Source organism: Leopardus geoffroyi, chromosome C3, assembly GCF_018350155.1.
Source record: "Leopardus geoffroyi isolate Oge1 chromosome C3, O.geoffroyi_Oge1_pat1.0, whole genome shotgun sequence".
Lineage (NCBI taxonomy): Eukaryota > Metazoa > Chordata > Mammalia > Carnivora > Felidae > Leopardus > Leopardus geoffroyi.
The window spans coordinates 81,856,926-82,082,345 of NC_059338.1; the positions used below are offsets into that span (position 1 = coordinate 81,856,926).

Here is a 225,420-nt window from a genome sequence, read left to right on the forward strand (position 1 = left end):
CTCTGAATTCCACGGAGTGCAGGTGAAGCGTGATCCAGCCCCTGCACACACCTTCACTTATTCCTCCCTGCCTCCTGACGTCCCACACTACACTCTATGTTACATTCACTCCAAACTGTTTGAAGTTCCGAAGCATGCCAGAAAATTCTTTACCCCTATGCCTTTCATCATTATTGTGATAATTATGACAATGCTGATACTGTTCTCCTGGGTCTTCCTAATGTGCTGGGTTCTACACATGTGCTGTTTCACTTAAATCCCCCCTCCCCAACTCATGAAGCTGTCATTGTCAATCCCACTTAACAAATGAGCAAACTGAGGGTCAGGGTGAAGAGCTGGGCTTTGGAGCCAGACAATCTGGGTTCATGCCCAGCTCCACTGCTATCTAATTGGTCTGACCTTGGGCAAATTCCATTTGTCTCCCAGCTCCAGTATCTTGCGTAACACTGAGCATGATGAACCTGCCTCGTGGGGCTGTTCTGAGAATTAAATTAGATGGGCACGGTGTTTGGCAACTGGTTAGAACTTCAAAAATGTTCGGAATTATTAATGCCCACTTCGTAAGTGGCCAAGAAAGAAACTGACTCAGCTCAGCTCTGATTCCAACCCCTTGGCTTCTCGAGTTGCTAGTTCAGGACCCAGCTGTGTCCCCTCTGCTCCACCACAACAAGGTGGGCTTCACTGCCCTTCTTTAGAGATGAGGGCACTGATGCTCAGGCAAGGTTCCAGGTGCTTCTTTTTCACTTGGCCTAAATGCCTCTCAGAACTTCTAGGAAGAGTTTTATGATCTCCTTCTGCCCTCTCTGTGGCTCCCTCCCTTCCAAGTTGAACAAACACCCTTCCCCCTCAGTCTCCCCCATACTGGGTCGTCTGGGCTGCTTTCCTGCAGATCCAGGGCCAGGAGTCCCTTGCCAGTCCTGTTGGAATCAGATCTTCTCACCGCCCCCCACCCCCACCCCCAGCAGTGGGCCTGGGTAAGGGAAAGGGTTCAGACCTCTTTGTAGAAGAAACCAACGGGTTATAATCAGGTAAGTCAACACCTGATATTATTTGGGCACATCCCAGCCCCCAACACATCCAGGATGGCTGGAGGTGGAGGGTGGAAAGACAGTGAAGGATTTTGATGTAACTCTTGATGCCCTGCTAGAGGTCAGTGCAAAGATACTTTAAAGAACACTGTCTATATTCCTGAGAAATGTGGCAGAATTTCAAGACAATGATGGGATGGGCTTGAGGGCGGGAGGAGCAAGGCAGAGGGAAGAAGACTATCCGTTCCCCATGCGTGTTGTGTTGTTACACGGAGAAAAATGCATTCACTGCCATTACAGAGGAGGGGAAAGATGGGGCCTCCGTAAGATCCGACGCTGGAATTACAGACAGGAGCTTTCTGGGAATTCCTATACTAAAAGTCCTTGGAGAGCCAGCTACTCGTGGTGGCACAGGCACCCCAGTCCCTCCCCTGATCCTGCTTTATTTCTCCTCATAGCACTTGGCACCTCCAGACACATCAGATATTGGCTTGTTGTCTGTCCCCTTGACTCCCAGGCCGGAATTTTGTTTGGGTTCCCAGCTGTGTCCCCAGGGCCTAGAACAGTCCTGGCACTTAGTAGGCCCTGGCACTTAGTAGGCCCTCAATAAGTATCTGTTGGAGGCCTAATGTCTTGAACGCACACGCTGTCACCAACCCCGCTGCGAGGGGGGCCGGGCGGGATTGGCATCATTCCCAAGCACAGGGGAGGGGGGAGCGGACCCAGGGGGCAGGAACCCGGCTGGCCTCAAGGTCGGGAGGCTGGCACTGGAGCCCGAACCCTGCCCGATAGGCTGTGACCTTGGGCCAGCCCCTGCGCCTCCGGGGGCTTGGGGTTTCCACGTCTGGGTCAGCGGGGCGTCGAGCCCCCCACCCCCACCCCCCGCCAGCGCGCCCCGCGCAGCGGCTCGCCCGCCCGCTGTGACTTGCCCAAGGTCACCCGGCCGTGGGCCCCCCACCCCCACCCCGGCCCCCGCCCCCACCGCGGGTTTTGGGGTGGGGGCCGGCGCGGGGCGGTCCCGGGGCGCCGCGCGCGCTGACGCCGGGCCCCGCGATGCGGCGGGGACGGGGCGCGGGGGGAGGCGGCGTCGGCGAGCGTCCTCCTTTTGTGCGAGCGCCGGCGGCTCGGCTTCTCGAAGGTAAACAGCGTTTCCTCTTCCTCCTCGAGGCGTCTCTTCCTTTTATAGTTATTTCTCGCCTGGCACTCGCCCGGGCCGCCGCCGCTGCTGCTGCTGCTGCTGCTGCCGCCGCGGCGGGGGCCGCTCGCGAACCTGTGGCGGTGACGTGAGACCGGCCAACCCGGAAACGGCGGCGGCGGCGGCACCCGAGGCTCCGAGGCTCCTGCGCTCCAGCGCCCGCGGCCGCGCTCCCCTCGCCGCTCGCCCGGCCGCCAGGTACGTGCCCGGGGCCCCGCCGCGCCGCCGCCCGGGCCGCCCGGCTCGCCCGCGCGCCCCCGGAGCCGCCTGCGCCCGGCGCGGGTGCGGGTGCGGGTGCGGGCGCGGGGCGCGCGCGGTGGGTGCGGGGACGGGGGTGCGGGCCGGGCGCCGCGGCGGCGGGAGAGGGGGGCACCGCAGGGGTGGGGGCGGCGCGGGGGGCCCAGAGGACGCGCCGGGGGCGGGAGGGCGAGGTGGGGGGGGGGGGAGCGCACGCCGCGGGTCCGCCGCCCGGGTCCATCCAGCTGCGGGGAGCGCGCGGCGGGGCCCCGCGCGGGGAGGGAGGGGGCGCTCGGGGTGGCTGCCCCCCAAGACCCCTCCTGCGCGCCAGGTGAGGGCGCGGGGTCTGGCCCCGGCGCAGCGCAGCCCGCGCCAACTTGCTTGGGGGCTGGAAGGCCAGGCGCTTCGAAGAGAGGAACTGGAGGGGGTGAGCAAAATCTCCATTGGCCTCAAGACTTCCTCCTGGGGTAACCACCCGCCTATGTTTAAAGAGCACTTCCTCTTTGCCCTTTATCTTTTCATCATCTTTTTTTTTTTTTTTTTTTTTTTTTTAAATGGAAGTTCTGTGTTACCGGGTGGGTGCCCTTGCAGCCTGCAGGGCTTTTCCTGGGTCTGTGTTCACACACAGTGGGTCTCGAACCGGTGCGTCCCGTGTTGAGGGTGGGAGGGAGAAGGAACCGGGGACTTCGACCCCCCCCCCTTCCCCAGCTGAAACCCTGCGTGTGGGGGGGGGTCGCATTTGATCCCCACCCAGCTGCAAGAAATGGAGCCGGTGGGGGGAGGGGAGGTTCAGCGGGAAGGAGGCTCCGCTGGGGGAGTGTCACGTGGACTTTGCACCTATGCTAAATTCCTGGCCCTGCAGCCTCGATAGCTGTGTGACCTTGGGCAAATCGCTCACCCTCTCCGGTCTTAGATGTCTGTCTGTAAAATGGGTGCTTTGAGTAGGGCCTAGAGAAAGTGAGCGTGGACTTCCTGGCCTGGAGGGGGCGCAGTATTGGAAAGTCTCATTGTCAGTCATCTGGCCTCTAATTTCTGCATCCCCCTCCGCCTGGAAGGGGTCCCTGGGCACCTGGGACGCTCTGGGTAGATGTTTGTGAAAGGAAGAGCTGGATCCGTGAATTTTGAGAAGTGAGTGGGTGTGGGTCTACGTTTTGGCTTCCTTGCCCTGTAACATCCATCCCACAATCCCCAGAGAGCCACGTTTTGCCACCTGGGATCTCAGTAATCCATCCCCTCCCCAGGAGGATTATCTTGTGAAAATATTGATTCCTTGTGAAAAGGAGCTTAAACTCTGACTTTGAGCCTCTCCTATTCTTGGAAGAGTGCATTCTGTGGAAATGAAAAGGAAGCATCTTTTTGATTGCCACCACCAGATGACTGTCCGACGAGGGGTGGCCAGGGCTAACAGCTGGGCTGTTTTCCCAGGCTTGGGGGTTCCTGTAAACGTGGAGGAAGCTGGGGAGAGGTGGTTTTTCTCCCTTGGTGGGGCATGCAGGAGTGGTCAGCGGGCCTGAGTTTTCTTCCTGGGGAGGCACGTTGGAATGTGCATTTTCCGGATTTTGCCGAGACTTTTGGCATGGGGAGGGGCAGTGTGTGTGATGAAGGAGGCTAGGGTGAGGTTAATACACAGGGGTACTTGGAGATGGCCATCAGATAAAGGGCCACTATGGGTTTCTGCACTTTGGGAGGTTTTTAAAGTAATTTTGCTTTCGCTGTCCTTTCTCCTTTCTCAGCTCCCAAAGGCTTCTGAGCACCTCTCTTAGCATCCTGTGTGTGTGTTTTTTTTTTTGTTTTTCCCACATCTGGAGGCCAGGAGGTGAGCCTGAGTGCTACTATTGTGACAGGCAAGAGCAGGTGCCTTTATGCAGCAGCCAGCTGTGGTTTGAACACCTGCAGATTCATTTTTAAGTCGTGGAGTGGTTCACGGTTACCTGTGAAGCAGAGGTTTTATTCTTACTTTACAAGACCTAGAGAGAGTGCAGGACTTGGTCTCAGACCCTTAGTAAGTGGTGGATTCAGGATCCTCACCCGCCTTCCGTCTGGAACGCGCTCTCGCTCTTTCCTGTGGGCTCGGCTCCCTTCTGAATGGCCTTTGTGTTTCCCTTGGCACCTGGCAGGCTGTCTGGCATATGCTTGGATACACGGTACATGTTTTGTGACAGACGAACAAAAGAGAGATGGTTTCCCTTTGGCTCTTTATGGAGGTACATTCTGTCTCCACCTCAAGGTCAGTGTACTGGCCTGTAGGTGACCTTGAGATTGTTCTCTGGCAGTTCTTGATTCCCCATTCTGGAATCCCAGCCTCTGACAGCTTACCTCAGGATCCAGAGACCATGACAGGAGGGACTCTTGAGGGACGCCAGGGCCAAGAGATTGTGGCCTCACGCTCAGCATTGCTGTCCCCTCCTTGTTTGAAGAGACCTCTGTCCTGTGGCTTCAGCAGGCTGGGACTTGGCCGTCTTCGGTGAAACTATCTTCCAGTGAGCACTGTGGAGGCAGTGTTGTGTCAGTGACACATCAGATTTTAGATGGGTCCACTTTCGCTACGCGCTGGCCGGGCAGCCTTCGAGAGGTCGCTGCACTCCTGGAACCATCTTTTCCGCATCTGTGACCAGGCAAAATCACCTCCGGTCTACCTGCTTCACCTCACAGGTGCCTGAGTAAGAGAGCAAGACCCAAATCCACGCCTCCACTTTTGCCACTTACTGCCCATGGGCACGTCACCACGTTTCAGAGCCTCAGTGTTCTCATTTGTAAAATGGGACCACTTAGCGTGGGGTTGCTTTGCTCGTGCAGGAGTGGGGCGCCCTTAGCTGAGACCCCTGATAAATGGCGGTCCTCATCAGCGGTGACATTCAGCCTTTCCTCAGCTGCAGGATGAGCTTCTCAAAGGCCAGACCCACCTCTCTGTTTTAACCTGACTTGGAGCTTCTCCAGACAAGTAAATTGAGGCGGGGAGGGGAACCGGCTGATTTTATTCATTCTCTCCTTCCCTGTCTGGGACAGTTGATAAAAGCTCTATGAGGAAGCATCATCAAGATCATGTTTTGGGGAGCCTGGGTGGCTCAGTCAGTTAAGCATCTGACTTCGGCTCAGGTCATGATCTCACGGTTTGTGGGTTCGAGCCCCACGTCGGGCTCTGTGCTGACAGCTCGGAGCCTGGAGCCCTCTTCGGATTCTGTGTCTCCCTCTCTTTCTGCTCCTCCCCTGCTTCTGCTCGGTTTCTCTCTGTCTCTCAAAAATAAATAAGTGTAAAAAAAAAAATAAAAAGATCATGTTTTTTGGGGGGCACCTGGGCAGTTCAGTTGATTAAGCATCTGACTCTTGATTTCAGCTCAGGTCATGATCTCACAGTTCGTGAATTTGAGCCCTGAGTCTGGCTGACAGTGCGGAGCCTGCTTGGGATAGTCTCTCTCTCTCTCTCTCTCTCTCTCCCTCCCTCCCTCCCTCTCCCTCCCTCCCTCCTTCCCCCTGTCCCCCTCTCTCTCTGTCTCTCTTTATGCCCCTTTCCCACTCACACTCGCTCTCTCTCAAAAATAAATAAATAAACTTAAAAAAAAAAAGATCATGTTTTTCATCCATTTCTGAGGGCAAAGGTCTTTTTCCCCTCTCATGAAGTTAACTCTTTACGTGTTCATGACATTCACTTCCTATTTCATAACCTTCCCATGAACTCCTTCCAGCTTTCCATCAACCCCGGAGTCCCCCAGATTCTCAGAAGGACAAAGCCCCTGTTGCTTAGGAGTTAAGTCTTTGATGGCCTGAAAAGGGGTGAGTGGCCTCACCAGGTTGAAAGAAAGGTAGGAACTTAGCCAAGGATGCATGAGGTTAAGGGCCATGATATTTGTCCTGTTATGCTTTTCTACTTGTAGAGGCAGGTTGTGGGTATGGCTTTAGGGCTCAGACTACCTGGGTTCGCATCCTGGTTCTGCTGCTTACCAGCTCTGTGACCTTGGGCAAGATTTATCCTCTCTCTCTGGGCCTTCTTCAACTTTCAAATGAGGAGTGGTACACCGTCTGGAAGGGTTGTTGTGGAGATCAAGGAGAACCTTCCAGCACATTGCCTGGCTCATAGGATGTGCTCTGCCAATGTCCCTTCCTTTCCCCCTACCCCGGTTCTTTCCATCCCCACCCCCGTCCCTGGAGTCCTATCCCTCTCCTAACCAGGCTCTGGTTCCCACTGGTAATTGAGCCTTTAGCTGGCGGCTTCTTCTTAGATTCCAGTTCAAGGCGCCATGCCTTCCCAAACCAGTCATTGACTGGCTTTCATACGGTGCTTCCGCTGAATGAAGAGATAATCATACCAGAGCTTGTCAAGAAGAGTAAACTGGGGAGTCGTTGAATTTACGTTCTGTCCCATTGATTTTTTTTTTTTCCCTTTTCGAAGACTTACTTACTAGTTGCCATCTGCTCTGAGGGAAGGAGACATCATGTTCATAAATATATAAATAATCGAAGTCAACGAGGAGATTTGTTTAAAGAAGTGTGGCTGAGAGTGATTTTAATAAATATTGAAGATAATCTGAAACCATTAGAGGAATTGCAGGGTTTATGAAAAAACTGGAAATGTGTTTTGGAGAAGTTTCTTTTCTTCCCAAGTCAAATAAGTGTCAAGAGTAGAAAATGAGGGCAGAGCATCTTCTGACCATGGACACAGGGCCGTGAGGGACAGGAAGGGCCGCCAGTCCGTTTGTCTCTACTGTGGGATGTTGGCAGTGGGGTTGTCACCCATTTATAGGGACTGATGGGTGGGGACGTTGAGGGTAGCCAAATCCACAGAACCAAGGGAAAGGGACCTCAACATTTTTGAGAGGTACTTGAGACTCGGGCGACCAGTGGATAACACATGTCAGGAATCACCCTGGGGCCTGCACATTTCAGATCCTGCCTGTGAGAGTCAGTGGCAAGCTTCTAGAAGGTTCCTAAAGACACATCTTTTTTTGGTTAGCGATGGGCTGCGTTTTAGTGAGTCCTGCTAAGGCCATAAGTTGGAAGGCTTCTAGGTGGTCAATGCGAGGGATGTGGGAGTAGGGGCACGTGAGAGCCGAGGAGCATCTTGGAACAGGGCTTCCCAAACTGGAGTGTTCCCTCAAATCACTTGGAGGTTTCTCTGCAGATTCTGAGTCAGAGGTGGGGGTGGGCAAAGATTCTGGTCCGGGGACCACACTTGGAGTAGGGAGAATGTGGAAGCCCCCACTCCCGTCGTTCATTCAGGACCCGGAGCTCGTAGATGTGAATCTGAACATGACACTGAGTGTCGTGGGGCAGCTCGGCAGTGGAAGAGGCAGCCAGGCCCATGATACACACGATTAAAAAGACGGAGGCCTAGAACAGATGGCAGTGACAACACAGAGGGCTGGGCAGGCCCAGGAGGCACCGAACAAGCCCCACGAGGCCTGGACCCTCTGAACAGTTGAGGTGGGGAGGGCGGCATTGTGAGCGCAACAGGCCTTCACACGTGGTTGTGGGCTGCAAGGATCGAGCAGGAAGTTCATGCTCAGAGGGTCAGGTTTTAGGCGTCCAGTTGTCTTAATTTAACACACGAGGGAACTGGAACCCAGAAGGGGAAGCATCTTGCCCAAGAGACCAAATCAGGCCTGGAACCCGGGTCTTAGCCAGGCCCCTTCACATGGCTGCGTGGTACCTGGGGGCCGACCTCAGCGCAGGGCAGCCCCAGCCCAGGGGATGGTGCTGGCTGGACGTCCTGCCCCAGCTCAGCGGTACCGGTGCTGGTGACCTTTCTGCCACAGGGGACTAAGCCCAACGCAGGAAAAGCGACAAGGTTGAATTCAGGCTCCGTCAGAGGCTGATGGCCCACTTGCCCTTCCCCTGCCAGCACCCTCAGATTTGGGGAGTACAGTGGGGAGCATTCACACAGAGGAGTCAAGGACAGGAGGGCACTTGGGCAGCAAGCAACTTTGCTTGTCTGCTTCAGAGATCCTCCCGTGACCGGCTCTGTCTGGCCACTTGGAGCTCTTTGGGATGTAAACCCAGTGCCTTCTCAGCAGACGCTGCCACACTGTGGAGCCGGAGGAGCCCCTGCCCGCGTGACCTTGGGCCAGTCCCTCACCTTGCTGAGCCAGAACGGTCCTGGTCCCGGATGAGGCTGGGCTAGCAGCGCCCGGTGTCCCAGCATCCCGGGTGGCTTGGGGGACTAAACGATATCAGGTGCGTGAAAGTTGCTAGCCAGCCCCCCGCAGAAACACTCCCTGTAGGTCCACCTCCCGCGGACCTACCCCGTGAGTGCGGGTTTCCGTCCAGGGCCATGCCCTTGGAGGAGATGGGGGGTATGAATTTGATGGGGGGGCAGGTGTTTCTTTAAGACACCTGCAGACTGCTGGGGTGGCTTCATGCAAAACCAGATGCCGTGGTTGGCCCCTCTGGGGGTCTTCTTTGGCAGGGGGCGCTGGCACCGGGGGCCAGGTACATCTCCATTCACAGCCGGCTCCCTAGCTGTCGAGTCTTTCAGATCGCACAGCCTCGTCTGGCATCACAGTGCCTGTTTCACAGCTTGTTGTGGCTCTTACATCAGAAAATGTCTGACTGTGCCTGGCTCAGGGCCCGATGTCTGAGAGGTGCTCCATGATGCAAGTCTGCTGTCCACACAGCCTCCAGGGCTGGGACTCGGGGAGAGGAGCCTGCAGACTCAGGGAGGCCTTCCCTGCCAGTCTCTGCCCCAGCCCCAGCTTTGCTCAAAACCAGAGTTGAAGTAAAATGCAGAAGACAATGTGGAAGTGAAACTCGGCCAATAACATCCTAAAATGTCTGCCCTGCTCCCCTGAACTCTAGTTTTGTGTACTGCCCTGAGTCCCCGAGGCATCAGAGGCCAGCCAGTGTGCACAAGATCACACGGGCTTGTGAATGAAAGCAGAGTGAGATTTTCCAGTCCTTTCTGAGCACACCTTGGTTGCTGTCAAGCGTTCAGTTCATAATGGAGGAACCACGTCCATCCTGCCATTCAGAGACTATCATTAAGTGAACGCCTACTGTGTGCTAGGCCCTGTGATGGGTCCAGGTGGGGAATACACACTGTGTGTCCCCACTGCCACCCACTCAAGTCTCTAAGGGCCTGTGTGGCTTGAGAAGGAAGGCTTTGTTTCCTTGGGCTAACCCACGTCCAGCCCCCCTGAGGCCCGTCCTTGTCACCCAGGAACTGGAGAAGCTCTCTGGCTAGATTTGGGGACAGGAGAGCAGGGGCAGTCACTTGACGCCAGAGAGGACAGAGCAGCGGGCTGATTGAGCAGGGCAGGAAAGGGGACTGAGGCAGCATTTCCAACCCTTCGTGCAGGCATTTATGGCCCAGGCAGAGGCCTCCCGAATCACACGGCTCCCATGAGCATGTTGTGGCTTTTGTGATTTTTTGTTTTGTTTTGAAATAATAACCACTTTCCCTGTTGAGCGTGGACGATGTGTGTCTGCATGTTTTATTTCTTTTCTTTTTTTTTTTTTTTTTAACGTTTATTTATTTTTGAGACAGAGAGAGACAGAGCATGAATAGGGGAGGGTCAGAGAGAGAGGGAGACACAGAATCTGAAACAGGCTCCAGGCTCCGAGGTGTCAGCACAGAGCCCGACGCAGGGCTCGAACCCACAAACCGTGAGATCATGACCTGAGCCGAAGTCGGACGCTCAACCTACTGAGCCACCCAGGCGCCCCTGCGTGTTTTATTTCTTATGTTCGTGGGAACTCCACGAGGCAGGTCATGTTATCCCCATCTGACAGATGAGGAGACAGAAAACTCAGAGGCTGATGGAGAGCAGAGCTAGAATTAAAAGCTGCCTCACCAGCTTCAGCTCCCACCTGCTGTTTTGACTGCCCCTTTCAGGTGAACCTTGAACATAACTCCCCAAATCTGTAAAGTGAGCGGTGTACCTGAGTAGTTTCTGCTGCTGCTCGATGCTGCTGGAAGGGGGTGGGTTTCTAAGGTCGGGGAGGCAGGGGGCAGGGGGTGGTGTTCATGGTAGGCATCTCGGCCACCAGTGTCACCAGAACCACCTGCTGTGAACAGCCAGCCAAGGAAGGTCAGATTTATAAAGCACTCTTGCAAGGAGATGGAGGACGTGGGCTAATTTGAGTCTTGAGGCTTTTTGGTAAATTCAGTGTGAAACTGACTCACGCTATTAATACCCCTCTTGATGCATTTGGTGTTGGGATTTGCAGCGCATCGCATGGTCTGCAGGCACCCCCACAAGAGAAAGATTTGGGGGGGGGGATATGGGTTCTGTGGGTTCGTGTGTCAGGGGGTTGAATTTGAAAGGGAAATCTCAGTGTTTGGACAGCGGTCATTGTAGCCTTGAGAAAGTAAGTGGACACAGTATTAATGCCTCTGCTTGTTCCTCCCATCCACTTTCAGTATGTGAACTTGCCAGAACATTCTACGCATGTGTTCCCTCTTCCCCAGTATTCTTCCATCTGACATAATCTGGTGTACTTAAGCTTCCAGGGTGGGAGGGCCAAGAATCTACATTCTGAACAAGCCCTCTCCGGTGATTCTGGTGCAGACCCAGTTTGAGAACCCCGAGGTCCTGTAATCTCCTACCCCTGTAACGATCTATTTCTAACTCCGGGGGTGCTGGGGGTGGGGCGGCTGGTGTTCAGATGGAAAGGACGTTGAAGATCACCTTAGTCCCATCCTTCCCAGACCTTTTCAGGCCATGGCTCACCTAGGAAACAGAATTTGTAAGGTGTGGGTCTGGTGGTGGGTAGGAAAAGGGGAAACATCTCACAGCTGGAGGTGACCGACCGCAGGACCCATCTTCCCAAAGTGCTGAGGAGGTCAACATCTCAACACGGGGCAGCTCTCTCTCGGAATCCCACTTGGGCAGCACTGATTCTCCTCCAAGGTGGGAGCCTGTTCAGACAGCCAGAGGAGGCCCAGAGAGGTGAGGTGAGTTGCCCAGAGTCACACAGGAGTTTGGGAATCATCTAGGTCCCTCTTAGAAAGAAGGAGGGAGCAGGCCAGGGAGGTGAAAGCTTGCTAAGGGCTGTACAGGCAGCTCAGGGCCCAACGCGAGGACAAGTTTTCATGCCCTGACAGTCCGTCCTTGGCAGGCTGGTTATAAAGTCAGGGGCCCTCCCCCCCTCCCACCTCCCCCCCAGGCGTTCTCCAGCCTGGGAGGCCTGGTTTCCTGTTGTGATCGGAGACTGATTTTCTGCTACTACCTAACAGCACATCCCTCGAGCACCCAAGGAGGGCAAACCTTAACACAGCAGAGCTGTCTTAATCATGACTTTCGGAAGTCCTGATGAAAATGAGGCATGAAGCCTGGTAAAAACGATCTCAGACAGTCTCCTAAATTGGCCCTGAGGGATCGTTTGCATACGGTGCTTTTGTGTACGTGATGCCGTGCAGTAACATGTTGCAGGAAATGTTTTGCACGCACAGTGGTGTATGATGTACCATCAAGTACAGTATCCAAAAATAAAACAAATACAAATTAAATACCACAGGCAAAATATGCTTTTATGTTATTTAAACTCTTTAAAATAAAAATAAAGCGTTTGGCCCTTTGAGTAGAGTTGAATACGGCTGAGCTAAATTAGTACGTGATATACGGTTCCATTTATGTTGTGCTAGATGGGGGACCTCCTCAGAACGTGCCGTTGTCCTGACCCAACTGTGGGCTATATATATTACATATATGTATGTGTGATTATTCTAGGGGTCTCTCCTGCTTGAGTGTAATTAACTTTGGAGAGAATTTTTTTGTGTGTCCAGCTGTCATGTGTGTCGGACCCAGTGGACAGGACGGAGGCCGTCTCTTTGGCCCTAGTGAGGCCTGACTCTTTTTTTTTTTTTTTTTTTTTCTAAATATAGGCAACATCCCTGGTCACAGCAGCCCCTAGATTTAGGACCTTTGACTGCCATTGATCCCACACATCTCCAGGATGTGGTTGGATGCCCCAATCTGGAGTTGATCTGAAAGGGCTCCTGCATCCATGAGGGACCCCAGCCTTGGGAGATGACCCCACTCCTTGAAGCCCTGCCTCCAAGTGGGACCTTCTCTTTCCCAAGCAGCATTTCTCAAAGTTTCAGTGGTGAAATGCAGGGGAAGTGTAGAAAAACGACATTTGCATACTTGTGACTTTCCCCTAGACCGCTCGCTTGCAGAAGTAAATGAGGAATAAAGAAGGTATGACCTTTGGAGTGTCCCCACCCCCTCTTCTGCCAGCACCTCCCCTCATGACCAGGAATGTGGTTGGAAAATGCCTCTCTCAGGTAAATTGATCTTTGTCTCCAGACCTTGGACACTTAAAACTGAAAGAGAAGGAACCTGATCTTTCGTTCTCCGTCATATTAAGTAGCTGTTGGGGCAGGAGGGAGAGGGTATTTGATTCCACTTTGGAGCTTGTTCTTGTATGTGTTATGAAGCTCCCATTCAACAAGGGGGAGTTGAAAAGCCCCTGAGATTGCCTGTGCTGATGTGCATAGACTGGAATGTTCCATGAGAACTCAAGGCAGAGAAAACCCAGCAGGTGCCCCTATCCGCACCCCATGATGCCTAGGAGAGGTGTCCCCAGCCCCAGGAAGGACCCTGTGTCTTTTTTCTCGTGGCCAACTGGGTCTTTTTAGGTCTTGTGGCCAACTGGGTCCTACAAAGACCCTTCTGGGAAACTATGGAATTTATGTTAAGAGTCATGAAGATACTTGTAACCTTTGACCCGGTGAACCTACTTCTGGCAAGATATCATAAAGGAACAATTCCAAGTACGGACGGAATGTTGCACAAAGATGGTCAGCTTAGCGCCTTTGACAATAACAAATTGGAAGTAACCTAAGCATCTGAAATTGATCAGATATTTGGATCAGTCATGCTGTAGCCCCTCAAAAGAGGGCGCAGGAGGCTGGGAGGAACCTGAGAAAAGCAGTCATTTGTAGGAAAAAAGTTTGGAAGGAAATACACACCAAAATGGCATCCGAGGTTGTGACACGGGGCTATGAATGTGGATAAATTTCTTTTCCTTTCTCTTTTATGCATTTTCTGCAATGTGGTTATGAGATTACTTTTGCTGGAAGAAAACCTTCTCCTCTCCCCTCTTCTCTGTTCCTCTCTGATCTCTTTTTTTTTCAAAGAAACCGAGAACTCTACTGTTTGCAGGAGAAGAAAGAAAACCACTGTTTAGATCACTTTATAAATAGTGTACGACAGAAGAGAGCAATGACTAAAACTTAGACCCAGGCGTCCCCGGGGTTAACATACTAACAGCCTTGCCAATAGGACTGGAACACAGCTGGAGAAAGACAACTAGTGGTTCTTGAATAATAATAGCCACCCAGAGCGGACCCTCCTAGACCCATGGAGAAGGAGTCCCTGTTGCCTTTTGATAAGGGAGGTAACCTGAGGTCAGAGATCATGTGACTTTTCAAGACTCACCGCCTGCCCTCTTGGTTAACAGGTGATGGGGCGAAGGGCATCTGGGGACACCCCAAAGCCAGTGACTCTCCTCAAGTCATATGGAAGTTACTTTCAGGGAAGGGTAGGATGAATGACAGTGCCCATTAAGAACAGCCCAGTGTTTTCTGCGTGGGCGACTCCAAGGCAAAAGTGAGCTTCCGGCTCAGGTGGAGGGAGCTGTGGTCTCCGCGGGAGGTCGGCGAGCTTCTGTGCTCCCGCACGTGGGTGCCCCCCCTCCTCTGCCTGTGCATCCAGAGAGGGGGGTGCCCTTGATCTCTTAGGAGAAGGACCGCTCTTCAGAACCTGCTGCCTGCGCCCTGTGGTGGCTTCCAGCGGGCAGGGAAAGGATGCGTCAGCCCTTCTGAGAAACCCGTTAAAGGGCAGCCCAAGGCACCTCAGCGGGGGGCTGAGCGCAAACCGCTTAGGGGACTGCAGATTTCCAGACAGTCTCTGTGGTATTTAAGACGCCGTTTTCTCTCAAGTTCTGTGTCTGCCATGCAGCCCACTTGTCATCCCTGCCTGGGATGGAGAGGTTTTTGGAGAGGTTCTGGTTAAACTCCTCAGCCACTTTTTTTAAGGAAGGCACAGAGCATCCAAAGGTGCCTGGTGCACAGGTGCCACGTGTATGCTTGATGGATCAAGGTATGAACTAATTTTCTGCCTTGGGCGGAAAATGGGAAGTGTTTTTAAGCATTCACTTAAAACCCCAGGATTCATAATCTTGATGTACGTGTGTATGTGTTTCTGTGTTTAGATACGAAGGGAGACACGGTTGAGGCTCTCACATTGACATTTATTGAGTGTCCAGAACATCCCTCGTTTTCTCCATTCCCTTTGCCCTCTGTCCTCCTGTCAGGCACGTGAGCTGTGCTCCCCAGCCCCTTCCAGAAGAACGGGTATGTGGGGCAGGCAGGTGTGCTGCTTTGGGTGAGTGAAGGAAGAACAGAACGGAAGCTCCAGCTACTTGCTGGGCTGGGCCCCGGCCTCCCCAGCTGAGTCACGCCTGTTCCTCTCGCTGCAGTTTCAAGGGTCAGAGGAAAAAAGTGAAGGACCAGAGATCAGAGTGAAAAGCTGGCAAAGGCGCCTGTCACCCAACTAACCCCGTCAGCACCTGGTGGGGGAGACGGAGTTGAGCTCAGCAAATGGGAGCTGCCGGCCCTGGGGGTATGTTGAGCTGGTTTGGTGAAAGGTGGAGCCCCGGAGAAAGGTTGAAGCCTATGGCAGCCCCAAGGGTGCACTTCCCTGGGGACATGGGTTTCAGGGGCTCCCGAGGGGGCCGCTGCTGGGCACACAGGCTGTGCCACTGCCACGAGCTGCCACTCGGCTTCTCCCAGCCTCCCACCCTTCGTCCGTGGAGCAGTAGAACACTCCTTACTCAAGAGTGAGTTGGGTGATATGTCTGTCACCTCCCCACGTCCCTGTCCTAATGACCATTTACCGTAGGAGCACGGTCACCTTGCACCCTTCCGGAGCGCTGTGTCTGCTTTCTGGGGGCTGAGGGGGGTCATTTTCTAGGTCTGCCCTGCTCTCTCCTCTCCCCTCTTCCTTCCCTGTCCCCCCTCCCCATCCCCCCTCCGCCTTCCTGCACCCCTTTCTCAGAGCATGGGACAATTCCTCCGTTAGACTGAATAATTGAGAGCTAACTCTAGGAACAGACGTCTATGAATAGATGTGCTGGAAGAAAGCATTTTTGCCAAGTTTGAGCTGAGCTGAGTATTGTCAGCACTGAATTAAAGATGAGCTTCCTGGCTCTCTCTTCTACTTAGCATTGACCAAACACTATGTCTTGAATCTTAAGGGAAAAAAAAAAAGAAGGAAGAGAAAAAAGTCAGGGGCTTATATGACAGCAAGTAAAGTCTAATCACAACACTTCCCATACGTACGGAGTTTTGTATATGCTGTGGCCTTGTTGCACTAAACATCGCTGAGCCCTAAGACTGGGCCTCTTTCTTTTTCTTTTTTTTTAAATTTTTTTAATGTTTATTTATTTATTTTTTTAATTTTTTTTTTTTCAACGTTTATTTATTTTTGGGACAGAGAGAGACAGAGCATGAACGGGGGAGGGGCAGAGAGAGAGGGAGACACAGAATCAGAAACAGGCTCCAGGCTCTGAGCCATCAGCCCAGAGCCCGACGCGGGGCTCGAACTCACGGACCGCGAGATCGTGACCTGGCTGAAGTCGGACGCTTAACCGACTGCGCCACCCAGGCGCCCCAATGTTTATTTATTTTTGACAAAGAGAGACAGAGCATGAGCAAGGGAGGAGCAGAGAGAGAGGGAGACACAGAATCCGAAGCAGGCTCCAGGCTCGCAGCTGTCAGCACAGAGCCCGACGCAGGGCTCGAACTCACGGACCGCGAGATCATGACCTGAGCCGAAGTCGGACACTCAACTGACTGAGCCACCCAGGTGCCCCTGGGCCTCTTTCTGTTTTAGGTCCACAGGTCAGGCCCATACTGTTTGGCTCCAAGCGTGTCTGCAGAACGAGTGCATACTTTTTTCAGAAAATTGAAGCCCAGAGAGGTTGAGGGATCTGTCCAAGGCTGCACGGCTGGTCAGGACCAGAGTTGGAACTTAATTTCGCAGCCCTGGCTACTCTTAAACTCCACTTGGTGGTCTCCTCACACATGCTCTTCAGGACGACAGGGAATCCAGAAAGTCAGAGACACAGCTCAGCTAAAGGAAAGAGTTTTACTGAGGCCTCGGTGCTCCTTTAGTCTGATGGCTGGTATTCCTTCACCCTCAAAATTAGCCTGCTCTCATGGTGGCCACATACACTGCCCTCCCCTCTCCGTTCCCTCCCCCGCTTGTGTGTTTAAGCATCTTCTCATTTGTGTGACCCTCTCTGGGTTTCCTCTGAAGCTCCTGGAAGCTACCCGGGGCCGTGTTGTGGAGCGAGTGAGAAGTCAGAGGGCAGCCGGGGCTTCTGCTGTGGAGCTGAGCGAAGGAAGACGTTGGTCCTCCACGAGTGGGCACTGTCCTCTCTGTTAGATGGTCCCCACGTTGGGTCTTCTCTGGACCAACCACTCTGTCTCGTTCCACGCTTTCCCTTTTCTCATCTGTGGAAATGGTGTTTCATTCAGCAAATGCATCCAGAGCCCCTGTTGTGTGCTGGGTACAGTACTGTGGGCTCTGGTCCCTCATGCTAAGTGCTGCCCTGTCCCCTCAGCTAGCTCCGCGCCCTATCTTACTTGGGTCCCTGTGCCTTCTTAGCTTGTAACTTCAGGAGGTTTTCCAGAAGGCTGTACTCCCGATAGACTCCATGAGGAAGCCCTCTGCCCCTCTCCCCACTCCATTTTTGGGTCCAGTGAGCAAAAACCCTGTCCTCACTGTTGTCTGTCTTTCTTTCTTTCTTTCTTTCTTTCTTTCTTTCTTTCTTTCTTTCTCTCTCCTCCTTTCCTTTCCTTCCTTTCCTCTTTCTTTCTTTTTTTTTTAACTTTTTTTTTGACGTTTATTTATTTTTGAGACAGAGAGAGACAGAGCATGAACGGGGGAGGGGCAGAGAGAGAAGGAGACACAGAATCGGAAACAGGCTCCAGGCTCCGAGCCATCAGCCCAGAGCCCGACGCGGGGCTCGAACTCCCGGACCGCGAGATCGTGACCTGGCTGAAGTCGGACGCTTAACCGACTGAGCCACCCAGGCACCCCTCTTTCTTTCTTTCTTTCTTTTCTTTCTTTCTTTCTTTCTCCTTTCCTTTTTCCTTCCTTCTCTTTCTTTTTTTTTTCTTTCCTTCCTTCTCTTTCTTTCCTTCCTTCCTTCCCTCTTCCTCTTCCCCCTCCTCCTCCTCCTGCCTCCTCCTCCTCCTCCTCTTCCTCTTCCTCTTTCCCATCCACTTTCCTGTCCACTTTCAGCAAGCATTCATGAGACATGAACTGTGTGCCAGGGTTTGGGGCAGGTGCCCCAGGACAGAGATTAGCAGGATGTAGGCAGTGCTCACAGAGCCCTGGACTGTAGGAGGGGATGGACATAAAAACAAATCATTGCATTAATATGCAAAGTGTTAAAGTCCTCAACATTTTAAAACTCGGAAAATGACGATACACATTGTTTAGGGGGTGTAAGCATATGTGTTAACAGTAAAAAGAGGGGCACCTGGGTCGCTTAGTCAGATAAGCGTCTAACTTTTGGTTTCAGCTCAGGTCATGACCTCACAGTTTCGTGGGTTCGAGCCCCGCATCGGGCTCTGTGCTGGCGGTGCAGAGCCTGCTTGGGATTCTCTCTCTGTCTGTCTGTCTCTCTCTGCCCCTCCCCTGCTCATGCTATCTCTGTCTCTCTCTCAAAATAAATATATAAACTTAAAAAAAAAGTAAAAAGAAATGCATGGCAGTGATAAATGCACAGTTCAGGAGAGTGCTTACCTCTGGGGAACTGGGGAGATAAATATGATCGGGGGAGTGTGGTGCTAGGGGACTTTGTATTCGTTATATTTTATTCCTCAAGCTGGATGGTGGGTACAAGAGATGGTTTGATTATTCTTTATGTATTTTTTGTGTGTATCTTAAATATTGCACCGTGCAACTTTTTTAAAGTTTATGTATTTATTTTGAGAGAAAGCGTATGTGGGGAAGGGGCGGAGAGAGAGAGGGAGAGAATCTGAAGCAGGCTCTGCACTCTCAACAGTTTGAGCCTGACAGGGGGTTCGAACTCAAGAACCACGAGATCATGACCTGAGCTGAAATCAAGAGTTCGGCTGCTTAACTGACTGAGCCACCCGGTGCCCCATACACAGTAAAACTTTTAAAATAGAATTGTAAGCAAGAGGTTATTTGGAGACGCTAGCCTACGAGGGATTCTAGCCAGATATAGAAGTTTCTCCTGTCTGTACATCTGGCCAAGCACAGGGCTCAGCCAAGCTTACACTCTCGGGATGTGTTGATGTGAACCCTGCCTGGAGGGGCTGGGAAAAGTTTTATAGAGAAGGTGACAGTTTGTACTGAGTTTCGAAGTTCCATGCTGGGAATAGCATTTCAGACAAAGGGAACAGCATATGCAAAACAAGCAGGCCAGCATTCAAGGAACTGCAAGGTGTGTGTGGCTGCATCAGCTCAGCTTTGGGGCAGTCCTGCAGCGCGTTTTGCTTGTCATCGTTTCTACTTAGAATGGCCCAGAATCCAGGTTTGTTTGGAGTTGACTCAGGATAGATTCCCCTCTGGTATTAGAAGCAAGTCAATTTTCAGAGAGTGCTTCAGTGTTATCAGGGCCTCAGCTTTGTGAGAGCTGGTGTCAGTCCAAGGAGATTGGCTTCAGCTTCAAGTGCAGGAAGCCGCTGGTAAACTGAGACTCTGATAAAGGAGTTGGACCTGTAGAGCGTAAAAGCCGGTGACAAAGATCGTCTTGTACAGAAAAGAGCCAAGGCTGCCATTGTGTCACGTTAAAGACCCATCTGGGAAAACGCTCCAAAGAGCGGGGAGGGGCAGAAGGGCAGTCTTTCTGTTTAGTGGCTCTGGGAATAATGCATATTCAAGATGGTTTTCTTTGAAAACATTTGCAAAGCCAGCAGAGCCCTCAGGAGAGTCCGATTAAAGCGGTGATGGGGAATTTCACCCGTGCTTAATCAGAGACATTGACTCTTTTCTGGGCCTCACTCTTCCCCTCCCCACTGTTGTCTTTATTTGTGGAAACGTGTTCATTGGGGGTTCATTAAGGCTGGTCCTGGGCATCACCCCTTATTTGCCCACTTTGATCTCTGGGAAGTCATCCGCTTCTCAGGGGATCCTTGGGGCTCCCAGGCTCCTTTCCATCTTGGCCACTTGTGTTCAAATTCAGGCCAGACTCTCATCCATACTTGACAAGAGAGGTAATTCTCCACACCCCAGGTTCCTACCCGGACCGAGGAAGGACATGGTTTGAGGGCAGGTGTCACTTAGCCGCGGTCTGCTGCAGTGACCACGTGAGGAGCCAGACGCCTCGGGAGGTGAGATGACAGCGTACGTTCTGGAAGGGGGCGACCTCAACGCCTGATACTTTATTTGGAACACAGGTTCCTCCACCGAAGGTTGTCTTCAGCTAACCTGCATATCCACGGCTTTTTAAATGCCATCTTGATGAGCTGCGTGACAGGAGTGGGGGATGGGGAGCCACCTTAGCTGCATGATCTACAAGGAACTTAGCGCACATCTCCCATCGGGGACCAATTAATTCTGCAGGAAGTTATGGTTTACATTTTCCCTGGGAACACAGGCACTGCGCACCATCCACGGCCCTTGGCCCTCCAAGTTCCTCCCTGCAAGGTCTGCTTAATCACCGTCCTGCTTGGAAACTCACAGCATTTCCCCCTGATTTTATTAGCTAGTCTTTACCCGCATTTCATCTGCTTTCTCTTAACCACTTTTTTTTTGGGGGGGGGGGTGTTTATAGACTTTGAGTAAACATAAATCCTTGGTTTTAATTAGGAAGCGAGTGATGGCCAGAAGAAGAAGCTCCTTCTCTGCATTTCTCTTGCATTGTGGATGTGGACAGGAGAACAGATGGAGGCAGGGTACCCTGATGGCTGATAGAATGACCTGGGGGTGAAGAATTGCATGGTCTCCCACCCCCTCAATAGACCATGTGTCCTGATTCAGCTCAAGTTACATCTTGATGTTATCTGCAATGATCACTTGACATTACCTGTAATTCATTCATTCATTCACTCATTGATTCACCAGAGGGACATCACTTTTTGTAACACCGTTTCATAGACCCTAGTGATGTTGGCTTGTGTTCACTCTGTGTTTCTGCCCCTACAGTGGAGCATAGCGTGGGTGCTCAGTAAATATTTGTTTAATGAATACACGAGTGCCTGACATTCCGTCATTAGGAATCCTATTTTTTTTTCTTTTAATCGCAGGCTCTGTCTCCTCGTATCTTAAAAAATGCCCAGAGGGAGGGTATAGAATCCCAACAATAAATTGATCGCAGGAGGGCAGATGGAATTCTGTGGTTCTTGGAGAGAGGGAGAGCCAGAAGCTGGCTGGGGTGTCCAGTGGGTGTGGAGAGTGGGATTAGTGGCCCAGCATCCATGCTTTTGGAGACACACTGGTCTAGAAACCAAGTGTGTGTGTGTGTGTGTGTGTGTATGTGTGTGTGTGGGGGGGTGATGCCAGATTTTTACCTTACACGCCCACGCATTCATTCTGCCCCCATTGCGTGCCACGGTGGAGTAGGTCCTGTGGATACAGTGATGTGTGAGGTCTAAGAGTCCCTTTGTCCTCTAAGCCAGGGAGTTTCGATTGAAGGACAGTGATGATACAGGGAGCTGTGAGCTCATGATGGGGGAGGGGACATTGAACTCAGCCAGAGAGACCAAGGAGGGCTTCCTAGAGGAAGAGGCATCCAAAAGGTCAGGGGCTGTATTTTATTACTCTTCAGATTCCTAGCTCTAAGCAAAGTGCCTTGCACCTAACAGGTGTTCAGTGAATGATGAATGAATGAATGTATGAAAGGGTTTAGTAAACTGGGAAATGGGGTACAAATGGCAGGTGTTGGCATCCTGATTTGTGGAGGGTTGAGGAGGGGCACCTGAGATTAGCTTTATCTCCCATTTTCGGAGGACTGACTGTTGCCGAGAGCCGGGGTGTGCCCTGGGGCACCTAGGGTGTCTGCTTCTGCCTTCGTTGCCCCCATTCAGGGAAGCAGGCTGCCCAGGGCTTGAAATTTTTAACCAACTCAGTAGCCAGCAGCTGTTCTGGTAGGATCCAGATTTGGGCACGCAGCCCTTGTCCTCTGGGTCGGTCCTAGGGCTGGCAGCTGACTAAGCAGGTAGCTATGCGTGTGTGTGTGTGTGTGTGTGTGTGTGTGTGTGTGTGTGTGTGTGTGTGTGTAGATGTGGAGTAATGCCCAGCGAATGCTTAAAAAGGTCTGCAGCATATATTCAGATCACCTCTAACCCTCCGTCCAGCTGCCGTCCCCAAAGTGAAAGTGACTTTTCCTCTAGTTGACTGGACTTCTGGAAGTCAGGGACGGGAGCGGATTTATCTTTGTAATAACCCAGATACCCAGCGTAGGACGTGATACATCTGGGTCTTGGGACAGTTTGCGGAATGCATGCATGCACGCACGCGTGAACACATGAATGAACGAACTTCAGGTAATGGCAATGGAGTTATCCAGAATGTATCTGCAGCCTAATGTCTTTATGGGGTAGAGGGAGAGGGATGTTTTTCTGGAAGTGACCTTTTGCTACTACTTTAGATGTTTTGCAATAGCAGATACTTGAAATTCTGCTTGACACTTGCTCTCTGTGGTGAGAGATGAAGAAACCCTTCCTTTGTTCACACTTGGCTCTGGTGCTGTGTAGACACAGGCAGGGGCCTGTCCCTCACATCTGCCACCCTGGGAGTTTCTGAGTCCACTCGGGGGGACCAGTAATAGAGAGAAAGGGCTCATGGACCTACAGTTAATTTCTACAGTCTTGGTGAATTGGTATGTCTCATGGACACTTTCTATATTTTGGGGTGCTCAGCATCCTGCCCACCTTCCTGTTTGGGGGAACATCCAGTATGTAGGTCTTGGAAGGGGATGGAGCTCTGGCTCTCAGTAGGGAGGTGGAGGCAGACCAGACATTCTTTCTTCCCGCCTCCACTCGGCCACTTGGCATTGGTTCTGGCTGAGTTCCGCAATGAAAGCGGGGGTAGTGAGCAGCTCTTCCGAACTGGAGTCCAGTTGAGAATGGCAGGTGTCCTAAGCAGATGTCCTGTGGTGTGGCCTGGCTCATATTTCCACTCTGCCCAGTCCCCTTTGGTCCTTAATCCCAGCCTGGTTCTCCAGCCTGCCTGTTGCTCCTGGGGCTTTCTGTTATGTTCTCATCAAATTCCTTTTCTCCATAAAATAGTCATAGCTGACTCCTGTTGTCTGTAATCAATAACCCGGACTGACCTGCATGGCTGAGGCCACAGTGAGGCACTCGTCGCTGATGGGCACCTTGGTAACCTGGTGAGAGAAGTGAGCTTGCTTTGGATGCTCCCCTGTCTCCTCCTTCCTCCCTTTTGTGATATAGACACCACCCAGCTAATTCACATTTCTTTTTTTTTTTTTTTAACGTTTTATTTATTTTTGAGAGACAGAGTGTGAGCAGGGGAGGGGCAGAGAGAGAGGGAGACACAGAGTTCGAAGCAGGCTCCAGGCTCTGAGCTGTCATCACAGAGCCCGACCTGGGGGCTCCAACTGGTTTACCACAAGATCGTGACCTGAGCTGAAGTCGGAAGCCCAACCGACTGAGCCAGCCAGGTGCCCCTCATTCATGTTTCTTGAAGACTCAGTCTCTTGCAGTTCAGGTCAGTGAACATCGGGGCACCTACTGTGTGTCATGTTGTGTTGTCCGAAAGCACAGGGATACAGAGATGGTCCGTAATCCTGGACAGTAAGAGGCTTACAGTCCAGAGGTGGGGAGATGGGCATATCGTTGGATAATTCCGCTCAGCAAGGTGGCAGAATAGAGCCAGGCAACGGTGCTGTGTTTGTGTAGGCGACTCCTCATCCCAATGAGGGACCCACAAGGAAGAGGTGGGGTGAGGAGGATGCAGGGAGTTAGCGAGACTGCCCAGATAGATAGGAGTTTTGCAAAAGGGCTCAGCGTAACCAAACCCAGGGAGGTGACTGGTATTACAGAGGGTGGGGAGGCAGAAGATGGTCGATGGTCAGTCTGGAAGGGAAGGCAAAAGTCTAAATATGGGTATGCCAGGGGCCAGCAGACATTTTCTGTAAAGAACCAGATGGTAGGGGAGGGTAGGTGATGGGCATTGAAGAGGACATCTTTTGGGATGAGCACTGGGTGTTGTATGGAAACCAACTTGACAATAAATTTCATATAAAAAAAAAAGAACCAGATGGTACATTTTTAGGCATTGTGGGCCATATGGTCACAAGCGATCTACTCTGCCATGGTAGCACCTGAGCAGCCATAGACAATCTATAAATGAGTGGGTATGGCTGTATTCCAATAAAACTTTATTGACAGAAGCAGATGGTTGACCTCCTTTGGCCCATGAGCTGTAGTTTGCTGACCTCTGTTATACACCATACTAAGGAGTTTGTACTTTATGTTGAGATTATGGAGAACAGATGTTCTTCTGGTTGCTGGTAACAAGAAACTCAACTCAAGGTGGCTCAGCGAGGAAAGGAAATTAATGAACACGTGTTACTGAAACATCCAAGTAGGTAAGCTTTAGGTGGCATTTGTTCTGGGCCCTGGCTCATTTCTCTGTTCTCTCAGCTCTGCCCTCCCCTATGAACTTCATCCTCAGGCTGCCTCCCTCCTGGTGGTAATGTAGGTTCAGCAGTTCCAGCCTTCACATCTACTTCTCTTCTCCAATCTTACTGGACGACTTTAGGTCACGTGCACACCCTGGAGCCAATCCTGTGGCCAGGAAAATGCTCTGTGCTGATAGGCTAAGGGTCCAGACAAAGGCCACCCCTAAGGGAGGCGTGGCTAGCCCTGCCCAAGGCACTGGGCTGCTGCCTAGTGGTGGACAAGGGTGGGTTGTGTCCACTCATGAGAGTATTGTAAGTAGACAAGTGATGTAGCCAGACACATGATTTCTAGAAAAATCTCTCTGATGACATGTTGGGAAGGAGCCAGGCTAGAGGCAGGACACTGTTAGGAGGTTGTTTCTGAGCCTGGGAGCCAGAAGCAGGGCAGTGGTGCTGGACAGTGGAGGGAGAGAATGGGATTGTTAGAGCTTGTATCTAATTTAACATGCGATGGAGAGGGAGGGAGTGAGAAAGACAAAGTTACCAAGAAACATTGTCTCTAGCTTGGCGACTAGGAGAACTAGATGGGGAAGCCTGAGTGTAAGGGAAGACGTGGCATTCCGTGACGAACAAGGTGAACTGGCAGGTGGAACTTTTATCCCTGGTCACCCCCCACCCCCGGCTTTACTTCCATGCCCACCTGCTGTAGACCCCATCTTTGATTTTTAGAATTTAGGGACAACCAGGAAAAGCTGTTACCACAGAGGAAAGGTCATTCTTCCCCCTTAACCTCTCTACCTTTCTGCCCTGGCTGCCAGGGTGCTCAGAGCCAAATTTATGCTTGATCACCAGCAGCCGTAAAGGGCCCTTGGGTTCAGTCTGTTTGTTTGTCTCCGCTGTCATTTTCTTTGTCTGTTTATTATCTTCATCTGTCCTTTTTTTGCTGCAGGTTATCCCCAATCTCTTTTGGAAGGAGGCAGGGTATAAACAAATAAATGACAAAGAAAGGAGGAAATAAGGACACTGTGTTGATCCGGGGGCTGAATTTCTACCCGCTGTCTTAAATATTTGGTCTGAATTAAATTCTTCTCACCTGTGCCAGGCTGGCTGCTCTTGGACAGTAGAGATTTTCGGTTTCTGGAGGAAGGGGCCTGTGTCTCTTTCACTTCAGTGCCTCCAGTATTTATCACAGTGCCTGGTACATACTTGGTGCTCCCTAACGGTCTGGAAAAATGAAGTGAATTGATGGCCAAGTCATGTGTTAGCTTCCTGAGTGCTGTTCGGGGGTGGCCGGGAGGATTGTTTCTCACTCTTTGACAAGTCGGCATGATGCTGGGGAGGATATTTTAACCTCTTCCAATTCATTTTTCATACTGCTCCAGATCTTTTGAAAAATGTGTATCAGACCATGCCGTCCCTCTGCTAAAAACCCTCAGTGGCTTTCTGTTGTCATTTAAAAACTGAACAAAACCCAAGGTCCTGGGGATCCAGCCTCTGCCTCCTGAGTTCCCTGTTGCGTCTCTGCCTTTCCTTGCCTGTTGTCGCTGCCCCCCATGCCTCCCCCCCCCCCCCCAGCTTCTTTACGTTCCCTGGAGAACTGGGCTCTTCCTGCCCTTGGTGCATGCTGTTCCCTCTGCCTGATCACTGTGTCCCTGGGTCTTTGCAGATCGACTTTCCTACGTAGATCTTCCCTTTCACCTCAGCACCCTGTTCCTTCCTGTCAAAGCTCTCCTCTCCATTTGGATGTGGTGTGTGTGGCTTGTGGGCCTGTGTGTTGGGTCTCCCCACCCCCAAAAGGTAGAGACTCCTTCTGTCTGTTTGTTTACCTTGGATCCCCAGAGTCTTGCCCCACAGCTGGCACTTGGTAAGTACTTGCTCAGTAAATGCTTGTCCAGTGAAAGTAGGCTGACCGTTCCTCCATTCACCCAGTATTTACTGAGCACATCCTAGGTGCCAGGCAGGCACTGTGCTACATTAGACTTGGGGATACAGTGGAGAACAAAAGAGACATAATGTCTGTCTTTCTAGAATTTTCATTTTGGCTCCCCAGCCTGTTCTGCCTTTAAACCATGTCTTGCCGGGGCGCCTGGGTGGCTCAGTCGGTTAAGCGGCTGACTTCGGCTCAGGTCATGATCTCATGGTCCGTGAGTTTGAGCCCTGCGTCGGGCTCTGTGCTGACAGCTCAGAGCCTGGAGCCTGTTTCAGATTCTGTGTCTCCCTCTCTCTGACCCTCCCCCGTTCATGCTCTGTCTCTCTCTTGTCTCAAAAATAAATAAACGTTAAAAAAAAAAATTAAATAAACCACGTCTTGCTTTTTATCTAAATTCCTTCATTCATATATATGTACTTGTATGCACGTACGTACATACATAGATGTAAGTGTATTTATGAAACAATCGTTTTACCGAACGCCTATGTTCTCTATATAAAATGTGCTTTTATGCATATAAACCTGTCTGCATATGTAAAATGTGCACATAAATGTTTGTACGTGTATATGAAAAAAGCCTTTTCCAAACACTGTATACCAGAAATAAAAACACGTTTATGTATACAAAGCACGCATATACAGTGTATATGTTTACATGGTTCCCGGTGTTTACTGGGTACCCGTTCTGTGCCCACATCGTGCTGGGCACTAGGGGAGCACACTCCAGTAGAAGAGACGGGGAGGAAGGCACCATTTCCATCTGTCGGGAAGGCCCTAAAGCTGATGGGGACAAGGCAGAGAGGTGGCCCTGGGCAGGGTGACTATAAGACGGGAGTGGGGAGGGGCATCAGGCCTGCAGGTCCTGGGTTCTGGACGCCACCTGTAACCAGAGCAGAGTCGGGTCCTGCTTGTTCCTTCCCATTCCCTTGATGAGGACGGTCTGGCGTGGTGCCTGCTGAGGGAACCGTTCTGGTGGCTCCTTGCATACTGACTTAGGTGCTTACCAGAATCAGAGATCGTCTGGGGACTAACTTAATTTGGGTTCTTTTAAGATAATCAGTGAGGTGGAAATTTCAGAATACCCAGAGGCTTAGATCTCATGCAGACATCTCTTTTTACCTTAGTCTTGACTGTGGGGTCGGGGGGGAGTCAGGTCAGGTGAGAATTAAAGGCGTTGCTCCCCTCCCTCACATACCCTCCGTCATCTAGAACTTGACCATTTGTCCAGGTCTTCTTCTCAGGACTTACCATTCTCTTCCCCTCTTCCCTCCTAGGTTTTGAAGACAAAATGAGGGCCCTTTCAGTTCCTTTATGCCCCACGTGGTCCCCTAGGACAGGGCTCCCGAGGGCTTCTTTAGTGGTGGGGGTTCTAGATCACCTGCATGAGCCCTACCTGCTGGCCACGTCCTGCACTGGCTATTATTGAGGCACATGGTAGACAGAATAATGGTCCCCCAGTGACACCCCATCCTAATCCCCAGAGCCTGTGAATACCATGCCTTCCATGGCAACAGGGACCTGCAGATGTGACTAAGTTCAGGTTCCTGAGATGGGAAAATCAGCCTGGGTTATCTGGTGGGCCTCATAAGAGGGAGGGTCAGAGCCGGGGAAGTAGGTGAATGAATGATAGAAATGGGGTCAGAATCGGAGATACAAGGAAGCCACCCTACTTACTGGCGTTGAGGGTGGGGGAGGGGCACAGGCCAGGGGACACAGCAGCCACCAGAAACCGGAGAACACATTCTCCCCCAGAGTCCCCGGAGGGAGGGTATTGATTTCATTCACCTTGATTCAAACCCAGTAAAACCCTGTCTGGGTTTCTGACCTCCAGAATTAAAAGATAATAAATTTGTGTTGTTTTAAGCTGCTACATTTGTGGTCATTGCAACAGCAGCAGGAGGAAACTAATACAAACCCGTTACAGTTACAGTTCAGTGGTTTTTAGTCCCTTTACCCCTGGTGCAACCATGACCATAATGCAGTTCTAGGATATTTTCATCACCCCAATAAGACCTTTTATATGCATTTACAGTTACTCCCTGTCCCCAGCCCCAGGTAAACCACTAATCTGCTTTTGTCCCTCTAAATTTGTCTCTAAACTTTCCTCTCGGGCATTCATTTCATGTAAGTGGAATCATATAGTATGTGGTTTCTGTGTCTTGCTTTTGTACTGATTCTAATGTTCTTAAGGTTCACGTGCAATGTCAAGTGTGTGAGTACTTTGCTCCTTTTTATTGTGGGATAATGATCCATTGTACAGACACACTGCATCGTCTCTACTCCACGGTGGGTAGACATTTGGGTTGTTTTCGGTTTAGGACTCTGACAGATAACGCTGCTACAAACATTCCTGTGCGAGTCTCTGTGTAGGCACGGGTTTTAGTTTCTCCTGGGCAGATACATAGGAGTGAAATTTGCTGGGTTGTGTGGAGTTTTATGTTAACTTTTTGAGGACCTGCTGAACTATTTTCCGAAGTGGTTACACTAACGTTTTTAATTCCCACCAGCACTTTATGAGGGCTCCCTCTACCTGGCTTTTCATTCGTAAAGGCTGGTGGGTAGCAAAGGGGCTGAGCAGTTGCATGCACGCACATGTGTGCTTGTGTGTATGCACCTACAGCACATTTTAAAGAGACTGTTTCCACTACCTGTAACTGGCTGTAGCAGGAGTTAAAGAGAATAAAAAGTGTTCTCTTTTCTGGGCTTTGAAGAAAGAAGTTCCAGCAGCTTCCCTGCACCCCTTTTCTTCCTTGCCCCAGTATAAGCCTCCGTAAATAGTCTGTTGGGGTTCTCGATCTGTGATCTTTGATCCTTTCTCCATTCTCTTATCATCAGATTTCTTTTGAGCCGTTGCCAGAATTTGCGGCTGGGGCATTGGGTGAGACCTGATTTTGGTACTTTTACTATAAGCACAGAGACAGAAGTTCACGCCATGAGTGGAAGGCTTCGGTCCCCGTGCTTTTCTTCTTCACCCCAGCAGGTCTGCCACAGCATTAGAAGCCCCCTCCCGCCCCCCCAGGTCGAGCTTCTGCTTGTAAGTTCTGCTTTTCCTCCTGTCTGAGCAAGTCTAGACTCCTCACTGGGTGCGGCTGGGGGCTGGGGAGCAGACGCAGAGGTTCAGCCTATAGATAGATAGACTGCTTAGAAGGGGTGTGGTGGAGAGGGCCCCTGGCCCTGCTGTGGGGTGCGTGATGCAGGGCGAGATCCAGACATAAAGCGTGGTTAGGGAGACCCCTGTCTGTTCCTCACTGACAACAGTAAACAGACCACAAGCTTAATTTTGGACAGAGAGCGTTAAAGGAATCCTGTATTACATAGTCTATTTATTGCTGTGTGTGGAAAAGGACCATATAGACTTTGGTGACTGACGTTAACTTCCATTGGATCCCATGAGGAAAAAAGTAAGTAATTTTACAGTGATGTTAGAGGTTTTCAGTCTGAGGAGAAACCCTGCCATGGGCTTCTAGACCCATTCGTAGGTGACTGGGTTATTGTGCTGGACCCTGCTGGCCAAGGGGTGGTCAGCCCCCAGGCAGGTGATGCTGCACCCAAGGGGTGGGGTGTGGATGGGATGGTGTCAGCTGGCCTGAGCAGTTGAGGGGTTGATGGGTGGCAGGAGGGGAAAGATTCAGAGAATCTAGGGCGATGGCCTCGGTCAGCAGATTGGCCGAGGCCTAAAGCAGAGCTCAAGAGGGACTCAGCCCCTGTTCAGTGGAGGTATTACCGCCATTTTTGAAAATGAAGAAACAGGCTCAGAGAGGCTAAGTATCTTATCCAAGGCCACACAGTGAGTGAAAGGAACAGCCAGAAATCCAACTTCCAGGCTGTTCCTGAAATCACCTTTACTTTGCAAGATGCTTTTTCTTTCTCTTTTAATTCTTTTTTTTTTTACATTTATTTATTTTTGATAGAGACAGAGCACAAGCAGGGGAGGGGCAGAGAGAGGAGACACAGAATCTGAAGCAGGCTCCAGACTCCCAGCTATCAGCACAGAGCCTGATGCGGGGCTCGAACTCACAAACCGCGAGATTATGACCTCAGCTGAAGTCGGTCGCTCAACTGACTGAGCCACCCAGGCACCCCAACAAGATGCTTTTTCTTTAGAGATTAACGAGATAGATGCAACACAACACGTTGCCGTGAACGAACGTCCTCATGACGACTTGCTGGGTCCAGGAGAGGGTAGACATTTTCACAAAGACATTTCACCACCTAGGTCTCCACATTAGGAAGTGGAGACTGCCTGTCATTGCACAACCAGCCCCTGTGACTGTCTGTGTCGCCACTGTTACGGGTGGTAGAGAGGGTGAGAAAGCCACACTAAGTCTAAGGCTGCCAGTAACCACAGGAGCCCCATTTTTCAGATGAGATGTAGTGCAAAGAGCAGAAAATACATATAGAGTTTCCCTGTGGCTTACATAATTTTAAGTGAGGGTGTGTTAAGTAGCATTGTAATAAAGTAAAATGGAGGTGAAGTTATTTATAACTTTGTGAAGGGGGAAGCAGAGAACCCGGTGTTTGCCCTGGCTCCTCTGCCTCTCGGCGGGGTGACCCCAGGTGTCAGTTCACTTCTTGGAATTTCAGTTTCCACTTCTGTAAAATGGGAGGTTGCCCCAGAAGATCTCTAAAACCCATTTTGGCATTAACTCTGCACACTGTGGGGATAAATACTGTCAGTTTACGTTTAGTCCAGAGAAATTTTATGCGTGGATATTTTTCCCTATGGCCTTGGATGAAATTTACACAACTGGCCAGGTTCAGTGGGAAACAACCCCCCCCCCCCCGAATTTACATAACAAAGGCTTATGTATCCCAGAGCATCTTCGTCTTGGTGGGTGTTAGAGAGCTTTGGGGAGGGTTTTGATAACTTTTGAAGGGTAGAGGCTGTGTTTATGAGGTTCTATCAGCATTAACTCCCTCTGCATGAAAAGGGGGGCTTTGACCTCAGTGGAGGGGCTGCAGGTTACAGAACATGAGGGGAGCGCCTGGGTGGCTCTCCCCTGCTCGTACTCTCTCTTTCTCTCAAAATAAGTAAATAAGTTTAATTTTTTTTTTTTTAAAGTGCATGAGGGGCATAACCTCTTGTCCTCAAAGAGCTTTTGACGTTGATTGGAATTGTAAAAACACCTACCTTGTGGAACATGACTTATGAAGCTGACTGTGCAGATGCCCGTGGAGGAACAGGGGAGCTGTCTTCAGGGCCCAGGGGCCTTGTAAGTGGTGTGAAAGGAATCTACATCATAATCCGTAGGCACTGCGAGGGGCCTGTGAAGGATTTGCACATTAGAACAGGCAGTGTGGAAGGTGCGGACAAGAGCCTGGGGTCCGGGGTCCACAGTGAGAGAGGGATGCTCTGTGTACCCCATGCAGAAGGCCGAGGGCCCGGAGCCAGCTTCCCTGGGGACCCTCAACAAGCCACTGCGTCAGGCCTGAAAGGGCAGCCAGTGGAGGGGGGGGGGCGGGCAGGAAGCAGGGCCTGGCAGCGACTGACCAGCAGGTCTCGTAAACCCACCGAGGATGGTGTGCATCAGGTGCTTTAGGCTGCAAGTGACAGAAACCCAACTCAGGCCAGCTTAGGTTTAAAAAGGATAATTTCTTGTGTCAAGTAGCTAAACAGGCATGGCTGATCCAGGGGCCGGGTTTTGTCTGTCTCTTGGCCCTCCGCCCCTTCTTCCTTGTTTCTTAGGCAGACCCTCTTTTCCAGACAGCAAGAGTCAGCCGGCGGCAGTGTGGGCCCAGGCTTATGTCTTCTCATGTTGACCACCCCACGGGGGAAACCAGGCGTCCTTCTCCTTCTCGCAGCGTCTGCAGCCCAAGTGCTAGAGAAACCTCTTATTAGCCACTCAGGGTCACATGCCCATTCTTGAACCTCAGGAGGACTCCATGGCTAGTTAGGGTCACCTGCCTGTTCTGGAGCCAGCCATGGGTTCTAGAAGATTCTGTGCTTTGACCACTCTCCCCTAGCTAACATACTGGCCCCAGGAACATGTGGAGGGGAGGGCTGGGGATGCCCCATTGGAAAAGTGGGTGCTATTACCAGAAGGGGTGTGGAAGCCGGGCAGGCAACACGTCAGCTGTGCATTGCCGGGGGGCTCAGCATCCACTTTGCTTTTTGCCTGGTTAGGGAGGCTTCTGGTGAAGTGACGACCTGAACTTGGATGGAGTGAGGGCCTAGAGGGACAGAGGTGCGGTGGTTCCGTGGCCTGTCCTCGGTGCCACTACCATTGCCACGTGAACCAGTCTCCTCCTCCCCCTCTCTCTCTTCTTCCAGCAAACATTAAGGCCTTATCCCTCCTCTAATCACCCCCCAAATTTTGTGTGCATTCTTCATGCCCCTCACCTGTGCCCAGGGGCGATGGTCAGAATGTTTAACCCACCAGGGTAATTTCTGGAAGCCTGTTTTTAATCCTTTCCTTGCTGGATCCTGGGGGGAGGGGTGTCTGGGAGCGCTGGGGGGCATAGAGGCACTGAGGGTAGGGCTCTGGGCAGCAACCAGTCCCCACCCCGTTCCAGATATTTCTTATTTTATGGGCTGATACAGCCATGCTGGGGTGGAGCAGGGGCGCACTTCCTGCTTGTGTGACAGCTTCTGGGGAGGGGCTGGGGTAGTGTGGTCCTTGCTTCCATCCCCTCCCCCAACCCCTGCCAACGTTCATACCCTCAGATGATTTTCAGTGAGCCTTTCTCGGAGCGAATATGCCATTGATTCTTGTGGAGGTGATTGAGAAAAGCAGGGGTGATTGCATTGGAGATGGCAGCTTTCCCCCACTCACCCCGGGCTCTTGGCTGGCGCTGTGCGGTTGCTCAAGATCGACTGCCCTTTCTCTGAGGTTCTCTCAGGCCACCTCTGCCCACACTACTCTCTTTGCATCTTTTTTTTTTTTTTTCTTCCTGTAGACAGTTCAGGTTTATAGGCCTTGGAGAGTGCAAATATTTGATTTTAATTAAGGAAGTCTGGAATGAGGAATAGAAAAAAGCTACTTCTCACTTATTTCTGGGGGCTCTGGCAGGGCGGGGTGGGGATGAGTCTGGTGCCTTCAGACACCTCAACAGCCATCTGGTCCTCCAGGGGGGTCCAGGCACCCAAGAGGAGGGATCAGGAGAGGAGCCGTGAGGTGGGCCAGCTGGCCCAGGGTGGCCCCAGGGGAAGAGGTGGGGGTAAATAGGGCAGGAGGATGCACGCTCTGGAAGCTCTTGTGGGCCAGAATCTGGAGCACAGAGCAGGTGATGAACAATGTTAGCGCTTCCTGCTGGCTGACCCAAGGTGCCCATCTGGTCTCTTTGATTGATCTCAGCTAATAATCCTCACCACAATCTTGAGTGATAAAATTATCATTCCCATTTTATAGTTGAGGAACCTGAGCCCAGAGAGGTTAAGAAATCCATCTAAGATCACCCAGCTGCCAAGTGGCAACCCAGGTGAGTCAAGACTTCAAAGCTGTGCCCAAACTGCCCCTCCACCGTATAGTGCCCAAAGGGTGTTCTTAGAAGAGCACCCAGACTGTTTTGAGGATAGGTGGGGTCCTAGAACTGAAAGCCCTAGAATACTGAGAATTTATCTGGACTGGCAGCCTGCATATTGACCAAGAAAGGGAGAAAAGAAAAAGGCGTATGTGTTGTGTGTGTGTGTGGAGTGAGGGTGGGGAAAGCAGTGGGGCAGCAGCCTGGGGTATCAGGAAGAGGAAGAACCCAGGAGCCCAGAGTTCCTGTCCCAGCCCTGCCCCCAGTGTCATGGGGCCTTGGGTGAGTCATACCATCTCTAGGAGCTGGTTTCCTTTTCAGTGAAATGAGGGTAAGAACCACAATAATAGCATTTATTGTGGGCTTCCTCAGTGCCGGGACCAGCCCTGAGACACAGGACCAGCGTGGACCTCAGCATCTGCCCTGGGGTGCTCAGGGGTTAGTGGGCAAGAAGGACACCCTCCACCCCACCAGTGCCGCACATGAGACATTAGACAGGTTCGTCCTTGGACCGGTGGGTCCTGGGGAACCAGAAGGTGCTCTTCAAGTTGGGATGTGAGGGAGGGGGGCAGCTTGAAGGGCCCTGCAGCTTTCTCAGTGCTGCCCCCGCAGCAAGGGGAAGGAACCATTAAGAAAGGGACTTCTTGGAGTGCCTGGCTGGCTCAGTCGGAGAAGCTTGTAACTCTAGATCTTGGGGTCATGAGTTTGAGCCCCACACTGGGTGTTAAAAAAGGTGGGGAGGACTTTTTCCTGCAGCCTTAGGTAGTATTTCTTTCTGTGGGTGATCCTTCTCATCTTGGCTGCATATAAGAATCCCCTTCTCAGGGGCACCTGGGTGACTCAGTGGGCATCTGAGTCTTGACTTCGGCCCAGGTCATGGAGATCTCGCGGTTCTCAACAGTGCAGAGCCTGCTTGGGATTCTCACTCTCCCTTCCTCTCTCTGTCCCACCCCCCTCAAAAACAACAACAACAACAACAACAACAAAACTTTAGAAAAAGAATCCCCTTCCCAAGCATTCAGATGAAGAATACTGAGTCCCCAGCTGCGCAGCAATCACCTGAGAGCTTTTTGCAAACACGAGTTCCCAGTCCTGGGGAACACTTGGTTTTTGAAAAGCTTTCAGGGTGATGCTGATCTGCAGCTTGCCCCTGGGGGGGTACATACCGCTCATTCCTGCCACTTGGGGATGGATTCCTTAGGGCCTGGGGAGGGGGGCAGGCTCCAGAGAGCACCTGCTGCCCTGGGGTGGGGGTGGGGGGCTCCTTGCTGGCAGCCTGCGGGAGGGAGCAGGTGCGTAGGGGGCTGTGTGCTGTGAAGGATGTGCTCCAGGGTGGTCCCCCCCCAGCACGCTCTGCTCCACCTGCCCCATGTCCCTGGTTCCTCTGCACTGCCTCCTCCCTTCTCTGTGACCAGCCTGGATCCCTGCTCCTGGCTCTGTGTAGGGCCACGCTCAGGTGAGCCGGCTCAGTGTCTCCTAGATACCCAGTGCCCGCTGCCCCAGGGCGCCTTCTGATGGGGCTCAGTGACAGCCCTCGACAGGCCTGGGACAGAAATCAAGTCCTGGCGAGCCCCGTGGGACAGCTGTGACAGTTTAGAATCGGAATTTAAACCTGATGCGTATTTTGAAGATCTGGTTGAAATGATTCCCATTCATTCGCTTTTGGGGTTCAGAGTCAAAAAAATTTTTTTTAGCATTTTTACATAGATTTGGTTTACTTCTAAAGAAATCCTATTTCTTGAAGTTCAGCGGGCCAGCCACTTCCTGAACATTGTCCCCTAGTAAATTTGGAAGGATTACAGATGAAGAAATGTGTTTCCCCAAGAAGGTGTGACACATTTGTAAATGAGGGAGTTGGTCCAGGATTTGGACCAAGGTCTGTCTGACTTCAAAGCTCATCCGTCTGCACAGCAGTGGACCCTGGTTCTGTGTATGTAACACTGGAGCTGAGCTGCCCAGTGCAGTAGCCACTGGCCACATGGGGTGATTAAAGTTTAAAGTAATTAAAATTAATTAAAATGTAAAAACTCAGCTTCTCAGTTCACCGAGCCAGAAGGCGGGTGCCAAGTAACGACGCGTGGCTGGTGCTGCCTTACTGGACGTCGCAGATGTTGCCGAAAGTTCTGTTGGACAGTGGTGGGCTACAGGGACCAGTTGGCACAGATAGGGCTCCGGGCCCAGCCTGGATGTCTGAGCACAGTTAGCTGAGGGAGCAGTGAGCAGGCTGTCTGACCTCACTGGTATCCCCTGCTAGAGTGACCAGCCATCCTGCTTTGCTTGGAACTGAGGGGTTTCCTGGGACTTGGGACTTTCCTTGCTAAAGCTGGGAATTTCCCTGATAAGTGGGGATGCATTGTTCACTCTCTTCACGACCCAGTTTCCATGTAAGTGTCACTGCTGTGCCCGGGTCCAGGACATAAAGAATTTAACAAAGAGTCACTCAGAGCTCCGAAGTGAGCTAGCTGAATAAGCGAAGGCATCATTCAGGTATAGTGAGAACAGTGCTCTGGGAAAGGGAGCATCGGGGTAAGGTGTGCCCAGCAGGGGCCCCTGTCTACACTGAAGGCTCTCTGAATGGGGACTGAGAGTGGACATCTGGGAAGCAGGTCACCAGGTGAAGGAGTCTGGAAATGGGAGGAAGCTAAGTGATCGTCCCTGGGTAGTGAGTAGTGGGAATACTTCGGAGCCAGTTGTGACTCTATAGAATCAGGGAGTTAGACCAGAAGTAATATACTGCACCTCAGGGCTCCTGGGTGGCTCAGTCGGTTAAGCAAGCATCTGATTTCGGCTCAGGTCATGATCTCACGGTTCGTGGGTTCGAGCCCTGCATCAGGCTCTGTGCTGACAGAGCCTCCTCTCTCTAGGAGAGAAGGGAGGAAAGGGAGACGGTAATTAGGAGACACCGTTGCTGACTGTCCCAGGCCTGGAGCCGGGAGGAAGGTGTGCCCATGTGGCATCTCATAGTCCTTCAAGAAGGAGAGTTACAACTTCCGTGAAGACAGTGTGCTTTATTCCTCCAAATGTTAGTATGGCAAAATGTTTGAAGTTAAGCTTGGCTACTTTTGTGGGGGGGGGGGGAAACCCCAAGCCAGAGAATTTTTGTAAACTTGGGGTGGACCCTAGAATCAGTTACGTTATCTCAAAAGAACCCCAAATATGCGTGGGATTCGTATCTCTGGGCATGCATTGGAAGTCAGGAGGATTTTGTATGTTCCCTGTGTTAGGATTGTAGAAAGTTGATATATATTTAACTATGCTTACGTGCATGTGGATGCATGCAGAACCTTCATGTATAATCCTTAATATTTGAAGCACATTCTTGGGGATTAGGCATATGTCTGGTTTTGCAAATAAATGCAATGCTGAAGATCGTGGGTCCTGTTGTTGGGTAAGATTGCCATAGCTAGTTAGTGATAGTTGTGATTAGGAAATTAAAAACACCTGAGACTATGTTTCAAGGGACATCTCTGCCCAGTATATTAGCTGCTTTTCTGGACTGTGTACTTGGCAAAATAATAATAATAATAATAATAATAATAATAATAATAATGATAATATGTAGTGACAGAGTCATGGAGAACCTGGTTAATAGAAAAGATTGTATCCTGAATAGATCCAGGAACACTTTAGAAACTCCAGCATAGGGGAGGGCTCTGGAACTGTCCTGGGGAGATGGCACCCGCCATAGCATGAGTCTGGGAGTGTGTCCTCTAGGGATCCTCTGTAGCTCCATTACAGTGGGGGCTCCAGACATGGCAGTTTTTCCAACAACAAAAATGAATCAGCCAGGACAAATTGGAATCACTTGCGTGAGGCCTTCACAGGACCATCTCACACTAGTAATTCAGTGCTTGGCCAACCAGAGGGTTAAATGAAAACGTGAGTTACACCAGTTTTAATATTCAGGTACTATCCGTGTCTAGCTATCTAAAGTACTGTATACACTTGATCATACAGAAACTAAAATTAGTTCTTCTACTAGTGACACAAGGTGCCGACCGTCAAGGTGCTTATGATCTCATTGAAAGAGCCAAATGTTGGGAGCTAATGCAAATGGCGGAGAAGGAAATGTCAAGTTCAGGAGATAGAGTTGAGGGAACGATGGACGTGAACTGCAGTTCTTCTCTTAACGTTGTTGTCCCCAACTATCACCTCCCCATTTCTGCTTCTCGTTCAGGCTAGGTGTCTGGGGCTGCCTCTGTGACCCTGTCCTTTGTGTTTCTTCGTCACCCCGTGGCTGCTCTGTCAGAGCCCTGGTGTTGCAGGAGCCAGTCCGCGTGCTCCCCTGAGCATGAGGTCTTTCGAGAGGGCCTCTCTGTCATCCTCTCCATCTCTCTTGCCCCTTTGACTCTTCCTGGCCGGTGACAGTCATCCTTACGTTCTTTTTTTGTTTTTTGTTTTTTTTAAGTTTATTTATTTTGAGAGAGAGAGGGCTGAGGGAGCAGAGAGAGAGAGAGAGAGAGAGAGAGAATCACAAGTAGGCTCTGCACCATCAGCGTGGACCCCGATGCGGGGCTTGAACTCCCGAACCGTGGGATCATGACCTGAGCCAAAGTCGGATGCTTAACCAACTGAGCCCCCAGGCACCCCCAGTCGGCACTATATTCTTACTGAGCAACCAAGCTGTTACTAGCCAAAGGGCCTTGCGTGATCACGTTTGACCTTGTCTTAGGGCTGCAGTAACAGAATACCACACACTGGGTGGCTTATAGACTACGGGTTTTTCTCATTGGCTGGAGGCTGGAAGCTGGTGATTAGGGCACCACCATGGTCAGCTGAGTGCCCTCTTCTGGGTCACAGGATTTCTCCCTATGTCCTCATACGGTGGTAGTGGTGAAGGAGCTCGCAAGGTCCTCTTTTATAAGGCTACTAGCCCCATCCATGAGGGCTCCCTTCTCACGATCTGAGCACTTCCCAAAGGCGCCACCTCCTAATACTGCCACATTGTGTGTTGGGATTCCAGTGTGTGAATTTTAGGGGAACACAACCTTTTAGACCATAGCACTTGTTAGTGACATATAATATACACATAAAGAAGTGCACATCATGATTATTTTTGTACGTGTTTTTTTGTTAAATTTTTTTTTAATGTTTATTTGTTTTTGAGAGACAGAGAGAAACAAAGCATAAGCAGGTGAGTACAGAGAGAGAGAGGGAGACACAGAATCCGAAGCAGGCTCCAGGCTCAGAGCTGTCAGCACAGAGCCCAATGCGGGTCAGATCATGACTGAGCCACCCAGGCGTCCCTGTACGTGGTTTGTTTTTTTGTTTTTTTTTTTTTAATGTACGTGTCTTTATTTTGCACGTCATTATTTTTGAGTCCAGCTGATTTAAAACCTGACAGAGTAGATGTTTGGACACGGAAGGCATAGGGATGCAGGGTGTAGCTTGCTCAGGTACAAGCAACAGAAGGGTTATTCTGACCAGTGTGAATCCTGAACTGGGGACAGCAAATCCTCCAGCATAGCTGCTGGTCTCCTGTCGTGGCACAGCATGAGGAGAGGATGAGGACAGACCAGTTTCATCTGAGCAGGACAGAGCCAGAGGTTTGGACATTTTCATAAAGAAGAGCTCCTTGTTTGGGTTAAGAAATTACATTTTGTTTTTTTAAAACAGATTTGTGGTTTCTCAGAACTGAGGGGTGATGTGAACACGTGGAACAGTCACCTTCCTGGGGCGCCTGGGTGGCTCAGTTGGTGAAGCATCCGACTCCTGGTTTCAGCTCCTCCGTTGATGCTCTCACGGTTCGGGAGGTTGAGCCCGATGTTGAGCTCTTCGCTGATGGTGCAGGGCCTGCTTGGGATTCTCTCTCTCTCCCTCTCCCTCAACCCCACTTGTGTGTTCTTTCTCTCTCTCTTTCTCTCTCTCTTTCTCAAGATAAATAAACTTTAAAAAATCACCTAGCTTAGTTCTATTTTTAATTTTTTGAGGAGCTTCCACAGTATTTTCCAGATGGGTGATGGGCATTAAGGAGGGCACTTGTTGGGATGAGCCCTGGGTGTTATATGTATGTAAGTGATGAATCACTGGGTTCTACTCCTCAAACCAATCCTACATTGTATGTTAAGTAACTTGAGTAAAAAAAAAACCCACCAAGGGGCACCTGGGTGGCTCAGTTGGTGGTGAAGCTTCGGACTAGGGCTCAGATCATGATCTTATGGTTTGTGAGTTTGAGCCCCGCATCGGGCTCTCTGCTGTCAGCACAGAGCTCGCTTCAGATCCTCTGTCTCCCTCTCTCTCTCCCCCCAGCTGTCATGCGTGCTTTCTCTCTCTCAAGAATAAATAAACATTAAAAAAAAAAAAATCACCTTCCTAACTCAGGTTCAGGGAGGCAGTGGTAGGCCAGTTGGCTCAGAGACCATTTGTAACTAATTGCCGTGTTAGCGTTTCCAAGTAACTATGGAAACTGCTAAGCATTAACAGGTAGCTTTTTCTGGGCCCCTTGAATAGGTAGATAAGCCAGCTACCTGTGCAATGATCATATTTAATTTTTTCCCCACAAAATTATAAAAAGAATTGGTTTGCTTAAAAGTCTGTTTTAATAAGTGTGTAAAATATTGCCCTAATTTTTTTTTTTTTTTTTACATTCTTGTTAAGCTCTCCAAATACTGTCAAATGGGTTTCAGCCTACTTGAGAAGAATTATCATGAATTCTGAATAATAATAGTTATTATAAATAGCTCCTCTTCATTGAGTATTTGGTATATATTAGCCACTGTTCTGGGGGGAAAGTTTTATTAAATAAGTGATTAAGGGTTGTTGGAAATATTACAGAGCTCTTGTAATTGAACAGGATTATGGGTATACGTTAACAATTTTATTACCAGAGATAGAATGAATCATGGCTAAGAAAAAAACAGCAAGTGATAAACAAGCCAATAAAATTACAAGATGAATTCACTGCGGAGAAAGAGTAATTATTTCAGTTATTTTTTTGTGCTTAATTAACATTTATTAAGTGTCCTCTGGGTCACAGGCACTGTTAGGTACTTTTACATCTGCTATTTTATTTAATTACGAGGAGTTCTTCACTTCCAGATAAGATTTCCCATGGGCTTCCTTTGACTAATGAGTTATTCTAAGCCGGTCCTGCTTGCACATTAAGTCACCTGGGGAGCCAGAAAACCACGGTGCTGGGGTTTCATCCTTAGAGAGTGTTTGATTGTGCAGGGTTGGGACCCAGCAGCAGAGTTGAAAAAAAAAACTTTCCTCCCTCTCCCATGAGCTCTGGTTACATCAGCCGGGGTGAGAACCACTGTGTTACACTATTTGAGATGTTATTTCAACTGCAGAAAAATATTGACTTAAACTCTTGAGCAATGAGTTTGCTAGGCCAGGTGGAATAAGTAAAACACCTGTTTTCCTTTTTCTGTTTCCTATGAGCTGGGATGTGGGAAGTGTCAGAACAACTGCTGAATGAAGCAGGCTTCAAAGTGTTGCCCTAAATGTCTCCGACCCAGAATGTCCCGGTGCACTTAATGTTTCCCCGGGTTGTGCTCTGCGGCATTTATCACGCCAGTGACTTGCTTAAGGTTTGGGTTTTTTTTTTTTTTTTTTTTTTTTTTAAGGAAAAAATAAAAGACTATTTAGGGAACTTCTACACTAGAGGTTAATTCCTTTTAATGAAATACATACATATATACAGAAAACAGATCTGTGAATAAAAAAAATTAAAGAGGACACAGAGAATTGTGAGGAATTCTTTTGTGGAGGCATTATAGGTTGAAATGGCATCTTTCAAAATTGTCTTTGATGTCATAGTAAAATGGTTTAACATCAAAACATTAAAAAAAACCAACAACGAAGGAATCAAGTGGTTTGGGGAGCTCAACTTTTCTTTAAACATTGTTATAGCCTGAGATCACATAATGGAGAGTTATCCTAAAAAAATGATCCATAATCGAAAACATACCCAGTCCCTAAAATATCCATGGTCATCTTCACAAATAGATTTGCATCAATGGGAAATTTTAGTCCTGCCTAGAAAAACCCAGGGATCTTATGGTGTAATTGGTGGAGGGGGAAAAAAAAAGCCTCCATTAGTTCTGTCAACGTTAAACGTTTTCCCTGAAAATAAATTAACATTTCTGGTAGAGCCTTCCCCTTAAGAACATTGTGGCCTTACGGGGCACTTGGGTGGCTCAGTTGGTTGAGCGTCTGACTTCAGCTCAGGTCATGATCTCACCACTCATGAGTTCAAGCCCTGCGTGAGCCTGGAACCTCCTTCAGATTCTGTGCCTCCCTCTCTCTCTGCCCCCTAACCCACCCACATTCTGTCTCTGTCTGTCTCCAAAATAAATAAACATCAAAAAAAAATTTAAAAACTAATCTTGTGGCCTTTTAAAAATATTATGTTGCATTTGCTAAGACTTGGGCAAGTCAGTCACTCTTTTGGACCTGGGATTCTTCACTGGTATAACGAGGGGATCGTCAGTGTCCAGGTGGGGCTTCACTGAGCCCCCAGATTCGTCTGTAGAGCAGTGGGGGAAAGTGTCGAGGTGGCCCCTTGGGGTCTGTAGGTCTTCCAGCCTGGCCTCAGAGCTGCTGGGGGAGAGGGGGCATCTTGATGTGTGTTCATTTGCAGAAAGAGAAAATCAGTTCAGTCCTGTATGCATTTTTGAGGACCTACTATGCATCAGGCAGAATCCCAGGTGCTGGGACTAACAGGGTGACCAAACTCAGTGTTAGCCCTCAGGTAGCTTAAAATGACCTGAAGGAGGCAGAGACACAGGTAATTCCAGCATTTCTTCAGCTAGCTCAGGGGCTGGGTGGGAAAAGGGGGTCGGTGGGAAGACAGACTGTATGTGTGAGCTCTGGATGTTTTTTTTTTTTTTTTATTTTTTTATTTTTAGAAACAAATGACAAATAAAAGACAGTTTCCTCTTTGAATCACTCTGTCCAGCCCCTCCTGAGGGGAAAAGAAAGAGGAAGGAGGAGGGCCCACGTTGGGTGGTTGGGACTTCCTTCGTGCCCTGGAGTGGACCCAGGGGCTCCTGCATGCTGATGAAAGGGCTCTCAGGGCAGGAGGACCTGAGGTCTCAGAAAACCACAGAACCAGCCCTTAGGGGACAGAGGGACCTCAGGAGGTTACCTAGTCCAGGGAAGTTACCTTGGCAAGCCCACCTGCCTGCATATCCAGGTCTGTATATCCTACATCTCTCTTCCTGTCTCTTGTCCTTGACCATGTGAACCAGCAAGGAACCAGCAAGTTAGCCTGCGGGCCTTTGCATATGCTGTGATTCTTTTTTTTTTTTTTTAATTCTTTTTTTTTTTTTTTTGACAGAGAGACACACACACAGAGTGTGAACGGGGAAGGGGCAGAGAGAGGGAGAGACAAAGAATCCGAAGCAGGCCCCAGGCTCTCAGCTGTCAGTACAGAGCCCGTCGCTGGGCTCAAACTCACAGACTGTGAGGTCATGACCTGAGTCGAAGTAGGGCGCTTAACCTACTGAGCCACCCAGGCACCTGCATGTGCGGTCAATTCTGCTTGGATCTCCTCCTATCTGGGCTGGGCAAAGTCTAACTTGTCTTTTTGTTTTCAGCTTAAATATCACCTCCTTGGGGAAGCCTTTCTTATACCCAACACTTCCCATCCCCTGCTGAGCTAAATACCCTTTTCTATGATTGCCCAACACTATACCCACCACTGTTGTAACACTTTTTCATACTCCATTGTAATTCCTTGTCTGCCTGTAATTGCCCCACTAATCCACGAAAGCTCCTGGCTGGCTGGGAAGATTTAATTCCTGGAATTAACTCCTTGCCACATGGTCACATGCTTGGCCCATCATAGGTGCTCAGTAGCTAGTTCTTGAAAGAATGAGTATTCTCACTTTACAGCAGAGGCTACAGGAGCTCAGGGACGTTCATTGCCTTGCTGAAAGTCACACAGCTTTGAGAGACTGAGAAGGGACTGGAGCCCCATAGTGTGAGTCTAAAGAGGAGACAAGGCCAGATCTGGTTTCTAGAGCCATAGTCCAGGTTCTCTCTGCTCTGAATCATGGAAGTGAAAAAAAGTCACCCTTGTTTGGAGACGACCACTTTCCTTCTGGGGACCTTTATGCTGTCTCCTGGATTTTGTCTCTAGGTGATGTAATGGTCAACTTACTCTTTGTGTTCTTAAAAAAAGGGTTTTGTGAGAGTGAGTTAGTGCCCCTTTTTTTCTGATTTCTGGGATTTTCCCAAGGCCCTAAAAATTTCTCCAAGTGAACAACTTATTTCCATTTTCTATTTTGTAAATCTGGTCAAAAAAACTTGAAAGAAAGAGAAAAAAGTCCTGTATGTAACTGGAAGACATAGCGAGAGGAGTCAGGAGAACTGTAGATGAGGGGTGTGAGTGTGTGTGTGCATGTGAGCCCCTGAAGGGCATGCGCGTGTTGTACAAGGACAGAGCTTGTGAGTATGCTTATGTGGTTCTTAAATTAAATCTCCTCTTTCTTTGGCACCAAGCAATTCTGTGATCGTGATTTAAAAGGGGAGTTTAGGGGCGCCTGGGTAGCTCAGTTGGTTGGGTGTCTGACTTCGGCTCAGGTCATGATCTCACAGTTCGTGGGTTCGAGCCCCGCATTGGGCTCTGTGCTGACAGCTCAGAGCCTGGAGCCTGCTTCGGATTCTGTGTCTCCCTCTCTTTCTGCCCCTCCAATGTTTGTGCTCTGTCTCTCAAAAATAAATTTAAAACAAGGGGGATTTTAAGGGTACCTTGCTGGCTCAGTCAGTGGAGCAGGCTACTCTTGATCTCAGGGGTCATGAGTTTGAGCCCTATGTTGGGTGTAGAGGTTACTTACAAAAATAAAATTAAAAAATAAAGAAATAAAAGGGATTTCAAACCATACTCATGCCACAGGGACAAGAAACCTGTGTGTTGGGGGGGGAGGTGGGGGGGACAAGAGGAGAGATGGCAGGAGAGCACAGGTGGCTGACATGATCAGCCGATAGTGTTCTCCTACCACAATTGGGCTCAGCCTCCAGGCCTTTTGTGAGTAAAGTGAGGCCAGTGGATCAGCTTCCTGTAATTCATCACTCGCCGAAAAGCAAAGAGAAAACACTAAGGCAGCTAAAGATTTAATCAAAATAAAGGCCAGAGAAAGGCAGTTTGTATCTCTTCCGTGCAATAATGAGAATGTCTAGACGCGGCAGACCGTGCTCTGACTCGCACGCTAAACGCTGGCGACTGTGTTCCATGGGATATTGTTTGACTTTGGTTTTATGAAAACTCCCTTTGATTCATAAGTTTTTGCTGCTGTAAGAGATGCTGAGGGTGATGGGGTTGGTGTTCTATATAAGTTTGTTTTCTTTCCTCAGCCGTGAAGAAACCTAAAACAAAGTGATTCAGGGATAGAATGATTCAGACCAGTTCAATCTCAAGTTGAGCTGAGCATTTTGCTGGGACCCAAATACTCCTGTTGTAACTCAGACTTCCAGCATCCTTTAACTTGGAATTCTGAATTTGAAAAGGACAGCCTGGCCCCACCCTCTATCCCCAGGACCACACAAGTCTAGCCAAACTATCCCTTGGTCATAGGATTTTGGTTTGGGTCTTTGCTCTTTGCTGTGTAACCGTCAGCAAGTTACTTAACTTCTCTGAACCTCCATTTCTTTATTTGTAATACATACCACTATTTTGAACATTAAATGAGAAAAATATTTGTGAGACATGCTCTGTAAACCCTGATGGTCTGAAGAAATGGAATTGAGAGGGGTTATTCTCTCACAGTGTCTGTAGTATGGGAAAGAATAATAGTGTCTAGGATTTACTGGGGGCTCACCTTGTGCTCAGGTCTCTTGTCGCATGCTTAATCCTTGCTGTCACTCTGTTTTACAGGAGACGACACTGAGGCCTGGAATTTGAGCATCACGTTCAGGGTTACCAAGTTGGTAAGTAACAGCTGGATGTGACCGTGGCCATCTGCTTCCAAGCTTGTGCTCTTGACCACTTTGCTGTGAAGAAAAATTAAAGTGGATGGAAATATTAGGCCAGGACATGGATTTCAGTTTAGTAGAAATAAGAACCTGCCACTCTGTTGAAATTAGAATCTATGTGCTTTCTTTCGTTCACTCCACGATTATTTACTGAGACCCTATAAGGTTATCAGGTGAAATTATTAATTTATTTTCTTTTTTTTTTTTTTTTAATTTTTTTTTTTCCAACGTTTATTCATTTTTGGGACAGAGAGAGACAGAGCATGAACGGGGGAGGGGCAGAGAGAGAGGGAGACACAGAATCGGAAGCAGGCTCCAGGCTCTGAGCCATCAGCCCAGAGCCCGACGCGGGGCTCGAACTCACGGACCGCGAGATCGTGACCTGGCTGAAGTCGGACGCTTAACCGACTGCGCCACCCAGGCGCCCCTATTAATTTATTTTCATTTATTTATTTAAAATTTTAATTTAAATAAGAATTTTGGAGACAGGGGGCACCTGGGTGGCTCAGTGGGTGAAGCATCCTGCTCTTGGTTTCGGCTCAGGTTATGATCTCACAGTTTCATGAGTTCAAGCCCCTCGTGGGCTCTGAGCTGGTAGTGCAGAGCCTGCTTAAGATTCTCCCCCTTTCTCTGCCCCCTACCCCACTTGCACTCTCTCTGTCTCTCTCAAAATAAATAAAATAAACTTAAAAAAAAAAAAAAAAAAGGAAAGAAAGAAGAAAAGAAAGAAATGAGCCTGGGTACCCGCTATCCCCGCCAGGCACTCCCTTTTCTGCGTCTTCTGTCCCTTGTCTTCCTGGTGTCCTTACTACCCTGTGTTTGGCTGGCTGGCCCTTAGAGAGCTTTAGCTGTGGAATAGAGATCAGGTGGCAAGCTTTCATGGAGTAGTCTCTCATGTACGCGTGTAACTTTTATTTTAATTGGGGTATAACTTACATACTGTAAAATGTACAAATCTATCTTGTTAAAGATTTTTAAAAAAATGTTTATTTGTTTTGAGGGAGACAGGGCATATGTGCATGTGCCAGCAGGGGAGGGGCAGAGAGAGAGGGAGAGAGAGAATCCCAAGCAGGCTCCATGCTGTCAGCACAGAGCCTGATGTAGGGCTTGATTTGAGGAATCGTGAGATCATAACCTGAGCTGAAGTCAAGAGTTGGATGCTTAACCGACTGAGCCACCCAGGCACTTTAAGATTTTTAGGATTTTTTTTTTTTTTTTTTTAAATTTTTTTTTTTCAACGTTTATTTATGTTTGGGACAGAGAGAGACAGAGCATGAACGGGGGAGGGGCAGAGAGAGAGGGAGACACAGAATCGGAAACAGACTCCAGGCTCTGAGCCATCAGCCCAGAGCCTGACGCGGGGCTCGAACTCACGGACCGCGAGATCGTGACCTGGCTGAAGTCGGCCGCTTAACCGACTGCGCCACCCAGGCGCCCCATAGGATTTTTAAAAAAGATTTTATCTTTAAGTAATCTCTATTTCCAACGTGGGGCTCAAATTCCCAACCCCAAGATCAAGAGTAGCATACTCAACTGACTGAGCCAGCCAAGTGCCCCAAGGTTTTATTTTATTTTTTTAAAGCTTATTTATTTTATTTTTGAGAGAGAGAGAGAGAGAGAGAGAGTGAGTGAGCGACTGGGCGAGGTACCGAGAGAGATGGGGGAGAGAGCCCTGCAGAGCCTGACATGGGACTCGAACCCACAAACTGTGAGATAATGACATGAGCCAAAATCAAGAGTCAGAGGCTTAACCAACTGAGCTACCCAGGAGCCCCCTCCCAGGAGATTTTATTTTTAAATAATTTCTACACCCAGTGTGGGGCTCGAACTTAAAAACCCAAGATAAAGAGTCATATGCTCTACCCACTGAGCCAGCCAGATGCCCCTTTATGAATTCTTAATGTCACCCCATCTTGTCCCCACCTAGACAGCGCATTCAAGATTTTTATCTCTCCAGGACAGTCTCTCATGCCCCTTCACAGTGAGTCCTGCCCCAGGGCTAACCACTGTTCTGACTTACAAAAGTCCTGGATCCTGTCATAGATTACTGCTTCACACTTATCCAGATCCAAATATACTTGCTCAACAAAAACAAAGTACAGATAAAAATAACACTTTAAATAGCGTGGGTGATCCTGTCATTCCACCCAACAGGCGTCTCTCTCTTGGAGTGAGTGTGAATGAGACACAGATCTGCTGTTCCTTCTGTCACTCTTTGTTCCTGTGGCTTTTTGGAGTATGAGCATCTATGCCATCAAGGGTGTGTCTTGTATTTATAGATTTTAATTATCCTACAACACAGCTCTGAAATCCAAGCTAGCTATTTCTTTCTGGTGCTCAACCCAAGACACCAAATCCAGTGCTGAAGGGACACAGCCTGTGTTGGACCTGTGTTGGGAGACGGTTTGTTAGTGTCCATTGTGACACCCCTTATTACGGGCTTTTCAAGGAGAATTTTGACTGCTTCCGGTGTTCATATCCGTGCTGACTTTGGAAGCTTACCCTTGAGTAAGCTGCCGCTGTAATGTGCACAGAACTCAAGCACGGGTAGGTGGTTATGTTACACTTGGAGACCTAGAACACTCTGCCAGCATGGGGGACTATGCTGATTTGTGTCTTTCGTGATATGAACACAGAGTGGACTAAAATGTAAGACTTGTACCTAGGGGAGCTCATCAGAAAGGGAAGTCCTTTAGTGTCAGAGATGAAGAGAGAAAATTAAGTCAATTGGATATGTGGGCTGAAGTCAGGACAGCTTGTGGGGTTTTGTGCCCAGGAACAGGCCATGGAATCTGGGTGTTAAGGTTGAAATGTCACAGTAGGTCTAGAAATGAGACTTGGGTCCATTGTGAAACTGAGCACTTGAGAGCCTTTTTAAAAAGTATTAATTGATTAATTAATTTATGTGTGTAATTGTCATACTGTAGACTGTCCTCAAAAATAAGCACTAAACAATAATGAGATGCGAATACACAAGAATGGTAAGGACGCATAGAAGAAGAACTAGGAGGATGTTGCTTATGCCAAACAGATGGGCTGGGGAAAGGCAGTATTCAAAGACATAATGACAAAAGAGACACGACTATTAGATATCCCTTCAGATCTTCTCCAGTCCTTAGGTTCCAAGAATTTGTGACCAAGTCACAAGAATCTGTGGCCCTCTTGCTGGTGGCAATATTCAAAGAGAGATGGCTGAGGCTCGGTTTCCACTGTAGGTGTGCATTGATGTGTGATATGTGTGACCAAGGTCCCTCTGGGGGGGCGGGGTAAAAAAGAAGCCTTGCTTTGTAGCATTTGCTGATTTCTGTGGTACAGATGCTTCCCATGTCCAGTTTCAAGCTACAAGCCTGATGTCCCTGAACCCAGAATCGGGAAGAAAGGTGTCCACTCAGCTCACCTGAGCTGGTGTGAGCTGGCTTCAGCACCCCAGTGGCTCTGTTGTGCATTCTGTTTTAACAGTGGGATTTCTGGGTTGTGCATCATGGGTGGGACTTACAGGAAGTAGTAATGTCATGTGTGATATCACAGGGGCAGGGAGAGCCAGGGGGACAAGACTAGAGCTCTGGTGCTCTTTCTTCCCTTGTATTTAAGAACACAAAACAATGTTTTGTGAGTATGGGTGGAGAAATGGGCATACTTACCACACAGTTGGGGACAGTGACAGTAAGGGCAATATGGCACTATCTGCGTTTTCTGAGTGCTTGGCCCTGCGATTTTACTTCCAAGATTTTATCCTATCTGTCGTATCTTTCCTATAGTCATCCATGGGGTATGTGAAGATATATGTAATGTACGCGCACTGCAGCGTTGTTTATAATAAAAGCAAGATCGAGGAAGCAGCTGAAATGTATGTTGGCAGGGGATTAATTCAATCAGTTACGGTATGTTCTTACAGTGGGATACTTGGCCACTGTTTAAAATAGAAGGTCATGTGTGCTAAGAAGCTGTGATCTCCAGGATACATTCTCTCTCTTTTTTTTTAAAGTTTATTTACTTATTTTGAGAGAGAGAGAGTGAGAGAATACGAGTGGGAGGGGCAGAGAGAGGGAGAGATAGAATACTAAGCAGGCAGTGCAGAGCCCAATGTGGGACTTGATCCCACAAACCGTGAGATCATAACGTGAGCTACAGTCAAGAGTCGGAGGCTTAACTGACTAAACCACCCAGGCGCCCCTCCAGGATACAATCTTAAGTTAAAAAAAGAAAAGACAAATGCAGAAAAGTGTATGTGGTATGTTCCCACCATGTGTGGAGGGAAAAAGTAGGAGATACAAGTAAGTCCACACACCTCATGTGCTTGATTACGCATCGATTATTACTGGCAGATACCAAGAAGGAGGTGGTTGTGGGGAATACTGTTCACCTCTTGGGGGAAGAGGCTACTGGGTTGTGCTCTAGGGCAGATGGAAGATGTCTTGTTGTATATCTTTTCTATTTTCTGAATTCTTTTTTTTTTTTAATTTTTAAAACGTTTTAAAAATTTTTTAGGGGGGGGGCAGAGAGAGAGAGAGAGAGAGAGAAGGAGAATCCTAATCCTAAACAGGCTCCACACTCAGTGTAGAGCCTGACTCAGGACTCGATCTCACAACTCTGAGCCAAAATCAAGAGTCAGACACTCAACCAACAGAGCCACCCAGGTGCCTCTATTTTTTTTTTTTTTTTTTTTTTTTGAATGTTTAAGCATGAGCATATATTATTTTTTGTGTTAAAAAACAAACTAGTTAACAAAAACTTCTCTTTGGGAGCTTTCAACATAAAAGCCCCTCTCATTTTTAGAAGAGATTAGCGTTCTTCTCGGGGTCGCTAATTCCCAGTGTTTACTGAGCATATGCCGAACGGCAGGTACCTCTGGTTTCAGGCTCAGTCCTCTCGAGCCGGTACGCCTGGGTCTCCCTGTTTGTAGGCTCTGCCTGGATCCTAGCAGTTCCCCAGTGAACTTGAACTTGTGATCATAGTCATAGTCGCATTTTCAGGAGAAGGGAAGTGAAGTCTTTGTGCAAAGTCAACAGCACTCTTTCAAGTGTTTTTAGAGCAGAGGTGACCCAGCTGCTTCCGAGAAATCCAGGCTACCTGGAAGGGTTCTCAAGCCTTTCGCCCTCCTGCCACTCGACCCTAGCACCTCTCTTGAGACCACACGGAAGTTTTTGTCAGTGTTAATTTTTCCATCTGTCGGACTCTTTGCCCTGGGAACTTGGAGCTGTATTTGTGGATCAAATGAATCGCTGATGTGTTTAGAAACAGCAAAGACCCGGGAGAATTTGTTTGTGGTATCCTTTTCTGATTCATTAAGTATCTTCCCAACTTGTGTTGTGTACACATTGTCAGAGGTCTGAGGGACACTGGCTTTGCTCCCTTACGAAGACTGGCCTTCAAGGCCTTTCTTAGCAAAATAGATGTTCCCAGAGGTTCTTTTATTGTTGCCAGTGTTGTTCCCTGCAGCCATATTTCTAACCCAACCCATCATGCAGTGTTTTAGGGAACCAGACACGTGCTCTCTTCCCTCTCCCTTATCATTTGGTAACAAATGTGGTAAACAGGTTATTCATCTCCAGAGGGCTGTTGTTACAATGTTGTGCGATTTGATCAACAGTAATCCAAACAGGCAAGAGGGCTGGAGTGAAAACTGAACGTTGTGTAGCATCCAAATCACAAAAACTGACCTGAGAGTTATTTAAGAGGGTGACATCGTCTGTAACATTCAGATGAAATTCTTGCCAGTGAGGGCTGTTGGACATTGGCACTTTGCCGTCTCTCGAGATGCTGTGTTGTGGGCTTGTTCAGAGAGTGCCCTTAAGTGCTTTAAGTATCACCGCCCCGTGTGTCATGTGGATTGTAGTGGGTTTCGTTTACTGGGAGCTGGATGTGTATCAGCCGTGTTCTCTTGACTCCCCAAATAGTAATTCTATCTCTGCTGCCTGAATGCAGATGCAGGGTACGTTTAAATGCTCTTTCTTGTCGGAGGCCTTTCCTGTCCCCCTCCCCCCCCCCCCCCCCCCCATGCTCCTCTTGTTCCATGTCGTACTTAATTAAAGCAATTATCTTACCGGCTTTAAATAATTGTAGCTGTTTGTAACTGTCTCCACATCGCACTGAGTGCCAGGAAAGGTGGCATGGATCATCTCGCTTCCTCTGTGCATAGCCAGCGTGCAGCCTATGTAACAGCCCTTCGGATTTCATCAGTCAGGACTCTTTTGACCTCAAAGCAGGACCCTGACTTGAACCGGCTTCCCAGAAAGGGGATTTATGTCCTTGAAAAGTCTAGGGATGGAAATTAACGCATGGAGGTTTCAACGGTGTTGCTAAGGCTTACACAGTTTTTCTGCAACCCTCAGCATCACCTACCGTTTCTTTCTGGATTGTGGTGGCAAGACGGCTCTCAGCAGTGCTGGCAGAAGGGAATAAAAAGGTCACGTTTTCAACGGTTAAAGAAAAGTCCCCGAATTGAGTCTCTGTTTCTGATTGGTCTTATCTGGGCAACATGCCCCTCGGGAACCAATCCCTGTGGCTTAAGAGAATGCGATGCTCTGATTGGCCATCCTGGATCGAGTGCCCGCCCCCTGACGGAGCTGAGGTTAGGGTCTGCACCCCCCAGAGCACAGGGACTGAGGTGAGGGGAGGTGGGTGTTCCCCAGGAAAATCTGGGAACCGTGTGTGAATGGGGGCGGGGTGGGTAAGTAAGCGCAAGGATGTCCAATAGAGTAGGTTTTTAAGGGGTGTTTACTCAGTGAATGAATTAACAGATGAATGAGCAAACGGGAGCGTGCTGCTGATTCTGTGAGCTGGTTTATACAATACCCAGAGTGGGGTTTTAACAGATGGAGCCTTTGCAGAGAAGGAAGGATAAAAGAGAGCCTTGAAATCAAGTCCTGTAAGAGTGACAGTAAATTAGTTGAAATACTTAAGAAATAGGAGACATATGAGAGCTGTTTCCAGATGTGTGAAGGGCACTCCTAAAAATGGAACCTTTGCTGGGTCCTTGCTTTATGTCTAAGGCACTGGGGCTAGTTGCTTGGATCGGCATCTCCCCTCTTTTATGTTCACTTTATTGTTACTGGACAGTCTATTTATGTTCACTATAGAAAATCTGAAAATTTACACAAAATCAAAAAATAAATGGCCTCCCATAATCTTATCATCAAAAGCTAATTGTTATTAATATCTTGCTATGTATTCTGTCAACCTTTTCTCCCTCTTGTAGCTGCATTAAAAAAAAAAAAAAATTGTGAGCCACTGGGTGGTTCAGTTGGTTAAGCGTCTGACTTCAGCTCAGGTCATGATCTCGTGGTTCTTGAGTTCGAGCCTCGCCTGGGGCTCTGTGCTGACAGCTCAGAGCCTGAAGCCTGCTTCCAATTCTGTGCCCGCCCCTCCTGACCCTCCCCTGCTCACTCTCTATCTCTCTCTCAAAAATAATAAAGATTAAAAAAAATTCTTATTTAATCTTGATAATGGTTATTTGTCAGGGAAGGGATCTGTGGCTCAGACCTAGGCACTGGAGTCCTAGGGCCAGAATTGAGTCCCCAGGTGCCAGCCTCTCATTTCTGGGCGTTGGGTTTGCCAGCTTCATAATCAGCAGTCTGAGCACCAATAGGGCTTTACTACTGTTCTCTTCTGAGAATCCTGATTTCGTCACTTTGTGCATCCACTCACTCCTTCACCCATGTGCTCAGGTGATCTTTCACTGAGTGCTTTCTGGGTGCTGGGGCTGTACCGGTGAACGAGGCAAGGCCCCTACCCTCCTGCAGCTGACCGTGTAGCTGAGCTCCACCTCACCAGTAAATGGTTAGGTCAGCAGCAGCTAGGGATGTGTGGGGACTGCCGATTGCTCTGGTCCCAGTCCCCAGCTTCTGTTAGGAAGCTACCAGCAAAGCAAAGAGGAAGCATCGCAGCCGGAAGGCCTTGTTGATATATGCCCTCTGCCCAAGCTCCCTTTCCTGAAGGGAATGGCAGTATGTTGAGGGGTGGGAGGCTCGGGGTACACATTACCTGTCCTCGCCCTCCCAGGCCTGGCTCTGCTGGGTGATCTGCGGTTTGGCCCACATTGTGTCCACGTGATGATCCTGTTTCCTGAACCTCAGACTAGAACTCACGATATGAAACAGTGTTAGCCAAAAGAAAAAGGCACATACATATTTCTGGAATGCAACCTTGGGTGTGTTTGCATGGCTCTCCTTGCCCAGGAAGGTAGGTATTAATATGCTCATTTGGCAGGGGAGGACGCTGATGTCCAGCTGGATCTGTGATTTGAGCTCAGGCCTTACTGATGGCTCTCAGCTCCCTCATCACATTCCTCTGATCCAGATACATCTGGAGTGTAGGGTTTTAAAAGGTTCTGAAATTCCGGTGATATTGTTAGTTTCATTCCATTCACCTATTTAAAAAAGTATTCATTGAGGGCCTGTGTCCAGAAACTCTCTTAAGCCTGGGATGCTGGCTGACCAAGACCAGTGAGGGCTCTTGCTCCCAGGAAACTTGAAATCTGAGTTAAATCTTCGGAAGAGTGATGATGTTTCTGCATAATCTCTTGCTCGGTGATTCATTCAGCCATGCATGAGGATGTGTCAGGGTGCTTTGAGTTGTAAGGGACAGAAAGCCTAGTTCAAACTGGATAATTGATGGGAGCAGTTGAGTGGTTCACATAACCAAAAGGTGAAGAAGTGGGATAGGTTTCGCGTACGCTTTGATCAGGGCTCTGGCTTCATTTCTTTGTGATCCTCTGGGCTCTGCCCTTGTGTCTGTTGGCTTTGTTCTCAGGTTGACTCCCTTCATAGTAGTGAGAGGGTTGCCAGCAGGGCTTCTGTATTGTTCCAACGCCAGCAGATCTCAGGAAAAATAGGTGTGCTCCAGGAAGTGCAGAGCAGAGCTGTCTAATGTGGTGGTCTGGCTGCTGGTACTTCTCAGCCCACGTATTTGTTTGATCACATCCACGGGAGGGAGAGCTGCCATCTCTCCCCAGGGCCATAGCACAAAATTTCTGAGCTCCCTTCTGGTTGGGTCATCATCTGAGGATGATCCATCTCAAACCATCATGGCGGCAGAGGAAATAGGATAACATTGATTGCCTTAGATCAGTCAGGCCCCATCCCTGGAACTGGGAATGAGGACCGAATGACTGAAGGATGCTGCTTGGTGGGAAGAAATGATGTTGAAGAGGCAACTACAGTCTCTTAAGGGGGGCAGTGTGTAGGATGTGGGTGCGTAGGAGGAATGGCAAGGTCCCTTCTCTTAAAAAAAAAAAAAAAAGAAAAAGAAAAGGCCTTTCTCTTAAAAAGCTCCACATTGTAGTGAGCACTCTGAGACTTTGGCAGTGATCAGAGGAAAGGCATTTACTACATTTTTTGAACGCTAGGCACTTTATATGTTTTCCTCAGTTAGTTCTTATACTGTCCCTGTTGAGTAGGTATTTCCATTTCACAGATGAGCAAACAAGTTCAGAGAGGTTATGTTGCTTGCCAACAGCCACACGTCTAAGAGAGTGAGGTGTTTTGAGGCTGTGCATCCCACATTCCCTACTTCTCCTTCTTGTGATGGTTGCAGAGCAAATAGATCGTTAACAGGGACCCTACAAAGGTTTGTCTAATGACTCCTCTACAATAAGCAGGGCCTTGGGAGTAGTTACCACTTTTCATTTCAGGCTTTTATTAGTGGAATTCTGCCTGCTTTTTTTTTTTTTTTTTTTTTTCCTTTTCCTTTTCCTTAACTAACTCTAGATGGGAGGAAAACTCCCCCAGGTCCAGATAAGCAACCTATAATTGAATGAGCTTCTGAGAAGAGCAGAACCATTGTCAACTCCAATGCATCAGAAGAGATGGTTGCGTTCAGATAATTTTACAAAAATGATTTCTCTCTCCTTCTGACTTGGCTGCCTGAGGCTTCCACTTGGTTTTAAAGTAGTAGGGTAACTATTATGTAATCGTATACAATGCTTCTTTCCCCTGGGCTCGAGAGAACTCATGTATTCAAAATACAGAATACATTTGTTTTGATGAAGAGTTTATGTAAAGCCAGTGTGATTCTTAAACTGTCCCCAAAACAAGGGCATATGAACTGGGGTTTTGGTTTTCTCCAGACTCTGCAGAGATAGAACATCCAGCAGAGCAGGAGATGGTTTACCATAACTCATGTGTGTGCTGCTGGCAAAATGTCTGTGTTCCTTTTTTTTTTTTTTCAGTTTACTTTTGAAAGAGAGAGAGAGAGAGAGCGTGCGCTCGTGAGTGAGTAGGGGAGGGGCAGAGAGAAAAAGGGGGACAGATAATCTGAGGCGGGCTCTGTGCTGACAGCAGGGAGCTCGATGTGGGGCTCGAATTCACGAACCATGGGATCATGACCTGAGCCAAAGTCATCCGGCTGCTCAACTGACTGAGCCACCCAGGTGCCCCAAAAGGACCTGTTCTTATTGGTCCCTGAACCTACCATGCGTGTCGTGCACTTTGCTGCCCACTGAAAGAACACTGGTCTGTTCACAGATCTCCTGACCTCACTTCCATCCCACTGGATATAGTTTCATCCTAAGGGAAATTAACAAAAATGGGGAAATCAAAATGGTGGTCAGTGCCAAGTTGACATATAAGACTTTCAGCTTAGCAGCTGTGCTTTTTGAGTTCTTGTGTCTGCTTTCCATTTTTTTTTTCAGGCTATTATGGATAATAATGGATTTATATTAGGTTGTCTACCATGTTTCTGGGCCTGGGGATAGATGAACGAATCATAGTCTCCATTACATAGTCTTCAGTGGTCCTCCTCTGAACAGTCTGTCCATGCCAGTATATTTTTTTGCTTCTGATTTACGCTGGGCCTGGCAAACTTGTTAAACTGGACCTTAGCAAAAGTGTGAAGTAAAATGAGGAAACAGGAAAGACATGAGGGTAGATGCATAGGCTTAGCTGTCAGGTGGGATTGCTGGGCTCACCTTGTTGACTGTAGAGGGTGACTACCGTGGTTGTCACTAGGACTGGTATTTAGGGGCTCTTTGTTACACAGCATAACCTAACATCCTGACTGATGTGACCACCACATAGGACTCGTGGAACCTGGCCAGCTTGTATATGCACCTGTGTGAATGCATGCACATGCAAATATATGTAAGAATAGATATGAACATGGGTGCCTGTACGACAGTGGTTCTCAAACTTGTCTGTACATTAGAATCACCTGGGGATCTTTTAAAATTCCAAAGCCTAGGGGTGGCTGAGTGGCTCAGTCGGTTAAGTGTCCAACTTTGGCTCAGGTCATGATCTCATGGTTTGTGAATTTGAGCCCCACAACAGGCTCTGCACTGACAGCATGGAGTCTGCTTGGGATTCTGTCTGTCTCCCTCTCTCTCTGCCTCTCTCCCAGTTGCATGCTCTCTCTTTCTCTCAGTGACATAAAATAAGATAAAATAAAATAAAATAAAATAAAATGAAATAAAATAAAATAAAATAAAATTCCAAAGCCCTCAGGACATAGTCTAAATGAATTAATTTACCAACTCTGGGGGTGGGACACAGCATTAATAGATTTTAAACTCTCTGGGTGATTCCAGTGTGCAGACACATTCAAGAACCATATGAGAATTTTAATAATAACATCATGATTATTATTTGGAGAGGAATAGGGATAATGGCAATGATATTGATACTAGCTATCATTATCATTAACTGACTGCTGCTTGTCTGCTGGGCAGTATCCTGGGTAAATAACAAACACTGTCACATCTAATCCACACTGCAGCCCTGCAAGACAGCTCTGTAGGTGGTTGGAGAAGGAAGAGAGGAGATCGTATCTGTTGAACTGATGTCAGCCACAGAGCTGCTCAATCCAGATTGTCAGGTATAGTCCAGAAAGATGGAATTGCTGGTCTCATCCTGTCAATCCCAGAATCACCACTGTGGTCATCATTGGGGCCGAGACCCCGGGGCTATTTGATACCACAGCATAACCTGGCCCGTCCTGCTGGATGCAACCATGCTTTTAATAACCACAGTGGATTCAGGAGTCGATACGCGAGAGCACGTTTTGCAAAGTTATAAATTGAGAGTGAGTTTATTTTGGCTTGTGGCTTGGAAAGAGAAATGAGCGTAGTAAACCAAGCTATTAATCTTGGGTTGGTTGATTCATCCATCAAAATCACTCTCTGTGTTTCAAGGAAATCAGGTTAAGTAGATTAATAAAACATTACCTTGTGTGTTTGTAGTGCTTTCCTCAATGGGATACACGGTGCTCTACAAACCTCATACCATTTGCTAGTCTTGACACTTCCTCGAAGGATTGTCAGGCATCAGTAGGGCCGTGTGTTACTGTAAGGTAATAATGGGAACTTAGTGATGGTGAGATGCTTATCCAGCATCCAGAGATGCCTGACTGCAGTCTTGGTGGGTAGATAGGAGTTTGTCCGGGAGGTATGGTAGTGTCTGGAACGGTGTTCATAGCACAGAGAACAGCACAGACAAAGGCACAACAGCAGGAAATAGTAATTATAGGAACTCTATAACTAGCTTAGTATTACTACCAAGAAAGAAGCCATTCTCCACTCCTATGGGTGATTGAGAAGTCCCAGACAACCTGCATTTCCACTTGTTTCTTTATCATTTGGCACATGTCTATTAATTTTTCTTTTTGACTTTGGAAGAGATTTGTGTGTAATGAGGGGCCAAGAAAGCATAATGCTTTAATTGACCTCCTTTCCCCCGAAAGATCACACCAGACACCGCACCAAATATACACTGCTGATTAAGTAGAGATTTTTTTACAGGGCTCTGTTGACGCCTCAGTGATCCAACCCTTGGACATGAACTCAGCAGTTCTCTGACTCTCCCTGAGTCCAGGCCTTGGGATTGTGTACCTGTGAGACGCCTCTGAGCCTCTCTTGGGCTGTTGGTTTTTCTTAAGTGTAAATGTTGGATTGAAGGTGAATTTCAAGGTTCCCTACATGTTTAAAATTAGGTGATTCATCAAGTACTCATTAATGCAAGTGGCCTATTAAATAAAAATGCTAAGTACATGCTGAAATGGATACGGCAGACATTTTCTCTGGGGCTGTGGGTTTAGATAAGACCAGGGCCTGGACAAGAACAACCATTCTCCTCTCTACCTTTGTGCATCAAAGCTGAAAGAGAGATGCTTTCTCATTAAACGTGTATTCTACAATGAAATCAGCACCAGGGTTTTATTTTTTTAATTTTGTAAATGTTTATTTTTTAGAGAGACAGAGTGTGAGCAGGGGAGGGACAGAGAGAGGGGGAGACACAGAATCCAAAGCAGGCTGGCTCCAGACTCTGAGCTGTCTGCACAGAGCCTGATGCGGGGCTCGAACCCACGAACCGTGGGATCATGACCTGAGCTGAAGTTGGACACTTAACCACCCAGGCGCCCCAGCACCATGATTTTAGAGAAGAAGCTAGCCGAGCCAGTTAAGCTGCTTCATAACTTGGACCATACTGGTTCTCTTTTGCAAAGGTGTTGTGTTTATTTGTTTTTTTGAATCTTATGCAATGTCTTTTATTCTGTAGCCTCAAAACTCAAAACTTTTTTCACACTGTTAGCTCGTGTTTGACATCCCCATTGTTCTTTCTAAAGGTCTATATTGCAACCGGTTGGTTCCACAGCTAGTGACCTAATCATTGTGGCTACGTTGGGGAGAGTTTACATCTCACCTCCTTGGGTTGCTTATCTGATTTACTGATTTTAGGGTTGTGTCCATGTTGGGATTTTGGAGTTGGGGTAAGGCCCTGGGACTAGGTTAACGCTGGACCAATGCCATCTCTGTGACCAGCTGCACCTGTTTGCACGAGCTCTGTGCTAGCACTGGGGTTACAGTGGTGACAACACAGCCTGGTCTCTGCCCTTGTGGGGCTCCCAGTGTTTAAGGAAGTACACAAATCACCATGCGATTGCAATTATGTATGTGCTATAAAGGAGAAGCACAGGGTCCTGATCACTCATAGTGGGGCATCTGACCCAGTTTGCTCAAAGTTCAAATGTATGGACATGATGAGGAGCTCAGGAAAGCAGTTGGGGAGGCTGGAGGCATTAAGAGTAATCTGTGATGGGGGCGCCTCGGTGGGTCAGTCGGTTAAACATCCGACGTCAGCTCAGGTCATGATCTCATGGTTCATGAGTTCGAGCCCCATATCTGGCTCTTTGCTATACAGTGCAGAGCCTGCTTCAGATTCTCAGACTCCATCCCTCTTCCTCTGTAATGTGTGATCAAATGCAAGGGTGAAAGGTTCAAGATTGAGGCCACAAACAGCACTAAGGTCCCTGTGAGTTGGTACAATTCAGGACACCAGGCCTTCCGAGAACAACTTCTTGACTCTTCTCCTCTAACTCCCCAAAGCCAAAGGAAGTATTCTTTCCTTTAAATTCTCCAGGCCATATGTCTATATCATTTCTTTGGCAGTTGTATGTTGCTTGCTCCCCTGATCATGCTCTGTTCTGTTTCTCAAAACAAACAAAACGTTAACACGTAACAGCCCCAAGTGCACCTTTGTGCTCAAATTCACCAAAGCTTCCATCGATTGAGGGAATTGATGGGGAAATTCTATCAACTTGGGGAAAGTTTCAGAGATACTAGCTTGTAGGGGCACTTGGGTGGCTCAGTCGACTGGGCATCGGACTTCGGCTCAGGTCATGATCTCATGGTTGGTGCGTTCGAGCCCCATGTCGGGCTGTGTGCTGACAGCTCGCAGCCTGGAGCCTGCTTCGGATTCTGTGACTCCCTCTCTCTCTGTCCCCCTGCTTGTATGCTCTCTCTCTCTCAAAAATAAATAAACATTAAAAAATAAAAAAAAAAATAAAAATAAGAGATGCTAGCTTGTAATTAAAAGTCCAAGATAAATGGGCTTTTCTTTTCTGCATCTTCTTACCTAGTTTTCTTTCTGCCCCTGTGATTCTGTTTCCATATTCCTGCCCTTCCTTACTGCTCTCTGTCAGAGGCACACCCCTTGGTCACTTCATGTATTTCTCTACATCTTTCTTCTGTCTACATGCTTTGTTGAATGCTGTCTTTTAAAACAAAATTGTTCAAAACATTGAGGGAAACTTAAAAAAATTTCATCCCTACTCCCTCATCCTGTTTTAACCTCTCTGATCCTATCTGCCAGTTTCCCATGGGGGTGCGTATTGTATATTAATGGCATTCTGTTATATATACAGTTTTGTACTTTGCTCTTTTAGGATGTTCACAAATTTTCTTTATTTAAAAAAAATGTTTTTTAATGTTTATTCATGTTTGAGAGATAGAGAGAGAGAGAGAGAGAGAAAGAGAAAATGAGTGGGGGAGGAGCAAAGTGAGAGGGAGACACATAATCTGAAGCAGGCTCCAGGCTCTGAGCTGTCAGCACAGAGCCCAACGCGGGGCTCGAACCCACGGACCGTGAGAGCATGACCTGAGCCACAGTCGGACGCCCAATCGACTGAGCCACCCAGGTGCCCCAGAATGTTCACAAATTTTCAATCAGCAAATGTTAATTGAGCTTCTACTCTGTGCCAGGCATTGCTGTAATGGCTGGGGGTAGATACATCAGTGAACAAACCAGACATAATTCTCTGCTTTCCTGGAAGTTTCCACCTGTTTCGTGGAGAGAGACAATAAACATAGTACAAATTCTCTTAGGAGGTGACTGCTGTTACAGAAAAAAAAACAGGGTTGAAGAAGGTTGGCAGTATTTATAAAATATTTTCTCATGTTGCTCCCATCTTTGTGTGTACTTGGGGGTTGTATATTATCCTTGATATTGATGGATTATATTTTATTTAGAGCCTTAGGACTGTACACTTTAAATCTGGAGAGAACTTAGGAATCATTGAGAGTAAACCATTCATTTTTGAGGGGAGGAAAACAGGTCCAGAGAAAAGAAAAGACTGGCTCAAAATTATACAGCCCCTGAGTGGCAAAGCAGGGGCTGTTAAATCTTAATTGAATTGATTTTCTTTAATTCTAAAGACCGTTCTTTCAGAACCCTGGTATGCTGTTTCCCTGTTGTGGGAAATTGAATTTGTTTCTGGTTTTTATTATAAATAATGCTACAATGGGCAGCTTTATACCAAAACCATCTGAATGAAAGCAAGTTAATAATAACAGCAATAATAATAATAGAAAAGGCTAATATTTATCGAGCACTTAACATTTGTAAAGCACTGTGCTAAGTGCTTTACGTGAAATAACTTAATTCTGACAGTGAGTACCGTGACTTTCCTATTTTTCACAGATGACTAAATGAAGGGATTCAGACTCAGGTCTGTCTGTCTAGAGTCTGTGTTCTTAGTCACCATGATGTACTGCCTTATGGGTTTGAATACTAAAGCTGCAGATTTCAAAAAGCAAGATAATCAGCCATGCACTTTCATTTAAACACTTAAGAGTTGTCCAAGAACGTTGACATATTAGGTTTAACTGTATGTCATCAATGTTTTTAGGGTAAAAAGTGGTTGAATGTTAGCAATTTCATACATTCCATCTGTTGCTTTAGTTCATCCTCATCATAATGGTGAATTAGGGGCACCTGGCTGGCTCAGTCAGTGGAGCATGGGACTCTTGATCTCAGCGTCAGGAGTTCGAGCCCTGTGTTGGGTATAGAGATTACTTAAATTAAAAAATAAATAAATTAATTAAAAAATCCCAATAATGGTGAATTAGGTGGTATTGTAAATGAGTAGCCTAATATTTTAGATGGAGCTTGGACACTGAATGAGTTAGTTAACGTTTGTAGAGAGAAAAACGAACGGGAGGCAAGAAAGGCAGTATGACTTGGGCCACGTAGCCAGCTGCTCATACCTGCGTCAAATCCTGACTCCCTGTCTTAGCAGCTTTGTGACCTCCAGTGAAATACATTCCTGGTGCCTAATTCTCTCAACTGAAAACTGTCATTATAAAGATGGGTGGAAATCATTTTGTTCAAAACCGGCAGAAACTAAGCAGTCGAGCTGAGGTGTCGAGTGGTGGTATTTCCATCTTGCCATTAAATTTCAAGAAAAACCCGTCTCTTTTCTCCAACCATGGTGTTTCTGTAAAACACACAAAGAAGCTTTTTATTTATTATTATTATTATTTTTTTAAAGTTTATTCTCATTTATTTTGAAAGAGAGATAGAGAGCACACAGGGGAGGTGCAGAGAGAGGGAGAGAGAGAGAATCCCAAGCAGGTTCTGCACTGTCAGTGCATAGCCTGACATGGGGCTCGAACCCACAAACTGCGAGATCATGACCTGAGCCGAAACCAAGAGTTGGGTGCTTAACCGACTGAGCCACCCAGGCACCCCATGAAGAAGCTTTTTAAAATGGCATGGATTAACTTCATGACCCTTGACACAATTAGGGGACTCTCATTCTTTACAGGGAAAGTTTTTCCTCTAACTTGGATGGAGAGCTGTATTAAGATGGGTGGGGCAGCAGAGATGGACCTCTGTTTGGGTTTCTGGGTCACAATGACTTGAGGTCCAGGAACAGACGCCCCCACCAGCTGTTTCTCTCCCTCCTGTCTTCCGGTGCCATTTCTGATTTGATGACATCTTGCCCCCTTGTTCAGGTGACCCCCTCCTGTGCCTGCACAGCTTGGTAAGGTGGCCCAGCCATGGTGGGGGGTGGCAGGTGGGCAAGGCAGCCAGTGCCCTTGAGCACTGACCAGTCCTGCTGGAATGGGGTCTGTTGTGTCTGTGTGGCAAGGTCCTTCTTTCCAGAGGGCAGTGACCTGACCACCGTCAGAGCCAAAAATGCCAAGTGGCAGGGGGCCTGGGTGACTCAGTTAAGCGCCCAACTTTGGCTCAGGTCATGATCTCATGGTTGGTGAGCTGGAGCCCCGCATCGGCTTCTGTGCTGACAGCTCAGAGCCTGGAGCCTGCTTTGGATTCTGTGTCTCCCTCTCTCTCTGCCCCTCCCCCCACTCATGCTCTGTCTCTCTCTCTTTTTCTTTCAAAAATAAACAAACATTAACACTTTTTTTTTTGGAAAATGCCGAGTGGCTTCTCAACCACACCATGGGCTGGACTTTCTGCTTGTGGAAAAGGACAGTGCATCCCGAATGTGCCCTCTTGGGTTTTTCTGCAGCCAGTTCTTTGTCTCTAAGTGGTGCAGTGGGCTTTGGGCCACAGACTGCTTAGGACCTCAGTAAACCCTGGGAACCAGCCCATCCCTCCAGGGAAAAACTTTGCCCCTGGGCAGGGCCTGGGAGGGGGAAGTGAAGGCTTGCCGAAAGTCTCTTCCACTTTTTACATTAAAATCTTGGCAAGAAAATGCGCTCTTTCTTTCTGTCGCCTGTATCAGCAGCAGATTCCCAAACTGAACTCCGAGACATCGTCCTGGCTTCGTCATACGTCACCTTTGCCGGCTGCAAACAATCTTGCTTCTCCAGCTGATGGGGACTCTAATAACTCCAGGTGGTGAATGGGCGGTAGGGAGTGTGGTTCTGTACAAATACAAGCTCTAACTAAAGCAATACAAACACAGAGGAAAAAACGGGAAGCTTGTCAAGAGGGAAGTGCTGTATTAAAACATTTTACCTTTACTGACATTGAAGAAACCTCCCCTTTAGTTTAACACTGGGAGATGTGTTAAATACTCTGTGGTGTAGTGACATGGCTGAGTGTTCCGGAACCTTTAACAGCAAGGCAGCAGAAGTATCTTTATTAAGGAAAGGTGATTAAGATATACTGTGAAATGAAACACAGCAGATTACAGTTTAGGAGCCATTTCTATAAAAATATATGCATTATCTTTATATAGATACAGGAAAAAACATTTGGAAGGGGATCCACTTGGTGGGAGGTTGGATCATGAGTGTTTATATTTTCTTCCTTTTGCTCATCTGTGTTTTCAATGTTTTGTCTGCAGTCAACATTGTTCTTCATAGAGTTTAGGGTGAAAGAAGGATGTCCGGGGCTGGGAACCGCCCTTTTTTACCCAATCATTCCACACATTTATTGAGGGTCTCCTAGGAGCTGGGTGGGCACAGTGATAGGTGTTGGAGCAGAATAGCTCCGACCTCTGCCTTCACAGAGCTGATGTTTTAGTGGGAGGCTTTTCTTTTTCTTTTCTTTTCTTTCTTTTTTTTTTTTTTTTGTTTGAACTTTGTTTCTTTATTTAGAGAGAGACAGAGAGCAAGTGGGGGAAGGGTAGAGAGAGGGTGAGATAGAATCCCAAGCAGGATCTATGCCATCAGCTCAGGGCCCGATGTGGGGCTTGAACCCATAAATTGTGAGATGGGTGATCTGAGCTGAGATCAAGAGTCAGATGCTTAACCGACTGAGCCACCCAGGCGCCCTATGGGAGGCTTTTTAAAAACACTTTTAAGCTAAAAAAATAAAAATAATTACAGGTTATACAAATTACCATGAAGGAAAAAAAATGCCGGTGGCCATATAGGAATGACTGAAGGGAGGTGAGGGAGGTGTGACCGGGAGGACCCCTTTGAGGAGGTGACCCTTGAACCTGAAGGCCAAGAAACAGGCCCTTGAGGAGGCTAGAAGGCACATCTGAGGCGCAGGGAAGGACCAGCGATGCAAGGCTGCGAGAGCCTACCGCCTTCCTGTGGGTCACCCCGTGGAACTGCCCACCTGTGAGAAATGTTACATTTGGGAATGTGATGGAGGTTCATAGAGCCTTGGAACTCTGAGGAAATACGGCCTTAAGGACAACTTTATGGCTCCTGAGAGATTGGCTAATGTTTTGCTAAACAACAGGAGTGTGTTAGGTTTGAGCTGTTGGCTTTGTACTTTGTTTCTTTTGAGTAGCAGCTCTGATGCCATCTTTCATGGCGGACAGGCTTCGAGTGCTGTCTGGGGATGCCCAGGCCTCATTCCTGTGTCCTCTTCTGCATTCAGGAAAGTCGCCCACTGCATGCTCAGCCATCAGGCCGGACGCTGGAGTCCTAGTCCTTAGCCTTCGAACCGCTGGCCATCCTGGAAATGTCTGGGAGGGTGCCTCTTTCCTCAAGGCTTCAGGGTTCATTGTTTGCACCAAGAGGAGGGGGGAAGCCGTTGATAGAAGTCCCTGAATGTTAGGTTGAGGACTAATATGTCATATTTGAATTAACTATGGTAGCACCATCAAGAGTCCTCTCTAAGGGCAATCCAAGCAACGCAAATCAAGAACCATAGCGATATTCAGATCCTTTAACCCAGAACTGCAGTCCAAGGAACTTAGGTGGAAGTCATTTTTTTTAATGGGAAGAAACCAAGGATACAGCAATGTCTATAACAGCAGTGATAGGCATTAATGACATTGTGCTTTGGGGCTTTGAACATATATTCCTATACCGACAGTACTTATGAGAGCTTTGCAACATTCCTGTGATGGATGTTCTTATGCCCATTTCACAGATGGGAAATGAAAGGTTAGAGAGGTCATGTGAGTGGTCCTGGTTCACCCTGGCAGATTCAGGCTCTGAACTCTAATACATGCATTGTTGCCTGGTGGGTTTGTTCAGAAACTCTGAAAACGATGGGAAGTCAAGAAAGCATATGGAGGGAACCAAGACTGAAAATTATTATCGAACTTAATGTATGCTTAGTTGTGTCCCAAGCATTTTGTAAACTTTATCCAGGTTAATCTTCACCACAAACTTGAGGGGAGACTGAAGCTCTGAGAGGTTGGAGAACTTGTATAAGCTTTGGAACAGGATTCAGACCCTGGCTCGGCCAGGTGGCTTCAGTTCTGTTGTATTGTCCCTCTGCTTCACAAGAAAGCATTGTTGGGTGAGTGAATACATGGTAGGCTGATGCCACAGCTCTGCATCTTCTCCAATGCAGTACATTCTCTCAGTACTCTCCTATGAGAGTGGCAGCTTGGCTGACTCTTGAGGGCACACTTTTCCGACACCCTTCACCTAAAGGCTCTCTTTCCTCACTCAACTCATCTCTTGCAAAATGCTCAGAACCGAATGAGTCCAGGGTAAACCAGGCATGCAGGGTGTGAACCTTTAGCAACCGAAGGAAATTGAGCTATTTCAACGTGATGCAATATTCTGCCGCCATTAAAATGATAAATGTGACTGTAGAAATATGAAATGGCATTGGGAAATAGTTGCACGTATTTGAAGATAGTAATGGAAGCAGTGTGCATTGACGTGAATAAAGGTTGGGAGAGGACAGGAATGAAAACTGTGTAAAGGTATTGGGATTGAATGGTGTCACCTTCTGATGGGTCTGCTAAGCTAGGAACCTCAGGGTCAGGTTCCACAGCTCCTGCTGCTACTTTGCCCAGATTCAGCTAGTCACAAACTCCTGGAGATTCGATAGGAGTATCCTAATTCTGGTGCCCCTTCTCCCTCTCCATTGCTAGCTTCCTAAACCAGGCGCTAATTATCTGTCAGCTGGACTGTACAAAAGCTTCAGCGGTCTGCGGACCTCAATTCTCCTTCCCACCATAGTCCGCATTGGACACTGTCGTCAGAGTGACCTTGATATAAAACGCATCTGATCATGTCTCTCCCTTGCTGAGAAGTTTCTGTTTACTTGTTATTGCCTTCAGGAGGCAAGTTCAAACTTCTTAGCATGGTGTTTGAGGAGGTCCTGCACAGTCACACTCGCCCATCCTTACCTCCAGCATGTCATAAACTCCCCTTCCTCTCTGCCCATGTGCCTTTTCTTCTCTTCCCCTCCCCCAGTCTCTTCAAGACCAAGTGCATCCTGTCTGAAGCCTTCACAACTGTCCCAGGGATTGTTGGTTCTTCCACTCTCCTAGATGACAACGAATGATGCTGTGTTGTAATTCTGAGGTTACAGCTCTTTCTCTCATGAAATTGTGAGCCCTGCCAGGGCAGGTACCACACATCTGTTGACCTCCAATCTAGACCCTCAACATGGTGCCTAGGATGCAGTAGGGTGGCAAAATTGTGTATTGATGGAATGAATCAATGAGTAAGTGAAACAATTTGTTTATCGTGTTTACAAATTTTTTTAATGTTTATTTACACATTAAATAAATCACACTCTGTGTGTGAGTGGGGGAGTGTGAGTGGGGGAGGCTCTGCTGCACAGAGCCTGATGCGGGGCTCGAACTCAAAAACCGTGAGATCATGACCTGAGCTGAAGTCGGACGATTAACCGACTGAGCCACCCAGGTGCCCCTTAATGTTTTAAAGTTGATTTAGTAATAAAGTTTTCAAAGGAAACAACATTTAAAGAAGAGATCAGGAACTTCTGAAATTTACAAAAGCAGAGTCAAGTTTATAGAAATGCAGAAACACACGGTGGAGTTGACAGATTGGGTTTGAATCCTGGATCTCCTAGTGAGTCTTGGTTTCCTCATTTATAAGGTGGATGTCATAATAGTACCATATAGGGTGGTTGTAAAAAGCAAAAGAGGAAAAGCAAGCAAAGTGCTTAGTACAGTGCCTGGCACATTGGAAGGACTAAAAAAAAAAAAAAAAAAAATGCTAACAAGCCACAGTGATTAAATCATCGAGAACCTAGGGTTCTTATGTAAACCTCTCTTTTTTTTTTTTTTTTTTTTTTGCATCCTTCTGCTTGTTTTTTTCAACATAAAACTTTGAAAGCTTTGACCTCAGCTGAAATGGGATTACATTCACGCAGGGTGACAAAGAAAGGATTGAGGAAGGATAAGTTCAGCACTTCTCTGAAGGTCTTGTCTTCTGTTCCCTCTTTCAGGATATCCCACATGGGGTAGTATAGTGGTAGAGATTACTTGTGAGTTCTGTCACAGGCCAGGGGTCTAGGGCAGACAATGAGAAAGGTATCTCTGAAGGGGGTGCTCTACCCTCCTCACAGGATTCATCTTATTTTATGGTTATCATTCAACAATGGATGTTTCTTTGCTGGACTGTAAGCTCCCCCAGGCTGGTCTCATGTCTGTATTGCTCTCCAGGGATAAAATTAGGACCAATGGATGAAAATTGTCAGGTATCAGGTTTCTGCTCAGTGTAAAAGGAGAGGGTCCTCACAATGAGAAGAGGCTGACCGTTGCAATAAGGAGGTCCCCATAATGGGAGATATTTGAGCTAAACTGGATGGGGTTGATACTATGGAAGAGATTTCTGCTTTTGTTGGGATATTGAGGTAGAGATGTATGGTTACTCAGAGCTCATATTTAAGGGACTGGGCAGGTATATGAACTTTCTTCCTCTGGCACAAATTGAGGACAGTGGATTTCTGTGGACCAGAATTGTTTAAGACTGTGTATCAGCGTGTAAGAAAAACAGACCAAAGTTCTTGGATTGTGAAGACTGTTCTGTCAGCATCAATGTTTGCAAAATATTGGCTCCCTTAGTTTAACTGAAATTGATAGTTGATAACTGAATTGAAATTGATAACTGAATTATAATATAGTTATAGAACTCCTAAATTTTCCTAAAGTATGAAAATTAGGGTAAAAATCTGAGGCCTATGACCCTTGCCTTTAGTGTATGCCTTCAAAAAGCCATCTCTCGGGGTGCCTGGGTGGCTCAGTCAGTTAAGCGTCCAGTTTGCTCAGGTCATGATCTTGCGGTTCACGAGTTTGAGCCCCAGGACGGGCTCTGTGCTGACAGCTCAGAGCCTGTAACCTGCGTCAGATTCTGTGTCTCCCTGTCTCTCTGCCCCTCCCCTGCTCGTGCTCTTTCTCTGTCTCTGTCTCAAAAATAGACACTAAAAAAAAAAAATTTTTTTTTTAAAAGCCATCTAATCTCTCCATGACTCTTAACACATTTCTATATAGTATGGCTAACACCATGGAGTCTCCAGGTAATTCAAGAGGAAGACAAAAGACTAAATAAGGGAAGGGCTGCCCTTCTGTATTTGGGGCAAGGAGTGCTTTCTTGGCTACCACATCTGGTAAGGCCTGGATAGTTCCTGGGATTTTACCTATTTGACCAGAACAAGAGTTCATAGTCAGGTTTTCATAGGTAGGCTTCCTGGGTCCATAAATCTCCTGAAATTGTACACAAATTTGTGTGCATATGTGCATTTTTCTGGGGGAGAAAAGCCCCTACTTCTGTGGGATTTTCAGTACGGGCCTTGACCCCAAAATATTTCGAACCATTTACTTCCATGGTAATTATCCGATCAAACTGAAAATATTCCAGGTAAAGGTAACATTGTAATCATTTACACTTTAGTGTTAATGAAAAAAATCTGTGTCATAGCAGGATTAGGATGAACTAGCTGGATGGAATGTTCTGTTTTTATACAGGGAGCATTTATGTTCCAGGGTGAAGAGAGATTCTGGAAATAAGATGCTGTGCCCTGGGCCACATCCAAATTCTCTGCCCTCCCCGCCCTGGACATTTTTGCCCAGAGCGTAACTCTGTAACATCTCATTTATCTCTTAGAGCCATGCGTGGCAAGGTACAAGTCTCAAGTGGCGCCTGATTTCTGTCCTCAGACTGATCATTTAACATCTCCCCAGGGCGTCTCCACGATACCATCGTAGGCGATAACGGTGCACCTCTAGGCTCTGGGGAGTCGGCCCGCGCTTCTGCTTTGCCGGAGAGCGGGAGTGAGGTTCAGTACCTGGAGCGGGGGAAAGGCTTGCTCGCCAGCCCAGCCATTTGAGGCGTGGGGGGTGGTGGGATGTGGCAGCTTCGCTTAGTTCAGCACAAAGAGTCCTGATCTGCGAGTTCCGAGTTCCAGTTCCTGGTGTTTCCGAGTTAGCTGACCTGAAGCAGCTTACCCCCACCTCTGAACCTCAGTTTTCCCAGTGTAGGATGAGAAGATTGCAAGACTCTGACCCACCCAGATGCCATCTCGGCGCGACGATGCTGCTCCTTTAAGGAGGGCGGGGGGCGCGGAGGCGGTGGCCGCGCCCCCTTCCTCTCCTTCCTCCGGCGCACGACCACCTGTCTCCGGCCTCGCCACGCCCCCTTCAGGAGGGGCGGGGGGAAGAGGGGCGGGGAAGGAAGGCCGAGGATTTACCTTGCGGGGCGGGCGCGCGACGCATGCGCACGGCCGGACAGGTCCGCGGCGCCCTCACTTCCTGGCATTCCCCCCTCCCCCTCCTCGCCGTTACCCTGTACATCCGGGTCACTTGCCCTCCCCGTTCGGAGCCGCCGCTGCTGCTGCTGCTGTTGCTGCTGCCGCCGCCGTCGCCGCCGCCTGGCTCGTCGCGGCTCCGCCACAGGGGCAGGTGCGGAGGGGCTCCCGGTCCGGCCGCCGCCGCTGCCCCGCTCCGGGCCCCGGGGCTCCCTCTAGCGCCGCTGAGGGGCCGCCGCCGCGGCTCAAGGAGGGCGGAGGAGCGGGGCTGAGAGAGCCAGGAGGCTCGAGCGGAGAGTGAGTGATTTATTTTTACCGTTTTCCGTCTTCCCTCACGCCCCTCGCTTGCCTGCCCCTCGACCCCATTTTGGCGGAGAGGCGGGCGCGGTGGGGGCCGCGCCGGCGCGGGGCTTCCTCGGCCCCCGGCGCCGTGGGCCCGCCCCGGCGCCCACCCCCGGCGCTGCGGCTGCACCTCTGCGGGCGCCCCCCGTCCGCCGGCCCGCGGCGCCCCGGCCCCTTCCCCCGCGGCCCGGGCCCCGGCGGCGCTCATTCATTCGGTCCTCCTTTCTTCCGCCCCTTCCTCCCACCCGCACCTCCACGCGCGTGCTCGGCGCGCCCTCCCACCCCCCTGGAGCCGGCCGCCGTGCGTGATTCTCGGCTCCCTGGCTCTTCCCCTCCCGCGTCGGCGCTCGCCCCCCATCCCCGGCTCCCAGCTCCCTGTCGTCCTCGCGGCCACCTTACCTCCCTCCCTTTCTCCCCGGACTCGCCCACAGATCCACACCCCCTTTTCCCTCGGATTCCGCCACGCCTCGCCGCGACAGCCAGCGGTCCTGGTCACCCGCGTGGAAGTTGGTGTCTTTATTGCCCCTTTCCACCCTTCCACCTGTGCGGCCAGACCGTCCAACTTGTACACCGCGTTGACCTCTTAAATTCCCAGCATTTAAAGTCCAAATTCTCGGTCCTAGGGTGTGGTCTTAGTGTGTTTCCAAAACACACAATTTCTGCTATAATTACCCAAATCTGTGACTGTCAAACTGTAGTGGAAGTGGCAGTCGCTCTGTGTGTGTGTGTGTGTGTGTGTGTGTGTGTGTGTGTGTGTGTGTGTTTGTTTATAACTCTTGGCTATTCTTGGCCGTACCAAATATCTTTTTTTTTTTCCCCTTGGAGGGGTATCTGTGATGCATTAATTTTCTCTGAATATAAAATTTGGCAGAAGATTGTTACTCTTTCTACATCTCCACGTTCCTCCTCGATTGGTTTCTTGCCTGATTTGCAGCCTTACCTGTTAATACCGTTTGTTGGTGAGACTTTTTCTCGTCTAATTTGTCAGCAGTAGTTATCGAGTGTCCCCTGGTGTGCGGAATACTGATGAAATGCCTGAATTCTTGCAGTACCACAAAGTGCTATTCTGGATAAGACAAAGATTTTTGGAATTTGTTTACACTTTTTAACCCTCTTCCTGCAAATTTATTGAGTTTGCCATTCCTTTCCAACTTAATCTTTGTGTGGAAAATGTGTATCAGTCAATTTTGTGTTCTTACAGTCTTGCAATTTGGCTGACAGACATTCCAGAGGAGTGTTTTATATAGCTAAAGGAATTTCAATCACTTGGGTCTTTGGGGACTTCATGCAAATCACTTTAGACAAATGTACCTCAAGAAAAACACACTGATCCTTTTAATTCTTTAATTGTATTTAATAATAGAAACCGAAGTTTCCTGTCTAGAACACCTTGATAATTGGGGCTTATTTGATAGCCCCTTTGTGAAGTGTTGTAGTTGGGTAACACTGCTTGATCAGCATTCATAAAATGAAATGGGAGCTCCCCCCCCCCGCCCCGCCCCCAGCCATTTTTTCATGGGACCATCATAGTCCATAATAATGAAGTCAAAGGAAGGTTTTTAGGTCTGAGGTATACCTGTCTGCATATCAGTATGATACAGTTGCTATCAATGTTGACATCACCATTTTCTAACAGCCTTTCTGGGGAGCTAGGTATTAAAAAGGCACTTGGCTGTTTGTTCTCTTTTAGGTTTTGGATAACCACTCCAGCAGTAAGATTTCTTTTTTTTTTTTTTTTTTTAATTTTTTTTAATGTTTATTCAGTTTTGATAGAGACACAGCATGAGTGGGGGAGGGGCAGAGAGCAAGGGAGACACAGAATCCGAAGCAGGCTCCAGGCTCTGAGCTGAGCTGTCAGCACAGAGCCCGACCCGGGGCTCGAACTCCAGGACTGCGAGATCATGACCTGACCTGAAGTTGGATGCCTAACCGACTGAGCCACCCAGGCGCCCCTAGCAGTAAGATTTCTTAACTCATAGTTAGGATTGCATTTCTTTGGCAGAGCAATTTTGTTAGATAACTTTTTTTTTTTTCAATTCCTTAAAACTTTTAACAGTTATGTAGCTTCTCCAGAGGAAACTCTTGCTTCATAAGATGTTGGCTTTATAGTATGAATTCTAGATCGTTTGATAATTGAGGAGAGGCTAGATTTTTCTCTCCTAAGAAACTGGTTCAGCCAAGGGAGACATGATTAGTAAATTCATTCTAGTTGCCCTGGCAAAAATATAATTGCAGATTCTAAGATTAAGCAAATATAGTTTATATAGATTACAGGTGATATTTAACAAAATCAAACTTATGGTGTCCCATTTTTCTGAGCTTTCCCCAAATATGGGTTAAAAATATGTTATAGTGTCACTCTTGGGATTATTTAACTCATATTTGGAATGGTCATTTACCATAGTAAGTAATTGGGGAGTACAGAGGGATGCTTCTATCATCTTACTCCTGGTTTCCTTTGTGAAAATACTGACTGGACTGTCACTTGAATGAGGTTACTTAAATTATTAAGTATTGACGCACTCAACTTATAGAGCCTATAATTTGCTCTTTCACTAAGGAAAACAAAATTACAATATTTGGAAATATTTAATTATGTTGTTAGTGGCATTCCCATTATTTTTCATCTCTCCTTTTCTATTACTGTGTCAGAATTTAGACTGATGCTCAGTAGATATTCAAATGTTTTGAATAATTGAAAGAATGGGAAGGTCAAAGAGTTTTTGATTATAACATCATTTTGTAATTATGTGGCAAAAGGTTTGGGAAAAATGTTGATTGGTCTCAGCTGCAGCTTTCTCAAGTATTTCGAGGATTGCTATATTTGATTACTTAAACTGCTTTGGGATCTTTGGGAAAAAAGTACAGTAGACATATATTTTGTGTTATGCTTTAGTCCATTGAGCGGATTGTTCATTTAGAATGGTTATTTGACTCATGTGTCTTGTCAGTATTCATGAGCAATGAATTCAGATAACATTTTGTGCACTTAAAATCAGCATAAAAATTCTTGGGTGTGTAAGCTTATGCTATATTATGATCAGTTTCCTAAAATTAAGTTAATTTTTCAAGAGCTGTTTTTTCAGGTGGCAGAAATGGAAGGTATCTTAAGTACTGTGACAGTGGTTATGTAATGTTTCAGTGATAATGATAATGTTAGTAGTAACTAACACATAGCGTTGACTACTTGCCAGGTTGAGTTCTAAGACATTCAGTCTTTACAACAACCCTGTTAGGGTTGTTCGTATTCCCATGTCACAGACTAGGAAGCTGAGGTTACACTGAAGTGACACAGCTACTTACTGATAGAACTTGGTGTTGGCTCTTTAATTATTATGCTGTAATAGTGAACACTTACTGTATGCCAAGTTTTTTATATACATTAAGGTAGTTTTATGACAACTGCATGGTATATGTTAATTCCTAGTTAATTCCTAATTAACACTAGGAATGTCAGGCTCAGAGAGCTTAGGTATCTTGTCCAAGTATGCTCCCAAGTAGGGTGAGGAAGGCTGGCATAAACCCAGGCCTCTATGATTTATAGTCTTTACTAAAATTTGGTTTCGAAGTACTAATTTGAGGTCCTGTATTTTATATTACATACTTAGAAGGCATACTTAAAACAGCCAATCTAAAGGCTTTTTCGGCTGACACACAGGATGGAAAATGTTCACTTCTTCTCTGCTGTCTTGTGAGCATGTACAGGATTATGATTTCCTGTTAACTTGCTGTAGGTTCACTCGTTTCCCACTCATGTAAATATATTGGAATGCAAATGAGTGACATTTGTAAAACTTTTCAAACAAGGAAGTCATTCTTAGAACGGTGGTTCTTTAAATATACACATTTCTTGTGACACATCCCACGTCCTGATTGTGGTACCATGGGTGAGAATGGCTTTTTTCAAAGATGTTGGGTGATTTTGTTTAAGTGAAGACCTAATGCAAAGATGCATTTTTGTAGCTATTTATTTTGAAAAGATGCTGTTCAGTGTACTATTGTATGCAACACTGTGAAGTTTTTAATCCTGTGCAGTTATTTTCTGCCATGCAAGTAATCTCTACTTGATATATTCTAGTTGGTACATTTTGTCTGGTATTGTGTTAAGTTTAGACTGATAAAGATACTCTTCACTGTGCTTAGAATAATACTTCTTCCAATCAAAAATTGGCATGTTCTTAGATAATTCACTTTACATTGAGTGCTTATTTAGGTCAATTTTAGGACACACTTGCTATGAAAAGAGTTATATATTCCTAGATATAATTATTTGGCAATTATTTATGTCATTTCTCTGTGTGTGAGAGGAATAGAGAATTTGAAGGCACTAATTTAGATGAAATCTGTGATTTAATAGGTCTTGAAGTGATTTTTTTTTTTTTTTTTTTTAAGAGAGAATGTGAGTGGGGAAGAGGAGGGGCAGGGGGAGAGAAAGTGAATCTTAAGCAGACTCCATTCTCAGCACAGAGCCCAACGTGGGACTGGATCCCTGAGATCATGATCTGATCTGAAACCAAGAGTTAGACGCTCAACCAATTGAGCCACCCAGGCGCCCCTCATATGACATTCTTAATTTAATTTCAGTGCAATGTGATAGGGAGGGCAGAATATAATTTTATTAAAATAATGTATTTTTAAGCTGAATGGTCATTTAAAAACCTGTTTTTGATAATGTATTTTTTTTGACAGCTAGCACAGTACTTGGTATAGGATTGTTATTAATCACCTGAATACATTTTTAAAAATTTTTAATGTTTATTTATTTTTGAGAGAGAGCATGCGCATGCACTCAACGTGCAAGCACGGGAGGGGTAGAGAGAGGGAGACACAGAATCTGAAGCAGTCTCCAGGCTCTGAGTTGTTAGCACAGAACCTGACACGGGGCTCGAACCCATGGACCGTGAGATCATGATCTGAGCTGAAGTTGGACGCTTAAATGACTTGAGCCGCCCAGGTGTCCCTAATCACCTGAATACTTAATGAGCACCTAAGCAGGGTTATATTAACAGTGAATAAATATTAGTGGTCTCTCCTTAGAGTAGAAGATAGAGAAAAATAGACAATATGAATTCACTGCTATTTGTTCCATAGGTACCTCGTCTTATGAGTCTTAAAAGCCCATGTTGTAATGCTATCTGAATTAAAACCTGCAAAGTGGACCATTAGTCAGTCAGGCTAAAGGAAGAATGCATGGGCATAAGATGGAGAAGCAAAAGCTTGGAGATAAGAGAGGTCAGGTACACTTTAGAAATGGATACTGGTTTTGTATGATGTAAAGGAGGGGTGGGTAAGAGGTACATAATAGGTAAACTGTAAGGCTGGCTGTGTGAGTCATGTTAACAAGTTTAGGTCAGTTTGGACTGAAGGCTATGGGGAAACCATTATAGGATTTTAAGGGGGAGAGAGTGAAATACTCAGCCTGTTCTGACAGCTTCTGGAGAATGGATTGAAGGTGAAGTAAGATTGAGTACAGGTAGGCAAGTTAAGAGGCTGTTGCCAAAGTCCAGGAAAGAATTGATAGTGCTCAGTATTTGAGTGTTGACAGTGGAGCAGTGGTGTTAAATCCATAAGATTTGATGATTTACTGGATGTAGGCTCTGTAGAGGCTGTAACTTTGCTTCTGGTGGTAGAGTAGGTGATAAATTTTCCCCAGAGGTCTTGTTACTATTTCATGTAAAATTGAGATGCTCCTGGGGCTAAGACAAAGCCAGATGCCTTCTCAAAGACGCGTTTTGAGTTGACTCTCTCCACATTGTTAGTCATGGAGTTGACCTGTCCCCAAGTAGGAATATAGGACCCACGTGGGTACTCCCAGGAGGTCACTCTCCCTGGGCTCTGTCCAGGTGGCATAGCCAAGCACAGGGCTTTGCCTCATGACATATAGTCCCTTTCTGCGATGCTGGTAATGAAGCCAGGCCTTGAGTCTGCGCCTGCATATTCCTGCAGCTTCTCAGAGTTCTGTGGACGATGACTGAGGAGACAAACCATACAGGAAACCGCTTTCAAAAGTACCCCCTGTCAGGCTCTAGGTTGATTGGAAGTAAAAGAAAAATCTGCTTTTATCAGCTGCTGTTGTACTGGATTAAACTCTTACCTATCTTGTTTTGCAGTGATGGCTCAGGATTCCAAATAATTTGATTTGGGGAGAGAAGAGGAGCCTCACCTAACATTGACAGTTGATCCTTCATGCTTTTGGGTCCTTTATTTGGCAGAGAGAGTTAGTAAAGTGAATGATCAGTGCTGTTTTTGTAAGATAAGTCTGGAGGTTTGAAAGCTTGGGCACATGTGACCCATTTTTAAAACTACCATTTAGAGTAAATCAAGGGGGAGTAGTAGATTAGAAAACCAAAGCAGGAACATCAGGCTGGGGATCATGAGGTCTCCATGAATGACTCAGGCATTCAGTTTCCACAAGAGGCTAGTAGCATGCTAACAATTACCTTAGAGAAGGAGTATGCCAGAGAGTTGTGTCAGGGAGGCGAAGAGTTCAGAACCCACAGGGGGACTTCCAGGGGGAGACTGTCTGCCTCCCTTTGTCAGAGGGTCTAAGCAGTAAAATCATAAGTTACAGAGACTTGTAAATAGAAGCGGCCATTAGGGTTGTAGGGTCCCAAAGGCACTAGCATTTTTCTACATGCAGCCCTTCCTGATTGGGAGAATCCCCTCTGGCACTTACAGGGTGGGCAAGTACAAGCATATAACACACCAATTCTTATTATATGTTGGATTGTAGAGGCAGCAACAATAGGACATTGAACTCGCCCAAAGAGCCCTACTCTTACATGATACTGATTTTTCTTCCCATCTGTATGTAAATCCTGCCCAAACCCTTTTAATTGAATCTGGATGTTCCCTCCTTTCATGGGACGAGGTAGGTTGGTGATGACATGGGTTCCTATATCTAAAAGAACCTTAAAACTTTGAGTCTGTCTCTGCAGTTCCTTATAGGGGTATAGGCAGCCCAATAGGGGTATTTATGGCCTTCAGTTCTTTTTGGGCGTCAGAGAGACCTCAACTCCATCCTTTATCATTTTTTTCTGTAAAGCAGAAGAGTTTGGGGGTGGAGGTAGAGTGGGATAGAGATGGGAGCATGGAGGGAGAGAGAAGCTGTCTGTACCACAAATCAAAGCTTTGTGTTCACTTTTGGTCATTCCCTTGTAGTTCAAAGGAACTTCTCATATTTTTGGTGCACCTAAAACTCCATATTGGCAGCAAGGCCATCGTTACTTACATAATCTATTTTAGTTTCGGGGATTCCTTGGCTCAGCAGTCACAGCCACATTGCCTTTCACCTGGAGACAGGGCTTGTTGCCGCATTGTCTTGCCACATCCTTTCCTCTGCCAGCCCGGAGGAGAATGAAAAAACACCATTTGGGTGGGTGATTTCAGTTCCACTTCTCACTGCTCAGTTTCTAAACATTAGTCCAACTCCTATTCATTAATCGGTAGAGTGGTAGGGATCTGTATTCTCACCTTCTCCCCATCTACCACTAGGACCACGCTCAGATCCCAGGGTGTCTTCCCATTTCCTAGAACTCTGCCCTTGGTGGCCTTTATCCTCTCTCTTCTAGAAAGTCACGGATGGTTCTGTCAGCATCCCGTCCTTATTCCCAAAACTGTCCAGAACCATAATGGTCTGAAATCTTACCTTCTTGCAAGCTAGTAAGTTACCCTGCCACATTTTGATCGATGCTGGTATACCGGAAACAGACTCCTGTGGGAGAGATGAAGGGCAGTTTGTTACCCATGAATAGCAGGAGCGGTAGCCAGAGGTTCAGCATTTGTGCTGGTTTCCTGATGCTCAGGTAATACTTGCACACGTAGTGGGTTACATAATCAGAGAGAAGCCCTGAGTTTAGGGAACCCAAGGGTATTGTAATGAGCAGCAGTCATGCCTGCCCTTTGCTCTAGAGGGATACATTGTATTTATTATACTGGACAGTAAGCATGCCTGTCTTTTGCTCCAGAGGTTAACATTTATCTTTATCTTTCAAGGCTGTTTGAAAATATAGTCCAGAGCAAAGGGCAGTGGGTCAGTGTTGCTCTGCTTACAGAACATTAAAAAAATTGTCTGGAGAATTGTTTTTCAACATATGTAAATTATACATCAATAAATCTGACTTAAGAACGTACCTGGCATGTGGTAAGAACACGGTACGTGTTGTTATTGGTATTCTTGATCTGCATTTTGAGGCAAACGTATGATGACCTTGGTGGAATTTTGAGATGCATGTTCTCCAAGGTAAGTTGATAACTAATAACATTTACTCAAAAAGGAATGACTAACGTGTCCAGACATCTTTTGATTTGAAAAAAATCAGATGTGTGTTTTTTTTTTTTTTTTTTAAGCATTTTATTTATTTATTTTGAGAGAGAGGGAGCAATAGCAAAACAGGGGAGGGGCAGAGAGAGAGTGATTTCCAAGCAGGCTCTGCACTGTCAGTGCAAAGCCTGATGCAGGGCTCTTGTCTCACGTGAGATGATGGCCTGAGCCGTGATCAGGAGTTGGACGCTTAACCAACTGTGCCACCCAGGAGCCCCCATACGTGTTTTTTTCCTTAAGAATTTCAGGGACATTACATAAAAGTGAAATGTGAGAAAACCATCTTGTGTTGCAAGGTATGAGATTACTTTGCTTTTGTTTATTTATTTATTTATTTTTTTTTTAATTTTTTTTTTTCAACGTTTATTTATTTTTGGGACAGAGAGAGACAGAGCATGAACGGGGGAGGGGCAGAGAGAGAGGGAGACACAGAATCGGAAACAGGCTCCAGGCTCTGAGCCATCAGCCCAGAGCCTGACGCGGGGCTCAAACTCACGGGCCGCGAGATCGTGACCTGGCTGAAGTCGGACACCCAACCGACTGCGCCACCCAGGCGCCCCAACTTTGCTTTTGTTTATATCATACTGCAGTTCTTGCCTTAAAATTCTGGAAAATTGTAACAGAAGTGTTAAGCACATTTTTAACAAGCCTTTTTTATTTTTATTATTATTTTTTTAATGTTTATTTCTGAGAGAGAAACAGACAGAGCACAAGTGAGGGAGGGGCAGAGAGAGAGACACACAGAATCCGAAGCAGGCTCCAGGCTCTGAGCTGTCAGCACAGAGCCCGATGCGGGACTTGAACTCATAAGCTGTACAATCATGACCTGAGCCAAAGTTGGATGCTTAACCAACTGAGCCACCGAGGCGCTCCACGATCTAAAGGCATCTTTTCCTTTAGATCTTGGGACAATATAGATTTAGGGAAGTTAAGAGAAGCTAGCATAGTTGGAGGGAAGTTTAAACTTTGAATTTGTCATTTTTTTAAAAGGAGGTTGAGCTTCATTTTATCAATTGGCATTTTCTAACTCCTTTCCAGTTTATTTTCTATAAACAAACATTTAAACAGTATTCTTTTAAAAGCTAACATGTTGGGGGCGCCTGGGTGGCTCAGTCAGTTAAGCGTCGGACTTCAGCTCAGGTCATGATCTCACAGTCCGTGAGTTCGAGCCCCGCGTCGGGCTCTGTGCTGACAGCTCTCTCTGCCCCGCCTGCTCATGCTCTGTCTCTCTCTGTCTCAGAAATAAATAAAAACATTAAAAAAAATTTTTTTTAAAGCTAACATGTTGAACATTGTTACATTTAAACTGGTTTTGACTTAAATATTTAATATGTTCTGATATTATGTAAATATTATTTACCAAGTTTTCTAAAATACAGAAAAGTCAGCTTCATTTATTCTATTCTTTCGGGTTAGAGTGTACTTGAATGTACAGAGCTGGACGTGTAAGGTAATCTTCTAGCTATAGTGGCACCACTTCTGAGTTACTAGTGAGTAAAAGGTTGATGTCTGGGAATCTAGGGCTGAAGCATTTTGGAAATACTCTTCAGTAAGTGGGACTTCCTCCATTACAATGTGAATATAGTTAAACCCAAGCTTTTCCTTTTTATTTATAGCACAGCACGTTGAAGCAGTAGTCAAAATATGTAGCCTGGGGTTGGCAACCCTTTGAAATGGGTGTGCCAAAAGTTCCATCATAGTCTGTGCCATGGTGACAACTGGCCAGTGTTCTCTCTTTGGTATGTGTCACTGGCCCCTTCTTACTAGTCCATTAGCATATTAAAAGTTCATTTAAGGACTTTGTTTTAGCTGATCTTCGGTGTTCCTTATCGGCAACTTCTAAAAATTGTGTATGTTTTATTAAAATCAAATTTATTTCTTTTAAACCATTCCGAGTTTTCCTGGTTTGGGTAGGTTGATAGCTTATGCTTTTAAATAATTCAAAACAGTATTTAAACACTTCAGAATTCTTCCTACTTGAGGTATACAAGCAGAACTTTTAGTGAAGTTCTTTCACTAGGACCTTGTTTGGGTCTCACAGGAAGAGATGAGTGAACATTTTTTTAGAAGCATAACTGCTTTACAGTGTTATAGGAAACCGTCTTCAAGTCGTAAAGTAGGGCTAAACAGGTGCTGGTAGACAGTTTATCCCAAGCAGTTACAAGTCACGTGATTTGCAAATATTTTCCTCCCAGTCTGTGCCTTGTCTTGTTATTTTCCTAACGGTATCTTTTGAGGTGCAAGGGTTTTGAACTTTCATGAGTCTGGTTTATCTTTTTCTTTTAAGGATCATGCTTTTGGTGCTCTCTCTGGGAATTCTTTGCCCAACCCAAGGACATGAGATTTATGCCTTTGTTTTCTTCTAAATGTTTTGTATTTTATAGTTTTAGCTCCTGTGTTTGGGTCTGTGATCCATTTTTAATTAACTTTTGTATGTAGTGTGAGGTAAATTTCTTAAGTTCATCTTTTTGTATATAGATACCCACTTGTCTCAATGCCATTTGTTGAAAAGACTATCCTTTCCTTCATTGAATTGCTTTGGTATCTTTGTTGATACTCATTTGACCCTAGATATATAGGTTTATTTCTGGACTCACTTTTGTGTTTTATTGGTCTACATGTCTGTCCTTCTGCCAGTACCACATGTCTTGATTACTGTAGCTTTTCGTGCCGTGTTTTAATAACGCAAATAGCATTCTTTTCTTGTAAAAGTATATGCTCATTTATAAAAAAAAAGGAAACAAAATGGAAAAGTAGAAGAACAAAGCAAAAGTCACTAAGCAGTCACTGTTATGGTGAACATCTCTCCAGATATCTCGCACATGTGTGCATGTTGTATGAGTGCACGCACATCCTCCACAATTATACATAAAGGCACATCAGTATTTGCCCACACTCATTGTTCTCGTGTACTTTTTGAGTGAATACATTTATTGTCAGCTTTAAGAGAGAACTGATTATTTTTCTTTCTTTTAGGCACTTCTGTAATTCTGTGAGTTTTTACTGACATACACTTCTGAGAAGAGCAAAGATTCTTTCTTTGGGCTAAGAACTATGAGTGCTTTTTTTTACTTGGTAGCATGTTAATTGGAATTTATTTCTCACTTCATCTGTTGAAAGATGACTTTAAAACAAGTTTTTTAATGTGTGCTCTGTGAATGGATGGCAGATTATGTGTGAAACATTAATAAAATTAATCCCCAAATCCGGTTTTAAACATTTAAAGTTCCCATAAATCTGCTCTTGAACATTAGATTAACTTTTTGGCAGTTGTGGTTATGAGTGCGGAGCCAGTAAATATTATATGTGTGGTGATAGAGTTTTATTTGCAGTCATATGAGGACTACTCCCTGCTGCAAGTTTGTTTTTACCACGTTAATAAAGGAAGAACACTCTTTGCTGTTTTGCACTTTGCGGATTCAGTCTGTAGTCCTTGAGATCTTGAGATACTTTCAGTGGTCGTTGTGGAACTGTGGCCAAATCCTGAGACACTTTCCCATCTTGAGTGTATGTTGGATCCAATGGCCAGAAACTCCCCTGGCATTCACATGTTTCTTGCAGTATGCTTTATATATTTAAAGTCATGTTTAGAGATGTAACGTGTATAGGAGACTGTACAGATTATGCATAATAAAAAAATTTTTTTAGCGTTTTATTTTATTTTTTGAGAGACAGAGACAGAGCACGAGCAGGGGAGGGGCAGCGAGAGAGAGAGAGAGACACAGAATCCAAAGCAGGCTTCAGGCTCTGAGCTGTCAGCACAGAGCCCGACGCAGAGCTTGAACCCAGGAACGTGAGATCATTAGCGTAGCTGAAGTCGGACACTCAACCTACTGAGCCACCCAGGTGCCCATACATAATTTTAAAAGATTGAAGTTTAATCTCTGGCAGTGGGGGGCCATTATAGGTTTTGAGTTTGGGGAGTGACAATGTGACAAGTTTCAGAAAGCTACCTTTACATTGGCTTAGTGGAAATTTAGTGTTTGAAAAGGGCACACCGAAATTGTGTGGGGAACTGGATTGTTCGATGAAATTATATAGATGAGGGGTTTGGGGACAGGATTTTGAAAAGAAAACTTGAAATAAGAAATTTTCAATTGACAAATGGACTCTTTACAGAAAGGAAAGCAGTGCACTTGAGTGTTAACTGTGGCTAATAACTATGTGGTGGGATTATGGATTTTTCTTCCTCCTTTTTGTGGAAAATTTAGTAAAGTGCTAAATATGTCAGGTAACATGTTGAAATGGAGCTCTTTTTTTCTGAGTTTGGCCCTCGGTCAGTAGGTACACATTTTTAAAGAGAGTTATAAGGATACCATGCAGGTCTTGCCAAATAAAGAGCAGGAAAATGGATTTGGGACTTCTAGTACCTACCCCATCTGTTAGTGTAAAGATTCAAGAAGTTGGAAATTAGAATAGTTTTTGAACAAAGTTGTTGGAAATTGGAAAAGTGTTTGTAAACCCAATTGTTAGTGTGCTAGGATTTTTTTAAAAAATATTTTTTAAGTGTTTATTTTGAGAGAGTGAGTGTGGGGGAGAGGGAGAGAGAGAATCTTACCCGAGCTGTCAGTGCAGCGCCTGACGTGGGGCTCCATCCCACAAACCGAGAGATTATGACCTGAGCTGAAATCAAGAGGCAGACGCTTAGCCAGCTGAGCCACCCAGCTGGCCCTGTGCTAGGAGTTTCTTCTAACTTCCCCCCTCCCTTCTTGGTGTGCTCCCCCTCAAGTACAGAAGCTTTCTGGTAACTATTTGGATGGCTTAATATGTAACTCTGCAGTTCAGGGGAGACAGCGGATATATGTTTGTCTCACTGTGCCCTAATGAAAGATAAGCTATCGGTGCTGGTGGCACAGCAAAGCGAGGTTACTGTATGGGTGTTCGGCCCATCCTCCCAGAGTTCTTTGGGGGAAGGTGCGTATTTCCTACAGACCGGGTGAGGGCTACCAGGGAGGGGAAGCTCATAGGATTGGGGCGGTGTGAGGCAGAGAGGGAGGAAGAAGTGGCTGGATTCCCGCAGGAGCTGCATTATCCCGCATCAGGGTATTACAGTGAGGGATTCCCAGTGCTGGAGTGGGTGAGAGCTTCCGTGGGACTCCTGAAAGCATTCTCTCAGTAGATCAGTTTTAAATACTTTTTGAGCTGAGTGTGCCCATGCCTTCTAGTGACACTTAACTACTACCCCAGGGTTAGGAGAGTGGAAGGGAGGGCCTGTAATGCCTGGGGGTAGCCAGCTGCAGGCCCAGCTGGGACGGGGCAGAAGCTGTAGCATTGGAAGAAAAATGTTGATAATTACACTAAACTGGGTCTATCAATTTCTAAATTCTGACAGTTTTTATAACTCAAAAATGACCAGAGTCATAGGCTTGCCTAAATAAAAGCTCAGGGACATTGAACTGTCACCACAGAATAAAGGACAGAGGTAGATAAAAAGTTGCTTTATGGTTACATCCCACAGGTTCTGCTTGTTCAGGGTGATGGCTACAGTTGTTTTTTGTAATAAAGAAAACTATCAATGAAAACAAATTTTTACAGGAAGAATGTTCCCATTGAGGCATTTTATTGTGGATAAAATGTCATTATCTTTGGGACCAGGCAGATCTGTGCTTGAGTCACGTCAGCCCTTATTAGCACTGACATGAGGTAAGTAAATCAGCTTTTGAGGTTCGTTTTCCTCCTTTCCTTTTTTTTTTTTTTTTTTTTTTTTTTTTTTTTAAGTTTATTTACTTTGAGTGGGGGGAGAAGGAGAGAGCATCTCAAGCAGCCTCCTCTCATCAGCACGGAGTCCAGTGCGGGGCTCAATTCCACAACTCTGAGATCATGGACTGAGCCACCTAGGCACACCCCTCATTTACTTTTTGTGGAAAGGGTAACATCATCTGTTTTTGATTGTTATATGAAAAAATTATGGTCTCCAGCAAAATGCCTGGTACAGAATAGGTTTCGCAAATATTGATAACCCCTTTCCCTCCTTACTATAGTGCTGCTTTCTGAAGTTCTAAATACATTCTTACTCTCCTTAATATCTGCTTTGCTTCTTCTAAATGTATTCCTTCAAAATATCAAATGGATTAAGGGATTTAGTATGACGACAGGCTACTATCCAGGATGTAAGAAATGTTGATTTTTAGTATAACTGAAAATTCCACTTTTGATTTGGAACATGAAATATTTTCATAAAGAATGAAAAGTAATTTTACTTGTTTTTCAGTAAGGAAAGCATATGAATTAGGGATCTAAAGAAGAGGTAGGCCCAGGTGGAGAATCTATGCAGTACTGTTCTTGGAGCACTTTAGAATGTATAACACAAAAAAAGGTGTTTTATTGCAGAAAGAACACTTTGTAAAAATCAGTTATCACTTTAGTGTTGTTTTTTTTTTTTTTCCTCAAAATGTGTTTCATTGTTCTTTTTCTGGGAAGTTTTTTTTAACAGTTCTTTATTAGACTGATAACATTTTAAAGTGATCTTAGTATTTTGTCTCCTTTCTGAATGTTCTACCTTTTTAATGTTCAAATTTTATACTGTGAAACTTAAACTTTTAATAAATTTTAAGGTGCCTCTTAAAAGTCTCAAAAATGATTTCTGTAATCTTTAATTTCAGAGTGTCTTTATTGTTTATATTCAGAGCCCCAAGTTACATTTGTAACATAGTTAAGTTTTGCTTATTTGTAGGAATGACTTTAAATTAGGAAAGAAATTATGGTTAGCTTTCTATAGGAGTCCAGAATATTCTTTAGAATTCATTCAAGAATCTTTGGTTAAAAGTTTGAGACACTTACAAGTTAATTTGGATGGAAGAGGAGTTTATTGCATGATGGCAGGTAGCTCACAGAATTGGTGGTGGTGGAGAGATTAGAAATTAGATTAGAGGTTCAGAAAGTGAGCAGTAACCGCAGGAGGGCAAGCAGCAGGAACATAGAGCCCAGATTATGTTGCAGTCACAGTCTGGTTAGGACACTGTGGCCCTGGTCTCTTGTTGCTGTTCCTCTGAATGATTTCTCAAGTATCCCTGGTCTTTGGATTGCGCTCTCCAGATGGGAAGTGGTGGGGGTACAGGGAGGGGCAGTATTTGTGGGCTGACCTTCCCTGACCTCCACGCTTGTGCTCCATTGATCCTCTCATCATATTTTCATTTGGAGGCCCTTTGCTTGGCAAATTTAACATGGCCCAAACTGAATGCCTAGTTTGGAGACATTTTAACTTGTTGATTTGCTTTCTCTTCTTGTGTTTGTAGTGTTTTGAGAATAATACACTCAAATACACTGTTTTAAACATGTTAGCACCAAATAGTATGTGTGCATATAAACAGTGATTTCAGGAAATGACAGTCCCTTCTTATTACATAGAAGACAACATGAGGCAATATACATACATACGTATGCCAAAATTTGGAAATACTGAATGTTTTCCACTTGATTATCTCTGCAAAACCTCTAAAAGTTAGGAAAGCCAGTTCCATTAAAGGATTACCAGCTCTTTTGAGAGAAATAGATAAGGTTAACCTGTGTGATGTGATGCTTTTGTAGTTGTGTGTCTTGATGTTTTTTATCTGTTGAACCCATTAGATAACCTGTGGCCATTTCATTCTTAGGAGGAAAGCCTGTAAGATATGGAAGGCTGTTTTCAAAAAGTGAAGAGGGATGCCTGGGTGGCTCATTTGGTTAAGCGTCCAGCTCTTGTTTTTGGCTCAGGTTATGATCTCACGGTTGGTGAGTTTGAGCCCTGTGTCAGGCTTTGTGCTGACAGTGCAGAGCCTGCTTGGGATGCTCTCTCTCCCTTTCTCTCTGCCCCTCCCCTGTTCTCACTCACTCTCTCTTAAATAAACATTTAAAAAAAGCGGCGATATGGGGCGCCTGGGTGGCGCAGTCGGTTAAGCGTCCGACTTCAGCCAGGTCACGATCTTGCGGTCCGTGAGTTCGAGCCCCGCGTCGGGCTCTGGGCTGATGGCTCAGAGCCTGGAGCCTGTTTCCGATTCTGTGTCTCCCTCTCTCTCTGCCCCTCCCCTGTTCATGCTCTGTCTCTCTCTGTCCCAAAAATAAATAAACGTTGAAAAAAAAAAAAATTAAAAAAAAAAAAAAGCGGCGATAACTCCCCCCACCATTTTATCCCAGGAAGTGTAGGGTGTAGCATGTTGGACTGTGTCTTTTTAAGATACGGCTTTAACACGTACATCTATAGTTTTCGATCAGTAAAGAGTTAGTACATGTTCTTTTTTGAAAATGTTTTCCTGTCATCTGGTTTGTAAATTTAGGCTCGAGTAGTGAAAATCTGGAATTATCTAAACTTCAATAAAGAAATAAAGGAAGAGCAAACAGGTCAAGGTTCAGACGTGCAGAGCATACGGAATGGTACTTGTTGAAAAAATTGCTCTGTGTGTGTTTAGTCAAACTGGAAGGTCTTACCCATTGTTCTGTAGAAGTCTTGACATTGCATCAGTCTTGGTTTAGCAAAGCCTCTTTCTTAAGGATTTTAGTGTTCATCTGTTAGGAGCCCCTTGTTAACAATCAGGTAGATAGTGCTTAAAAGGTCTCTTTCAGGAGGAGAGAATATTCCCTTTTCTAGATTAGTGGATATGCTCATACTTAAAAAATTTTTTTTACTTAATTTAAAGCTTACTGAATTTAAGGAATGTCTTTGAAAGTTGTTAGCGGTGGTGTTTGTTGTTGTTGTTGTTGTTTTATTTTGTTTTTAAACATACCAGGCCAACTCAAACATCATTGCTTTCTCTGAGACTGTGCCCTAGGGATAAGTCCATTACTCCCCCATTTTCCCATTGCAGTTTATCCACAGAACTTCAGTTCTCTAGCATTTTACTTAGTTACACTGTATTGTAGTAAGTTTTTCGTATGTCTTCTCACAGACAATGAGCTTCTGAGGGGTAGGTTGTAGTTTATTCGGCATTTCATACTCTGCACTGCATACCGTATCTGACCTTTTGGTGGTCTTCTACTAATCTTCATTGAATCGCCATTAGGAAGCAATTCACATAAGATTGTGGCAAAGCATTTTTAATAGTCTTTTAAAAATCTATTATTTGATGGTTACCAAGACAGATAGCTGTGCAGTAATATCACATATCAGATGCACAGTATCTCCCCCGGAGATACTAGATCTCCAGATACCAGTTATCTGTTTGCTGCAGTTACTTTGTCAGCTTGGAAAAACCATTATCTATAAAACCATGGTGGACACATTAGTCTATTTTATTTAAAGTCTCATTATTGCTTTAATTTTAATAGGACAAGTTGCACATTTTTCTAAATTTTTGTCAGTTGCATAGCACCTGTATATAAACCATTCTTTATCACTCACTTTCCCAAACAAATCCTTTTAGCAGGGTGGCCAATCTTGTGGTACTGTAACTCTAAACTAGTCGCGTTTACACCAGGCTCCTTACATCTCTTATCATGTTGTTTGCGAAATCACTCATCCATTCATTCAGCATATACGCACAGGAGATTCCAGTGTTTCCAACATTGTGCTTAGTGCAGGGTATATGATAGCAACGAGTAGGCTGTGATAACTGCTTTCAGTCCTGGGAAAGAGCCATTTTGATGAATACAACGATGTGTTATGGGTCCCATTTGAACTTAACCCACACTTGGGATATACTCTTCTCTCAACTCACACTGTCCTCTTCTCTAAATTTCTGTTATAATTGTAGACTGTAATGATAATATAATGTGGACGGAACTAGTATGGTCTTGGTACTTTTTCTACATGCAAGTATTGTTTCCATAGGAAGTCATTAACCTTTTTCAGGATAAAGATTGTGTTATTACTTTGTATCATAAGCATTGCTGGAAATACAATAAAAATTTTAATAATGTGGGATTAACACAGGAACTCATACTCTGGTGTTCTTAAACTGGGCCCTTAGAACTACAGGGATGGTGGGGCGCCTGGATGGCTCAGTTGGTCAAGTGTCTGACTCTCGATCACAGCTCAGGTCTTTATCTCAGGGTCGTGAGGGAAAGTTCCACGCTGGGTGTGGAGCCTACTTTAAAAAAATTAAAAAATTAAAAAGAACTGCAAGGTTCGTAGTAACAGCACCTATGCAGAAGGAGTACGGTTGGCCTGATGTGACCAGGTAAGACCTGGCAAAAGAGGCAGACAGTGTTAAGAGGTGCCCCTCATTCTCTGTGTCTCTCAGTCTTAGGGGTAAGTTTGTTTTGATTTTTTAAAAAGTTTTTTATTTAATCTCTACACCCAACATGGGGCTCAAGCTCACGACCCCAAGGGCAAGAGTTGTGTGCTCCAAGAGTTGTGTGAACCAGCCAGGCACTCGTTTAGGGGTGGGTATTTGCCTCCTTTCTGCAGATGAAGAAATTCAAGCTTTGAGAGACTTAAGATTCTTGCTCCAAGTTTAAACACTTATGGACTCTTTCTGTCAAAGTACATTATATATGGATGCATATTTTTACTTGGAAGATGCTTAAATATTTGTTTTGGTTATCCAACTCTGGAATTAGGAGAGCAGTGTATGACAGCCAGGCACAGAGTTTTTCTCCCTGAAGCTTAGAGGCCAGATGTGGATCAGGTCTGTAATGCTGGCCTGCTTGATGTCATGCTGCAGTAGCCTGAACTACAAAGTGCCCTGGCTTATATTATTTGTGCACAACAAAAGTTGTCTTTAAACCAGCCAGATTTTGCAAATTACTTCTGTAATTTTTAATGACGTATTAATAATTAAGAAATTTTAAGAGTGGGATGGGAGTATTTGATTTTATTAGTGGTTTCTAGTTTTCTTGTGTATATGTTGGTTGGAATAGGCTTTTTACAAGTATTACATAGGTGATTCAAAATACAACTACAGTATCTGTATTTTGAAACGTGTGGTATGCAGTTTAGATGCAGCATGAGGACATGTTGCGTTTACAACATGCTGCGAGAGCGTTATCTCTGTTTTGGCACTTTAAGTTATTGCCATTAAGCACTAGCTTATGTTATATATTTCCCCAGTAGAAAAAAATGGCAATTTAAGGTATGAACTTAGCTTTGGGACTTTGGATCTCCCAACTTTGAACTTGTCTGTGTTTCTGTTGCTATCAGGTTTGTAGTTCAGAGGTATTCTGCGAAGTGCCATGACTGTAGAAAAGCACATGACTGGATGCACATTGTATTCTTTGCTCCCTTGTGTGTGTGTGTGTGTGTGTATTTTATGTTGCATGTAATTAAAAGGGAGCAATTGCCTACTTCTTTTTTGTTGTATAGCTGGATAATAGGGAGTGAACATTCTTTTTATGTCTTGACCACATTGTCATACTTCTGAGTTTGGATTTGCTTCCAACGTTTATCCATTGTATTCTCCATGTCTTGAAATATATCCAGGAATTCCTGTTGTTTTTTTTTAAAGTAATCTCTATGCCCAACATGGGGCTTGAAATCACAACCCCAAGATCAAGAGTTGCATGCTCTGCTGACTGAGCCAGCCAGGTGCTCCCCCCCCCAAATTCCTTTAATATAATTTTCTTCTCTGATGTTACTTCTTCTGGGGCATCTGCTTCCTTTTCATCATAACCACTTTCTTCATTCATGTTGGTAAGTTCACCTTCACAGAGTTCCTCTTTCTGGCATGTCTAGTTTCTCTGATGGCAGCACTGTCCGCTTTCTTGCAACCAGCTCGCTCTTTGGCAGCTTCATTTATGTTCCCTTAGAGTTGGACTTCAGTGTTACCACTTCTGTGTTTTTGCTGCCCTTTTATCTTTGTTGGCAAATTCCCTCATTTGATTATTCATTTTATAAAATGCGACGTGGATTTGTCAGCGGGAGACCAGGAGGCAACACTGCTACAAGTGTTGCAGTCTGTGCATGATCTGAGTAATAGATGTTCAGTGAACAGTCACTGGTATTTGTAAGAAATGATGTGGTTGGTCACTAATAATGATGTAAAAGATGGGAGAAAAGGATAAGACTATAAAGCATTCTGTATTTATAGGATCTTCATTTTCCATTACATTTTAAAGAGAGTAGATATTTAAAAAAAAATTTTTTTTTGTTTATTTTTGAGACAGAGAGAGACAGAGCATGAACGGGGGAGGGTCAGAGAGAAGGGGAGACACAGAATCTGAAACAGGCTCCAGGCTCTCAGCTCTCAGCACAGAGCCAGATGCGGGGCTCGAACTCATGGACTGCGAGGCCATGACCTGAGCCAAAGTCTGACGCCCAACCGACTGAGCCACCCAGGCGCCCCTAGAGAGTAGATATTTTAAAAATAGCATATGGATATGGTTTATATGATGATGATGATGATAATTACAACGGCATGTTTTAAGTGCTAAACATACAGTAGTAATCATGGCGTAAGAAGACATAGAAGCCTGAGATTTGTATTCAGGTATTTGAGCTCTGGCGTGTCTCAGACAGGGATGCTCTCAAGTGTACTGCCCTTGAGATAGAACGTCAAAATGGATGGCTGTATGTTCTTGTAATTTGATGTTGAATAAGAGAAGTAGTGACCATGTTCAGTAAAACTGGCATTTCTGTTAATCTTTGCACGGTCTTTGACATTACTTTTCCTTTTTGCAAATAAGGGAAACTGACGCTTAGATGACTTAATGGAAATAAATGGAAATCTGAATCTACAAATAACAAAACAGATGCTCAGAGAACCTAATAATTAAGTTGGAAACTCAACCCAGGTTTATCTTATTTTGGAACCAGTGCTCTAAACCATTTTGTTATATTTCCTTTTTATTATTGGGGAATATAAAGTTTTTTATATATGTGTTTACTGTTTTCTCGCTCTTATGAATTATCATGTTAATCATTTCCTCTCTTGATGTGATTTTTAATACATTTATATGAACATTAAACATTAAAATATTTTGAATTTCCTTAATTTATAATTTTTATATGATTTGACTCTGTCTTTCCAAATTCTCATCCAAACATAAGCAAGGCATTATTTTTGAGGATTTTTTTTTGAGATTTAGTTTTGAGAAATTAAACTCTAACCCATCTAGAATGAATAGACTTAGAAGGTTGTATCTCAGTTTTTCATGGGATTGTTTCAGTACCATTTATTAAATAAAGTTTTCTTCATTGCCCTATGATGGTTACTTTATACATTCCTCATATGGAATATTCTCTTTGAACCTTCTACCTTCTTTTCCTGCTTGTCCAAATCCTGTTCATTTTTTAAAATCTGTCTTAGCTACTAGGGCTTCATAAAACCTTTCCTAATACCTGATTGCCATGCTTTACCCTTAGCTGAAATATCTTCTTTTAGTTGCCACAGCTCTGTATGTAGATATTTTTCATGAAACCTCATTTTTACCTGGAAAGTTTTAATTGCTACAGTAAGAGTGGACAGATGCTACTAGAGAGTGCAGTACATCTTTTTCATCATAGCATTTCCTTGGGTATTTATTTTGGGACTATATACAAATAGATTTTCCAGTAAATATTTGGAGTGGTTTTTTACATTTGTATACAATTGGACCGTTGTGATTTCTCTGTTCTCTTCCTCTGACTATATATCTGTGTGAGTTCCACACAATTTTAATTATTAATGTGTAAGACTGGTTTTTTTCTTGTTTTTTTTAAAAAAAATTTATAAGCTTGCATGTTTCTTTTTTTCTTAAATGGATTTTGGATAACCTCTTCAGTTTCTTAAAACTTAGGTATTTGCCGGAATTCTCTACTAATGCATTTTCATAATATTGTCTGATCTGGAAATGTGGTCGATAGGCCCTTTAAATCAGTTTCTATTTTTTTTTTTTTTTCTAAGATGGCTTTAAGATCGCTTTGCGTTATGTCAAGGGGAGCTTAAACAAATTAAATTGAATTCAATTTTATCATATACCCAAACGAAGGAGGAACAGTGCAGGTTGCATAACCAGTTAGACTTAGGTATCATCATTTGAAATGCTGCAAAGCTGTAAATGTGGTTGACAGAATGCTCTGAAGTCATAGCTTTTATGTTTTGCTGGAGGCAAAGGAATTTTAACACTTAGTTGAAGAACGTCTAGGTTTGCGGATTTTAGATGCCTGGATTATCTCATTTACATAGCATCTAATATTCATTATTTATGAGGTGACGTTTGATTTCTAAGGGTAAAAACAATTACAAGTGTTTTCTTATTTCTTGATTTATTAAGAGACAGGATGAATAGATTTTTTCCTAGTGGTTTTATGCAAGTGGCACTGGTTTTTCTGCTCTGGTTTATGAAATGGCCAGCCAAGCCACTTGTTTTGTTTATTTCTGGGTGGCTTCGGTCTGCCTTAGGGAAGTAAGTTTGTTTTTGGCAGAAAAAGCAAAAATGTGTTTATTCATTCCATTTGTAGTAACATTGATCCAAGAGGAGCTTTTGAGGAAAACCAGAATGGTTCGGCTTTGAACGTAAATAGCTCCCATTCATCTCTTAACTGATAGGAAAAAATAAAAGATTAGGATTAATAATGTATAAATTACAGACAAGTCCTAGAGCACAAGATGCAAACTGATGGTTCATCAACCAGATGGAGCCCTCAGACTGTTTTTCAGGCCTACTGATGATTTCTAAAGCTTAATTAGGTGATAACATCTAAGACTTGTTTTATGTGAATATCCAGCACCAGATCACCTGCATTTTTAGCATGGCATGTTAATAGCCATGGCACCCCTGAGATTAAGTATAGACATTTGTTTGCTTCTGATGTTCCTATAGCCAACTCCAAACTCATTTAACTTTGCAGCCCTTGTTCTGGAGGCTCTTGGATTAAGAAGTAATAGCAGCTGGATTTAAGGCTGCTCATGCAGCAGAACCCTCAACTTTGAGTTAATAGGAGCTGGAATAGTAGGTGTGAAGATTTTAAGTAATGAGAGGGTTAGTGGAATGTGGGATGTGTGAGAGAGAAAAGTTGCAGAGGAAGCCAGGGTTTTTGCCTGAGCAACTGGAAGGATAGAGAAGCCATCAACTGAGTTGAGGGAGACAAAGTGGATGAGGTCTGGGGAGGGAAGCTGAGTAGTTTAGTGTTGATACGTTAAAGTTGGAGGTATCTGTTAAAACATCCTAGTGGAGATTTGAGTAGGCAGTCAGTGGCTATGAGAGTGTGGAGTTGGAGAGAAATGTCTATACTGGATAAGTAAATTTGATATATGTAGTTGATACATAAAGCCATGAAGGAATGAAATCACAAAGGGAGTGGAGGACCCAGAACTGAGTCCTGGGCATGTCAGCATTGGGGGGTTTGAGAGAAGTTCAGCAACAGAGATTAAGAAAGCATCCATTGAGGTAGAATGAAAAGGAAAGGAGTATGGTGTCCCAAAAGACAAGTGTCCTGGTTTCATCCTAAAAGCAGGACCTGAAACAGGGACTTTTTAAGCAGATAATCTATTTGGGGACCTGTTAACAGGAAACAAGTTGGAGAACGGGGGCAAGTGAAACAGAGGGGAAGGAAGGTCAGTGCAAGGGCACATTATTAACTGGTCACATCTGTGAGCCACTGGGACTTGAGCCTGAGGAAGTCCTTTGAGAAGACACTGAGAATATGCCTCTGCGTGCCAAGAAGGGGGGGTGTTTACTACCAGATCCCATTCCCCAGTGGTCAGGGGTTGCCCATAGTGTGTTGGTGTTAACATCTTCACACTTCGTTTGCATGTCTCAGGATGGCTGAAAAGTTGCTGTAAGTCTCTCTTATAGCAGAGCCTGTGAGCAGAAAGTGAGCCCAGTAGTACAGTTAAGGGGAGGTGCCTCGGAGTGAATATGTGAGGTAGCGCACAAGAGGTGTCCCATACAGCCATGTATCCTCCATTAAGCACTTGGCATTTAGTCCAGTCTCCTGCAGAGTTTTCAAGATGGTGGCTGGCTACAACTTCTACATTAGACTTCTACATTAGACAACAGGAGGGTTAGTGAATAATGTTCATTTTTGCAGTTCTCTACCACTCAATCTAGATTTGCCTTATCTTCAGCCAGTACTTCAACAGGTGGAAGCATTGTCCTGGTCCAGTGACTCAGACCTTCTTCTCCAAGGGATCAATGCCTGTAGTTGCCTTAACCTTGTTGGGCTATAATTGTTGCAGCTGCTCATTTGTGGTTATTACTGAGCACGGCAGCCCCAGTCGAACCCCCTAGGTTCTGGATAGATTCCCTCCTGTCCCCATTGTGTGGCAGCAGCCATAAGTTCTCATGTTGTTAGGGTCACTTTACAGGACTTCCCAATATGGTAACTCTTTCCTTAGCATGCTGGTCCAGTAAGGAATCTAAGATAATCAGGTGATAGTTGCCTGAGAATTCTTCCTGTGTCTTCTGGCAGAAACTTCTTTTCAAGTCTCCTACTATCTGAATTTCTTAATCCAATGGAGCTGAAGGTTGCCAATTGTACTTCCATCTGCCGGTTCCAGGACTTTTTTTTTTTTTTTTTTTTTTAAATCTGTCACAGATACAGTACCACATTTCAGCCTTTAGTAGACAGTGTGTCAGATCATTTACCATCTTGGAAGGCAGTGCCCCAACCCCTCTAAATTTTACTAACCACATAGAAATTGTATGTTTGTTAATTCCAGAACTCTGGTCATAGAATAAACAATTGGGGAAATAAGTGTTTACATAAAGGTGAGTAGTTACATTAGTCAAATGTGTCCCCCTACTCTGTGCGAACTAAGCTAGTTTGCTGTAGTGGTTATAGTTGCTCTCAGTTGCAAAGTTAGAATAAGATCATTCTGAAGATTTGATTTTACCGAAAAATGTTTTAGGAGTTGAAATCGTAAAGTCATTCCTACAGAGGACTTCATGGTTCACTTGAGTTTTGCCTGATGTGCTTCTGGCAAGTAATAGGTTATGGTCATGGAATTATAAGGATCTTAGTACCTTTGGTAAAGCTAATTTTTTTAATACATTGAAAGGAAGTGAACTTAAATTATGATAATAGTGTAGAAGTAGATCTCTTTGATAATTTTAGGCCCCTGTTGTAAGAATAAAGACAAATTACTAATTTTCTTCCCTTGCTGTCTCCTGCTTCATAAGCTATGATGAGCACTGTGTACTTCTCTTGATACAGATTTTTAGTCCTTGAGTATCTTGAGGGTGGCAGTTAGGGTGTCTCATCCAAACCTGTTGGTGTTTCCCAGGGCTTCACATAATGCCTCACTCTTAGTAGGTTCTCTGTAAACATTTGTTGATTTAATTCAAGGAGATGCCTGTACATACATATACATACACACATATGTGTATAGCATATTCACGTGATATGTGATGGCATTCATAAACCTTATTAAAGTTAGTTTTTTAAAATTAAACATGTTTTAAACTATAATGTTTTAGACTTTCTTTCTTTTTTCTTTCTTTAAACAGATAGAAGGACAAGAACAGAACCACCAGCACTGGCTGAAGGTAAATATGTCTTTGGGGGAAATGATAAATTCAGATACAAATGAAAGGTTATGATCTATATAGAAAATTCCTTTGGCTAAACATAATTTAAGGAAGATGTTCTATATAATATTGAACTGCTAAAAATATCTTTAGGAAATACCCTATATTGTTTAGTTTCTTGGAACAGGAAGTAGGGAAAAGTAATTAGAACTTTTTTTTTTTACAGCTTTCTTTCAGTAGAAGAGGTATGTGTTTTTCTTTGAATTCCCTTTTAAGCCATTTTAGCTATCACCAGTATTGTTAATCAGGAAAGGTCTAACACATAATTCTGGTGGTTTATATATATGTTAGAAAGGAAGAAGAAGTTTTTACACACTTTCTTAAATAAGAATTCTCCCTATTATTGGTTTTGGTCCTTTTGAAAAAGTCTTTGAAGTAAAAAACACATCAACAACAACAAAAAGTTACTGATACAGGGTTCTGAGTACTTAAACATTTTTATTCCTGTAATTGTTTTAATTATTACAAGTTAATAGGTATTTGAAAATGTCATTTTCTGTAGACATACTTTGTGTTATCAAGTGAAAATGATCAGCTTAAAATCTCTGTGCTCTTCCTAGTCATAAACAGAGATATTTACATTTCAAAACTTGCCTGTCATTTTACTAGAACTGATAAGACAGTTATCGTGATGATCTTTTGGAATTGTAATTACCTCACCTACTCTGTATGTTACAGTGCAGGAGTTCTCAACCATTTTTTGTGCCATGGACCTCTGGTAATCTGGTGAAGCTTGTGAATCCCTTCCCAGAACAATGATTCTACAAATGATTCATGATTTTATGAAGCAAAATATATATGATGAAAAAAGAAATTAGTTATATTGAAGTACAGCTAACAAGTACTAAAAATGCAAATTTTTGATAAAGTAATATATATGCTTCTCACATTAGAGAGTGAGCTTTAGCAATAATTCTGTGAAATACTGTAGTTACAGTGATGAGTTTGCAATAATTATAGTATAATATGAAAGTACCTGTGATTTCTGTTGATGACAAGTTCATAGGTATTTCTAACACTACTATACTTTGTTGCCTATAATCTTGATTGAAGGACTTGCAGAACTTCATATAGAGGTTAGTGAAAAGGTTCCCATCCAAACTCACAGGTCACTGAATTCTTTCTCTGGATCCCAGATTAAGAGCTCTTGTTAACGAAAAGTCAGCTAGACCTTTCTTTGTCCATCATATTTGAATACATGTAGTTTTTTATGTTCTATCTAAATAATCTTTTATTTATTTATTATTATTATTATTTTTTTACATTTATTTTTGAGAGACAGAGACAGCGTGAGCAGGGGAGGGGCAGAGAGAGAGGGAGACACAGAATCCGAAGCAGGCTCCAGGCTCTGAGCTGTCAGCACAGAGCCCAACGTGGGGCTCGAACCCACGAACTGTGAGATCGTGACCTGAGCTGAAGTCGGACGCTCAACCGACTGAGCCACCCAGGCACCCCTCTAAATAATCTTTAAGAAGTAGAGTTACACCGTCTTGCGAAATATCCTAATGGTGTAGCCTAGAAGTTCTTGAAATAGTTTTGAAGAAACTTCTGTTTGCTGGTAAATAATCACAGAAACAGCATGTTCTGTGGAAAAGATAGTTGAAGATAAGTGGTAAGCCTTGGAGAGTGCCCACCTTCAGAGAATTCACATTTTGATTCAAGGAACATGAAATTAACACGTAGAAAATAAAATAATCGAGTCTGAGATGCCGAAAGTTTAACGAGAGAAACGTCCATAATTAAATTCCACAGGAAGGATGCAAATAGTGAGGTCTGACGCTTGTGTTACGGAATGACAAAAAAAGGTCAAGATTTGTGAAAAGTCACCAAGTGTTTTACAGTTATCTCAGCAGTATGAACTGGACAGTGTTCAGGTGCCAGCCTAAGCTAGAAGAGCCCAGAATGGTGTCGCTGAATTTGACAAATGGTTGTTCAGCACCTTGCAGCTGACTACAGATGAAGGGAATGGCAGATCTTTTGAAGCTTGGCTGAGAGCAGAAATGGCACCATTACTTGTCTCGAAGGCGACATGTTGGGGCATCTGACTGTGGGGTATTTTTTGGTAGATTTGTTTTGTCAGTGTGATCTGCTGATGCCGTATTTTAAATACGTCCCTAAAGCCTGCACTGTCCAGGTCATTGGATTAAGCCCCACTTTTTAAAAACTGATTTGCCGCTTTTGCCAAGTCACCAAGTTTCTATAGTCCTCAGTTTCTTTCTATAAAATTAGAGAACTGAGCTACAGGATTTCAAGTCCTGTCACGAGCCCTATATTCGGGACTGATTTTCTACCTTTTCTCATACCGCTCACTTCCTTCCTTTTTCCCTACCAGCAATGTTCGAAATACGGTAAAAATACTCAGAATTGTTAAGTGATTTGACCTTTGATTTATATAAATATTGCCTTAGTAAAAACTGTGCGAAACCTTAAATCTGTAATTATTAGGTAACATACTTAGTTCAAAAACATTTTTTAAAATTTTTTTTAATGTTTTATTTATTTTTGAGACAGAGAGACAGACAGAGCATGAGCAGGGGAGGGGCAGAGAGAGAGGGGGACACAGAATCCGAAGCAGGCTCCAGGCTCTGAGCTGTCAGCACAGAGCCCGAGTCGGGGCTCGAACTCACGGACCGTGAGATCATGACCTGAGCTGAAGTCGGATGCTTAACCAACTGAGCCACCCAGGTGCCCCTCAAAAACATTTTTATGATGTATACATTCTGCATTTTGGTCTGCTGGATTCTTTTTCGTATTATAGGAGATACGTATTATAGGCGATATAAATGTAGAAAGATAATTCAAGTACATATCTTTAAAATGATATGATTACCAAAAAGAAAATTTGTATTTTGTTTTTGTATTCTGTTTGATTATGATGAGCCTGGAGGAGTTATATTTAAGCAAATCATTTTAATTGAAGTTCAGGAACAAGGGAAACATTTGTGCCCTCCTGTAATTTCACTGTACTAAATTCCTTTAGCATGCCAGACTCAAACAGAAAGACCTGACAAATGGTAGGGAAATATGTAAGGACATTTCTTAGCATCTGTCATCTTTCTCTAGTCATCATAGTTTTTTCTTAAAATTTTTTTTCTGTGAGAATTTTATTCCTGACTTAGAAATGTTAGTACTGGTATTGAATTAATTTCTTGCTGGAACACTTAATATTTTCCTTCACTCTTTTTGGATGAATTGTGTGTATTTTCATTTGTGACTAAGCAATATGGCCAAATGGTTAAGAGAACTGCTAGAAGACAGATTTGCCTGAGTAAGAATTCCAGCTTCGTTGTTTACTGATTTGTTGACCTTGAGAAAGTTATTTAATCCTTTGACCTTCAGGTTGCTCAGAAGTAAAATGAGGATCGAAGTGCTAGACAACCTCAAAAGTGGTTGAGGATTTTGTAAGATACTACTGTGTGTGTATTACTTGGCATCGTGTGTGGCACACAGAAAGGCCTGTCACTGGTTTTTACTGTCATTTGGTCCTGATAGCAAGGTGCTGGGTGGGGCAAAATGGTTTTGTTGCCCTTTGTTCCTTCAGTCTGTAATGTTTAAGAAGGTCCTTTCTGATGAGTATTCCTAAATATCTCCATTTAAACTTTATTCTCTTTCAGAAGCTCAGTCCTTACGATTGCTAGACAGGAGCATACCTTGTTAGTAACTTTTTGCCTATGTGAGTGTATGTATATTGTCTAATGGGTAACTTTCTTTTGACCTCAGTTTAACATGTTTTCAGATATTTCAGATAGTTACTGGGTTGTCACGTGGCACATGGACTGACTGTTTAGTTCTCAGAGGCCAGTGAGAACCGGGACTGATGAGGAGAGATTAACAAATGGGCGAATATCAGCTTTAAGACAAGTTTTGTGTGATTCTTTGCAGGTTTCATGTTGGATTAATTGTGTATTATTTAATCATCGGCCGAAGTTTCTAAAAAAGTTTCTAAAAATTGAAATCTAAAACTTGAGTCATTTGAAAATTGAATGAGTGACTCTGGGTGTGGTCATGTAGAGTGAAATATTGAAGCAGGGGCTGCTTGGCTGCTTCGCACAGATGTTGTAGAATACGTTCATACCAAGTGTAAGTGCTTGAGTTTGAGTTTCCATTTTAGCACCTGTTGTATTTAGTTTGGGCCGCTATAACAAAATACAGTAAACTAGATGGCTTACAAATAACAAATTTATTTCCCACAGTGCTGGAGGCTGGAAGTCCCAAGGTCACACTTCCAGCATAGTTGGGTCCTAGTGAGGCGTGCTTCCCGGTTCATACATAGCTGTCTTCTTCCTGTGTCCTCACGTGGTAGAAAGCAAGCAAGGGAGCTTTTGGGGGTCTGTTTTATGAGGACATTAATTCCATTCATGAGGCTTTCACACTGATGACCTAATCACCTCTCAAAGGGTTTAATCACATTGGGCGTTACGATTTCAACATACAAATTTTAAGGAGACACAAACATTTATGTTCTTTTATACTTTTCTGTAGAACAGAAAGAGCTGATATATAAAATAGGCTCGATAGCAAAACCAGACAAGAAGAGAAAAAAATTATAGGTCAGTCTTATTTATGAAATAATCCAAAGTGAAATATTAAACCAAATCTAGAAATACGTTTTTTTAATTAAAAAAACTTTATTTAATGTTTATTTTTGAGAGAGAGATTGCGAGAGAGAGAGAGACTGTGCGAGTGGGGGAGGGGCAGAGAGAGAGAGGGAGACACAGAATCCGAAGCAGGCTCCAGGCTCCGAGACGTCAGCACAGAGCCCGACGTGGGGCTCAAACTCATGAACTGCGAGAACATGACCTGAGCTGAAGTCAGATGCTTAACCAACTGAGCCACCTAGGCACCCCAGAATACATTATTTTTTAATGACTGTATAGATTTGGTCCCAGGAAAGCAAGGATGGTTTAGCATGGAAAAATGTATTCATTTGGGGGAACCTGGGTGGCTAAGTCGGTTGAGTGTGCAACTTTGGCTCAGGTAATGATTTCACGGTTCGTGAGTTGGAGCCCTGCATCGGACTCACAGCTATCAACGTGGAGCCCACTTTGGATCCTCTGTCCCCCTAGCTCTCTGCTCCTCCCTGCTCACGCACACTTACTGTCTCTCTCTCTCTCTCTGTCTCTCTCTCTCAAATAAATATTAAAAAAATGCATTCATGTAATCTTATGTTTTATAATCTCATATTCATAGATTAAATGAAAAAAATGGTTAGTATTATAAAGATGGAAGTTCTGCCTTGGAATGGTGTGTGTATTTGTGTGTGTGTATTTAATGCAAAATCAAGTCAAAATCCCATTAAGATTTTTGTAGAACTTGACAGTTACATGGGTGAATAAAAGGCCAAGAATAGCTAAGGCAGTTTTGCAGGAATCACTAGTTAAATGATCAACATAGACCTCAAGGAAAAGTGGATTACATGTGACAAAATGGTATCATAAACAAAGTTAAGACTGGGACACTGCAACATTGCAGACTAGAAGAAGATATTTGCGGTGTGTTTAGGCTTCAAAAGGTTAGTATCCAGAGTTCCTATCTAGAATTCCTAAAGCCCGCCTGGAGGGGAAGGAAGGGTGTGAGTTCAGAAAACATACCACCTGGGAATTTCAAACAGGGAATGAATTAATTTTAAAGTTTATTTATCTGTTTTGAGAGAGAGAGAGAACATACAGGTGGGAAAGGAGAGAAAGAATCCCAAGCAGGCTCTATGCTGAGTGGGGCTCGATCTCACAACTGTGAGATCATGACCTCAGCCAAAATCGAGAGTCTGTTGTTTAACTGACTGAGCCACCCAAGTGCCAGCCAGGCGCCCCTAAACAGGGAATTTAATACAGAGGATTGGTTACGAAGGTATTAGACTAGAGGAGCAGAGGGGAAGAGGAGACAGGGACAAAGAAAAGATGGGTGGGTGGTACTGCCGCCAGAGATTAGCCGCTACCACTGCGCGACTGGAACCCACAGACTGCACTTGCTTCTGCCTCTGATCGGGGCAGTGCATACTGGCCCCACCTCATCTGACTGTTCTTAGAGCAGCTGCTGGTCTGTCCCAGCCAGAGACAGGGAAGCTTCTTTCTCGGTCCTGCTTTCTCACCTTCTAGTGCCTCTTACTGACGTAACCTCACAGCTGGCAAGGATGTTATTTACAGATGCTAAGCCCAGCAGTACAGAGTCCGGTGTATAGAAAGGTAGGTGTGGGAGAGATACTGGAAAAATAAATGCTACAAGTTGCAAAGAATGTGAATATACATTTTACAGATGGCCCGTAAACATAGAGATATAGGCACATTTTTACTGGTAATCAAGAAAATATAAATTAAAACATCAGTGAGATATTTCACAATTTAAAGTTTGAAGCTTGAGGTTTTGGAGGATGGGAGAGAAGAAAATCTTTACTAGTGGAACAGTGAATTGATAGAAGTACTTTGGAGAGCAGTTTGGCACAATCTAGTCAAGTTATGGTTGCGTTTTAATTTCCAGACTGCCGTCCAGTGGAAACTCTTGTACACGGGCCCAAGTATATACAAGTGTATGTCGCGTGTGAAAGGATATGTGCGTAAAGCATTCTTTGTTATTAGAGAAAAACTGAGAAGTCACTGTTCCTCCAAAAGGCTTCATTGACCTGTGGAACAGTGTATGTCGATAAGTGAACGTGGATAACACCATTGAGTGTGAGAGGTGGATTTTAAAGGAATATGTACAATATAGCATTTACGAACATTGAAAAGCAGAACAGTGCTGTTTGTTTATGAATATGTACCTTCACAGTAAAAATTTTAAAATACGTTTGGAAAGGAAGCACACTTTTTTTTTTTTTTTCAACTTTTATTTATTTTTGGGACAGAGAGAGACAGAGCATGAACGGGGGAGGGGCAGAGAGAGAGGGAGACACAGAATCGGAAACAGGCTCCAGGCTCTGAGCCATCAGCCCAGAGCCCGACGCGGGGCTCGAACTCACGGCCCGCGAGATTGTGACCTGGCTGAAGTCGGACGCTTAACCGACTGCGCCACCCAGGCGCCCCAAAGGAAGCACACTTTTAAGATTACCTTTAGGAGATGGAGGAGAGGAAAGTTGGTTGGGGAAGGTTGGGAGGTTAAGTAGTGCCCAAAAATGTAGGGAGGTCTCTGAAGCAAATCTGGCAAAATGTCGTTGCTTTAATCTGAGTGGTAGAGGGAGGTGGGTGGGGATGGGCTACATGGGTGATGGGCATTAAAGAAGGCACTTGTTGTGATGAGCATTGGGTGTGGTACCTGTATGTGATGGATCACTAAATTCCTCTGAAAACAATATTACACTGTATGTTAGCTAACTAGAATTTAAATAACAATTTGACAAGAAAAAAAAGCTGTTCAGTCATCAGTGTAGCACACAGACAGACAGACACACACACACACAATCTGGGTGTACGGTATGTGGATACATTTTTTTATGTTTAAATTATTTTCTAATTTAAAGAAATAGAAAACAAGAAGGACTTAAGAACCAGTCCTTCTGGGGAGTCTTTGGTTAGGTGTTCCTTTTTCTGTATGTTCATTGTGGTGTTTGCATGCTTCTGTATGAAAGTATGTCATACCATCTTGTCTGGTTTCGTACACTTGTCTGTGAGTTCCTCAGTGCCAAATCTTCAGTATCTGTCCCAGTAATTGGCAGACAGGAGCTAAGGAAAGGTTGTTTGATTTAAAACAGCAGCAGCCACCAGCAGGCGCTGTAAACACTGACTACCTGTTGAAGTGTGCAAGGTGCTACGGTTTTTATTTAATGGCTCATCCAGGGGCCCCTGGGTGGCTCAGTCGGTTAAGCGTCCGGCTTCAGCTCAGGTCGTGATCTCACGGTTCGTGAGTTTGAGCCCCGCGTCGGGCTCTGTGCTGACAGCTCAGAGTCTGGAGCCTGCTTGGGATTCTGTGTCTCCCTCTCTCTCTCTCTCTCTCTCTCTCTGTCCCTCCCTGACACACGACCTGTCTCTCTTTGCCTCTCAAAAATATATAAAACATTAAAAAAAAATGGCTCATCCATGCATCATTGCATGTGTAATGGAAAGATTTCAGGCACCTGAATTCCAATCCATTTGTTTTTTGGGAGCACCTTTGTTTTTTTTTTTGTTGTTATTTTGTTTTTAATTTTTTTTTAATGTTTATTTATTTTTGAGAGAGACAGAGATAGAATGCGAGTGGGTTAGGGGCAGAGAGAGAGAGGGAGACACAGAATCCAAAGCAGGCTCCAGCTCTGAGCTGTCAGCACAGAGCCCGACGCGGAGCTCAAACTCACGAGCTGTGAGATCATGACCTGAGCCGAAGTCGGACGCTCAACTGACTGAGCCACCCAGGCGCCCCTGGGAGCACCTTTGAATGAGTCATATGTGTTCTTTGAGCATTAGTGACTTTACATTAAAACATTTTTTAAATTACTGATACATATAAAAGAATACCTTTATTTGTAAATGTGGAAGCCTAAGAGACTCCCCTGAATCCACCAGTAATTGAGGAACTGAAATGTTACCCACGCCTTTGAAGTTGCCTGGTCCTATGGGCTTGTTTCTCCCCAGAGATAACCAGTATTTAAAATTTCATGTTTATCATTCTCTCGAATTTTATTTATTTTTTTAATTTTTTTTTTTCAACGTTTATTTATTTTTGGGACAGAGAGAGACAGAGCATGAACGGGGGAGGGGCAGAGAGAGAGGGAGACACAGAATCAGAAACAGGCTCCAGGCTCTGAGCCATCAGCCCAGAGCCCGACGCGGGGCTCGAATTCACGGACCGCGAGATCGTGACCTGGCTGAAGTCGGACGCTTAACCGACTGCGCCACCCAGGCGCCCCTCATTCTCTCGAATTTTAAATATATATTTTACCTTACATGTGTATATAATTTTTCGTGGATTTCAAAATAGTGGAAACTCACTTTAAGAAAGTGAGTTGAGGATACTGTTTTTTGTCTGAGGACCATATTTTTTCAAGAAAAACCTTCATAATAAATCCTTGTAGGTAATTTTGAGTTTCAGTGTTTTTGTTTTTTGTTTTTTTCGTATTCCCATCATCATTCTGTAAATTTCTTAAACTACTTGGAACTTTGTATCAGTCCTCTCATACCCTGTCTGTACCTGAGGCAAGACATTGTAGCAGGAAGCATTTCTTTTCAATCTACACCTCAGGCAGTAATTTGCATTGGTGGTTTAATTATTAATGGCTGGAAGCATGGAAGAGTCCTATTACTAGTAATCTCTGAATCAAGCTCAAAGATGCCGTGACAATCTGATGTAATATTAATTTATCATGGTTCACTTCCATTTAGGGAGCAGTGTTGGTCTCCTGATTTATTGTGTTTATTGCGTATAGCCAGTCATACTAGTGAGTCTTTTATTTAAAATAGTGTAAATGAGAGTTTTCGTTTTAAAATAATACTAAATCTAAGTGTATCCACTAGATGTCAGCATTAGGAAAGATGCAGTGTAACATATGTAGAGTCCTAGCCAGAGCAATGGGAGAGATTCAGTCTGACAAGTACTGTGTGAAGTCATATATTTTGTGAGAGAGTCAAGACTAGAAATCAATTGTCCCAATTTCAGTTCAGTTGTACATTTATGTTACGTTTCTTTAAGGCAAGTAACTTCTCTCCATGTAATTACTAGACTAATGTATTGCTCTTGACATGTGCTAGGGATTTATGGTGAGATTTTAGTACTTCTCTGGTGGTATTATGGCTGGGCACCTAGTAATACCTGAATCCTGCTTCTCCTCCTTTACATTTTACAAAGGAAGGAGAGTCAAAGGATCACTTTATTAATAGCTACACACTAGTACCTGATGATGATAGATTAGATATTGTTGGTAAAGGTAAGGACTAAGCTACTCTCTACAACTTCCTCTGTACCAGTCAGATCTCAACCAGGATAGCAGAAACCGTGCTAGGTATTTTTAAAGGGATTTAACGTGAGGATTTATTTACACAAATGTTGGAAGCCTGAGCAAAAAGAGGATGCTGAGGTGTGCGTGTTTTTACTCACAACACTGCTGACATTAATTCTGAACTGTTTTCCAAAACAGTTCTGATACCAAATGTGTGGGGCTTTTTCCCCCCATGCCAGCCAATTCTCCCAACTCCCCAGACACCAACTGGGTGTCCTGCAGTTCATTTTGATTCTGACTCGATGTAGAGTTGGTGTACAGACTTCTCAGGGTAAGGGCTTCATCCTACAAGACTCTGTTCCACTCCAGATGCCATTCACAAGTCTTCAGTCTCCTTTACTTCTGACCATCCAGCTGTGAAAGGTGGTAGGGGTTCCTTCCTCAGTTTGATAATTTGCTATAATGGCTCACAGAACGCAGAAAAACACTTTACTTATACTAGTACCAGTTTATTATAAAGGACTTTATAAAGGGTACAAATGAACAGCCAGGTGAAGAGGTACATAGGATGAGGTCTGGAAGTGCCCTGAACATAGGGGCTTCTGTCCCCATGCAGTTGGAATATGTTTCCTTCCCATGTGGATGCATTTACTAGCTTGGAATTTCCTCAGACTCCATGATTTAGGGGTTTTAATGGAGGTCCCATTATGTAGGCATGACTGATTATAAATCATTGGCCATTGGTGATCAATCCAATCTCCAGTCCCTCTCCCCTCACCAGAGGTCAGGAGATAAGGCTGAAACCTGAGTATACCTTGTCTTTCTGGCATCCAGCCCTAGTCTTAAAGCTGTCTGGGGGACTCATTAAAATAAGAGATGCTTCTGTCACTCCCGAAGTTCCAAGGGATTTAGGAGCTCTAGGTTAGGCATGGGGGAGGGGGCGGTAAAGACCAAATATGTATTAAGTTACATGAGGTAACTAAGATATTAATGGTAACTGCAGGAAGCAACTGTCAGTTCTGGAGCTGGGGGAAAAGAAGGGATGAGGTAGGTTAGGCAGAATTTTGGAGCTTGAAGGAGGAACTCCATAAGGCTGGAAGCCCAGACCTCTTGGAGGGGGCCAGGCACTGTAAGGCATTCCCCAGGAAGCTAGAGCCTAGAGCCATATGGAGCTTTTGATGACAGGAAATGCTGACAGAACTTGAGAAACAAAAGAGAAACCTTCTTTTTTTAGTTTTATTTAAGTAATCTACCCAACGTGGGGCTTGAACACAGGACCCTGAGATCAAGAGTCGCATGCTCTTCTGATTGAGCTAGCCAGGTGCCCCAAAAGAGGGACCTTCTTTCTTCCCACCTTCCAATTTCCTTATAGCTGATGGGGCCCAGTGAGAAGCCAGGTAACAAAGTAGTCTAAGAAATACAGTCTTCAGCTTCTTAGTCCTAACATTAAAAGCAGATTATAGAAGGATGGGCTTGGGGGTGAGAGTAAATTAACTGTCACAGTCAACCTTTCTGACTACACAGTATTCATATGTCTTTGCTGATTTAAGTACAGGGCCACCGTTTTCATGCTTTCACAATTTGAGTTCTTGGATTGCTCATGCTCAGATAGTCTTAGGAATACAAGTGATAGGGAAAAACCCTGTGAATACAGAGTCCCACAGTGGGAGAGAGCTGAAGTCCTGGGAGCTTAGGTTCTGCTTAAACATGTTTACCACATAAAGATCAGAACACAACAGGGACAAGAGAAAAAGGAAAGTCTTGGCTTTGCCATTTATCGAACAAATATTTGTTGCTCAGACATCATCGTGCTAGAACAATGAACGAACCTGTTTAGCAGCTTCTCTTGTTGGAGAGAAGGGGGGAAAGAAAGAAATCGGGAGACAATGGTCCGAGACAGTTCCGGTGTGATGTGCATTTGTGGTGCAATCAGTAGAGCAGATAGTATAATGTCAGGATAATTATTATGGATGCTTTATTGTTAGGATCGTTTGAGTTGTTTTTTCTCTCCATTTTGATGGCACTCAGCTAACCATTGGTTTCCCACCAGTACGATCAACCACTGTGTACCTAATGTGAGTTGCAGCCATGTTAGAAGCTAAGAAGGAATTGTGATTGTAACTCTCCTTTAAATTATTGTGTACCTAACTCATCCTTCAAATAAAGAAATGCCACTGGATCTCACCTGTTTACAGTTCTTAAATTAATTCAGTAGGTGTTTATTGGATATTTATTCTGTGCTGTGTTGAAGATTTACTTTGTATGCTTTTATTGTAGATGCACCAAATACATGTTTGGCCAATAAGGTCAATATTCAGCGAAAGCCAAAGCCAAAAGTCATCATAAAACACACATCTGGCATATATTAATTGAAAATTTATCAAAATGTTAATTATTACAATGTTAACTAATTTTAACAGTTTTAAAGTTTTGACATACTGAAAATATTTTGTTCTTATACTGTTGTCAACTGCTAGATTACTCCTGGAGTCACTCTACTGTTCGTTTGCAATATTAAATCAACATTTGCTTTCAAATGGTGATGTCGTTTCATAGAAGGAGTTGTGCAAGCAAGACTTGGTGCAGTATTTGAAGGGGATGGTGCCTGCATATTTTTAGAAGCAGATGTGCAAAGTGAGATTGTTGATACCTTTGAAATTTTTTGAAGTCTGCTATTTTAGCTTGTACTTGCTGCTTTATGCAATCACTTGAGAAACGTTTGTCATTAAACCTTAGATCCAGAAATCTGGCATTGGAGTTTGGTAACTGACTTGCAGGATAGCAAAACTGTGAATTTCTACCTGCCTTTCAACCTTGCATTCACCTAATTGTAACGTTTTCTATGTAGTGGATTGATTAGAAGAATCATTCCAGCATATGTCCTATATTTTTGTAATTAGTAGTTTGTAATTACTCTCTGTATTTTGTAATTACTCTGTAAGAGCCTGACAATTTAGTTATTGTTTAAACGGGTTCCAGCAGGTGAATTACTTTATCTGAAAGAACCATTGCTTATTAGTAATTTTGTTTCTGTTGGCAGTGTTATTCAGAGTGCAATATTAATTTTTTCTAATGTTAAAATAGATTTTTTTTTAACATAAACTTAGGTGCTTGATTGAGTGTATGACAAAACAACTCCCCAGTCTCCTGTATATCTGGTGGTTTGTTTTTGGAGAATTATGAAAGTGATTTACTATATTTTTGCTTATGCAAAATATATTTTGTTATATGGTGTTATAATTAGTTTCTGAACACACAGCTGAAGAGTGTGAACAAAGCTCAAGTTTGGGATTCCTTAGCTACTCTTGGCCTCCATTCATCATATGTGTGCCACTGTCAGTGAAAATTTGACCATATTTTTCATTACTGATTTTCCATTCTGTTAATATTTCTTTAAATTCGTGGTACATGTTTTATGAGAACCAGAAATTTCTTGGCAGACAAAGCCAAAGTGTGGCTGAATTCCACATTAACCCACTATCTTGTCAATTTTAAAGGCTTCCCGTTGTTTCTACAGATCTAAATGTCTTGATGATACAGAGAAATAGCATATGTAATATTAAATAATGTTTTTATGCACAACAGAATATAATTCAGCACCATTTTATAGTACTGTATTTTCTCGAAGACCTTTTTGCCTAGGATTCAGAGCTTGGGTAAATACAAGAAGTTCTTCGTCTTCAACACTAGAAGTGGTTGGCAGTTTATAGTTACTGTTTGATAAGTTTTTCCCCATTCACACACTTTTAGTCACTGTAAATTGGAAGATATGGAATTCTATTAAAGCATTCTTATAAAATCTGTTGTGAAGTTTTTTTTTAGAGAGAACAAAGTATGTTTTTCAGTATCTCCTTTTTCTCTAACACTTTATCATATTTCTGTGTGTTCTTTGTTCACTTATCTGTGTTGATGATGAAAATAGATGTTGGGCTGATATTGGAGTTTGTCCTCCTTGTAAAATTTTTACAGAGCAGGATTGACACTCTTGTTTTTAATTCTTTCTCAGATTTGAAGAATTCCCAAATAGGACTTTTGGGGGAAGACTTAATGGTTTAAAAAGGAAACTAAATACTTAAACCCACATTTTCCAAGCTTTTTTTTTTTTTTTTTCTTTTCCTTTAATTTTACGAATGCTCCTCAATTTTCCAAAGATGAGAACTATGATATAGGCTGGTCTCCATTTTTACTTTGGAGCCATATTTATGGTTCTGGAAGGATATTATGTTTTTGCTTTGTTATTTGGGCATACTGTAGACTTTCTGGATACTCATGTATACTCCTATCACTTTATTTCTCTGATATTTAACATTTCAAAAATTCTTATTAGTTGCACAGAAGCCTACTGGCTTTTACTGAGAGAGTGAGAGACAGACTTCATTGATCTGACTAGGAAAACATGTGCTCTTTCTAAATTCCCAGGCCTTTTCTTTTCTTGTCAGTTTTCAGTTGTATTTATTTTGCTTTTTCCTCTCCCCTTCTTGGAACACTTCTGAAACTTCACAGATTTTTAGTTTTCTGTGTTTTTGCAGTCATTCATTCATTCATCAAATGTCTATACTACCTACAACATCCCCGAGCGTTCCAGGTGCTGGGGGTAGAGCGATGTTACAGCAGATCCCCTGCCTTCTTAAAAGTGCACCTTGCAGTGCAGGCAGCAAGTAGATAAAGGTAGAAATACGTGATAGATGTATGGTTGGTGATAAACACTGGTTTGGGAAGAGGAAGCCATACTACAGATGGGCTAGTCAAGGAAGGCCTCTCTGAGGTGGTCTAATTAAGCAGTGACCTCAGTGAAGTATGGTAGTTTGTCGCTTGAAGGTCCATGGACAGAACGTTCCAGCTAGGAAAAAAGGTACAGAGCCTCCAAAGGAGAGAAATCTTGTTGCGTTAGAGAAACGGCAACAGGCTGTTGTGAAGAACAATGGGAGGTGAGGCCAGAGGACGTCGGACAGATCATGTAGGGTTTTGTAGGGCCCCGTAAGAAGTTTGGATTTTATTCTGAGTGTGTCAGTAAGCCATTGCATGTTTTTGAGCGGAGAAGGTATGTGGTTGATTTATATTTTTAAGAGATTGCTTTGCCTCTTGTAACAAAAACAGATTGTAATAGGGCGCAAAAGTAGAAGCAGGCTTTTGAAGTAATCCTGACAAGAGGTGATGGTGGCAAGAAGAAGGCTAGAATAGCAGCGAACGAGGTAAGATGGGGTGTCTTTTAAACTGATGAGAAAAGTGTACTGAGGAGGAGGAGGGAGAGTCAGTTATGTCAGGCGGTGCTGACAGAGGAAGTAAGGTGAGGTCTTGAGAATTGACCATTGGGATTAGTAACATGCGGTTCATTTGATGACCTTGCCAGAACGATTTTGTTGGTGTATGGTTGGGCAGAAGCCAGGTTGGAGAGAGGGGGCTTAACAGAGATGGAGAGAGATACAAGATGATGAGTGCAAGCCACTCTCTTGAGGAATTTTGTTGCAAAAAGAAGCAAGGGGTAGGGTGGGAACTGGTGAGGGAAGCACAATCAAGGTAAGTTTTTGTTTTGTTTAAGATAGAAGTAACTACTGATGCCAAAGGGAAAGGGATGGAAAAAGAAACGCCATAAAGTACGAAAGAAACTCAGGAAAAATGGGTTGTTCTAAATGTTAGACGAAGAAAGTATTTCAGGAAGACGTGTGACAGACTGGGTCAAAGGCTATTAAGAGATCCAGTAAGTTGAAGTGTGAGAATTGCCCTTTGGATTTAGCCAGATGCAGGTTTCTGTGACCTTGACAGGGACCAGCTTCTTTGTATTGGTGGGAATAAAAGCCAGATTGGAATGAGCTGAAAGAGTGGGAGGTAAAAAGTAGAAGGCAATACCTATAGGTAGCTTACGTGGCAAGTTCTTGCTGTAATGACAGGCAAGGGTGCGCCTGGGTGGCTCAGTCAGTAAAGCATCCAACTCTTGATTTCGGCTCAGGTCATGATCTCATAGTTCATGAGTTCAAGCCCCGTCGGGCTCTGCACTGATGGTGCGGAGCCTGTGTGGGAATGAATCTCTCTCTCCCTGTCTCCCAGCCCCTCCCCTGCTTGCTCTTACTCAAAAAATAAATAAGCAAACTTAAAAATAAATGAATAAAAAAAGGAGGACAGGCAAGATGATGTAGAGGAGACATAAAGCCTTGTAGAACCAGGTTGTGTCTCAGGAACAGGTGCGGAGGGTAGACTGGTTATTGATGAAGAAAGGGTGGTAGAAAGAACAGTAGAGGATTTTCTTTCTTTTTTCTGTAAACAATGTAGTGAGGTCATGTCTTGCATGTGAGGACAGAGGATAGATTGTTAGAGGTTTGAGATGAAAAATAAAGCCTTGTGGAACGGTCACCTGGTCAAGTGGGAGAGTAGGTTGATTGGAGATGCATAGTAGGATTATGGGGCGGAACTGAGGCTGTGCTTCATGTTAGTGGCCCTATGTTTAAAGTAGAGGTTCTTCACTGGGGCAGTTTTGCCCCCAGGAGGTATTTGGCAACATCTGGAGGTATTGTTGGTTATTACAACCGGGTGCTGGGGTGATACCAGTTATCTAGTGCGTAGAGGCCTTCAATGCTGCTACACATCCTGCAGTGCCCAGGACAGCCCCACAGCGAAGAATTCTGTGGTTTAAATGTTAACAATGCCAAATTGAAGAAATCCTCATTTATAGGGATGCTAAGCAGTACATTTGTGAGCTTTTCTTTTTTCTCATCCCTCACCCAGGTATACGAAGTTTATAAAGTGGATGTGAAGGAGACTGACACTAAGCGAATAGAGTAATTCAGATTGTGTTCAGTATGCTGAAGGAAGAAGTTAGGTGATGAGATGTAGTGGTAAACTTCTATGCAAAAAGATGGCAGACAAAAACTAGTCCGAAGAGGGGACATTTGAGGGGCCTGAAGAATGGAAAAGAAAAAAAAAAAGAAAAGCCAGCCATGGGAAAATCTTTGCAACTAGCATTCTAGGCAGAAGAGAGCATTATAAAGCCCCCCTGAGCTCAAAAGGGTAAATGAAGCAACAACATCTCTTAGGAATTTTGTAGAAAGGGAGGCGATAGTGTATTAACATACAGTTGTGTTTCTGTTGGCTTCTCTAATTAAAGAAGCTTCTTCTCAAATGTTTTACGGGAAAATGATCTAATGTATTTATTAAGTGCCTTTCATGAGCTCAAAAATACATTCCACAGACTTTAGGCCCAGAAGAGCAAGTTCCTTTCCAGATAATTCACAAACTTTGAAGCAGACCTGTAACATAAAGGCTCCTAGTCGCAGAATTTTACCAGAAATACTGTGAACACTTGAAGTAACCTGGATCTGTTGTCTGTGTGTTAAATTTCTTTTTAGCTTTTTAGTAAATGCTTATAATATTTAGTTTAATCCAGGGATTACGATACAAGTAATTTGAAAGAGAATCTTTAGATTTTTCCTTCTAAATTCAGATGTTGTAAGATTTACAGTTTATTATTTTAAATTATATTCATTATTTACTTTGAAATTGTGCTTCTGAAGTATATCAAATGTTTTGGCCCAAGTTTTATATAATCTGAAAAATCTTTTATATCTTTTAGTATCTCTTTGTCACATTCATTTGTTAATCTGAAACTTAGAAATGTTATTAGAACTTTTTTAGATGTAAATGATGGAAACCCACCTCAACTAAACAGGTAAAAAAGGAAATCGATTGAAAGAACTTAGGATATCTTAAAACCAGAGGAAAATCCAGCAGCTAAACTGAGGGAAATGGCAGCTAGAATTCAGGAACAAGTAGAGATAGAAATCAATGACTTGAGGACCTTAGGACACTTTTCTCTAGTGCCTGCTGGCTTTATCCTTTTGTGACAGACTGGCTTCCTTTATGGCAGGAAATAGGGCTGCCACACACATTCCATGGGTTCTGCAGCAGAGAGATTGCCAAGCATAGTCACTGAATGTTTTTGCTTCTGTTAACCCATTTAATGATTTTAGGAACCTTCTGCAGTGGATATTCATATTATGCACAGTTTACAGATGAGGCACGGAGAAATTAGGAAACTTGACTACAGTTGCAAAGCTTGGAAGGAAATGGCAGAGCTGGAGTTTGGACCCACGCCATCTGGTACCTACCAGAGCTGACAGGTTGACAGTTAGCTACCATCTCATATTTGCTGCAGTCAGAGGATGATGGGGACTTTTTGTTGTGTTTTTGCCTAAAGAGTTAAACTATGCCAGACAGGGATATGGTTTTAATTTGTTTATCGTTATTAAAAAGATATGACAACTGATAGTGTTATGGTGAACTGTTTTCAGATCTTTGAAAAATTCTGTGAGTTTTAAAAGAAGTTATTTATTTTGGGATGTTTGGGTGGCTCAGCTGGTTGAGTGTCTGACTTCAGCTCAGGTCATGATCTCACAGTTCGTGAGTTTGAGCCCTGCATCAGGCTCTGTGCTGACAGCTCAGCAGAGCCTGGAGCCTGCTTCAGATTCTCTGTCTCCCTCTCCGCCCCTCATCTACTCATGCTCTGTCTCCCTCTGTCACAAAAATAAATAAACGTTAAAAAATTTTTCTTTTAAAAATTATTTATGTAAGTACTCTGTACACCCAACACAGGGCTTGAACTCATCACCCCAAGATCAAGAGTCGCATGCTCCTCCAATTGAGCCAGACTGGCTCCCCAAATTCCATGAGTTTTTGTTCAAAGAGACACATACAATGTGCTTTGGGTACTAGATCTGCCTTGAGTGTTGTATGGTAAGGAGACTTTCTGCCTTGGACCACAGTTGTACTACATCAGTGGTTCTCAACCAGGGATGATTCTTCTTGGGGACATTTGGCAATCTCTTGAGTCATTTTTGGTTGTCACAACTAGTAACTGTTGGGTTACTGGTGGCCTCTAGTACAAATAGGCCCAGGATGTTGCTAAACGTCCTGTAGTATGAGACAGACCCTTCTCCGCAAAAGAATTATTCATCCCCAAATGTTAATAGTGCTGGAGTTGAGAAACCTGTACCGGATACGCTGGGCCATTTTCAAACTAAGTGTCTGTGTTTGGGATGAAAAGGTAAGAAATTCTAGATTTTTGAGTACTTGTGGAGAATGAATAGGTCAGGACCAAGTACGATGCACTTTGAGCAGTTTAGGGTCACATTAGGCTAGGGTGCCTTGAAAGAAGGACCAAATAGTGGAAGAAGTTTACAGAGGGAGATGTGGGAAAACGGAGCAGACAAACTTGGCCAATTTTGATTATTTTCCTTGAGGATCGACTATGCATACAAGTAAAAAGGTAAGGAAACCTAATCTCCCTTCCTCCCTGTACCTGATGATGATCTCATAGGATATTTCTTGGCAAAAATGGACTAAACTTGGGCTTTGTTATTTACTCTGATTTATAACATTGAAATTCATTAATAACTTGACTCTGGTTTGTATTAAAGAAGTAGAGCTCTTATTTTTTGAGAGTTAGTTTGTGATTTTCAGGTGACAGTGACAACAACAGCCAACATTTATTGGGCATTTTGTGTGCCAGACACTGTGCTAACAAGTCAGTGCTTAATCTCATTGAGTTCTCATAACCCTTTAAAATAGTTACTCTGATTTGTATATTTTACTGTTGAAGAAAATGAGTCCCAGAAAGATTAATTAGCATCCTCAAGGTCAGGCAGCTTGTCAGCTGGAGTTGGAATTCTGGTTTCATTCCATAGAGTACACTCTTAACCACCAGACGGTGTGATGCCTTTTTCCTCTTAGAGACATTACACTTCTTTCTTAGGCTTATTTCCCATCTGTAGTTGAAGTTTTGATACCATTAGGTAATTCTTTGTATATCTGCTCTTAGTTCTTGGTAGGGAATTTATATATGTTTGGAAACAAATATTCCATAAACTAAAGCTGTGAGATATACTATTTCCAAATGGTTTCAAAGGAAAAAAGTAACTCTTGAGTAAATTTGGTAACCAGTGTGAGATCTTATTTAGATGTGATGATTTTGGAAAAATGCTTGTACTTTCCGTGTATAAAAGCTTAGAATTAAACTTTTTACAGTGTATAAGGTATTTAAGATGAACTGTTTCCTCTTAGCTTTAACCTCAGTTTATCCATCTGTGTAAGACATTGTACAAAATCTTTCCAATGAAATTCTGTGTAATAAGGATTTTAATATCAAAAATAAGATAGATTCTGACCTCTCCCATTGGAGGAATATTGTTTTAAAAGAGAGAGGACTTTTCAGTATTTATCATATTTGTGAATAAATTTTAACATTTGTGAATTTAACACCTGTGAATAAATTTTAACATTTTCTAAGAAGTGTGTGTGTCCCTGTGCCACACTTTGACCTTTAAAGCAAGTAACTGTTATGCATATGCTGTTACTTCCTCATTGGGAAGCTTAAAGTTAGGTACCCCTGCCATTGCCCAGGGAGTAGTAGGTGGAGGAAGAGGGGAATGGACCACACAGGTGGCTGAAAGTCCTAACTCTTTTCAGATTTTTTTATAATGGGGGTGAATAATAAGATGTCTTCTTTCATTGATTAAGTGTTGATTAATTACAATCAATATTGATTCATTGATTAATGGTTACTTTTATGTTTTCATTTCATTCATACTTGCCAACAGTTAATATTTGGAGAAAACATATTGAAACTTGGAGAGGGGAGGATGTGGGGTGCCTGTGATCTCATAGTCTGCCTTCCCTAGAGTTACTGCAACTTCAAGGTTTCAACTTGGTTTCCTGGATGTTCCTGACACCTCCTTCCACCTTCATCCTCCCTGAGTCATGGCAAATTTTGGTACAAGATTTATGCCAATGCCTTATTTTTACTGTTCATCCTCTGCAAACTTACTAAGTTGTGATGATGTTTGCTGGCTCCCTTTTGCTTGTTTGCTGTGTTAACTTCCAAGTGACATACTTCACATGGTTGTATATAGTTGATGCTGTTGAATTATCAGTCTGTGAGTGAAACAGTGAAAAGTCTGATTAACCTTAGGAGTATAGAAGATGTAAGAAATACTGGTTTATGTGTGGTACAAATTTTTAAATGAGTCATCAATTGATAACTTCCTTTAGTCTTTAATGGTTAAATGTGGTTTGAATGCCATCTTCCTAGTATTCTCATTAGGGTTTAATTTTGCAAGAAGGAAACTATCCCTATTACTTAAAAATAATGGTCTCAGTCTTTACTTATTTGAGAGATCTATTTTTGATGTTAATTTAAATTGAGAATATATGCCTCAAACATTTTAAAGGAGTAACACTAGCATAGATATTAATCAAATGTAAATATTGCAAGTAATATGTAAAAAATCTAATCTTTTTTCCAATCTTGCTTTATGTAACTTTTTTGATATGTGGAAAAGAGGGACAAGAGTTATAAACTCAGAGCCAAATGTGCTTTTGTTGTTCCAAATTTTCAATGCCAGAAGTATATAAACCTGCACCTGTTGGTAATTATGAGCAAGCCAGCCTTTGCCGAATCCCAGGCCTCTGCTTAAAATTTTTTTTACTGGAACTAAATGATGTTGCCATTTTTATTTTTAGGTTTGCTGGCATGGGTAATCTCATTAAGGTGCTAACCAGGGACATAGACCACAATGCAGCACATTTTTTCTTGGACTTTGAAAGTAAGTCTCTTTAGCCCTTCACAGCTGGTGCATAATGGTAAAGGTGAAAGATGAACTATATTCACACCGCAGTGAAGGCTGGCCCGAATATTTGTTAATAAGATACGGGGATCAAACAAAGTTTGCATGATTTTTTTCTCAGTCGTAGGCAAACATCACCATCATATGTATAATTCTTTAGTTTTTCATTTGCTAAAATCATGTTGAGTCTGTAGCCAGTGCTGTCCTTTCATTAGTCCATGAAGCAAGCAGCCTTATGATGAACATTCTAATAGTATGCCTTGGTGACTACGCCCAGCAATGTTTGCTCAGAATCCTCTGATAATTTTATAAAAAATCAGAATCGTGCTGCATATCCAGAATCAATACTTTAAACAACTTCCACAAATTCATAAATAATCCAAATTTGGTTAGAAATATATGCATTATTTAATGGCATGCAGGAAGTAAGTTGAATATTCCGTGTTAAGATGAAATGCAAAGGTGAGCTGTGGCCAAAACTCTTAATATTTGGCTTTGAAATAAATTGTTGTTTCAGTGCAATATTAAACAAGATTATATGTGAATGATTCTTGATAAGAAATTTCTTTTTCAGAATACTAGCACTATTGGAATACTTAAAGAATTTTTCATTATAAGGCCATTAATGAAACTTGTCTTGGGAGAATTTTGAGAAGAAGTAGAGCAACAGTTGTGCCATTGTGTGCAGGAAAACCACATTTCACCTCTAGGTCCTACATACCAACACCTTGAGAACCCGGTTTGCTGTTTGCCAGAGCACAGTCTGGGCAACCCTGAAGGACGAATTCATGGCCTAATGAACATTTTCCCTGTTACTTTTTTTTTTTTTTTTTTTTAAATAAATTTCAGATGTTCTTTTTTATAAAGGGATATTTTCTCTTTTCTCATTCTTGTCTTGACAGGTACCTTAACATGGGGAATCTTCTTAAAGTTTTGACATGCACAGACCTTGAGCAGGGGCCAAATTTTTTCCTTGATTTTGAAAGTGAGAAGATGATTTTCTATCTATTTCTCTTTGCCTGCCGTAGACTGCGTCTGTCCTGCACTAAACGAATGTTTCCACTTTGCCATCTTTTTAACTGCTTTGCATGACTGAGCTATGAATTGTTTGAGTAAAATTTCTGGTGCCTTCTAGAACTGGAAATCATATTTTATAGATTGCATTGTAGTAAAATGTTTTCACTTGAAGTTTTGTGAGAGAGTCCTATCTCCTGGTTGGACATTATAATTGGAGATCTCTACTGAAAACATTTGAGATACTCCGATGAAAACATTTGTATGAAAAAATTGTGGTGGAAAGGACAAATGCTACTTTGAGATTTGTTAATAGAAGCCATATTTGGGGAAAAATTTGTTGCAGCTGAGAAAAATTGACTAGGTTTTAATCATTCTATGTATCTGTTGAAGTATTTTAAATACAAATCTGTTCATGAAGGCCATTCAAAGCTCAGTAACTTGGGCATAATATTAAAAGGTAAGTGTGAACCTTAATTATTTAATCTTTACAGATAATTTGAAAAGTTAAACTCATTATATGTATTTATTTCAGGAATTCATTTTTGTTCTAACTCTAAATAAAAAGAAAAATAATGGGTTCACAGACCTTTAAGTAATTTGCCTTCTGTTTGTTTTATGTTGCATGACCTATTGTAATATGGTCTAAGAGTGGCAGGTAAGTGTCATTGACCCCTGTGCATGTTGGAAAGCTTTTGCTTTTTGGCTGTCTGTATCGCTTTAGCTTATCTGGTTGTCTAATTGAGAACAATGATATCAAATTGGTTGTTTCAGTGTGAATGTTGCTGTTTTAACTTACGTTATTAGAAAATTGTTAGGAAAGGGTGAAGAGATAGAAGGTTATAAGTCGTGTGATCCCGGGCATTTTCATCTGAAATTAAAACATTTGAACAGATTTTTAAATACTTAAAATTTAAGACCTTTTCTGGTTTTAAAAACAAATCCCTTAAAATCTATCCCCAGAGAGTCATTGCATTCTCCATCAACTTCACTTTAGTTTATGTGCTACTACACAGTTCATTCTACTTTGTGAATAATTTAAATATTTTTTCTGTAAACCAGGACAGTTGGTAGGAACACATCAGTTTGTAGCTTACTTCCATTTTATGGAATAATTTGTGGTCTCTGATATGTTCTTTTACTTTTATTACATTCCTATAGATGTTTTGTTACAGTTTGGGTCTTGCGTACAGGCTAGCAAAGAATAATGTCAATATCAGGACCGTATTAAATTGTTGGGTTTTTAGGGGAAGATGTTATTAAATGAAGGTTAGTTTTCTTGACCCTTCTCAACAATTTAACAATGCCGATTTAAGTGCATGTTCAGCATGAATTTTAATCAGCTTGGGGATGTTAAGCAGATTGCTGACTTGAAGATTCTTCTTTCAGACGAGGCGACTTACATTAGAGCTGTATTTTAGTTTATCTGCATCTGTTTCAAACTGGTCTTGTGTATTTTTCTGCTATTCTGTCTCCTTTTTATTCTGTCTCGAATTCCTTACATTTGCAGAATCTTGGCTTTGATATGGTCAAGATCTTGTTCAAGACTTGGCACTTGATCTTTTTATAAACCTAGCATCATGTTTTGGTCAAGTGAGAAGCATGAATTTTAAATATTTTAAAGATGAGTAGTATTGTAAATATTATTTGGTCTTGGTTTTCTAGTCTTTGGGGGTTTGGACCATTATCCTTAAAATTTAATAGCTAATTTAGTAGCAGGAGAACGTTAAAATTGCTAACACCACCAGGGGGAAAATAAGCAATAATGAAGAACTATGGGTAAAGTGTTAACTTGTTAAAGGCAGATGTAAAGTAAAAGGTGATATTTGTTGCCTTTATCAGCCAGTGTAGAACTTTTCGTTTGACACTTACTGGTATTCTGTATATGAGGCCAGAGTTTGCCTGTTGTTACTTCTTATCTAGATTTTTAAATATGTTTTCTTTTGACTCCAACATTAGAGTTCTCTTAGTCAATTTTATCTTTCATCTATTTGCGTATTTTCTTCTTTTTGGAAATATGCATTTGTAAAAATTGATCTTATCATTAGACTATTTTAGGGACTTTTTAGCCCATCACATGGGTCCTCTCTTCAACGGTTGTAGGCCAGACTAAGAATTGTCAACACAATTGACTTGCCAGTTCCTGGTGATTACTGAGAATAAAGCCACATTCTTTTATTAAGTAGAATATTTGGTGTTCCATTGTTCCAGGTTGAACGATAATGTTCAGGTTACGAGAGTAATTTGACTTTATTATTATACTGTTCCATCATTCCATCACTCAGAATGATGGAATAGTATAATAATAAATCTATTTACAGAGAGTAATAAATCTAGATTTACAGTGAGTAAATCTGGCTCACTGCATTTCTGTGGTTGGGCAACTTAGAGAAATAATTCCATACAGATAGATATACTGATATTTTGTATCAAGTTGTGTACACATTAAGTATTCTTGTGCATATAAAACATCTGATGGAATCCTGTAGTTTACACAATGAAGATGTCTGTAAGTCCTTACTCCTTTAATTTACATGCATGCAGGTACATGTACGTGTTTCCACTTCAGTTCCACATTTAAGGCTTGCCCCCTGTGTGCCAGCCAGTAGATGTTGGGATGCAGAGATAACTAAGATATAACCCCTGCCTTTGGGGAGTTCTCAGTCTAGTAAGTTAGAAATGCAAACTGATAATTTCATTTACATAATTACATTCAAGGTGTAGATCACAAGGAATTAACCGTACCTAGCAGCGAGTAGTTTGGACATCATGGAAGACTTTCTGATGGTGACCTTTGAGTTGGGTTGTGGGAGGGTGAGTTAGAATGTTTCAGGGCAAGGTAGTGGAAGGACACTATAGTGAGAAGGAACAGCATCTACAAAGGTCTTAAGGCATGAGGTGACATTTCTGTGTTCAGTGAGACATTGTTATCTACCCTTGAGGTGTACTAGAAAGAGGGCCTTTTTTCTGAAATTATACCTGTATGATTTTATTTTAAGAATAATGGTTCAATTAAGATACAAGCCCAGAACTGCCTCATGAATTTTGGCAGCAGAAATGCTAATGGCAGTATATAAAAGAGCATTGAATTGGGGGCTGTGTAGCCTCTTCTGGTTTGTGGAATTGCTTATTTTATCATGACATTAAGAGCTGTTTCTAATGACAGATCTATAGCCTGAATAACCACTGTATATATTCATTAAATTGTGGTTCTCGGGAGAAGAGGGACTTTTATTTATTTTTATGTCCCTCTCCAACCTTCACATAATGCTTTATAAACGGTAGAAGTTTAGTATTTGTTAGTTAACTCGATTTACTTATCTCCAGGTAGACCAAAATAGAGTAAACAGAGGTGGTGGCTTATAAATGAGGAATAGAGTCTTACTTTCTCTGATTCTTTGTTAAAGTGCCTTTCCATTTAGTCATACATTTCCTCTAATTCTCGTGTCTTTTGTGTGACTTGTCCCCCGCAATCTTGTAAAACTACTGATATCCACTCTTGTAGTCTAACTTTATTTTCCCATTTTACCTCTTGCATATTTTCAGTTGCTTTTGCCCTGTATTTTGGGATATCTTTATTCTGGCATTTTTTTAGATTTATTTTTCCAAAATGATGTAGGATTATATTTGTACAGAGGTAAAAATGCATTATAGCTTCCTTTAACTTATGCTGGAGGTGTATTTATATCTCTGCACCTTCTCATTCTTTCACCAAATACGTGTTACAGAAAATCTGCTGGGCACTGAGTTTACCTGCTGTATATACAGTGTATGCACTGTGCACCGAGGTCCCTGCCTCGATGAGACTTCTGGAGACAGATTGTAAATATTACCGCATGATTGAGGGCAAGACCAAAGCAGAACGACTCCATATCACAGTTGCAATTTTTACGCGATTTGCTTTTTGTTATTTTTCTTCTATAGCTGCTCTTTGCCCCCTTTGTCCCAGAACAGATCGAGTTTCAGCAGTTATTTTCAGTGACTCCTTAATAGGAAAGTGGTACAAAATTGTTGCAATACTTAATTTTACCTGCAAACAATGAGAGCAACTAAAACATGCTTTCAATTCCCTTGAACAGCTTTTTAAAACTTAGCTTGGTGACTGATCACTACTCCTACTCCCAGTAGTTGATACTTTATTTTGTCCTTTTGTTAGCTGGTTAAATGGTAGATTTTTCTCTAGGTAATACAGTGTTTCATTCTTTGCCGTGAAAAATCAAAGTGACAAGTCTTGGTTGCATTATATGATACCATTTTTTGAAAAAAAGCTTTATTTTTATAGTCTTTTTCCCACCTTTTTGCATGACTTGCTATCAGTAACGTGGTGCTTATTACCTGTCTGCTATTTTGTTTGTCTTCATATCTACAGCAGTCTGCAGCAGCTTTCAAAATTATAAATGTGACTTTCCTGTGATAGTCTAAACAGTGTTTAATCAGTGTGGTGCTGGGTATTTTTCCACCCTTAGGGGGAACTGGAATCTTCTCCTTTATTTTTAAATTTCTTGGTACTTACTAAACTTTTAATAATTATTAACCACTTCCAAGGTCTACTTAAATCTACTTGATAATGTTTCTTTTGTATGTAAGTCTCAGTGTTACATTTTTCTGTTAACTTCTAGTCACCATACCAAAAATACAGTTCAGTATTTTCAAACTTGACAAATCTCTTTTGATATATAACAGTCAAAATATTGTCCTTTGTCATGAATTCCCACTTCATGAAGTAAAATGATGATCTGTGTCTACTATTGATGTTATGTCTGTGGTTTCACAATTCCATATGAAAAAGTACAACACTGCTGTTTTGCATGTAAGAAAAGTATTTTTCCCTATTGCATCTGGTGTAAGTATAAAAGTTGCGAGGTGTGCTTTTTTTTCTTTTTTTTTTCTTTTTTTTTTTAGTGTGTGTCTGTTACTTTGGAGATTATGGTCTGGCTAAATGTGAAAATTACTTCAGCTAAATGACAAACCCTGATTTTTAAAAAAACCATTTAGCTGCAATATCAGTATTTGCTCCTAGTAATCCCTCTATGACTTTGTACACAGAGTAGTTTTAATTTGGGTCCTCTTGTGTAACTATTTTATCACAGTATTTTTATTAACAAAGTAGATGATTTTTTAGAGGAGATTTGGAAAATAAGGCAAGATATGAGAACACAAATTCTTAAGTTAGCTTTGCACGTGAATGATACTCTGTTATTGTTGCTGCTGTACTTTTTGAGTATGTTGAAGTTAAAATTTGATACTCTGTTGATTTAAAAAAAAAAACTCGTGTATTTTGACTAGTTGGCAGGTTTTAAGAGGTGGAATTGAATTCTGACTTGCCCATGTGCAAAATAAATACGTTACAGTTATTGGGCATGTGGACTCCCTAGTTTTAAGTGTGAACTAAGTTTCTTTTAACTTTTCTAAGGAAAGAAAGAAAGACATTGTATATTTGTGGGGAGGTGAAGTGGGTGCAGAGAAGTCTAAGTACTAGTTTCACAAGTGGTAGACAAAAGGGAGTTCTCAGAAATGCTCTCCATTCATACTATCAATTTGGTCTGCCTCCCCTTTCCCCGGAAGAAAAATGTTTGTGTGGCGGAATTCAGCCAGCACAGTTCCTCTCTAAAACATTATGTTAATCACGGTGTTTATCATTTTCAGTGCTTCATGCCTTAACTGTAGCATTGAACATGGTCTAATTGGAATGATTTATGAGAAACTCAGTTTCACAGGTTGCCCATTTTTCTCCAAGCCAAAAAAAAAAAAAACAAAACAAAAACAAAAAAAAACCAACTTTAAATAAAAAAGATTTATTCCTTCTTAGAGAAACAAATGACCAAGTTATTAAAAACAGGATTTCTGTTACCTCGAGTTTAGCAGAGAGAAATCCAGATTTAGTCATCTATTAGCATATGTTCTGTGGCTGACACCACAGGTGGTGGAAATGCCCATATGTTTGTGTTCCTGATTATGCTTTTTATGACTGTAATTCTCCCTTCATTTTTCTCTCACTCAGTCCCAAGAATGGGGGGAGTCAGCTTTTGATTTCGTATTTCAAAATTTCAATAACAGCTTTGCAGCTGAAAGTGTCTGGTTTTCAGCAGCCTACTCGTTCTGGAGCAATGTCATAAGTTGAACTCCTCTGCACAGGACTCTTGACCTTGTGCTCATCAGCACAGAAGTTCATTGGCACAGAATTTAAAGTGGTCCGTAGAAAAGGAGAGCATCTAACTACTGTTCTTTTAAAATAGTTTTTAATTTTTCATATCAAAACTTAGTCATTAAAATGAACTTTGTAGGAAAATAGTTGGGAGTCTTAAGCTGGAGATGAACAAGATATATTAGTAGACCTTGCATTTCTGTTGGATTAAAGTAAATCATTATTCATGCATTCACAGTCATTGGTAATGATTACGATATATACCAAGCCATGATTTGTAACTTTAAATAATAATGTTTGATGTTTCCTTGCTCCTTTGTGATATTTACAAACTTGAGGTTAATTATTCAAATGTAGAAGTATGAAAAAATTACCAGTCTTTTCTAAGAAGTGTGAAGTTAACATTGAATAAAATGTTAGGCATCTTTAGAAATTGGGATTGTTCATTGTTTAGAGTTATACATGTACTAAAAAAAAAAAAAAAAAAAAATCATGTGACTGTAAATTTTTTTGTGCTTTCCTGCTATTTAGATGCCCAGCCTACAGAGTCTGAGAAGGAAATTTATAATCAGGTGAATGTAGTATTAAAAGATGCAGAAGGTATCTTGGAAGATTTGCAGTCATATAGAGGAGCTGGCCATGAAATACGAGAGGTAAAGCATGTTTAAACATTTTCCAATAAACTAAAATTCACTACGTCCCTCTTCTTAATCTCCATTGTTTTGTATATACTTTCAAATTCTCTATTGCATATTAATTGTTATATTTAAAGGAAGATCACTTGCATTATTTCAAAAGTGGTTGTATTGATACAAGGGTAAAAAGGAAAACAATGTTGTATAAATACGTAATTTCTGTATATTAAAATTTTGTTAATTTTTGGTTGCTCTTCCACCTGAAATTTACAGTATCCAATGGGGACTATTTATACTTTTCTTTTTGAGAAGAGGAGAGAATGTAACTTTATGTGGCCTTTTGTCCTGCCAGTCTGTTGTTTTCCTTCCTCCCATGCTTCTTAGGAGAAAGCTGCTATCATCCTTGTGGTCTGGACTCCCCCAGCTCTGTCTGATGACTTTACACTATGAAGCAAATATTTGGTGTGGTCTCAACTTGCTTCTCGTGAGCCTCTGAACTTATCTAGGTTTCTATCCATCTATCTCTTACTCCACTTCTTCTGTTTCTCTGAAGAAGCTGTGTCGCTACTTGTTACCAAGATTTATTTCTTTGCCTTTGTTCTGCGTCCTCCTCTTGGAACTTTATTAATTACTCCTTCTCTTAATTAGATCTTTTGTGTTTCTGGTTTCTGCTTGACTTCTTCCCATCAGAGTATACACATAATCAGGTGCCCTGTACCACCCAAAGAAACTCCTTGGCCTCTGGGCCCTTATTTGTATTTCTTGAAGACATAGCTCTGTTTCTTGATTTTTTTTCCCACCCTTCTGCTTCTGTTATTCTTGGGTATAACCAACAGCGCACAGAGGTTGTCAAGGAGCAGTCTGACGCTGGGTTGACGGTCCACATCCAACTCCATTCGTCTAATGATACTTGGAGTATTAGTGAAGGCAGAATTAAATGCAGGCACCAGAAAACAATTCAAGAAATGTTTCGGGCTAAGGGGGCACAGGTGTTTGGCGTTTGGATGGTTAATATGAGGGAGAAAGGGGAGTTACAAATGATTCCAGGGTTTCTGGTTTAGATTAGCTGTTGGTAATATCATTAGCTGAGGGAAATTACAGATTAACGCGAATTCTGTTTTTTACCTCTCATGCACTGGACTGTTGTTGCCTGAATGTCTTGCACATGTACACTTTCCTTCCTTCACATCCCAGCAGTTACTTCCCCCTTACTCTGTTGCCCTAGTGCTGTGCACACGTTTCTTTCATGGTAATCCTCTCTTTTTGAAAAGACCATTGAAACGTAAAGTTCATGACTCCACTACCACCTCCAGCTTGAGGAGGATAAACCTGGTTTCTTACTAATTTTTGTGTCATCGGCACCTAACACAGTGCGTAGTAAGCAGTTAGTAACTGTCGAAGAAAGAAATACAAGAGCTTAGACCAATCTCGCCAATATCATTAGCTTAAGTGAAACCTTAAGATTTCAATAAGTAAAGGCATGTAACCATTTCTGTGAAATTCAAGTTCTAAACATTTGAACATATTTTGAAAAATCAAACATTTATGAAATGTTTAAATGATTAAACACGATCTTAACTAATGAGAAATTAATTTCTTCCCTATAGGTCACAACAGTTCACCAGTTGCTCTAAAAATGTTTCTCCTTGTTGATTATTAGTGCTACAGATTATTTTTAATTGTTCAGTATTATATCATTAGATTTCTTAAAAGTTTGTTTTATGATTGAATTCTGATCAGCTGGTTACGGTTGTCACCTATGAACAATAAAGAAAAAACATCTCATTTGCTATAGAGATACAGACCATTACCTATTTAATATAGACGATTACCTGTTTTTAAGGTTAAAACCCTTAGGATATTTTTCTTTTTTTAAACTTGCCAAGTGAAGGGTTACTCTGCTTCTGTGTGGAAAGGCTCACTACAATGAAAGTGTTTTTTCCCCCCAGAGTCTTTATATTGACTTATTGTAATGTATATGTCAACTTAACTGAATGCAGTTGTAATTTTTTGGAAGAGGGTAAAATGATAGAAAAGCTTCTATATAAGCCATTTCAAAGAGAACTTGTGGGGATGTGAAACCAGGAGCCCTAAATGCTGTGACCAAAGGTTGGAGTTCTCCATAAGACATTATAGTCACTCAGTTCAGTGCTGAAGCCACGTTCAGTGCACTTGTGGCATCCCATGATTGGTCAGGTGGGAAAGTAGGTAAATGTTGCAAAGTTAAAAAAAAAAAAAAAAAGAAAAGAAAAAAGTTTATATAGAAAAATAACACTTGAAGAATAGTAAAAGAAAAGGGGAGAATAACCAGTAATGGTAAGAAATTCACCTGACCAGGCCTTTAGACTTAGTACAGAGGTACCTTCATTTCATTCCTTGGTAAAGGAAGTAAGGACAGAGAAATAAGTAAATAAAATAGATATAAAATATGTAAGCTAGAAAACTCTTAAAAAAACAGCATTTAAATCTATAGATTTAGGCTAAGTGTTTAACCATTCAGGCATTTGAAGAAATTTTCACTGAGGAATGCATATTGATGTTTGGGTTTAACTCTATAAGCAGAATGTATTTCTGAATAATAGAAAAACAATTTAAGAAAGGAAGGTACAAATAAAAGCTGATTGTACCAATATACATATATACAAAGAACAGATGTAACTAGGTACCTGTCAATGTGAAGACTTAAATAAACAACTATTCTACCTATAAAAGAGCACAGTCTATAGAAAAATGTTCACATTTACTAATAATGCATACTGCTGTCAAGCAGTTTTATTGTATATGATGCTAAGTTGTTAAAAGCTCAATACTGGTTGGTTTATGAAGGAACAGGTAGTCTTAATGCAAGTGCTATTATAAAATGCCTTTTTGGAGGTCAGTTTGGCAGTGTGTAAAAATAAGATCTATCAAAATTATTTGTACTCTTGCACCAGATAACTTAGTCTTTCAGATAATATTTTCTGCAATTTGAGTATCTGGTGCAGGAGCATTAAAGTGGAAGGTGAAATGTACAAACCTATACTGAGGATGTGGAGTTAGATATATCTTTGCTTAAATAGTATTTTATTAAACATGACTGAAACAGAATAAAATTTGATTTAATGTAGACTCTGTTAAATACACAAAGCTCATTCTCTAGGGTAAACCACTATTAGGGAAATAAGAGCTCTCCACTAATGTTTTGATATATCTATACCAGTTTTAACAATTCTGAAAATGAGAGTTATAATATCTGCTACATGACAGTCTCACCATTGCCATTTACAAAGTGTCCTTCTCTGTGTTGGGCCGTACTGGGTGCTGTACCAAAAATGTTGCCTAACAGCAGTGAAACCATGTGAAAGGAGAAGGAATCAAAATTACGAGAACCATAACATGTTGTCCTAAAAGAGCAGCCAGTGTCCACTTCTAAATCCAGGCAGGGCAGGGTCAGGGGAAGTCTTTAACTCCCTCAGTTGTGAAAGTGGGTGACGTTTGCCTGCGTGTTTTGATATTATTAGAATGAGTTTAATATTTTGAAAATAATTTTTAGATCCTTGCAAGAAAAGTTAGATAGGCTTCTCAACAGAAGAAAAACAACTTTTAATTTTTATCTGTTTGCTTATTTCTTGAACAATAAAGTTGTACCACTTGATACAAAACATTGCTAAGATGGGGCTCAAGGCTTATAGAACTTCCTCATATATGTGAGAGTAGTAGTATCACAGTCCTTTTGGAATATTCCTATTAACGTGAAATCAGTATTGTTAACGTGTAATGTCAGATTTCCTTCAAATATTTCTAGGTAGTCACATAAATAGGATTCACTTCAGAATCCTGTCGTGTTTGAATATCATTTAAAAACATTTTGTAGGGGCGCCTGGGTGGCACAGTCGGTTAAGCGTCCGACTTCAGCCAGGTCACGATCTCACGGTCCGGGAGTTCGAGCCCCGCGTCAGGCTCTGGGCTGATGGCTCAGAGCCTGGAGCCTGTTTCCGATTCTGTGTCTCCCTCTCTCTGCCCCTCCCCCGTTCATGCTCTGTCTCTCTCTGTCCCAAAAATAAATAAACGTTGAAAAAAAAAATTAAAAAAAAACAAACAAAAAAACATTTTGTATTTAAAAAATCAAGGGACGCCTGGGTCGCTTAGTCGGTTGAGCATCCGACTTCGGCTCAGGTCATGGTCTTACTGTTTGTGGGTTCAAGCCCAGCATTGGGCTCTGTGCTGACAGCTTAGAGCCTGGAGTCGGCTTCGGATTCTGTGTCTCCTTCTCTCTCTGTCCCTCCCCTGCTCATGCTCTGTCTCTCAAAAATAAATGTTAAAAAAAAAATTTTTTTTAAATCAAGAAAATTTGAATATAGTGGCAAGCAGATAAAGTACACTGTGTAAATAATACATGGCCTGTTTATTTAGTTTGTAGCTTATTCAGAGCATTCCCTAAATCTCTCTGGTTTCCATTTTATTTTGCTTTCTTGTTTTTCAGTTTAGTGTGGATGGAGTCAGAGTACTCGTGCCTTGGGGAAATCTAAACATGTCAGTACCTCCTGATAGTGTTTATAAGAAGGGCCTCCCCGCCATACCCGCCATCTTGATTATGAGTTTCAACTTTCAGATAGTGTGTTTAGCTTGTTTGAAAGACGTTGGAGAGAGCAAGCCAGATTGTTGAAAAAAGCATTAAGTTCCATAGAGGATTAAGAAAAGCACCTGTAAGCAAAAGAAAGATGAAAGCAAGAAAATACATTTCTTTGGGAGTAACCCTCTGTATTCAAGAAAGATTGCCTAATGGTTTGAAAGACTGGTCCTATTTTATCGCGCATACCAGGGCTTCCTCTGTTTCCTGAAACCTGTATTTTCTTTTTTTTTTTTTTAATTTTTTTTTTTGCAACGTTTATTTATTTTTGGGACAGAGAGAGACACAGCATGAACGGGGGAAGGGCAGTGAGAGAGGGAGACACAGAATTGGAAACAGGCTCCAGGCTCTGAGCCATCAGCCCAGAGCCCGACGCGGGGCTCGAACTCACGGACTGCGAGATCGTGACCTGGCTGAAGTCGGACGCTTAACCGACTGCGCCACCCAGGTGCCCCTGAAACCTGTATTTTCATGTGAAAATAAGATCGTTGTGATTTTTAAAGATCTAACTATTTTTATTCTTTGGATTTTGAAGGCGATCCAGCATCCAGCAGATGAGAAGTTGCAGGAGAAGGCTTGGGGCGCGGTTGTTCCTCTAGTAGGCAAATTAAAGAAATTTTATGAATTTTCTCAGAGGTTAGGTAAGTTGAAAGTTTTGTAATTATGACTTCCCTAGTGAAAAAGACGTTTATTAATAAGGAATTATGTAGTATTTTATGTTCACGTCACTGAATTTGTTTGCTACGTAGGTGCAGCAGTCTTGTTAGACTGTAAGATTACAGCATGATCTCATCCCTATCAACTCAGCTCTTTATTTAGGCCATTTCCCTCCACAAATTATAACTTCCACAAGGAAAATGTCTGAATTTTGTGTAGCCTAAAGCATCCTAGTATGAGAAACCACTTGGTAGAATTTCTCCCTACAGCAAATCCTTTCCCATAAGTGGAAACTAATCCTCCGGCCCTTTGGGTTATTTAGGTTTTTGTGTTCTTAAAATCATTGCTGCTTATGATCAGTTCATGTTTCTAAAAGTGTACAACATAAGAAATAGGAAGCTGATGAGATGCCCAAAGTTACCTAGGGGAAAGCATCGGAAATCATTCGCTTTCTCCCTTGCTTGGGAAAAATTATTCAGAGGTCAGAATTGTGCCTTCCATTCAGTAAGTAAGCAAAATTGGAGTCCCGGTTTCTTGGAGAAAGAGGAGGCAGAGCAGGGAAGATTTAGTTAGCTGCTGGAATGATTTGAAAGACATAAGTTACCAGGAGCAAAAATGGTAATTATTTGGGTTCTGTGTTTTGTTGTTGTTGTTTTTAAATCTCCAGTTCCCTCGGGAAAAACCAGTAGCTGAGGCAAGAATCGGTCAGTCTGCATCTCAGTCAGCTGGAGCGATCTCTGTGTTTGCTAGTTTAGGGCTGTGCTTTCCAGCTGGCAGTAGGTCCCTAGCACTTCCTGGTCCTTTATATCTTGCTCTCTGTACCTTCGTATTAGCTGTTCGGCCACTGTGTCTGCCAGCTGCTTGAAAGTTGAAGCTCAATTTTTTAAAAAATGGCTAAGTGTTTTAAAAAGTAAGAGAATTGCTGTTTTTCCTTAGATGAAGTACAGACTGTTTAATGTACACAGAAATAATAATTGAGATAGAAGTGTTGGTATAAATTTTCTTTCTTATTGGAAAGAAGAATGTAAGTTATTTTCTCAAGCGTGACCAATAGTTCTTTCATACTGCCTGACGTTTTGTCCAAACACCAAATAGTCCGTAGTTTTGTAACCCCAGAGAACCTAAATCTTTTATTTATTTTTATTTTTTGAGAACTTGCCTTTTTAATCGGGATTATCTTGACTCCTTCATATTTAGAGTTTTTCTTGTGCTGCTAGTTCGTCCCTGCATTTGTAGTTTCACTGCTGTAGATGGTGCTCAGGCCTACTCAGGCTCATCTTGTTCTCTCAGCATTTGCCACTAAAAAAAGAATAATTATAAAAGAGGCCAAACCAGTCAGGCTTACGTGTTCTCTTATGTTTTAACTGTTGGAATTAAATCAGGCTAGTAGTGTGTGTTCCATTTCAGTAGAGGGATGTTGTAACATACGTACTAGTAAGAGGCTGTCATTTTTTGTACTGTCATGTGGGAGCCTGGAGCTTTTATTGCTCTAGCAGCTTCTGTGAAGTTATGAGCAAAGTACACATTTAATATGGGATGATTTACTCCTCATCTCTTGGCCAGTAACCTGGTTAGTAATGTTTCCAGTTTCCTTGCTGACCGAAGCAAATCCTTATTTACGTATGATAGGAACTCTGTGTTTGTTGAGTGAGTGAACGGTTAATTAATGAATAGACACATCTGATATATCAAGTATGTGTTGAGTATTTAGGAGAAGCAATAATAATGGATTTTAGGCTTTGGAGGCATAGCTTCCTGTTTGAAATCTGATGTTTGCCACATACCAGTTGTGTGGTCTTGACCACATGACTTAAGTTCTCTGGGCTTCAGGATCCTGGCTGGACCTCGAGTCTGGTGAGCCCTCTGGTTTATATTCACTAAACCTTTTGTCTCTTCTCTTCCTACTTGAGCCACAGCTGAGGATAAATGTTACAGCTAGCCCCCAAAGCAGCACATAACTGTCATGATACACATGATCCTTCAGAATCTTGCAGTCCCAAGGAGAAGGTTGCTTGGCCTGAGCACCACAGATACACTGTGGTGTGTACTCCAAAAGAGGGACCCTGATCCCTTGCCAGCTGGCATGTTTGTAGGGAGACAGGGAAACGATCACTTGCCTGATTTGGAAGATAACTGACTTTTGTTGACAAGGCTAACCTTCTGGCCTGGGAAATGCCTGGACTTGCTTGTTTCAGTCTAAGGCCTTCCCAGTTGAGGCAGCCACCTCAGGGAAGGTTGTATGATGATCAGACAGTGAACAGACTGCTTTGTCTTTCTTTCGTCTTCCTCCTGTTCCAAGGGCTTGTTACGGGAACCATCTCCTGGGGTCATAATGAGTAGCTCTTTCCAATATGTTGCTCGTTTTCACTGGGCTGAATTGCCCGCAGTGAGTGTGGCCATGTTTCTTGGCTATGTTAAATCACCCACAGTCCACATCTTTGGTGTTCTCTTCTGAGAATTTTAAGTTCTCAGACAAATCTTTGTTAGAGGTGTGGATGGCAGCAGTGGGAATAAATGGCTTGTTTCTAAAGGGGAACTTTCCACAGAGGCCTCCCGCTCCAAGGCATCCAGTTATTTCCTCTTACTGTTCTACCTTGTGGACTACTCTGTCTTTATCATTTCTCCCAGTTGATCTCTTGCTTGCAGCCTTCTTATATAGCTTGGACTTGTGCACTGATCTACCAGTTAATTTCTTCCAGAATTTAGGGCTTAGTAGTCTATTAACTTCATCTTGTCACCTACCTTTTCTGAGGATCATAATCACGTGGTTGTGTTTTAGGAGCTCCACCAGGGAGACTGATCCCTACATCCTTTCTTCCTTGACCTCCCTTTCTTTACAACTCAGCCAGAAACCTGAACCACCTTTTGGGATCTTCTGTCTCTGATTCCTCTATTGACACACAGCAGTGTGGGCTAGCACGACTCTTGTGTGTCCACAGAGGCCCTCCAAGATGAGAGGCTGGTCTAGGTGCCTCAGAGGCAGATAAGCAGTGCCATCATCTTGAGATGACTTTTTATTTCATAGATTTGCCGTTGAGGACTCCAGCCATTTAAGGACAGAAGTCCTCCGGCATGGTTCCTGGCCATCCCAACTCAGCCAAGTGACTGGACTCCACTCCTTGGGGGAAAGGTCTGCTATCCCCCATAGTGTAGAGCACTTTGAATGCTAAATTAACCCTGAGACTTGATAAAATCTAGGAAATGCAATTTTTTTTCTTTAACAGCCTGTAACAGTATTGGTGTTTGTGTGTTTTTTTTTTTTAAGTTTTTACTGTTCTCATATCTTTCAAACCTTGCTTTCCACTTAACTTACAGTAATACAGATGGAATGAATTCTGGGAGATGAGTAACCCATTTTTCAAAATGGCTAAACTATGTTTTCCTTAATTGACCTTCACACGCACTCATGCACTTCTGTAAGCCAGCCATACTCCTCCAGTTCAGTTCTGCACACAGCCCAGATGAAGTGGCGTTTTTATGAATGTCAATCTGATGATGTCACTACTCTGCTTAAATAGTCTCTCCAGGGACATTAGGGTGACAAGACCAGAATGCTTGATCTGGCACACAAATTATATGCATCTTACTTTGGTCCGGGGTTACTCTCCTCCCGGTGCTCTTTTCTACCTGTACTGGTCCTCTTGTACTTCTTCTGCTACGTCTTGCTCTTCTCAGCCTAGCGTCTGGCTCACTGCCCTATTAGCAAACTCTCACTTCATCCTTGGTGCACACCTAAGTCTCAGCCCAAATGTCACTTACTCAGAGAAGTCTTTTCCTGAACCTTCAACTAGGTGAGGTCCCGTTTCTATATTTTTCTTTTGTATCATGTGCTGGATAACACACGTCACAACTGTAATAATGTGTCTTCTCTGTATAGTCACGCTCCACGTGGGCGTAGGGAACACGTCTGCCTTCATCTCTGTATCCTCAGGGCTTGACACACAGTAGACAGTCCAATCGTTTTCTGACCTGCTATAAAAAAAGGATAAGAGCTGTCATTTGGAGTTACTGTGTAGATGACAGATAATGTCTGTGTAATGGCTAGCTCAGTACCAGCACATAATACATAAGAAGTATCTCCTGTGTAGTAATCCATAGATTCATATTTTATAAGGTTACAGAGGATAGATACAATGTTGTTTCATTTGAGAGACAGTTTATTATGTATTATGCTGAAAAGAATAGGTCTGTAGAGTCCAAAACATCTGGCGTTAGCTATCCAAACTCTTGGGGGTCTAACTGCTTTGAAACTGAGTGTACCCATCTGTGATGCTCATGTCCTAGTTGATGGTGACAGGTCAGTGAGAGACTGGGTCACGTGCACAGTGTGGATGTTCGTTCCTAGTAGGGTCTTCATACGTAGTACAGCTGGTATATTTTTAAGTTAAGGGTTAATGATCTGATGTACATTTATTATTATTGATAAATATTTGCTTATTAATCTGATATTTATTTGTTCATGTCAGATCACCATCCACTAGTATAAGTTCCTGTGTTTTTAGAATAGAATCTGGCATTGTTTTCTTTAAAAAGAATTGTTTTTACTGTTCTTTTAATTTATTTTTGAGAGAGAGAGAGAGAAAGAGAGAGAGAGAATGAGTGGGGGGAGGGGAGAAGGAGACACAGAATCCGAAGCAGGCTCCAGGCTCTGAGCCGTCAGCACAGAGCCCGACGCGGGCTCGAACTCACGGACTGTGAGATCATGACCTGAGCCGAAGTTGGATGCTTAACCCACTGAGCCACTCACATGCCCCTGGAATCTGGCTTTGTTTTCTGATTCTGAAATCTTTAAATGAATTGCTTGATTTCTTTGCCTTTTTTTTTTTTTTTTAAGTTTATTTATTTATTTTGAGAGAGAGAATGAGAATGAGAATCTCAAGCCGGTTCCACAGTGTCAGCACGGAACCCACTGTGGGACTCAAACCCACAAACTGAAATCACGACCTGAGACGAAAGCAAGAGTCAGATGCTCAACTGACTGAGCCACCCAGACACTCCAGTATTACCATTTTTAAACACACCATTTATTAGTCTGGCATTCCAAAAGGAGCACTTATTTTGAAGGGACCGTTTTACTTATGGGATGAATTTAGAATATTTTCATTGTGTTCCTAAGTTGCCTAACTCTTAAGACACTGAGACCTAACTATTAAACCAAATACTTTATGTCCTTCAGTATCTGACAGAAAGCAGTTTGTGTTTATAAATAAGGAGCATATTCAAAGTATGAGAAGTTGCTCATTCATTCACAGCCATGTAGAGATTTGACTGTGTGGACACTATGCCACTGAAGGAGTTACTCAGCTCTAGGTAACCGTTACCAGTTCATAAAAATCAACACTGTATAGAATGGTGAAGATAATTCAGAATTTGCTGTTCGATCCTGATGTTTAATTGAGATTCACATTCTGCATTATTTTGCATTTGGGTTTACAGAATTCTAAAACTGAATTGGTCCCTTTAAGGGACCAATTTGTTCTACTGAACACTCTTCAGTTTGAGTGATTATACTTAGATAATACGACTTTTGAAGAGACCCTATTTTTTGGGGAATTAAAGCCATAATATTTATAAATTGCTTTTTAATAAATAAAAATCAGAGAGATACAAAACAGCTTAACGTTTTAATCTTTCTTTCTTTAGAAGCAGCACTAAGAGGCCTTCTGGGAGCCTTGACCAGTACCCCATACTCTCCCACGCAGCATCTAGAGCGAGAGCAGGCTCTTGCCAAACAGTTCGCGGAGATTCTTCACTTCACACTCCGGTTCGACGAACTCAAGGTAGGACTCCATGCTGGCCCTGCCAGCATGGAAATCGTGGGCGTAGGAGGAGACTCCTGGGGACCTAGTTTGAGTGTTTACGTGATGTCCTTTGGCCCCTGGCAAAACCTGGAGAACTGGATTTAAAAGTTGTAGCAGATCTTTGATACATTGTATGCATAGCAAATAGCAAATTATCCAATACTCAGTCTTCATTTAGTTTCATTTTTAAAAATATCTCTGAAGCATATACTGTTGACCTTTCCTAATACTCTTTTTTTCTTTTCTGTTCATTCCCAGTTTATCTTCAACGTCCTTTTACATAAAAATGTTAAGATCCTTTCTTCCTACCTTCCTACCTTCCTACCTTCCTTCATTCCTTCATTTCTCTTCCTCATCTGTCTGTCTGTCTGTCTTTCTGTTTCCCTGTGCACCCGACCTCCACGTTGTTGGAGGGAGGGAGTGTGGAGAAACAAGAACTAGCTTTTGTCTCAGGAGACCCGAGTTCCCCTGTGGGCTCTGTTACAGTGACCACATGTGAGACAGGCCCTTTGACTTTCCAGGACCTCAGGGACCTCGTCTGATAAATAGAGCAGGTGGATTCCTAACTACAGTCTTTAATGATTGCATAATAGGAAACGATTTTGTTTTATTAACACTTTGAGCACAAAGGATTTATATATATGATTTTAGTCTGAGGATTGCCCTGTTGACCATATATTCATACTTTTATTGTAATAATTCAAAACAAGTACCTAAGTATTTCTTCTTATTTTTGTTTATTTGGTAATACTGGTTTTTGGGAAACAACCTTTTAGTGTATTACCTGAAATTATTGAAAAGAAGGGAAGTATTCAGATCATGACTGTAAAACCGTCTACGGGGTTTATATGTTCTGTAAGGACTAAGTACAGTGTTACATAATTTAAGTGCAAAAAGCTATCGTGGGTGATACCAGTTTTAGTTCTTAAATTGTTTACAAATTAGGGAATGTTACTTAACTAGTTACGGCTGTATTTAGTAGATTTTTTCACTTATTTTTTACACTGTCATTTAGTGTACATAATACATTTTTCTTTCATAAATGTCTTTAGATGACAAATCCCGCCATACAGAATGATTTCAGCTATTACAGAAGAACATTGAGTCGTATGAGGATTAATAACGTTCCAGTAAGTTAATGCTTTGAATCAGGGGGGTGGTAATGGGAGCCGTTAATTTATTTGTTCAGTGCATTCGCTTATTTGCTTGTTCATTTGCTCATTCACTCAGATCAAGTTAAAGCTAATGACATAGTCAATAACCAGCTATGGGCGACTGTAGGTATGAGAGGAAAGTGCAAGATGTAGCAGCCCATGCGTGGTGCTTCCCTGCTCTTCACCTAGCACCTCAGATCCCTATGCCTACTTAATAGAACTGCTCCTTGTCCATATAGTAATACTTACAAAATTTCTCTGTGTATTCTCATGTTACTTATTTATTTACTCGTTCATTTAAAGATTTTATTCTTCAGTAATCTCTGCACCCAATGTGGGGCTTGAACTCAACCCCTAGATCAAGAGTCGTATGCTCCACCGACCCGGCCAGCCAGGCCCCCATGTGTATTTTCATTTTAATTGCACAAAAACTTTGTGGATTAGTGGTTGTGAGACCCCATGGTCTTAGAATGGAAGAGTCCAGGAGAGAAGGTGGCCTGGAATGGGAGGGGTACTGTTGTCAGCAGAGTTGTGGGCCATGAGCGCTTCTGTGCCTGGTCCTTGGCTAGTATAATATCTCTTCTGGTTTATTAAGGCTTGATTTCCCTTGATTTCTCCTTGTCTTTACCCTTTTCTACCTCCAGGGAGTCAACTACCAGAAGTAAAACCTTAAATAGAAAGAAAATATGTTTTTCTTTAGGTATTTTGAGGACCTACATTGTGCTAATTGGTGTGAAAAATTTCTAGGATCAGCCTTACAGCCTTAACTAGATAGCTTAGTAAGGAAAGATCATGTGAGTGTGTAAGGAGCAGTAAGTGGCTTAAGAGGTTAAAGAAAATGACAAGGGAGAGCATTCTTTTTTTCTTTTTTCTTCTTCCTCTTTTTTCGTTGAATCAAAATTTTATGAAGTGGCTGCTGTAAGGCCCTTGGTTGGAAGAAGGATTTCTCTTCCATGAAGCTTCTGTTATTTTACATCACTGTGGTTTTGCATAGACCAGTTCTTGCTGTGAGGCTGAGCTTATCGTCTGTTTTTTTCATACCCACCGTGTGAAGTCAGATCAGATCCAATCAAATCATGTAACACCCAGCCAGCCCTCTGCTATAGCCATCCTGCTACCACTCGAGGCCAAATACAAGGGTGCCATCTTGCACCCTCAGTAATTAAAGGGAAATCCAGTTGTTATCAAGTGAAATAGCTTTCCAGTCTCTTCCTCGCCCCCCTCCCCCCTTTCATCTCGTAGTTCTTCTGTCCCAGTCGAGAGCCTCATTCCGCATCTCCGGCAGTCATTCTCTAGCAGGAGAACTCCTTTTTTTGACCCATGGTCTTTTTCTTTTTTGGTACACTCTGCCCACCATCATCTGTCAACTTGCTTTAGAAAATTGACTTAATTGTTGTTCTTTCTTCTAGCGCACTGAGTGGTCCCTGTTACATGCAGAAGAAAGTTAGGAACTTAGGCCAACAGCTAAAGTCCTCCGCAGTCTGGCTCCAGCCCTGCTTTCCACCCTTACTCCTTGCTAGTTGTTTCCCCTTCTTGCCCTGAGTGCACCGGGTTACACTCCATGTCATTTGAAAACATGCTCTCATCCCCTGTCTGGTTGTAATACCATGCGTACCTGCCCGCCCTCACCTGCAAGAGCTGCCTCTTCAGAATCCATTTTTGTTTCTTCCGGTCAGACGTAGTCTTTCTCTCCCCTCCTTTTTTTCGTCATTGCCTCTCAGCTTGTTGTTTGGATACTTGTGTGCTCCTGAGATGGAGGCCAGGCCGTGCCCTCGCCATCTCCCTGCCCCCGTAGCATTTAGAGCCACTCCTTGTTACAGGAGGCAGCCCAGCAAGTTGCTTGATGTCATGTAAAATATTTTAAGAGAGGTTACTCTTTTTGAAAAATTGCTTAATACCATTTTTAACCTATTTTTAAATATACGTGCACATGAGGGTCTAAAATATAAGAGTATTTATTAGAGTAATTTAACAAGCATTAGCGAAACAGTCACTCTGCCTCGGTTCTTTTATAAATGTTATCATATTTAATAATTTATGAACTGATATCAAGTGCTTATTTTCCACACAGGCAGAAGGAGAAAATGAAGTAAATAATGAATTGGCAAATCGAATGTCTTTGTTTTATGCTGAGGCAACCCCAATGCTGAAAACCTTAAGTGACGCCACAACAAAATTTGTATCAGAGGTAAGTGTTGCCTGGACAGTTACTCTCGATGTTGTTATGCTTCCTGTCAGCAGCCAGGGTGAGCTGTCCAGGCCTCACGACGACGATGTTGCCGTCTTCTGTGCGTCTTCTGTGCGCGTGCACGGAGTCCTGCCCCTTCTCCGAGGCACACGCATACACATCTACCTGCCTGTTGGCAGCTTCCCTCTGGATGTCTAGGCGACACCTCAGTGTTACCGTGGCCAAACCCAGCCCTTTCTGCAGTCTTTTCTGTCTTGATAGTACCACTGTAAAAGCAACTGACTTAGGGGTTATCATCCTGAATTCCTTTCTTTATCTCACCTCTTACGTCTCTTCCATCAGATAGTCTTGTTGACTCTTCCTCCAAAATACATCCTGAATCTGAAAACTTTGCCCCTCTCCTCCTCTACCTCTCCACATCAGCCCACCACTCTGTCACCTGCATTCATGTTCCTACTGGCCTTACTTTTTCCACTCTGACCCCACGATGGTCCTTTCTTCAAAGAACAGCCAAGTAATCTTTTTTTTTTTTTTTTAAATTTTTTTTTTTTAATGTCTATTTCTTTTTGAGAGAGACAAGAGTACAATTGGGGGAGGGGCAGAGAGAGGGAGACACAGAATCTGAAGCAGGCTCCAGGCCCTGAGCTGTCAGCACAGAGCCTGACATGGGGCTCAAACTCACGAACCGCGAGATCGTGACCTAAGCCGAAGTCGGACGCTCAACTGACTGAGCCACCCAGGTGCCCCAGTAATCTTTAAAAAAAAAAAAAAATCAAATGCCTTTCTTCCTCTGCTTCAAGTGTTCCCAGTGACTTCCCAGTATCCTTCAGATAAATTCCCCATACCTCATGGCCTGTGGGGCCCTGGCTGCATGTAGTGGTTGTTTCCACTCAGCCAGAATGGAAGTGACTCTCAGGAGCACAGGGTCGTGGTTCTCTAGCTCTTAGCCGTATCCCTAGAGCTTAGAACAGTACCTAGAATCTAGCACACTTTTTTAAAAATTAGGAGTAGGAACCAAATTTTAAAGTTGTCAGTTTTCCACATTGTGCTGGATTTTAAATTATACTTAAGTAATAACTATCACTTTCACTGTTTTTTCTCTATATACTTTTACAGAATAAAAATTTACCAATAGAAAATACCACAGATTGTCTAAGCACCATGGCCAGTGTATGCAGAGTCATGCTCGAAACACCGTGAGTATTAGCTGATCTTTTTCACTCTAACAATCCTACCAAAGTTGGTGTCTAGATATGAACATGTCTTATTTGGAAGGTGGGAATTAAGTATATCTGAAGTATCCAATGTTAATATATGAACGATACTAAAGTAATTTGGAAGCTTAATGTGACTTCTGGTTTGAGTAGAAAGTGCAGTGGGTTTTCAGGTGCCTGAGACCAGTCAGGCTAACTTAGAACTTAGACTCTTCAGAGTGGGGAATTTTGTGGTGCTCTTATTGGAGGTGGGGGAAGAGCTTTGGTGTTTTGGTTATGCTTCTCATTAAGCATTCTCTCTTTTTCAGTGAGGAACCTTGCCCTTTTGCTAGATGAATGGTTGTCCTCCTACTTCATAAGGCTTTCCAACAAAATGATGTGTGTAATAGTGCTTTGGAAAGGAGAGCTGCCAACTCTTCTCCTTATCCCTGTCCCTTGGTATTAGTTCACAGTCTGTGGTTTTTATCCGACACTAATCTGAATTCTCTTCTGGGTTTCCCTTCACTTTCAAGCCATTTATCATATGTACCACTGTGTTTTCTGGCTGGATTTTCTTATCAGCAGGCAGAGAGAATCCCTCCTGGATTCCTGAATAACATGTGGTTCTATTAGATAACTTTTGTTTTTGTGGAGCTTTTCGTTTTCCAAAGCACTATTACGCACATCATCTTTCTGGAAAGCTGTATGAAGTAGGAGGGCAACCATTCATCATTATCATCATTTAGGGGAGTGAGCTCCTGGGAAGCGAAGGGACTTAAGCACGGTGGCCGACCCCACCCATGTGCCTGGATGGTCCCATCCTGGTTCTGGACGCTTTCTGCCATGCCATGCTGCCTTCTGCAGAGACAAAATTCTATTTCCCTTTTTCCCGAGAAAGGAATATGATTGAATTTTAGTAAAACTAGAATGCAGTAATATAATGATGTAATACTTCGATTAATAAGTTAGCTTCTAAATAGCAAACATATTGCTCCATTAAGCAAGTGGCTTTTTCCATCATATTGGTGGTAACAGCCTTTACAAAGCACCTGTCCTGAAGCTATTACTTTGGGGCTTTTCATTTCTCTAAATTTGCCTCATCTCTGCCAAGCAAAAGGGGTGATATACCAAGAGGGTGCATGCAGAGATCAGAATAACTAAGTGGTCACTACTCTATCAACCTCATTTCCCTGGGAATCTCACCATGGAGAAAGGAGGGTGTAATGGTAGCATTCCTTTTAGATATCAACAGAGTGTATCCTTCAGCATCAGCTGAAAGTTGAATGAACTCCTTAAGTAGTGATGTGCCTCATCCAGCCATATCTTTTCTACCCCCCAGGGAATACAGAAGCAGATTTACAAATGAAGAGACAGTGTCATTCTGCTTGAGGGTAATGGTGGGTGTCATAATACTCTATGACCACGTACATCCAGTGGGAGCATTTGCCAAAACTTCAAAAATTGATGTAAGTTACAATGCTTTATTTAATTCTCAACCCTTTCCGTAAGTGGAGATCGTAGGCTTTTGTTTAAAGAGCTGCAGGTTGCACTCTGTCACAGACCTCAGTTTTATAGCTTCTGATAATGGTGGGTTTCTGTTGCCTCTCATATCGTGCTGGATGGTTTACAGCCATATACGAGTGCAGTAGAATGGAGGACAGCTGGACCTTGTACTCGCCAGCGGTCCTTCTGCCTGTTTGGCAGTGTAAATAAATAATCAGACATCAGGAATTTCATTCTTTGACCAAAGGCCATTTCAAACAAAAGATTTATCTCCATATGTATAGACAAAATCAGTAGAGGTGCTCCAGTGGAAAAAGACTATGTAACAGAATACAGATTTTTCTCCTCCCTCCCAGGCATAGTAATTTGTGGCTCTCATCTGGGTGTCAGCTTTGCTTGTCTCTACACAAATTTATATTAGGAATAAAGTAGCTCCCTTGGTTCCTCTGTTTTCTAATTTCTCTCCTAGTCACATCTGGTTCATCAGAATTGTAACCAGTGTTTGGTGAGAATTGTCTTCCATTTTCCCTTTTGTAGTTCAGGCTCTCAACATTTCGTGTCTAGATTACTGATTGCCAGCCAGTCTCCCTACCTTTCTTTATTCACGTCCATCCTGTGTAAAGAGAAATGAGTTAACATTTATTGAATGATTACTGTGTCCTAGGAAATTTATGCTTGTTGCCCACTTACCTGTGAAAATACTACTAGGATGTAGATGTTATCTCCCCCGTACTAACAGATAACCTAAAATTTAGGGAAATAACATAGTGTAATTTCTAGTGAATGATGGAGTAGGATTTTGAATCCACATCTCCATGGTTTCCAAAGCTGTGCTCTTCTAGCGTGTTCTACATTTTCACAGTCTGCAGCCCATCTTTACACACTGTCTACACTGAGCTGCTCCCTTTCTAATGGCCCATAACAAGTCCCTGCCCCATAAGTTCCAAATGAGTCCTCCTGGCTTGCGAAGCCCTCTGTAAACTCCCCTGTGAATCCCCAAGATTCTGTCCTCAGCGTGTGGTAAACTTTACTATTTTTGTCAAGGTGTTTGCCTGCCTGGAAAGGCTCCTCTGCTCCTTGACACCGCGTCCATCCGTCCTTTCAGAGACTGCTCCACACCTTCTCCGGGAAGTCTTCCCTTAGCCGCCCTGTAGTTTTCTCATGAGTGTGCCTGCTGCTTCCTCTTTGGTTCTTAAAAAGTTCTGTTTGAGAAACTGAAAATAGCATTTGCGTAGTTCTTTCCCCCTGTTCTAACAGTAATAATTTTGACATTTCCAGAATGTAATTTCTCGCGAGTTCCATAGTTGTGCTAATTTAAGTACTACTGTTTTGATAGTGAATGTTCTTTGAGAAAACACAGTTTTTTACCTTTTCCATTTCTTCTTCTCCTTAGATGAAAGGTTGTATCAAAGTTCTTAAGGACCAACCTCCCAATAGCGTAGAAGGTCTTCTAAATGCTCTCAGGTGTGTATATGTACATGTGCGTCTGTACAGAAAAAATATATGTAAGAAAATGCTTCAAAACGTGAATAATACAAAGGATATGAATATATATGTTCATGTTAGAAAAGTGCAGATACCATTTTGCTTATTGGTAACCTTGTGTTTAAATTTTCAGTTACAATATCTTTCCAATAAAGAGTGTGTGTGTGTGTGTGTGTGTGTGTGTGTGTGTGTGTGTGTGTGTGGTGTGCATGCACAGATGAAAATAGCTTCATTTCTTTGCTATAGATTTTGGCTTTCATTTTTTGCTCCTCTTGGGATGTTTATTTTTTAATGAAAGTAGACCATGCTAATTGTAAATAAAATTCAGCCAACCCAGGAAAATTGAAAGCAAAAGAAGGAAATCACATAATCTCACCATTTTGAAATAAACCACTGTTAATGTTTCGGTGTATATAGTCTTCCACAGTTCATTCTTTATATTTGTAGATAGTCAAAGCTCTCTGATACTTATCTTTTTATAAATGTAATGCTATACAAACTCTTTTATAACTACCTCTTTTCCCTTAATATAGTGTATTAATATTTCTGTTTTTATAAGTATTTTTGTTACTTTTGTGTATTTCTTGTAATGAAAATAAACTTGTTATTATTTGATGTCTTCTCTTGCTTACACTACTTGATTTAGCTACTGTAGCTCCTAATAATGGTGCAATTGTTTTTTAAGGCAGGATTCCTTTTTCTTTTATTTTTCTTAAGTAAGCTCTAGGCCCAATGTGGGACTTGAACTCAGGACCCCAAGTTTAGGAGTTGCATGCTCTACTGACTGAGCCAGCCAGGCATTTCTTGAATGCTGGACTCTTTTTAAATGCAAATCACAGCATATTATAACATCTTGACTACAGAGGTTTAATTTATAGTGTAATTTATTTTCCTAACATAAGAGATAACTTGCTCATTGCTTATTTTGTGTTTAAACACAAAAATTACATGAGCACAGAAATATTTATATAGAAACTTATTGAGGTCACAGGCCATCTTTGTTTCTCACTGCAGTCCACATGATACATGAAAATGATTTCCAGTTCAGTCTTAAGTTTCTCCCATGTTTTATGAGCCAAACAGGTTGGTTATTCCTCTTGAATGCTTAGTCACACTTGGCACATGATAAAGCAGAATCTATGCTGTGTCATTTCAGTTGCATGGAACCATCAAAGGATTTTATTAAGATTATGAGAAGTATTCTTAAGCAGTGAGTGCCTGAATAAAGGAGGTCTCTTCTAAACAAATACCAGAAAGATCACGGAACATAGTATAACCATGAAAATCCTCATAATGTCAAGCTATTTCAGCCATAAGTCTGTCAGAAACCACAATGGTTGGGAGTTTTTTACTCTGGAGGTTTTTACAGTGTGCACCTCATTTGTTTCACCCATAATCGTGCTTTTGTGAACCATAACTTACTCGATCTCTTTCTCAAGACTCCCCGGGTCCCAGTCAGCTCACTTTTTCTCCTAAGACTCTCCTTTCGTATTGGTTAGACTCTCCAAAGCCACCCAGTGACAGCAGACCTGTTCTGAAAAGGAAGAGAGAATTGGAGGCCAGGAGGGTCTGGTGTTATTTCTTTACTTCGAAGGGACAGTGGTCCACACATGAAGACTCAGAGTTTACTTTTGTTTGCAGTAGTTAAAGGTAGTTCAGTCTCTCCACTCTCAAATTAGGGCAGCGCTGGGCTGTGGGGCTAAATGAGAGGTGGGGTTAAAGTCTTGCACACGCCAGTCTGTGTTTGAGGGGAGAAAAACACCATTGAGGCAAGAGCCACCGGTCGCTTTTCAGTCTTCTTTGCACGTCTCTAACAGAAAGTAGAAGATGAAGGTTTTGTTGCAGAGATAACTCTCGAACTGTTTTCGTTCCCAGTGGATGTGTTTTGTGGCTGGTTCTCATTTTTCCACCTGGGAAGTTTCTTAAGGTTCATCGGTGTAGTTGATACTTACTAGTAGTGGTTACAGTGAGTAACATTTTTGTAGCCCTGTGAGTTTACGGCGTGGTTTCGTCTTTATGACTGTATTTGATCTTGACCACAGCTCTGTGAAGTAGGGGATGGATGTGAGGTGTGGGGCATGTCTCCATTGTACAGCTACCTTGAGCTCTTGAGAGACTTACCGATTATATAGGCGATTAATCAGTGTCAGACTCCGTCTTCACATTCAGGATTTCATTCTTCAAATCCCATATGCTTGATGCTGTACCATTGAGCCTTAAGGTTCCTGTGTGATTGAACCCTGGAGTGTTTTTGGAGTAACTGGGAGGGAAACAAAAATGCACATTCCCAGGCCACCATACCCAGAGAGACTCTAAGGTCTGGTGTGGGGCCCACGCACCTCATTCTATAAGTAAACATCCTTGCTGATACAATGCTGGTGCTTTGAGAAACGTTGCTCAAACTAAATCACCCTCGCCCTTAATATGCTTCACTCATAGCAAAGGAGATACTATGTAAAAAGCATTTTATAATCCCCAAAGTGCTATGTAAATGTTCATTGTTAATTAAACCTTTAGAAAATGGAAAACACTTTTGTGGAATTACTTTCTGAGTAGCTGCTTTACTAGAAATGCTCACTCCATCATTTTCCTCAGCCAGCAGTTAATAACCAAAAATTTTTAAGTTTTAATTGCACATGCATATAATAAGCTATTTATTTGGAGTGCTTCTGTATAGAAATAACACAGTGCCTCCAGCTTACAGGATGTGATTACAAGAAAGCAGCAGGTCCTGTCTACATTCAGTAGGTGGAGAAGTGGAACCAAGTGCCTTGATCATGAGAGAGAGCCAGAGCTCGGAGTTGTTAAGGTTTAATGCTAGATAACTGCTGTCTTTATTCAATTTCAGAGTAAAGATCAATCAATAATAGTTGCTTCTCTTCAGTAGAAAAGTATATGCACTTGGAAAGGAACTTGGTTGTTATGCACAAAGTGACATAAACCCGTATATGTCCGTACGCTTTTGCGCACGTTAGGTGGTAAAGGCCTTTTCTTGGTAAGAGTGCGGTGACAGGACAGGCCTCCCTCCAGTTGGCCCCATTTGGCGGAAAGGACGTGAGACCTGTTACAAGTGCATGGTCTCATTCCGCAGAAGGAGCCAGAGCACTCCCGCTCCCGGTGTTACAACGTTTGCTGAGTAGCGATACGTGCTGCGGCTGCTCTGAGCAGAGATGGTGGTATGCCAGTTGGGGGCCCTCTGCCCTGTGAGGGAAAGGGAAAAACGGAAATGAAGACAGGGATGATGAACGTTTTTACTTCCTGACATCAGGAGGATATGTGTAGCTACATACGCTTTATCTGCACTTGGAAATGAAAACAGAAAGCTTTAGTCTTGGCTACATCACTTGCCACTTAATGTAAGTAATCCTTCATGGATGTTTTCCCCCAGCCTGGCTGCTTGCTTTCTCGCCTGCCTTCCACAAATACTAGTTGAGCACCTGTCCCATGCCAGGTGCTTGGGTGTCTTTTCAGTAATATGTGAACAATTTGGAAGTGCCTTCTTTTTGGAAGGTAAAATTGTAGAGGATGTATCAGGTACTTAATAAGTATTTGTGTCTTTACCTCTGCAAGGAGTTGAGTTCATATACTTCCTTTAGTTTTTCAATTGACTTGAGAACTAGCAAGAATTGGGTTTAAGTTTCTTTTTTTTTTTTTTTTTTTTAATTTTTTTTTTTTTTCAACGTTTATTTATTTTTGGGACAGAGAGAGACAGAGCATGAACGGGGGAGGGGCAGAGAGAGAGGGAGGCACAGAATCGGAAACAGTCTCCAGGCTCCGAGCCATCAGCCCAGAGCCCGACGCGGGGCTCGAACTCACGGACCGCGAGATCGTGACCTGGCTGAAGTCGGACGCTTAACCGACTGCGCCACCCAGGCGCCCCATGGGTTTAAGTTTCTTGAACACACAAAGGCCATCTGTGTGTACTTTGCTTAAAGTTATATATTCCTGAAAGACGATATGTGAAATTTTCACAGGCCAGATTAACTGGTCCAGCATTAAGTTCTGTCCGAATTGTCTCCAAAATATGTCCCATATTCAAGCCTCGAGCACCTGTTTCCATGTTGCTCATGTGGTCCAGGCCTTGCTCATCTCTCACTGAGTCCCCTGGAGCAAGCCCTTGGTTGGTCCCTCTGCTGTCCCTCTGTTGGTTCCTCTGCTCAATGGCCAGAGCAGTCCTTCCAGAACATAAATAAAGGCCCACATCACTACCCTGTTTGATGTCCTCCACTGGCTTTCACTGCACTTATAATGACTTCCCAACTCCTCACTGTGGCCTGCAGTGTCCTCATGAGCTGGGCTTTCCCGGCATCTGAGGCCCCATCTAGTACTTTCCTCCTTTGCCCCTTATGTGAGTGTGTCACTGTCTGTCTTCTCTGCCAGGTTGTAAGATCCTGGAACAGTGCCAGATACATAGTAGGCTCACTTACTGAATTTCGGCTATTAAAGGACTCCTATGGGGACTCTTCTCATAAAATAGTAATCACTCTTCATGATTCTTTACTTGTGGTTTACATGCTTATAGCAAAACACATCTACCTGGAAATAAGGCACTTCAAGAATGGAGACATTTTGGGATGTGACAGTTGGAACTGTGGTAGTTAGTTGAGCTTAGATACAGACTAGAGTGGGGGCCGGCCTTTCTCTGTAAAGGGCTAGAGAATAAACACAGATGTTTTAGGATTTGGGGTTATGTGGTTTCTTGTCACAGCTACTCAACTCTGCCATTGTGGCAAGAAGGTGACCATAGAGAATACCTCAGTGAATCTGTATATGGCTGTGTTCCATTAAAACTTTTTATAAACACAGTGAAATTTGAATTTCATAGAATTTCCACGTTAACATGAAATATTATTCTTTTGATTTCTTTCCCCGTTCATTTTTAGTGTAAAAACAGGGGCACCTGGGGGACTCAGTTGGGTAAGCTGCTGACTTTTGCTCAGGTCATGATCTCACAGTTTGTGTGTTCCAGCCCCTCGTCGGGCTCTGTGCTCGCAGCTCAGAGCCTGGAGCCTTCTTTGGATTCTGTGTCTCCCTCTCTGCCTGCCCCATCCCCACTTGTGCTCTGTCTCTCTCTACCTCAAAAATAAATAAACATTTAAAAAATAAATGGAAGTGTAAAAATATACTTAGCTCACAAGCCATACAGAATTAGGCGGTGGGCTAGGTTGGGCCGCAGGTTGTACTTGCCAGTCCCTGAGATGGAGTAACAGCTGTTTCCCTGTGAGAGGGCGCAGCTCATTGTTTAGCTTAGAATTTAACTGGATCGCTTCAGTAAGGTAGTTCTACCTTAAGTAAAGAGCTGTTGGATATGTTGTGCCGTAGGTGGTTAGGGTAAGCAGGGCAGAGCCTGAACGCAGCTGAAGCTGGAGAGAAAAGGCGCTATGCTGTGAGAGTAGAGTTTCACCTACTTGCCCAGCTTGTGATGATGATGGAGCCCGCGGTAGATCATGGTTTTCAAAATTCCCTAAAATAGCTGTTCTTATACTTTCAGGTACACAACAAAACATTTGAACGATGAGACTACCTCCAAGCAAATCAGATCCATGCTGCAATAGCAGCCCTGGGCGGGCGCCTGCTGTGGACAGAAGACAGTATTCTGCAGTGGCTGAGAATGCACAGTTTTTAGTGATTGCAATTACTATCTCATGTACTCCTGCTTTTTATTTCTTTCCTCTGTTCCTCTTCCCTCTTTTTTAATCATGTTCTCGTTCTCAAGACTTCTTTTCTGTGCCAAAACCAGTAAAGTTCTACTCTGAAGGGACACTGTCCTTTCGAATGGGCCATCTAAGGCAGCTAATTCCGCATTGCATTGGGGTCTCTACTGAGAAAAATTCTGTGACTTGAACTAAATATTTTTAAATGTGGATTTTTTTTGAAAACTAATATTTAATATTGCTTCTCCTGCATGGCAAAACTGCCTATTCTGCTATTTAAAAACCGTCAACGACTTTATTTTCTACTGCCGCTTTTTTCATGTGCAGCCAAAATGAAAATGTTTAAATTAACTGTGTTGTACAAATGGTACCCAACACAAACTTTTTTTAAATTAGTAAGACTTTTGTTTAAAGTTTTAAGTTTGCATTTTGACTTTTTTTGTAAGGATGTATGTTGTGTGTTTAACCTTTATTAACTAACGTTAAAAACTGTGATGTGTGCGTAGAATATTACGTATGCATGTTCATGTTTAAAGAATGGCTGTTGATGATAAAATAAAAATCAGCTTTCATTTTTCTAAGTGTGGCTTGGTTTACTGGTATTTTGTTTTTAGGCTTCTGAAGCCTTCCCCGTGCGTATTTTAATGGAATGCATACACATGTAATTTCCCCTTCTTTTAGGGGAGAGCTGGGTGTTTTTAATAGTCTTTTTCTTCATTATTGTCTACGTGTGTAGTTTTCATTGCTTCTAAAATTTTGCTAAATGCAGGAAGATCAGTGATCTGGTCATTAGCTTGCCTTTTATTCTTGATTTACTCTTGTATGGGTGGTAGTAATAGAAGGAAAACTACATTTGCTCGATTCACAGTTCCCAGGAGTGAGAGGGAAGCCACAGGAAGCAAAGAGGGCGGAAGGAAGAACGGCCCTCAACACTGGGAGGACAGGGAGTGAGTGGTAAGAGGAACTTGACTCGCTGGTGGTAGAAAAACAAGGGTTTTTGTTATTTTAAGATCATAAAACCATAATCATGGAATCTAAATGTGCTGATTGGGAGCAGCAGTTTAAAGGTTGTCTAGTCCAGCTCTGGTGCACCTGAAGTGGTTAAGTGTGGAAGAGAATGCCAGAGGCTTCCGTCAAATCCTTCTGGCTTAATGGTGCCAGATCATGATGCCCACGGCGCCATGGTGGCATCCCTGCTGACCTTCCTGGCCTTCGTCTCACCCTCTCCCGGCCAGGCTCTTTGGCCAGGCTCAGCCGCTTGCAGTTTAGATAAGTTGTATGTGGTGTCACACCTCCCTAACTCTGGCTGGTCCCCGACCCTGCCGCTCCCTCCCTCCCCTCACGTCCATTTGATGAGCAGCAGCTTGTGGGACTTTCTTCATGAAGCCTTCAGGATAACCTTAATCTCAGTCTTCTAAGACTATTGAAATGGGTTAAATAGTGGCTCACCTAAGAGATAACGTCGGCCCAGAACCTGAAAATACAACCTTATTTGGTAAAAGGGTGTTTGCAGATAGAATTAGTTTAAGGACCTGGAGAGGAGACCATCCTGAATTCGAGTAGGCCCTGAATCGAATGACCAATCCTTGTTAGAGAAAAGAAGGGGAAGCAGACACAGCAAAAGGCCATGTGAAAATGGAGGCAGATTGGAGCAGCACATCTGCAAGCCAGGGAACCAAGAATTGCTGGCATTTGCCAGAAGCTGGGAGTCCTGGGACCAATCCTCCCTCCAGAAGACGGGCGTCTCCAGAGGGAACCAGCCCTCATTTCAGACTCCCGCTCTCCGGGACTGTGAGAGAACAAACACACTTGTGTTGTTTCAAAGCACCTGGTTGGTAGCACTTCGCTGTGGCAGCCCTGGGAATCTACCACGGGCATCTCGTCAAGCACCTCTGATACTTGACCGCTTGTGGATACCTTTTCTGACGCTGAGAGAACCCACGAGGAGAGCCACGTCTGATTTTTCCCTCAGTGTCCCCAGGATCTCGCACAGGCCCCAGATTTGAGTAGAGGCCCAGTGAACGCCCGAATGGAGTGAATGCATACAAATAAGACGTGACGCACCTGGAGTGGACGAAGTGACACTGCTGTGGCTCTTCCAGCCCCCACACTTCTTCACGCTCTGCGTACCGGAGAGTAAGTAGAAAACCCCTAACTCTAGACAGAGACCAGCAAACTGGTCTGTGGGCCCATTCACCCACCACCGATTTTTGTACAGCCTATGAACTAAAAGTAGTTTTTACATTTTTAAAAGGTTGAGAAAAACCAAAAGGACATTTCATAGCACGTGTGAAGTATATGAAATTCAAACTGCAGTGTCCATAAATAAAATCGTGTTGGAACACAGCCTGGCTCATTTGTTTACCTATTGTTTTTGGCTCCTTTTGCACCACAACAGTAGAATGGAATTCTTGTGACAGAGCCATATGGCCCTCAGAGGCGGAAATATTTACTACCTGGCCCCTTAACAGAAGGAGTTTGCCAACCCCTGCACTAGTTACAAGAGCAGGCTTGTTGGAGAACCTGGTGTCAGAGAAGTGGAGGGCTACCGTGTGATGAAAGGAGGCATCTCTGCTGCCGTGGATTTAATTCCAGGTCTGATATTTGCCATTCAGATGGTCAAAGGGAACAAACAGGCAACTTCCCACCTACCAAGTCTGATCTCTTATTTGTGATGTCTGTTCTACAATGGAGGATTATGGGACTGGCCATGTGCTCCTCAAGAAAGACGGCCGGGATGAATTAGGGTGTGCCCTGCGTGCCGCAGGCAGGGAGTGACCCTGCTCTGAGTAGGTAAGTCTTCAATCTCTCTCGAAGCCAGCTTCCTTTGACCTACCCACCCCCCCCCCACCCCCCGTTACCTCTAAAACAGTATCTGTACCTCTTCCTTCATGATGTAAAGTATCTGGTACATCCACTGCCCCATTTCTGCAGCCCTCAATGTGGATGAGCAGAATATTTCAGTCGGCTATTTTCCTCCTTACAGATTTGGGTTAAAAAGCACTCTGGACTATTTTATGGTTGCTCCAAATATTTTAGACTTGTCATAAAGATAATTAGCATTTGTGCTCAAATCTAGGTCTTCTGAGTTAAATTGCCATTCTGGTTCCATTTGAGAGTGCACTACCTTCCATTCCATAAATCCTTATAATCCCTTACGGAGCATATTTTAAGGTCCGTAGAGTACAGTGTGATCACAAAAGATGGAATAGAAAGATCTGGGCATTAAGAGGAAAGCCGAGCCACGTCGCTTTGGAACTCTGCCTCCTCAGTAAAATGAGAGAATTGAGGCAAAATCTCTTAACGTGTGATGCCACGTTGTATATACGTGTCTGTATATACCGCCTGCAGAAGGCGATAGGAATTTGTGAACCGTCAACAGCACAGACTTCGGAGTTGGCAGACTTGAGTTTAAATCAGTGTGACCCTGGGTGAGTCCATGTCCCCATTTACAAAACGGGTAATATGCGAGATACCTACCCTTTCCAGTGACCCCTGAGGATTATATTAGATAATGCCTGCAGTGTCCTATAGATATCAGAAGTGCTCACTGTCCATTTTATTATGACTATCATGACATTCAACTGTGTTAGAAACAGCAACACAGCCTATTCCGGGTGTCCTGTTGCCCGTTGATTCTAGAGTAGTCAATGGTACCAACTGTACCTCCCTCAGTTGATGAGGGTGCTGCGCAAAGCTGCACAATTTTAATGAACCCTTTAAAGATCCTATAACTAATGAACACTACCAGTGGTGGTGCTGGTTTTCTAAACGGACAGGCAATGAACTGCCTATGTGAAATGAAAATTAGCAACACAATTATTTTAAACATCGAGGTGTAGTGTGCTGATCGATTGTTCCAGTCGGTGTGTTCACAAGCTCATCTTTATGTCCGGAAATACTAGGAACCCCGCCCCCCCACCTCCCCAGAGCCCACTTGGACTGTGTCCTAGCCCTGTAATAATGGATGCTGGTGGGTCTTTGGTGGAGGAGGGCAGCATGTTCTAGGTGTTTAGAGAGGGCATTCAGCCAAAAGAAGCCACAGCAAAAGCAAATGTTGGTGTATATTCTCCACTATGTGGTCTGAATAGTGTGTTGATACAAAACACCGGAAGCTTTCAAAAATTTTTTTGAAGAAATTCCTAAACAATGTGTGGTTGTAGGAGAAATAGCATGGCTTTTGTATGTGAGATAGACTTGGGTTCAGATTTTATGTCACTCATATTTATTCTGCCATCTCTTTACTCAAATGTAACTTTTTTTTTTTAATTTTTTAATGTTTATTTTGAGAGACAGTGTGAGCAGGGGAAGGGCAGAGAGAGAGAGGGAGACACATAGTCCGAAGCAGGCTCCAGGCTCTGAGCTGTCAGCACAGAGCCCTACGCTCATGAACTCATGAGCCCTACAATCACGAGATCATGACCCGAGCCGAAGTTGGACGCTTAACCGACTGAGCCACCCAGGTGCCCCCAAATGCCCACTTCTTACATACGCTATTCCACACTTGGCTTTATTTGCATATTATTAAATAAAAAGTGTCTTCTTTTTGAATGCTGGGTAGTATTCCATTGTATTGATGGACCATAATTTACTTAACCATGCCCTTGTCTGATGGACTCTGTCTTCAAACTGTTGTAAACAACGGTGTGAGGATAAGCCTTGTACACACATCATGCACGTGTGCAAGTATTGTGTCTCCTTCACTCTGCATCAGCCCTGGCCATGCTAATCTTACTGTTCCTTGAACACAGTGGGGGTCACTCCACTGTCCCAAGTCCTTTGAGGTGGCAGGTCCCCCGATCGGGATTATGGGTAGGCCATGCCCTCTGTGTAGATGTAACCCTCCAGTGAGGCCTACCTTGACCCCTGCTGTTCAAAGTGACAAACTCCCAGACCCTCCTCACTACCCTTACTTTACTTTTGTCTCCACTGCACTTACCATTGAACATGCTGTTGTAGCCTGGGGTTTCCATGGGAAGCAGAGCATGAGCAGGGGCTGTGTGCTATCAGTAGTTAATTTTGGGAGGTGGTCCCAGCGAGACCAGAACCAGGGGCTGGGCAGAGTGAAACAGGCCAGGAGGGAAAGCCTTGTGGTGAGAAGGAACCAGATTTGGTAATTTGAGGGACAGCTACAGGCATCCCCAGCAGATTGGAGTCAAGAATGATCCTAGTTTGGGGCCTGAACACCTGGAAAGGAGGGATGGGGTGAAAAGGAAATGGGAAGGAAGTGAGTGGAACATATTTTACAGGAGCAGGGAGATTAGCTCAGTACACACTAGTATCTTTCACTAGTTGAGGGCTTCTGCCCTGAGATTCCAGCCCCCATTGGCCCAGTGGGGGAGTATTTCTCCAGAAGCATTTGTCAGTGAGAGGCTGGGAGGTGGGAGGAGCATGAGGGGTGGACATCAAAATGGTTTGGGTAGGGGAAAGACACCCATGTATGGGTTCTGGTCCCTCTTCTGCCTGTCAATGGCTTTATGACCCATTTTCCCTATTTCTAAGGTTCCACCTCATAACCTAGAAAAGCTACTAAGGCAACACTGGCTTCCAGACTGTGTCCTGTGTGCTTTGGGGAGGTCCCAAGAAAGGGGAGAGCTGCACAGAGATGGCCAAAGGCAGATGAGGCACCCTGCCAGAGAGTCGTTTCTTTCAGTCCCCATGGCTACAAGGCAGCTCACCCCTCCTACCTCCTCTGCTGGCCACAAGCTAACAGCTCCAGAGACTCTGATTCAGCTGCTTGAAAGAGGATTTCAGACAAGGGCCATCCTGTGAGCACTGTTAGGACGGGATCTCTAGAGGGTCCTACAAAGGGAGGAAAATGATCTGGAGCCACTGTATGTGAGCATGCTATTAAAGGGGTACAAGCACATGGAGTAATGGTTCACAACCCTCCTGGGAGCTTGAGCTTTCTGGGTGTGATCTGAAACTGGCCCCTGTAATCAGAGGGCAGGGAGAGACCTGAGAAAGAGGCAGACCACTCCAGGCTGGTAGGTGGCAGTTTTATTTTTTTTTTATTTTAATTTTTTAATGTTTATTTATTTTGAGAGTGAGAGAGAGAGAGCACGCATGTGCGCACAGGTGGGGGAGGGGCAGAGAGAGAGGGAGACAGAGAATCCCAAGCAGGCTCCTCATTGTCAGCGCAGAGCCCGATGCAGGGCTGGATCCCACAAACCATGAGATCATGACCTGACCCAAAACCAAGAGTGGAATCCTTAACCGACTGAGCCACCTGGGCACCCCAAGTAGGTGACAAGTTTTAATACCAGCAAAGGGAATTTACATACGAGGTGTGTCTTTGGCAACAGCAAGTCAAATGGACTCCTGTACCTGCCCTCCAAATCTTGAAAGTTTATAAAGAGGCCCTAACTGTGCTCATTCACATACACAGCACGTAGGTGTTCTCAACATCACATCACCATCTGAAGTCTGTGTGTCCTTGGAGCAGTCTCTGGGAGCAGGAAAGTCAAGCAGAACCCACATTCCAAGGACAGGGCTTGGGGTGAAGAGTCTTGGAGTGCCTGGGTACCGCTCACAGATCAATTGGTGGTCACATCTTTTTGATGATGTTCTCCAACATGGAGATATTTTTACCCCTGCTTTACAGGAGAGGAAACAAGTTCAGAGAGGTAAGAAACTTGCCTAAGGTCACGCTCCTGATAGAACCAACGTCAGTCCAAATCTGTTGGTTTCAGAGCCCTTGCTGTGTGTTACATTATTTTTCTCCATCTAGATGGTGATGATAGAACCTCACTTTCTAGAACTAGTTTGATTTAATTGGTACATTGTTGATTCAAATTACAATCACTTCTAAATTCAGGCAAAATTTACTTTTCAAGAAAATTGTGTTTAAAAATATATGCGTTATGAAATGCAAGCTGGTGCAGCCACTCTGGAAAACAGTATGGAGGTTCCTCAAAAAACTAAAAATAGAACTACCCTATGACCCAGCAATTGCACTACTAGGCATTTATCCACGGGATATGGGTGTGCTGTTTCAAAGGGGCACATGCACCCCCATGTTTATAGCAGCACTATCAACAATAGCCAAAGTATGGAAAGAGCCCAAATGTTCATCGATGGATGAATGGATAAACAAGATGTGGTATATATATACAATGGAGTATTACTCGGCAATCAAAAAGAATGAAATCTTGCCATTTGCAACTACGTGGATGGAACTGGAGGATATTATGCTGTGAAATTAGAGAAAGACAAAAATCATATGACTTCACTCATATGAGGACTTTAAGAGACAAAACAGATGAACATGAAGGAAGGGAAACAAAAATAATATAAACACAGGGAGGGGGACAAAAGAGAAGAGACTCATAAATATGGAGAACAAAGTGAGGGTTACAGGAGGGGTTGTGGGAGTGGGGAATGGGCTAAATGGGTAAGGGACACTAAGGAATCTACTCCTGAAATCATTGTTGCAATATATGCTAACTAATTTGGATGTAAATTTTAAAAAATTAAATAAATTTTTGAAAATACGCATATGGAACAACATTTATATTATGTCGGCCAGCCCACAAAAGAGAATCTGTTAATTGCCACTGGATGTCCATTCCCTCCTCTGCAAAAGGAGGGATTCTTGCTAGGAGAGAAAACAGGCCAATCTGTATAATGAGGCTCTGAGAGGAGGAGGATGCATGAGGAGGAAGAGGGAGATGGAAGGCAGATGGCCGGAGTAAGGAGAAATCAGTGCAGGGGTGGTTAGAGGTGCTGGGGCAGCTGCAGGAGGTGAGGACATGGGAAAGGGAAGCAGATAATGTAGACCATGTGTATGGATTCATTTAATGTCCCTTAAGACATGTGAGTAGACAATGAATCCCTTTTAAAGTACTTGCCACCGTTTAACTCCTTGGTTAAAACTGGGGGGGCTCTGCCCCTAAAAACAGCATGCAAAAAGAGAGGCGTGGCTGTTTTGATGGACCAGTGGACTCAGGCAGCAGAGAATGGGGCAGTGCTGGCCTCCTCGCTCTCTCCACAGGAGGAGCTACACAAGCTCTCAGGTCTGAGAAGATAGAAGATACACAAACTGGCAGAAGGTTGCTTCCGGAACTCCAGGGGTTGGTGCCAGGTCTGCAAAGATCCCCTTGCTGAAAACCTCCCTTCTTATTGTACAGAGAATGTCTAATGACATGCACACAATGTAATGCATTTTTTAACACTTTATATATTTTTGAGAGAGAGAGTGATCAAGCGGGGAAGAGGGAGACCGGGGATCAGAAGTGGGCTCTGCGCTGACAGTAGAGAGCCCGACTCCGGACTCGGACCCACCAAGCGAGATCATCACCTGAGCCAAAGTCCGATGCTTAACCGACTGAGACCCCCAGGCGCCCCTGTAATGGCATTTTTTTAAAAAGCAACTTTACAAAAATAATTTATCACATTGGCCTGCAAGATAATTTGTATGAATGCATGGGGAAAATACTGAAGGGATAAATACCAAAAGGTCAATACTGCTTATCTCTGGGGAGTGGAGTTCTGGAGGTCGAAAGGTTCTTCATTACGTTTCTGAGATTTTGTTTCTTTTATTTTTACAAGGGCCATTGTTTTGATTGTTAGGTAAGTTTTATCAGTGGAAATGAACATATACAGTGACTGCCCGGACTGGGCAAAACCAGGGCACCCGGCACGGGGTTTGTTTCTGGCTTGGGAAGCTCCACTAAGATAAAGAAAACGGAGCCGGGGCTCGAAGACCTGCAGCCGACACACGTGCTCAGGTTCTTGCCCTGCGCCTTTCCCACATCCTGCGCCCGCCCTGCACGCACACGCACGGACCCACACACGTGCACGTACACGCATGCGCCCTCCTTCACAGCGCACACACGCCTCCGCCATGTTGGCTAATGAGAGTTTTACCAGAGATACTTCCTGCTGTGAAACGGGTGCGGGTGCTGCTCTGCGACGATGCTGGCAGTGGCCCCGCAGCTTTCCACAGCCAGACGCAAGGTTACGGGAAGGGGCCCAGCGTCCGGTTCCGCGGACGACTTCCGCCGCAGCGCGCAGGCCCGGAGTGGGACGTGCTCCCATCTCCCTCCGGCAGGAGGGGAAAGCAGGCGGGAGGACAGTGGCGGGTCTCGCACGTTCAGGAGAGATTGCCGAGCACTTCGTTCAGCTGGGGAAGAGTCCGGCAGCTTCCTCCAGAACAGCGAGACGATTGTTACCAATAGCCGCCTCACACAGTAATAGCCGACAGCCAAGCCCCGTTGTGAGCTCTCTTATGTACAACTTTTAAGTCTTCGCTACGGTCCAGAGCTGGGGATTCTTCTCCCCGTTTCGGAGGGGCTGATGTTGGAGGAGGAGGCACAGGGAGGGGAGTAACTTGCCCAGAGCTACACAGCTGTCCGAGGTGGGGCCGTGGATGGAGACGGGCTGTTCTGGATCCAGCTTCTACTGCCTCTCATGGTGGGCTCGTGGATAGGGCCCAGGCCCAGCCCAAGGTGAGACCCTAAACTAACCGGCCTCCCTGCGCCCCCGGGTCTGGGTGACTAATGTCTGCAGACCAGTCCTGAAAGGGGTGGAAGGGAGTGTGTGAGCCAGTCCTGGTGGGGCCTCATAGTCCGCTGTGGCCCAGAGCGACCGGTACCCTGGGGGAGGCCGTGGCACCCTTCTCAGGCATTGGCCTACACGGCGGGGTCGGCCGGCATCTGCAGCCCTGCGAGGGACCCGTAGAGACCGGTGTGGCACCAGGTCAGGCTCCCACATGAGTTAGTGGCTGGGCCCCTGCATCTCCAGTCCACAGCTCTCCACCAGGCTCAGGGAGAGGGCTGCCTTCTGCACGGATGAGAGGACTTCCGGTGGGAGGGAGGAGGTTGTTTCCTCCATCGGATTAAAGTTGGGCTCTAAGATGCACACCACCTGCAAGGAACCATCTGGAACGGACAGACAGGTCTCCCGGGTCCCGCATCAGTGGAACCCACCCTGAGGGTGGGAGCCTGGGGCCAGTGCTCCTGCATCCCCCACCATAGCTGAGGTTTGGCAAAATTGGGGACCCAGGTAGTGTACCCCCGACACCGCCTTTCCTGCCCTGGCTGGAGTCATCGGTTTTCAACACTGCCCGGTGGCTCCCAGCCACTGCCGGTGCTGTTCTGCCTGGATACTGCTCCCCTGGCTTTTCATCCATGCAGTCATGAACTGCCTGAGAAATGCCCCTGAGCCCTGTGGTTGGTGGTGCCATAGCCACCTGTTTGAGCGGAAGCAGGCACTGTCTTTTGTTGCTGGTTTGCACAGTCCCTTAACCCAACTGCAAGGGGTCGAACCTCTTTCACCTTTGTATTCTCAGCCCCAGCATTGGGCCTGGTGGCACAGGGGTGGGCTCAGCATAATCCATGAATAAACCCGTGCATGACTGAATGCGGCCCACCCAGCAGAGGCTGCACAGGCCTGGGTGCTGAGAAGTAAGAGCCAGGGAGTGCTCCTTCTGTGAGTGAGGGCTGATAAAGCATCCTGGAGGCTCTCACCAGCTTCATTTGCTGGGGCCAGCAGGCAATGTTGGGTGTCACTCAGCACTGTTGAGAGATAGTTGAGGGCCACCGAGTGTCAGAGTCATGCTGTGTCTCTCCTCGTGGGCCCTGGAAGCCCAGGAAAGGCTGGGATGCTGGAACCCTAAAGTGGAGAGAGGTCCCACTAGGTAGCTCCGGGGCCATCCTTCCCTAGAAGGTTCAAGAAGGTGGGAACTGAGCCTTCCCTGGAAGTGCTGAGTGGTCTTGAGTAAGTTGCCACCCCTTCCACCCCCTCAGTTTCCCTAAAACACGATCCATGAAGGGTATATGGCGGGCTTCACCTTACACAGGGCTTTGTGAGGTGGTTACTAGCCAGGATAATGGTGGTTCCTCATCCTGTCCGGGGAGGAACTAGGACGAGAACCCAGGTTGGCCTTTTCCAAACATGAAGCCCAATCTTGGGAAACAGCATCCTTCTAGGCCCATGGGGCATCCATGCAGGGGGAGGGAACTAATGGATGTTGGGCACCTATGATGTGTAGACATGTGTTGGGTAGATCCAAGCCTATGGGCAATACGGGCAATAACTCTTGCTTTTGTGGCACTTACATTTCTGGCAGGGGGAGACCAATGATAAACAATAAACTCGATTAGCCTCATGAATATCTTGGGGGAGGAGTATACCAGGCAGAGGGAATGTGCAGTGCAAAGGTCCTGAGGCAGAAGCTGGTCTGAATTGTTCAAGTAACACCAGCACAGAGAGTTCTGTGGTTGGAGTGGAGGAATCAAGGTGGAAAGCCGTGAAGGCCAGTGGTAAGGGGACTATCAAGGGAGAGCTGATGGAGGCCTATGGGGTCTGAGGCCTCTCTGTGTGTGACAGGGCCAAGGTCTTGCTGGTCAGCAGCACTGGCAGTTGGGAGGAAGCACTGGGAATCTGCTGGGCACTTCGGCACCTGTCCATCATGGAGCCTTCAGAGATGAATGGCTGCCGCTGCACTACCATCCCCCAAATCTCATGCTGGTTCCTCTTTTGGAGGATTCTCACCCAGAGCTATACAGGGAAGGGAATTCTGGGAAGCGAAGATCCCAGCTTCCCAAGGTGACAATTGAATAGCCTGTTCCAGTCTTCAATCCCCTTGTCCTGCCTGTCCCAGTACTTCTGTCGACACCACTGGCCACCAGCGTGGGGATCCTGTTCCTGGCTCCTCCCATGAGCCTTGCCTTCGTTCTGGGTTGGAGCAGGGCCTCTGTTAGACACTCTCATGCCGTTGGCAATTCCCTGTCTGTATTGGTGTGATGTCTGTCTCTGTTACAGACTGAAAGAGGAGAGTGGAGATTTCCTAGTGCCTTGTTGACACACACTGGGTGCTCAGTAAATCATCACTGAAGGAAGGGCTGGAGTGTCCTGCGAGGTGAGTGCCACTTACCCTCACTTAATGCACAAGCAAAATCAGGAAATGGGGGCTGTGCTTTTCCATGCTGACTTTTGGCAGGGCTTGGACACAGAATCAGACGCAAGTGGGAATGGCCTGGGACCGTCTAGAGCAAGGGTGAACAGCAGAAGGCCCGCTTGGAGAGTGTGGACAGGGTACACGAGGGCTGCTGGGCAGGGGCCTTGGGAGGCCTTCCCTCTGGACTCTTCTCCCACCCCAGCCCCTTGTATATCCCTCTTGCCCAGGAGAGCTCCAAGAATGCAGAGGATGGCCCTGCCTTTCAAGGCCAACAGTCTGCCTGAGGGGTTCCAGAGAGTACTTAGGATGAAGCCCCCAGGGCCACCGAGCTGTCCCAGCACCCCAGTGTCCAGGGCCTGTTCCAGCTGTAGGGCAGGGGCAAGGGGGAGCAGGGAGAGACAGGCTGCAGGTCTCCCTCTCTGCTCCCTGACCCCGCACCCCACCACCCAGGCTCCTGTTCCCCATCTGCTGGCACTGTGTCCCCTCTGACGCCAGTGAGGATGGAATGAGCCTGGGTTCTGATGCCAGCAGTGCTGAACCAGGTCCCTCCTTTGGGTTTTAGTGAGCAAATGTTCAGGGAGTGTCTGACACAATAGCGGGCACAGGGCTGTGCCTGGTCACCACAGGGCCAGCCTCACCATGCCATCCATAGTTAGGTGCTGCTGAGACCCAGAGCGTGTCCCACTCCTGCCTCTTGTTCCCCTGTGCCTCCCCTCTTTCCTGGATCCCAGTCCCCAGGCCCTGGTCTGGCCTGTGGGGCCCCTTACCATGTCCTTGAGCTCCTGCAGGGCCTGGGGGGCTGTGAGCAGCTCTTGGAGGGCACCTCACAGCAGGTGCCACAGCTCTGGAGGCAGCGTGGCCCGGTCCTGCAGCTGGGCACCCACCTGCCTTCACAGGCCCTGGAAATTGGGCTCCTCACCCAGGGCCTGTGGAGAGAGACTATAGGCCCCCACTGGTTCCTGTGCCCAGGCTCCCTGCCCAGGGCCAGCCAGACTAGATCCTTCAGCCTAACCAGGAGGTCCTGGTGTCACAGTCCTGTCCTGATGAAGCTTCTGCCTCATGCAGAGCACAGCATTCTTTCATCTGCCTCCTTCTCATTTCTTCCTCTCCTCCCCTCCCCTCCAGCATTTACTGAGTACCCACCACATATGGGGTGGCAGTCATGGGTCCTGTCCTTATTTCCCTATTTCCCCTACTTCACTCTTCTTCCCCTCACTCCCCTCCCACTCACCCCTGCTCAGGGCCCATGCTTCATGGGTCCTAGAAGATGGCCCTCCCTGCCCCGAGTGACATGGGGTGACTACATGGTGGTGGGGAAGGGACTCCCAAGAGTGGTGTCAGGGCATTGTCTGTGGGAAGGGATGACTTCTGCTTGGGTTCCAGGCACTGGGCAGGGCTACTCACCTCCACAGACAGGAAAGCTCTGACCGAGCTTTCCTTCAGGCAGGTACAGAATAGCTGTGTGGGAGCACAGGTGGGGCAAAAGAGAAAGTGCCCGAGAGGAAGACAGACAGCAGTTATGGGGTCCTACGGTGTACTGGCCATAGAGCCAGGGACCTCACAGCTTTCCTCCTGTGGCCTCACAGTACTCGGTGGGTAGCAGCCTGAGCCCCTTTATAGACGAGGATGCTGAAGCTGGAGATGTTTCGTAATGTCTCCAGGGCCATACAGATGGCAGACAGCAAAGCCATCATTCAAACCTCAGTGCACTGGACTCTTAAGCTCATGCTTTTTTCAAGAGGGTGCGGGTGGCCAAATCTTCCTCCCCCAGCTAAAGCCAACCTTCAGATTCAGCAGGCCAGATCTGAGCACCTGAGCTGTCCTGCCCTGGGCTCAGTCCCCAGCCCCTCTCTGGGCTGCAGCACTGATGGGAGAGCAAAACTCCCTCCTCCCACCAGTCACCCCTGGGCCAGGGATGGGCAGGACCACCAGTCTGCAAGATTCTTTGTGCTAATTAGATGACACAAACCTTCCTCCCATCAAGTGCAGCTCCCCCCTTGTCCCCAAACCCTGGGGCCGAGTGGGACACGGACTGGGTAGTAAGCCCTTCTTGACAGCTGACCTCAGGGCTGCCTCTCTCTGCACGTCGCATCCTTGCAGCAGCTGCCAGAATGTGGACCTGGCTGGCTGAGTGCTCAGGCTCCTGGGAAATGGTCTCCCTCTCCCTCCTCCTGCCCCTCTGCCTGCTCTCCCAGAGGGAGACTCGCGTCTCTGCTCCTGACCTCCAGCCTCTACTTACCCCAGCAGTTCTCTTTGATTACTAGCTGAAGCACCCTGTAGGCCGAGATGGTGCCCTGGGGGATGGTCTCTGTCTTCTCTTTGACCATGTGGCTCTGACCCTGGATCTAGGAGGGGGGCAGGGAGAATAGGACCTCAGGTCCACGCGGGATTTGAGAACCTGCAGGAAGGTGGTTAGGGGCAGCAGGAACAGGGGATAGGGAGGAGGGAGTGCCGTGGTCTCTCTTGATCATCAGCGTAGGGGCTTTAGAGGTTGGAGGGGAGAGGAAGATCCCACAGCATGGGATGGGGGACCCTCAGGCCCAGTCAGGACAGCAAAATATGTTGCACACAAGATATTTCCAGAAAAAAACCCAAGGCATTCTGGGGTCAAAGCAACACGCATTGGCATGATAAAAACTTCACCCAGTAAAGAAATGGGTTTCACTTGGTGTCGTTAAGCACTGTCCAGAGTTTGGAGTGCTGGCTTTGGGAACTGCTGAGCTGGAGTCCTGAGGCCCTGCGGTTGGATCACCTCCAAATGCTCTGAGACCTCCCCTGTCCCTGGGAGGTGGAGAGTGACGTGGCTCGGGAGAGCCCTGGGAGGTGGAGGCCCCGCAAGCTGGGACTCCTGACGTGGTGCCCCTGGTGTCGCATTCCTGCCCTCCTCCCACAGGGAAAGTGCAGATTGAAAACAACAGTAAGAGAATGCCTCCTGTCCCCTGGCATGTGGCTGGCCTGAATAAGGACTGTGAATCCAGCTCCCCCACAGCTAGACGAGGCTGTGTGGCCAGGTTCTGGCCAGTGGGATGTAAATGGAGGCGGTGTGTACCGGTCCTTTTCTCCCTCTTGGCTGCAACGTGGATGTGATACGTGGAGCTGGAGCGGCCATCTTGGACCAGGAGGTGACAGCCATACACCGAGGTGGCAGAGGGACAAAACAGAAAGAGCCAGGTCTCTGATCAGCACTGTCTGCCACTGCAGCCCTTAGGCTCCTATCTGGACTTTGACCTAAGAGAGGACTCCTTTTCTGGTTGAGAGCCACTGTCATTTCAGGATCCCCATCACTTACCACTAGGGTGACTAACTGTCCTGGTTTTCCCACGGAAAGTCCTGGGTCCCAGGGAAGTCCTAGTCTCAGGCAAACTGGGAAGGTTGGAAACGCTACACTGACCCTAGTCCCATGGCACACCTGGAGTCACCTGTAGTGAGAGATCAACCGCAAATATTTAATCCCAAGGTGGTTCCCTGCTCCCCAGCTGCTCCCACCTCCCCTTACATTGTCCTCTGTCTTTCCCACAACTGCCAAGTGGAACAAGGCTGCGTGTTTTAACATCTCAACCCTTGATTAGAAGGCCAGCCATCTGCTGTGTTCAGAGGCGGTGCTGCAGTGTAACTAGCTTTTAAGCACGTGGATGTTGGAACCAGGTAGGCCCAGGTCTGGATTTTAGCCCCAGCACTTGCTGGCTGTGTGCTCCCGAGCAAGCAGTTTAACCTCTTGGAGCTACGGGTTCTGTACCCCAAAAACCTGACCTATGGTACTTAACGTTATGGAATCATCAGGAGGAGTGGATGAGAAAAATTTATAGAGAACATTTTGTACTGTTTTCTAGCTTCTAAAAAGTATTTAGCAACGGCAGCTGGAGGTGGACCGATCTGTGACCCCTGCTCACCTGCGTTCCTGTGGCCCGTGAGAGGTGAGGCCAACTGTGATGCTGAGTCTCGCTTCATTTGTGGGAGATGAGAGTCTCAGAGCCCCAGGATGCTAGTGTGGGACCCACGCTTCCTGTGTCACAGTGGGGACCTGAGGCCCACAGGTACTAAATGAGCTAAGGACTGCGTTGGTGAGGAGCAGATCTGGGCCTTAGAGTGGCTCAGGCACCCTCCTCACACTGTTGCCTAATTTAATCTTCCCCTGGTTCTGCAGCCCAACCTCTTGGGCTGGAGCCAGCAAACTCGGAGGGTCAGGTGACTGGCTCAAGGCCACACGGCTAGCCAGGGGCAGGGCTGGGATTCATACCTAGGTACCCCTGGTTCCAGAGCTGATGTAAACCCCCTAGACTGTGGTAGCAATGCCGGCAGCACATAGAATCACCTGAGGGAGTTCTAAAAATCCGAGCAAGTGGATCCTCTTCCAGTCCAGTTAAACTAGAATTGGGAGGGGGGCACCTGGGTGGCTCAGCAGTCGAGCATCAGACTCTTGATTTCGGCTCAGGTCATTATCTTACGGTTCGTGGGATCGAGTCCTGCATGGAGCCCTCCGTTGGGCACTGTGTGGATAGCTCAGAGCCTGCTTGGGATCCTCTCTCTCCCTCGCTCTCTGCCCCTCCCCCCCAACACGTGCTTTCTTCCTCAAAATAAGTAAATAAACTTAAAAAACAGACTTGGCAGGGGCAGTGTTGGGCACTGGCGTTTTCAAATAAAAACCAAAACAGCTTTCTAGGTGACTCTAACCTGTCATCAGAGTTGAGAACCATAACACAAGCACCTGGGAAGCTCATTCGTGTTTAGAGGGGGCGAGTCTTAGTGGGGCAGCCGTTTGGCAGGAGTTGGGCTGGAAGGGGAGCTCTTCGGTGGCTGTCAGCAGCCCCAAGGCACACCCTGCACCTTTGCATGGCCCGGCCCAAGGAAGGCCAGCTCTCCCACTCCCTCTGCGTTGCTGAGGCTCTGAAGAATGGTGTTCTGCGTGTTCTCCATGGCCTGTCACCACATACAGGCTCTCCTTCTTCTGGCTTTGCGGCTCCCTGAGGAACAAGGGCTTCAGAGCCCTCAGTTTCCTGCAAGGGCGCGTAGGGGCAGGGTGTGAGAAGCGGTGGGGCTTGGGAGGGTCTCTCCCCTGGTGTGGCGGCCTAGGCCTGGGGACTGCTTGTTTACGGTCACTTGGGGGTGGTTGGAAAAGTAGAGAAGCTGAGGGAAGTGTGATACATCTGTCTCCTACAAGGTTTAAAATGTCCAGGGGCTCCTCGGTGGCTCAGTCAGTTAAATGTCTGACTTCGGCTCAGGTCATGATCTTACAGTTCGTGGGTTCGAGTCCTGTGTTGGGCTCTGTGCTGACAGCTCAGTGCCTGGAGCCTGCTTCAGATTCTGCATCTTTCTCTCTCTCTCTCCGCGCCTCTCTGCCCCTCCCCTGCTTGTGCTCTCTCTCAAAAATAAATAAACATTAAAAAAGAAATGTCCAGACCAGAGGCTACCATGTGGCCTCTACAAGCTGAACTGGACAAGAGGCTTATGTTTATGTGGCTCATGTGGTGTTCAGAATTTTTCACATAAAATTGGTAGGTTTCGCATAAAAATCTTGATTTCTGGCTTCTCTTAAAAAATAGTGCCACTGAGGGGCACCTGGGTGGCTCAGTCGGTTAAACATCTGACCCTTGATTTCAGCTCAGGTCATGATCTCACAGTTTGTAGGATTGAGCCCCTGTGTTGGCCTCTGTCCTGACAGCATGGAGCCTGCTTGGGGTTCTCTCTCTCTGCCCCCCTGCCAAAAAAAAAAAAATTGAAAAAAGAAACCGGTGCCACCAAGCTCACATTCCTGCCTGGCAATAGCCCTGGCAGCCACCACTCAGCATCAGGCAGGCCTGTGTGTCCGGTTTGCCCCAGTCTTCAGCACGCTCTGTTGCCTCACGTACGGCAGCTGCCACATGGCCGTTGTTTTTCCTGGCCCTAAAACATCTGGGTTGAAATCTCTGACGTAACCTAAGCCCGTCCCTGGGCCCCTGGACTCACTGCTAGTAGTGGACTCTTCAGAGGGGCTTTGCCTGAGGCCTCCAGCTGGTCAGAGCCTGGGGTTTTCCTTTCCTGCCTCCTGATTCCTACTCCAGCCTGGAGGGCCCCTGCCCACAGATAGACCTCAGCCAGGAGAGCCCGGCCTGCCTGGCTGGCCCACCCGACTCTCCTCTCTTCTCCGTTAGAGTCTCCCGGGTGAGGGGGAGCCGTGAGTGTCTGTACGGTCAGTGTGGAGTTTTGGGTCACCCCACTGCTCCTTGTCTCCTTCCCCGGCAGCCCGGGGCTCACACTGATGGCCCCTATCATGGCTCCTGCCACCATCTCCTGGATCTGAATGGGTTGGCTCCGGGTCACCTCCGTGGGAAGAGGTCCAGAGTGGAGCCAGGTAGCAAGGGAGGCAGGGTTGAGTGTGGCTAAGGCCTCAGTCCTGGGTTCCAGTTTTGCCTCCACCACTTACTGGCTGGGTGTGAGTGACCCCGAGCAAGCCACTAACTCTTGGAGCCTCAGTTTCCCCATCTAGAAAAGACGGGGTGGGAGGGTGTTCAGGGGAAGAATGGCAGGGTCTTCCCCCAAGGGTCTTTTGAGGATTAACCGAGGAGCTGCCAATGTGGTCCTGGCACACAGCAAGCACTTGATCCCTTAAACAACATTATTGTTGTTTAAAATTATCATTTTTTCTTAAAACAGCTGGGGACAGGAGGAAGAAAAAAATAGGTTCCTCCTTTCCCTACATGGAAGATGGGTGTCTGTGGCATGCTCCTGGCCAGGCAGACCGGGGTCTGTGTGTCTGGGCGGAGGGTGTCAGCTTTCTCAGTCACATGAACCTCTTTTTCATGGCAATCTGCCACCCACAGGCACCACCTGAAAGTACCTGGTGGTGGCGGGGGGGGGGGGGGGGCGGGCGGGCTCCAGCGCATTCATGAGGGAGAGTTCTGTGGGGATGAGGGCCGTGTCCCAAGCCAGGGGTGACATCTGTGCTTCTTCCTCACCAGGCAGAAGGGGAGAAAGTGTGGGGTGCTGTTCAAGCTGTCGACAGGCACCAGCTCACCTCTCCTGGCCAGTTCTCTGACCACACTCTTAGTGTCCCTTGCAAACGGGGACGATACGTTTCTGGAGGGGTGAAGAGGCAGGTGTCATACACAGCTGTGGGGACCTTGGTGAATGCCGTCAGCTGGACTGAATCACAAACGGAAGTGTGAGGAATGGGGAGCCCTGAGCAGATTTCTCCCAGGGCTGGGTTCTGAAGTCAGCAAGGTGGGTAGAAATCACAGATGGTGAAAACCACCCCAAAATACCCCTTAAATCATTTCCCTCCTGCGGGCATGGGACCCGGAGGAGCTCCAGTGCCAAGGACTCCCTTCTCTTAATTTTAGAACACGTGTTCCCTTGGGAACTAAATCCCCCTGCTACTTGGTTGCCTCCTCTGTGAAGTAGAAATTTACCCAGATTTATATAAAATAGAGATAATTATTATCTATAACAATACTTCCTCTAGTGGACTGTTATGAGGACTAACAATGTTGATGTTTGTAAAGTACATACCACATGGTAGATGTTGATAAGCTGTCACCCTGGGTGTTCTGGCCTTGCTGTCTTTTCTGAGGTAGTGGGGACCCAGGTGGGTGGGGGAGGGAGAGAAGAGATGGGGGTGGCATGGGAAGGGTACAGAGATTTCCTTTCTCTTCTCCCTCCTCTTAGCACGCATGAGTTTTCTGGGTAGAAGCATCTAATGTGAGCCTCTATTTCCCCCTCCTCTGGGCCCCCTGTAGCATTTTGTTCCTGTGTCTTTGATGGCCTTTGCCATTTGTGTGAGCACCTTACTGAGGTAGGCCTGGGAGCACTGAAGGTTTGTGAGCAGGGCAGCGACACTGCGAACCAGCGCATGTGTTTTAGGACTAGCACTCACAGCCCACTGGAAAGGGGAGACTCGAGGAGCTTATGACCACAGTCCAGGGGAGTGTGACCACAGGCTCTAGTGCCCTGTGGGGGCCATCCTTGTCTTCAGCCCCTGGGAAAGGAGGCAAGTGAGGGGCCAGCTTCTCTATCAAGCAAGGTGCCTGGGGGCCCACAAAAATGTTTTAATTTACTTTATTATTATTATTTTTTAATTTGTTTATTTTTGAGAGAGAGAGAGAGAGAGCGCAAGCATGCGGGAGGAGCAGAGAGAGAATCCCAAGGAGGCACTGCACTGTCAGTGCGGAGCCTGATGCTGGGCTCGAACTCACCCACCATGAGCTCATGACCTGAGCCGAGACCAAGAGTTGAATGCTTAACCTCTTGAGTCACTCAGGCACGCCTAATTTACTTTAAAATCAGATGAAAGAAATAAGCTTGTAGGTCTAAGAGAATGGCTTACTACACAGTATTAATATATTCATCTTTATGCCAGTAGTCTTTTTTTTTTCTTTTCTATCCAACTTAAAGCCAAAGAAAAGCATACATATTGTTGGCAATGGGCCAACAACAGCCTTAAATGATAATATTTGATATTTCCACAGAGGAAGGGGTGCCGGAGATTGACCGCGGCCTGGGGAAGTGGGAGCCGACTGGGCCGCCTGACGGGCCTGTAGGGGGCACCAGAGGCGCATCAGCTCAAGCTTGCCTAGGGAGCTCACCTAGGGAGCTCTCCTAGGGGTAGCAGTAGGGGAACCTGGGGAGTTGGTGCTGAGGTCGGGTTGTGAGCAAGAGGACCCTGCCGGGACCGCCTGGGGGCAGCAGCAGCTAGGATTCGGGGAGGGGAAGTGGGATGCTTTCCAAAGGATAGAGGGCCCAAGAAGGAAAGGCCTGGAGAGGTTGGGAGAAGCTGTGGACCTGGTTGCAGGCCCGTCCTCCTGCAGGGATCCCCCTGCCTTCGCCCCCTGTCCAGCCACCCTTCCAGGACCTGGGGTCCCTGGCTCCCCATGCTTACCTGAGGCCCCAGCTGGCTGTACCAAGGACAGTGGCGGGCTGTCCAGGCCTCCAGGCTGAGTCCCATGCAGGAATTGTCTAGAAACCATACCCAGCGCCACAGGGTTTTCAGCACTACCCTGCCCAGGGGTTGTGATCTCCTATCCCCTCCAGCCCAGCCCCTCCCCCATGGGGGCGATCTTCCAGCTTTCAGTAAGGGCATATGGACTTACATTAATACTTATGCTTGCTGTCTTTAATCGAAGCCATATATTCATGTAACTTAATCAAATTGTTGTAAGGTGTCTGGGTGACTCGGTTGGTTAAGTGTCTGATTTCAGCTCAGGTCATGATCTCAGCATTTGTGGGCTTGAGGCTGTGACCTCCTCAGAGCCTAGAGCCTGCTTTGGATTCTATGTGTCTCTCTCTCTCTCTCTCTCTCTCTTTCTCTCTTTCTCTCTCTCTGTCTCTCTGTCTCTCTCTGCCCCTCCCCCACTTGTGTCTGCACTCGCTTGCTCGCTCTCTTACAAATATTTAAAAAAATAAACAAGAATCAAATTGTTCTACGTGAGTTTCCTCTTTCTTTCTCTTTCTTTCTTTCTTTCTTTCTTTCTTTCTTTCTTTCTTTCTTTCTTTCTTTCTTTCTTTCTTTCTTTCTTTCTTTCTTTCCTTCCTTCCTTCCTTCCTTCCTTCCTTCCTTCCTTCCTTCCTTCCTTCCTTCCTTCCTTCCAAGATTTTGTTTTTTAATGTAATCTCTACCCCCAACGTAGGACTGGAACTCACCATCCTGACATCAAGAGTCCCATGTTCACCATGGGACTGAACCAGTCAGGTGCCCCTCAGAAAACTATTAGGCAAAATTTTTTGAAAGATTTGAGTTTTATTTTAAACCTCAGATCCCACCTCATTTCCAGCTCCACTTTCCTCCATTGCTGGTGTGTTTCATTGCTTGTTTTGGTAATTTCCTCTTATCTCTCGTATAGAGGGCATTCTTGAGATATAATTAATACACCATATAGTTCACCCATCGAAAGTGTGCAGGTCAGTGGCTTTTAGTATATTTACAGAATTGTGCTGCCATCACCATGCTCTGTTTCAGACCATTTTCTTTCCTTTCTTCTTTCCTTTTCTTTTCTTTTTGAAAGAGAGAGAGGGAGTTCAAGTGAGTGAGGGGTAGAGAGAGGGTTGGGAAGAGAGAGAATCCCATGAGGGGCAGAGAGAGACAGAAGGAAAGAGAGAAGAGGGGCTCACCCGAAGCGGGTCTCAAAATCACCTGATGTGGGACTCAAACTCACGAATCATGAGATCATGGCCAGAGCCAAAGTCAGATGTTTAATGACCGAGCCACCCAGGCACCCTAAACAATTTTCATTACCCCCCAAAGAACCTCCCCACCATAACCACTGATGTACATCTGGTCTCTGTGGATTTGCCTATTCTAAATATTTCTTGTGATTGGGATAATATAATGTGTGGCCATTTGTGTCTGACATCTCTTAATAATAAGCTTGCTCAGTTGTAGGCACCATCCATGGACTTGCACCAGGGAAGATGAGGATTTAGGGTCCCCTTTGCTCTATACCACACACAAGTCCTATCCCTATCTTCCCAATAGGGCTACATCACAATCATGACTATGCAAAGTCTACACAGATATTAATAAACCATAATTATTTTTCCTTTCCTGTAGGGTTTCTGTTTTATTTCTCATTGTCATTTTTATTTTTCTATGTGTTTATATCTAATTAAATTCAAACTGCCAGTTCCTTAAATCTTATACTAATATCCCAGATTTGAGATCTTCTATGATTTCCTCTTCCTGGAAGACTTCCTCTCCCAGAGGCTTCCTTATCTGCTCAGATGGAGACTATTGTCCTCTGGCCCCAATACTGCCATCCTGGGAATCCCCCTGTCTCTATTCTACAACTAAATCTTTTCCCTGTAGCCAACATCTTCCTCCTGGGTCTCTTTCATTTTACTGTATCACGTCCTCTTATATTTTCTTGAAAATAGAACATAATCAGTAATTTTAAAAATCTTTGTCTGAAAATGCCTTACTCTACTTTCAAACTTGATGTAGACTTCTAGTTGGAAATAATTTTACATCGAAATGTCGGAAGTCTTTGCTTCATTGCATCTAACTTGCTGTTTGGCTGTAGTTTAAAGGCATTCTTTTTTTTTTTTTTTAATTTTTTTTTTCAACGTTTATTTATTTTTGGGACAGAGAGAGACAGAGCATGAACGGGGGAGGGGCAGAGAGAGAGGGAGACACAGAATCGGAAACAGGCTCCAGGCTCTGAGCCATCAGCCCAGAGCCTGACGCGGGGCTCGAACTCACGGACCGCGAGATCGTGACCTGGCTGAAGTCGGACGCTCAACCGACTGCGCCACCCAGGCGCCCCTAAAGGCATTCTTATATTTGAAGTCGGTTAAGTCTCTGACTTCAGCTCAGGTCATGATCTCTCAGTTTTTGAGTTCGAGCCTCACATTGAGCTCTCTGCTGTCAGCGTAGAACCCGTTTCAGATCCTGTGTCCCCGTCGTCTCTCTCTGCCCCTCCTCTGCTTGTGTTCTCCCTCTCAAAATAAATAAGCATTAAAAAAAAATTGGAAAACCTGGGTAAAGTCACTCATTTTGTAAGTCAACTTTGTTCTTTTTCCTGGGTTTTTACTTTGTTCTGCATGTTCTGAAACTTCACAAAAAGGTGTTTTGGTATGGGCCCATTTTCATCCATTTGTGTCAGGTACGTGATGGGCTCTTTAAAAATTTTTTTTTTTACATTTATTCATTTTTGAGAGACAGAGCACAAGTGGGGGAGGGGCAGAGAGAGAGGGAGACAGAATCCAAAGCAGGCTCCAGCTCTGAGCTGTCAGCACAGACCCCGACGCAGGGCTCGAAATCACAAACCGCAAGATCATGACCTGAGCCGAAGTCGCATGCTTAACTAACCAACTGAACCACCCAGGCACCTCATGATTGGCTCTTTAAATCCAGAAATTCCTATCCTGGTTATGGGAGATTTTGTTGATTTATTTTGTTGATGATCTCCTTTCCATTTGTGTGTGTGTGTGTGTGTGTGGGTGTGTGTGTGTGTATGTTCTCTCGCTCTCTCTTTTTTTTTTTTTTTTTTGGTGGCGGGAGCTTGTTTTATCCAGCTCTTAGGCTTCCTAAACTGCTCTTCTATGTTTCTTATTTTTTCTCTTATTTTTCATCTTATGACTTTTTACCCTACTTTTTGGGAAAGTTCCTCAACTTTACCTTCTGATCTTTTCTATGGAGTTTTTATTTATGTCATAATAGTTTTAATTTCTAAGACCTTTATTTTTTTGTTCTCTCAATGTTCCTTTATTCAAAAAAATTTTTTTTAACGTTTATTTTTGAGACAGAGAGAGACAGAGCATGAACGAGGGAGGGTCAGAGAGAGGGAGACACAGAATCCGAAACAGGCTCCAAGCTCTGAGCTGTCAGCACAGAGCCTGACGCGGGGCTCGAACTCACGGACCGTGAGATCATGACCTGAGCTGAAGTCGGACGCTTAACCGACTGAGCCACCCAGGCGTCCCTCAATGTTCCTTTAAATATAGCTCAAAAAGCATAATTTGGAAAAGTCACACATAATGATCAATTCAGAGGTATAATTTTTGGGGAGTTAATTTTTTGAAGCAATTCTGGACATAAGAAAATGTTTTAAGAATGGAAAAAAACCCTCTCATTTTTAACATTTTACCATCTAATCTTGGTGATGATCTGTCTCTCTGTTCATTATTATATTTTTTGATGCATTTCAAAGTGAGTTACAGATATCAGTTAGCCTCACCCCAAACAATTCAGAATGCATATTGTTAACTAGAGTAAATATATTTTTACATTGTTTTGGAGTAGCATTTATATATAGTGAAATGCTCACATTTTTTTTTAATGTTTATTTATTTTTGAGAGAGCATGAGCAGGAGAGGGGCAGAGAGAGAGGGGTACAAAGGATCCCAAGCAGGCTCTGACAGCACAGAGCCCATAGCAGGGCTTAAACTCACAAACTGTGAAATCATGACCTGAGCTAAGGTCGGATGCTCATCCAATGAACCACCCAGGCTCGCATCTTTAGATACTATTCGATGAGTTTTGACAATTGCATAAAACTTTATCAAGATACAGATATTTCTATCACCTCAGAACATTCTCTCAAGTTTCCACCGATCGCTGGCTCCATCCTGCCTAGAACGGCAGACGTGGTGGCCCTAGACCCCCCCTGAGCTCATCAGGGACACTCTCAGCATAGACTGGAGTGGGGCCAGGCCTCTCTGGACTGCCTGCCAGCTGCTGCAGCAACGACAGGGTCCCATACAGGGCAGACAGGGGCTGCTTGGTTTCCAGATCCCAGGTTGACCTGGGGCTATTCAGTTCCATTTTCAGCCCACACTCCTCCAGGAGGCCATAGGTGATGGCCAAATCCTCACCCTGGAGTGGGGCAAGGAGCTCGGGTTTGAGGGTAAAGGGGATGTCCCAGCAGTATTTGAAGTTGGGCTCCAGGATGCTCCTTACCTAGAATAACCAGTATCAGATGTTACACGTCAGCATTTGAGGTCGGGAAGAGAAAATTTGTCCCAAGAGGGTCATGCAGGGTAACTGAAAGGGACACAAGCTTTGGAGTCAAAAGGGCCCAGAGTCATGTCCTGGTCATGCCCTATGGTCAGTGTAATTGTGGATACATTATTGGAAATCACTGAGCATTGTTTCCTCAGCTGCTAAATGATTTTATTAACATTTCCCTTGCAGAATAGTGGCATTTGGAATTAGATGTGTGTGTATATCCATACATGTATGCAGTGTGTGTGTATGTATATGCATATGTCTATACACACGTATATCCTTAAATATATGTATGTGGAGAGAGAAGAGCGATTCCCAAATGGTAACTGTGTATATAAAGCGGGGATATGACTCAGGGACTCTGGGTTCCCAAACCTGTGTTCTTATATGGCTATTTTAGAACCGTGGGGGCTCTCAGCAGGGGTTGCCATGGAAACAGAGACCCTCCTGATAGATTCATACCCACTGGGCCTGTTGCCCAGAGGGAGATGCAGCCAGGGATTTCCCAGTTGCCAGAGCAGGATCCTGTCTCCCTGGCAGAAACCTGCATCATCTCTTCTTCCTCAGATTCATTCTTAACTCTGGTTCTTTCACCCTCTTCCCTGGACACTAGCCCCTGAGAATATCTCACCAGCTTCTGCTGCTGGAGCAGGATCCTCTTTTCCATGGACTGGGCCAGCAGATCATGTTGGGTGTCACTCAACACTGGGAACAGGGGGACATTTGGGGAAAGAAAGTGATGAAGGGTTAGATTTTCCCCTCCCCACTGTGAGCTGGGAAACCCTATGAGAGGGGAACTCTGAGGCAGAGGAATCACCCATTGGACTTTGAAGGTCAAGTTCACTTTACTGGAAAGTCCTCCTTCTACTCTTGGAATGCCTCCAGAATGCTACATAATGTGGTCCAGAGGATGGGATCCTGAGGCTGGAGCCTGGAATCGTCCACCCATAATGATCTGTTGGATGAACTTGGGCTGGTCACTTTCTAGATCTCAGACTGTTTCTCTGTTCACGTGGCAAATTTATCTCACTAAACCCTCTGGACATTTCAGAGAGGGGATATGTGAGGATGAAGATCATGATATTTGAAGGGTTTTGGAGAGATGGCATCTAACCCATAGCTTTCACGAGGTCTGAAGGCCAAACTTGTGACTTTCCTACATTTCCCCCCAGATCATTCTTACCCATTATGGCTTCAAGGAGGTAGATGATGTGGAATCTTGCCTGGATCCATAGGTCTCTTGTGTCCGGTTGCATCTCATTTAGGATTGTGCCCCCAAAGTCATCCAAAAGATCTAAGGGGCTCCCATCCAGCTATAGGAGACCCATATTATTAGTAATAAGATATTACTACTACAACTACTACTGGTATATAATTTTGCCTGTGTCTTTTAAGTCTGTAAGTGATCAACCAAGGTGGGAGGATCAGGGCTCTTTACCTGCCCCAGGGGATTCCTAGCAGCCCCAATATTTGATGTTGGACTCCCTGGCTTTGTCATTGTGCCTGGGGCCAGTGTCCCAGATTGCTGACATCCTATTCTTTCCCCTGGCATTGCCCCATCCCTCCTCCCCTGTGTATCTTGATAGCCATATTTCCTAAACCTGCCCCTTTTACCACTTTGATCAGCCCTAGGTAGTTTTAGGAACTCCTTACCGTGTCCGTGAGGTCCTGCAGAACCTCTCGGTTGCCAAGCATGTTCAGGATAGTATGGAATATAGAATCCTGAGTGTCCTTTGAGAGCTGGGCCAAGGCCTCCATTTCCTGGAAAATCTCCTCATGTAGTTGCTTGAAATCTGCCCTCAGGCGTCAGCATCAAACCAAAAATGGGTATAATTCTTTGATTATAACATTCCTGGGATGATAAGCCCCTCCCCATCAAATATGAGCCCTTTTATCAACCCAAAGGATCTCTATGAATGCCATGTTTGAGCTCTGGGAACAGGCTAGACATAATAGACTAGAAAACAGACAATCCTAGTGCTATGAAATGAGGGGAGCAGAATGCAGGGAGCAGAGATGGAGATTCTGGAAAGGGGTCATGGGAAGTAGAAGAAAATGACCAGGTGCTTATTTCTGGGACATGTCTAAAATAACGTGGATTCTGTGGTTGGGCTCTTAGAGATGAGGATCTGAGCTCTTGGCTCAGTTTCTACATTTGTTAAATGGGGATATTATGAGGGATTAAATGAGTTTATGTATAGAAAATGCTTGGAGTAGTACCAGGTAGAAGACTTGAGCCATCCTTCTTATAATGTAATTCTACTTGTATCATCTGTATCCATATGGAATTAACCAAGGAATGGATTTGGGGGCTCTCTGCTTGTCTGAGGAGACTTTGGGTGCACTCAAGATGATCTGCTGAGTGAGAGGTCACTAGAACGGACATGCAATGACACAGGCATTTCTGTTTGGTTCACTGCTGTATTCCTAGTACTTAGAATAATGCCTGTTGCCCAGTAAGTTCTTAATAAAAGTTTGTTGCAGGTATGCCCAAACAAACGAAGGAATGAATCAGTGGAGCTGACCAAAGTGTTAAGTTTGGAAGTAGACCTCAGTTTTCTGAGTTGCATGGAAACTCCAGTCAGGGCTCTCAGCTCTGCAATTCCCTACCCTGGAGGCCCTGGATTCTCTCTTAATAAACACTCACCTTGCCAAAGGACTCTCTGTATTCTTCCTGGAAAGAGAATCACAAGGAATCATCTCTTTTCTCATGCTCAAATTTGCTTTTTGAGACACTTGGGAGGGTTCTGGCCTCTCATCACCTCCTCCCTCTTGCTAGACCTCTTTCTGCCCCAATTCGGATGGATCCCTCCACCTCCTGGCCTTCCTGGATCCTTCCTATTCCACAGAAACTAGAGCCAGTCCCTAGGGCAGTGGTGGCAAAGGCCGGGGAAATCTGCCCTGCTTACCAGGTGAGTGCAGCACAAGATCCAGAGGCTTCCTTACATCAGATAAACTCATTGGGTACAGGGGACCATTGTTCACAGCAACTAAAAGAGAAATTATACCCCCACCAAGAGTTAGCTTCTGAAGACATTTGGTTTCTCTGGCCTTCTGCTCCCTGCCTAGCCAAAGCCCCCCCCCCCCCCCGCCCTCTGCCAGCTCCTTTCCATCTATTCCTGCCCTTTGCCCAGAGGCCAGATCCTCCTGCCTCAGGCATGGACAGCAGAGGCAACTGTGTGGGGTGTTTGTGCAAAGTGGCCTCATGGAGGGATCAAGTCCCACCTTCCTGTGTCTAAAATCACCCACTCACTTGATGTCTCCATCGTTCGTAGCATTCTCTCTGGAAAGAGAAAGAGAAGTGCTCATTCACAAAATCTTAGTCTCCATTCTCCCCTTCCTCCTCCCAACCTCTCCCTCCTCTTTCCAGCTTTCTCCTCCTCCTCCCCCAGATTTCTTACCTCTTTTCACTCCTTCAGTTGATTCAGAGCCTAGGCATATGGAGACCTTAGGCAGCACACCCACAACCTCACCTCACAGTTCAAAGGGGAACTGTGGCCAGGGGCCGGTGCCAAGGTCAAAGGCAGGGGAGAGGAGGAAGTGATGGAGAAGCTTGGCTGGAAAGGCTTCCCTGTGGGTCTGTGGGGGCTGAGCCCTTACTAGCATCCGAAGGGGGTCAGTGCTCAGCAGGGCCTGCATCTAGGCAGAGAACCTGTCTAGCTCTGAAACTCACCTTCTGGAAAGGTTTTCTGTGTGTCATCATCTGAGATGAGGATATCTGGGTGGGAAGAAGCCAGGCCAGGAGAGCTGAGGTTAATCCTGCTGGACTGTTTCCCAGCCCCTGCCTGCAGCCCCCAGGCTTCCTCCTCCACACCCAGCCTGGCAGCTTTTCTGAGATGAGGATATCTGGATGGGAAGAAGCCAGGCCAGGAGAGCTGAGGTTAATCCTGCTGGACTGTTTCCCAGCCCCTGCCTGCAGCCCCCAGGCTTCCTCCTCCACACCCAGCCTGGCAGCTTTTCTCAGTGTGGCCAGGGGACGCCTCCACCAGATTCACCTGTGATGCTGGCTCAAACTCAGAGCCCCTGACCTAATTCTACCTTCTGAATCAGACTCTGTGAACAGAGCCTGGAGCCTGCCTTTTGAATGAGCACCTGGGTTGATCACTGTGCTGACACTGGAGAACTTCCTCTGTAAGGTAAAGGCAGTTGGCTTTGTCTGTCCTTCTTTGGGTAGGATTGTCTGTCTGGTGCCCTTAGTCTTACTCTCGTGAGGTCTCCTCCCTCACCTGTCTTCTCCCAGTCCTGCCCCCTTCCTGGGTGATTTCATGCTGCACCTAAGAAATGCTGAGACAAGATGTTCGAGGGAGGATATTATAGACAGAAGGGGTGTGTGTGTGTGTGTGTGTGTGTGTGTGTGTGTGAACGCGCGCGTGCATGTGTGTGTGGGGGGGGGCTGGGGGGAGAAGGGAACGGCATCCCCTGATCCCTGAGGAGCTGGACCCTAGCTGTATCAGGTTCACCTCTTCCTGGGACTTAAATTGGGGGAGGCTGGTTGTGTCCCCAGCGCTCACCATTCCATCCAGGGGTATAGTTGCTGTTTGATGCAAATGGTTTGCCCAGGTGGAGTCAGAACCCGAAGTGTGTGTGTGTGCTGGGGCACTGAGGCCCAAGAGCGAGGGAGGGAGAGATGTAGATACAACCCCGCCTTATGTTCCTGGGGCATTGTGTCTGCCAGTTTGTTTGGGATCCTGCGGCTATCTCCTGGGCTTTCTCCCGAGGTTATGGGTACCCTGGGGAGCGCCCTGTGGCTCCCCCAGGCCAGCTGCTGAGAGCGGCTTGAGTGGACACTGGAATGAATGGAGATGATGGGGTTGGGGCTGCCCTTGGCCTGGTGCCAAGGACACCTCCACGCCGGACCCCCCTTCGTCCCCGTCCACACGGGAGACTATCTCTGTATCTTCCCGGAGCAGCGTTTCTGTCAGTCAGCCGTGCTGGGAGGTGGCTTTGGTGGTGGGATGTGTGTGTCCCCACAGTGGGGAGGTGTTTTTCGGCCTGCTGCACAGAGCAGCAAGTGGATGCGAGCTGCTGGCCCTTCCCCTCTCTTTCTCTTCTCCGGAGAAGCGGACGCCCCCTCCCCATCTTCCCCTTTCAGCCTCTGCTTACCCCAGCCATTGTTCTCGAAAATCAGCTGCTTCTTCTTATAGGCGATCACGGTGCCCTCTGGCAGAGTCAACATCTTCTCTCTCACTTTGAGACCCTCTCCCTGGCCTTGACCCTGGAGAGAGAAACCAGGCAATGTGGTCCCATGTACATGTGATTTTAAAACTCAAATAGATCTACCTTTTGCACTGGTGGTGGGCAAACTGGTGCAGCCGCTCTGGAAAACACTATGCAGCTTCCTCAAAAAATAGAGCTGAAATAGAGCTACCCTATGGCCCAGCAATTGCACTACTAGGTATTTAACCAAGGGATACAGGTGTGCTGTTTCGAAGGGACACATGCACCCCCGTGTTTATAGCAGCACTATCAACAATAGCCAAAGTATGGAAAGAGCCCAAATGTCCATCGATGGATGAATGGATAAAGAAGATGTGGTATATAAATACCATGAAGTATTACTCAGCCATGAAAAAGAATGAAACCTTGCCATTTGCAACTATGTGGATGGAACTGGAGGGTATTATGCTAAATGCAATTAGTCAGAGAAAGACAAAAATCATATGACTTCACTCATATGAGGACTTTAAGAGACAAAACAGATGAATGTAAGGGAAGGGAAGCAAAACAAATATAAAAACAGGGAGGGGGACAAAACATAAGAGACTTTTTTGTTTTAATTTTTTTTTAACGTTTATTTATTTTTGAGACAGAGAGAGACAGAGCATGAATGGGGGAGGGTCAGAGAGATGGAGACACAGAATCTGAAACAGGCTCCAGGCTCTGAGCTGTCAGCACAGACCCCGACGCGGGGCTTGAACTCATGGACCGAGAGATCATGACCTGAGCCGAAGCCGGCCGCTTAACCGACTGAGCCACCCAGTCGCCCCCATAAGAGACTCTTAAATATGGAGAACAAACAGAGGGTTACTGGAGGGGTTGTGGGAGGGGGGGTGGGCTAAATGGGGAAGGGGCATTAGGGAATCTATCCCGAAATCATTGTTGCACTATATGCTAACTAATTTGGTTGTAAATTCAAAAAATAAAAAATAAAATGAGAAAAAAAAAAACTCAAATAGATCTAGAAAGCGATATGGTCCCACGTGCATGTGATCAGAGACCTCAGCACCCCCCGCCCCCATCTCACCTCGCTTGATCCTGATTTATAGGTGCTGCTCTTTTTCCTTCTTTTTTTTTTTTTTTTTTTTTTTTTTTCAACGTTTTTATTTATTTTTGGGACAGAGAGAGACAGAGCATGAACGGGGGAGGGGCAGAGAGAGAGGGAGACACAGAATCGGAAACAGGCTCCAGGCTCCGAGCCATCAGCCCAGAGCCTGACGCGGGGCTCGAACTCCCGGACCGCGAGATCGTGACCTGGCTGAAGTCGGACGCTTAACCGACTGCGCCACCCAGGCGCCCCTCTTTTTCCTTCTTGTTCCAGTATTTGCCTTCCTGTTTCTTGGTTTTGTGTTTATATTGCAATGATTTAATTTTTTTCCAGATTTAAGTATATCCAGTCACTTTCTCCTTTTGGTGATAAGGATTTCATTTTCCTACTCTTCCCCCTCCCCAACCCTTCACTCCTCCTTCCCCCATCCTCGTAAAATGTTCACACCCCAATACCTAAGGTAATATCCATTGTTTACTGTTGGGGAGACTCCTTCTCACTCCAGATCTTTCCTGTAGCAGTTAATTACTAGGACAGTTGGGTGCCCTCTCTGTCTCTTGTGGGGATACATTTTTTGAGACCGTACATATCCGAAGACCTCTCTCTTTTACTCTCACACTTGAGCATTATTTTGACTGGACATAGAAATCTAAGCTGAAATTCCTTGGAAAATGACTTTTGTTTTCCTTTTTTAGAAATATGCATGATTTTTTTTTTTGTTTTAAAGTTTTTATTTTTTTATCTTAGTGGGTGCATGTGGGGGAGGGGCAGAGAGGGGAGGGGGACAGAAGATCTGAAGTGAGCTCTGCACAGACAGCAGAGAGCTGGATGTGGTGCTTGAACTTGCAAACCATGAGATCATGACCTGAGCTGAATGCAGACGCTTAACCGAGTGAGCCACCCAGGAGCCCCCATGCTTTTCTTTTTGAGGCAGGTATCCTGATAATTCGCACTTATGTTCTGTGGTATATGTTGACCCATTAAATTATGCCTCCTGTTTGGTCCTTTCACCTGGAAACACATTCCTCTGGTCTCCTCACCTTTGTTGTATTATTTTTTGGATGATCTTCCTTCTTTTATTGTGTCTCTGTTAGTTCTGGAACTCCTGTTTTTCAGATGTTGTATGTTTGGACTAACCCTCTAAACTTTAATATTAATATTCTCCTCTTTTTCTGCTTACTTTTTTGGGGGAAATGTCTTTGATTTTATTTTTTGGCTTTCCTGTTTTAAAAAAAATTAGACTTCTGGTTTCTGTGCTGGCATACTGTAAAGAGCTTAGAAGTTGCCACTCTGTCTTACAATCAAGTGAAAAGCTGAACAAACTTTACTGAGTATATTAGTCTGTAGAAAAATAGAACCAATAAGCTTTCTGTCTATAGATCTATATTTCTAAAGGGATTTATTGTAAGGGATCTGTTCATGCAATTATAAAGGTTGAAAAGTCCCAGGGGCACCTGGGTGGCTCAGTCAGCTAAGTGTCTGGCTTTGGCTCAGGTCATGATCTCATGGTTCGTGAGTTCGAGCCCCGTGTCAGGCTCTGTGCTGACAGTGCGGAGCCTGCTTGGGATTCTGTGTCTCCTCCCTCTGTCTCTCCCCCACTCACGCTCTATCTCTCTCTCTGTCTCTCTGTCTCAAAAATAAATAAACATATAAATTTTTAAGGGGTTCCTGGGTGGCTCAGTCAGTTAAGTGTCAGCTCGTGGCTTCGGCTTGGGTCATGTTCTGACAGTTTGTATTTGAGCCCCACCCATGTCCGGCTCTGCGCTGACTGTGGGGAGCCTGGGTGAGATTCTCTCTCTCCCTCCCTCTCTGCCCCTCCCCCACTCACACGTGTGCTCTCTCTCAAATCTCAAATAATAAAAACTTAAAAAAAATTCATAAGAAGAAAAATCCCAAGATGTACAGACCCAGGAGAACTAATGGTATAGTTCCAGTCCAAATTTAAAGGCCTTAGAAGCAGGAGTGCAAGTCAGAGTCTGAAGGCAGAGCAGCGTCCCAGCTGAAAGATACTTAGGCAGAGAGTGAACTCAAGTCTTTCTCCACCTTTTGTTTCATTCAGGACTTCAGTGGATTGGATGAGGCCTGCCTGCATTGGGGAAGATAATCTGCTTTACCAGTCTACCCGTTCAAATCTCATCCAGAAACATACAGGCACACCTAGAATAACCTTGAACCAAAAACTGTGTACCTCATGGACCAGTCATGTTGGCAACATAAAATTAACCATCACACTGAGTAGTAATTACTGTATTCTGGAGACCTGATTGACTGTTCATATGTATTATCATGGACTTTTATGTAGGAGTTATATATATATATTTTTTTCAACGTTTATTTATTTTTGGGACAGAGAGAGACAGAGCATGAACGGGGGAGGGGCAGAGAGAGAGGGAGACACAGAATCGGAAACAGGCTCCAGGCTCTGAGCCATCAGCCCAGAGCCTGACGCGGGGCTCGAACTCACAGACCGCGAGATCGTGACCTGGCTGAAGTCGGACGCTCAACCGACTGCGCCACCCAGGCGCCCCTGTAGGAGTTATATTTTAAGTAGTTTTTAAAAATTTATTGGGGTGCCTGGGTGGCGCAGTCGGTTGAGCGTCCGACTTCAGCCAGGTCACGATCTCGCGGTCCGTGAGTTCGAGCCCCGCGTCAGGCTCTGGGCTGATGGCTCAGAGCCTGGAGCCTGTTTCCGATTCTGTGTCTCCCTCTCTCTCTGCCCCTCCCCCGTTCATGCTCTGTCTCTCTCTGTCCCAAAAAAAAATAAAAAAAAAACAAAAACAAACATTGAAAAAAAAAATTTATTAATTTTTAATGTTTATTTATCTTTGAGAGACCGAGACAGATCATGAATAGGGGAGGGGCAGAGAGGGGGGGAGACACAGAATCCGAAGCAGGCTTCAGGCTTTGAGCTGTCAGCAGAGAGCCTGATGTGGGGTTTGAACCCACGAACTGTGAGATCATGACCTGAGCCGAAGTCGGACACTCAACCGACTAAGCCACCCAGGTGCCCCATATTTTAAGTAGTTTTTTTTTTTTAAGTTTATGTATTTTGAGAGAGAGAGAGCAAATGAGGGAGAGACCGAGAGGGAGAGAGAGAATCCCAAGCAGGCTCTGTGTTGTCAGTGTAGAGCCCAGCACAGGGCTTGATTCCACAAACCCTGAGATCATGACCTGAACCGAAATCAAGAGTCAGATGCTCAACTGACTGAGCCACCCAGGCACCCCTCTAGGTGTAGGTGTTATATTTTAATTTTATGGATGAGGGACCCTATGTCAGAAACATGAATAATGACCTCAGGCAGCCTGGTGAGTAAATGGCTTCTCCAGAATTCAGCCCTACTCTTTGATGAGAAGAATGTCCTGGTGAGTCCAATGTCAACTAAAAGAGTGCAGTGCAAACCAATGGTGTGGGAAAACGCTGACACAGCTGGGAATCTACAAACCGTTTAACAACATCACAGCCCAGGAGCGATGCTTAGAACCGGCACCTGCTGTGAGCAGCCCAGGAGCGATGCTTAGAACCGGCACCTGTCTGGGGCATAGGCCAGACACACAGCTGAGCATTCGCCCTCTGCAAAATGCCTCAGGGTGTTCTCCTGTTCTCCCAAAACCCGAAACTGATGTGAAAACAGCCGGCCGTGGACATACCCTCCAAACTGGAGTTGTTTGGTTTCAAACTTCTTTGTCCACTGGGTGGCGCCTTGCTCTCCTCTAGGGTTAATACACAGATCTTGTGAAAGTTAGCTCACATCTCCGTTTTTGTCTTGTTTTGTTTTTTTGGTTCCTAAATCTCTTCAGTGAGGACATATTACATATAAAATATATTTTGTGTAAATGTCCATTATAACACACGCACACACGCACTTTATATGTCCCTGAGTCACAGTTCATGTTGAGTAAATATTTGATGAACTGCTTTGTTTAAAATTTTTTTTTTTTAATTGTGATGATTGTAAGTTATGTACATCATATGTGCTTGGAGATATTTAATCTTAATAGGGAACACTTTCTACTCAGGGTATCACAGTATTTAGGATGTTTGAACTGCTGAGGTTTTGTATTGTATGTGGCCCCTTGTTTCTTCCAGCCATAAAGCTGCACATGTATGTAGTATAGCAACCATACATATGTATCCTTTAAGTTTATTTATTTATTTGGAGAGAGAGAGTGTAAGTGGGGGAGGAACAGAGAGAGAGGGAGGGAAAGAGAGAATCCCCAGCAGGTTCCACACTGGCAGTGCAGAGACCAACACAGGGCTTGAACTAACGAACTGTGAGATCATGACCGGAACTGAAACCAGACGCTCAGCCAACTGAGCCACCCAGGCGCCCCAACAATCATACTTTTAGAGTATCCAAAACCGATCGTTTAACCAAAGCAAAATATAATTGCAAATAATTAAATCTATTTCTATTTTATTGCTATTGAATAATCTCATATATTAAAATACTAAAACGAGCATGTTAGAATATACTCTCGGGTCCGGAGTCAGGATTCCTTGGCACATGAAAAGTGGGAAATAATGACCCCATTCATTCCAACCCCCAGAGACAGGCCCTAATAAGATGCAGAGCCCCTGGGAAGTGGGGTGGGGCTGGCTGTGCTCTTGGTGTCCCCATCCCACTTCAGACAACCGTGTACCTTGACAGAAGTCATCCAAGGGATAAAGCATTTTCCCAAAACGTTCACACTGCTGCTGTCATGCAGCACAGTGCTGTTGATCAGTTCCACGGCCTCTGTCACCACATAGAGATTGTCATCTCTGCCCCGGCACTTCCTCAGAAACAGCAGCTCCTGATCCAACACTTTCCTGAGGTAGGTGGGAAGAGAAAGGTCACAGTGGGAAAGGGATGCCTTTTTTAAAAATGCTTATTAATTTATATTGAGAGAGTGCATGCATGCAAGTGGGGGAGGGGCAGAGAGAGAGGGGAAGAGAGAGAATCCCAAGCAGGCTCCACATTGTCAGTGCAGAGCCTGACATGGGGCTTGATCCCACGACCATGAGGTCATGATCTGAGCTGGAATCTAGTGTCAGATGCTTAACTGACAGAGCCACCCAGGCGCCCCCGGGAAAGGCGGGCCTTCTTGGCTCGTTGTGGATTACTCTTCTAAGACCCTGGATGGGGTACAGAGCATTTGGAATTTGATAGGTGAATTCTCCGTGGGTAGGAAGATACTGGCTTATAGGTTAGGTTGCTTAGGGCAACAGAACATCTTCTCTGATGTGCACGGTGGAGGGGTCCCCATTCTCTGACGGGTATGGTGTGACAGTATGCATACCATATTATGAAGAGCCATTTACATTTTCCAAAGTTATATTGGTCATGTTAGGGTAGTTTGTACATTTCCAGTACCAGGGGCTCTCAGCAGAAGAGGCTCAAAGTAGATGAGTCCAGGTGATGGAGACCAGTGCTTAGGAGGCCCTGTTGTCAAAGCTGGGTACACACAGCACACGTGCCCATGTGGAGCAGGCGGATAAAGTGTGATGAAGGAGGGCAGGTGCTGGGTGATTTTTCATGACTAGTGCAGATGGGCTTTATGGGTCGACTGTCCTTAGTAGGGGGCTTGGTAGAGCTTGACTTGAAGATGTAAGTTGGGGGAGATGTGGAAGGTCTGCAGTGCTGAGACTCAACTCTGGTTCTGCTCCAGGCCCCACCCTGCTTGGTGCCCTGGTGCAGCCATGTGGAATACTGGGAGACCCTTAAATTTGCCTTTCAGGGCAGGAGGTCACTGACCATCCAGTGCCCTTGGAGAGAAATGCAGGCTTCTTAACATTTGGGCAAGGAGTGTGTCATCTGACTCTGCTTACCTCCCAACCTTCACTTTACATCACCTTCATCCTTGTTGACGAAGCTTACGCTTCCCTGGCCTCCCCCTCCTCTTGGAAACACCCAGCTCTGTCCTGTCCCAGGGCCTTTCAGCTCTAATTTGGACCCTTTTCCTCTTGCTTGCTTCTTTCATTCTTTAGGTTTGAGCTCAACTGTTAGCACTAGAGAGAAACCTAAACCGACCACCTTCAGCGTCTCTTTGACCTCGTCCTGTTTCTTATCTCCAGAGCTCCCGTCGTGATCTGTAAGTGCCTTCGGAGCTGAATACATGACATGCCCACATCCCCTCTATTAGAAATAGCCAACTGGGGCGCCTGGGTGGCGCAGTCGGTTAAGCGTCCGACTTCAGCCAGGTCACGATCTCACGGTCCGGGAGTTCGAGCCCCGCGTCAGGCTCTGGGCTGATGGCTCAGAGCCTGGAGCCTATTTCCGATTCTGTGTCTCCCTCTCTCTCTGCCCCTCCCCCGTTCATGCTGTGTCTCTCTCTGTCCCAAAAATAAATAAACGTTGAAAAAAAAAAAAAAAGAAAAAAAAAATAGCCAACTGCCTTTTTTTTTTTTTCCATTAAAGGTCTGACTTCAGGCTTACTTATTTCACTTGGAGCTAGCTAATTAAAATGTATCCTAGAAACGGCCTCTTTGCTGAAATACTGAGAATTTCTTTTTCTTTCTGAGCAGCTAAAGAATCTCAGATACTCTTTTGCACCATAAACAGTCTTTGCAAATGTTATTTTTAATAAGGGCCTTGTAAGAACTCAGGAATACGGAAATTGTCCAATGCCCTGTGAAAGTAACTTTTAGTCTTTAAGCAGTCTGTGATTTTTAACTTGTTGCTTTCTTAACAATTTGTTGGGTTTGTAAACACATTAAGTTGGCATTTCTGTTTTTACTTATTTATTTATTTATTTTAAATTTATTTATTTATTTAGAGAGAGAGAGCACCAGCAAGCTGGGGAGGGGCAGAGAGAGAGGGAGAGTGAGACAGATTCCCAAGCAGGCTCAGTGGTGTCAGCACAGAGCTCCACAAGGGGCTCAATCCCACAAACTGTGAGATAATGATCTGAGCTGAAACCAAGAGACAGACACTTAACCAACGGAGCTGCCCAGGCACCCTGAAATTGACTGTTTTTAGAAGGCAGTAAAGACTTAAGTTCTTCGTTGAGCTCTTAAGAGATCGTTTGATACCCGCCTTTGCCTATACGCTTGGAGGTAAATGAAATCCCAGGACACTACTTCATACCTTATGTCAACAGAGAGTTTCTGATTCTTTGTCTCCCATAAATTAATACTTTGTTAATTAATACTTTATTTTTTATCGCCTGCTCTTCCTCACTGCCTGCCCTTTGCCTGTCCACACTAAATATGAGCGGCTTTAGGGTAGAGATGGGTAGCACCTGATAGCGCAGTAATGGGTAATTGCTGTTTTAATAAATATGTATTAAGTGACTAAGAATTATTCGCTGAATGAATGAATAAGTGAATAACCAAGAAGAACAGCATAGCTTGCCTGCGGTGTCATTTTCTTCATTCAGAGCCTCAGCAGCAAGGCCTGCTAGGTGTCTCTGCCCACAAAGAGAGTCCAAGGGGCTCTGTTGACCAGTCCTTCCTCTCCCATGGCCTCACCTCTTTAGAAGGTCTTTCCAGTTTTGGGGTGGGAAGGTAACAGCGTGAAACTGGAGGAAGGTTTCATGGCACTTAGTAGCTTCCCCTGACACATTCGTTTCTAGCATGGCAGTCACACCTGCAGAAGCCTTGTACTTCCGGAACATGGTGTCACTGAAGATAAATGGTCCCTTGATAACAGTTTCTGAGGACAGAAAAGGTGACTTCAGGTTTAATCAAAAATTTACTCTGGAACAGTTGGAAAATGGAATGGAGATAGACTGACCAAGTCCTGTGTTGCTTCAGCCCTCTTACCTATTGAAATCTTTCAGAAGCTAACAAAATAATGTGTTTTTTTTGTTTTGTTTTTATTAACTTGTTTTATTTTTTATTTTTTTAAATTTACATCCAAATTAGTTAGCATATAGTGCAACAATGATTTCAGGAGTACATTCCTTAGTGCCCCTTATCCATTTAGCCCATCCCCCCTCCCACAACCCCTCCCGTAACTCTCAGTTTGTTCTCCATATTTATGAGTCTCTTCTCTTTTGTCCCCCTCCCTGTTTTTATATTATTTTTCCCTTCCCTTATGTTCATCTGTTTTGTCTCTTAAAGGCCTCATATGAGTGAAGTCGTATGATTTTTGTCTTTCTGTGACTAATTTCACTTAGCATAATACCCTCCAGTTCCATCCATGTAGTTGTGAGTGGCAAGATTTCATTCTTTCTGATTGCCGAGTAATACTCCATTGTATATATATACCACAACTTCTTTATCCATTCACCCATCTATGGACATTTGGGCTCTTTCCATACTTTGGCTATTGTTGATAGTGCTGCTATAAACATGGGGGTGCATGTGTCCCTTCAAAACAGCACACCTGTATCCCTTGGATAAATGTCTAGTCGTGCAATTGCTGGGTCGTAGGGTAGCTCTATATTTAGTTTTTTGAGGAACCTCCATACTGTTTTCCAGAGTGGCTGCACCAGCTGGCATTCCCGACAAAATAATGTTTTAAGTGTAAATTACTGCTGAGGACAAATGTTTGAATCAACCCAAGGGTCGGATAACAGGGATGTCATCTCAAACCCTGAGACATGGTGACATCGTGTGTGCCCTGGTCAAGGAGACCCATGACATCATCTTTCCTCTGCAGCAGGTGCAGCATCTGGCCCCAGGAGGCAGCACGCTGGAGCAGAAAATGTTAAGCATGTGGAGCCAGACGGATCTGGGTTTGGATTCTCGTTTTACTAGTTCCCAGGTACGTAACCTAGAACAAATTATTTTATAAGTTTCAATTCACTGTTCTGTAACTGGGGGTAATGTTTCTGACTTAAGAAGCTGCTATAAGTATTAAATGAACTGATGAATGCTCGGGTCCAGATGTTAGTAGATTCTCAAATAGTCATAGGTTCTTGCCCAGTGTCTTTCGGCAAAACTGCTCCTAACGTTTACCTGTGTGTGTGTCTCAGGGATTCTTGCATGGTGCACTACCTGTCTGGGTGCCTATGTTTTTCACTCCCCGCCTCCCAGCCCTTGTTGGCAATACCTGGGACTGAAGAACTTGGCTCCAGGATGTCCATGAGGGTATAGTCTTCTGGAATATCAGGTAGTTCCCAGAACTGTGAAAGAGTCTTCTTTTTCTTCCGTAAAATTGCAAACTGACGGAATTTGTTGGCTTCCAGCAGGTGTTTCACAGGTGTCAGGTCTTTGTCTCCGAGCTCTTTGACCAAATTCTTAGTAATATTCTCAAACATGGAGGACATGTTGCTAGGGACAGATAGAAGGGGAGCACAAATTTCAGTGGGGATGGGGAAGAAAGTGGGTAAGCTGTCACAGAGCTTGATGTTTTTCCTAAGGAAGAGGACATATATGTGAGATTAACTTAGGTCTTAGAGTAGTGACTAAATCGTACTTTCTCAATTTTGGTATTCTAAACACAGCCTGGGCTTTGGAGGGAAGCACTGCTGTGAAATTCATTGCTCTTTATGGCTAGAATAGAAAAGCCTGTGTATCTCTCCACCCCCAAGCCAAGGGCACCCTCCAGGCCCAGAAAGTGCTCAATGCTATCGTCAGCAGAAGGGCCTGAGAGAAGGTTAGGTATATGGCACAAATCCATGGTGGTGGGAGAGGTGGTGGCCGTGTTGGCCATCAGAGAGTGAGGGCCTCACGGGGAAGTGACCTGTGAACAAAGACTTGAGCTGGAACAAGGTGGGGAGGAGGGAACGACGTGGCTATTTGGGAAAAAGGGTTTCAGGCAGAGGAATGAGCAAGAGCGAAGTCCGGCAGGAAGATACGTGGCAGGAGAACAGGTGCGGGACGTGAGAGACTTATCAGAAAGGGAGGGGGAGTTGGGGCAGGCCCTTGCTGGTCTTTATTACGACGTTGTTTGTCCTTGAGGTGGGGTTGAAAGCTGTCGGAGTGACAGATGGGACTCCTCTTTTGAAAAGGCGCCTGTGTTGCTGTTGCCCACAGACGCAGTGAGGCAGTGAGAGAGCTAGTCGGGGTGGCTAGCGAGGAGGGACCTCAGTGACCTGAGTGACAGCTGACGGTGGATGGGGCCAGGGTGCTGGCACAGGAGCAGTGAGATGGGATCCGATCCCCGTCTGTGCTGAAAGTAGAGCCAACATCTCCCAAAAGAGTGGTGTGGCTAGGTGGCCCCTGTGGCTGCTCAAGGCTCTGAGGCTCAGAATGAGTCAGGACAGTGCCATGTATACATCAGCAAATGACTTCTGTTTGTCAGACAGGGAGACGACCAAGAGAACGAGGGGAAGAAGTTGGGGAAGCAAGGCAACGTGGAGGAAGCATGGGTCCTGGGAAATAAAGGGGGACCGGTTCGGGGATCCAGAGAATCAATTACATGTACATGTGTCACTCATTGTGCTCTCAGAGAACTGTGAGGACAAGCTGGATTCTTTTTATGGGCTCCTTCTGCTCTTACAGAAGGGATTAAATGGGTTCTAATATGTCATTCAGAGAGAGCTGACAATGATTTGAGTACTTCCCAGAGATTTAGGCCTTTGTCATGTATGCACAGTGATTAGTGCATGTACACAAATATGTGCTTTAGCTGGAATGGGCCTTAAGTCCTTCTTAGGCAAATATGTATCTAGCAGGTGATCTTTGGAGGACAGAGGTAAGATATCTAGGCCATGAGACCTTAGCAGAATCAGGGGGAAATAAACAAGCACCTGGTTCAGGTGATGGAAGTGGCAAAGAGAAGAATTTCCCCTCCAAAGGGCAAACAGATACACGTTCTTACGCCTCTGTGGTTAAGATGAAGCCAGCCAAACTGTACAATTTGTGTAGAGAAATTGTAGAGAAGGGCTTTATGTGTCTGTGAATTGCCTAAGCTCAGTGCTGCAAAACTCATGCCTCTGAAAATTCTATACAATCTTATTGTGACTGAAATAGGACAAGAGAATCACCTTCATGAGAGTGGGCTGAGATGGCAAAATAATAAACCCGGAAGCCGGCCTCGTTGTGCTGGGTAGACTATGAATCACTAGTAAAATAAGAAAGTCGATCCTTCTGCTAAGTGTGAGGAGCTTGAATGGGTAGTCATCACCCTGGATGGTGCTCTCATGCTTCCTAAATATTTTCAGTGTCAGCAAACACAGGATCTCCACAAGCAATTGTACAAGAAACAAAGACCAGTGCTCAAGAGGAGAGAGATGATTACTAGGGAAAGTGATCCTCTAGAAATTGACCTGTTCATTCATTTATTTACTCATTCATTCAGCAGAATTTTAACAAGCGCCTATGACAGGCTAGGCCCTGTGCTGGGAATTGGCAATACCATGGTGAACAAAAGTAGGGCTTGCAGCCTAGTGAGAAAGACAGTTATTTACCAAATGATTTCACTAGTAAATACATGCACATGTATAAATCATGATTAGTCCCATAAAAGAGAGGCGTCTGATGCTCTCAGAACCTATGATAGGTTTTCTTTGTTCTTTGGTCAGGACAGTTGGGGGATCAGGGAAGTCTTTCTTAAGGGAGTGATTACCAACTGAGATATTAGGTGAGTAGAAGTGAGCCAAAATAAGAGGGGAGGAAACACAATTCCCTCAGTAGAATAAAGAGCATGTACAAAGGCCTTGTGATGGGAGACTGTTTGGTCCATTCCAGGGATGGACAGAAACCGGTATGGCTGGAGTGGAATGAGTGGTGGGAAGGGTGGGAGACGAGGCTCAGGAAGTATGTAGCAGCCAGACTATGCTATTCTTTAGAGGTTATTTGGCATCTTTGGTCATTTTTCTAAGAGTGAAACAAAGTTTGACAAATGCAGAATTGTAAGTGGAGGTAGGATTAATATAAAAATGAGTGTCTGGCTGGATGTAACTCTGGCAGATCAATAGTAAAATCTCTTTGGGGTAAAATAGATTCAACACAGCCACCCAGGAGATGCAGATAATGCCCTGTGTGAGGTCACCTCACCATCCAAAAATACAAAGCACATGTGGAAGCAGGTCACCCTCAGTGAGGCTCAACAGACACAACATACATCAGGAGTAGATCTATAGAAGTCAAAAAATTGAGGAATCAGGTAGAGACTATAAGAGAAGTGTGTGACATATTAAAAGCATAAATAAAAAAAACATGAGAAAAGAACAAAGTAGCATAAAGTGACCAGGCAGATTGGGAAAAAAGATTGGGAAAAAAGGTGAAATACAGTTGTAGATATGAGCTCAGTGAATTAGATAATCAGTTCTAGACCTAGCTTAAGTGAGAATTAGTGAACTGTAAGGTGGATTTTAGGAACTTAATCATAATTCACCAGAGAACTATAAACAGATAGAAAATAGTATAGAGATACTAAGATGCTTGGAGGACATGATGATAAAGTAAAATACACACATATATGCATATATGCATATACACACATCTGTTTATGCGTGTGTGTTTGTGTGTGTGTGTATACACACACACGTATATATGGCAGATGTGCATATATATGAGAAAATAGAAAAATGGGATTAAGGCAAGAGTCAAGATACAATAGACAAGATGAGTCAAACCCACAGGTAATCAAATTTTTTTTTTTTAATTTGTTTTTTAAGTTTGTTTATTTTTGACAGAGACAGAGTGTGAGCATGAGCTGGGGAGGGGCAGAGAGAGAGAGAGAGAGAGGGAGACACAGAATCCAAAGCAGGCTCCAGGCTCCAGGCTCCAAGCTGTCAGCACAGAGCCTGACGCGGGGCTTGAACTCACAAACTATGAGATCATGACCTGGGCCGAAGTGAGAAACTTAACCGACTGAGCCACCTAGGCGCCCCCCCCCCTCCCCCCCAGGTAATCAAATGTGAGTAAGATTGTGAAATAGTAAGGACAACAAGAAGAGCTTAAAAATTTCCACCAACAGGAGGGGAATCATCTTTAAAGGAATGCCTACTATATAGAGAATAGGGTTTTCAATTGCAACAACTGATGCCAGAAGAAAATAGAATAATATTTTTAAAAGGAAGTCAGAATTAAAATATTAAATATCCTTGTATTTTTTTGACAAGGAAGTCAATCAAAGAAATCAATTTTACATTTTGTTAAATCAAGTATGAATTAAAAAAATTATTATGAGAGAGCAAGGCGGGGAGGGACAGAGAGGGAAAAGGAGAGAGAGAATCCCAAGCATGCTCTGCACTATTAATGCAGAGCCTGATGTGGGGCTCAAACTCATGAATTGTGAGATCGTGACCTGAGCCAAAATCAAGAGTCAGACACTTAATCGACTGAGCCACCCGGGTGCCCCAAATCAGGTATGCATTTTAAAATTGAAGGATAACCAGTAAAGGAGTAGAAATTGAATATTTAACTTCTAGACCAGGAGAGGGGGGGAAAAGAAATAAAGAGAACATGACTATTCCAATAAATAATAAAGAAGAGGAAGAAAAGCCAGGGAAAATAGAAAGTTGAAATAAAATGGTACAAATAAAATATACGATAGATGGAGTAAGTGTAAATTGATTAACTTTTCTTCACTTAAGAATTAGAAGTTGTTGGATTCGATTTAAAAAACCAAAATCCATAAATGCACTCTTTAGAAAAGAGACAAATTTAGAACACTAAAATTAGTAAATAAAAGCTAAAAGAATAGAAGAATACCAGTCAGGCAAGTACCAAAATAAAACCTGTATGGACATATCCATATCAGACAAAATAGATTCGACTCAGTAAACGTTATTAGGGTAGAATGGGATCACTTTATAATAACAAGAACATGTAATAACTCGAAACATGAGTGGACCTAATAAAGCCTCAGAACATATAAACAAATGTTGTTAGACAAAGAGGTCAGTGATTGATGGATCACATATAATGTCATAAGAGATATTCGTAGAAGATATGAACAATGCAATTATCAAACTTGATTGAATGGGCATATATAAAACTCTGTATACTCTGTACAGAGAGACAACTGATTCTTTTCACACTCTCTCACACATGTCATTAAGCAAATATAGACAAATATGAAGAATCAATATTATTCAGATTACATTTTTATCACAATGCCATTAAATTTAAATAAATAGTAAAAATGTAATTTAACCCCCAATTTATTGGAACTAAAGAAAGAAATCCACTTATTCTAATAACTCACAGGTTAAAGAATAAATTGTATGGGAATGTTACAAATAAAAATTTGTGGATAAGCCTACAGCGAGTATGAAGATTGAAATAGTAATCAAAAACTTTCCAACAAAGAAAGGCCCAGGACCAGTTCTCTTCAGTGGTAAATTCTACCAAATATTTGAGGAAGAATTAGTGCCAATCCTTCTCAACTTTTCCAAAAATGTGAAGAGGAGGGAACAGTGTCAGACTAATTTTATAAGGCCTGCATTATCCTGATACCAAAGCCAGAAAAAGAAACTACACGAAAAGAAAACTACAGGTCAATATCCCTGATGAATATAGATGTAAAAATGTCCAACAAAATACTAGCTAACTGAATAAAACAGCATATACACCATGCCCAAGTGGGATTTATCTTTGGGGTGCAAGGATGACTCAACAAAATAATCCAAAAACCAATTAATGTGAGAAACCACATTAACAGAATAAAAGATGAAAATCACATAGTCCTCTCAATAGATGCAAAAGAAATATTTGACAAAATTCAATACCCGTTCATGATAAAAACTCTCAATAAGCTATAAAAGGAATGTACCTCAACATAATAAAGGTAATACTTGACAAGTCCATAGCTAACATCATATTCAGTGTTCAAGATTGAAAGTTATTTTTCTAAGATCAGGAACAAGACAAGGATGTCGCTTTATTCGTAATAGTCCTGGAAGTCCTGACCAGAGCAATTAGGCAAGAGAAAGAAATTTAAAGTACACAAATCAGAAGAAAATTTAAAATGGTCCCTGTTTGCAGATGATAAGATCTTATAAACAGAAAACTCTGGAGACCCCATTTTAAAAAACCTGTTAGAACTAATAACCGAATTCAGTAAAGTTGTAGGATACAAAATCAACATACAAATAACAGTTGTATATCTAACAACATACTATCTGAAATGGAAATTAGGAAAACAATCCCACTTACATTGCACCAAAAAGAATGAAATACTTGGGAATAAACTTAACTAAGGTGGTGAAAGACTTAGGTACAGAAAACTACAAAATATTGATTGAAGAAATTAAGACAAACAAGTGGCAAGACATCCCATGTTCCTGGATCAGAAGACTTCAAATTGTTAAAATTTCTATACAACCCAAAGTGATCCACAAATTCAGTGCAATGCCTATCAAAGTCTCAATGCTATTCTTTACAGAAATGAAAAAAAATTCTAAAATTTGCATGGAACCACAACCTCTCCCAAATTGCCAAAGCAATGTTGAGAAAGAACAAAGCTGGAGGTGTCACACTTTCTGATTTCAAATACAAGGTTGTAGTAATCAAGGCAATATGGTACTGCAATAAAAACAGGAATAAAGGCCAAAGGAACAGATAGAGTCACACCTTGTAATGAACTTATGGTCAACTGCAAGTCAACAAGAGTGCCAAGAATACCCAATCGGGAAAGGATAACCTCTTCAACAATAGTCTCTTCAACAAATGGTGCTGGTAAAACTGGATATACCCGTGCAAAAGAATGGAATTGGACCCTTAACCTTACACTATTCACAAAAGTCAACTCAAACTGGATTAAAGACCTAAATATAAGACCTGAAACTCCAAAGTTACTAGAAGAAAAGATAGGGGAAAAGCTCCAGGAGATTGGTCTTGGCACTGGTCTCACAGATATGACACCAAAAGCACAGACAACAAAAGCAAAAGAAGTGGGATTGCACTGAACTATGAAAGGCTTTTGCATAGCAGAGGAAACAAACCAAAAGAGTGAAAAGGAGACCTATACAGTGGGAGAAAATATTTGCAAATCATCTGTCTGATAAAGGGTCAATATCGAAAATATGTAAAGAATTCACACAACTCAATAGCAAAAACCAAAGAAGTCAATTAAAAAAATGGGCAAAGGGGAGCGCCTGGCTGGCTCAGGCAGGTAAGTGTCAGACTTTGGCTCAGATCATGATCTCATGGTTTGTGGGTTCGAGCCCCATGTCGGCCTCTGTGCTGACAGTTCAGAGCCTAGAGCCTGCTTCAGATTCTCTCTCTCTCTCTCTCTCTCTGCCGCTCCCCCACTCACACTATCTCTCCCTGTCTCTCTGTCTCTCTCAAAAATGAATGGACATTAAAAAATTTAAAATGGGCAAAGGACCTGAGTAGACATTTCTTCAAAGAAGGCATACAAATGTCCAACAAGTATATGAAAAAGTGCTTAAGATCACTAATCAGCAGGGATATAAAAATCAAAAGCACAATAAAATGTCATCTCACACCTGGTAGAACGGCTGTTATCAAAAAGACAAAAATTAAGAAGTGTGGGTTGTATATCTATGGAGAAATTGGAATTCTTGCATACTGTTGGTGGGAAGGTAAACTAGGAAAGACATTATGAAAGACAGTATGAAAGTTCCTCAAAAACTTAAAAATAGAACTACCTTAAAATCTAGCAATCCCACTTATGGGCATATATCCAAAGGAAATGAAACAGTATTTCAAAGAGCTATCTGCGTTCCCACATTTATTGCAGCATTATACACAATAGCTAAGATCTAGAAACAACCTAAATGTCCGTCAGTGGTTGAATGAATGAAGACGTTGTGAGATTTACATACACACACACAAATGGAGTATTTTTTAGCTTTAAAACCCCCAAAATTCTGCTATTTGCAACAACATGGATGATCTGAATGACATTATGCGAAGTAAAAAAACACACAGAAAAACGAATACTGCAAAATCTCACTTACATATGAAATCTAAAACAGGCGTACTTATAGAAGCAGAGAGTATGATGGTGGTGGACAGGGGCTAGAGGAAGGAGGAAGGGGGGTGATGTCAGTCTAAAGGTTCAAAGTTTTTGTTAGAAAAAATCCTGGAGATCTAACGTACAGCATGGTGACTACAGTTAACAATATTGTATTATATACTTGAAATATGCTAACAGGATAGATCTTAAGTGTGCTCACCACACACACAGAAAGGGAATTATGTCAGGTGATGAATATGCATAGATTGTGGAAATCATTTCACAATGTATATCAAAATATCAAGTTGTGTGCCTTAAACATATACAATATTTATTTGTCAATTACAAATTACAAATAAATAAAAAAGATTCATAAAGGGGCGCCTGGGTGGCTCAGTCGGTTAAGCGTCCGACTTCGGCTCAGGTCACGATCTCATAGTTCGTGGGTTCGAGCCCCGTGTCGGGCTCTGTGCTGACAGCTCAGAGCCTGGAGCCTGCTTCGGATTCTGTGTCTCCCTCTGTCTCTGCCCCTCCTCTGCTCAGGCTTTGTCTCTCAAAAATAAATAAATGTTAAAAAAAAAAGAAACAAACCTTGGAAGAACCAACCACCCCCAGACAGTTCTATAGTTTGGAGCTTAGAGCTTAGACCTGCCCCAGAGATGTAAATGAGTTATCTGTGTATAGGTGGAAATTGAAACCAGCATACTATAGATGAAGCCGTGAATGAATATTTAATAGGTGGAAAAGGGGAAAATGTAAAGTGCATTTTGCAGGCCACAAAGAGGCAAATAAGAATGGGGTTTTGCAGTTTTACAGAATTTGGTTTTTGAATATTTATTGAATACTTATTAAATATTTATTGGTTGACTAGAAACAGAATTTTCAACAGTTTCTATAAAATCCTTGATGTGACTTTCAGTTCCGTCTAATGTGGGCCATGGAAGAGATCAGTGGATGACAGAAAGTAATGGGAACAGAAGATTTTTGGAAAATGGACCTGGATACAGGTGCATCAGAGATACATCCCTAGCCTTCCACGCTGGCATGTTGTTGTCAGAAATTCTCCTTTATTAAGGAGAACTTTGGGAAGAAGTGCCACCTTCTTTTGGGGTCAAATTATGCTAAAAACAAAACAAAGCCTTGTATTTATTCTATTCAATTTTCATCCTGAACATTTCTGTCTGTGACCATACTAATCTTCTCTTCTTATTCATCTCCTGATCCTCAATTAGAACTTACCAGATTGTGTATTGTCTGGTCCTGCAGAGAAAGATTCTAGTTGAGTTGGGTTCCTTCCAATCTTCGGGTCTTCTGATGTCAAGCAGTGTGTGTGTGTGTGTGTGTGTGTGTGTGTGTGTGTCCCCACCAATAGGTGCTGCCTCAATTTCCAGTGCAGTATCCCAGAAAAATCAGCATATGACAGGCCCTCTTTTTCAGGAGACCAGGTCTGGAGCTTAGCTCTGGACCACAAAATCTTAGCTTTCAATCCCATCTCATCAGGTTATATAGCTGATTATGTACCTGCTGGGCAGTCCTAGCAGAAACCCTGCCCTTTTCTTATTAACAGAACTGGCTGAATGAGTTTTGATTCATGGATTCACAGTCGTTGTGGGTGGAACAAGTTTTTGGCTCATTTTCTGTCTTAAATGTGCTGTATACAAAGTATCACTGTGAGTCAACAAGAAAGGTAAAAAACATTTCAGGAAGAGGGATAGGTTCAAGTGCCAGGGCCTGGGGGAGCGCCTCTGAACTGCCTAGATGTGGAGCTCTGTACAACAGGAATTTTTTAAACACCTCCCATCTGTCAGGCACTATGCATATATTAAGTATTCCAGTCTCACAACAGTCTTTATTTTAAAGATGAATTAAAAGGAGACTTTCAAAGAGGACAAAAACAACTTTCCCCAAACCCATTCTCTTGCTGATTACTCCCTGTGGATTTACAGGATTAGGTGAGCCTATAGGAAGGGAAAATTGTATGACTAGGAAGGCCACACCCACAGGTTTTGGTAATATCCTGAACTGTCCCTCAAAAAGGCAACATCCCTTTCAGTTGACAGGATATTACAATGCGTGTATTTCATTTCACTTTTTTTCTTCTTCACTTTTAATATTCATGAAAGTCCCAAATGAACCCTTCTCCATCTTGGGAATCTGATATCCACTCCATCTGGGACACATCTCACACTGTAACACCATCAGACCTAAAGATTTACCAGAATTGAGTTTTACTTTCTAGAATTTGCAGTTTAAAAACAATAGACTTGAAGTGTAGAATTTTTTTTAATGTTTATTTATTTTTGAGAGAGAGAGTGCAAGTGGGGGAGGGACAGAGAGAGGGGGAGACAGAGAATCCAAAGCAGGCTTCGTGCTGTCAGCACAGAGCCTGATGAGGGGCTCCAACTCACGAACTGCAAAATCATGACCTGAGCTAAAGTCTGATGCTCAACCGACTGAGCCACCCAGGTGACCTGAAGTGTAGAATTGTGATTACATAAACTGTCTTTCACACACCAACCTTCTGAGGGACAGGCTTGCCGTTGGATATTCTAGAAGCCAGAGGAAACTAACTCAGCCATTTGGGAAGAGTTATGTGAGTCCAGTGAACCCTGTGTTGTTTATCTGTTTCTGTTTTTTGAATAGGCTTCGAACTGATGAGGTTTAGAACCAAGATTGCCATCATAAATGCCTGATAGCTTTGCTCGCCCACCTCCTTGTTCTGTATCCTGAAGCACCCTACAGCATTCCTGAGGAAGGGCATAAAGGGAAAGCCTGCGAAGTCCAGCAGGTAGCAGCAGTTAAGGCTCCCTGATCCTTCTAAGCTGAGAACAGCCTCTTGCTGGGGAGGCAGCAATCTTGAAAAGCCTGAGAAAAAGCTCTAGATTCTTTCTCACGGGAATCCTCTAAGTGTGTAGATGGCACTCGCTTGTTTTCACCTCTTCAGCTCTTTCCCCTTTTCACCTGTCTCATTGCTTCACTCCTGCCAAACCTCACGACAGGATTCTTCAAGTTTTGCACATATCATAGGGAGGCTCTTATCTGGGCATTAGTGGCCAAGAGTAAATGATGTCCATTTGCTTAAGATTACATAGGGTGGGGTGCCTGGGTGGCTCAGTCAAGCATCTATTGATTTCGGCTCAGGTCAGGATCTCGTGGTTCATGAGCAAGCTTGAGCCCCGCATCCGGCTCTGCACTGGCGGCAAGGAGTCTGCTTGGGATTCATTCTCTCTCTCTCTCTCTCTCTCTCTCTCTCCCCCCTCTGCTCATGCTCTCTCTCTCTCCTCAAAATAAATAAGTAAACATTTTTAAAAGATTACACAGAAAGACTGGGGTGATGGAGGCGACTGCACAGGACACTTTATTATCTTGAAAATTCTCCCATTAGTTACCTTCCCAGGTTAGCCTTTTTCACAGGTTTTCATGCAGATCTCTTCTCTCCCCCTCCTTCCCCTCTTCCACTTCTCCTTCCCCCTCTCTGACTCACTACTGCTTCTCTGTCTCTTGCTTTCCTATTCCTCCTCTCCCCTCCCTTCCACATTCTCTCCCTCCTATCTTACACAGAATAATAAAGCTGCCCCAAGCTCTCCCTCACTGAGCCAGCCAGTCCCCAAATAGTTGTTGAGTACCAGCTACAGTTTCTAGGTTCCAGGTCTGCATTTCCTACGCATTGTTTTGATTCTAGTGCAGGGGATATGGAGGTAAGACAGAGGCCTCAGCACAAAGACTACCTTTAGTGTGGGGAGACAGACTATGGAAAATGAAGAGAAATGGAAAATAATTTTGTCCTTATAGTTTTCTGAGAGCACAATGAGTGACCCCTTTATTTCCCAGGACCCATGCTTCCTCCACGTTGCCTTGCTTCCCCAACTTCTTCCCCTCGTTCTCTTGGTCGTCTCCCTGTCTGACAAACAGAAGTCATTTGCTGATGTATACATGGCACTGTCCTGACTCATTCTGAGCCTCAGAGCCTTGAGCAGCCACAGGGGCCACCTAGCCACACCACTCTTTTGGGAGATGTTGGCTCTACCTTCAGCACAGACGGGGATCGGATCCCACCTCACTGCTCCTGTGCCAGCACCCTGGCCCCATCCACCGTCAGCTGTCACTCAGGTCACTGCGGTCCCTCCTCGCTAGCCCCCCGACTAGCGCTCTCACTGCCTCACTGCGTCTGTGGGCAACAGCAACACAGGCGCCTTTTCAAAAGAGGAGTCCCATCTGCCACTCCGACAGCTTTCAACCCCACCTCAAGGACAAACAACGTCGTAATAAAGACCAGCAAGGGCCTGCCCCAACTCCCCCTCCCTTTCTGATAAGTCTCTCACGTCCCGCACCTGTTCTCCTGCCACGTATCTTCCTGTCGGACTTCGCTCTTGCTCATTCCTCTGCCTGAAACCCTTTTTCCCAAATAGCCACGTCGTTCCCTCCTCCCCACCTTGTTGCAGCTCAAGTCTTTGTTCACAGGTCACTTCCCCGTGAGGCCCTCACTCTCTGCTGGCCAACACGGCCACCACCTCTCCCACCACCATGGATTTGTGCCATATACCTAACCTTCTCTCAGGCCCTTCTGCTGACGATAGCATTGAGCACTTTCTGGGCCTGGAGGGTGCCCTTGGCTTGGGGGTGGGGAGATACACAGGCTTTCCATTTGACCCCAAATGAAGGTCAGGGCTCAGAGGGGCCTGCGTCTAGGCAGAGAACCTGTCCAGCTCTGAAACTCACCTTCTGGAAAGGTTTTCTGTGTGTCATCATCTGAGATGAGGATATCTGGGTGGGAAGAAGCCAGGCCAGGAGAGCTGAGGTTAATCCTGCTGGACTGTTTCCCAGCCCCTGCCCGCAGCCTCCAGGCTTCCTCCTCCACACCCAGCCTGGCAGCTTTTCTCAGTGTGGCCAGGGGACGCCTCCACCAGATTCACCTGTGATGCTGGCTCAAACTCAGAGCCCCTGACCTAATTCTACCTTCTGAATCAGACTCTGTGAACAGAGCCTGGAGCCTGCCTTTTGAATGAGCACCTGGGTTGATCACTGTGCTGACACTGGAGAACTTCCTCTGTAAGGTAAAGGCAGTTGGCTTTGTCTGTCCTTCTTTGGGTAGGATTGTCTGTCTGGTGCCCTTAGTCTTACTCTCGTGAGGTCTCCTCCCTCACCTGTCTTCTCCCAGTCCTGCCCCCTTCCTGGGTGATTTCATGCTGCATCTAAGAAATGCTGAGACTTGGGATTTGTCTAACTGTATGACTTAAGTGTGGGCCAGGGAGCAGGGTGAAGGGGCAGAATAGAAATGATCCCACTACAGGACACCCCATGGACCAGGGGGAGAGAGCTCCAAGGATGGAACAGTCACGTGTATGCTCTTGGTGACATCCTTGGAGTAAATTCACTGGGAGACAGATTGCAGCGGGCTGACGCGTGAATACCAGGGAGGAGTGAACACGCAACGTGGGGAAAGTTCTTTGAGGAAGTGGTCTGTGAGGGGACAGTGGTTGGGGAGAGGGTGTCACTGGAGGGGATGTTTGGGTGAGGGGGTTTATGAGATGGCAGGGACCTAATCACCAGGTCACGGGGAAGGATCCAGGTGAAGTGGGGAGGGCGAGGATGACTTTTGTCAGTCACGTCACCAGACACTCATCTCTACCTCTCACGTCCACTCTGGAGAAGGGAGCTCACTTGCATTTTGCAGATGAGATGGCTGACAGTGTCTGATTTGCTTCGAAATTGCACAGCCAGTGCTGTGGCAAATTATCGAAGTGTTCTGCATGTTGAGTTCCTCTCTATTTGTCATGTGATTGCATTAGTTCCTGTTAGTCCAAGGTCTACCTCCCTGGGCCATTGTAAGGGCTCCTTCCCTTCACCCTGGGGCCTCAAGTGTGTACAACACGCCCCACTCGCCCCCTAGTGGGCCTGGTATGACTTGCAGGCACTGCTGTGAGCCTTTCATCTTCCTTCAGATCACACTAGTCAACTCCGGTAAAACAGGAGCGTTGTTTCCTCCCCCCTCTCAAACTATACAGCATGTTTTCATTTACCATGAGCCTAATAGCACTACCATCTCCCGGTACCCTCAGCAGGAGTGTCTGACCTCTCAGAAACAGGAGTCCCAGCCTTATCTGTATCTCTCAGAAGAGAGCTGCTTTTGAGAGGGGAAGAGCCCAGAAGCTTTACCCATGTGCTGTTCTGCGCATTCATGGAGAAGGCCAAGAAACACCTCCCCACTGTGGGGACACACACATCCCACCACCAAAGCCACCTCCCAGCACGGCTGACTGACAGAAACGCTGCTCCGGGAAGATACAGAGATAGTCTCCCGTGTGGACGGGGACGAAGGGGGGTCCGGCGTGGAGGTGTCCTTGGCACCAGGCCAAGGGCAGCCCCAACCCCATCATCTCCATTCATTCCAGTGTCCACTCAAGCCGCTCTCAGCAGCTGGCCTGGGGGAGCCACAGGGCGCTCCCCAGGGTACCCATAACCTCGGGAGAAAGCCCAGGAGATAGCCGCAGGATCCCAAACAAACTGGCAGACACAATGCCCCAGGAACATAAGGCGGGGTTGTATCTACATCTCTCCCTCCCTCGCTCTTGGGCCTCAGTGCCCCAGCACACACACACACTTCGGGTTCTGACTCCACCTGGGCAAACCATTTGCATCAAACAGCAACTATACCCCTGGATGGAATGGTGAGCGCTGGGGACACAACCAGCCTCCCCCAATTTAAGTCCCAGGAAGAGGTGAACCTGATACAGCTAGGGTCCAGCTCCTCAGGGATCAGGGGATGCCGTTCCCTTCTCCCCCCACCCCCCCCCCCACCCCCAGACATGCACGCACGTGTTCACATACACACACACACTACTCCCTACAGTGTCCTCATTGCAGGCTTTGGTCCCGGGAGCATCTTGGTGTCGCTTACCTCCTGTCGATGGCGATAGATAGACAGGGATAAACTCTCCAGCCACAGGTAGTCAGTGGACTTTGCTTCTGAGGAAAGACCAGCCCTACCCAAGGCAGCTGTCTCCTGAGGGGTCAAGAGGAGGATGCGATTCGCACTTTAGGCAGAAGTCAGAGACTGCCGAGGGCAAAGGGGGGAACAGTGCAGTTAAAGGTAGTGGGTAATGATAAAGTGCTTTTAATTTAGGGAGGGGGGAAATGGAGCACCGTCCCCAAATATCATGTTTCGTAAACTTGTGAACAAATACCACGTTTTGGAAAGTGTGATCAGAATGAGAGGAGATGGAGCGTTGACCTCACAGCTATGCCTGCAAATCATTTCTTGGCTTGAGGGTGAGTGGAGCTCAGTGACCCAATTCAGGCCTATGGGTGAGGAGAATGAACCTGTACAATGGTCCAGTGCAGTAAACGCTGGCCTTACATGAACTAATTTCGGCCTCAGAACAAATCAGAAAGGAAAATAATGTGTAGAACAGCTCGATAATTGGCTATAGCACTTACTGTGTCACTTTGGATGAAATTAGAATACCTTATTGAGATTCAGCGGTTGGGGAAATATAATTAAAAAGAAAATCTTCTCCCAGGCCGAGAAACCTTTCCACAAAGGTAGTCAAGAAAGAAAATGGTGTTATTATTGAGTAAGTATTAAACCAGAACATGGTGCATGTCACAGGCAACCCATTAAGAGATTGCAAAGGCAAAGAACTGTCACTCTTTCATAGAGCCAAGCAGATACAAACAATTTCATACATACTGGCAAGATAAATGATAACTAGTTCTCCAGTAAGGCTTGATAGCACCATCTGTCACACATAATTTATGCTGACTTTACCTGGTAATTGGGGTGGCCACCCATGCTACATAATCAGTTTTACCTAGAAGAAAAACATGTTTATAAGAGGAAGTAGATCTGTAGCTGGGAGCAAGAAACGTCCTGGATTTAGGCTCCTGCCCTTCCACAGAAATTGGGAGGGGTGATATCTCTTGACATTTACCTTTCAAAGAATGGTTCTCAGGTCTTTGAGACATTCCTGAGTCCTAACGCTGTTTTCAAAAGGATTTATATGTATTTCAAAGAGAGGAGAAAGTACTTAACAACTACAAGCTTTCTCAAGGAAGTGTTCCAATAGCCAAACACCTGTAACCACCAAGTGCGAGGCTGGATGGTGTGTGAGTGTGTGCGGTGGGAGAGCAGACTTGGTGGTCCAAGGAGACTTCCTTGGGTAGTGGTAAGGGGGCTGAACTTGAGGGGCGAGGTGGGGGAAAGCATATGCAAAGATAAGGGAAATGTGTGTTCAGTAAAATGAAAGGCTGAGTGGTTGGAGGAGGAGTGGCAGGATGATGGATGAAGCTGGAGAGGGGCCTCACATGTCCAGGGCCATGTCCTTGAAAACTCTAATAGAACCGTGGAAACCCACTGAAGAGGCTTTAAAATTTTTTTAAATGTTTATTTATTTTTGAGAGAGAGAGAGAGACAGCAAGTGAGGGAGGGCAGAGAGAGAGGGAGACACAGAATCTGAAGTAGGCTCCCAGCTCTTAGCACAGAGCCCAACATAGGGCTTGAACTCACAAACCATGAGATCGTGACCTGACTTGAAGTCAGAGGCTCAACCAGCTGAGCCACGCAGGCACCCCTGAAGAGCTTTAAGCAGTAGGGCAGGGTGATCAGGAATTGGTTTTCATAGAGATATAATTTGCATAGTCTAAAACATACCCTTTTCTGTGCTTTCTGTGAGTTTCGGCAAATGCATACAGTTGTGTCACCACCCTCCCCTAGTTTCCTTGTGGCTTTTTGCAGTCAACCCGTCTCCTGACCCTCAGCGCCTCATAACCACTCCCTGGTTTTCTGCCTCAGCATGTAAATGTGACCTTACTGTATGCACCCTTCTGAGTTTGGCTTCTCACCACAGTGCATTTGAGCCCCATGTCTTGTCACATGATACACTGACCCGTCATGTGATGTGTCATCTCATCATGTGACACATTGTCCCCTCACTGATATACTGTCCTGTGTATCAGTTGTTTCGTCCTTCCTGCTGCTGAATAGTATTGTTGTATGGGTGCACTCATCCACTCACCAGTGAGGGACATTTCGATGGTTTCCAGTTTTGGGCAATTCTGAACACGGCCTTCTTTGTGCACATGTTTTTCTGTGAACATAAGTTTTCATTTACTTTGTGAACGCTTAAGAGTTGGACTGCTGGGTTGTATGGTGCGTGCTCTTTAACTTCATGAAAAATTGCCAAATGGTTTTTTGAAAGTGGCAGTACTATTTTACATTCCCAACCAAGTTCCAGTTTCTCTGCACCCTTGATAGCATGTGGCCTTGTCATGTGTTTTGATTTTAGCCATTCTAATAGCTACGTAGTGGTATCTCATTGTGGCTTTGGTTTGCTTTTCCCTAATGACTGATGGTGTCAAGCATCTTTTCCTGTGCTGCCCTCCTCCCTCCAAATCTATGTATCTTCTTTGGTGAGGTATTTTTTAAGTCTTTTGTCCATTTAAAAATTGTTTTGCTTATTTTAAATTTTGACAGTTCTTCCCCACCCCAGTTTTATATATAAATATATATATATATAGATATATTTATCTATATTTATATCTATATCTATATCTATATCTCTATAGATATAATTAACATATAGCACTGTGTAAGTTTAAGGTGTACAGCATAATGATGTGACTTGCATATATTATGAAATGATTACCACAGTGGGTTTAGTTAATATCCAATCATCTCCTATAGATACAGAAAGAGAAAAACAGATTTTTTTTCCGTGTGACAAGAAACCTTAGAATGTACCCTCTTCACAACTTTCTTTTTTTTTTTTTTTTTTAACGTTTATTTATTTTTGAGACAGAGAGAGACAGAGCATGAACAGGGGAGGGGCAGAGAGAGAGGGAGTCACAGAATCTGAAACAGGCTCCAGGCTCTGAGCTGTCAGCACAGAGCCCGACGCGGGGCTCGAACTCACGGACCGCGAGATCATGACCTGAGCTGAAGTCGGACGCTCAACCGACCAAGCCACCCAGGCGCCCCGGTCTTCACAACTTTCAAATACACCATTCGGCAGTGTTATCCAGAGCTATCATGGAGTACATTACCTCTCTAGTACTTATTCATCTTATAACTGGACGTTCGTACCTTTTGACCATCTGGTTCATCCAATTCCACCTGTCCCCCTAACCCCACCCCTGATAACCACAAATCTGAACTCTTTTTCTGGGAGGTGTTTTCTTTTTTGATTCTGCATATAAATGAGATCATACAGTATTTGTTTTTCTCTGACTTATTTCACTTAGTATAATGCCCTCAAGGTCCATCCATGTTATTGTCAATAGCAAGATTTCATTCTTTCTTTTATGGCTGCATAATATTTGTGTGTGTGTGTGTGTGTGTGTGTGTGTGTGTGTGTGTGTGTGTCTCACAACTTCTCAAACTTCTTTACCCATACATCTGTCAATAGACACTCAGGTTGTCTCCATGTCTTGGTTATTGTAAATAGTGCTCTAGGAACATAGGGGTGCAGATGTCTCTTCAACATAGTGTTTTTTTCCTTTAGATATATTCACACAAGTGGGACTGCTAGATCACATGATAGATCCACTGCTGAGTTTTTGAGAAGCCTCCAGACTGTTTTCCATACTGGCTGCACCAGTTTACTGTCCCATCAGCAATGCACAAATGTTCCCTTTTCTCCACAAACCTGCCAATACTTGTTGTTTCTCATCTTTTTGAGAATAGCCATTCTGACAGGTGTGAGGTGGTATCTCATTGTGGTTTTGATTTGCATTTCCCTGATGATGAGTGATGTTGAGCATCTTTTCATGTACCTCTTGGTCCTGTGGATGTCTGTTTTGGAAAAATGTCTTCAGATTTTCTGCCCATTTTTTAATTGGGTTGCTTGTTTTTTTGCTTTTGAGTTGTAGGAGCTCTTTATATAATTTGGATATTAGCCCCTTGTCAGAAATATGATTTGTAAAGGAAAAAAAAAGTTAGAGAGGGAGAGAGCCAAACCATTAGAGACTCTTTTTTTTAATATATGAAATTTATTGTCAAAGTGGTTTCCATACAACACCCAGTGCTCATCCCAAAAGATGCCCTCGTCAATACCCATCACCCACCCTCCCCTCCCTCCCACCCCCCATCAACCCTCAGTTTGTTCTCAGTTTTTAAGAGTCTCTTATGCTTTGGTTCTCTCCCACTCTAACCTCTGTTATTTTTTTTCCTTCCCCTCCCCAGTGGGTTTCTGTTAAGTTTCTCAGGATCCACATAAGAGTGAAAACATATGGTATCTGTCTTTCTCTGTATGGCTTATTTCACTTAGCATCACAGTCTCCAGTTCCATCCACGTTGCTACAAATGGCCAGATTTCATTCTTTCTCATTGCCCCATAGTACTCCATTGTGTATATAAACCACAATTTCTTTATCCATTCATCAGTTGATGGGCATTTAGGCTCTTTCCATAATTTGGCTATTGTTGAGAGTGCTGCTGTAAACATTGGAGTACAAGTGCCCCTCTGCATCAGTACTCCTGTATCCCTTGGGTAAATTCCTAGCAGTGCTACTGCTGGGTCATAGGGTAAGTCTATTTTTACTTTTTTGAGGAACCTCCACACTGTTTTCCAGAGTGGCTGCACCAGTTTGCATTCCCACCAACAGTGCAAGAGGGTTCCAGTTTCTCCACATCCTCTCCAGCATCTACAGTCTCCTGATTTGTTCATTTTGGCCACTCTGACTGGCGTGAGGTGATATCTGAGTGTGGTTTTGATTTGTGTTTCCCTGATGAGGAGCGACGTTGAGCATCTTTTCATGTGCCTGTTGGCCATCCGTATGTCTTCTTTAGAGAAGTGTCTATTCATGTTTTCTGCCCATTTCTTCACTGGATTGTTTGTTTTTCGGGTGTGGAGTTTGGTGAGCTCTTTATAGATTTTGGATACTAACCCTTTGTCTGATATGTCATTTGCAAATATCTTTTCCCATTCCATTGGTTGCCTTTTAGTTTTGTTGATTGTTTCCTTTGCTGTGCAGAAGCTTTTTATCTTCATGAGGTCCCAATAGTTCATTTTTGCTTTTAATTCCCTTGCCTTTGGGGACATGTAAAGTAAGAGATTGCTACGGCTGAGGTCAGAGAGGTTTTTTCCTGCTTTCTCCTCTAGGGTTTTGATGGTTTCCTGTCTCACATTCAGGTCCTTTATCCATTTTGAGTTTATTTTTGTGAATGGTATGAGAAAGTGGTCTAGTTTCAACCTTCTGCATGTTGCTGTCCAGTTCTCCCAGCACCATTTGTTAAAGAGACTGTCTTTTTTCCATTGGATATTCTTTCCTGCTTTGTGGGTCTAGTTCTGGGGTTTCTATTCTATTCCATTTGTCTATGTGTCTGTTTTTGTGCCAATACCATGCTGTCTTGATGATTACAGCTTTGTAGTAGAGGCTAAAGTCTGGGATTGTGATGCCTCCTGCTTTGGTCTTCTGCAAAATTATTTTGGCTATTCGGGGCCTTTTGTGGTTCCATATGAATTTTAGGATTGCTTGTTCTAGCTTCGAGAAGAATGCTGGTGCAATTTTGATTGGGATTGCATTGAATGTGTAGATAGCTTTGGGTAGTATTGACATTTTGACAATATTTATTCTTCCAACCCATGAGCACGGAATGTTTTTCCATTTCTTTGTATCTTCTTCAGTTTCCTTCATAAGCTTTCTATAGTTTTCGGTATACAGACTTTTCCATCTTTGGTTAGATTTATTCCTAGGTCTTTTATGCTTCTTGGTGCAGTTGTGAATGGGATCAGTTTCTTTATTTGTCTTTCTGTTGCTTCATTATTAGTGTATAAGAATGCAACTGATTTCTGTACATTGATTTTGTATCCTGCAACTTTGCTGAATTCATGTATCAGTTCTAGCAGACTTTTGGTAGAGTCTGTAGGATTTTCCATGTATAATATCATGTCATCTGCAAAAAGTGAAAGCTTGACTACTTCTTTGCCAATTTTGATGCCTTTGATTTCCTTTTGTTGTCTGATTGCTGATGTTAGAACTTCCAACACTATGTTAAACAACAGCGATGAGAGTGGACATCCCTGTCATCTTCCTGATCTCAGGGAAAAAGCTCTCAGTTTTTCCCCATTGAGGATGATGTTAGCTGTGGGCTTTTCATAAATGGCTTTTATGATGTTTAAGTATGTTCCTTCTTTCCTGACTTTCTCGAGGGTTTTTATTAAGAAAGGATGCTGAATTTTGTCAAATGTTTTTTCTGCATTGATTGACAGGATCATATGGTTCTTATCTTTTCTTTTATTAATGTGAAGTATCACGTTGATTGATTTGCAAATGTTGAACCAGCCCTGCATCCCAGGAATGAATCCCACTTGATCATGGTGAATAATTCTTTTTATATGCTGTTGAATTTGATTTGCTAGTATTTTATTGAGAATTGTTGCATCCATATTCTTCAGGGATATTGGCCTGTAGTTCTCTTTTTTTACTGGGTCTCTGTCTGGTTTAGGAATCAAAGTAATACTGGCTTCATAGAATGAGTCTGGAAGTTTTCCTCCCCTTTCTATTTTTTGGAATAGCTTGAGAAGGCTAGGTATTATCTATTTTTTGGAATAGCTTGAGAAGCCTAGGTATTAGGCTAGGTAAATGTCTGGTAGAACTCCCCTGGGAAGCCATCTGGTCCTGGACTCTTATTTGTTGGGAGATTTTTGATAACCCATTCAATTTCTTCGCTGGTTATGGGTCTGTTCAAGCTTCCTATTTCCTCCTGATTGAGTTTTGGAAGTGTGTGGGTGTTTAGGAATTTGTCCATTTCTTCCAGGTTGTCCAGTTTGTTGGCATATAATTTTTCATAGTATTCCCTGATAATTGCTTATATCTCTGAGGGATTGGTTGTAATAATTCCATTTTCATTCATGATTTTATCTATCTGGGTCATCTCCCTTTTCTTTTTGAGAAGCCTGGCTAGAGATTTGTCAGTTTTGTTTATTTTTTCAAAAAACCAACTCTTGGTTTCATTGATCTGCTCTACAGTTTTTTTAGATTCTGTATTGTTTATTTCTGCTCTGATCTTTATTATTTCTCTTCTTCTGCTGGGCTTAGGGTGTCTTTGCTGTTCTGCTTCTATTTCCTTTAGGTGTGCTGTTAGATTTTGTATTTGGGATTTTTCTTGTTTCTTGAGATAGGCCTGGATAGCAATGTATTTTCCTCTCAGGACTGCCTTCGCTGCATCCCAAAGCATTTGAATTGTTGTATTTTCATTTTCATTTGTTTCCATGTATTTTTAAATTTCTTCTCTAATTGCCTGGTTGACCCATTCATTCTTTAGTAGGGTGTTCTTTAACCTCCATGCTTTTGGAGGTTTTCCAGACTTTTTCCTGTGGTTGATTTCAAGCTTCATAGCATTGTGGTCTGAAAGTATGCATGGTATGATTTCAATTCTTGTATACTTATGAAGGGCTGTTTTGTGACCCAGTATGTGATCTATCTTGGAGAATGTTCCATGTGCACTTGAGAAGAAAGTATATTCTGTTGCTTTGGGATGCAGAGTTCTAAATATATCTGTGAAGTCTATCTGATTCAATGTATCATTCAGGGCCCTTATTTCTTTATTGACCATGTGTCTAGATGATCTATCCATTGTTGTAAGTGGAGTATTAAAGTCCCCTGCAGTTACCACATTCTTATCAATAAGGTTGCTTATGTTTGTGAGTAATTGTTTTATATATTTGGGGGCTCCGGTATTCGGCGCATAGACATTTATAATTGTTAGCTCTTCCTGATAGATAGACCCTGTAATTATTATATAATGCCCTTCTTCATCTCTTGTTACAGCCTTTAATTTAAAGTCTAGTTTGTCTGATATAAGTATGGCTACTCTAGCTTTCTTTTGACTTCCAGTAGCATGATAAATAGTTCTCCATCCCCTCACTCTCAATCTGAAGGTGTCCTCAGGTCTAAAATGAGTCTCTTGTAGACCTCAAATAGATGGGTCTTGTTTTTTTATCCATTCTGATACCCTATGTCTTTTGGTTGGCGCATTTAGTCCATTTACATTCAGTGTTATAGAAAGATATGGGTTTAGAGTCATTGTGATGTCTGTAGGTTTCATGCTTGTAGTGATGTCTCTGGTACTTTGTCTCACAGGATCCCCCTTAGGATCTCTTGTAGGGCTGGTTTAGTGGTGATGAATTCCTTCAGTTTTTGTTTGTTTGGGAAGACCTTTATCTCTCCTTCTATTCTAAATGACAGATTTGCTGGATAAAGGATTCTCGGCTGCATATTTTTTCTGTTCATCACATTGAAGATTTCCTACCATTCCTTTCTGGCCTGCCAAGTTTCAGTAGAGAGATCCGTCATGGGTCTTATCGGTCTCCCTTTATATGTTAGAGCACGTTTATCCCTAGCTGCTTTCAGAATTTTCTCTTTATCCTTGTATTTTGCCAGTTTGACTATGATATGTCGTGCAGAAGATCGATTCAAGTTACGTCTGAAGGGAGCTCTCTGTGCCTCTTGGATTTCAGTGCCTTTTTCCTTCCCCAGATCAGGGAAGTTCTCAGCTATTATTTCTTCAAGTACACTTTCAGCACCTTTCCCTCTCTCTTCCTCCTCTGGAATACCAATTATGCGTAAATTATTTCTCTTTAGTGCATCACTTAGTTCTCTAATTTTCCCCTCATACTCCTGGATTTTTTTGTCTCTCTTTTTCTCAGCTTCCTCTTTTTCCATAATTTTATCTTCTAGTTCACCTATTCTCTCCTCTGCCTCTTCAAACCAAGCCGTGGTCGTCTCCATTTTATTTTGCAGCTCATTAATGGCCTTTTTTAGCTCCTCCTGGCTGTTCCTTAGTCCCTTGATCTCTGTAGCAATAGATTCTCTGCTGTCCTCTATACGGTTTTCAAGCCCGGCGATTAATTTTATGACTATTATTCTAAATTCACTTTCTGTTATATTATTTAAATCCTTTTTGATCAGTTCATTAGCTGTTGTTATTTCCTGGAGATTCTTTTGAGGGGAATTCTTCCGTTTGGTCATTTTGGATAGTCCCTGGAGTGGTGAGGACCTGCAGGGCACTTCCCCTGTGCTGTGGTGTATAACTGGAGTTGGTGGGCGGAGTCGCAGTCAGACCTGATGTCTGCCCCCAGCCCACCGCTGGGGCCACAGTCAGACTGGTGTGTACCTTCTCTTCCCCTCTCCTAGGGGCGGGATTCACTGTGGGGTGGCGTGGCCTGTCTGGGCTACTTGCACACTGCCAGGCTTGTGGTGCTGGGGATCTGGTGTATTAGCTGGGGTGGATCGGCAAGGTGCACAGGGGCGGGAGGGGCAGGCTCAGCTTGCTTTTCCTTTGGAGTTCCGCTTAGGGAGGGGCCCTGCGGCACCAGGAGGGAGTCAGACCCGCCGGAGGGACGGATCCGCAGAAGCACAGTGTTGGGTGTTTGTGTGGTGCAAGCAAGTTCCCTGGCAGGAACTGGTTCCCTTTGGGATTTTGGCTGGGGGATGGGTGAGGGAGATGGCGCTGGCAAGCGCCTTTGTTCCCCGCCATGCTGAGCTCTGTCGTCGGGGGCTCAACAACTCTCCCTACCGTTGTCCTCCAGCCCTCCCGCTCTCCAAGCAGAGCTGTTAACTTATAACCTTCCAGATGTTAAGTCCCACTTGCTGTCAGAACACGCTCTTTCCGGCCCCTCTGCTTTTGCCAGACTCGGGGGCTCTGCTTGGCCGGAGGGCCGCCCCTCTGCCCCGGCTCCCTCCCGCCAGCCTGTGGAGCGCGCACTGCCTCTCCGCCCTTCCTACCCTCTTCCGTGGGCCTCTCGTCTGTGCTTGGCTCCAGAGACTCCATTCTGCTAATCCTCTGGCGGTTTTCTGGGTTATTTAGGCAGGTGTGGGTGGAATCTAAGTGATCAGCAGGATGCGGTGAGCCCCGCGTCCTCCTACACCACCATCTTCTCTCCATAAGAGACTTTTAAAGACTGAGAATAAACTGAGGGTTGATGGGGGGTGGGAGGGAGGGGGGGGTAGGTGATGGGCATGGAGGAGGGCACCTGTTGGGATGAGCGCTGGGTGTTGTATGGAAACCAATTTGACAATAAATTTCATATTAAAAAAAAAGAAATATGATTTGTAAATTATTCTCCCATTTGGTAGGTTGCTGTTTCATTTTGTTGATGGTTTCCTTTACTGTACAGAAGGTTTTTGGTTTGATGTAGTCCCGCTTGTCTGTTTTTGCTTTTGTTGTCATTGTTTCTGGTGTCAAGTCTAAAATGTCATCACCAAGACTGATGGCATGGTATTTACTGTCTTGTTTTCTTCTATGAGTTAAAAAAAAATATTTTTAATGTATGTTTATTTTTGAGAGAGAGAGAGACAGAGTGCGGGTGGGAGAGAGGCAGAGAGAGAGGCAGACACAGAATCTGAAACAGGCTCCAGGCTCTGAGCTGTCAGCACAGAGCCCGACGCGGGACTCGAACCCACAAACCGTGAGATCGTGACCTGAGCCGAAGTCAGACGCTTAAGTGACTGAGCCAGCCAAGCATCCCTCTTCCATGATTTTATGGCTTCAGGTCTTGTAGTCAAGCCTTTAATCCATTTTGAGTTAATTTTTGTGTGTGGTGTAAGACAGTGGCCCCATTTCATTCTTTGGCACATGTTTCCCAGCAGTATTGCAGGGACTGCCCCTTCTCCATTGTATATTCTTGGCCCCTTTGTTGTAAATTAGTCAACTGTATATGCTTGGTTTTATTTCTGGACTCTATTATGTCCCATTGATCTGTGTGTCTTTTTTATTTTTTTGTCAATACCTACTGTTTTGATTACTATAGATTTGTAATATAGTTTGCAATCAGGAAGCATGATGCTTTGTTCAAGATTGCTTTGTATTTGGGGTGTTTTGTGGTTCCATACAAATTTTAATATTATCTGTCCTATTTTTGTGAAAAATGCCATTGGAATTTTGACAGGGACTGCATTACACCAGTAGGTTTCTTTGGGTAGGGTTGACATTTTAACAATATTAGCTATTTCAGTCCATGAGCATGGAATATTTTTCTAATTTTTGTGTCTCCTTCAATTTCTTTCATTAATGTCTTACAGTTTTCAGTGTACAGTTCTTTCACTTCCTTCATTATATTTATTCATAGGTATTTTATTCTTTTTGATGGAATTGTAGATGGGACTGTTTTCTTAATTATCTTTCTGATAGTTTGTCATTAGTGTATAGAAATACAACAGATATTTTGTGTACTGACTTTGTATGAAGAGATGGTTTTTTCCTCACTGAATGCTCTTGGCACCCTTGTCAAAAATAATTTGACCACATTTGTGAGGGTTTATTTCGGGGCTCTTTATTTTATTTGAAAATTAATTAATTTTTTATATAATTTATCATCAAGTTAGCTAAGACACAGTGTATAAAATGTGCTCTTGGCTTTGGGAGTAGATTCCTGTGATTCATCACTTACATACAACACCCAGTGCTCATCCCAACAAATGCCCTCCTCAGTGCCCATCACCCATTTTCCCTGGCCCTTCACCCCCATCAACCCTCAGTTTGTTCTCTGTATTTCAAAGAGTCTCTTATGGTTTGCCTTCCTGTTTGTAACTATGTTTTTTCTTTCCTTCCTCCATAGTCTTCTGTTAATTTTCTGAACTTCCACGTATGGGTGAAAACATATGATATCTGTCTTTCTCTGACTGACTTATTTCAGTTAGCATAATACCCTCCAGTTCCATCCACGTTGTTGCAAATGACAAGATTTCATTCTTTTTCATTGCCAAGTGGTATTCCATTGTCTATATAAACCACATCTTCTTTGTCCACTCATCAGTTGATGGGCGTTTGGGCCCTTTCCATAATTTGGGAACTGTTGATAGCACTGCTCTAAACCTTGGGGTGCACATGCCGCTTCCAATCAGCACTCCTGTATCCTTTGGATAAATCCCTAGTAATGCTATTGCTGAGTCATAGGGTAGTTCTATTTAAAAATTTTTGAGGAACCTCCACACTGTTATCCAGAGCAGCTGCACCAGTTTGCATTCCCACCAACAATCCAGGAGGGTTCCCCTTTCTCCACATCCTCTCCAACATCTGCTGTTTCCTGGGTTGTTCATTTTAGCCACTCTGACTGATGTGAGGTGGTATCTCAGTGTGCTTTTGATTTGTATTTCCCTGATGATGAGCGATGTTGAGCATCTTTTCATGTGTCTGTTAGCCATCTGAATGTCTTCTTTGGAAAAGTATCTATTAATGTCTTCTGTCAGGGCTCTTTATTTTAGAAGATAGAGAAAACAAATAATGTATTAGTTTTTTAAGGCTGCTGTAACAGAGTACCATAAACTGGGTGGCTTAAAACAATAGAAATTTTTTCTGTCATAGTTTTAGAGACTGGAAGTCTGACATCAAGGTGTCAGTAGGGCCATACTACTTTCTGTGGCTCTTGGGGAGAATCATTCCTTGCCTCTTTTAGCTTCTGATGGTTGATGGCAATTTTTTACATTCCTTGGCTTGAAGCTGTACCACTCTGATCTCTGCCTCTGTCTTCACATGACTTCTTCCTTGTGTGTCTTTGTTTCTGTGTCTGTTCTTATAAAACCACCAGTCATATTGGATTTCGGGTCCACTCTAATCAAGTATGGCCCCTTCTTTTTTTTTTTTTTTAATGTTTTTATTTATTTTTGAAGGAGAGAGACAGAGCATGAGTGGGGGAGGAGCAGAGAGAGGGAGACACAGAATTCAAAACAGGCTCAAGGCTCTAAGCTGTCAGCACAGAGCCCAATGTGGGACTTGAACCCACAAACTGTGAGATCATGACCTGAGCCGAAGCCGGACGCTCAACTGACTGAGCCACCCAGGCGCCCCCAGTATGGCCCCTTCTTAACTAAGTATATGTGCAAGTACATCTATTTCTAAATAAGGTCGCATTTTGAGGTTCTGGGTGGATGTGAATTTCTGAGTGAGTTTCCTGACTTCACGGCCGTGAATATGCGTGCATATCCATATAGGGTATAGGTGGAGGTAGGCAGCCAACCGAGGAGGTAGGGTGTGCCCCACTTAAAGCAGTTGAAAATATTTCTCTCTCTCTACACACACACACACACACACACACACACACACACACACACACACACCCCTGGAGCTATTGAACTTGGGCTTGCAGGCTGCCAGCTTGGGATACCTCATGGGCCAGAATAATAAGTTTGTCCCAAGTAGAATTAAAAGTCATTGGAGACTTCAACGGCTGGGTGGGGTAATGGATTGGAAGGGAGGCGTGCATGGGAGGTGGGAGAATATTGAAGTAGTTTCTCTAATTGTCCTGGCACTAGATGGTATATTTTAAAAAGTAGGAGCCTGGAAAGTGAAGATGCTTAATTCTAGTTCAGATAGGTCCCAGGAAAGCGTTGGGGGTAATTTCCCCCCCTAACTTTATTGGTATATAGGGAGCACATCTTTGTTGACTTACTGAACCTCAGTGACTGGTAGTATTTTCTCATGGATTTTCACTTTATGCCAGAAGATGGCAGCATTGTAAAACGGCAGGAAGCTTGTTGGGGATGCTGGACACTCTTTCCTTCATTTGCTTGGGGACCTATGGAGTAAAAGGCAGTCTCCTGTCACCAGGCTTGGCTCTGCTGCATCCCCTCCCCCTCTTCTCCCTTCCTTCCCCTTTCAGCTTCCTCCCTGCTGGGTTAACATGGAATGGGCTGGGAGAAATGGGGTAATGGCAGAGAGGGTTAGCACTTTTTTTTTTTTTTTTTTTAATATCCTCAGAATAGAATCTCCCTCTTAAACACTACATTGATTATATTATAAATGGCTCCCTTAAAGACCTCTGGGAGGTAAGACCTGAATTATGGGGAACTTAGAGCTATTTTCAATGTTTCAGGAAAGCTATACCTTAGTAAAATGTCAACAGCATATGCTGGGATCATTATGGATTCTATGATACATCTGATTGTCTCATGCTGAGCAAAAGCCCTGATTAAGAGTTTTGAATATCTTTTAATAAGCAGCAATATATTATTTCTAAATAAATTCAGCCAAGCAATTAATGTGGGATTCACTATCATGATGGAGACAAAGCTTGTCTTCAAACACTTAGGAGAGTGTTGTGTTTGGTTCATGGGGACAGCTGCAGAATCTGGGTTTGGAGTTTGACACGTCTCTAGCTTAGCGACCCTCTGGTAGATAATTCCAGTTCTCTGAGCCTCATTTTTCTCATTTATTGAATTGTTATTGGATCAAATTAAATAGTGTACATGAAGAACCTATCACAGTGCCTGGCACATAGTCAATACCCAGGAAACTTTCTTTGAAATAATTGAACTCAGCAACAGTAACACATTAAGTTTTAGAGGCCTGCTGTGTACTTGATATTGTGGCCATAGGAAGACTCAAAAGCAGTGGATGAGAAGAACACTGGGATTCTCTGGTCTGGGACATTTAAATCACTCTTTTAATTTTTAGGTATTTTTAGGCAATTGAGCATATTGAAAATGTCCTCTCTCTCTAGAGTGGGGGACTCCAGGCTAGATGCTACTTTCCTTGCGTAGTTCATAGCATGTGGTAGAGTACGCAGGACCAGTTGTTAGCGAGAAAAGCAAATATCAGTGGGTCTTTGCATTTGAATACAGTCACCCTCAGTTATCTGAGGTTGGCATGGAGGGCAAATCTTGCTTTTAATCTGCATTGCCCTAATTGTCACAGAAGAAACAAGACAGTGATTTGTTACCATTTCTCCCCCTCTCTCATTTCTACAGAGGTGTATAGCCTGCCCTAAAATATGATAATGGAGAAGGGAGTGTGTGAGGCTGAATGTGGAAATTGTTGGGGCAAGTCTTCCTCTTTAGCTCTCTCTGGGCCAGCAGGGAGCAGCAGTGCTCCCTACCCATCTCCTAGGTGTGCCTGGAGCACTGGCAGGAGGAGGTCTGTCTTCCAATCATAGCTCAAGTCACAAAGGTATCGGAGGGTTATCTTGTTCAAGTGGCCTTTGTGTACTTGAACTGCTTTGATGACATTGCTTCAGGAGAACTACGAGAAAATCCCCAAGTGGGATCTGAGACCCACATTTTGCCCTGTGTCCTCCCCCTGCCCCACCCCCAGTGCTTTTTCCTTCTCATGAGAAGAATGGACTTCTCATGCTCTGCTCTTTCTTGCTTGTTCTCACCTTGGATATATTATGTTCCCCATAGGCCTTATGTTCCTTCTAGACGCAGCTCCTTTTCACCCCAGTAAGGGAGGAGGATTATGCAAATCTAAGAGCACAGTTTCAATAGTTTCTAATAGTCCCTTTTTATTAAAATATTTTTAGTAATCTTTTTTTAAGAAAAATTCAAGTTAATAGTTCTTTTTAAAATAATTATGCGAATGGTTCTTTGTTTAAAAGTCTTTTTTTTATTGGTGGACTGTGCTCCTGTTTCTGTGTGTGAATCTAAGTATAGGTTTCCATAAAGGATTAGGACTGGCTGTGTCATTACATGAGTTGGTACCCATTGTTTACTGAGTGCACACAAGACACCAGGTGTTGGGAGGCAAGAGTGAGCAAGACACCCTCAAGGAGCTTCTATTTTGTTCAGCTGTCATCTCCGGAAAGGTGAAAGACGATTATCTATTGCTGCACAACAACACCGTAGTGGCTTAAAATAGGACACATTTAATTTATATTTCTTTGTTACTGTGGGTCAGGTCTGTGGGAGTGGCCTTGCCCAGGTGGTTCTGGCTGGGGGTCTTTCGTGTGACTACGTTCCGAGGGCGGCAGAGGCCACAGCCATCGGAAGGCTTGCTTGAGGCCAGAGAATCTGTTGTGAAGATGGCTCTCTCACACTGTTCTTGGCAGGAGGCCTCAGTTCCTTGCCACGCGGGCCTCTCCATAGATGGCTTGAGTGTCCTCAGGACATGGCAGGTAGCTTCCCCCAGAGTGAACGATGAGAGAGAGAGAAGAAAGTTTCAGTTTTTTCTATGATGGCGTCACAAGCTGTGAATTCTGTCACCTTTTATTTGCTAGAAATTAGTTGTTAAGGCCAACTCTCACTCTTGCTTCCTCTCCTGAGGGGAGGGAGACCAAAGAATTTGTGGACTTATTTTATTTATTATTATTTTTTTAATGTTTATTTGTTTTAAGAGAGAGAGCACATGTGCGTGTGTGAGTCGGGGAGAGGCAGAGAGAGAGAGAGAGGGAGAGAGAATCCCAAGCAGGCTCCGCACTGTCAGAATGGAGTCCAACGCAGGGCTCAATCTCAGGAACTGTGAGATCATGACCTGAGTCGAAATCAAAAGTCAGACGCTTAACTGACTGAGCCACCTAGGTGCCCCGGACTTATTCTATTTTTTATTTTTTATTTTTTTATATGAAATTTATTGTCAAATTGGTTTCCATACAACACCCAGTGCTCATCCCAACAGGTGCCCTCCTCGATGCCTATCACCCACTTCCCCCCCCCCCCCCCGCCATCAACCCTCAGCTTATTCTCAGTATTTAAATCTCTTACGGTTTGCTTCCTTCCCTCTCTGTAACTTTTTTTTTTCCCCCTTCCCCTCCCCTCTGGTCTTCTGTTGAGTTTCTCAGGATCCACATATGAGTGAAAACATATGGTATCTATCTTTCTCTGCCTGACTTATTTCACTTAGCATAACACTCTCCAGTTCCATCCACGTTGCTACAAATGGCCAGATTTCATTCTTTGTCATTGCCAAGTAGTATTCCATCGTATATATAAACCACATGTTCTTTATCCATTCGTCAGTTGATGGACATTTAGGCTCTTTCCATAATTTGGCTATTGTTGAAAGTGCTGCTATAAACATTGGAGTACAAGTGCCCCTATGCACCACCACTCCTGTATCCCTTGGGTAAATTCCTAGTAGTGCCATTGCTGGGTCATAGGGTAGATCTGTTTTTAATTTTTTGAGGAACCTCCACACTGTTTTCCAGAGCGGCTGCACCAGGCTGCATTTCCACCAACAGTGCGAGAGGGTTCCCGTTTCTCCACATCCTCTCCAGGATCTATAGTCTCCTGATTTTTTCATTTTAGCCACTCTGACAGGCGTGAGGTGATATCTGAGTGTGGTTTTGATTTGTATTTCCCTGATGAGGAGTGACGTTGAGCATCTTTTCATGTGCCTGCTGGCCACAGACTTATTTTAAAACCACCACAAAGATGTATAACTTTGTGTTTATATATCTTCCAAGGCCATGACTCCTCAGGATGCAAAAGCATCCTTGTGCCTACATATTCATTCATTCATTCATTCATTCATTCATTCAATGGATACTTTATTGAGCACCCACTACTTGCCAGGAATCCCAGCATTGAAACATTTTTCTTTGTTTCTTTATTGAGTCTGTGGAAGGAGTAGAAATTACTTTCAGCTTCATTAAAATTTTGAAAGGCTATTTCCTAGAGTAACCAAGAAATAAACCATCTAACCAAGGTGAGGGTGTACTCCAACCAATTGCAAATTAAGTGTGCAATTGTACTTGATTCCAGTGTATTCTGGGTCACTTTTTATTTTGGAAATTCTTCTTCTTTTGTAACGGTTGCCTAGCAACTAGAGCTTTACTCAGTTCACACCAGGAGTGTTTGAGCAGAGTTGCTCAATAGCATTAAAATTCACTGGGTTTCCCAAGCAGCAGAGAAACTGCTGGATGCTGAGCCCGGATGGCCACCTGGCAGGGCAGAGGGTGGACATCGAGGTGGGAGAGCCCTGGGAGGAGCCAAGTTTGCCTAGGGTCGGGGGAGAGATGTGCATACATGGCTGTTACTCCTCCTTATAGATAGCTAAGAATGACATGATTTATACCTAAGAAAGGATAACATTTGTTTTCAAATGTCCTTGACACTTGCTTCAGCAGCCCTTGCGCTGAAACGGGACTGACACAGAAAATAGAACATGGCTTGTTTGTGAGGAAGTCCCTCACGTCTGTGAACATTCTGTGGTTTTATGATTGGAGGCTATACATTTTAGGGATGCTGGTACAGAGATAACTCAGATCCAGCTGCTTCCCAAAATTTGCACTATCCCAAAATAAGAAAATCTGATTAGGATTCTTTTTTATATATTTTGGACTAAATTAAATCCGCTAAACATCTACTAAGCATGTGCTGTGCACAAGACTCTGGATTAAGTGATGTTGAAACACAAAAAGATAATAATGTTAGGATCTTCTCATTCATTCATTCATTCAGTCAATAAATATTTATTAAGGGGCCAACTTGCAGGGTACTCTGCTAGGCTCTGGAAATAAGAGACATAAATAAAATTGATCCATTTATTCCCTGTCCTCATAGTATTACGTTCTAGTCGGGCTCATGACATAATGAGGAAGAAGGAAATACTAGCTCCCTTGAGGAAGGAGGGGGAAAAAGGACTCCAGTGGGTGAGGATTTTGACGGGTACATGGGAAACCCAGAGCCACCAGAATCCACATTTCTGGATGCCTTGCTGTGAATGCCATCTCGGATGTGTGGATTTTTGTATAACAGACTTATCTACAAGCCACACCAGCCCAAGCTGTCCAATTGGACCATGAGAATAAAACAAAACCAGAGCCCCCTCTCTCCCTTGCAGTGATTCTGTCATTAAAACTCCCTCTCTTTCCAAGTTCCTTCCTCTCATTCAGGGAGGGAGGGCTCTGAAAGTTACTCACTGCGCTTGCAAATTGCCATCCCTGGACCCTGTAGGGCCTCTTCTGGGGAGTCATCGGAGGCTTGGGAACAGGGGAAAGAAATGGTCTGAGATATTTTTAAGACGAATTGAAGTGGAGTGAAGTTGGAACTAAGAAACACAATTAAGAGGTATACCAAATAGATGTTTTATTCTATCTATGTATCTATGTATCTATCTAATTAGCATTCCTACCCTACTTTAGGGTATCAGCTCCTCAGTTTTGCTTTGGGGAACCATTCGTCCCACTCACAGTCATGATTTGGGTGGGACTGATGTAGCCCCCACCCTGTGACTGGGGTCAGTGGACTGGGTCTGGCTATTGAGAGTACACATAGCACATTATTCTCAAGCCACAGTCATCACTTATAGGATGTTTGCTGGAACAGGCGAGGCACCTTGTTACCAGTGGTGTTGCCGACTGATAAACCCTAAGACCAAAACTACATTTGCCATTACATGAGGGGAGCTTGATGAAGAGTGAGGTCGACTCAATGAATTAGAGGCAGAGATTGGAGAGTGATAGTTGGTGACGTGAGGCCCTGGATTCAGCCTTGCCTGAAGCGTACGTTTCAGTGACATTAGCCAACAAATTATCTTCTCTAGTAAAAGCAGTTTAACTTAGAACTTCTGCCATTTTTGCAAAAATAACCCTTGCTAGTACAGTGGAATACCTAATATAGGTGAACAATAGCAAGGCTTTAACAGTGTAAAGTAATTGAAATTAGGGAAATTTCTTAGAAGAAATACAAAAGAATATGGTGGATGAAGGAGAGAGGGAGGAGCCAATAAGATTTAGCCTCTTAATGATTAGAAGGATGATGGTGTTCTTAACTAAAATAAGGAAGTCAGGAGGGGTGCCTGGGTGGCTCAGTTGGTTGAACACCTGACTGTTGATTTTGGCTCAGGTCATGATCCCAGGATCATGGGATTGAGCCCTGTGTTGGGCTCCACAGTGAGTGTGGAGTCTGCTTGGGATATTCTCTCTCCATCTCTCCCTCTCTCTCTCTCTCTCTCATTCTCTCTCTCTCTCTCTCAAATTAAAATAATAATAAAATAGGAAGTCAGGAAAATGATCTGGAGTGCAAAGGCATGAAACCCATTATAGATTGTGTTGAGTTGCCAGTGCTGGCTGGGCATCCAATATGGCAGCTGGAAATTTAGGACTGAAGCAGAGGAGAGAGACCATTTCTAAAATGGGAGGCAATAATTTAAAAAAAGGTAGTGAGTGAAATAACCAAGGGAGGGCATGGGGGGGGGTGTGTCTTAGTCTTCTCGGGCTGCCATATCAATATACCATAGATTGAGTGGCTTAACAGAAATTTATTTTCCCACAGTTCTGAAGTCTGGAAGTTCAAGATAAAGGTGTTAGCATGGTCAAGTTCCAGGTTTGCAGACAGCTGTCTTGCTTTTCCTAGGTGCATATGCATGGAGAGAGAGAGGGGGAGAGAGAGACAGAGACAGAGAGACAGAGAGGGGAAAGGAAAGGAGATGCCTTTCTTTTCTTACGGGACACCATCCTATAAGAGTAGGAATCCATCCTCATAACCTCATTTAACCTTAAATGTTTCCTAAAAGCCCTTTCTCCAAATATAGTCATATTGGGTGTTAGGGCTTCAACATATGGATTTGGTGGTGGTGGTGGGGACATAGTTCCGTCCATAGTATAGTAAGAAAGATGGGCCGTGGGTAGGCCCAAGGAGAGGTCCTACATTTAGGACTCAAGAGCATGAAGAGGAACGAGGGAAGGAGATATCTTGTTCCCATGCCTTTGTGT

General features: G+C 44.5%; 2 protein-coding genes, 3 long non-coding RNA genes and 1 other non-coding gene across 17 annotated transcripts; 3 read left to right on the forward strand and 3 right to left on the reverse strand.

The window, feature by feature from the left end:
* The first annotated feature begins 2,065 nt into the window (after positions 1-2,065).
* CYRIB (CYFIP related Rac1 interactor B) lies at positions 2,066-150,310 on the forward strand. Of its 10 annotated transcripts, none has more exons than XM_045453681.1 (14): positions 2,203-2,421; positions 45,240-45,292; positions 96,161-96,199; positions 96,408-96,426; positions 117,588-117,670; positions 125,382-125,503; positions 130,630-130,735; positions 136,395-136,531; positions 137,605-137,682; positions 139,778-139,894; positions 141,011-141,090; positions 142,427-142,553; positions 143,984-144,054; positions 149,567-150,310. In XM_045453681.1, the coding sequence occupies exons 5-14, from the start codon at positions 117,598-117,600 to the stop codon at positions 149,628-149,630; spliced, it is 975 nt and encodes a 324-aa protein (XP_045309637.1). In that variant the 5' UTR covers positions 2,203-2,421; positions 45,240-45,292; positions 96,161-96,199; positions 96,408-96,426; positions 117,588-117,597; the 3' UTR covers positions 149,631-150,310. The 10 variants fall into 10 exon arrangements, with proteins under 10 accessions (XP_045309632.1, XP_045309637.1, XP_045309630.1 ...); XM_045453680.1 differs by lacking the exon at positions 117,588-117,670 and adding an exon at positions 118,594-118,676 and having other exon boundaries at positions 2,204-2,421; XM_045453676.1 differs by lacking the exons at positions 2,203-2,421; positions 96,408-96,426; positions 117,588-117,670 and adding exons at positions 2,066-2,166; positions 118,594-118,676.
* Positions 26,604-27,331, reverse strand: LOC123585452. Its single transcript, XR_006706172.1, has 2 exons — positions 27,206-27,331; positions 26,604-26,837 (listed from the first exon to the last, which is right to left on the reverse strand). It is a non-coding gene; the product is annotated as an uncharacterized LOC123585452 (long non-coding RNA).
* Positions 44,467-51,772, reverse strand: LOC123585451. Of its 2 annotated transcripts, XR_006706170.1 has the most exons (4): positions 51,680-51,772; positions 51,382-51,595; positions 45,184-45,355; positions 44,467-44,731 (listed from the first exon to the last, which is right to left on the reverse strand). It is a non-coding gene; the product is annotated as an uncharacterized LOC123585451 (long non-coding RNA). The 2 variants fall into 2 exon arrangements; XR_006706171.1 differs by lacking the exon at positions 51,382-51,595 and having other exon boundaries at positions 51,680-51,727.
* Positions 76,354-76,558, forward strand: LOC123587090. Its single transcript, XR_006707146.1, has one exon. It is a non-coding gene; the product is annotated as a small nucleolar RNA SNORA73 family (small nucleolar RNA).
* An 8,531-nt stretch (positions 150,311-158,841) lies between the features above and the next one.
* Positions 158,842-165,651, forward strand: LOC123586764. The gene is made up of 3 exons (XR_006706935.1): positions 158,842-159,178; positions 161,496-161,592; positions 165,462-165,651. It is a non-coding gene; the product is annotated as an uncharacterized LOC123586764 (long non-coding RNA).
* Positions 165,652-174,448: 8,797 nt separating this feature from the next.
* Positions 174,449-199,551, reverse strand: GSDMC (gasdermin C). Of its 2 annotated transcripts, XM_045453685.1 has the most exons (13): positions 199,295-199,551; positions 190,289-190,509; positions 188,761-188,944; positions 185,952-186,120; positions 180,149-180,260; positions 178,719-178,763; positions 178,299-178,328; positions 177,955-178,035; positions 177,693-177,719; positions 176,699-176,838; positions 176,229-176,358; positions 175,677-175,750; positions 174,449-174,997 (listed from the first exon to the last, which is right to left on the reverse strand). In XM_045453685.1, exons 2-13 carry the CDS (start codon positions 190,503-190,505, stop codon positions 174,671-174,673), a joined length of 1,536 nt encoding a protein of 511 aa, XP_045309641.1. In that variant the 5' UTR covers positions 190,506-190,509; positions 199,295-199,551; the 3' UTR covers positions 174,449-174,670. The 2 variants fall into 2 exon arrangements, with proteins under 2 accessions (XP_045309641.1, XP_045309642.1); XM_045453686.1 differs by lacking the exon at positions 177,693-177,719.
* Between the last annotated feature and the right edge of the window lie 25,869 nt (positions 199,552-225,420).

Coding starts and splice junctions, on each gene's coding strand:
- CYRIB (XM_045453676.1), top strand. CDS start 118,604: ATGGGGAATCTTCTTAAAGTTTTGACATGCACAGACCTTGAGCAGGGG. Junction 125,504..130,629: donor CTGGCCATGAAATACGAGAG/GTAAAGCATGTT, acceptor TGGATTTTGAAG/GCGATCCAGCATCCAGCAGA. Junction 142,554..143,983: donor CCAAAACTTCAAAAATTGAT/GTAAGTTACAAT, acceptor TCTTCTCCTTAG/ATGAAAGGTTGTATCAAAGT.
- GSDMC (XM_045453685.1), bottom strand. CDS start 190,505: ATGTCCTCCATGTTTGAGAATATTACTAAGAATTTGGTCAAAGAGCTC. Junction 176,359..176,698: donor TGCAGGACCTCACGGACACG/GTAAGGAGTTCC, acceptor GGTCTCCTATAG/CTGGATGGGAGCCCCTTAGA. Junction 175,751..176,228: donor CCTCCTTGAAGCCATAATGG/GTAAGAATGATC, acceptor CCCTGTTCCCAG/TGTTGAGTGACACCCAACAT.